The following is a 232,116-nucleotide window of genomic DNA, read 5'->3' on the forward strand; positions in this document are numbered from 1 at the left end:
TTGGTCAGTGGGTTAAACAACAAAACGAACAATTATGATTTGTTAATAGTCATAAAATAATTCATATTAGTTAAAAGATCTTGAGAAGTGAATAAAAAAATAGTATCCTTCTATGAAATTGAAATGTATCCGATTTTTCTGTTCACAGAAAACAAAACAAAACAAGATAGATTCTAAATTTATTCTGATATCATTTATTCTAATCAAGTTGTAACACATACACTCTGTCTTTACTGGCATCTCATAACAACTAACACATGCTCTTATCCCTAATCGGAGTCTCTGTGCATTTACTGTCATTATTACTATTATAGTATCGAGTAATAGTGTTAAAAAGCACTACAGTGTAAAAAAGGTGTTAAAAGAAACACTATGAAACTGAATTAAATTACACTTTATAATGAGATCGAGATACAGTACACTTAAACAAGAGCCAAAAGTGAATTGAATACACATGCATGTTTATATAGAATGTTCTGCTGTAGTCCAGCTGTAATAAAGCAAACATCTGCAGCAGTAAAAGTGCAGTTTCCTCTTAATGTGTAATTACGCAGTTGAAAAATGAGACGTATAAACTGACAAATTTTGTTTTAGATTATATAACTTTAGAAAGCAGTTCTTTGTTTCTTCCTTCACGCTAATCATAGTCAAAAAGAAGACATAATAGATTACTACTACTACTACTACTACTAATAATAATAATAATAATAATAATAATAATATCAGGCTTAGAAATACTAGATCGAAATAAAATGATATTGTGACTTTGATTATTCTTTCGATGTTATAATAAGTAAGTTCACTATGAGCACTGAATGTATTTTGGATTTGGATAGAGGACAATAATATGTGTTGAGACAATCATATCATCCTACACATAACAACCTATCGTATCCCTCACGCTACTCATTAGATTTCCAATTAAAATTGGATATTAAAGATTAATCTTGGCTCAGTAAAAGTTTCCGGTGAAATCTATTTTGTACCAGTGGAAAATGTCCTCCTTTTCCCAATGAGTTTTACAATGATTAAGTTTGATTATCTCATTAATGAATAGAGTGAGGGAGAGACAATACAGGCAAGCCAACACTAATTAAGTGTTTTATGGTGCATGTAATGTAGGTCTCTTAACGCACCTTGTCTAAAAATAAGATACATCAGGCTCGTATTCAGCAGAAAGCCAATGAAACATATCAAGTAGCCCAAAACAAATGAGTAATGAAGTAATGATCTTTCTTTAGGAGACATGTATTGGTGTAATACTAATTTAGTTATGAAATATGAAGTAACCACAAGGTTATTAAATGCCTTTCCCACTCATACTTTTTGCACTTATCCTTCAAACTACCAGGATTGCATATTTTAAAATGCAAGTAAATGAAATATGAATTAACCACAAGGTTATTAAATGCCTTTGCTTATGTGTTTTTTAAAAAATTGTGCAGTCCCGGGTGATTCTGAGTAAATGAATCCTGGTCAAATTATAAATCTGACACTGGATCACTGGACACAAAGTGTAAATGCATCTAAATTGGGATGCCAGTCCATCTCAGGATATGCACATGCACATATACAGACAATTCAGAGTAGCTAATTCACCAATGGGAATGTTTTGGAAGGAAACTAGAGAACCAGGATGAAACTCATTGGAGAAGCAGAGAACATTCAGCATTCTGCACAGTAAGGAGTCTGAGCTTAGGATCAAACCAGGAACTGTGTAGCTGGGAGATGACAACACTCCCCACTGCACCACCATGCCACCCACAAGTTCTGACAGAAAATAAATTCAAGAAGAATTTCAAATTTTGTATTATTATGGAAGCAATTCATCACATGGGATGATAACATATTTGGTGGTGTGGTGAAAGAGCATCAGAAAATATTACCTTCAGCAGGTGTGGAAAATCATTCAAATTTGAGTTATATCCCTGTGGGCCTAACATGATTTCATTTTTTTTTTTTTTCATTTTACTCACGTCAAAAGCAACAAATTGTGTCTCAGCACAAAGCCCAGGTTTTTTTTTTTTTTTGGATGAACTCGAGTGGCTTGTTTAAAACAATTACTGTATCTCATTTGAGCAGTTCTTTCCTAATCTGGGTTTCCATGGGGATGCTGTTTCAGTGTGGTTAAGTAGACTGATACAGTGCAACTGTTATTACTTCACTCTCCTGAAAACCTTTCTCAAAGGCCCAATCACAAAAACATGATCACAGACGAGTAGCACAGCAGGGTGCCCTCAGTAGAACATTCAGATACTGCCTTCAACTGACCAGGCAGCGCCGCTACTGTCTGAATTTCTGTCCACTAGAACCTTAATCTTGGGGAAAAAAAAAAAAAAAAGCAAAAACTTTTATATTGCCTGTGTGTGTGTGTGTGTGTGTGTTTCGCTCTGGACTGATCCAAGTAAAGCTAAGGCTTTCTGACAGCATCATGTGGAGTAAAGAGCAGGATACATGTAAGGCACTGTTCTACTGGCATCTACATGACTGTCAAAGCTGGAAGGATACTGCTCTTAAGTTAAAGTTAAGTTAAAAATCAGCTTGTCATGACGGATAAGGTTGAACACTGTCTATCGTACCTTGCCTACTTTATGATAGCCGCATTCCTTGTGTGTGCGGTCAAATATATTTATAACATGAGATCGCGGAAAAGCTTTCCTATTTGCACTTATCCTTCAAACTGGCGGCATTACATATAACAAAATGCAAGTTAGCTCGGTCAGACAGTGAAACCGCTGCTGTAGAACGGCTAAAAATTGTGGTACTGATTTCCAAGCTTGAGGACACTGAGAAGTTTAGTTATTTTCAGTTTAGAAATATTAAAAATTTAAATGTTATACCCAGTTAAAATATAGTTTTTTGTCCATTCAGAGATGGACAGATCAGTATTCTGGATTATTTCCATGTTTTTTAATTTAGCAGGCAAGGTTGAATCAGCTGCTGATTGAGCAGAAAGAATATAAAAATCCCACTCCCAGACTTGCAGACTTTTGCACAGCACCCCCCCCCATCCCCCCCCCCCCCCTTTTATATGTATGTTTAAATCGACTCATTTCAGATCTAAGATAAAAACATTTCTATCCTGACGGGAGAGCTCTCTCTCCCTCCACAGTACATGACCTCAATGAATGGTTTGAAGAGGATAAAAATGATATAAATCATATGCACCAGAGCGGACTATATGAGAGATTTTGGAGCAAGGTCTTAGAAAGCAGTCTCTAGCACCACCATCAAAACATCAGTTAAGCGATTATGGTTCAGACGTGCGTCGTGCATCTTTGCAGGTTCAGAAACGTGTAGAATTTGTGTCAACATACAGTGAAGCATCCTGAATGCATAAGATGTTCATGCATGTTTGTTAATCAAATGACCCCATACCTGTCTATTGTTTCGAATATTGCCTAGCTAATATGTTTTGTTTGCATTAGCGTTTTTTAATGAAAGCAATAACCTTCACCTGCATCCATCTACCCACCTTATTGACATTCCCTATGCATGTCCCAAGCCTGTATTAACATACATAAGTGTGCTTACAAGCTAATCACACTTTGGGATTAAATTACAATACATATTGGCAAAATAAACCACGCAAATTTGGGAATATTGATTTCACAATCAGTCTTTAGCAATGGATTAATGATGCTTTTTGTATCAGAATTTTTATTTATTCATGCAAATGAGGCTTTGTCTATTTCATCTATAAGCACACTTCATCTATAAGCACACATTTGCATGCTTAATAAAACTCATAAGCTAATCTTTGGATGATGTTCAAATTAAAAACACTCTTGAGAAAAACTTTTATAGACAGATTGTTGGAATATGATATTTTTTTTTACTTTTAAATCAAGAAAATACCATGCTTTGCTATAAACATTTGTGTTAATGCAGTACAAAATCTAACACAATGCCATAACTCTTTGAGAAATTCCAATGCAATAAGCTTCTAAATATAGATTCATGTAATTCTGAACAAAGAAAAAAATAATAATTGTTCAAAACTTGTTCAAAAACAGATGCTATTTAAAGTGAATGTCACATATAAAGTGTACGAAAGAAACTGACATATACTGTACGTCGTGATAATGTGTAACTTTATCTTTAACATACTTCAACTTGCTGATCTACAGCAAGACATGAGTGGGAGGATTTAATACTTTCTTCAAAGCAGCTTTAAACGCCCAGAAAATGTGCTGATTGCTAGTGGACAAAATGAGTGAAATAAACTGCTGAGGTTTCTATTATTATGTTTTATTATGATCTAAGCTTATAAGTACAAATTTCCCAAAAGCGTGAACATGCTGTGATTAAAATAATCATAGCATAAAATAATCACCTAGCACATCTGAGCTTTTACTGCATCATAGGCTATTCTTTGTTTACCCCATGTCATCACACTATATTAATTGAAATCATAATCATAATGCACTAGACAATACAACATATAGCTGCTGATATGGTTTGGAGCATAACTGAGATTTCACTAAGCCAGACTGCATGCATATGGTAAGCCTATATGATTCTACATTACACAAAGGAGATCTTCGACTGTATTTCTTTCATTACACATCCTGGCTGTATGCATCATTCATTACAGTGGGAAGGCTAAAGTAAATTTGCAGCACATTTCTTTCTCATTCACTCTTTCACACTGCCTGGTTTTATTAATCACAGATAGTCAGGCTTCCCAGGCTCTCCTGTGCGCTAGGGTGTGTAGACGCACATGTGAGTGTCCTGATAATAAGCCTGAACTCGTCTTCCTGTTGCCTGTGTCAACCGAGGGGCTCCGAATCCCATGGCGACACCCATCACAATCCCAGCTCAGGCCCGACTGTTTTCCATTTGAAAGAATATTTAACTTTTCATTCATCTATTCACTGCCACTGAGAACCCTAAGCCTCGCCCAGATTAGCTGCCCGTGGATAATACAGAGAATTGAAGGCACACACATACCACCTCCTGGCCTCTGCCTTGTTCTCAGGGTTACCGAACACACTTGGTGGGATAGGGATCCTTGAACATTCTTTATGCCTTGTGGAGAAGCAAGGAAGTGGAGAAAGCGCTTGACCCAGGCATGAGTTTCATGGCAGACCTCATTTAAATGCCATGACCCCGACAAAGAAAATGTCAGGTGGGACAACATGAAGGTTCTGTCTCTGCCTAATCTTCAAACTTCTGGTGTCAAAGGTTTCAGCATGGGCTGCAGAAAAACACAACCTGAGATTTCCTCTGTAAACTCAGTCAAGTATAATTCCTAGAAGATGATCTCAGATGGAGCTGAGGGAGAAATTAGGCAGTTCAGGTGCTTGATCTGTAAGCCAAACTAAATTACTCAGTCAAACATGAGCAGAGTAAGGTTGTTATTAACAGTTCTTTAAATTGGTGCTGTATTTCTGAAAGGTTATCGAGCAATGTGTCTAATAATCAACTTATTCCTGCTAAAATGGTTTACTTTGTATATCTCAATTATACTCTATTTATACACAATTCACACAATTCTGAATGACAAGCCCTGTAGGCGAAAAACACACCACCAGAAAGCTGATGAGGCTGTAACAATTTTTACAACAATATGTTTATATTAGTTATTCATTCCATGTTGTTTTATTGCATAGCCACATTTGCATTTCCATGCCATTTTCCAAAACAAAAAGAACATTTAATAGAGTGATTGTAATCCTCGCATTTATGGATGCACTTCATACTGTACATTACAATTTATAATAAAAAGACAGCTTATAAACATGTTCGTATCTCTGCTTAGAACTGTTAGGCAAATGCCTTTTATTCTGTTTGCAGAAATCATAGGCAGACATTTTAGTTGTGTCCCAAGCTGAGTGTAACTGTATCAACCAGTACCCTGTGTTAAATAGTTTAATATCATAGTGTTGTGTTCGTGATTGCTCAGAAGCTGTTGATTAATTTTTCTATAGCAGCTTGGCTCATAACAACAGACACTGAACAGATCAGCCAAGGGAAATAACAGCAGTTGAACAGAAACATTGTAAAAGCTGTGAAGAAAAAGCCAGAAACAACAGTCATGGCAGGGGTGAAAGTATCATAATCCAATGTTTGAAAAAGACCTTGAGAACAGCAGTATAGAGACCATAGAACATGATGTAAACCACTCATCCCCAATAAGGATAAGAAAGCCAGATTCAAATTTGCAAAGAAAAATTCAGGGACCAAGATTAACCTCTATCAAAGTGATGAAAAGTTCAAAGTGTGGAGAAAGAAAAGATCTACTAATGATCTAAAACATACAGTCTCATTGGTCAAGAATGGGTTTGCATGACAATTTCTTGAACAGCTTACAAATCTTTCATGATGACGGTAACGGCAGAAATCTCTTGAAACATTCGGTGTGACAATTAACAGAGAAATGCACCTAATGACCCAATGCAAGATAATGACCCCAAAATCACACCCCCAACACAACAAAGGACTTCATCAGGGGGGAAAAGTGGAAGGATTTAGACAGGCCAAGTCAATCACCAGACTCAGTTGAGCAGCATTTCATCACCTGAAGAGGAGACTGAAGGGGTAAACCCTTCCAAAATAAACAACAACTGAAAGAAGCTGCTGTAAAAACATCACAGAAGACGAATGCAAAGGTTTAGTGATGTCACTGGGCTGATGCACTTAATGAATGCACTCGAGTTATATGCAACCGAATATTATTTACTTTAAGGCTATACTATACATTTGCTCACTTAATCTGCCATGGTGCCATGTTTAAGTTGTTAAACACATCTAGATGCAAATATTAAGAAATGAAAGCTGAAATTTGTCTATTGATGTTTTGATCTGAGACCCAAATGTCTTTAGTGTATAGCAAAAATAAACATAACTGACTTAGGTGTTCAAATACTATGAAGGGGACTGTATACAGTCAAAAATTAAGCAAAGACTTAATAATCATAGTATACCACCAAATATTCAAATACGTTCAAATACTATGGAGGTGACTGTATATGGCTGCAATAGAAATGGCATAATCCTCCTCTCTGTTGAATTATGTGAACAAACACCCATAGAATGTGCTTTCAGATACCACACACTGTTTTTTTGCTACTGACCTCTTTGTTTAATGGACAGAAAACTGCTTCTCACTGTTCTGAAAGACTATCAAAGTTTGTTTTGTTTGGATGTTCCATGAGTGCTGAAAAGCTAGCTAGCAGAAAAACGTTGTTTTTCTAGCATTATAGTATTGCGGAATAATATTGCTATGAACAAAAGTGCTTACTAGGCCTTGAGGTTGCTTGTATTTTAAGGCAGGGCATTTAGCTAAGATCAGAAATGATTTGTTCTGTACAGGAAATTTACAGCATGTGGGAAAGTGGAGAAATCCAGTTTAGTCTGACCAGCAGCCAAAATACAGGCTGATCTGGTCAATCTGGTAGACCATGTTTATTTATACACATTTCCTTATTTTAAATGATGATATTTATCAGGGATTTTAGCTTACACCTGGCTTGTACTTACCCTAAAGGTGAATAGAGTCTATCTTAACACATCTTAATTAAGGTAGAACATATAGCTATGTACATTATCTTAATGTAGTTAACATATAGAAAAAAAGTCTTTAACACTTATTACATTCATTAAAACGTATAAATCAGAATCAGTGAGTATTTAGGAATTCATTCATGCATGTTCCTGTAACTGCTTTATCCAGTTGTGGTTGTGGTGGATCCAGAGGCCAGAATACACCATCCATGGGCCACCAGTCCATCTCTGGGCACTTTGCTCTAGGCAATTTAGAGTAGCCAATCCACATACCAGCATGATTTTTGGGAGTCGGGTGGAAACCGGAAAACTGAGGCAGACATGCAGAGAATGTGTAAAACTTCACACAGACAGTAACCTGAGCTCAGGATTGAACTGGTGACCCCGAGGCTGTGAGCCAGCAACACTACCTACTGCTCCACCATACTCAACAACAACAATGTTGAATATATTTTTTACTGCAATACAACATATGACATAAAACCTTTAGAGTTATCTCTGCAGAATATATTTGATCTTGTACCGTGATGAATGGGTATGAATTATGTAGTGTATAGGAAATAATATGAGTTGGTTGTAGGAGGCTCCATGCTGGATGTCACTAAGGGTCAGGGTTCTCAAAGAGAGAATTGTCAAGCATGGCCCAGGGGGTCTAGGCTTTTCTAGTTTTTGTCACAGTGGTGGAAATCACAACCTACTATTAACCACTACTACTAAGGTATAGCAGATAGTATATAAGTGTACTATACTACAATAATTATAAATGATGCATTCAAAGAGCAATGTCAATTATAATTTTCATAAAACGGGCTTAGAATAACTAGCTAAAATATTAAATATTTAGCATGTAAACAAAATTTATTTACATGTGGACCCTGACTGTAAAAAGTTTGCCAACTTTACATTGCCAGAGGCGTTGCTAGATTCAGGACGCAGCCAGAGCGCATTGTCTCCGTGTTGTGTAGCTTGCGTTGGGGTTAGACCTGATACTGAATGGTACATAGTCGCATTGTGTAGCTACATTTTTGACTCCATCCAAAAGCCGCACGGTGTGTTTCAATAGTACGCCGCCTATGGTTGAAGCGTAGGCGCGTATACTATTAAAACCAGTGAAACCAAGGCTTTCTTCACCCCGGCGCCCGACACGACACACACTCCCCCCACACGCTCTCCCACATGGTACGCGCCAGCTCTGACTTGCACGGGAACGCTGTGTAGTCGCTTTTCGGCTTTCCCCGCTGCCTCTCCCGGCTCTCTGTATCCTGCAAGCGCGGATAACGCAGCGGTAGCTGGACCACCCCACTGTTTCAGGTCTTTAAAGGCTTTTTGTTTGTTTGTTTGTTTTATTGTTGTGCTACGGTGTTACACTGCTGTATGCTACTAATACTGCAGGTCCGTTCCGCGCGCGCCGTCCATCCCCTCTAGACTCTCTCTCTCTCTCTCTCTCTCTCCTCCGAAATGATGCCGCTGCGCACTGGACGTTTCACCTCGTGTTAATTCTCTCATGGGAGACGACGTGCGAGTGATAAGTCCAACGCACCTTGCACTTCTTACTTCATCTGCCCAGAGAAAAAAGAAAATAGAGAAAGAGAGTGATTTCCACAGCGCTACGGCTTAAACGCGGATCAGCCTACAGAATGGTGAGCTCCCATTTTCTTTCCCTGAAAGTGCGTGATGCTGCAAATACACACGAAGCGTTATGCAGCTGAATCTATTAGTGCTTTTTATACTGCTTATGCCTAGGCCATGACATTAGCCTGCTTATTTGACTGGTAAAGTTAGTAGCTATAAGAGAACACACCTTGTGAGAAAAAGGGCTTACTGCACTCCCAGTCTAACCATCGCATTAGAACTGAGCTTGTTATGATGGGCTGCAGCTCGATCCGAACACAATCTGATGGATAAAAGTTGCTTCCGCAGCCCTTTATTTTGTTCTTCATAATTATTCTGTCTGATTATTTAAGCTGTACGGTTAGCCCAAAGGGCCACGCTTGGATGTGCTTAGGACTGCGCGTTTACCGCCTACACGGCAATTTAAGCGAGGCTCACATTAAAAAATTCACCTTACTGTGCGTAACGGCGCGTCCGGCTTTAAAAGGCATCAGAGAGAATGGTCGCGTGTCTTATTTGTGTTAAAGCGTACAGCTCATTCCTCATTTCCCATTTCATTTCCCGTGCCTTACTGTTAAACCGCTGCAGTGATGTGCTGCTCACATCGTGTGCTTTCTCTCTATCTGCACTACCCACGCGGATGGATAAGTCAATGCAAACAAGATTCTCATAAAAGCATATCATCTTTACGCAGCCGACATGTTAATTACAGCCCGGATTGGTTTGGTAAATTTGGTTTACTTGGGAGATTATTGTGATTATTTCTCTGTGTGTTATTTCTTTGTTATTCTCTGTGAGTGTGTGTGTGGTTTGTTGTTAGTAGTAATGGGTGCCAATAGAAAAGTTTGCAATGAAATTAAATAACATCATATTTATTTTGTGTAGAGAGAAAAATGTGAGGGATAAAAATAACAGGGGAAAAAAAAGGTTGTGCAATGCTTCAGTGTAAAAACCAGCAAGATCTCTTTTTGCACTGATGCATTACTCTTTCTGTCAGCCATGGTTAAGCCTGAAGCTGAACACTATTGGGCCCGAAAACACAAAGTCAGTTTTACAATGCCACAGGCTGCATGCATAAGAAAACTTTTCTTCGTCTACTGTTCCATAAACGGACACTTGTGTAGAATGCTAATCAGCCTCGTCTGGCTGTTCAGGATGGAGAGCTGGGGCGCTCCAAAAAAAATCACAAGTAGTTCCCGCTGACCATAGTGTGGGGCCCAAACGCTTGAATGGCTGGATTGAGGTCTGAGGGAATGCACTCTGTAGCGTCGTGTGAAGCACTTGGGTAATAGCAATAAATGAGTCTGAAGCTGGTGGGTCTCTGTAGAGGCTGACCTTTCTAGGGCAGTCTTGTATTCTCCGGCTTGTTGTTGGTCCAAGTTGATGAGCACACAGGAACAACTAAGACCCAGCCGCTAGGCATGAAAAGGAAACAAAGCAAAGACAGAGCCCCCTTTGTTATCTCTCACTCTCTGCCTCAGTCTTTCTCCATGCTTTTTTTTTTGGCATTACATGTATTGGCTTCTCATCTTTCTGCAATTAATTTACTCATGAAAAAGGATAGCATATTGAGGTGTATTATATTGGTGTATCTGACACACATCCATGTGCTTGTAAAACTGCTTCCAAACGTTTTGACCTGAAGAGAAGTGTGTTGTGACCAAACTGACCAAAATAAGTTTCTCATATGTTGTTCTGATGCTCAGATTTGACACCTCATAAACTCCCATCTTTCTCTTCTAAAACCTTTGGAGATTTGGAGTCAGTAAAAACGAACCAACGCTGGAAGCAGTACAGTGAACTACCTCAGATCTCTGGTGAGGCTTTCAGTAGGGACTCAGAGTCTCTCATGCAATAATTGCAGAGACTTTACAGTTACTGGGCAAAGGAAGAGGCTTCACTGGAAAGTGGACAGCCAGAGTATGGGGAAGTGTGGCTCATTGTCCTTTTGTTGCTTCTCCCTCCTATTAAAGCGGGCGACAATTGCACCCCTGCTGGGTCTTTCATCCCTGCAGTGCCACAACCATTTGATCACTGCTTTTAGCGACCGGCTGTTTGGAGGTGGTTTGCTGGTAGAACACTTCACTGAAACCTAGTGTGATAGAGCTGAAGTGAGAACCCCACTGTTTTCCTTTTTTTTTTTCCCTGTTTCAAATCTTTCACACGTCTTCCAAGCGGAACAGGATTCAGTCCTTAGGCGTCCTGTATTTTTTTTTTTTTTTTTTGGATCACTCACAAATTAGTTAGTTGTACACTTTTTAGCCACTAATATAGCATCATCGGATAACAGCCTGCATTCTGGTGAAGTATCCTACAGGACACATGTTGCGTTAGCCCACCATATGCACCGGAACAAATTTTCAAGGAACAGAGCGGCGGGATCTTTCATCAGCTTGTAAAGAAAGTAATCAGAACTCTCATCAGCTTCCTCATTTTGGTGAAGGCAAATCCCTTTGACCTTCAGCACTGCCCAGTCTAGCATGAGGAAAGTTGGATAGAGAAGCAAAGGCAGGCGATTTTATCGGTTGAAGCGGATGTAGTTATAAAGCAGAGTATACATGCAAAGCCAAATCAATGAAGTGCATTACAGCCGTGACCTGGCGCGCACTCCACAACCCGATGGCAGATCAATGGGAAAATTGGTGTGACCCTTGGTGTTTGGATTTTCTGCTAAGCTAATTAAGCTTTTACTGTAAGTAAGTTTATAGTGCTATAAATACCACCCACACCTGTGATTACCATGATTTAAAACAGTGGCCAACTGCTCTGTAAAATCACAGTTATTCATAATGGACAAAGGCACACAGCAGTTGGCCAAACAGCCACCAATTTATTCATTCAACCATTTAGCATTATTGGTTTGTGCATAATGACCAAAAGCTTTCAGGCAGCCTCTTCAGGGTCCTGAATCCTGAATCCATAGAATTATCTTTTACATGTAATCTGTAATCATAGAACACTTAACTGCAGCAGGTATATGATATTGCACAGACTTAATGATAGCGATGGTTTATGAGCTGGGAAAATGCCTCTTTTCTTCAGAGGTCAGGGCAACTATGCAGGTTTGGCTCATTCTGGTTCTGCTGTCTTGTGTCCAATAAGAGACGAAAGAAGGAACGAACAAGACTTTTTTTTTTTTCATAAGATGTCTCCTTAAGATGTCGGCTCGTTATTTTAATTTGCATCATTACTATAAATACACTTACCCTTAAATAACATTTCCAGAGGAATTTTGCCAGAGGAAAAAAAAAAACACCCAACAGCTTAGATTGTTAATTATCAAATAAGGTCTTGTTTAATTGTGGTAATTAGGTCTTGCTAATTGTAGTCCTACGATAGCTCAGTCAAAACAATACATCACTGCTGGCCTCCTTTATTTTTGCACTCTGTGTCACTAATGATAGGAAGAAAAAGAGCAACTGAACAGCTCTGAATGTAATTTACCCTCTTTAACAACGCTTCATTTGCTCCTCGTTTTATTTAGGGGAATTACGCCATGCCTACACATTCGGGCAACTTATAACGTGTGTCTGATCAGACATGACATATATCATTGTCACGCTTTTCCGTTAATGCATTAAGCAGGCCTTAAAAACTCACCCGACCCCTTCGCTCTCTTTATCCACAGACTTGAGCGACGTAAGAGGGGAGAGGGCGCTGTATTCACTTGCCTGGAGCATTATGCTTAGTCGAAACTGCAGTCTGTCACACAGTGATTTATCGCACATAGGACTAATGGCATCCTATCGAGATAACATTTTATTGTACTCAAGTGCTAGGAGCTAGGAGGGAAAAAAAAACAAAAAACAGTAGCCATCTTCATTTTCAGAATCACTGATGGCTGACTGGTCACCGGAACACTGAAGTGTCTGAGATCTGCTCAAAGAAAAGATATTCCTCTCGCTCTTTTCTTCTCACTCTTTCTGTCTTTCTGTCAAATGAAACTTGGTTAATCTCGGGAAAAATTTCATTCAGGGAGACACATTCTTAGCGGAGTTATGCAGCTGTCAGAGCTTTGCACCGTTCTCTTCTAAACGCGGCTGTTGCTCAGGGCTTGTATGCGAGCGACTCATTTTCTTTTCCCCCAACCAGTTGGTGGAGAAGAAAAGCTTGTCCCTCACTTAGACTTGGACTTAGGACTTAGGACATTGTGCATTCTGAAAGCAGGGATCAGGATCAGCAGCTGCCACATTTACATCCAAATAACATTGGAGAGGGCCTGTTTCCCATCCTGCCCACCTCCTATACACTCGCAGCCAGGTAGACCCTCGGCTCTTCTAGACTCTCGGCCTACTGATTCATACGCAGCACACGACGCCATTCCCAGGGATCATTTGTCCTTATTTCTGTGGCTATGGAGGACACCCACATGGCTTGCTTTCCTGTAATATGGATTACAGTTTTTTGTTTGTCGTTGCTCATCATTTGAATAGAAGGCTTTGATAAATGTAGATGACTGAAGGTGTGAAATTGAAGTCGAAGCGGTTTGTTTAGTTTAGTTTAATCAATCAGGGATGGCGGCTGATGCGTGGAATACATAAAAGCCTGGGAAGAGTTATTGCTCGCAGTCGCTTGACAGCTGAAAGCAGTAGATCCTTTAAACGGAATAATTAATCAATTAACTTCTATTTGCCGTTAGCAGCGATAACACTCCAGGCCAAAGAGGGGTCAGTGCTGAGTTCTCACTTTATCCTTCTCACGTATTGTCTGCTTTGTTTAAACATGCTAATGCACCACATGGCCTGCAAACGACCTTATTCCTATCGTGCACGGAAAGGGTTTAAATAGAATTTGATTGAGGTGGTTTTCAACACGATGGGACACTATACACAATAGAAAGATGATGAATGCTCGTCATGTTCTCGCACGGTAATAAGGAGGCAGCACTTAGCTTTCAGCCCTCTGACTCTATTGTGGTTCACCTAAAGCATGAGCCCCGAAGCATGTGCCCTTCCTGATCCCAAGAGTTTACTGCCCTCCGGACTCCCTCACATCAGTCACACAATCCCCGGTGTCGAATGAACACCGTAAGTCCAGCTGGGCAGAAGAGAACGTCGTACTTAAACGTCGGCTGCTGTGAAAGTTTTTAATACCAGAATACTAGAAGCAGTAGTGTTCTTAAAAAATGGGGAATGGATTGTTCAGCTAATCTTGATTTATGGCTTTTGGCAAATAATAATATTTGTACAGATGTTAAAACAATGTGACGTTCATAAAATTATATTAAAACTGATTCCAAGTGTTTGAAACCACATAAAGAAGGTATGAAATCTGATTCTTGAATCCTAAAAGGTTTTTGTCTGGTTTGGTCTGGCAGAAATGTCGAACCCACATGGTTTTCAAGGAATCCTTCACTTTCCTTAAAACTCCTGCCATTAGGAAGTGAAGAATTCTAGTCCATTCTGTCCAAAGAACTTTTTTTATGAGATTGCGCTTGTTACTTCCATGTAACAAGATCATGAAATAACCAGGCATACCAACATTCTGTAAACTAAACGTAATTCAGTGCTTTAAATATAACAAGCGTAACTTCATGTTTTAATCCAGCGTGGGACATTTAACAGGTTTGGGTTTATTAAGCTGGGGTTTTTTTTGCTTCAGAAGCCCGGGCTGGAGTTTAATAAGCATCTTTGAATCATATTGATTCTTTTCTTTTCCCCTCCACTGGAGACACGGGGTGACCTATGCTATGAATGGGGCTTTTTACTCCATCCTGCTCACTGGCAATACGAGGCAGAATCAGCCACCGAAGTAGCTTCAGGAAGGGGAGGGGGGGGCCACAATACATACTCAAGCCACTTTCAAGAGAGCAAGAGGGCTCATGTTTCCCCTCCTGAGCGGTCACTAACAGAATGTCCATTGTGTCCTCCATTTCACACTACACATGTAGCAATTTCAGTGATGATTCGCATAAGCCACGGGAAGCTAATCACGATCTCGGCGCACAAGACTCGGATTTCAGCTTTTGTCACCGCAGCTTAATTTACTGTCACAAACTTTAACACGCCTCATATATATCCAGTCGGGTGTACGAGCGTGGAATAACGCTTCGCACCTAGACAGACAGGCCGTCTGGTTCGCTTATGGCTGCCGTAGATCTGCCGGAGTAATGTCTGTACCAGTCTGCATTATTACATAGCCATTACGATTGCAATTATCTGTGTAGTCTGGACTAATGGAGGAAATGCGCTTGCAGTTATAAAACTGCTGTGGCTTTCCTGGTCTAACGCCCTCTCTTCTGTAGCCAAGCGCTGTCAATTAGGAAGCATGAGAGAAGATTTATAGCAGTGCATTTAGTGTCTGAGATGTAGACACTCGTAATGTGCTGTCTGTGCTGGGCTGAATATTCTAATCACACAACACACCGATTCACTTGCTAAAGCGGTGAATTAAAGAAATATACACATACTGTATACACTATCAGTCAAAAGTTTGGATGCGCTTAGTCATTTTGAGTTTGTAATTTTCTAACTTTTAGAATAAAAGTGAAGACATCAAAACTTTAAATGAACTCAAGTGGAAGTTTGCTGTGAAAAAAAAAGTCTGAACAAATAAAAATGAAAAGTTTACTGCCCAGTGCTATGTTACACTTGACCAGAAACCTAACTGGCCAGACTAAAACACTTAATTCCTGGAGGAGGGAATGTCTCTGTATAGCAGCAGCATGGTTTGTCCTCATAAAAGGCAGCAAATTGTTGTCCAGCATTTCAGACGTGGTGATCTCTCATGCTTAAAAGATATTATTCGAGTCTGTCTAGAATCATTTTTCTCGGTATGGTTCACTGTTTAAGGTTGGGGGAGATGGCTTTTCTTGGATTTGTCGATGTTTCCACATTCTGTCGTCCATTCATTTTAATTAATACACCAAAAAAGGACAGGTGAAAATTTGGATAAACATTATCTGGTCTTTAGCTGTCTGGTTTTGATGAGCCTGTGCCTTCTGTAGCTTCAGATTCCTGTTCTTGGCTGAAAGGAGGGGAACCTGAAGTGGTCAGTCTGCCTCAAGGTTTGACACATGGAGCATTTTGAGATGCTGTTCAATTGTAAAGAGTGGTTATTTGAGATAATGTCGGGTTCCGGTCAGCCGTTCTCAAACCATTCTCCTCTGACCTCTCTCATCATCAATGTAGAGCAGTTGATTGCTGGATTTTTTTTGTTCCTCATATCGTTCTGTGTAATGATGTCTGTAAAAATCCCAGGATATACTGATATACTCATGCTAGCCTGTCTGAGTATGCCACAACAATGCCACAGTTAAAGTCACAGAGTTGTGCAAGATCTTGTCCTGTATCTGCATGATTTTATGCATAGTGCTGCTTCCACCTGTTTGGATCATTTCATGAATGAGCAGGTGTACAGGTTTTTCTATTAAAGTGGACGGTGGGTGTAGGTACCTGATGCAAATCAAATTGTTTCGCAAAAGTAAATAAGAAGCTTAAAAAAATAGTATAATCCGAGATGCTAGAAGGATTTCCAAATTTTTTGGAGTGCTAGCTGTCTGCTTTTGCCTCCCTCTGCTGTACAGTAGAAATCTTTTTGATCTAGAAAACTACTTGTCTTGATTTGAGGAGATACATGCATACAGGATAAACGCTTATAGAAGTTTGAAGTTGCATCATGGGATGTACAGATGAACAGAATATTCTTCAGTGGCTGTTATTCGGAGAGACTCGCCAGAGCTCCAGTGCCCATGCTGCAACAACAATCTCCAAGATAGAGAGAGAACGAGCGAGCGAAAGAAAGAGAAAGCTCGAGTAGCTGATGAAACTCGCTCTGTCCTGTGACAAAGAGAGGACTCTGGGGACAGAAAAGTAGACAGAGTGGAAGAGAGCGAGAGACAGAGAGAGAGAGAGAGAGAGACAGGGGAGAGAGAGAGAAAGTGGGAGAAATGTGAAGGCGTTCAACGAAAGTAGGGGAAATAGAATGAAAGAAATGGCATGCATAGAAAATGCTAAATAAAAGGAAAGGGAAGGAAGGGAGTGAGAAAGAGTGAACAGCTAGTTGAGGAAATTAGAGCCCAGCCCTCTGGAGACAGTTTAGGGGACAATAATAAGACACACTTATTTTGTTTGCAGACTCCATTTCCAGTTCTGTTAGCATTATCAGACTAACAGAGTGATTCCACATTTTCTGTATGTACGGGTCGCTCACCTCTGATCCGCCTCCCCCGTGGCGTTTCATCATGTGGCCCGTAATCTTATGCAAGATGGTGAAATGGCAGATAATTTGCAGGTAATTAGGCCCTAGTGATTTGCAGGTGAAAGGATGCTGGAAGTGAGGGCTGTGTTTGAATGTCACTGAGGCGGTCGCACCTGTGCAGTAGGAAATGTTTTTTTTTGTTTTTTTTTTTAGAAAGCAGATAATTGCATAATGCTAGATTGGTATATGAATATAGACTTAATGATATAGCGGTGGAATGATCGTATAGTAGATAATGATTTGAAAGCAGAGAGGATGCAGATAGATTAAAGCTTCTACTCGTTATGTTTTTGCGACACACCGAAAAGAGAAAAATGTACCGTTCCAGTCTAAAACATTTTCGAGTTCCATCGGCAGTTTTAAGTCACACAACAGACACATTTTTATCAAGATGAAAAAATATCAGCACGACACAACCACCGTCTTTTGTAACGTCTGTGTTCTTAAATGCCAGAGAACTGTGTCCTGTTTTAAAGAGAAGTTCTCTTTGTTTTATTCGAGGACACACTGGTTGTTTAATTGATTGCTTTGTTTGCACCACTTTCCACTCGTCTTCCTCACAATGCGACCCGAGGGGGGAAAAAGCCCAAGCTTTTACAAGATGACTGAGTGAAAAAGAGATGTGTGTGTGTGTGTGTGTGTGTGTGCGTAGGGGTTGGTAGAAAGAGCGAAGGAGGTTTTTTTTTTTTTTTTAATCGTGATGTCATCAGTGTTTTTCCTGCTCCAGATCTCCCACCGTAGCTCTCCTCCTCCATGGACTGTCTACTCATTTGTGCGTATCAAAGGCAAATCGCTTCAAGAGGCAAAACGGACTCTGAAATGAAAGACCTGCTAAGCCCTCTAATACAACAGCAATTAAGGTCCCACAATTAAAGCGCTTACTCTGGAATTTGGCCTCCATGCAAGGGCACCGTCAAATAAAGCGGGCGCACTCAGCCAGAGAGGCTGCGCAAAGCTCGCAAATAATTACAGGTGGTCGTTGCACAGAAAATTGAATTAGGTTGGAGATTGAAAATGAAAAGGGGGGGATGTACAGACAAACAAATCCTCTGGGGTCAGTAAACAGTCTCGGGCATCAGCTCGGGTAGGGTGAAATTGAGTGAATCTAAAAAAAAAAAACAGTAGCCCATAGCCTGAGAGGAACTAAGTGATGCAACTGCTTGCTTTAATGCTGCCTTCATGTACTACCAGAATTATCGTAAATTTGAGTTTTCCACTAGGAAGACCCCTCAAGTCATAATTATGACTGGGAAGCTCTGAGATACTCGAGTTTCTGAAATGAGAGGAGTCTTTAACTTTGAACATACGGAAGGAGAGTTCTGTTTATTTCTCTAAATACAGCATGCTGTTTTTATTTTTTTCAGATTCACTGATATGAGGAAACATTTTCTTCACGTTGTACATTACTTATACACAGTAAAAATCGCTTGTATTTGACTATAATTCTATTATCGGTACAAGCTAGCTGAGTAATATGTGCTGTGTTGTTAAAATAAAAGAAAAATGACAGATTTATGAATGAGCAAAGTGTCGGCCATGTTTCAAGTTCTTCCTAACACAGCGTGTGAACACGACCTGCTTGTAATTCCCACTTCAGAAGTGAGAAGCAGGATAATTTCTCTATGAAGGCAGCATAAATCCAGATGTGTTTTCAAGATGTTGACAGTGGTAAAATTGACAAAACTCATTGCGGATAGATGGAAAAAAGAGTTCAGATAAGTGCTGAAATTTATTAGAACATTCATTAGAAAATTTCAAAACATAGTCAAACTTTATAATGATTGGTGGCTTGGTAGTTAGCATGTTTGCCTCACACCTCCAGGCTTAGGGGTTTGATTCCTGTCTCTGCTTTGTGCATGGAGTTCGCATGCTCTCCATGTGCCTCGGGGGTTTCCCCGCACGTACTCCAGTTTCCTCCCCCAGTCCAAAGTGGTATAAGCTGATTAGCATCTCTAAATTGTCCATAGTGTGTGAATGGGTGTGTGTGCGATTGTGCCTTGTGATAGACTGGCATCCTGTCCAGGGTGTACCTTATGCCCCGAGTGTCCTGTGATAGGCTGCAGGTTAGGTGTGACACAGTAGGATAAGGTATAGAGGATGGATGGATGATAATAATTGGTAAAGCTTTACATACCACTTCCATTAATTGACATTATCAGTAAGGGGTTTGTGAAGCTTAGATTGATTAGCATACTTTACAGCGTAGCTTGTGTGCTCATTTCAGCATTCACAGGCCTGCTTGTCCTCCTTGTACTGTGCCCAGTGGAATATATTACCACATCTATTTGATATGCAGTAGAATGCGAATACAATTTGTCCACCAGAAAAGCCTATTCACTGAAAGGGAAAGGAAAAGGATGCAGGATATGAAAGCTGCGCATTTACTTCTTTCTGTTCATGCTGAATTTATGTAGGTGAACTTTGGTTGGGGAATTCCCACGTTTTGCTCTTGTGAGCCACTTGAAAAGAAGAAGATGCGACTCTGGTCTCTTGGGTCATTAAAAAAATGGAAGAGCTGCTTATTATTAAGTAGAGGTCATAGCTGACACATCTGAGAGAGCAACTACGGTCTTGTTCACATGTATACGCTACAATGTTGAGTTTTATTTTAATCCCTCTTTACTTTTATATATATATATATATTACACATATATTTACGTGCACACATTTTTCTCAGTCTGAATGAAATCGATCTGATTGTAGATTCCAAAAGTACTGTTTATATTCACACAAAACATTGCATATTTGTTTACGTGTGCGTTTTATATATTCAGAACACAACTACTGCACAAATGTAATATGATGAGCGTAAACACCATTGCACTGCTCATGTGTGTGTGGTATTTTTGAATCAGGGTGAGAAACTTGTCAGAATTCATGCATTTACTTGCTAATTTTTTCCTATACTCTGGATTGTTTAAGATCTGCGACACCTCTTTCAGTCCGATCGGAATTTCAGGTGTTTACATAAAGGCTTCTCATTCCGATTGAGCAATAAGTCTGATTACTAACACATTTTTTTAACTACACATTTTTATTTATTAATGAATGATGCACCGCACTTTTTAACCGTTTATTGTTAAAAATGTTTTCCTCACTAGCCTCTTGTTTTTTTTTCTCTCTTTCTTGAATTTACAGCAATAAGGAAAAAGCAGCTACAGAGACACTGGAAATCACAAAATCCTCTACCTTACAATTACTGAAAATTTACAGACTGTTACAAAACACCTTCCAGACTCTTTCCATTAATGCTGAAGAAACGTATCCGTACTGAAAACTCGAAAAACAGTTCAAGAAATAAATAATTAGATGGTGGAAAGATTCGAACTGAAAATTTTTTATACACACACGATCATACACAATCTGACATGCAGTGAAATGTTCATTTTATAAAATGTTCATTTTATAAAAAATACAGTCAAATAGAATAGGGTCAAAAAGTTTTTTTTTTATATTTTATTTTAAAGTTTGCAATGAAATAAAATGAAATGGGATAAGATAAAAATGAAAATGCGATAAAATAAAATGAAGTGAAAATAGCTGGGTGTAAAGTAGATTAGCAAATGAAATAAAGTGGCATTAGCTGTACAGTTTTCTTTGTAAAGTAATAACTCATTTTAAAAATCAGTTTATTTCTAGCCTCAAAGTATGTAGCGTGTCTGCCTTACATTTCTCTGTGAATTCGCAGTTACTATGGTAACATGAAAGCATGATTGAAGTTCATTGAAGCTGGAGCACCGGTCAGAGCTGTGCTGTTCCAGAAAATTCATCAATTCCTCCAGATTGAAGACTTTAACAGCAGAGCGGTGTAATGGCTAGTAATGGTTCAGCAAATCTATACAAAATGAAAACAGAGTCTTTCTGTTAAGGTCATTAATTAGCCTTGACATCTCATCTCCTCACTGGAAGTGGACCTTTAATGTGGCAGGAATTAGAATTTGTAAATGCTTCTTCTTCTTTTTTTTTTTTAAAGCTGGATGTTTGCAAGTAGTTACAGTGTAAAAAAAAAAAACAAGCTCCGGCTCTGCTATAGTGATCTCTCCGCACAGATGCTCTGATCTTTCCTAATCTGCTTAACCAGGAATGGCCAACTCCTGAAGATCTTCCTGCCGAATTTCATTCCAATCTTAAACTAAGACACACACACACACACGCTTCAGTTAATTAAGTCCTTAAGCGGCATCTGAATATTAGGACCAGGTGTGTTTTGAACTAAGCACTGCAGGGTAGCAGATTTCTGGGAATGAGGTTACATACTAAGCCCCCACCAACACACACACACACACACGCGCACACACACACACACACACACAGAAACACACACACACACACACAGAGGCACATCCACACTTTGTTTCTCTTTTCTTTCACACTTGCTAGCTGTCCTCCCAGTGCCAAACTCTGTTTACTCACAAACAAAACACAGGCTTCCTCTGTAACGGTTCTCATGGCGACACTCAGGCGTTATATAACACACCTTTCTTAATCTTAATTGAGGTGTTAGTAATAGTCGAATGCCAGTGAGATCCCCCTTCTGTCCCACTAAGGAGTTAACAGCCATTTATTTTCTCTGGACATTTGCTAGCTTGTTTGTCTCGCCAGCACTTATTGTCTGTCTCTCATTAAACGGATCACAAAGAGCCATTTATTCACGTGTGTTCAGATCCGGGCTGGCCTTCGCAGATTTGAGATCTGAAAGGGTTTATGAGCGAGGAGGGAAGCTTTTCAATTACACGTGTTAGCTCTTAAGTTTTTATTTCTTTTTTTAATTTATTTTTTGGATAGGAAACTGTTTGGATAAATATTAGTTACACAACATGGAATCGGAGGAAACAAGTTTCTTATTTGGAAAGGGAAAGTTCACTAAGTTCAAGTCTAAAAACTTTGTTTGAACAGTTTGACATTTACAAATCCACCGTGGGTTGTTTACCTAAGTTCAAAAAGTAAGAACAAATGTCATTCCAACTTTGCTTTGCCTAGCTGTTCAACCAAGCCCATAGCGTGTTGCCAAAAAAAAAAAAAAGATTATATTCAAAGCAGAAATCTCATTAGACGCTAAAGTAGAAGGGATTGTTAAATCAGCCAGCCGGTGGCATACACACTCAGCTCTTTGTTTTCCCACCAATGCGGCCTCTATTCAAACCGAGCCCGAGTGCAAATGTGCGCTGAGCTCCAAAGGCATGCGGGCCTGTGGTGGAGAGAGCTGCGAGAGACTTGTCAATATATTTTGTGAGCATTAGGCAGCAAAGTGGAGTGATAGATCTCAAGGGGGCTGCCCTTAAGCTGTTCATCTATAAATATTAATAAGGCCCACCAGCCTGCCTGGAAGGTAGCTCGGCACATTTGGCCCGTGTCGCCGGCTGTAGTTCAGCATGTCAAGCTGTGATGGGGGAGAGGACGAGTTGACATTTGGCGACACGTCTCATTTCCAGCCCAATTTCATGATTCCCTTCTGAAATGGCACCCCAAGCCGCTGACCTAAAAAAGGAAAAGGAAGAGTCAGAGACGTATAGGCTTTTTTCCCCTCACACTCCAAAAGGATCCTTCCAACAAGTATGCCGTGCTTCCCTCTGACCTTTTCATGTGAAGCACTGCAAGGGCAGAAAAATTGGTGCTATCTCAAAAACTCCCACTACCAGGATTTCTACACCATAACAAATGTGTTTGTTTTACATTCATTTTTTTTAATGTATCAGTTTTATAATTGCATGAATGCCGGTCAATATGGAGAAGACGCTCAACACAGATGCCCCATACACACACAATCTGACGCCCTGATGCATTCCAGTGTCACTCGGCCAGTGAGCAGCACAGCAAAGTTTAGCTAAGCATCTTAAATCCCTCTCATGGCTGCATAAGTCATACACAGATGTATTGGACTGCATAATCATCTTCCACTAGCACAGAACGGACTGTTAAAAACCCAGCCATACATAATGCATCGGTGACTGTCGCTAGAGTTTATCTCCTCGCTTTTTCCTCTGCAGAGAGAATGATCCCTGAGTGGAGGAATAACCTTTAAAAGAAGAGTGCTCTACTGTTTTGGTGCTTCATTTTTCTTTGCAAAATAATGTCAGGTCCTCTAAGTGCCTTTGAACTGACCAGGAAAATGCAGCGTGCACGATCGGCTCCGGGTGGGAGTACCGAGGCGTTTAATGGCCGCCGCCAGCTCAGGCATTCACTTGCTTTCATTGCTCGCCGTTTGTTCCCATTTGGTTCAGCCTTATTTTGTCAAACGCATGACTCGCGGGAATTGAGCACACGAGCATTGGTTGGGTTTTACTTCATGCGTGTGTCATTTCCTGTAGTAAACTATTAACTACAAAAGAGAAGTTATAAGCAGAAATGGGCAACATGGCATTAGGAGATGAATAATGTATAATCGTATGTTGCATCAAAATCAGATTTTCAGACTGAATAATGTATTGTTATTCCTGTTGTTCACTCTTATTTACAGCAACAAGCAGCTGATTGGAAACAAAATCTATTGTTCTATTTGATTCTTTCAGTTTTATTCGTATTAACTATCAAATTCTTACAGTGTAAAGTTAGTAAGTGATAATATCTTGAATTTAGGTAAAATTAACTACTTTTTTTTTATTAGATTTCAATAAACGAATTAAATTATTAATTATTATATTCCTATTTCTAGAAATGTATTACTATTTTTAAGCTTAAATATTCTTATCCTACTGGCAGATTATTTTGCTTCTTTTTTGAGGGTAATGCTTAAAATGAGCAAAGTGACCAATTGACCAAGAAAATGTTCAGTTCAAAAATGTTTAGAAATAGCTTTAATAATCTTCGATTTGGTTTCTTGTACATTTTCAATAGGAATAACAAGATTATTCTGATATTTCAGAGTGTTAAGATGTCATATTTTGCAATGTAATAATAATAGTAATAAGTAATAGCAAAATAAAATAATAATAAACAACAACAACAACACTAATAATAAGAAGAAGAATGATTGTTGTTTTCTAAAGAGTTGTTGATTATTAGTAATAATGGATGTAGGTTGTGTTGTTAGTAATACACCAATATTTAGCTACAAACCTGAGTGTTGTGATGTTATAGTGTGCATTATAAAAATATGTTTTTGCCATATGGTCATGCCCATAATATTAAAGGCCATTTTAAAACTCTTGAAATGTGGTAGCTTAGTGCTTAACTAGCTTATTGGATTACTGATTGGAAGGTTGTGAGTTTGAATCCCAGCTCCACCAAGCTGCCACTGCTGGGCTCCTGAGCAAGGCCCTTAACCCTCAATTGCCCATTTGTATAAAAAGTGAGATAAAGTCGCTCTGGATAAATGCTCTAAATGTAAAACCCAAAAAAGAAACAACTGCTGACCTGGATCTAGCCTAGTTTATAGTCAGTATTGTAGATTTCTCACATTATTCTCATCACACTATGAATGGAAAGGTATTACACTCATGTTCCCTGTTTTTTTCCCCTCTCTTTCTCATAAATGCTACAAAAACATTTGATTGCATGCCGAATTAAAATAATTACAAAGAATGACCACTTTCAGCAGTTTTTGGAACTCATTGAATCTGAACACCATTATGCAGTGGTCTTGTTTGTGATTTAATACAGTGTGAAATATAAAAGAAGTATGAATAGCACGTTAGAAACATCAAGTAGATACAGATACAAAGCACAAAGCACTTAACCTGGCAGGACAAAACCTGCACCAACTCGTGTAGATGACTCGATGGGATTGTTTTGATGCTTTCTGATGGATTAAGATGAAACACTGGAACTTTTCCTACCATGGGAGACTTACAGTTGTCACAGAGTAAAGAATAAAGTTAGCTTAAAGAAAAACTTTTGTACCAGACTGTGTGGAAGTATTTCGTGAATGCATCTGATGTAAGTGTAGGATGTTTGTTCTAGATTTTAAGTCAGAGTCAGAGTGGATTTGCTCGTCATGGCCACGGCTTCAGTAAAGCTCGTGTTTGTTCTGGCTTCTTTGGTGTAATGATTCTCCGCAGCCTGGATCAGGACGATGAGTGCTGTGTGACAAGGTGCTAAATCACACCTCATTGATGTTCGCTCAAGACTCAAGATTAGGGTGCTAATTAATTGACAAACGTTGTAGCTGGAACTTATTTTTATCTTCAGTAAGCTTCATGCTCACAACGTTCGAGTCGAGAGAAAAGCAGTCAAAGTAACCTAGAGTCAGTGCATCATTTTTATTTCAGTTTTCTAAGCATCACTGTATTGCTCAATAGAAGTGCACTTCTAATTCTCATGATGGCTGGCTACACACTAGATGATTTGGTGCCTGATTTTGGGCTCGATTTGCCCCCTTCAGTCATTGTGGGGGGCGTGGCCTGATTCGAGGCTTGTCACAAAAGATTAATTATCTAAATGATCTTCAAGTGTATGTTGTCAATATGATTATATTAATGCTTCTGATCGAGTCAGAGTTTCCGACGCCAATACGAGCGAGCAGCTGACAAACATGGCATCACAACACAACACAATCCGAGTCATGAAATAAGAACTGAATTATGGCCACAACAAAAGTCTTTTTTAATGTAGGCTGACAAGGAAAACGTGAAATACTTCACACGGCAGGTGTGTGGCCTCCAAGTCTGGTCATATTGTTTAGTGTGTGGGTGCGTTCGAAGGATTATGATGATGAAGGATCAGTTGAAACTGTCCTTATGTCTGTGCTCTCGCATGTTTTTTTTTAAATCAGTGAAAATCCTCTAGTTTATAGCCAAGTTTGTGTAAAGTTATGGAGAATTCAAATATGCAGACTGTCCTTGTGGTTAAACAGAAACCGGAGCATTTTCCCCTTCCTTTGTTCAGCACAAAACGAGAGTGTTGACAAATCATGTCATCATGTAGCAACTATCTGTTAGTGCAGTCGTTTTGTCCTACCTTGGACAAAGTATGAAGGACAGACGTAACATAAATCGCGTCTGGTTTTAACTGCTGTTTTAGCAGGAACCACAAGCCAACGTTAGCAAAAGTCAGCCCCAAGCAGCGTGGCTCAATCGGGTGCATCAAGCTTTCTAATGACTTCATCCGAGTGAGAACCTCAAACATAAGCAGCCTTTATTTCAGTTTCAGTGCCTGAAAATGCAGCTTAGCCCTCTCCACATGTCCTGTGTACTAGGATCAAAAACGGTGTGATCTTTTTCTCCTCTTAGTTTTGGTTTTAGAAGGTTACACAAGGTTAATACCATTGATTACATAGGCATTAATTTGCATCAATACTATTGAATTTTGTTTGAACTGAACTAATAGAAAAGTTACAGAAAGTGGTGCGCATTTACATTGATTTATTCAGGACATGCAGGACTCTAGGTAGCAAAGGCAAGCAGATATTTTTATATTTGAGTAGTTGCTTTTATGGTATTTTTTTATTTTAAAGCTAAAATAAATAAAGAATAGCTTTCCTCAGTGAACAAAAAAATAGAAAGACGTAAAAGCCTGGTCGTTTCCTGTTCTTCAGTTCTTCCTTTTCTACAGCTTCCCCGAGCCTCTGCCCACGTTGTCCCCTCATACTCGTATTCTTAACTGATTTTTCTGCTCTTGTAGCTTGTCCACCTCAATGTTTGGTGTGCTCTGCATTCTGAGATGCTTTTCTGCTCACCGTGGTGGTTAAGAGTGTTTATTTGAGTTACTGTAGCTTTCCTGTCAGCTTCAATCCGTCAAGCTGTTCGCCTCTGACCTCTCTCATCAACCAGGCATTGTTTTCCACACCATCCTGTGTAAACGCTGTGTGTGAAAATCCCAGGAGAGTAACAGTCACTGAAATACTAGAACTAGTCTGTCTGGAACAAAGAACCATGCAGCGCTCACTGAGATGACATTTTTCTTATATTCTTATGTTTGACATGAACTTTAACTTAAGCTCTTCAGCTTATGCCACATGATTGGCTAATTGGATAATTACAAGAATAATTATAGCTATGCAGGTGATCCTAAAAATGTGTCCCAAATGAGGTACTATACCCTATGGTACTTTACTGTGTAGTGAATTTTAGAAGGATTTTTACTAACCCGGAGTATAAACTGTTACCCAGTCGATGGTAAATGTTGATGTCAAACATATGTAATGCGATTCTGGTAGCGTTAGGTGAATTTTTAAAATGGTGAAAATTAAATTACTCAACATGGGCTCTTTTAAAAGACAATTGTAAGCTGCCTTGTCCACTTGAGATGTCGTCGGCCATCTTGAAGTATTTTTCACCATTTTTCATCATCCAGCTTCAGTGCCTGGTAGCCCCACCCCTCTCCTGCTATGTGAGTGCATGAAGTGTCCAACATTCCACACTTCATTTTTTTCACTGAATAACTGCATCATCCAGGTATTTTAAGTGCACTCCTTCTTCTTCTTGGAATTTTCAGTATGAGCACACTACTCACACTATTTATACTGCACAGATTTGGGATGCACCGCATGTCTCCTAACTACATTTGCATCAGTATTATTCATTCAGCAGTATATCAATAACTACTCACTTCCATCCAAACAAATACAAGACCAGAATTTTAGGTTTCTCCTAATTCAAATCAAAACAACTGGACTGCAGCATCACTTTTATCCCCCATTACAGCTTCTCATGTAACAATGACGGTGTGAAGGTGAGTGATAATAAATGTATCACATCTCTTTGACCCATTTCTCATTTGTTCGCTCATCTTTCTTTGCCCCCTGACACCTACAGCAGGGTCATGTAAAGAATTGAGAAATGACAAAATGCACCAGTGTCACTAGATTTGTGTCAAAATCCATTTCCATGAAATTCTCTAAAATGGACTAATAAAAATGCCAGACACAAAATGAGTTTAGTAATGGGCTTATTAATATTAATTCAAATCCACTACTTTATTTCAGCATGCTAAAAATATATACCGGGATGAGAAGATTCGTTCGAGATCCTTCAAGGAAAATGTTCAGCAATATGTAAATCGCGCACGCTTGCATAATGAACCCTAATTGAAAGTAGAACTAGTTTAAGGGACGTCACTTCGTGTCATATCAGAGTTTGATGGGATAATGTCGATGTGTACACAACCTGTGATTATGTCTGGCCCAAAAAAAAAAGGAAAAGAAAAAGGTTAGGGTTCTTGATTCGATTGGAATAGTGGATTGCTTGCTTGCTTCACACTGAAGATAATGACTTGCTTTTTGAAGGCTTGAAAGTTTAGGGCCCTTGCAAGCCGCCTTAGTCCTTGAGTCTCATTTGTCTAATAAATAAAATGCATCTACGGTAATACAGAAGACAGAAACAGGTTTATGAATTGCTGCTTCTCTCTTTGTCATTCCCACTACGACTCTTTTGCTGAATTGATTGAACGTTCTGATGGACTCTAGTGACTGTGCAGTCCCAGACAGTGTTTCTGAGTATTGTCTATTCCCAGTTTTGCCTAAAAGTGCTGCTTAGATGCTAAAGTACATTATCTGCAACCCCGAAGCATATTTCTGCACACTAATTCATGTTCAAAATTAAATATTAAGGATGTGGTCATTGGGGAAGAGAGATAAATCACAGTAATATGGCTGACTCGAGAAAGAGATTAATCTCAGCCTCAGTGTATTTGTGTTTGTTTTTGGTCATGCGGTTGACTTTCAAATCCCAAGAAGCACAAGTCAGAATCAGGACGAATCTAATAATGCAGTAAACGGCACTAAAACGTTCGCAGCTAGTTAACGTCTATGTACGGCGCCGTACCCAGAGACCAAAAACGTTGTCTAATAAATAGAAAAAGTGCTCCTTGTTGAATAAATAATAGAAGCGCTCAGTCTAGACAAGGCAAGAGACTGACTAGGGGAATTCTCACTTAACCAAAGTCATCTTCAGGTATTAAACCCTTATCAGACTTTACCGGCGATCTGTATTTAGAACCTTAGCACTTTTATGTACAAGTTGCTGAAACAAATTAAGATGCAGCTGCTTAATGTGCATTTTGGGCTGGTTTGGTTTTTTTTAACCCCTAAAATTTAGTTGCATTCTCACAAATCACCTCGTTGTATTCATTTTCCATCAAGTGTAGAGTCTCTGCCAAGTTTTTTCTTCATATTTAACCCAAAAACTGTTCTTACTCTTTAGAATTACAGTTACTTTTCTCTCAGACTGGGCTAACTACAGTTTAGGGGCATAAAACAATGCCACTGTCTATATCTGCTCCAAATATCCATATCTATAGCTGTGTTTGGATTTAAAGCAGATTTGGGTGTGGCCTAAAGGAGGAGGAGAGGGAGGAGGAAGAGGGGGAGGAGGATTATTGTTATGATGATGATGATGATGATGATGATGATGAAGAACCCCACGACTACACTGGAGAACACTGGAAAAAAAACACGGAGGTAGAATCAAAACAAAAGTTAGTTATACTGGTAGCCAAATTGAAACTGGTAGCCAAATTGAAACCACCATAACCCTGAGCAGGCAACTACAAAGGATGAATGGATGAACAACAGATGTTCACATTAATAGCTTAGTCATTGTTTCACAGCTTCATATCTAACCGTTCTCTCCCCATCCCGCTAGCTCAAATGTTTCATTACATATCTTTTAGCATATTAGTGTATAAGACCAGAAAGCGTCAGATGGAGAAGATTACAAATGAGACGAAAGCACCATTATCGTTTTTTGACTACATTAACCATCTACTGAAACATCTAGACATTTCAGCTTGATGGGATTCAGGTGGTTATTTAGTAACAGTATAAATGGAAGGGCGCTCTGTGAGCCAGCGTGATGAGCCCCGCAGCAGCAGATGCACGCTCTCACAAGCCGAGACCGAAATGGTTTCTCGTTCCGGGAGCTCAGGCTGAAATATCTCCATGCTGAACTGGATCATCATCCTGTAGTCATGATAAAAGAGAGCATGCCGCTTCTAATCCATGTCTCTGTCTCCGGCCTCTCCACCCACCTGCTGTGACATGATTCAGACTGGGATGTTACCGCAGCAATCCAGAACCATGCCAGGGACACAATTCTCAGAACAATTAGGATTTAGATGATTAGAAAGGGCAAGAAGAATCAACTTTGCAATTAGAGTAAAGAAAAAAAAACAGTGAATGATTCTTTTTTCTCATTTGGCACCATTCTCCATCAGATTTGAGATACAGGCAGAGGAACCAGTAGCTGCTGGTTAGCTATGGCATTTACAAGGAGCAAGAATGGGAGATTTAGAAAGCTTTTTTTCTGCATGCAGTTATTTTCATTTCATACACCAAGCTTATCTAGGTGAATTTGTCCCGTGTAGTCTTTCTCCAATTGAAAACAGGGCTACTGCCTTGCTGTTTTTTTTTTTATTTATTATTATTACTCCAGCGTGCCTCACTTTTAGGGAAAAAAATGTCTTACCCCTATGTTCTCTCCAAAATCATACCAACATGATGGTATCATGTGATCTGTTAGTCTAAACAGTCTGGCTGGATCTGAGTGGGACAATAGAAGTGGGTTTACTCTGTTCAAAATAGTGGAATGAGCTAAAACACGTATTTTGGATTTCCATTTTAAAAGACAGGTTTTTATCATTTATGCTGTTAGCATGGATCAGTCTCAGCCACAAACCTTCTCCAGGGTTTTTGTGGTAAATTTCAGGGTTTTTTTCTCTTTTTGCCTGCTGGGATTTTCTTGTTAGCAATGTTGGCACCTCGGTAAAATTAATGAAAGTTGACGAAATCTTGCACGAAACTTGAGATCCTTGTTTCCTCGGTTGTTGTGCTCCTTTCTGTATTCTTTTTAAATTCCATCCAAGGTTGTTTAACTAATTAAGCTTTTAGCCAGAACAAGCATTTGAATATGAATGATTTTTGTTCAGAAACTGGGATGAATTTCAGAAAGCATTATATGTACCACAGATTTGGAAAACTAGCTTTACTTTTTCGTCCGAAGTCTTTAAGAATTTATGCTAATAATTCTAGACAAAAAATACCCACAAGGTAGCCTGCAAAAGCAGAATATTTTCCCACCAAAAAGTCTAACAAATCCATCAGCCTGTGGACAGATCTTGAATATAATTTGTGTACATACAGTTCATGCACATTCATGTATTATACACACCAAGACAGCAAATACAATTTAATAATTTATGCAAGTCATTCTCATTATCTCTGCCTCAGTTTGTTTGACATATAGACCGAGATCCCAGTGTCAATATAAATAAAACACAGTCTCGTTATATGTCAGTGTTATGAAAAGAGATTTCTGCCTCTCGACTCGAATGCATCTGAATTCATGAATAATGACTCTACTAAAAGGTCTTAAGTATCAAAGTATGCAATATATACAATGTAACTACATATTTTTTAGGTTTCTTGCTTGAATTTGGCAATAACGTTTTACTGCTATAGAGCCACACTTCTGCATAAGCTATTAGATGCCTGTAGCTCATGGTGGAGGTCAGAAGTTGGGAAAAGGGTAATCAGTGAGGAAAAAAGGAACCTTCTGTGCATGGCACACTTGGTGCGTCTTTTCATTTGTGTCTCAGCAAGACTCCATCTTCTGTTGACTCAATATTGTAATCAGAAACCCAGGGAGCCAAGATGGATACAGCAGGTCATGTACGCTGTAATTAGTGGAGAGAATAGAAAGTCGATGTCTTAACATCCTGCTAACATCGTTATTGACCCTGCCAGGCTTAAGCCACATGCAGGAAAAAGAGAGGAAATATATTTCTGACCTTGTGGTGTCATAATAATTCTCTAAATAAAATCACTGGCACCTTTCTGTTTTTAATACTCTGCAGCAGAAAGGTTATTTATTTTTATATGCTTTTTTTCCCCACCATAAACACGCAGCCATGGAAACTCCAGCCAGCTAATGGATACGAATTCATTTTCTGTAGCTAAGCCGTCCAATATTCCGTGTGCTAAAATCATTCCACATGCGCATCAATATTCATATACTTCCTCTCATTAAAATGAAAATTTGTTATTGGTCGTGTATGCCCCCTGGCCTGTGCAGTTTTCTGTGTAAGACGGCCACACTCTCAGAAATGAACGTTGGATATGAGAGACGGTGCGAACTCAGCACTCTGTTTCGGTTGAAGGAACATGCTGACTTGTGGCATTCTTTACAAAATTAACACTACATTATCATTGGGATACCTAAGGGAACATATATTGACTGTAGTTTATACATAGCAGGAAGAAAAAGCACATTTATAGCAGTGAATTAAAAAAAAGTGTTAATATGATTAGACAAAAGTAGATGTAATGATCACAGATTTAAAGTCATGAAAACATAAATATTTGATACTAATGGAGATGCATGGCTGGACATATTTATTAGCTCCAATGTGCTGCCCAGTCCACCCTTTTGCTTATTCAGAAACCTTTTCAAATGGGCTAACTGGTAAAGAGCTAAGCTCATATATACATTCCCACAGAGGGAATGATTGTAGGATAAGTTCTCCTTATACTCTCCTGCTAAAGTTTTTGATGTAGCCCGTTGTGTCAACCTGAATAAAAAGTCCCCAAGACATTGGCAAATGTTTAGGCTGAGCTGTGATGCTCTCTCATTGCCTTCAATGCAAAAATTAATATTTGCATCTTTCTAACAGTGAAGGAAGAATGCTGCACTAAATTTGCTCAGTTTTTGTCGTTGTTTATATATACACTGCATGGCCAAACGTTTTTGGACGCCTGACCAGCACCCTCATGTGCTTTTTGAGCATCCTAATCCAGACTGCTGTTCTAATATCCTTCACTCGACTGAGACGACTTTCCACTAGATTTTGAAGCATGGCTTTGGAGATTTGCTCATTCAGCCACAAGAGCATCAGTGAGGTCAGACACTGCATTCTGGTGCACCGTCTGCATTCCAATTCATCCCAGAAAGTGTTCATTGGGGTTGAGGTCAGGGTTTTGTGCAGGTCACTCAAGTGCTTCCACTTCAACTTTGGTAAACTATGTCTTTATAGACCTTGTTTTGTGCATAAGGGTGTTGTCATGCTGGAACAGGTCTTAATGCTGGGTATAGATATAGTATATACCTGTGTTTGCTAATAGGAGAATTACAAAAAAGATTATCGGTCATGCGTGAACACGCATTAAAAAAAAATTCTGCCAGCAAATAGATCTCAGCCGACGTGTGGTGCAGCAGGTTCTAGCATTTGTTAGACACCCTTACCCAGAGCAACTTACAATTTATCTCTTTTTATACAACTGAGGGTTTAGGACCTTGCTCAGGGGCCCAGCAGTAGCAGCTTGGTGGACCTGAGGTTCAATCTCACAATCAATAGTCCCAACACCTTAACCACTAAGCTACACATCCCCCCTAAAGAGTTCTTAATACTGTGAAGTGCATTAAGCTAATAAATGAAAGTGTTTTAAGAAAGTCATAAGGATGTCAATAGTCAATAATCTGGACATGAAATCTGCTGGGTGACCATCTAGCTATTTGTCCACACCCAAGAGTAACTAGATGAAGCAATGCAGCAGGCTGTAGGTAGAGATAGAATTTCCACACATCGTTGTTAAGAAAGTCCTGGTAATTAAATACGTCGACCAGCAGGCTGTCAAACTCCAGGCTTAATCCCTGATGACATGAGAAAATGTTAGGTTGTGTAGATAATGATGTGATCCCACGGGTCAGTTTGGAGGCCTGACCTATATGTTGTTACCCAGTTGCCATGTTGTAAGCGTATCAGAATTGTGAATGACAGAGATCTCATTATTCATGCTGAGTGATGGTGCAGGAATCTTTAGGCCGTCACTCTGTCTGGTTCTGTGAGCTGATCTTCAAACCTTCACCATGCTCTCCAGCTTGAATTCCCTCCATCTGCAAAGTATCATGTTCCTCAGAGCCTTAGGTAGAGAGAAGAGATATTAAACACAGATTTTCTTTAACGGCAGCGATGGAATTTGTGCATTCTGGTGTTAGTGGGATATTTTAGCTCTGTGAAGAAGAGATGTAAAGATTGTACCGGAGCGCTGTTGAATTCTTTAATCTGATTGGCCAGGAGGTGATTCATTTTCACAGCAGTGATGGTAGCGCCAGCTGTAATTCACATCACACCTTTATATTAATGCAGTCGTTCTAATACACCATCGTTTCTATAGTAACATCTTACACAGGAACATGTCGACTTCATTATAAACAGATTTCAAAAACGTGTGTTTATTTAAGAAAGAAAAGCATATATCGCTGGTATGTTGAAGCGGTCTGTAAGGAGATGTTTATATAACAATTATGGAAGGAGTCTCAGGTGTCAGCACTTTGGAACAGTCACGTTTTCCACCGAGAGAGTCTTTTTGCTCTTTCATGTTTCTCAGTGACATGACAGGCCGAGTTGTTTGCATTAACTTAAAAAGTGAGACACAGAGAGTGAGGCTGGGGAAGGATCAACAGCTTCGGCAATTAGAAATGGATAAAAAGTATGACATGTCATTCATTATTAAACTGAGAGGTTGAGTCATCGGTTTCTTCCTGAGGTATTAGAATGTGCTCGTATTGGAAATAAGCAACTTTGCTGGTTAAGCTGTGGTCTGCATCCCATCACTTTTTGTTGATTCTTTTCCTCTGATCCAGCTCTCCAGGATTTCTCAAGCTTGTAATCGCAGAAATAAACGCAAAATCATGCAAATTCCACGATATTCGGAGAAGCTGGAATTTATTTGTGGTTCAAAATAACCACAGATTTGGCATGTAGTGTGAGATCGTCACAACACACATTCAGCAAAAACTCTCCTCCATTTATGTATAATGAACAGCTATCATAAGATGTCATTACATATGAGTCTTCACCGGTAATCCTGTGCTTAAAATTCTGACAATTCAAGTAGTTGCAAAGAAAAAAAAAAACACACAAAAAACTCAAGTTGCATCTCAATTTTTTTTTTTTTTAAAGAAAAAGACACATTTTTTTTTTACCACATTTAAAAAAAACCCCAGTGAAATCCTGGACCGTACGACAGCACATCCAGTTATGTTTTATTCCTTACGTAAACAACCTTATAGGGATTCCGGTGATTTCGTTGCACTCCATTCATTTCTCATGTCATCAGGGCATCAGACTGGAGCTTGATAGCCTACAGGGAAAGATATTTAATTACCACGGCGTTCTTCAAAAACAACCTGATTGTTCTCAAGGGAAAACCGGCATTTTCATTAGTGTCAAATATTCACATTTCCATCAGTTCTCCACATTTCAAAACCTCAACCCACATGAAAACAGGATCATTTAATATTTTTTAAGTGTGATTACATTACCCAGACCTACCACACCTCACGCCTTATGTACACCATGCATAACCTTTCAGATAGATTATCTCAATACTGTGTGTAATGACACATCTTAGTCTAACACATGGCTTGTTATCACAAGAATTACTGTCTGTCAGATTCGATTCGAACGCATGACTCATTAGACGACTTCAAAAGCCTACAGAGGTTCTGAATGGCGACTGGTTTCTCTGCTGTCATGTGATTGATGAATGTCACTTCAGGGATTAAATAACATCCTCTCATTTCTGTGTAACGGCATCTCTTTGCCCTATTGTCTGTCAGTCTGTCTATCTGACAGTTTGCATTTTAGCAGACAGCATTAGCGTTGTCACGATTATAATTTTCGACTTGTGACGTGATACCTGAAAGCTGTCACGCTAAAAAAAATAAACTCGCTCAACTATCTGGCTTTGGGGAATTGTCCTGTTACCTTGTACAAGCACAGAGATTAAGGAAAATTGCTTTCTTCTCACATGAGAACTTGCCGAACTTTCCTCCTGCCGAAATAGTACCCTGTTCATCATGTCCTTGGATGGTTGTAATTATATGACATTTTGTAATTAGAAGGGTAATTGCTCAAAATTCAGAGTAATCTCCGCACGCTCTTCTGAGGATCTGTGAGCAGGAGGTCAGCGAGAGACGACGAAAAAATGGGACAGAGGTTTGCACGTGAATGTTTACTTTTCTTTCATGAAAAACAAAATGGTAGCAATTACTTTCATGCTCGCTTATTAGCTGTATTTTTGGACTTTCTCGGGTCCACTTTTATCGCAGCTGCGTTTTCTTGGTTTTTAGGGTTAATTAAAGATTTTTTTTTTTTTTTACGCACACCTAGACTGTGAAGGGCGTCCAAGACGTGCCAATTTAGATATTGGTCGCTTGTTAAAGGTGACTTTGCTTCATTAAACAACATAATTGCGAGCATTTTGCTTGTGCTTAAGGCTTTATGGGATATTAAGCATCATCATTAGTGAAATTTCGGCTGTGCTGTCATGTGTAGTAGTTCCAGTGTATAAGCCAGCGGTTCCTCTCCTACCTTCGCCATACACACATAGCAGCAGATACAGAGCTACTCAGTGAGCACTCACGTTGCGCATGAAAATCTGGATTTAATTGTGTTTTTATTGTAATTAGAAGGGTAATTGCTCAAACCGTCTAGAAATTAACTTAGAATGTGAGACCACCATGACCACCACCAAGTATAAACAGTTTAACTGATGATGAATGAATGGATGAATGTTGCATGTACTTGGCTGGTGGTGTTACATTTCACTATACACAGGCATCCTATAGCACTTTTTCACCTATCCACATGACACTTGGCAGCAAATCCAAACCCAGGACTATCTATGTCTTAGCCAAGGTAGTGGATCTGTTTCACATCACATAACACTACCTGAGAGCAGAGGAGGAGTTTCTCTGGAGGTTACCTGGCTGCCGCGGGGAAAACACTAGTCGAAATGAAGGTATTTTGAAATAAAAGTGTTTCTGGCTAACAGAATGAACCAGCGAGCGAGCACAAGAGCTTGGTCTTTGGCAGCATGCAGTCGAATGCACTAAATGTGCCAGTGCTTTAAATCCTTAAGGAAAACTCCAAAAATATGAGAGAAGCACAAAGGAAAAACAAAAGGATGCAAGATATTTTTTTAGAAAGGAACCCAAAAGGATAGAAAATAATTGTTGTAAAGCTTTTTTTTTTTTTTTTTGAGAATATTTTCCATAAAAGCTTAGCTTTCCATAGCTTTACCACTTTGTCGTTATAAGCTGAGAGAGAGAGAAAGGCTGTAAGGATAAGGCAATGTAACTAACACACAAAAACAGTGTGTGTGTGTGTGTGTGCCAGATCTTTTTTTTTTTTTTTTTTTCGGTTATACAGCAGTTCCATGTTCTTGTGTGTTTTTGATGGCTAATGTGTATGATTAGGGTAGGAACATACTAGCAGTGGCAGCAGAGGTAGCAGTGTTTACTACAGTATGATAGTCTGCACATAGTCAGAGCTTCAGACTGACAGCAGAAGGCTCAAGAGCAGCTTTTAATGGCCAAGAACCACCCAAGAATGTCTGACTGACATGTAAAGCAACCAATCACAGTTCGTTTTGTTCAAAGTCATGTTTAGGGGTGTGAAAATGTAAAGTTGATGACCCTACAAAAACAGGCCAGCGTGCAAACATAGTTCATTCATTTAAGAAACTATACCTTGAACTTCACATCCTTTGGAAAATCCAGCTTTTAGCTCATACTCATAAGAGCTCATTGTCACAGTTCGCAAAAGCCTTCCTTTCTCCATGAGGAAAGAAGAGCAGCAGTCTCCTGGAAATCCTGTAAAATCCAACCAGTCAGATGAAGACTTCGAAGCATTTCCAGTTTTGTGTGCCATATGCATCAGACATTCAGCCAACAGTTCGTGGGTGTGACGTCTGAGGCTGAGACTAACACTAGGATTACACAGCCGAAGGGTTTTTAATGTTTTTATTTTTATTTTTTTACATCCTCTACCTGAACAAATGCATGTTGCTGTAGACCAAAGGAATGGGGTTGTAAATTGTTTTAAGGAATCACAGCTAGACATAAAGGGGAAGAGAACCACTGGAGTAAGGAACTTGATTGGGTAAAAAAAACGAGGGAAATTCATTCATTAATGATTATTTATTTATTTGTTTTTGTTTTTTTTAAATAATCAATTAATCGCCTAATCATACAGCATGAAGAGCTGTGACATCATCACAGACTAACTGTTTTGTTGTACAGTAACTTGAAATTCCACAGTCTTTATCAATTCTGAGTTAGGTTTTAAGAAGCACAGGATTTAAGTAACCTCTTCTCCCAAGCAAGTTTGACACTTTAGTTGATCCCAACAAAGCTTTCTGCTTCTTAACATCCCCTCAAAACAGAGCACTGACATACAGCAAAATTCCAACGAATCTGCTTGTCTCACGTGTCCAGAGCCAACTGTCGTGTGATCCGTCCGTTAGTGGCTATAGTAGACTAGCGAGAATGTGTGTTGAGTGAATAGACACACCTTCTGTTCCCTTTCATCCAATGAAAGACCAGCATTGTGCTGTATGGTAGTGAGGTCTGTTAACAGCGTGTCTTGCGTTAACTAGCACCTATTCTCTGGCAAGTGTGACACGACGTGTCCCACAGTAAGTGAGCGAGTCAGGCGCTGGGTGGCAGCGATGCCCGTGCCGGCCAACATTCTCGAGCCGAGCCTCCAGGGAGCTCTCAGCTTACGGCTGTCGCATCCTGCCGCATTAACAAGGCACGGTGAAATAACACGCTGCCATCTGGAACGCAGCCTCTCGATCACACTCACCTCAATTAAGAGCTGTTTCTTCAATCCAGACTTATTCCGTCTTTTTTTTTCTTGAGAATCATTGTTTTTAAAAATCTGCCTACTGCACTTTAAGTCTTTGAAGCATCCAGTGTAAGAAAGTGCTGCTTCTTTGTTGTCGTTGTCTGTTTTAGGGACTGCAATTTGATATTTTAAAAGCAGGTGTGGAAAAGTAGCGTGTGAAATCTGGGAGGGTGAATCTGGGCTTTGTGGTGTTAAGAGGTGTGCTCGCTCGGGTGAAAGCACTTTAAGGCTGAAGGCTCGGCCTCCGTGCTCAACACGACCCTCTCATGACCCCACTTTAAGCTACAATGAACACCCTTGAAAGGTTTTATTGTACTTCATCACCTCACACTCCTAGTTTCTGTCCCTCAATAAGAAGGTTTGTTACCATGCAGGGTTTCTCTCAGTACATCTGACTGCCTACTCTTACGACATGCAACCACAACTATGTTTGTCACTTTTACCTAAAACCTCATGTCACTTCTGCTCGCGTCTCACGTTTACTTCTACATTCTGAACCAAAATCTGTTTACACTGGAATCCCCCAGGTGCACACGTACTCCAAGCCTTAAAGGAAAAACGTGTTTATATTGAAATATTCATGACCTGTTTACTGATTCTGCTGCTAATTTCTTGGTTTGTACTGCTTTTTCTTTTTATTTCTGGTACAAGTTTGCAGCTGAGTCCGTGCCGATGTCATGAGAGGTCATTGCTAATGCCAATAATAATGTCTTTAACCCTTTTTACCTCTACACTGGCTTTCAGACTAACAGGGCACATAGGGGATGTGCTAAATTTGTGGTTAATGTGTTGAACTACTGTTGTGAGTTTGAATCCCTGGTCCACCAAGCTGCCACTGCTGGGCCCCTGAGCAAGGCCCTCAACCCTCAGTTGACCTGTTATATCAAATTAGATAAAATGTAAGCTGCTTAGAATAAGGGTGTCTGCCAAATGATAAACACATTATTTTATTTCTGCAAGCCTGATATAAAATTAGAACACTTGGCTTTCAGTGTGAGATGTTTTTCACTCTGTTGGGATAACCTTACAGAAAATTGTAGTGGTTGAAGGAAAGGTCTTCAAATTTTAGATATTTATGAACAAGCACTTGCAGCATCTCAGAGAGCAGAAATTGGTTTGATATCACTATTTACTCTGAAGATATAAACTTATTTATGAAATGAACTACCTAACTTTTTTTTATGAATTTATTTTCCCAGTCAGCTAGGTAAAAACAGAAAAAACTAATGAAAAACTACAATTTCTTAAAGCCCTGAGTTTCTACTTTTCTTTGTGCCATTAGGTACCACTATGGATATAACTTTCTATGTTGTAATTCATACACATCCCTATAACTATATTCATGTCCAGAACCTTCTCTATTTTTCATATATTTATTTTTCTATTGCAGATTTCCCACTATATTTTCCCTATATACGCTATATGTTCAATTTTGACTTTATTGTATCTTATTTTTAATTCTTTTTACCTTAATGTTAATTGGCTCTATTATTAACAAGGACAGCCATAAAAAGCATATCACTATGCGCCGTACTGTGTATGATTGTGTATATGACAAATACAATTTGGAATTTGAAGACATTCAATGCGGAACCTGGACACAACAAAACATCCGCCTCTGGTATTAAGAGGAGAATTAATTTCACTACATAAATAATAATCTCATACGGTGAGGAAATAATATCAAACACGATGCATGCCGATCAGATACAGAGGCAGAGATACTGCGCTGGACTAGTTAAGGATCTACAAGGTGAGCAGCACTGTGGTGTCGATGACGGTTGACGCTTTGCTACCTGATCCGTTTGAGCAGAACGTAGAGATAAGGAGGCGAGAGAGCCGAGCAGAAACACCAAAGCACCGCTGCATCAGTCACATATCTGTCAACCAAAGTGAAAATAAAGCAACACGACCAACAGAGAAGAATTTTCAACTTAAAAAAAGTCAACTCAGAATCTCACGGCAAAATAAATCTTGGACAATCTTGGAAGATTTCTTGTTAATTAAAGCCCCGTAATTTTTCGATCCTACAGTGTAAGCGCTAAAGTTTTAACGACTCATGTGATCTTTCAAACAGTAAAAGCACGTAAAGATCACATCCGAGCCTGGGAAGCCTTCAAGCGCTGTGAGGAACCAACTAATTACAGCTGTGGGATTCAAGCACATAACAGGCTTCTCCCACACCAGCAGTAATCAGTCGACTTTCACAGATGGACGTAGAGAACTGCCCCATAGGAGCGACTCAGACCCTTAATAATCCAGCATGCCTAGAATAAAATACTGAATATAAATCAATCTCCAATCCTGCACTCTGCATGCTTACCCATGGATTGAATTAATTCTGCTCAGTTAATTTTAATTTCACAACCACATGCTTCTCCAGATTTCCAAATACGTGAGGAAAAAAAAAAAAAAACGAACCCCTGCTTACCTAAAAACAGGGTTATGACATGTTTGGGAACACTTCATTTATCACACACAGTTTGACGTACTATCAAGATGCTCCAGCTTCCTCGTAACCAAATTGTGTAAATAATGCAACATGTCTGCATTAAAGAGTGACTCCAGATTGACAGCAGCTTGAATTCACTCTCCTTCACTGACATGTTTGCTTGATCGACAGGTGCTTTATTCGGGGTATTTCTGGCTGCGAGCCAACCGTGATGTGCCTTTAAGTGTCAAAGTCATTTGCACGGCTTCTCAGGTGTCACCAGGTCAGGCGTGATCTCCTGGAAAAGAAGAGAAAAGGAAAAAAGAGTCGAAAGAACGAATTGCTTTGTCCGTCACACTGTAGAAACACGATCAGTTTTGCTTATGGTTTACGGGTCAAGCCTCAGTTTCAAAAAAATAAAACAAAGAGAAAGAAAGAAATATGGAAAGAATAAAGTGGTGCGAACATTATAGTGCAGATCCGAGGCTGGGTGCCAATAGTTTTGCAGTTGGGTCAAAGATTGCTTCAAAAAAAAAAAAGTTTTATAGCAGATTGACTTGTTATTTCATATTATAACATTATTATAAATTAAATAGCATTATTAAAGTTATATCTTATATAAGGTCATGAATTTTGAGCTTCCAATTGTCTTTTTCTTTTGGTGGATAATTTAGTTTCTTTCTAAAAAAAATTAAATAAAATAAATGCCAATGGAACAGGTGGAATTTAGGAATGATCTTTAGAAACAGGTTTAATAATTTTAGATAGATTTTCATATTAATCTCAAAATGAAAAATGCCAGATAAATTGGTCTATATATTATTTTTCCCCCAGAGCTCTTTTAGTGTTTTTTTGTAGGACTAAAGTGAAAGATGATGCACATTAATGCTCAGGTTGTTTGGTTCTTCTTCCTGAAAAGACTGAAAGCTGCATTTTGGAAGCTTCAGCTCAGGCACATCTGTGGTTTCATGGCCTAACGGAGCAAAAAAGCTGGTTGTGGCACTTAAGCGTGCCGTGCTGTTAGCTTATCTGAGCATGCAGGTTGGCTGCCCGAGATGCCAGTGAGATATGGGCCAGGAGATACAGGAGTGCCATCTGAACCTGGCACTTAGCATCTCTTACGCTATCAGTTACAACAATCTGTAAGCGAGAAGGGTTTTTCAGGGCCACGCTTTCAGACAAGCTTCTTAAAGCCCCAGGAATCATGTTGTGCTGAAGGACATACGAGGCAACGGCTCTTAAATGAACACGGTGGGCGGAGCGCTTAGAAAACAGATTAAAACATTAAGCTGGCAGCAGACACCTGGACACCACACCTCACACTCAACAAGAGCTGTTTACTGACACGGTTTGGAATTAATGTTGCACGTGTGTCTCACATCATTTCACTTGGAGAAATTTACATACAGGGATAAGCGTATACAAGCTTAACGGCAAAATGACAAACTCAGAACCAACAATCATGTCCAGCTTCCTCAGCCGAGGGCCAAACTCCAAATCCAGATTGTGTAACCATTTATCCCTGCCTCCATTTGGTTAATAGATCCATTAGGTAGCACAGAGAGAGAGAGAGAGTTTAAGAGAGAGAGAGAGAGAGAGAGAGCAAAGTGATTGTGTGTGTGTGTGTGTGTGTGTGTGCACGTGTGTGTGATGCGAGCCGAGTGTGTGACATGTTAATTCAACGTAATTTATGACCGGGAGCGTTGCAGGAGAAGTCTTCCTGTGTGAGTTGTATCTCTCAGGATCTCCTCAACCTCTCCCGCTCTCTCTCCATCAAGCAGGCTAAGAGCACCCTCTCGCTCACATCCGCCTGATGAGAGCACAAAAACACACTGCCCTGCCGGAGACACACAATAGCCAAGGAAAGGCATAACGTAGCGCGCTAGCAGCCCTCTAAAGTGGGGGGCTAAAAGCACACCTGCCGAGAGAGTGGAGGCTAATCCGATTTCCCTTTCACCGTTATGGCCGCTCGCTGCTTCTCATATGGTTTATATTTATGGACGGCTGTTGCTCGAGTGAACACTTCGTCCGTCCCCCCACATCCACCTCCTCTGTCTGTCCGATTAGATGCTCGATGATGGCTGTGGCCCAGAGCCGTAGCGATCAATCCTAATTTACCGAGCGAATTAGATTAACATAGAAAAAAAATGCAGTGCGTCAACCTGAATGGCTGAAAGGATGTATCCTCGTCGTAGCAGCTCTAACACTGAGAGTCTCCTGACGGAAGCAGCCTTTCTTGTTGTTTTTGGAAAGTGCTTTAGAGTCGAGCTACTTTGAAACAGCGACGTTCCAAGAATCACACTGTAGTAGTTAGTCAACCAAGAATATGTTGACCTGCCACTCACTCCGCAGACCATCTGCTTGTTTTGGACCGTGCTGATGTGTGTGATATTCACATGGCTCGCGCTGCCACTTTCTCACATTGTAATTGTTTCATTTCTGGAGAAAAATCTGAAACTCCGCGTCTTTATTTTTTTTTTTCCTTTTATACCTGTCTGTTATAATACACAAAATCAGCCCAAAGTGTGTTTCAATTATTTGTCTTACTACTCAGCATCTTCTGAAAATCACAGACGAATCCTCTTTTCCTTCACGAGGCTATATTACCAAATCCAATTCAGCAAGCTAAGCACATTTACAGCAGCAAGGTATAGCCTGGAGAAGAGACGTGGAGGTTTATGACTATTATTCTCCTCCACACAGCTTGATGAGCATGGAAGGATGTGGATGTGACTTATAGGGGAGTCTCACGGTTTCTGAACAATCGTGCATTTTGATTCCCGTGTCCTTTTATTGCACAGCTTTTCGCCTAGCAGAGGACTTTTAACAGCTGCTGGGGGGTCTACCAGCCTAAATAAATATTCATGAATCGGGGTCTATCAAAGCCGCATTTTCCATCATACAATAATCCAGACAGCGTGGATTGTCATGTTGACATGAAAGAGACAACAATCCAGCTAAGTCTTGTTTTCTTTGTCATTATCTTATCTGAGCAATTCCACAGAGGCTTTTTTTTGTAAATATATATATATATATAACATCCTCACTATTTTGGTGCAAGCACAAGCAAAACGTCCCCATTAAAGTAAGTAATAGGTCTAACTCCTAGTGATTCATTAGTTGCCTGCTGCTTTAGTGACTTTGGGAAATATGCTGATTCATTATTTATTTAACGTTAGTTACACTGATGCATCATCCCTTCATCCTATGTAGTGCGTGACTCATACAAGATATAAGTCATAAAGTCAGGAGTGCAAAAGCCATTAGAGTTTCAAAACACTGTTCGTTGAAGCAAGGTGCTGATGTATTGTGTTTAAGCTTTTCCAACTTTTAGTTCTAAGATACTTTAGCTTTAAGATAAATGCTAACCATTTTGACCTATCCTGAATTATTAATAATAATAATAATAATAATAATAATAATAATAATAATAATGATGATGATGATGGTACTACTACTACTACTACTACTACTAATAATAATAATAATATTTTTAATGGCCCTCACTTACATATTAATTATTATTGATAGCCACAATGAAATTTTATAAACTTCTACTTCGACTTTTCCACTTGCTGCTTTTAAGACATAGATCTTAGATACTTAGATATATAGATACTTATCTGTCTGCTTATCTTTTATCAATCGCAGATGTATGTCATCAGCAAGTACAGTACATGTTCACCGAAAACAAAATAAGTCCCTTGTTATAGTTGGTCCGATTTTACTACAGGACATGAAACCAGAGACTTTTGTCTGGGGGAAAAAAAGAGTTCCAGGGGAAGAAAAGCCCTAAATGAATGTGTGGTCAGTCAGATTTATTAGGTTAGGATATATTAGGTTTTTTAACAAAACATGATTTCATTGCTTATGCTAAACTTCTACAAAAGTTTCTAATGACCAGACTGAGTGCATTTACATCTCTGGCATATGGCACACCTTTATCCAGAGTACCTTACAAGTTACCTCAGGGTTAAAGGCCTTGGTCATAGACCCAGCTTGGGGGACATGGGTTTCAAACTCACATCTCTCTGACCAGTAGTCCAACACCTTAACCGCTAAGCTAATTGATGTTCAAATCTTGCATTTATGAAAACCAGTTACATTGTGAAATCTAACAAAGATAATGGCATAGTGCTGAAGTATAGTGCTAGGCAGTTATAACACACATGGTAGAATAGCACAGTTGTGATGTGTCTACTGCAAAACACCAGTGTTGTGGGTTTGATTATCAGGAGTGAGCGTGATGTATGATTTAATACAGGACTTTAATTATATACACTCAAATTGTGTTGGATGAACGCAAACTAATTGTGTTAATGTTACTCAGTTCAATCATGTAGAACTGATATATGCATGAATTAAGTAAATAATTAGAAAACATAGAAAACTAATTTTACTGTTTTGTTTTTTTGACAAAAATCTCCTACAAGATTAGGTTGTTGTTTGTCTGGACTTGGAGATCTTGTATGGCGTCAGGAAAACACACTCTGGAGAGTGGATGCAGTGAGTGCAGGTCAGTTAAATAGGAACAGATCACAGTATTAGGAACAGATCCAGCGAACTATCCGAAACAACGTCAAGCAAAGCACTCGGTCAGGACAGGCACAGGTCAGTCCAATCACAAATAGGACTATAGGCAAAAATCATGGTTCGAAAGGCAGGAGTGAAAAACAGATAATCTAGATCAGAAAGACGGGTTCGGTAAACTCAGGGAGACAAAGTACTGAAACAGAGGTGTTTATGACCAGCGCTAAGCCAAATATACATAAGTGAACACAGTTAGAAGGATGTTTTAGATGACTAGGTACGAGGAAGTGCAGCAGGTTGTGGAGAAGATGAGTCCAAGGGAAGCCATATTATGTAGGCTGCAGTGAACTGTGTGAAACTTCTACTTCTAGTCTGTAATGTCCAGGGATATGAAGTCGTGCAGTGTTACAGTTGTGTCATGTTCTAATTGTGCCAGCTCTTTGCTACCATGATGCATTATGAAGGGTAATGTATTTACATTATGGCTGTTGTGACTTACATGATCAAATGCATAAAAAATCCACATTTGAATGTTAAAAAAATCTTATTAGGTATTTAAGATAACATTGTAATCATCAATTAGTTCATTCCTATCAGACTTTTTTCTGTAGATGAAGATAGAATGTAAAACCAAGTTAAACATCAGTGGGTATATAAGTAAAAACTAATCTAGGACTGAATTTTTTGAAAAAAACTAAAAATAAAGGTTGATACTGTGTTGAATTGTGCTACTATGTGTGTGGCAGTGTAAAATTACAGGATCATTAATATTCACATGCAGTTTTAAAGGAATTTACTCTAGCCTGCAGTGCTTATTTCTCATCAGAGAAGTTTGGTACTGTTGATTTTCTTCATATTATTCATAAAACTCAGATTATGAGATTTTCTGCATCGGCGCAGGATTTTTCAAGAGAGAATCGCAATGCATTGAAGAATTGATTACTTTCTCCATTCGCGCTATTTTCACCTAATTTGCTTATATTCCAGGTTTATGACTTAGTAAGGCTGCTCTTACCTTTCATCATCATCATCATCCACCTTCTCGTTCTCCTCATCCTCCTCTTCCCCCTCATCATTATCATAATGCGCCTCCGCCTCATCCTCCTCATTATCATCCTCCTCCTCCCTTTCATCGTCAGCATCCTCCACCTCCTCCTCCTCTTCATTATCATCACCATTCTCCTCCTCATTATCATCATCCTAATCATCCTCCTCCTCATCATCATCCTCCACCTTCTCCTCCTCCTCCTCTTCAACATCATCATCCTCCTCATTATTGTCTTCATTCTCTTCCTCCTCCTCCTTTTCATCCTCCTTATCCTCCTCCTTTGCTGTTTTTCATATAATGTAAACCATGCCACTCCACACTGCAAGTGAAACTTGAATGTTGTTTAACACAGCATTCGGCGAGTTAGGTGAGTGAGAGCATGTCGGGAGAGAACGGCAGGACACCTGTGCAGACTCAGTGTTCAGCTCACCTCTTTTTCTTTCCTTACCGAGTAGTTTATTAGGCTGTCAGGGCGAGGCATCTTTTTGCCTGTCTACTTTCAGAGCAGATGTACTGTAGCTGAGCGAAATCTGGAGCACAGCTTTTGCCCTCCATTTTTATGGCCGTGATAAAAGAGAGAGCAGGCTGGAATTGACGGCACACCATTGTCTGGGACTGCTCCGAATGAGCATCATCGGAGGCAATCAGAGCCCACGCTGTCACCACAGAGCTGTTAGAACACGAGTCCCTGCCCTGTTCGGCACACTTTTCTCCTCAGACAAACTCGTCCGCTCTGGAGTTTTTCACCCTTTGGCGTAGTGGAACTGTAATTGGTTCCCTGTTACAGCTACACCACTACTTTCCCGGTGAGGTATCTCCCGAAAGCATATGGATGAGACTCTTGATGTTGTGTTTCTTGATGCACGGTGTTGTATGCAGGCTTAGATTTATTCAGCAGCTGAGTAGAGCAGATTTGATTTTGAACTCCAATTGAATAGATGCTCATCGAGGCGAGTATTTATGAAGTGCTTTTGTCATTCAGACCTCAGACTGTGACCTAAAGTTCTACTAGAATATCATCTTATCTAGTTAAGTCCATTTTTAATGCCATGCCTCCACACATACAGTACATATACAATACACTGAGGAAGAAATGTCTACTGACCTGGGGGAAAAAACCCTTATATTTTATATGATATATATTTTCTACTATTTCTGAAAACGATTTCTTAACCAAGTTATATCCTGTTTCTCCACAAAAGTGAAAAGGGAGAATATTTAAAGATCTTCGGAACATGACAATTTACGGTACAGTAAGGAGTCGCTTACATAAGTCATTTAATGAACAGGAGGCACATCTTCCTCCTCCTCCTCATCATCGTCATTCTCATTTTCCTCCTTCTCTTCCTCCCCCTCCCCCTCATCATCATTATCCTCCTCCTTCTCCTCCTCATTATCCTCCTCCTCATCATCCACCTCCTCATCCTACTCCTCATCATCATCATCCACATCCTCCTTCACCTCCTCCCCCTCATCATCATCATCATCCTCCTCATCCTCCTCCTCATTATCATCCTTTTCCTCCTCCTCCTCCTCATCAACCTCCTTATCTTCTTATTCTCCTCCTCTTCCTTCTTATCCTCCTCCTCCTCCTCATCATCGTTATGATCATGACTTCACCTGACTGCTCTCTGTTCATTCTTGCATCAGTGCTGAAATAATCTCTGATTAATTCAGTCTATTTTGTTCTGACAGTTTTTTTTGTTTGTTTTTGTTTTATGTTTTTAGCATTACAGCTCTGCCTGCTGCCGCCTCGACAGTGTAAACAATGCTGCACGCGTACCGCACAGTAATATATCCGCTGGTATTTTTAAGAAAATTTTTGTCTTGATATATTAATATTTCACTGTAGCATATATCCAAAAATCCTGCTCGAAGCACATCATCCGCTGGAATAGAAATAGCACATTTAATGTTTTCAAGACTGCTGCATGGATATTAGACCTCCGAAATACAGTAGCTGTGGACACGAGTACATAACGTGACTATTGCAAAACACAGACAAGCACAAACCTACACTGACTCAGTGCAGACTGCTACAGTGTGTATTTTAGATTGCAGTCAGTGATCACAGTGCAGCCAGTCATCAGCGTGCAGCTGTGAGCTTCAGAATGACTTAACCTTGCCGTCTGCAGGTGATGGAAGATTGACAGCTCTGACATCCAGCAGCACTGAACCGAAAGCTGTACTCAGTAAAGATTATCCAGAAAAAACAAACAGCTCGTCATTTTCTACATGGCCTCATTCCAATTACCTTATGAAGCCAGATCGTCACGATAACTGCGTGACCATGATCACCGGATAATAAGCTGATTAAAAAGATCCAATTAGGTTTCTTTTTTTATATTATTTTAATGCTGGTCATACCAGAAAGTGTGTCCAAGTCATCTGAGAGTGATCTTGTTTTATTCTTCTTGATGCTGCTTGAAGAACTATAAAAAATCAGGGCAGATTTTGAAATTAATCCAAGTCTCTGACGCAGTTTTCAGCACTGACTCTTTTCTGATTCGTCCCTCTCTTCTGCTGATGTAACTCCTGAAAAAGGAAGGACTGTTATTTTAAAATGTACTTCAGTGTTTTGAAGTCCCACATGAACCTTCCGTTTTCAATTACATCCAGATAGGTGTGAGTACAGCAGCTCAGAAAAGCAGTGATAGATTAGCTGCTGATACGATGGGTTTTGCCGGTGTTTTCTTTTTTTTTTCGACAGCCCGGAAACGTCCTGCGCTATTATTAGCAACATGCTATATCTTCTGACTGAGAAAAGGAGTGACTTAGCATTGACAAGAAGTCTTGCTTATATTTATGGCCTCGTCACAGGCACGGTATAAATGAAATATGTATGAGATCTGTAAATGCGAAGACTAATATTAGACCTTTTATGCATATGTGATGCAAAACAGAGAAATATTTGAGATTACTTAATAGGGAATAGTATAGCAAATTGTTGTGTATTTATGTGTTTTTCTTTTACCTACCATTGTCCACTGGGATCACCACAGGACCGGCACTGACCAGATATTATTTAGGTAGCAGACCATTTTTAGCACAGCAGTGAACCTGGATATAACTGCTGTTAAAAAAAAACCCTGAAAAAAGTATCCCGCCAACTGCAGTGCTGTAGTCAGACACTAACGAAGGGCTGGAAGTTGATTAACACACAGCAGTGTGACCTGGCAGAGCATTCCAGCAGATCAAACCGAGCACACAAACACAATGAAAACAAACACAATAAAGAGAGAGAGAGAGAGAGAGAGAGAGAGAGATAGTTTAGGACACTAATCAAGAAGCATCACTTCACAATTGTTTTATTTACAGCCATAATTTAAGTTCATTGCTAAGAAATAGTATCTAAGTACACTCCTACCAAGTGCCGGTTGCACACACACTACCACTGTGTCACTACCATGTCAGTCAGTGATGTAATTTGCTGCAATATCAGGATCATATTGTCATACCGCACAGCATAGGCCTAATACTCGACTGCCACTCGGCTACACTGTCAGATGCTGTCTCGATATAAGTATTTTGTTTAGGGAAAAATAGCAAATGAATGATGTAAATGTAAAATGTATAGCGGGAGGTCTAAATGTGCTTCGTCTCAGTGAAGGAAGTATAGTTTGCAAGCATCTAGCATGCTGCTCAGACAAACAGAGAGCCATGAAAAACATATGATGCCATACTGCTGAAAAATAGCGTGTGGCAGGGGAATAGGCCTCGGCACTCAGCCTTGACGCACACACACACACACACACAGAGAGGGAGAGGGAGAGAGAGAGAGCCCAGGGATAAGATGCATTTTTTAAGGCAGCATCTCTGCTAGCACATTGCTAGTGTATTTTTAAACCGCTGCAGCGTGTAAAGCTGAAATGCTACATGCACTCTCCACTGGTAATGAAAACATATATGAGACTCCCAGCACTGATCTTCTGGTTTGTAAGCACAGGACCATGCCTTAGAGGTAGGAGAAAAGGAGATGGAGAAGTGTGAGCAGTTCTATGCTTCAGCAATCTCATTGCGAGTCATGGAGCTCAGGGATTGGGCACTACGGCTCGTGCCTTCTCTGCTCCGGCTCCAGTCAGGATCATGTTTTTTTGGAGTTTGAGTAACCGGTCATGCCGGGTTGGCCTCCAGTGCTGCTGGGATTACACACCGTTGATTATTGCTTAGTTGGTTTTAGGACGGCTCTCACCCTCAACTGTGGCTGTAAATCAGAGGCCCGGCCCAGTCAGGCCAGCATAATAAGCAGTAATTACACTCTAATGAGCCACGATGCCATGAAAACACACACCAGTTCCCTAGCCACGAGCACCCACTGCTTTTTTTTTCGCCATGGTGACCCACACATTTCTTTTAGTCTCTCTGTGTCTCACTCCTGCTGTCACTCTTATTTATTCCTTTTCTCATTCGCTCCTTGGCTCATTTGCTCTCCAAGGATTAAGAGGGGCAGCTGAAGTCAAGATTGTTTATTTCCTCCGGTTCCAGGCGTGATCTGTGATATTTGAGCATCTCACACGTTAATGCGTGCTCGCTCCCCTTTAAACGCACACCATCCAGCGTACTCCCCTCTGACATATCCTCCCACCTGTGCTAGCATGGCATAGGCCTCTCTTGAAAGCAATTTATGCCTCCTTTTGGTCGTGTTAATGAATAACCTGACGTTGTTTTTTTTTTTTTTTTTTTTTTGCTGAACAGCGTGCTGTTAACGTTTCATGATTCCAGCCAAGGTCAGGGATGTACATCAGTGAGTAAAGTGAATAAATGTACCTCGTACATACTCCCTATTCACCAGTGCCACCCCCTCCATTATTTACTGGGATGGATTGAAAGCATTACAGCAGCTGTAGGCCTACTCCCTTGCTCTCTTACACTCTTACTCTCTCCCTTTCTCTCAGCCTCTCCCTCTCACTCCCTCCCTCTCTCTCTCTCTCTCTCTTTCGCTCCCTCTCTTTCCCCCTTTACCTCTCTCTCTCTCTCTTTTTCTCTGCTCTCTGTGCCTGAAACCTACAATGTCAGGAAAGTGATTAGTCAGAAGGAGAGTAGAGCAGCAGCAGGTCTCTGCTACTTTTTGTTTACGTTAAGGCTTTTACCAGTTCTGTTTTTATGTGCTGCCAGACTTCCCTGTTTGATCCTGGAAGCAGGAGGGCTCTGAATAACACAACCCCTCTCGTGTACACACACACACGCTCAAATGTGTGACACAAACCCCCACCAGACACACTGCTATGCCTCCTCTACCCATTCTCGCCTGTTAAAAACACACTGTTCTCAGAACCGAGCAGGGATGTGAAAGCGTCTTTGCGAAGGCAGTGAGTGCTGCTTTCAGGCCACTCCTTAGATCTGGATAGACCGAATCCCAGTCGGGTTCTGCAGTTCTGTTATGACTCGGTGTAAATAGGTTTATGTGAAGACAATGGCTCCTAACCTATAATTGTTTTTCCTGACGTAATACACCTGATTCTGGTAGTCAGCTAATTAACAGCTCCTTCGTGAGTTGATGTTGGTGTGTTAGAACACGGACGAGGGCAGAAACTAGTCTCCAGCTGCTGCCATAATGGAGGTTTTCACACAAGCGTTTGTAATTTTAAGCATATTTCTGAATAGCTATATAATGTTTAATAAATACTGTAATAAAATAATAATTTGTTTAATAAAAATGATACATATTAATGTGTGTAATACAAAGTGATCTCAATGCACTATAGTAAAAAGTGGTTTCAGTCACTATTTATTACTTCGTTAATCTACTAGTAATATTTTTTGTCGGATATTTTCAAGTGTTTAGTATAGACATAAGATTTACTTTGGCATGGGTAGGATACATCAGCATGGTACTCTTGTAACTAAACAAATCCTTTTATTTTAGTTTAGATGTGTGATGAATGTTAAAGCGAATAAATAAATCAATATCTGGTGATTTAAAGTTCAAATAGAATGAAGTAGGATGAAAATCTCAAGTACCGTCTACATTGAGTTCTCTGAAATTTCATATGGGAGAGGTTTTGGCACTGCTCCTTTTATACAAAATGTCTTTTAAAGCTCATCCTCTATTATCTAAATATCTCCCAGTTTTATTACACAAAGTATACAAGTGCTATTTCTGGATCTAGTCCATCCCTGCTTTGCCCAAGGCTTAAAAAAACGTCAATAACCCTAAGAAAACAAAATGCTGTCCACTCATCTTAGCTAGCTAGTCATTAGCAGTGAATATGAATATTTATAAAAGGCTTAAAATTCCTCTCAGAAATTATATTATTTGAGCTAGCTATGTAACATTGAATACCAAATATGAACATTTATAAATATGGCTTAATTCTCCTCTGAGAAATCCTGTGAACTTTTACACTAATTTATATTAGTATTTAGCTAGTTTTGGAAGTGAATATATAAACATGGCCTAGCTTTTCTCTCAGAAATTTTGTCATGTTATCTTATTTTAGCTAGAAAGCTTCAAATGGCAGTTTATATACATGTTTAGAAATAATACTTTCAAATTCCTCTCAGAATTTTTTTTTTTTGTCAAATTGTCTTATTTTAGCTAGCAGTGTAGCATTGGTACTAAATATGAACATTTAATATTAATATGCCTTAATTTTCATCTCAGGAATCATGTCAAATTAGTTTATTTTGCCAGCAATGTAACACTAGTATTAAATATTACACATATGCCATAATGTTCCTCTCAAAAATCCTGCCAAATTATCTTATTTGAGCTAGCTATGTAATATTCATAGAAAATATGAATATTTATAAATATGCCTTAATTGTCCTCTATCAAAATCCTGTGGCATTCATTTATATTAGTATTTAGCCAGCTTTGGCAGTGAATATATAAACATGGCCTAAATTTTCTCTCAGAAATCATGTCAAATTATCTTATTTTACCTAGCAATGTAGCACTGATACTAAATATGAAACGTTATAAATATGCCATAATGTTCCTCTCAGAAATCCTGTCAAATTATCTAGCATAATTTAGCATTAAGGCGCTACTAGCATTAGGCGCTATTAGCATACATAGAAAAAAAAAACCCAGACATTTCTTTGTGCACCTCCTCACCATGTTGTATTCTCTTCTGGTATCCTGTTAGGTCATAGTTGTGGGATCCTATATACATAGTGGAAATCTGAGAGTGAATTGTTTAAGCATGAGAGCTAGCATTAATTTATTTATCTAGCATGTGACCAGCACCATGTGTTTATTGACCTCCTAAAGGCAGCTGATTCCATGTAAGCTTCTTACGTTTTAAGCTCAACATATTGCATCCATTTTCATTATGTTTGCCTGAGGTAGAATTTCACAAGCATGCTGATGGGTCACGCATGAGAGTGCCCAGTGCTGGTAAGCTTACCCTGACTGCGCAAAGCGTTCCCTTTTCCCGTGGCGCGCAGTCTCATATGGTCAAGTCTCTCGACAATTGTTGTTGTACTTTAACAAATTCTATTCATCAGTGTAATCATCTCCAGAAGTTTATCATAATCTGAACCATCGGTTGAGCACCACACACTTGTTTCCATCGCTTAAGGGAAAAGAACGATATTATTCTGAATGCCAAACCACAAAATGGCTCCGATGGCAGATAATAGTGCTGGATCTTTGTGTCTGCATTGGAGGACTGAATAATTCCACTTAGCTCAGATTGCTGAATGAATAGATCTGCTGAACGAAAACCAGCCTGCTTTGACTAATTGCATTTTTTACTTTTTTTTTTTTTTTTTGAGATATAATTATAGCTTTGGATTTTAAAGCTTTGCCTTTTTACAGTTTGCAGGACCAAAAGCATATCAAGTTTCACGATTTTCTAATAACTGAGTCTAAAGGCTGAGTCACTGACTGTATTATTGAGATGTTTTACCGCTCTAGAAGCCAAAATCAACAACATCTGAAACTGTGTCATAGGTTGAAACAAATAGTATGGAAGTACTGGGCTTTATCCAGACTTGTACAGCGTAGATATGAGCCTCAGAAGTGACTTGCTAATTAATCACTAATCCCATATTGACACATTCATATTCCACACACCAATTTACTACCATATGTGCACTGTATGCACAAAATATGTCCTGACTGACCAGATATGCGTATTTATAAGCCAATTTATAAGCACTGGGATTTTAAAGGGAAATAAAGCATTTCAAGAATAAAGGTGATGAAGTTCAAGAGAGAAAGAAAAACTTGCCATAGTCATAAGAGATGTATGGGTAATGTAATGTAATGAAGAATGTAATGGTTTTTGGTAGAGATTCTTCTTCTTCTTCTTCTTCTTCTTCTTCTTCTTCTTCTCCTTCTTCTTCTTGTTCTTCCTGTGATAGTAGTATAGATTATTATAGATGATAGTAGTATAGATTATAGATGGTTTTAACCACAAATAATGGTTGTTCTACTGTCTAGGGAATTTCTTTTTAATGTATTTGATTATATACAATAATTTAATTAATGGGTCAGATACCCTTATTGATCAACTTTATTGTACACTATCCTATTGTGTAATATACAAACATCTTTTTAAGTACACTTACCCACTGGTCCACAGGAAGTGTTTTACAGTGAAACTTGTATCAGTCATTTCTCTTTCTCTCTCAGCTTTAATAGCTGTGTTGGTTAATGGCATTCACATTGTTTGGTTGGAGTGCAGAAGGTGCGTCATTTCTCAAGCTCCCTGTCCTAGTGTTGAGCAGCTACTCCTGCACAAATAGGTTTACTAGCTGCAGAACTCAGCACCCTGATGGTTGGAGTGTCTGGATGGATAGAGGGTACTTCATCGCTTTAATGAAAAAAGCAAAGTTGGAGTTTGTCCATGAGAGAGAGTGTATATAGGTGTTTTTTAGAGGATATCTTTACCAATGTTCTTTTTTTAAGGAAAAGGAAATATGAAGTATGTTTTCATTATACAAGCTTTATGTTGTAGTCTAATGATATTGCATTACAGGGGCAGAGAATATGAACCAAAACCCTAGAGACAGAAAAAGCAGACTACAAAATATACCTTTTAGTGCCCTTTGTTTTGGACAGCCAAAGGTTTGAAAGTAAACTTAACAGGTAGGATAATAAGGTGTAATTTGCCTCTAGGGACAACAGTAAGTTAAGAAGAACACGCATACAGTTTACCTCTGTTTACATTCCATCCGAATTTTTACACATTTTGTATGACAAAGTAAAGGAGAAATAACAGTGAATGTGATATTACTGAGGTAAACTATTTTCATATTTTTTTTACACATTGCAAATTCCTGCAGATATGTTACCTTCCTTTACATTTCTTCTGTCAGTCATATTCTGTTATTTTAGACACCTTGTACAACAGGGCATAAATCCAAGGTTTTCAGCTTCTTGGCATCCTGTTTTTAGCCGCCACGGAACTCCAGGGATTAGATAAAAACAGATGCGTCTCCATTTTTTTTTTATGCCAGTTTATTCATACCTCCAAATGTTCTATCAAAGAGAAACAAAAGTGAGAATGTTCTCTTAGTTTTTCAACAAACCTGAGCTTAAATCTTAACGGCAACATGCCAGTCAGTCACGGCTCTGCTTTCAAATGTATGTATTTGCACTAGGCGCCAGCTGTCATAGTGTTTGTGATGCCAGTTGCTTTATTGAAAAGAGCGGATCGCTTTCCCATGGCCTTAAAGTTACAACCTTGCACATACCAGCCGTCCAACTACAACACGAAGGCATACGCGCAAGGGCGTGGAGGATGTTTCGCTGAGGCCAACTCTCTTGGAATTAAGACAATGCCTGTATACAACCCCCGAATTTCACCATAAGGCCTTAAATGCATTAGCATAGGCCAGAGAACCTTCATTAAATGCTAAAAATTAGTAACCCAGAAGCAAACGGCTCTGCAATGCAGAATCAGCAGCTGAAGGGCTCCCTCGGGTCTTTAAGAGAAAGGCTGTTTTTGTCAATGACCGGGGTCCATGCTCCGAGGTCTCCCAGCCATTAATCACAACCATCTTTTTAGCTGTCAGTCCATACAAAAGGTGACCCCTCTGCCACAATGCGCTTGACAATAAAGAGCCTATTGAAGGAGGGGGATACGACTGTGGACTGCAAGTCTAACTCAATACATTTATAGTATACTAGCCTTAAAGAGCTCTATACTCATCTACCTGATGAGAACGTTCTGAACAGAGATGAGAAAATACAATTTTTTTTCTACGACACTAGCAGATTTACACTTCCCAATTTTGTAGATGTTTAACCAGCACTCATAAAGCACACTGAGTTATGATTCTGTTGATGATCACCAGTTGCAAAGCTGCAATCCGTATAAAACTCATAAGACGGTGAATCCGTTTACTAGCCGTTTAGGACAGCATCCTCCAGCCCATAGAAGGACTATGACTCTCAGCTGAATCCTGATAATTCACCCCTCTGCTGCATGACACACTCGATTTGGAGGCCAGAATTTGCAGAGAGCTTGACTGAAGCAAATTAAATGAATCAAGTGGGGAAATCTCTCCACTTTAACCAAACCCCAGAGAAAACAATGACCCAGCCTCTAATCAACTTTATAAATCCACATCGACATGCTCTAAGCCTGTTCATGGTCACGCAATACCATGTGATTACCTGCTGGAGGAGCAGAGGGAGCCCTATAAATCGCTGTCCACACCCATAAGCTCACCGAGGCACCATTTCATTGCTGAAGCCAAGCAATTCATCTCAGCGCCTCTGCCATTTTGTTTTCACTCAGCCTCCAGCTACTTTATATTGCGCAATTACATTAGCATGCAAACTGTTGCATGGCTAGCTTCCATAACAACACGCCGTGACATCTTCGCAGTGTCGCAGTTTGGTTAAGGTTCTTCCTCCAGAGGTTTATCAAGTATTTTTTACTTGTTTCACCACACACAAGAGGGTTTTCTTTTCCTTATCAAATACAAAACACAAATACACACAACTAGATAAAAATGTGCAACAGATTAGCATATTATACAGAAACATAGCGATCACACAGAACTGCAGAAATGATGACTGGAAGTACCTACTCAGTGAGGCATGAGATTCGTTTTCCAGAACCTTCCAACTGACTGTCCCCCAGTGGAGGAATGAACTCAGACTGGACAGAAGAATCGGTTACTATCCTCAAAAAAAAAAAAAAAAAATTAATTAAATAATAATAATAATAAGAAGAAAAAGAAAAACAGCTAAAAAAAATCCACCTCTTCAATGCAATAATAATAATAATAATAATAATTATTATTATTATTATTATTATTATTATTATTATTATTATTATAAAAAAGAAAAAAAAAACTACCACTTCTAACTCTCTGCCTCTTGCTTTCAATTAAATAATCTTGTATGGTATTACTAATTGTATAGTCGTCTGCTTGATAGATCGCTTTGCTTGTATTTCCTCATTTGTATGTCACTTTATATAAAAGCATCTGCTAAATGAATAAATATAAATGTGATGATGCTATTAGCTTAAATACTTTTTCCATGTATGCTTGTATTTATTTTAATTCTCTTACATATTTTAGGGATTTGATGGTTCACGCCTTGTCGGTGAACACCGCTACAGTTTTTATATTTCTGATTAGAGTTGATGGACTACAGTATTGTTCTGAACCATGGAAGGACACCTGTCACTTAAAAAGCAGCTGAAAGTGCACCATTTCTCTCTGACGATCATAAAAAGGGGAGAAAAAAGGGAGTGGGGTGGAGTGAGGTGGGAGGTATTTGTGACAGGGCTCAAACCATAAAGTTTATGGCCACAAGATTTGTTGCGCTGTATTTTATCAAAATGAATCCCACTAGCTGCCTGTGCTGGGTGCTTCTGTGTTTTTATCAAAGCCACAGAAATACTGAGATGAAGGTTCGGGCTGGAAAAGGGATAAGCGCCAAGCTGAGGATCATCTAAAGAAAGGCATTGTTTGATTTTGCTTACTCTCATCACATACAGAGTTATCAATGACATGAAATAGCACAAAAATATATTTGAGCGGATGCCTGGATATGTTTGTCTGAATTTGCATTTGTCTGAAGATACTGAAAGAAAAATGTGAAACTTCATTTTCTTTTCTTCACGATACTTTTGCCATGTTTGGGGAGTTAACTTCATCAGAGACATAAAAATTATGGTAGTGTTTACTACAACTGCTATTACTACTGCTACTGCTGTTGGTACTAGTCTTATTACTACTACTACTACTACTACTACTACTATTACTACTATTAGTGCTGTTACTACTGCTACAAGTCTTACTACTACTACTACTACAAGTGTTATTACTACTACTAATACTGTTATAACAACTACTACTACTACTACTGCTGCTATTACAACTGCTACAAGTGTTATTACTACTGCTGTTACTACTACTACTGCTACAAGTGTTATTACTACTACTTCTAGTACTACTACTTCTACTGCTGCTACAAGTGTTACTACTACTATTACTACTACTGCTGCTGCAACAAGTGTTAATTTTAATACTAATACTAACTACCCAGCACCGGTTACAGCTTATACTCTTACTGATATTAGTACTGCTACTTCTGCAATAATACCAGCTCCATGATTAAAGCACTTCTGTTCAGAAGGTCATAAGTTTCTGTATGGCTGTTGACCAGCTGTCTAGGATGTGCAGCGGGATTACAAAGGAATAGATTGTTGTATATGAAATTACTTGTGTATGTGCCAATAAATATCTAGTATCAGTCCCATTACTCATGTTACCACTACTCCTTCTACTATTACAACTAATATTAATACTTGAACCCATATTGTTTTCTCTTGTAGTATTAATACTAATAATACTAATAATGTTAATACTACTTTTACTACTGCTGCTGTTCTTTAAGTACTACTGGAGCTACTCCTGTTACTAGTAGTAATATATCTAGGCATTTGGGAGACAACGTCATACCTTCTACAGAGAATCCCTAATACATTTATCTCATTTATACAACTTGGATGATTAATGGCAATGAGAGCATGGTACATTCTGACCTCTAGTCCAATGTCTCTACTACTGAGCTACCACTGACCATACTACTACCACTAAAACTGTTACTACTACTAACAATAATACCTGTAATATACCGAAAAAAATAATCTACCAGCTTTACACAGCTACAAAAACATACAATAAAATATTGGCAACAATCGCAAGATACTGTAATACGTTTTCTTTTTAACCCTCATCAATAAATATTTTACTAGATCATATTTTCTACACTGAACAAAAATAACAAAAAGTTCAAATTGGAACTGAGGAAATCGCCTCACTGAAAGTCCTTTTCTCACTTTGAAATGCAGGTTACTGCGCCACGTGAGTCATCTGAATTCAATGCAGACGCAAAGCATCATCACAGCATGTCTAAAGCATTAAAGCACCCCGTTAACCTCATATCATTTCCTGTTTCAGAATTGCATGGGCTAAACCAGCTCCATCCCCTTTGATGTGGAGAATCAAGAAGAGCTCATGATGGAAGTGAAGGAACGCAGACCGTACCGCTCTTTGACGGCACGGCGGGACACAGAGCGCCGCTATACAAGCTCTTCGGCCGACAGCGAGGACGGCAAGCTCAAGCCCAAATCCTACAGCTCCAGCGAAACCCTCAAAGCCTTTGAGCAGGACTCCCGAGTGGCCTACGGCACACGCGTCAAAGATGTAGTGCACCACGAAGTGGACGAGTTCAGCAGGCAAGGTAGGAGCTAAAGAGAAGGTCCTGAGGCGTAAACCAATTACAGTACTTCAAGCTGGCAGGAAAGCCTCGTAGTAATCCTTAGCTTAAAAATACATTTCACAGAGAAAAGTGCGCAAACTGCTGTACCTCAGGATTTAATGCTAATTTAATGGGCATCTAATTATGTGATCTTATTCAGAGGTTGTTTACAATTAGCAGGACATGATGAATTTAATGAAGGTGCTGGCATATATCCATACAATCTGGTTTAACTTCTACAGTCTAATTAATTCAGCGTTGCCAGGCCATACTCGTTAGATCTCTCTGATGAGTGTCAGGATGAACCCCTGGATCATTTTTACATTCATATCCTTTTGATGAAATTTTAAATAGCAGAGTCACCTTGGTTTTTAGATCATCCCTCTCCTTTTTTCCACCTCACACTGAAGTAGATATCTGTTACATTCAGCTGTTGACATGAAAAGCTCCATAAGAATCAGCAGGTTTTATATATATTTTTTTTCCGAGGTAGACTCTGCATCCCTGAGATATGCATCACAAAGGGATCACATTCAAGCAATTAGGGGAGAAAACGCTGTGAAGATTTGGTTTGCTGTTAATTAGATTCACTTTCCGTCATTAAAAAACTGCAGCATCTAAACCTAAATAGATAAAAGGCTGCATTGTAGCCCTGCCATTAGCCCAGCAGGAGTTTAAAGAGAGAGGCTGTGGTGAACGCCAGTGCCAATACATGGATGTCTTTTATGACCTTCTGATGCAGGAGTGTCAGACTCCAGTCCTGGAAGGCCACAGTGCTGGGGAGTTTAGCATTATAGCCCTTTTAACACACCTGTTTCACCAGTTTCATCTGCTAATTATCAAACCCCGAGGAGGATTTGGGATCAGAAAACACAAATAATAATAATAAATACAAATAATACAAATACAAATAATAATCGAGTTTGACTAAAAAAAATCTGACTGGACATAAAAATGTTGGTTAATTTTCTGTAATAGCAGTTCAGTAGTTCTGGCTTCAAGGATTCACGTTTATATGAAAGCACTCATTCTAATGCATGATTGTTTCTATAGTAACAATTTAACCCCTTTTACCAATACACGGGTGTTCAGTCTGCTGGCAGAACGGAAATCGATTGTCAGACATTTTCAATCAGTATAAACAAATTCAATCACTGCAAGTCTGGTATGAAATTAATCGGGACTCCATTTGCAGTGTGAGATGATGATTTTTTTTTTTTATCTTTTTTCTCTTGGATAACCTTACACAGAATTGTATTGCTTGAAGATAACACCTTAGATTTTTAGATTCTGATGAACAAGCACTTGGGGCATCTCAGACAGCAGAAATGGTTTGATATCATCATTTATATTGAAGATTTTCACATTTGTATAAGACCAAAAAACGTTTTGGGATATTGCCCCAAGTCGGCTAGGTAAAAACAAAAATACTTATGAAAATCTACAAATTTTTAAAGCCTTATATATCTAGTTTCATTTGAGCTATTAATCACCACTGTGGAGTGTGACATGACAAATACTTTTAATGTTGAATATCAGAATCAGATTTACTGTCAAATACTGTGAGTTTTACATGTACAAGAAATTTGCCATGGTGTATTGGTGCAAAATAATATGAAGCAAATATCAGGCTATTATATATATTATATATATAGATATATATATATATATATAATATTTAATTATATGTGTACAAAATAGACACAGATTCCATTTTATGGCCTCTGCCAAAAAAGAGTTAAACATGGACTTTTATGGCAAGTGTTTCATAATAACTCATTTGCGATTGTTGATATGTTGAAGTTTTCTGTGAGGAAGCATTTATTTAGCTTCGAGAGGGAGATGAAAAGAGAGGCTAGTGAGCAAACAACTGTTTATAGCTGATAGAATATAATGCAAGTAATAACAGGAACTAGCTTATTTCATGGGTGTGTCAGAAAAATGTATATACAGAAAAATGTATACTGTGTCATTCTTATATTGGTAGATTGATGTTTGCTATTGGCATGTTCCCACATTGGAAAGTGCTGTTATTGGAAAATAATCATCTTTGGGGTGGTAACAGTAACTCACCATGTTACGAGCCTGTCTCTGATTATTTTCATGTTTCAGCACACCCTGCTTAATCACAGCTGCCTCTGGCATCATGTTCTTTAAATATAGAAATATATTGAGCAGCTATATCTCTTAGCTCAGATACTAGAGATATACCACAAATGAATAATTTACTATTGTGTTTCTCATTCTATATCTCCTGCCTCGTACTCTCAGCTCCAGAAAAGGGAAACAAAGTGACATACAGACTGTCAAAGTTATGATTAATTGTTATACATGTAATTGCATTGAACAGTTTAATTAGTTTCTGATGATTTTATTTGATTTCATGGCACTTTTATAATGTGAGAATAACAGCAGTGCAATAAAACATATATATTGATATCAATAGCGTGAGTTAGATACCTTTTTGCTATTTAGAAGAAAATAACGAAGATAGGACGAGAATAATCACCGAGACGTAAAACATAAACAAATTTGTGTAATCTAGTATAAATGCCGTAAATACATATGGTACTTTTCAATACTAATGAAATAAATTTTGTAGTAAATGTAGTAATGTGTTCAATCCCATCAGCATGCTTGAGTGGTTAATGCCTCAGTTGTTATTGCACAGTATACATTATAATGTCATGCTCTCCAATCGATATTAATGTACATTTGTTGCAGAGTTGGTTTTTCTTTCATTTTTTCTTTTTTCTTTTTGCCATAGTGAATTGCAGGTGTTCTAATCTGCCGCTGTATAAACGGGAACTTTTCAAATTAGCCAGGATTTAAATCACTCCCTGTTTAGCACTCGGACACGGCAGTTCAAGAGGATATTAAGTACCCACGTAGTATGGTGGAAATAAAACCTGTCAAAAATCGGTTGGAAAGTGAATGCTAATTAGACGTCGGTTTTCAAAGTTGGCAAAGTTCAAGTACTCCATGTTGTAGTGCCTGTAGATGCAATTGGCATGTGTTTAAAATGCCAGCGCTACGGTACTTTCATTTTATCTATTTTTAGTGGCGCTTCAGGTTGTCTCCATGTTTTTCTTCATTTTATGCGTGTTCACTCAAGTCATTAATGACTATTCAGAATTTAGCTCATTTTCTCAATTCTTCATCTTATACTATTCAGTCACTGTTATGAATTGTTCAGTAACAACGGTGAAGCTGAATAGGTAAGGCATGTACAGAAGGTAGGGAGTGAGGAATGGAATCCTGGACCTACTGATGAATCCTGGGATTTCATGTATGCACCCATAGAGGTCTAACACTTGTTTTTATCTTGAATTTGCTTTTCAGGTGCAGATTTTTCTCTGCGAGATCTGGCCTTTGGTGAACCCGTGGCTCCTCGCATGGTGGCATACCGCTCAGACATGGCAATGCCACACCGTGACTACTCACTCAGCATAGGCTCTGATGCAGACACCGAGACAGACGGAATCGTGTCCCCAGAGCACGCAGTCCGTCTGTGGGGCCGAGGAAACACCAAGTCAGGCCGCAGCTCGTGTCTGTCCAGCAGAGCCAACTCCAACCTGACTCTGACGGACACAGAGCATGAAAACACAGAGAATGGTGAGTGTTCATCCTCCTCTCCTCCTCTTTCTACATGTTCGGTTCTGTGTTCCACAGCAACAAGATTTTAAGAAGCCAATTTGGCTCCATTGTAATGTTCTCTTTAGAACTGGTGGCGCTTTGAACCTGGAGCTCTTATGGAAATGAAGAGCCGTGTAAAATAATTCAGCTCGGCTCTTGGTTATAACAAGCATTCATAAATGCACATTTTTTATGCCACTTGTGGAGCGATCATAATTTTTCATCCTACTTTGCATTTTGATTGAAAAATCTTATTATAGGAATAAACAAAACCTTTAGACTATTTTGTACAAGACAAATCTGCCTGACCAATCGTGTTCGTTGATGATAAACTGGGTGTATTTCTGGGCTGTTTGGATAGTTCCACATTGTGTTTTCTGTCATCTGTGTGTGTTGTCACTGTGCTGGCAGCAACCCTGAGTCACATGGTTGTGGGTTTATCCGGTCTGGAGCTTCACAGGCTGTGACAACCATGAAACAAACTGGACAAAAGGATGAATCAGCCAACTCTGCTCTCATAATTGTTTTTGGATATTTCTACCCAGGCCAGTCCAGCCATGCGGAACGAACCAGTGTCGAATTTTCATCACGACATTTGTGAAATTAGCCTGCAACTCTAGGCTTACTGGGAAAAAAAACAGATTTCTACATTTTTTAAACCCTTCTCTCACCCAAGGCTGAATGAATTTGTGAATTCAGCTGTCCTGTTTAAGTCCCAGTGATTTTGTTGTTGTTTTTGCTCGTGTTGTTGTTTGTAAATTTCATCCCATCTCAGTGATTGGCAGTAATGATTTTGGCTGTGTGTACACTGGGATGCAGCAAAGCTAACAGGTGGCAGGTGCCCCAAATAGCCTAGGCAGCCATGATGGATCTGTCTTGCAGAGGCTCGGTGCTTCTAAATTACCCTCAAGGGCCCAATGAGTCTCTTTGCTTGCATGGAAGGTCACTGTGCACCGAGAACGCGTCTCCATGAAACATGTCAAGTGCGGATCCTGATTAGACTCGGGTCGGGCAGACAAGCGCAGGGAGAAGCATGCAATCTGGATGAAAAGTTGCATGATACGGAGTCAATCAGAAAAGCTGGATTTCTAATGAATGGGGTTCCTCATCTTCATGTGGATACATGTGATTATGATAAGTAACACAGTGTCAATACAGAAAGTGAATGGAAACGATGACGGTGGTTGTTATATATGACCCCATCGTACAAGACAAATTGAGTGTTGAAGGACGAGCACTGAATCTAGAATCAGGTCTTGTGTTTTCTCTTCTAATGAGTACAATTATCGGGACAGGATAGACTGCTGTGAAATGCTTTAGAAACATTGTCTGTTTTCCTAGTTACTGATTCGAATTTAATTAAAAAATTTCCTCCAGCATGCAGCATTATAAAGACTCTTACAGTGAAGCTTATTACTGTCACTTTATACAGTAGAATAATATAAAACGCAGACATAGAAAATGTGTATTGTTTGTACACAAAACCTGCTGTATAGTTTACTGTTTTAACACAATATACAGATGTATAGTCTATAGTCATGCCATAAGAAAGATTAGATTAGATTATATAGATTCAAGTTTATTGTCATTGTGCGAAGTACATGGCCAAATCCAGTGAAAGGCATGGAAGAAAAAGACTAATCAGGTACTGGATATAAGGCTGTAAAAAAAACACGCCTGAAATCGTTTCATATTCAGTTGTGCAGAGCAAATGTCATGACAGCGGAAGCCTGGTGGTTAAGACAATAGACTACAGATCGGAAAATCTTGAGTTCAAATCCCGGCACTGCCAGCCTGCTACTGCTGTGTCCTTGAGAAGGCCCTTAACCCTCAACTGCACAGTTGTATAAATAAGATAAATGTAAGTCCCTCTGGATAAGTCTGTGAAGATTCCCAGTCATCCAGGGGCAGTTATCTGGAAGTTGAGTCATGTCAACTGGATTTCTTTCCAGTTAGATCGAAACATTTCACCACGCATCCGAGCAGCTTCTTCAGTCTGAGGGAAGTTGGCACGATTCCATGAATTTGTATCCTCCAGGGTCAAGGATCCTCCCCTTCCTGGATAACCTTGTTAAGGGAACAAGGGGAAGGTGAGAGTAGGGGGAGGAGTTAGGTGGAAGGGGAGTCATTAAGATGTGACAACCCCAGAGAAGGAGAGTAAGGAAAAGGGGGCCTTAGGTGTGGCTTTCCTGGTAGACCTGTGAAAAGGTCTGGATCTTCTTGGGGATAAAGAGGAGAATGATATGCTCTGGATAAGCATGTGCATTTCTGCTATATGCATGTAGTTGTTTTTTTTTTCAGGTCCTCATTCTTTCTACAGTGATTGTCAATCCCAACCCCTGACTCTATAAACACACTATGAAAAGTCTTTGCATACTTTACCAATAATTGCTAATGTAGCAAAAAATAACACTACCATGGGAATACTGTTATCGAGAAACTAATTATGTTGAGATGCTAAGTGTAACGAGGCAGACTCTGAAGCATAGTGTAGAAGCATGTGCAACAAGCTTTATTTCAGATCTTGGCAAACAGGGTGAAATTGCAGTCCAAGTTCCAAAACAGTAAGCCAGACAAAGGTCAGAACACAATCAGTAATATACAACAAGGACAAAGGGTAATTCAACATGAAATTCTAAAACACAGCAAGGGTTCAGTGCATGATACAGCAATAACAAGTATCAGAACTTGCTCAGCTACATGGCCTTCACAATGAATGCTTGAAAAGGATTTTTGATTGTGGAAACTGGTTTGCATATGTTCTGGTGATTAGATAATTATGCTAATAATGTGACCAAAAGTAAAGCATTTGCCCCTTTTTTTAAGAGAACACAAGTTTAAATCCCAGCAATGCCTCAGCCAGATTGGACACGCTCTCTGAGTGGAAGCATCCAGTTGCAGCACCACTAGCCAATCAGAGGCTTCTGTGAGCTGATGTATGCAGTGGATGGTAGATAGCACGTTCATCGGTATGTCTGAGGCCGCCGTGTGACACAGCATGAGCATCGGTTCAAAAAGATGCGCTCGGCTGGCTCCACATATCTCAGAGGAAGCGGAAGCACATTTTAGCCTTCACCCTGCCTGGCTGGTAGTCGTTGCATGATATGAGAAAACTGACTGCTGGATGGGAATTGGAAACTGGAAAGAAAATATATTCAGAAAAAGTTTGTTCTTATTTTTATGTTGTAATGCAGCTTGATCTTGTCTTTTGCATAATAATAAATTAACAATACCTTTAACAGATGAGTGTTAGGTACAGCAATGAGTGTGCGTTTCTTTTTGTTTGTTTGTTTGTTTTTCATGTATTTTATTTTTATTTTTATTTTTAGCAAGTCAGTGTTCCCAGGTTATACCTCTCTTTCTCTCTACTCACAGCTGTATTTCTCTGGCAAAGCAGACTGTCCAGTACACTTCTTATTCCACTCGTCCAAGCAGAAGAGCTCTGGCTGTCATCGTTTAATCAGACGGTGCTTAATAACATACATTTTCTATATGGCAGGTTAATTAAAATCCACTGAGCTGCTCAGCTTACTTGTTCTTTAATCACTGTACACCAACAAGTCATTTATTTTGTTACTGCAACCACAGGGTTCTTTTATCTCAAATGTAATATACACATATATACACACATACTGTATATCCACAACACACACACGTATTACATCTGAGATGAAAGAACCCTGTGCTTGTAATAACATAGTGAAAGACCTAAGTAAAAGTCATAGACATCTATATAAGCAATCAGTTGTTCAGTAGTTAAGACATTGGGCTACTGATCAGAAGGTTGTAAGTTTAAATCCAAGCATTACTAATCTGCTCAGTTGTGCAAATGAGAAGAATTTGAGTACGTTCTCTGCATAAGAGTATCTGTATAATTCTATATAATTTAACAATGCAAATAACTTGGTGTTTCTTATATATAATTTATATCTCATTTAAACATAAGCTGATTACTTTGGAAGACTGCTGTAACAAGGCTGATATCAGATCTCAGTTTGCATTTTCAAAATGAATTGGTTCATGCAAGCATGTAAATTATGTACAAATATTTTCAGAAGTGCGTGCATTGTTATTTAGCAATTAGCATCCAATTTTCACAGCACACAGCGAACACAGTGTTTACCAAAGAAACAAGTGCGAGTAAATGCACCACTCAATCAATTAGTTAACATACTCTGTTTGTGTAAGAGAGATGGGTGTGTGTGTGTGTGTGCATGTGTGGGGATGTATGTTAATGGAGGTAGATTTCTCACAATTCTCATGTCGTGACTTTTGAGGTTCTGTTTTGTTTTTTAGACGCTGAAATCTCATCTATTTCAAGTGATAGTGATTGGACAGAAAATCACCATACCGTGTAACTCATGAAACAGCGTGCATGTCATTGTAACTAGAAAGCAGCTGCGCTGTATTAAATAGTACACTTTACACATACTATCTGGTACACTAGTGTGCAGTTTGAGATGATACACACAGATCTCTATTCAGCACGAACGGCAACATGAACTTAAGCAGACGAGTAAAAAAGAACCTGGAGAAGCAAGCCGTTACTGATACAAAGCAACAAATAAATGCCTTAATTTGTTCCTCAGATGCAAATATGTCACCTGTTTTTATTGACATGCAAAATCCTTCTCTCTTTGTTGAAATGCTATTAGCAAGCTAATAAGTAATAATGACTATTAAAGGTCTGCTGGATAACAGTGTTGGGGAAGAGAGGGTTTTGTGTTGGAGAGACCAAAAACGCACTCAATTATTTACATACATTTCGATTTACATACATTTCCATTACCATTATACAGAGCAACTAATATTTTATCTCATTTAATATAAAAAAACCCCGAAAAGATTGAGGGTTAAGGGTCTTGCTCAGGGGCCCAGCAGTGGCAGTTTGGTGGACCTGGGATCAGTTGTCCAACACCTTAAACACTGAGCTACTTCTTCCTTATTTGCTATAGACAGCATGATTTTCTGAGCAAAACAGATTTTCTGGTTTTTCAGATTTTTTTTTCAGTAATAAGTATTGACTTTTTTGCTCAGTTTTGCATTTGTAACATTTTCATAATTTAATACTTTCTGCTGTCATAACCATCTGTAACTATGAAGCATTATTTGTTGTGTAAATCACTATTTGTCAATGTAAATATTTTACAAATGAAAAGGAAAAAATCTGCAAAATGCCATCTGGGCATCTGATCCTGTGACTTTTGGCAGCCATCTTCACGTCCTCACTGACCAAACTTGCAGTCGTGTTAGAAAGCGAACGAATTTTGCGAAAGAAGAAGTCCAGGACACTAAATCACGCTGCCAAATCTCAAAAATCACATGACCACATGTTCCCTGGTGGGTGATTGGAGATTTTCTGGTTCATTTGCAAGACATTCATTCTGTACACATTTGCAAACAGCGATGAACAAGTGCACGCATTTTACAGACTGAGTTCCAATCACAACGAGTATTATTTACTAGTGGTGGCTTTCAGCTTGGGTCATTTTCTGAGTCTCTGTGATCCTGTAAGCTCGAGTGCTTTATCCTCCAGCCATGTTCCAGAAGAAGAGGCTGCTCGAGGCGATACGCAGTCGGACTCGAACCAGTAGAAGCACACACAGCGTTTTCAGTCACTAATCCCCAACTCTGTAACCGCACTCAAAAACTGCACCAATTCACACTTAGACCTTTTTCACTATCACAGTTAAGCTCAACCAAATCTGACGGAATCTTTTTTTTTTTTTTTTAAAAAACAACCATTTATATTAGCAGAATTGTTGCGTTCCTTCGGAGCGGTCGTGTGAGCCGAGTGACGTCTGTTCAGATGTAACCGTCTTCACACTGTAAACGCTTTGTAATCAATGTAATCTTTGTCTCTGGACCGTTTCCATTTCACTCAGTCAGCTGGGAAATCTGAGGTTGCATTGAGCGGCTTGGTACTTTCAGTAAGGGTTTACACCAGAGAGCTACATCAGGAGTGATGGTTGACCTATTGGGGGATGAATCAAGCATGAATTAAAAGGCTTTTACAAGGACTAAATCATTCCAGATGGTTGCACTTGAGTTGTTTAGTGCAGGTTTGTCTGTTGAGCTTTGTATGCACTTTACCTCAGTAAACAGGGATGATTTAGATTTAGGGTGCCATTCAGTGCTTAAAATTAAAAATGATAATTAATGATTTAAAATAAAAAGAATTTTTCAACATAGAAGTTTGGAAAACATGTATTTAAGCTTTAAAAATGTTTTAAGAATAGATACTGTATAATATTAAACAGAATTAGCGAACAAAAAAATGTGTTTCAGTAGCCTCAGTACTAAGCAGATCAGTACTAAGATTCTAATGATTTAATTTTTAATTTTCTTCCTCCGCTTTTCTTCTTATCATGATCTAAACCAATGTGATCTTAACCGATCTTCTGTCAATTAAATGGAAATTGACTTATCAGACATTTTCAGTCAGTATAAACAAACAAATTCTTTTATGGCTGCAAGCCTGATATAGAATTAGTCAGGACATTGATGGCTTTCAGTGTGAGATGTTTTTACCTCCGTTGGGAAAACCTTAGAAATTGGGTTGATATCAACATATAATTTGAAGATATAAACATTTGTGAGAAGAAAAACTAACAGTTTTGGGTTTTTTGGAACTTTTCTTTGAATATATCGCCCCTAGTAGGCTAGATAAAAACACACATACTTATGAAAAGCTTTAAATTCTTAAAGGCTTGAGTGTCTACTTTCAGATGACACAAAAAATAAACAGGCGGAAATATATATATATATATATTTTTTTTTTTGGCCTCTGGGAAGGAGAGAGAGAAATTCAGCTTATGTGATTTGTTAATCATTTCCTCATATTTCACACTTAAATGTTGTGGGAGAGTTAAATGTACATTATTTTAATAATCTGAAAAGATGGAGTAAGCTAAGTTAAATGGATTCACATATTAAAGCAACATAATCCGATTTCTGAAGTACGTTAATGATTAGATTTCAAGCTAAAGTGTAGCTGCACATGCCAATGCTGTATTTTAATGAATAGTGTAGATTTTATTAACTTTTAATACATTACATACATTTAAAATATCTTTTGCCTCTTCATACATATTTGCAGATGGAATATGATACACAGATGAATCAAATAAAGTCACCTAGAAATCATTCTTTAAGAAAAAAAAAGATGTAGCGATACATTTTTCTCAGGCTCTTCCTTATATCTCACCTTTTCTCACCTTTTTAATTCACACAGATTTCCTATTACAGTCAAAAGTCTAATTATAGGTTCTCATCCTATTCCAGAGTCCACGGCATAAGAAAATGATTTACGAGCACATGAAATCGAGTGCGAGGTGAAAATTAGCGAGGCTTGGGTCTTCTTAAGGGTCGTCTACATTATTGCAGCATGATTTCGCCTGCACTGTCCATTAGCATCTTTTCCACTCACAGGCGTGGCTCTGATAATGCGTCCACATAATCACGCTTTAGCGCACACGACAGTGAAGCGAGAACCGACGCCTAGAACCGATCGGCGGCAAAAAGCTGTTGATTAGCAGCTCTGCTCTGATCTATCAGTACACGCCTGTGGCTTGCGGCTGTCTGAGCAAATTGACAGCAGCACCACAGACACAGACGTTCAGCGATGGTTTCTGGATCTCTTATAGTGTGAGAAAGCTAGAAAGATTAGAGAATCATATTTGATATCTGTATGCAACATGTCTAACAGAAAGCACTTTGGGACTTTTTTTTTTTTATATATAGTAAAGTAGGTTAATTTTAGTGAAAGCGCCTGAGCCGTACAGCGACTCTGTTAGGTGTCACAGCTGAGACTCAGAACCTGCGGGAAACTTTGAGCTGCTGATAGATTGAGGTTAAGAAGAAAGGCTCAGGGGGAAGCGATGAGTGTTTTTGCTATGATCGTGGGATGTTCAGAACAAATCCAGATGTGCTTACAGTAATTCCCACCCTAATGGAGGAGTAGCAGCTTAGAAGGAATTCACGGTAATTAATTTGGCTTTATAATATTTAACCATATGAGATTGTGAACCACATTTAATTTTTTTTTTTTTTTAAGACCAGACATGTTTTATTTAGTCTGTCAGTCTTTGGCATCCCTTGCAACCTCAACTTCCCGTTTTTGGTGAAAGGAGCAGATCCTGACAAGGTCTTCAGCAGTTGTAGCAGTTCACAACTGCTTCAGTGTTCAGAGTAGTGTTCAGAGTGATGCTTTTCTGCTCTTGTAAAGACTTAGTCCATTCTTCCTGTCTGCTCCAACCAGTCTGCCCATTCACCTCTGACCTCTCTCATCCATTTTCTTAAATCATTTATGCCTGCAGAATTAGTGCTCACTGGATGTTTTTCTCACCACATGATTACGTAGAACGTCTATAAACTGTTATGTGTGACTCTCAGGAGATCAGACATTTCTGAAATACTCAAATCAGCTGTCTGGCATGTCATGATCGCAGAGCTTCCTTTCTGATGTCTGATATGAACAAAGCTCTAGACCTGTATGTGTATGAGTTGATCCATTGCTGTGTTGTCACATGATTGGCTGATTGTATGACCGCAGTAATGAGCAGATGGACAGGTGTTGCTATTACAGTATAGTGCCAGTGAGTTTTTAGATAGTGTCACTTTATTTCACTTATTGGGTCAGTTTCTTTTAAAACAATTTTTTTGCATTTGCCTCGTTGTTCCCTCTTGTTGCATCACACGTCCATATTTCCTTTTTAACTTCGCTACCAACCTGCACTTTAAAATGACAGCGTTACTTTTTGAGTGTGTGTATGTGTATTATGCACTCAGAGACAACTCTATTGTGCTTCTATAAGCCATGATTTACGTAAAATCTTGATGCTATACCTCTATCGGTTATTCAACCCAAATTGCATGAGAGAATAGTTTCCACAGGTTTCTTCCTTATCATATTGTTCTGTTGTCCTGTATAGTAAGTATGCGCTTTGCTTACTTATTATAGTCTTGTGTACTGTGATGATATCTTGTGTGTAACTCATTTACATTTATATTTCTGGCACGTTTACATTTCTGGCATTAGGCAGATGCCAGATGCCAGCAACTTACAGTTTATCTCATTTTATACAACTGAGCAATTGACGGTTAAGGGCCTTGCTCTGGGGACGCTTGGAGGACCTGGGATTCGGACTCTCAACCATCTGATCCAATACCTTAACCACTAAGCTACCACATCTCCACTGTCCTGAATGAACAACAACTCTTTTCAGAAAACCCATTCTCTGTGATTCCTTTGCATGTTCTGAGGAAAGGCCCTTGATAATGGAGGACAAGCTCATTTGTGTTGCTTTAAGAAGCTTTTTGGAGCGGCTTGTTTGTCACCAGAACAGAACGCATTATTCCCCCTCAGCATCCACACCCACCTGAAGCTTTTGATATTTGGAGCGATGCTTTTGAAGCTCGCTCCATATTTATACTGTTGCATTGCCCCCGTCACTCACTCCTCGTCCTTTGAGCTGCCCCCCCCCCCCCCCGAGTCTTGCGACCGACTATCAGGAGTCCATGGCGTGAAGTTAGGACTAGATTCAGTGCCGTGTTGCACAGCTGCACAGAAGGATGAGGTTACAGGAACTGACCTTGGAGCAGCAAAGAGACGAGATGGAAGGAGCGACCATTTTGCATAGATGAATTTTCCCTCAAACGCTCTGATTGAGGAAATTGATTTCTGCAGATCTCGTGGAGGACCGTGGCTGCTTGTGCCAATTCTCAATCTGCATGAAATGAGTTGGGCGACCTTCTTTCCGAACACGAGCGATGGAAAACGTGTATCCAGCATGATAGTGAAACAAGACACGCCGCTTCATTGCAGATTTCTTTATTTTTTTGCCAATTAAAACAGGAAAATATTTATTCCTTACACATGTGCTTCATATTATACACTGTGCTGTGGTAGTTACCTTTTATTTTTTTCCCTTCACCAAACTAAATTTAGCTGATAGATGCGAAATATGATCAGAGACTCAATGAAGCCGTGGCCATTGCTTCGATTAGCAGATTAGATTGTATTGTGGGTAACATGAGGCCTTTAATGTTTCCTCTCTAAACGTTGCTTGTTTTATTTTTGCAATATAAGAAGTCATTTTGTATATTTTTTTAGAAGGACGTTATTTACGTCAGTTCCCTGTGGGCACGTGTTGTGTTATGGTGAGCTACACAGTACTACATTTGACACAGACAGCTCTGAGGCAAGATTTCTTTTGTTTAATTATAGACATTGTTTATTACATGCAGCTCTAAGGAGGTATTTGTGTGAGAAATTGGATATCTTAAAGCCTTTCTTTCATTCTGAACAAAAATATAGTATATTTTAGCTCATTCTTAGACGGTACTATATGTTAAGCATGTTTATTCCACAGAGATGCTGAATTCTCAGAGGTTTATGTTTATGTGTTGTTCTTGTACATTACTGTATAGTAACAGATCATTCAATCAGATTCTCCACACGATCTAAGACGAGTAATTAATGATTTATAAAAACCTGTGAGATTTTTGTTTGGAAAATGAAATAGTGAAGTTTTCCACAAGAAAGAGTTTATTTGTCTGTTTGTTTGTTTTTTTTAAATAGTGTTGTTGACATCAAGTTAATAAAGGAGGCTGTGATGTGAGATGTGAGAGCAGAACTGATAACAGGAATTAACAGGTTTTTTTTTTTTTCTACAGCAATGAATAGAACTATAAATGGCACTAAATATGAAGGCACCCTTTATTAATAAATCAAAAATTGTAAGATTTACTCAATATGAGTATAAGTGAATGAAGGAAGGGATGGATGGATGGATGGATGAGTGAGGGCATGGATGGATGGATGGATGGATGGATGGATGGATGAGTGAGTGAGTGAGGGGATGGATGGATGGATGAGTGAGGGGATGGATGGATGGATGGAAGGATGAATGAATGAATGAGTGAGTGGATGGGTAGATGAATGGAAGGATGAATGGATGAATGAATGAATGAATGAATGAATGAATGAATGAATGAATGAGTAATAGGATGGACAAATGAGGGGATGGATGGATGGATTAGTGAGTGGGTGGATGGATGGATGGATGGATGAGTGAGTGGGTGGATGGATGGATGGATGAGTGAGTGAGTGGATGGGTAGATGAATGGAAGGATGAATGAATGAATGAATGAATGAGTAATAGGATGGACAAATGAGGGGATGGATGGATGGATGGATAAGTGAGTGAGTGGATGGATAGATGGATGGATGGTTGAGTAAGTGAGTGAGTGAGTGAATGAATGAATGTTGAATACAAATATATTGTAAGTAGATAAAAAGTTAATACACAATGTAACATGGAGCTGATATACTGTAAGTTTTATATATTTAGTAAAGTTAATATATTTCTAGTGTATCTAATACTAAAAAATAAAGCTGAACAAATAGCTGATTAATATGCACCTACTTATTATCTCGTACTTATCTTAAATATACTTATAAATGCTATTATGTAAAATAAAACGAGTAAAATGACTGTGGGGTGCCTCATGAGTGTATTTGTGAACTAGAACAAACTAAAAGTATCATTTTTGAAGAAAGTTAGAGCATTTAAGACACATTAGTCAGTCAAGTTCACAACTGATTCCTCACTTCGCCGTCGGGGAGTGAAAAAAAAGAGGGGAAAAAAATAAGAAAAACTAGTCACGCTTGCACTCAGGCCTGGGCATTACTTCTGTGCAGCCACCAGAGAACTGCTGACTTTGGTTTCTATTAATCACGCTTATGTTCTGCCTTTTTTTTCTGTACGCGACATGTTTTTATTTATTTGCTTGCTGGTCTTTGGCTGAAGCTGTTCCTCAGATGGAGGATTAGCCGAGTTAGCTCAGGCTCATTTGAAAGCTCATTATTATGGATTTGAAGGCTTCTTTGAACAATGCAGGTCTGCTAGAGTGGCTACACTCCAAAACCACCCTTCTGGGCCTGAACGTGTGCCGCCACTACCACACACACACACACACATACACGCACCATAAAACCACACTGGACCACACTACCTTTGGAGCCACTACCATTAACCCCAAAGTATGACAGTTTACCGAGCACTGAACCTAAAATATCATTCTGTCTATTATTAGTCTATTGGCGGTGTGTTGCTAGGTGCTGAGCAGACTTCATTCTGTATACGTACTTATAATATCAATGTAATTTAAGTGATTACATTAAAGAGACTTGTCTGATTTTCCCCTGTGAAACACATTGTATTTAGACGTTAGACTATTTTCATTCAAAATGTTTAAAACGAGTTGCAAAAATAATAGAACAAATGCCTTTTGCTGTATTCTGTATATTGTTTTCTTAAAAAAAAAAGCTCCATCCAAAATCCAGCTAACTCATTCCTACATATCAGAATGCTGGAAATTACTGTAATTACATTTTATTAGGCTGATATCAAAATCTGTGTCATTCAGCTTTATGCATGTGCGATTATGCATGACAAATACAGTCCTTCACTCTCTGATAGTGGATATGAAACATGAAGTGGGCTACAGAATCAAATATCAGAAACAGTGCAATATTTGGAGCTGTAGATGAATTAAGCATTAGAGTGAACGGAGCAGGCTTTTTTTTTTTACAGCAGATCCCACACGGAAGTCCTCTTCGCTTGTGCTGTTATTAAATTGCCTCGGCTTAAAGCGGCTCTTTGCCTTTGGCTATAGAAATAGCTCTACTTTCATTATAGCATAATTGCTACAGGTAGCACAAACAAATAAAAATGCGATGCTCTTTTTTTCCCTCCCCCTTCTATTTCTTGTTACTCTGTGTCGTCTAAACCCGCTGTCACCTCCGCCTGCTCGTATTCATCCTGTGAACCCCAGAGCGACTTGTCTGGTTTTGATTGATGGAGACTATAAATGTAGAAACAAGGATTTCGAGGATGCCAAAGTCAAGTAATCTGACACAACACTTCGTGTGTAGTATTTGCAAGTAACACAACCTAGTTTTCATAAATGCAATGAACTTTTTTTTTTTTTTTATTTTGAACTTTGAGTGAAAATGAATGCAAATACGATATCACCAAGCGAAATAAAGATAACATTAGAATAATAAAAACGTGATAATTAATTGCAGATCAAAAGAAAATTGAGCTTTGTTAGTCCTCTCTCTTGCACTTCCATCCTCCTGGATAATTGTTAGTAGCACTTTACAGAAAAAAATAGCTGTAATGATAAGAAATGTATTCTCCCTCTGCAAATGAAAGGAACAGATTTGAGAGGAAGCATGATTAATGTGTTACCTCAGCTCTGAAATAGTCACTGAATGCTGATAGCGTTGTCAATGAAGCTAATCTCTAGACTACATTGTGCTGCTTCTGTGGTAGGCTGATTATGCAGAACAGATATTACAGAGGCTGGAGCTAGTCAGCTAAACAGCAGCCATCTTTGTTTTCTAGACCAGAAACAATTTAAACTAGCACTAGTACTGGGGTGTGTTATTTAGAGTTTGTTTTCAGTTTTATATGTTTTTGGAATCACCTTTTTTCTATAAATGTCACCATTTTATTGCTTTCAGGTTTTGTATGGGTTGTAGTGCAGTTGCTCGCTAGCATAGAATAGCTCGATTAGCATATAGCACAAGAGAGATTTTTTCCCCATTATTGTTTATTTCCAGTGTTTTATAAACTCTTCCTAAAGTATGGAAAAGTTTCAACCTTTTTATCCATTTTTTAAAAGCTGGACAAGTGTAACTCCAGCCAGGCACGTATAAAAGAAAATGGCCGCCGCTGTGGTGTAGGCCGTTCATATATTCCCTCTTATTTTTCTCCATTCTCCTCCAGAGGACAAAAAGTAGCACCGTTGCCTTGTGGAAAGTAGTTTCATCTCTCAGCTGTATGGATTGCTCAGTTTTTACAGGTTACACATGATCTGTGCCAGCGGCCTGTCCTGAGTGAAGGAAGCTGTGAAAAAGCTTTGCAGTGAGCGAGCGAACAAGCGCAGCCTCTGCCTCTTTTCCATTATCACTGAGAGACACGGCTGTTTTTGTGCTGACTAGTAAAGATGGCTTTGCCCAAGACTCATCAACAAACGCCTGATAAGGAATAAACGAACTGGCACAACTATCAGTAATGAGTCAGCGCAGTAGCTCTCATTAGCAGCTCCAGGAACGAACCCAATGCGAATTGCGTATAAATCAAAGGCGAGCCGTTAGACAAGGGACGTTGGATGAGATTACAGATTCTGTTTCTGCCATGAATCCTGTTATCGTATTGTTTCCCCCCCCCGCCTTTTCCTGTTTGAAGACCATGACATAGAATGTGTCACTTTCCAAATGTGGTAAATTTTGATATTTGTACAGGAGCTTTACATCCATCCAAAGAGCTCAGAGATAACTAGCTTCTTACAGTGATGTTTCACACAAAACTGTACAGAAGGAAGCTCCTTATTATCTCCTTTCACTGATAGTAAACCTTTATCGGTTGCTAAAGTACTTAAAGCAACCTCATTTTTCTCATTGAGCAATGCTGATAATATAGGTTGGAGTGTTATTGTCGTAATTTGTTGGCACAAAGCTACGCGAAAGGGTTGCTTTTGTCGTTGCTTTTGTGATAGACTCGGCACAAATACACAATGGCTAGATCAATAGCCTCTCCCCGATGGTGGCTTAACCAGCTGCAGCAGGCCAAGATTGCTCTTGTTATCAGATGTTCAGAGCCAAACACAGATGCTTAGAAAGCAAAGCATGCCTGTGATACATGTGTAGCATTTAATTCCACTCTTACACATCCCCTTGTGCTGAGGAGGGAAATGCACAGCATGGTTCAATTAGGTTTTGCTAGCACAAGGGTTATACAGAGAAAACTTTTCTCTTCTATACGCAACAAGGTAGTGACTCGCATGCCTTTGATGCAAAGTCTGCAGGGTGTGTTAAAGCATTTGATTAAGCCAAGGATACTGCGATGGTGCAATCCTCACTCTGCGCTGCTCCAGGCTAACCACGTCCAGTCCTGTTGTGCCGCTTCACTTCAGTTCCTCCCAAATACTTCAAGTTTAGTTTTTACCTTGTCTCCGAACTCATTTTAACTGCAGAAAAGCTGTGAATTCCTTTACTCATTACAAATTCGCATGCGGCGCACAAGCGGCCGTCGAGCAATGGAAGACACATTGGGAGGAAAAAAGTCCATAATTATGCGCTATTTGCATTATTGAGATCTCTGGGGTTCGGATCTCTGCTCCTGTGGCAGCTGACAGCAGAGGAAGGAAGGATGCGTGTTTTGAACTGATTAACGCGGCCCGGCCCCTGTGTTGTAGAGAGTTGAGCGGAGTGGGCGTGAAGGCGATTAGAGGCTTGTTTTTAGGGCACTCGCCAAGAGAGAAGAGACACTCTTTCAACACGAGGGGGAGGAGAAGTACTCCCACACGGAACAGAGCCAGTGCTAAGACACCGCTATCATACCCAGAGGAGACAGAGGCACAAAACAAAGAGAATAGGACTGGAACAGTGTGAAATTTCACCACAAGATAATGACACAAGCTAATAGGTTTGGGGTATGTCACAGAATGAGCTTACAGCTTCACATTTTCAAAGAGATGATAGTGAATGATTAAACACATGCACATGCTAAATATAGTGATATCAATAAACTTTATATCATATTTATAGTATTGTAATATCACGAACTCACTTCCTGGAACCTTGTTGCGAAAGGACTCCTGACTGTATGACATGAAACTATTTTAGCTGTTCTTATATTATATTATATTATATTATATTATATTATATTATATTATATTATATTATATTATATTATATTATATTATATTATATTATATTATATTATATTATATTATATTATATTATATTATGAAAAAAACACGTACAAGCATAAAGAATGAAACACTTGCAGCTTCCAGTCTGACAGTTGTTACTGTAATTAATAATGGTGACTGTGGGGAAAAAAGTATTGGCACCTGCACGTTGCAATGTGATGGCACCCTATTAATATTTTATTATCATAATCCCCAATCCCATGATATAATGTCCCCCGTTAGAACAAGAGAGAGAGAGAGAATGAGAGACATGATGGCGCTCTTCTGATCCTAGAACAAAGAGCACCCCTGAACCTGATGTTTGAATGGACTATCTCAGAAAGGATTTTTGCACTGTGTCAGCCTGGTCCTGTCAGACGAGCAGAGTGTAAACACGGATAGATGACATGGAGAAAGATCAAACGAATACACAGTTTGATATCAAACTTGACATTGAGTGGTTTTATCACAGTAGAACTGACCCAGAATGTTCTGTGTAATAAATATCCCACACTGTGATATTTGCCTATGCATAAGATTATAATTCGTATTGGTTTATCGTTCTATACTGGGACATGTTAACCGTCCTTTGATTTCCTGTCACTTTCACTGGTCTGAAGTCCTGCATCGTACAGATTGTTATTGAATAACCTTTTCATAAATTCCCAGAAGGTTTAGTCATATTTTCATTTGGAGGCGTTGTCCGTATTGGAATTGTTGCTTCATCTCTTTGTCTCTGTCTCGTCTCGCAGTACCGTGTTAGTTCTTAAACCACAGAACATTTGGCGTATTTGTGCCCTGGTTTTCAGGGGGGAAAAAAATTAAGCCCCATTTCGGAGCTCTTTTGATTTCAGTCAGGACTTCCAAAAAAGAGCCACTACTGTTAGGCCAAGCAGATGGAGCCTTTCAGCTTGATGATGCACTGATGGCATGCTGAAAAAATAGAACTGGCAGAAGAAGGGATTAGGAAGAGATCGAGGAAAGGCAGAATGTCTAGAGAAGACTGACAGAGAAAGCCTGTTATATCAGTTCGCCTACTCTCACAGGGTCCAGTAGCGTGAGTCCGTTACTACAAACTGTCTGAATTTCAGCAGCTGCTCTCTTTCTCAACAAGTATTCTGTTATTCATCACTATACCAGGAAAGCTTAGTTTAACTAGACTGCAGTCAGCTGATCAAACATTCCAGAAGTCATGTACATCGCGGTAGAAACTGTGAAAAAAAAAAATCGTGTCACAAACATTGCATATTTTCCTGGAGATCTGCCTCTGTTTTTCTCTGCCTGGCTTCTAAATCCCTGTGCTTGGAAGCAGGAACTAGCACAGGAGGCAGGATATGTCAGAATATGGGTTGAGGAAAAACAACCGCTGATTCTCATTTCTTTAATTGCACTTCTTCATTTTCTTTCCTTGCTTCCCTTCATTTCCTCTTAGCTCCTCCCTCAGAGCGAGGAAAGAGAACGAGGACAGCAGGAACAGAAAACAAACATATTTGCCAAATGAGAAATCCTCGCTCGCCGAAGCGTCGCATGTGTTATGCCGACTATATAATGGATCTTCATCTACAGAACACTGATTTAAACACTGAATTAACCTTCATCATTATTACACATGTACATCACATGTTGATGATGTCCGAACAGCGTTTTATTTCTCATCTGACTTTTTAAAGCAAGGCAGATTGAAATGTGCTTTTAATGAAGGGTTTTATTTGCACTTATTGTTTATTGAATTCAAATGACTAAAATGTTCCTATCATCATACTATCTATTGGAATTGTTTTTTATTTTGATTGTGGACAAGATTGTGTGCTTATATTATGCACTACAATAAAGAAGACTTCTATGTAGGACGCACCAGTGTATCGTCAATCTAGTAACATTCTATCCACCTGTTCCTCGATTTCTTCTAGTACATTTAAAGAATTGATACCTACCTAAAAACGGCAGACTTTAATTCATTTCCTGGTTCTAGGCTGAAGGATGTAGGATGAAGGGATCATCACTTAGAGATCTGGGATGCCCCTAATGCAGTAGCAAAACTAATAGCCCCTCTTCTTCTCAGAGATTATTAATCAGTTGCCACATCCTGCTTCCTGAGCAACTCTTATACTCATGTGGCTTTACAGTGGGGTATCAATATCAATAAAATAATTTCATTGCTATTTACAGAAAGCAATAGCTTTCTGAATGTGATAACACATTGAAGAGCATTCAATGACTTACATGCTTCATGGCTGTTAAAAATAAAACGTAAGTTTCAAAAATGAAACATGTTTCAACTTGTTTTATCGATATTGTGCAGCTCTTGACTAAACCGAATATTTAGATATGTCTTAAAAATATATCTGTTTCAGTTTTAAATAATTCCGTCGTCTTCATGTTCCGCTCATCCTGGTCAAGATATTGTGGATCTAGGCCAATCCCAGGAATCCTGCATGAGTCAGGAATACACTATGGATGAGACATTAGTCTGTCACAACTTAAATAATATATTATTGTATAATAAATGTAGTGATTAGTTTAGGTCAGTTTTTTTATTAGCTTTCCGTAATTTTTGTAATAAAACAGTAGTGGACTACGTTGAGTTTTAGATCCTATCAGAAATGTTTCACACAGCTTCTGATCACTCAGTGTCTCACTGTAGTAAAGATATACTACAGCAGCACACAGGTGTGATTTTGAAGAATACACACTGATGATTCCATCCATCCCATCCGTTTTCTCTACCACTTATCCGACCGATACTGCCTGGAGCCTCTCCCAGGGGACTCATGGCGCAAAGCGGGGGACACCATGGAGGGAGTGACAGCTCATCACACAGCAGAATAACACACTCATTCCCACACTACTTTGCCAGTCAGCCTACATCACATGTCTTTGGACTTGGGGAGGAAACCAGAAGAAATAGTACCCAGAAGAAACCCACAGGGAGAAGATTTAAGCAGTGCAGAGACAGGAATCAAACCCCCAACCCCCATGGAGGGCAAACAGCCTAACCACTAAGCCACTATGTCGCCCTCACTAAATATTAATTAGTGTAATTTTATGACTAACTAACAAACTACCCATGTCAAACAGACACTACTACAGAAATTTATTAAAGACCAATTTCAGCTGCCTCCACTTCCAGAAATCTCAGAACTAATCTATTCACAAAGCTCCGTCTACACGACTCTGTGTTAAATGTATGCTAGGCAGCTCATACTGTATTAGTGGCCTTTGTAACATTTCTTTTGTGCTCCATTGTGTGAGCTATGCAGTTGGCTGGTTTCAAACTAAGCTTTTACCTTTATGCTTCTTAAACGATATATCATTATAGAGGGATTGCAATTTGAATTTTTTTTCCCACTACATTGATGTCTATAAAAGCCAGTCTTTGAGTACTCACCATTTGTTCTGGACTTTCTCATATATTATACTGCCACTCGAATATTGCTATATTGATTGCTTGCTGTTAGATGGCTTTGTCAGGGAAAATTTATGACTTTTCCAATGATGTTCCATTTGGAGAGCCATTTCCAAACTTCCTTCTAATATGTGTGTGGTCTCTGGTCTTGACATACAGGCCATGAGGGAGCGAACAGAGAAGCTTGGACTAGAAATGAGGTGCTTCATTGTTTAGACTCTGCTCAAGATACATGGTGATTAGCCTTGACGTTTCAGTCTAGCAGATTTAAAGCCAACATTAAGAAGTAATGCAATGTGTATTGACGCAAAGAGGCACATTATTTGCTAAACATAATGGTATGATATTACTGATTCATGTAGAAACTTTTGAGCAAAAGCCACACAGGAGCACTGTGAATGGGATCTATGAGGAAAATGTATTTCGTAGCGCAGTTTTCTCTTATGAGCAGAACACAGCCTGGATAGGGCTTTGTGCTCAGAGGCTGCTGTGAGAGACAGATGTTGTTGTCACGCAGGACATTTTAGCACTTTCATGCCATGACCCTGTGAGAGTAAATCCAAGCCAGAGGAGCTGATGGAGAGGGCTATGCCACCCTTAATCTCACACAGGACTGCTGCTAAGCAAGTTTAGCGCAGAAAAGCAGGCTTGACAGCTCTGAATTTTTGGAAAAGGTTTCAGGGCTTTGACACAGTGCTAAACTTCAGTAAACCTGGGTATGTTCACAGCACAGGTCGTTTGATGATTGAGGCTTTTGGTGCACTTGTTCAAACTGGCTTACATAACCTTTATTTGTCATTTTATTTTTATTTTATTGTGTTTGAGTTCCTACTGAGTATTCACATGTACATTATACAACTGGGATAGCTTTTTGACGTACAATTTATCCAGACATTGATAATTGCAGTGTACGGCATACAGAACCATTGCGCACACTGCATTAACGTCTCTGAATGTACACAAGGATGAAAGAATCCAGGATATGCACAGCAACATGTATTTATGTGTGTGCAAGAATAGATAAAAGTAAGTATAACCTCAGGCTTAACTATATAATAACCATTATTTATACATAGATTTTTCAGAATGCTTGAAGCACTTAAAACCTGTGTGATATTAGTGAAGTATAGATGCCTGGTAAATTCATTTTGCGCCAGAAGATTGAAATAAAATTATGCAAATTATAATTTAAAAAATATTTTTAAAAAAATCTAAATAATAAATTCCACCAGCACATCACAAAAAATACCAAAATGTTAAAATATTTAGCAAATGCATGAAATAAAAATCAAATAAAAATAAATAAAAAAAAGATTATTTCTGATTTACACTTACTGCTTTAATACATATATATTAAATATATTTAATATGATATATTTTCATTTTTATCTTATTTTACCTTTTATTCATAAGCAATCTTAATTTACTTGAATGAATTTTGTGGCCAATGAATTTTGGCCCTTTTTAAATTTTATTTATTCATTCATTTATTTATTTATTTATTTGGGAATTAGTCTAGAAGAAGGCATTCAGCTATAATCTCTATTTGTCAAGTGATTCTGTAGTGGGAGGTGCCCTAAAAGTTAGCCACACCCACTCCATTCATATTGGAGCTGCCTCTGACATGGCTGAATGAACCCAGACGAGTGCTCAGCAGCAGGGACACTGTACTATAATTGTGTTAAAAAGCTGTCAAATATGAAATGAGTAGCCGCTAAATAGTTTCTAGATGGATTTCCACACATTTTATGTGTGCCTACATTTCATCCAGCTAACAATTTTAAAAAAGCTGTATTTTTAGTCACTAGTTTCTTATTTTAGTTTTCACATTCTGCCTAATTCCTGTACCATTATATATCCTCATTACGAAAATGCCACAAAAAATAAGATGCAGTTTTACATGAAACGATCTATAATGTACTTTTAAAATGCTCAATTCGATGAATTTGAGACCATTGTAAGACCAATGAATGTGAGACAATTTTGTATGAAAATAAGTGTACTGTATTATTATAATAATGAGATAATGGTGTAGGAATTAGGCAGAAAGTGCAGTTTGGCTGTATCCGATTATAAGAAAGTCCTACGGTTACATTTGTTCATACTGAGTATTTCTACACTACATTACACTTATTTTCATATGAAATTGTCAGGTTTGGGGAATGTTTTGAGATTGTGGAGGTACTGCTGTAGGAAAATAAAATTCAAGTAAAACTGAGAATTGGTTTGATTGTAATTGCTTGTATTGCTTGTTATTTTTGTTTTTGATAATATTTTTCTTTGTAGACTTTATTATTTTATATGAATGTTTTTGTACAAAAGTAGATAAATTATGTCAGAACATTATCCAACTTCTCTGTGAAATTGCCATGTGCACAGATTCAGTTACATTCAAATTACAATCAGAAACAGGAGAAGAAAAAAAAAAACGTTTTTGGAGAAAAAAATAGGAGAAATTAAAAAAGTTAATCAAAAACAATCCAGTTACATAACCCTTCTAGAATTGGGAATGAGGCTGTGTTCAGAATGAACCAATCACAGTTAACTCCATGTTGAAAAGTAATAATACAGCTTTCATCAATGAAATAAATATTAGCTGTTCCTGTAGGAGTATCTTTACATCTTTTTGGATTCATCTGACTACTGAAGCCATGGTCTGCTAAGAGCTTAAAAGGTCTCAACCAGGAGAGGGGTACAAAATAATTCCTAAAACATTAGATATATCATGGAACAGGGACATCCATTATCAACAAATCTAGAAAATGGAGTAGCACACTGAAATCACCAACAACAGGATGTCCAGCCAAAAGAAGACAAGAACGTACTACATCACTTAGCAAATCAACAAAAGAGCAGCATGGCTCCAGCGAAGCACGGTGGTGGCGGCATTGTGCTTTAGAGCTGCTTTTCTTTAGCCAGAACTGGAGCTTTTATCAAGGTGGAGAAAATCATGAATAACTACAAACACCGGTCGAATTTAGTGCAAAACCTTTCTGGTTTCTGCTAGTAAGCTGAAGATGAAAAGGAATTTCACATTTCAGCACGACAATGACCCAAAGCATACATCCAAATCAACAAAGGAATAGCTTTGAAGATCAGTGATTTTGAAGATCAGTGTTTTTTGAATGATCTCACCAGAGCCCAGTCCTGAATCCAACTAAAAATGTGTGGGATGACCTGAAGCAGGCTGTGCACAGGAGACACCTGCACAATTTGATGGATCTAAAATGTTTTTGCAAGAAAGAGTGGGAAAACATTGCAAAGTCAAGATGGGCCATGCCGATAGACTCTAATCCAAAAACACTGAGCGATGGAAGAAAACCCACTAAGAGGTACTTCAAAAAAGTATTAGTTTTGGGGTGTGCATACATATGCAAACAGTTCCCGAAAATGTTTGTTTGTTTATCACTTCATTTTTACACTTTGTAATTAAAACATGATTTTTTCCCCTTGGCTTTATTTGTTTTGCATCATAAAAAAACACATGCATGTAGACTTTTTATAGCCATTGTACATTGTCTAGTTGAAAGTACGAACAACCCAGAAACAAGTGTAGTCCTTTTTTTCAGGTTTACAGGTTTCTGTTTTACATGTTTGGTATTAGAAAGAAAGAAGTAGGGCATTGCATACTTAAAAAAAACGAATAGGGAAAAAAAAATACGACTAGTCGTCTGCCCGATGTCATTTGTATTCATTTTTCCCCATCACAACTAACTGTAATCACTATCGTAACTACAATGCAGCCCAAGGAATTTATGAATGGCTAGCAAAAATCCCATGCTAATCCCTGGGCAGAAGCTGAACTCAATGAGCACTGAGTTAACACTGATGTTTCTGTGGGAATCTGTGTATTTGTTGCTTTGTTGTTTATCTCCTTTATCATGTTATAAATGTTCAAGCCACTGTGGCATGATTGTGGGCAGTGCTGAATTTTCATATATTCAACAGATTAAAGCCGCTGCTGTTCAGTTACGTTGCCTCTCATGCTCTTCCATATCGACTTTCTATTTTCCGCTTGTGAGAAAATAGATGGTTAGGGCTGGTGTAAAAGCTACTTAACAGTCCAGATTGAATTCCCAATCTGAATGACTCACATAAGCTTCTGAGTTTGTGTTCGACCAGCCTCTGGTGATGTGAGCTTTGCTAGGCCTTAGTTTTGCAACTTTTGATGTTCTGAAGGCAATCGTAGCGCTCGAAGGCAGTTGGAGAGCAGATCTATTATACGCACTCAGTGGTTGGGAGTCTGTGTAGTTGTTATTTATCTGTACCGCTTCTGTGTTTTACATCCAATGTCCTTGCCAACTTTAAGGTGAGATGCTGAGATATTTGTTTTGGTTTTTTTTTTTCCCTGACGCTTTGCTTGTCTGCTGCAAAAGTGCCATTTTTAGAACACTCCCTGGGCTTAAACATCCTTGAACAAACTGATAATGCTCCTCTTCAGTAGGAAATTACATATCTATGCCATCTTACATCTGCACACACCTTTGTAAGAAATGTGCAGAGGTATATTTCACAGACGGCTCTGGAATCTGAGGCCAGATAAACACCTGGCTTTTTGTTTATAGAGACGACAGGACGACGAGCAGAGCACATCAGGGAGTTTTATATTATATGCAGAACTCAGCAGAGCTGGGAGTGAGAGGCAGTAACGATGCAGTTAGCCAACACCAGACATCCTGTATTCAGACATTTCACATGCAACTTAAGGAGGGTTTAATTATTCATAGTAATAAAGCACATACCAATTTCAGGGATTAGATATTGGAGTATAAATCTATGTGCCAACCAGCTTTGATCAGCCATATTTTCATTGCCAGAGCCATTTCACTGCACACAAGCTGGACAGAATGTGTTTAGCTGTTAAAATGCAGCACCGAGCTCAGTTTTCATGCATATGCAACATGCATTCTTTAGAAAGCCTGCTGAGGCTGAGCGCCGGCACATCCAGACTGCAAACCTGCCAGCGAAAATGCATTTTTTTTTTTAGAATTATTATGTGACTCCTGGTTTACTCAGTAGCTCATTTTTGTTGCTAAAACCACTTTGTGCGCACAAACCAGATCATTTTCACTCCTTTGTGCTAATTCAGGACCGAGAATCCGTGATTCATAAACACCCTGTTGTGAATTTATTTCCGTTTTATGGGGCCAGGCTCTATTAGTATATTAGTATATAGTATATGCTTTCTTCTTCTTCTTCTTCTTCATCTTCTTCTTCTCATTGTTTTTATTATTATTATTGTTATTATTATGACTTAAACTTTCCATTCTTTTTCTGTTGATTCCCTCCAAATTTTGACCAGTCATGACATTTTTGGACCACTGCATCGTGAAACCAACTTGTAACTGCCAAACAGGAAATGAGGCCATTTCTCAGCAACACTTTTATGTGTTTTTTGATTGCACCCAACTTGGCACACACATTTAGCAGCATGATATAATGCTCAGGAACAATCGTTGAGCTCGTTTGTAACTTTAGAAGACTTCTAAAATCTTGACATTTTGCCTTCAGATCTCTTAGGGGAACAACATTAATGGTCTCGGTGGCTTCTGGTCTCTGCTGAGGGGCGGGGCCAGAATATGCTCGGCCCCTTAGTAGTTGCTTGCGGTTATATTTTAGGATTGCAGTTGTTAGTGCATATGGGAATATGTTCAAAATCTTTCGGTCTAACAGGTCTAAACACTGTGTTTACATGTTGTTGTTAGTAACAGAGTATCCAGAGTGTTGGGATATGGTAGCTTGGTGTTTAAGCTGTTGGGCTGCTGATTGGAAGCTTGTGAGCTTGAATCCCAGGTCTACCAAGCTGCCACTGCTGGGCCCCTGAGCAAGGTCCCTAACCCTCAATTGCTCTTTTTAAAAAAATGATATTAAATTGTAAGTCACTCTGGATAAGGGCGTCTTCCAAATGCCAAATAAATTTATTGGTTTATCTGAATCATTTGCAGAATCCTGAGCTTAAGAATCTGTTTCTCATGCCATGATCTGTAGCTTTATCTACCATGAAAAACTTCAAAACAACTTTAACCAGCTTTTCTTTACTTGCCAGTGAGGAAGGTGTCTGTCGTACAGAGAAAGTGAAAGAGCGGGTCAGCTCCTGCTGTTTGTACCAATCGCCTTGGCATTTGACTCCACGTGTTTGGCCCAGCCCCGTGGGGGAAAGGCAGGTTACAGTGAGGTTGCCATGGCGAATGCAGCACCTCAACCTACTTGAAAATTAGTGGCTTCTGTTTCTTCACCTTCTCGCATAATGAGGTGATTTCGGAGCAGAAACCGCTTCTTTGCTAACGTGGGTGGCCTGCTGAGTTCAGGATCTGTGGAGCATTGCTGTCGCAACCAGGCTGAAAGGCCACGTCCCAGGAGAGAGAGAGACCGTCTGGAGTCTGGAGAGGATGCAAGAGCACACACTTTGTGTGTGTGTGTGTGTGTGCTGATGCTGCGGTCTGAACCAATCCAGCTTTGACTCCAAACAACAAGTAAAGGGCAAAACAGTCAACTTCAATCAAACAAAAAGAAGTTTTTTGCTCAGATTTATCCAAGCTGTGAGTTTTTTGTTTACTGATCCCCCTCTATGGCTCAGTGCCTGTGTAAGTGCAACGGATGAGAATGAATTACGGTAGGCTGGCTTAATTAAGCACAGTCAGCCACAGGCCGACCTTTCCCTGTAAGACAAACGGCTCTCTTTGCATAGCTGTGCATAGGTATGGAAATGTGGAACGCTCTCCGCTACGTATGACTTTCAGTACTTTTTTAGAGGACATCGATTTGCAGTCCTGAGCCGAGAAACAATGCGTTCATTACTTAAAGCAGTTAAAGAGTTTTGCACAGTTGAGCACAAGGTGAAAAATAATTACTGAATGATGAATTTAATTGTGAGGAAAAAGGTTGCTTTACTTGCCTGCTTTAATTATGACAGGATTTTTGGCATGAATTTGTGAACGTCTAATTTTGATTTGTTCGCTGTACATGATTATGACCCGTAAGACCTTGTGAAATATGGGATGAAACAGAATAGATTGAAAATATTAATCATGACATGATCCAATGCCTGTATCTGTATTCCTTATGGACAACTTCATCCAGCTTCTCTTTACTTGCCAGTGAGGTAGGTGTCTGTCAGAAGCTGGATTTTGTAATGTAAGCACATACAGAGAAAGTGAAAGAGCAGGTCAGCTCCTGCTGTTTGTACCAATCGCCTTGGCATTTGACTCCACGTGTTTGGCCCAGCCTCGTGGGGGAAAGGCAGGTTACAGTGAGGTTGCCATGGCGAATGCAGCACCCCAACTGCTTGAAAAGGAGTGGCTCCTGTTTCTTCACCTTCACACATAACGAGGTGATTTGTCTGTGAATGTCTTATGAGATTCTTTTATTGTACAGGATTATGACCCATAAGGCCGTGCACACTGTGATGACAGGAAGCGCCATACAGATGAGATGCTTTTCTCAGAGTCTTAATTATTAGTGTTCTGCATATCCACACACGATCGTTAAGCACATTTCCCTTTTTAGCTCTATTTTAACGTGGCTAGGCGAGGCATGGCTGATGAGACTAGACTGATAGGCAGAGCTCATTGCAGTAATGTTACTTAAGTGCTCATTTTTTCAGCATGTGGGAGAACAACATTGGATGTTAATCACACTTTATTGGGGCCACCGCCGGGATTCAACTCCCCCTGACAAAACGAAGCGAAAAGACAATGAGTCTTAAATGTGGAAATTCAAAGCCCACGTAAGCAGCCAAGCACCAGTGTTCTGTTCAAGCACAAGCAGCAGGCGCTTGTAAAGTAGACCACATCAGGTGTCTCCCTCTGTTTTAGCAGTGCTCTTATTCTAGGATCCATTATAATGCAAATGGCATTTTATTTTTGTCTTTGTGCTGTGTTGCATGAAAGCGTGGTGTTGGTGGTGCTGGTGGTGCTGGTGTTTGTGTAATCATGCTGCATGTGAACATTAAACAAGCAGACTAATGAGCTAAACTTCTTCTGAGTCAATGTTTGAGCTTGGATGAACTTTACATACCGTATTTCATGTCGACTGCAAGGAGCTAAAAAGTAAAAGCCGATTTAAAACTGAATCAGTGAAACGAGAGGAAGCAACACTGATCGCCTCATGATGCTTGACGGATGAATACAACTGTACCGGTTGTAATAGTTTAAGCGCGTCACCGTCGTGTAGCTCCTTAGACTCGTTGGTTCAAAAAACGAAAATAGCTTCAGTTCATAAGTATATTTAATAGCAAGTTAGTGGATTTATTTAAAAAACACATTCAAATATTGACTGTTGATAAACAAATAAGTGTCTAAATGCCATAATTAAACCTTTTTATATCACTAATTACTGCAAAGAATAAGTTAATTAAAACAAAAGTGGATATTGTTAAAATGCTAAATATCACAACACACAAAAATAGATAGATAGATAGATAGATAGATAGATAGATAGATAGATAGATAGATAGATAGAAAGAAAGAAAGAAAGAAAGAAAGAAAGAAAGAAAGAAAAAGAAAAACAAATAAGTAAATAGATAGATAGATAGATAGATAGATAGATAGATAGATAGATAGAAAGAAAGAAAGAAAGAAAGAAAGAAAGAAAGAAAGAAAGAAAGAAAGAAAGAAAGAAAGAAAGACCAATAAGTAAATGGATAGATAGATAGATAGATAGATAGATAGATAGATAGATAGATAGATAGATAGATAGATAGATAGATAGAAAGAAAGAAAGAAAGAAAGAAAGAAAGAAAGAAAAAGAAATAAGTAAATGGATAGATAGATAGATAGATAGATAGATAGATAGATAGATAGATAGAAAGAAAGAAAGAAAGAAAGAAAGAAAGAAAGAAAGAAAGAAAGAAAGAAAGAAAGAAAGACCAATAAGTAAATAGATAGATAGATAGATAGATAGATAGATAGATAGAAAGAAAGAAAGAAAGAAAGAAAGAAAGAAAGAAAGAAAGAAAGAAAGAAAGAAAGGACGAAAGAAAGAAAGACCAATAAGTAAATGGATAGATAGATAGATAGATAGATAGATAGATAGATAGATAGATAGATAGATAGATAGATAGAAAGAAAGAAAGAAAGAAAGAAAGAAAGAAAGAAAGAAAGAAAAAGAAAAACAAATAAGTAAATGGATAGATAGATAGATAGATAGATAGATAGATAGATAGATAGATAGATAGAAAGAAAGAAAGAAAGAAAGAAAGAAAGAAAGAAAGACCAATAAGTAGATAGATAGATAGATAGATAGATAGATAGATAGATAGATAGATAGATAGATAGAAAGAAAGAAAGAAAGAAAGAAAGAAAGAAAGAAAGAAAAACAAATAAGTAAATGGATAGATAGATAGATAGAAAGAAAGAAAGAAAGAAAGAAAGAAAGAAAGAAAGAAAGAAAGAAAGAAAGAAAGAAAGAAAGAAAAAGAAAAACAAATAAGTAAATGGATAGATAGATAGATAGATAGATAGATAGATAGATAGATAGATAGATAGATAGAAAGAAAGAAAGAAAGAAAGAAAGAAAGAAAGAAAGAAAGAAAGAAAGAAAGAAAGAAAGAAAAAGAAAAACAAATAAGTAAATGGATAGATAGATAGATAGATAGATAGATAGATAGATAGATAGATAGATAGAAAGAAAGAAAGAAAGAAAGAAAGAAAGAAAGAAAGAAAGAAAGAAAGAAAGAAAGAAAGAAAGAAAAAGAAAAACAAACAAGTAAATAGATAGATAGATAGATAGATAGATAGATAGATAGATAGATAGAAAGAAAGAAAGAAAGAAAGAAAGAAAGAAAGAAAGAAAGAAAGAAAGAAAAAGAAAAACAAATAAGTAAATAGATAGATAGATAGATAGATAGATAGATAGATAGATAGATAGATAGATAGATAGATAGATAGATAGATAGAAAAGAAACCTTCTAGTGTTTTTAAAGTTTTTTTAAGTGTTTTTCTGAAGCCTTGATACCTCACGAAAACAAATTGTGACATAATGAATCACACTGAATGCTCGTCTGTGGTGTCACAGCTCAGCCCTGCTCCATGTTGTGTTTTTCTCATGTAATAAATGTACCATTCTGTTTTTCTACGACATTCCTGTCAAGTAGTAATCATATTCACTAGTCATTTCTTAATGTTTCCTCATAAAGTTTGCATCACCAAAGTCTCTCTGTCTTGCAAAGTGATTAAAAAGGAAACACCCGTCCCTGATTGCCGTTTCTTTTCAAAACGACTGGATGTGTGTCCGGCTGTGAGCCCCAGCACTCGTTTAAATCCTGCCTTCTCATGGCATGACGGCTTCATGGACGAGCGAGACAGACAGATTTTATTCATTTATTCATCGGAGCATGTGCATGCTTTTTGTGACGTAATGTGTTACATGCGTTTTTTGTTTTAAGTTCTCTCTTCTGTGTTTGTGTGTGTGTTTGTGTGTGTGTGTGATTCTCAGGTCCACCTCTTCATTGCTCCTCTGGCTCCTCCTCCCCTGTTGCCTCCCTCTACCCGCCCCCTGCCCACGCAGCCAGTGAGAGCCAGGGAAGGTTGCTAGGTAACAGCGGGCCTCGGGCCGACCCCGACTCTGAGTCGGAGGATGAGTTTGGCCCTGCTTCTTCGTTCTTAGTTAAGACCGGCTCAGAGAACGTGAGCGTGTGCGCCCCTGGCTCTGCGGCCGCCGACGGTGAGTGCTTCACACACAGTGCTCTGGCTGTACCTGCGGCTTTTTGTTCTTTTTTTTTTTTTCCCGAACATTTGCATCCTAGTTTTGTTCAGTGCTCTTATCTACACATGTTGTATTGTGTTGTTTGCTACACCATGGTCCTGGGGGCTGAGTACATGTATTTGGATAGGATGACTATAGACTTTGAGTCAACTTGGCACTTTGTAGCTCAAGATGCTCACCTCAGGCAAGTTTTAAGCTGTAGTTTAAGATGAGTCAAGTGTCAATGGAAGATTTTTTTTTTTTTTTTTTTTGCCTGGGGTTTTTGCTAAGGCCCACAGGGGAGTGTAGACCATATTTTAAGAGACTACACACACCTTCACAGGAGGGTATTCACCACAAAGAGATGCCAAACACTTTAAAGTAAGCTTAAGAGACAGAAGTAGCTGTGACTCACAGACTCTCTGAATACAGTTAAATGTTTGAAAACATTGTTTGGCTCCACAAATTCTCGAGTTCCTTGTTTTCATCCTCAATCCTAGGCATTTTAATTCTCCAAAAGAACTTTCCATTACAATGGTCACCCTTTATTTTAAAACATTTTAGAGCTGCAGAGAAGGTAACGCTCCCATTGTCACACCAATTACTGAAAAAAACATTGTATTTCCACATCAGTGTGGTTACTAGTGCTTTATTTTTTTTATTTTTTTGCAAAGCAGCATATTAAATCTCATTTTGAGAACTTGATTAACTCCAAATGTCTCGCAAACTTTTTTCAACAAACAGCTTATTCCTCCAATTGTTCCCGACATGCCAAAATGCATGACTCCTATTGTTGGATCTCTCCTGTTTAGCGCAGACCTCAGCAAGTCTTGCTTCATTGCCCTTGTCATGGTAGATTTCATCCTGTGTCGTGAGTGCTGGCGTGGTCCACAACAGCTTCACGCTTGAAAGGTCTAGCAATTTGCAAGTGCCTTGAAGTTCAGATATCTTTAGTAGTGGTTTCTAAAGATTTGGGTTTTTTTTTTATACCTAGTAAATAATTAAGAGATGTAAAGAACTATGAGGGAATAATTAATTGATAACACGACTAACACAAGTGTAAAACGATAAAACCCGAACATGAAGGAAGGAGGAAAGATGGCCGACACGGTTATAGCGTTACAGTGGATGTCTGCTTCTTTGAGATGTGATGTCATGCTAATTGGCAATGACAGCTTTCTTTCATTGCCTCATTAGCGTTAAGTATTTGCACTACCCTTTCAACAGTTGTGAAATTCCTTCTTGGCTCCTTGTCTTCTAAATTATGACTAAATTATATTAAGCATCATCAATAATAAATAAAACGGTTTCACAGCCAGAAGTCGGACCTCAAATGTTTTGAAAGTTAAATAGTGAAAAATGAGCACCAGAGTAAAAAAAAAAAAAAAGAACGTTTGATAGAAATTCAGTCAGGACCGATCAAGAAATCATGAGCCGCTACACTACACACGACACATTCTCTGTCGTTTGTTTTTTTTTTGTGTTTTATCCAATAAGAAATCTTTTTTGGTGATATTTGTACACATGGTTTTGTGCACTGATTGCTCTAATTATCAGTTCAGCTTGTGACTCTGCACTAATGAGCTGTTAATCGGAAGCAAGGTCCTGGATGGTAAATCAGGTTTAGGTTGATATTATGGTTGTGCTTTTAAGGTCGTACAAAAATTTGCAATTTTTGCAACGTTTCAAGAATGTTCATAAATCAATTCTGATTATTTGAAATCCTGTTTTTCTGAAACCTGTGTTTATTGCTGATGAGGTTCGAGTCATTAGGTCAAGGCCAGCCAGCATGCGTAGAACTCTTGCTACTAGCCAGCTTTAGTTATTGCTTTGAAACCAAGTTCTGAAATGATTGCAGACACGGCGAGAAGAGGATTGTCCTCCACAAAAAAAAAGTGCATCACAAGTCAGTTTCATCCACGTTCAGTGCAAAATCTCCTCCCTGAGAAAAAGCCTTTTGCTTTGCCAGCATCATGCGACATAATCTTCAGTATTTATGTGCCAGTCCTCTTTTCCTCTCTTGTCTTGCAGTCATTTCTGAATACTGTTCCAAAGCTATATCTAAAAGCTAGCTAAAAGCACAAATGTATTGGCTGGATTTGGTCTAATGATTTAGAATCTTATTAATAACAAACATAGAATGACACACCCTTTTTGTGAGTTCATTCACAATTTCATTTTTGGCTTTAAAGAAGCAAAAAAAGAAAAGAAAGAAAAATGACTTATTTAGGTTCTGTTGGATTTTGAAACAACGAAAGTTGTTTTTTAGTTTTCTTCTGTTACTAATAAAAATCGACTGGTCAAATGTACAGCTACACTTCTCTTTACTTTCTTTGTAATGAGTTGCTGTGATGGTGGATTTAACACCAGTTAAACACCAGTGTCTTGAACTGATCTTGAGTTGTCGGTATTGGACTTCATTGTTAATTCAGAAATGACACCACTGTGTATATATATGTGTATAAAGTTAGAACAGTGGTATTTTTTGATTAGACCAGCATTGAGAGCATGCAGAGTCAGAAGTGGACATGAGAGCGTGAATGACTGTAAGACTGTAAGCATTTGCTCTCTCCCAAAGGCCCTTTGATGCAGCATAACAAAAAATGCTCTAAATAATTGATCAACTTTACCAGTTAACTACCCAAAGGCTTGCACTTGCATCATGCTCTGGAGGATTCCAGCCATCTGTCAGCACATTAGACGGCTATGTGTGGATTCTGCTTTCTCCACAAACATCCCCTGGTCATCTAGCAAACAGCCGTGATGAAGTGACTCGCCAGTTTTTAAAGTTGGGATCCGTCTCTTTTTTGACACGCGGCTGTGATTTGCATCAGTTGTATAGGTTACCCTGAGGCTGACAGTGAGGGGTAGCACAAACACCAAGGAAGCGGCCTCTTTTGCCTGCGAGCTATGTGATGCACCATGCGGCTCTGTTTGACTGAAACAAAAGAGAATGCAATAGCAGCTTTAGCATGCTGAAAGTAAGTGTAACATAATGGAAGACTTTTTGTCAAGGATCAATTGTGTGGCATTGCACTGTTGTGGATATAGCAGCAAGCCTGAAGCTGCTCTTTGAGATTTCCCTTGACAATTCATCAAGTCATCAGCAGTCTCACCTCCTTCTTATTACCAGCAAATAAATGACACGTGATAAATGAGATATAATCTTCAGAGAGGTCATTTTTCATTGCTCGGCTGCTATTATTGGCGGATCTGTGCCAGGACAAGAAGCCAATTACACTATAAAAGGTACGGCACTGTTTATTCACTTACACCACCTAATGAGCCGCTAAAGCCATATTCGCTCATACTACCTGCTTACAGCGTGGCATTAAAATATCACACATGGCAATTTTTTTCCTACTCATACCTTAGACCTGCCACATCCCCCTTTAAATTAATTCACCTTGTTTTAATGAACAGGTGTCATCACATTCATTTTGAAGTGCCATTATGAGCATTAATCATAGCTCAAGATAGCACGCTGAGTTAATTAGCGCAGTTAATATAGAAACTCTGGCCATATGTTTCGAACCCATTCTAATGCACCATCCCTCTTTCTCTCACATTGTCACCATGTCAGGAAATAAAACAAGTACATTAGTGCACATTAGTACAGTTCATTGTTTTGACTGGACTCCTTATGTAGGTTAAAAAAGTACCATGATGAAACAACTGAGAGAGAGAGAGAAAGAGAGAGAGAGAGAATGAGTGCGATGGAAACAGCGTGCATGTGACATGTCCACACTCTCACGTCTCATGTAAAACGATAAGGGAGGACGGAGCCAGAACTGCGTTGCTCGACACTGATATGATTTTGTGTCCATTTTTTGAAATCAGCCCTATTATGTAGTTACAGAAACGTGATCTTGTGCTGAGAGGTGGGCTAAAAAGGCTTTGCTCAGGGTTTCAGAGCGTGTTATTTTCCGAGGTATTTGCTAGCCGTCTCAGGTGGATGAGAGAGAATTATAGACGAGGACAAGATAATCTTGAAATCTTGGTAATAAAGAGTAAAACATCAAGTCTAACTGGTGTAAAAACAAGGCATCAAATAATTCCGCCTCACACATAACCGAAACGGAACAAACAGCTCAGCTTAGAAACGGACAAATTAAAACACATTGCCACAGGGGCTGGCGTACATGTCTGATTCACTGGTATTCTAACATCCATCAGACTGACTGCAGTCTTCTAACTTTCTGCCTGTAATAAGCCATGATGCATGGAATAAAAGTACTGGGTGTAATTTTTAGATGCGCTACTGCTTCATTTTGTTTATCTAATCTTCATTAACTCTCAGTGTGCACAGAAACGAAAGAAAGAAGGGAAAAAATCCCCTTCTGAATGCTTTAAGGCCAATGAGGTGAACTCACTGAAGCTTGAGCTCCTTTATTGACCATGCGTTGCACCGTGGCCCCTGGGTTTGTGTCCAGGCCCGGATCCTGGAGAGAGTGTTAAAGCAGGGTGTGGACTCCCTGCTGGGCTGCTGTTCTCCAGATTTAGGACTCTGCTTTCAAGCCCACTATACTGTTGTTTGCATCTTTTCGTGTGAGGCAGCATGGGGTTTGGCCACAGTGGGCTGCTAATTGAGAATGGTTCTCCTCTGTAAAGGCCGATTCAACATGCCTTTGCAGCTGACTGGGCAGGAATGAGCGGCGGGGAACGAAGCCGCCGGGTCGTCCTTCATACCTGCATTTAGATGAGCCGAGCTTCGTTTTGGAACTCGCTTTATCACAGGCCTCCTCCCTGTCGCCTGCGCTAGGGGAGCAAATGGGGTTTAAAGAGGTCACCGTGGAACGAGTTTTCCGCAGGAGATACTTTGATATTAAAATATGGATGAAGAAATGGTGAGTTAATGAGCAGCACATGGCAAAGGAGGAATCTGTGTGAATTTGGAAAAGGGGTTTTCTAGTTGGTATTCCATTGATGGTGGCCTTTTTCTGAGACTTCAGTCTCTTAGAAGATTTATGGCTATATAGAAGTGCAGTGCGGTCAGCCAGCAGAACTGTAACAGCGGACCCTTCATCTGATAGCATTTCAGCAGCTGCTGGCCGAAACTAGGTTTTTAATGTAGTCAGTCCTTTTTGAAGTTACCATGGAGATAACAAAAGAGGCAATCAAAGCCATCTGTGCATTTCACCATCAAATCCATCTTCAGGACCTTTAAGGATTCATGAGCTATGTCATGCATGATAATCAAGGTTGAGATTTTCAGGCGAGGGTGTTATGAGTTTTTTTTTGGTAAATATCACGATTAAAAATAAGAAAGAACACCTTTGTAGAAATTTATTCTGGAATTTTTGTTTTGGACAATATAAATACAGACACCGTACTCACTATTTCTCCCGATATGACAGCTTTCATCTGCTGATATCAAATTTGAGAGCAGTATAGATCCTGTGCTCTGTTCCCAAGCATGCTCGCCTTCAGACACAGCCCTGTGAAGACAGCTTCTTTTCCCCTGTGTCCTTCCTTCTCTGTCTCCTCTAATGGTGAGAAACAGTAGTTTGACTGGTGAGCAGAACTGAGAACAGTAGTGTTGAAACCAGAATTCCCTAGGCTTTGAATTAAGCTCAGGGGAGACATTTCTGCTTGTGCGCATCTCTGTATCTAACATCTGGTAGCTGGAAAAAAAAAAAAAAACGCGTTGATAGAAGAGCCACCTCCATCGATGCTGTATTTGAGTAGACAAACACTATTAAGTTGGGGTTTGATGCTCCTGTGCTTAGCTGTAGGGGCTGCAGCAGTGGATTGCTTTTAATGATCTGTCTGGCTCTTGACTGTCTTTTGATTAATTCTGAATCAAATCTCTCACAACTCCAGCAGTTTGAGCGGGTGTTCAGGGCATGTCGTGCCTTGTCAGGTGTGACCATCGTTGGTGTGGGTTGTTATTTTTGAGCTTCGGGTCGATACACACTGCTCGTGGAGGGGAGTTTGTCTTTATTTCTGCCTCAATATTAACAGGAAAGTTGCGATGTGAGGATATGACACTGACAATTGCTGTCAAACTTTAAGAAAATTGAAGTATGAGCTTACATATATGCAAAAGATGTATCTGAATGCCTGACCTCACTGCTTATCAATTATTTAGATCCACAAATCAATTCTGCACAAGCTTTGAAGGTTTCGTATCAGCCAATGGTTAACTAATGCCGCCGACTGAAGCAACCTGATTTTCCTTAGAGATTGATTTCAGACTTACTTAATGGGTCTTTGTCGCCTGCAAATATTGAACATGGAATAGGAGTCTCCTATTTATTTATTTATTTATTTATTTTTATCCACATGCAGACAATTTAAGGAAGTTTTGAGGAAGTTCTAAATCACCTTCAGTTCATTTAAGAACATTATCCTTATTTCTGCTGCTTTCTAAAATGTTTACCATCCTCATACAATAATAATTTTTAGAATAAAGTTTACCAACCAAAACAACAACAAAAACAAAATTATTATTATTATTATTATTATTATTATTATTATTTTGGTTGTTTATTTATTTATTTTAATTATTGAATTATTTACCCTCCAGATCAATTACATCATGCAAGAGCCCTAAAACATCCAAAATATATATTTTCTGTAATTTTGCTCAGCAGTAAATGTTTTAATAGATCTTTATTATTTTTACAATGTTTTGATGTGCAATTTGAGTATGGAAATGTTTTTAAATTATTCATGCATGAAAATAGTAAAAAGTATGAATTTCTATTGCAAAAACAATAAAAATTCAGAATTTATTGGGGGAAACAAGGCAGGTCTCATAAAGTATCATACAAATTGGGGCTGAGTGGATATGAAATCCTTATAATGAATTATGTTCATAAAGTGTAATACCGAGAGTTGTACAGTGAAATGCGTTTACATTTTCATCTTAATGTTATTTGTAGTGACTTAAATATGCATTATAACTTGAAATGAATGATAATGACAGTTCATCACAGTTCATTACAGTGCTGACCTTCACAAAGAGGGAAATCTCTGCAGGGAGGGAGGGAGGGAGAGAGAGAGAGAGAGAGAGAGAGAGAGAGAGAGAGAGAGAAAGAAAGAAAGAAAGAAAGAAATATTATGCTTATAATGTAAGTTCATGAAAAATAAATCTTTTTATCAAAATGACAGAAATGTTTTTCTTCGCTCACTAAACTTGCCTTGGAGAAGCAGTTATTGTTAGTGTGCTTTCCTCACACAGTGAGTATCGTGTGCCATAGCTACATGACTTAGATCACTCATGCATTTGCTCACTCATGTCATAGCAAATCACTTTGTAAACAGTATAAAATACCAGCAGTCAAACTATTAACAACCCATCTATGTGCTGTATGTATGCACTGCAGCTTACACTGTAGGAAAAGGACGAATGTGTCAATTCCGGTCAAAAGAATTGGAAATTATGTCAACAGAACAACCCTCAGAGTGATGTAAGAACAAACAGTAATCTTTTGAGTCAAGAGAGATTGGACTGTTCTGATATTTACCTCAGGAGAAGACACTGATGTAGATAACCAGTAGTGTAGCTGTACTTGTGGTTGAGATCCATGTGAAAGAGAGTCCAATTGCAGACATATTTCAGCATATGCTTCACATCAACTCTCTTGCTACAGAGACACTTCTCTTGGTAGCCTCTCATTAACATGGTTTCCATTTTTAACTATTTTTAACTGGTTATGAAACTTTGATGTGCCATTTTTCTCAGAGCTGCTTCTCTCCCTCCGTAACAGCTGCATGACACATTTGTTGTTTCGTAATTATGAAACACTTTGATATCCTACAAACTGTCAGCTTGGATAATTAGGTGGAAATTACATTACATCTCCAGAGATTTTTTCTCCACCTTTATTCCTCTAGGCAAAGGGGTTTTTAGCAAACAAGAAGAACTGGAGCTTTTCTTTATTTCTTTTTTTTTGGGGACCTATTTTGAAGTTTGGAGCTCAGAATCTCATTTTGGTCTTCTGTGCAGTTGCCTGGTTTGTCTTAATATTGATCAGCCCTTCCACACAGTTTTAAGCGATTTTGGACTGCGGCTGATTTATTTTTGCTGAATCATTGCTTCTTTTGTTGTGATTCTTATTGTCTCAAGGACTCGAATGTGCCTCAGCATTTGTGCTTTTCAATGAAAATAAAGCTCTTACTCGTGAACGCTGCATCAGCTGTTCTCATTTGCCGTCTGCTATTTTAAGGGACCCAAAGGCCATCTCAAGAGCAAACACATTGTGGAAGCCTGACCAAGGTTTCATGGTGGAAAGGTTCACTTGTAATTGAATCATTTGGAATTATTATATACAAACATCCTTGAGGAAAGATTTACAATGTTTGGCCTTAAGTTTTAATATCCACTGCTTTATTTTTACTAATTAAAACTAGACTGGTTCCAGGCATTGTTGGCATTGTTAAAGAGATTTGTAAGAGTCTATGACAAATATTTTCTTTGTACTCGATAACACATGACAGAAATTTGGGCTTACGATTTTTAAGCGTTAAGCCTGCCCTTACTCACGCATATGTGTACGCTGGCAGATATATTCACTACTAATTCAGATATTATTAAGTCTGTGAAGATCTCAATGTATTCGACATTTATACCTTAAAAGCAAGCGAAAACAGCTAGCCTTCTGGTGCAGAAGGAAGTAACCACTTTCCTTCATCGCTTTCATTCTGTTTTGGTGCCGGTTTCATCAGGGTCATCGTCAGCTTGGCTAGGAGAAGCATCAGGCTCTGAGTAATCGGGAGCGTGGGATTGTGCGAACGTGAGTCTTTATGGATCCATCTGTCACTGCTCTCTGACAAACGATCCAGGGCTGAGCCTGAAATGAAGGGGAATAAAAAAGCAACCGGGTATCTGTCGGTGACATATCTCATAATGATTCTGGACAGAAAAACGTGCTCACCACATGCCATAAAGCTTACATTTCCTCATTTCTGCAAGGTGATTTATCATAACGTTAATTAATTAAAGCTGGGGTCATGTTCCTGTAATATTTGATATTCTCCTCTCAATCAGGCTGCTTCTATAAAATATCTGCTCATAGGGAAAAGTACAGAAGACTCCAGAAGTCTATAAATGAAAAAAAAAAAAAAACACACAAATGGGGACCTCTGATGTCCATCTACTCAAGACCAAACAAATCAAGTCAAATCAGCATTGTTCTGAGGGTCTGTATTAATACTGGAACTTGAAATAACTTCCATTAAAATACAGTAACTATGTCTTTAATACTCTCTCTCTCTCTCTCTCTCTTGCTTTCTCTCTTTTTCTCTCTTTTGCCAGTATAGCATGAATGAAAGAACATATTTGAGACTATTATATTTGGAGAGGAGATTTTGCCAATAGCAGTAGTTTTTGCCTGAATGCAAAGGGATTTAACACTCTGAACAAAATTTTGTTTTCTGATGCACCATTTAGTGGAACGGTGGTGAGCTAAAAAATCAATCAGATGAACTTTCTCCAGGCCTGCACAATACATCAGCTTCCCTTTTGGCAACGTTTTACAGTCAGTTTAGACTTTTGGGTTGTAGACGGCATTCATGCTAATAGCTGTGCTCGGTCTCTAGAGATGGCTCAATCAAAAATACAAGGATGCTTTTTTAGGATGTTTTGCAGTGATTAAACTGTTTCAAGTAACCACTGTTCATTTTTATTACACGCAAGCTTCTCAGTGGTGTGATGTAGATACATGGATACATGGCCATGTTAACTAACTGGATAGCACGTACAAAAATGGATGCAAACTTTGGGTGGCTGATTTGGTTTGGGCTATAACATACCATGAAGATCTAATAGCCTCCATCCTGGTCTACACTATCCAATGGCTGTTAGTTCCCCAAGTCTCCTGACATGTAGTGACAGCAGGAAACAAAACAAAAGTTGCAACACTGACAAGCCTCCTGATGGCAGACTCTGACCTGTTGGACAGCACATCATAATGGAAGCACAGCGGCTGACTCTGGTAATTCAGCATACTTGATAATGACAGCTTGTCAGCAGTGCATGTAGCTAATGCTGGATGGGAGGTTCCAGCTGCCAGCTGAGACGTGATGGTGGAAGTCAACCAGGCATAATGCTGCTCACATAGTTTTAGTGCTAGTGCATGTAACCCTAGCTGTAAATCTCATGCCGTGCCATAACATACCTCAGATTTTACTCTGATATTATGTTTAGCAAATCCCATAATATGAAGTAGAATCATCTTAGGTTTCCTTAGCCACAGCGTGAGTCAACATAGCATACTTTGGGGGATTGTTTGACCAGAATAAACAACTATTCTCAGCCTCAAACACTCCTACCATGGAGCATGTGTTAGCTTTTGAACACTTTTTTGGCTCCAAGCTTCAGGATGTTGAAGGTTAGAATTTGGTTCTCTACATTCTGTGTATGCTTTCATCTGTATGACGGTGTACACTGTAACACAATCCGAATTTTGCAACATGGTAGTCACAGGATTTTTTTTTTTAAAGCAGTTATCAGTGAGTAAACAGGATAATCTGTTGGATATGCAGGATAATTGTATGTTTGATGATGGGCTGCAAGCAAATGTGGCTGTCAGATTGCCCTGTTCTCTCAAAAAAGGTAGTTTTTGGCCACTGACAAGACACACCAAACCTTGTGCAAAAATCATCCTGTCTACAGTCGATAAATATTCTGACTTATTCTGTAAAATAAATAAGATTAGTAAGAAATGTTCTGCTATCAAAAAGTGTAAAAGTAAATTGTACACACTGCTTTAGCTTTTCTGTTAATAATGACGTTTGTAGGTAAAAGGTTTGCTCAGTCGATGTGTCACGGATAGATTTTAGAATTTTCTAGACGAGATTTCCCCACTGGAGACAAAACAACCACCTACACACTTTGCCATCTAGCACCCTAAAATGTTCTGTTTTTGCCTCTGGTATAACCTATAAACGCTGTACAACAGAGAGTTTCCCTGTCAGAAAAATGGTCCAAAATCCTGGTGGACGCTAGAGCCCTTGAGAATACCCTTTTTACTAAGAGTGTACACATTTTCATGCAATGCTTGCAGGTCTTAATGCATTAATTTAACCTTACTCCTCCTCTTATTCTCTTTTCTCTCCGTCTTTGCTTACCTCTTCCTCCTCCTTTCCTCAGAGGGCTCTTACCAGAATCATTCGCGTCTGAGGACGCCTCCACTTCCCCTCTCCCACTCGCACTCTCCCAGTCAGCACCATGGCACGTCTGTGGGCTCACTGAGCCGGAGTAACTACACGCCACGCAGTAACGTCAGTCCAGCACCCACCGACAGCACGGCAGCACCCGAGGGACCCTCCAGTGCCCCGGACTCCGGAAGTGCACAGGACAACTGGCTCCTCAACAGCAACATCCCCCTGGAGACCAGGTAGGACCGAGGGCATGGCTTTTTCTGGAAATGGCTAATGCTTGAATAGAATAATAAAACGGTAATTCACCAAATGCATGTTATGAACTTTGGCCTGGAATCTGATGTGTAGGTGTAGGTGATTATCCTGAATCACTTTTTGTCATTTAGGTTTTAATGAGCATAATTATACTGACGGAAGTACGAAAGACAGCGTTTTCTGTAATCATAATTAAAGCTAACAACAGTCTAATTATAGTTTGTGTACTTTTAAAGAAAGTTGTTTATGTGTTGTAAAGCCTAGTAGCAGCAGTACAGGTTAGACAGTGAGGCAGTGCACCATGTCAATCACACTAAAGGTTGTTTGGTGCACTTTTCCCTAATGAGCTCCAGGTGGAACAGTGTCTCATCAGGTCGCCTATAAAATGATCTGAACTCAAAATGTAGGTCAGTGCTGCGAAAGGCCACAATTAATCTGTATCCTGTGCATTCCACAATCGCTTGAATGTCATGAGGAAGAGAAGAGAAACAAGGGACAGGACAACTGGCCTACCGCGGGCTCATCTGTAGTGAGCAAGACTTGCTAGATTACGCCACGGCGTGTGCCAGAGGTCTTGTGTGGTGGTTAGGACAACAGGCAAATGTTGATAAGGTTGATAAGATGTATTGTATATATTGTAATGCCAGTCTTGTGTGAGTCTTGCAGTCATTTTGTATGGGATTGAGGATATAAGTCTAGATAAACACAAGCTACCTCTGCTTTTAGAGCCAAGGGGTCATTTTTATAGTTGAGTAATGTTTATGCTTATAGATAATAATGCATAATGTTTACTTGGTACAATGTCCAGGCCTGGCAGAGTGCTGCGTAGGTGTTTAGCACTGTGGAAGAGTATGGGTCAAAAAAAAACAAGAAAAAAATAAAACAAACTAAACAAAATAATTGTTTCAAACATACGGTAATGTGGATGATTATATAGGAAATGAGAGTTTTGCATTTTCTCTGCATCATTATTCAAAATGACTTGGTTCTTTGCATATACATGCTTTATCTGATGTACGTTGGCGTATAGCTCAAGCGCAACTGCACTGTTCGCTATTCCAGCAGACTGACCTTCAGTAAACTTCTGCTCAAATGGCTGTCACCACCAGGGCACTGAGCCACCATGCATCCAAACCATTCCACAAAAGAAAAGCACTATTTTCCCCTCTGCTTGAAATCTACAAAGCTTGATACTCTTAAGCATAATATATAGGTTAGTGGATAATGGATAAGTAATTGCACTGAGGCACCTGTAGGGCAGCTCTCGCTCTAGAGCCCTGGGTCCTTGTTTATCTCCAATCAGTCTTTGCCCCTGCTGCTTTAGGAGGGTCTTATATGAAACCGATCAGTCAAGTGCACTGAATGCTGTTGACTGTCTACATCATTCTGGCTGCTCCTAATGCATGGCAAATATCAGAGCTGTCAGGTTAGGACTGAAGAGAGCTGGTGTTCAGATTACCCTCTACTACAAAGGCCATCGCTTCCAAGAGGCAGCTTTGATCCATTTAAACTCTTATTCAGAGTTGGTCCAAATGTTACATCGATATTTACATAGGGAAAATAAAATATAATATAAAATAATATACAGTTAAAATGTAAAAATAATGACAGTGAATTTTTGTGTTCAGTGTTTTTAATTCATCGCACTCCTCTTCTTCTTCTAAAGGAAACATGCCCATGCTTTGAGTGATGAGGTGACCAAGCATTCATCTACTATGCTTTATTCATAACAAATCACTCACTCAGATTAGTGACTGTCTTATCAGTTACACTGATAAGGTTTTGAATGGCATGTATGTACAACCAGAGATTAAAACAAATGGTCACAATATGGCACTGGATTTAAGAATAATGTGCTTAAGTTCAGATTCCAAAGTGGTCTTGATGTTAATATGTGCAATTTTAATATTAATTCAACTCTGAATCCGGCCCAAGCTAAATATTCCCATGAAAACTTCTTGAAAGAATATACCATGAGCTCAAGGTCAGTTATTATTATTGCGTACTTTTACCACAGTGTGGTAGCGGCACTGCTCTTGCACGTTGTGCCACATCACACCATCCCCACCTGTAAAATTATCATACAACAACATGGTCTGTCATATGCTCTTTCTTACATGTGGCCTAACTGGCTTCTAATATGTACATCTTATCTATCTTTCAGATTTAGCGTTTGAGCATCTGTACAATATTTCCCTTAATATTTTACTCTTATTATCTTATTATACAATCAAATTTCTTTTGACAAGCACATATGCTATGGATCTGTTTGCCTGCATATCACTATTTTCACTCTTATCCATCTCAACATGATGGCTGCAGTGGCGGTCCACTAAACAGGAAAATGAGTGTTAATTTCAGTTTGCGGAGGGACACTTAACGACATAATGACTGATTAGGCGCTACGGATTTTCCCAAAGTTTAATCTGTAGCAGGTATTCCCAGACGAGAACGGAACAGATGGTCACGCCAGCCAGCATGCAGAAGAAAAGGAGGTGTTGAAAAAGTGAATAAATCAGCATTATCAACCCCTCCCTCATCCAGTCCGTTACTTGTATAAAGTCTGCTGACAGAAAATAGAGCCATTAGGAAAAGTTCACGGGGGCTGGGAAAGATGGGGCTTTAGGTATTGGGCTTAAAATGGTGCCTTTTCTTAGTTGAAAGGGATGAATGGAGACAGAGACTCCCACGATGTTGTGCCTTAGCCTGGTCTTCCTTTGCGCTTGTTTTTTTTTTTTTTTTTTGCTTCCTGTCCACCTACTCTCGATTTGCAGGATCCCTTCCTAACTCAACTCCTTTTCATTAAAAGTTTTAACGCTTCTCTCATGGCCTGAACAAATAAACAATAAACAATGAGAAGAGCGCGAAGCAGCCTGTAACAGGAAGTGAACAGGAGGGAAACATGTCTTTTCTCTTGTTGAACTGAAGGTGTGGAGTCTGTGCTCTGCATGCTTGATGGTTCATTCTTCCATTGCATTACCTCAACATTCCCTTATGGAACAGCGTTCTGTTGAGGACAGGATCCGGCATTGCTCAGACAACAGAACACTATTTTCTCCTGACTGTTAACATCCGTCTTCTTCTTGAAAGTTTTTACCACTACGGAATATAATGTAGAACTGCCTTTAAGCCGTAATGTGTGATTTACTGACCTTTAATTTTACTTTTAAAAGGTACAAAATGTATCACAGTAATATATAATGCCTTGTTCTCTTTTAACCCCAACCACAAAGGAACCAGAATACTCTAATGTTTATCAGAGAGGAGCAGGACTCTTGCAGAGAAGGGCAAGGGTCATACAATACAAGGTACATGCCTGTGTGGGAGAAACACTGTTTAGTACAGGAAATGGGGAAACTTTACACCAACCAACAAACTCCTAGTTTAGTTCCATAAGGGCTTTAAATTTTGATTTCTCCGTTTGTCTCTGTCAGTTTTTCCACCTCTACTTCTGAAGTCACAGGATGATCACATCTGTGTTTCCTTCTTGCATGCATGTCCCTCACTCTCACTCCATCTATCCATCTCTCTACCTGTGTGTAGAAACATAGCAAAGCAGACAATCCTAGAGAGTTTACAGGACAACCTTATAGAGATGGACATACTGGCTACGGCTCGCCGCGACAATGCTTACAGTGACGGGTATGTTGCATGCTCCGACCGCGGCCGCCGTAACTAGTAGGATCTGCTTTGCCATGCTTCCTAGCCGTACACGTGTGCATTGATCTTGTCTTTCAAATCTGTTCTTTTGTTTTAATGTGAAACGGCACCTTCCAGCCATAAATATTTTTTGCATGCACAGAACTAACTATGATCAATGATAGCAAGTAAAATTGTAATTGATTTTCTAGCACATTAGACTGGGCAAGGTTGCATATGGTTCATATGTAATTCATCTCTGAGTATCTCTTACTCAGTCAGTAAAGCGGTCTCACTTATGTTAAAAATCTCTTATAGTCTTCAAAAGGCAATGAGAAACCATAGCACTCACTCGAACCTGAGTGTCGTGATCTTCAAGGGCAAATGAGCTGCTGTCCTGACCATTTGTGCCCCATACATATATATATATATATATATATATATATATATATATATATATATATATCCAGCAGCCTCTTGGCACCCGAGAGACACACCCTCTAGAGGTGAATTAGAAGTCACCGCACAGGTCCATATTAACGAGGATCCTCTGTGGTCACTCGGGCTGTAAATTAAATTACATATCGATTCACGATTTCAGTGCAGCAACCGCTGGTGGCAGGAAAGTTTTTAACCCCACACAAGTCTAAAAGTGGACAATGCAACTGAAAAAAAGTCTAAGTGACAGCTTTACTGACTGTGCAGAGATGCTCAGCACTGTCTAACACAGAGGGGGAAAACACTTATCACCGGCTGGCCTGAATCATTTGAATACTCCGGTGTTCGTTCAGCACTTTGGCTCCGTCTTTATCTTCTAATTCCATGTATCAGTGCAGCACACAGGTACTGAATTAATGGCTTCTTCATCATACATAGTAGACTATATGTCATACTGCATGTTTAAACTATTTGGAGCTATTTGGGATACATTAAGTTGTTTTTATTTATTTTTTTCTGTCAAGAAAATATCTGTTGGTGGACTAAACAGAAACCACAGAGGTACTGAAGCTGGATGCACAAGGTTAACACCTACGTGTGTCTTATTTATAATTTTAGCTTCTTTAACTTTTGCTGATGTTACACAGCTGGGCACGATTCCCAACAGTAAATGTCAGGCTGTTTTTTTAGCATATATAGCAGTCAGACCTTATCTTGCTATTTGTTTAGATTACCTAATATGTTTTTGCTTGAAAGATTCCATTACATTTCTGTACCAGTGATGTACATCATTTACATACACCACTGTCGCTTACTGGTCATATTTAGAACGTACTTAAATTATTTTTAATTGCTGAATGCGAAAACACCAGCGAGTATTCAAATTCTGTAAAGTCAGTTCAGGCCAGCTTTAATATTATACCACATCAACACGTGTGTGTGTGAACTTGTGCAATACAGTTTTACTGCACTCTTTTAGACACTTTCTGTTCAAGCCTGGTGGGAGTTCACCGCTGTACTGCACAACGTCGCCCGCTTACCCTCTGACCTCCAGCACGGTGTACTCGCCCCCGCCGCGACCCTTACCTCGCAGCACATTCACCCGACCCGCCTTCAGCCTCAAGAAGCCCTACAAGCACTGCAACTGGAAATGCGCCGCCCTCAGTGCCATCCTCATCTCCATCACACTGGTGTTCCTGCTGGCGTACTTCATTGGTAAGTTCATCCTCTTCTTATACCCAGCTTTTTATCCTAGAACCTAGAAATCTGCAGCAGTCTATTTATGAGGACTGCTCCAACTTGAGAAGCACACTTCCTTTAAATATTTTAATACACAGGCATACCAGAGAACATTATGCTGAATGTATTTCATCTTATTAAAGCCGGGATTTTTACTTTTCCAGTCAGTTAAAAATTTATGGTCTCCCTAGAAATTTTTCAGTCAGACAGACCCTTTCCTAATTAAGATTTTCTTTTTAATAAATAACACCTTGTCATAAAAGCAGTAAGATTTGTGTATCCCTGAATAGACAATGCTTTCGAATTCTCAACCCCAGTCAAACATCAAACATCCTCTTATCATGCTCTTATCTGTCATGCAGCAACGAAATGTTTTGCACACGGTCCCTCGTAGTCCCGTACAAACCTGACTGTTACGTTCCACTCATGTGAAAAGAATTAAGATGCCTTATTTCTAATCACAGCACAAATGCAGAATTTTGCCATCCATAAGACTGAGAGAATGTTTTATATTCAGAGCTCTAACAAAAGGACTTCATCATATGGCTCACATTAACATGTGTATCTGTTTAGCATATAAATTATTTCGTTGTTATGAATGCAATCTTAGAAGAGGGCATCTGAAGTAAGATTTTATGAAGAAGCAAAGGAAAAAAAATCAAGCACAAGAGCACATCAGTACAGCGACGGTGGAATATCTTTCAGAACAATTTCCCATCATCAGAGAGAAAATAGCTTCTGCTGCTTCATCAGTGAGAATAAATATGCATCGTAGCAGAATGATGATTAAAAATAACATAATTTCTTCTTCCCTCCTCTGGCTAAATGATAGTAAATCATGATTATCTATTTCTTTTTGCTGTGAAAATTTGCATAAATAATTTTTTTTTTAATGATGGCAATTTGCCACTGCATTCTGAAACCCGAATGCAAATGTAAAATCTGCAGTTAATAGCGGATTTTACCGCATAAAATCGAAATCCAATAAGCAGTGACAGGCAAAAGCTGAGCGCGAAAGTTGTGTATCTGTGGCCGACTCCGGCTTTGACCTCACCAGGAGCTCTGAGGAGCCCAACAGGCTGATGGGTCCTAATTACTTCTTATAATTACTCAACCCAAAAAATCAAGACCATCTCCCCATGCACCCTTGAGTAAACATGTAGGGAACCTTAGCTCGCCCTGAGAATCGAGAAATTCCAATCAAGAACAAGGGGCCACGTTTAATTAAAAGCTGATGAGAAAATATAGTTAATTTCAAGTGCAATTAATTATGGAGGTCTGTAATTGGAAACTCTAACTGTGTTGTCTAATGAACCCAATTAAATCTTCTGACAGATGTTTAGAATTGTGTGTGTGTGTATATGTGTGGTGTTTATGTGGCCATCTTTTTTCCTTGTATTTTTTTTTTTATTATAGTTCACATGAAACGGTTTATTTAAAAAGGAGGAGTGTGTGGTTTAAAAAGTCAGGAGGCGTGTGCCATTTTCTCAGCGGTGCCATTAAGAAGGTCGTTATGTTCGCCGCATCTGAAGGTCATCAGCTTCCCTCTGTGTTCATTTCTGCTCACGCTGGGTTCTCTTTCTCTCTTAATGCTGAAACTGGCTCGGTTTGAACTCCCACACACTCAAATTCATATTTCAGCTGTGACTTTAGTCCCTGCTTCTAGTCACCTTGCATCAGTCTTTATTTCCATTGAAGGTTTTTGTTTGTATTTGGTTGTATTACTAGTTGAAACACTAATGAATTGTTTGACAGATAGAAGCCGTTGTTGAGACATGCATTTAGTCATCATTCTCCATGTTGTGTAATCGGGGGGACAGTTTCCTCGGTAGCTCATTTAATTCTGTAGAGTTATTATTGCACCTGTTGGTCAATGATGAGAACTACCACAAGTGCAAAGAGGTTCATTAGGGCACGAATCAGTGTGCTTCATGGTCACTCGGTCACTCTATACATGTTTTGTTTATGAGGGAAGGGGCTGATGTCAAGACAGTGACAGTCAGTTGCCTCTTCTGTGTTTATATTGTACACTTTGACAGGGGTTATGGGAAACACCTGCTTTATCACACTGCTTTAGCAACTTGAAAGTAAGTAAGCCTTCTATTTAGTTTGTAATTTAGTTTTATTTTTAGATTTAGTTCAGCAAAGGTATAATGGAAAATTTGTGGATCTGAAAGGTTGACAAGCTCAATCACTTTACGAATGAGACAGATTTAACAGTGAGGTTGAATGGTATGTCAGAGGTTGTTCACTTTATAGGGTTATTTGTCTGTGCTGGGGCACTGGCTTTTACACCAGACTTTTACACCAGATCTTTCTGTTCTCTTGTTAAAAAATGCATTTATGGCATACACCTTTATCCAGAGCAACTTATGTTTATTTCATTTTTTAAGCAACTATGGCCAACAGCAACAGCTTGGTGGACCTGGGCTTCAAACTTGTAACCTTTTAATCAACAGGCCAACACCTTAACCACTGAGCTACCACTTCCCAAAATTGGTGTGCACTAGTGTCTTAGTTCATGCAAGTTCATCCAAGTCTTATATTCTCTCAACTCACACTTACAGGGTTGCTCTAACAGTTTACTAGCTTACAGCATAAGTCAAGTGTGAATGCCTCTTGACTTAATTTTTTAGGCTTTGTCATTGTTAATGTTCACCCAAAAACAATAAGTTCATGAGTGGCTCCTGAGATTAATTCAAAATTTGATGCACAGAAACATAACCATTTAATGAAAGAATGAAGTAAGATTGCGTTTGCCAGAAATTGACACTCAGAGTCGCAAAAAAAGAAAAATGACTGCAGAGAAATAATTCAGTCTTATCAGATTCTCTTCACTCGTAAAGGATTGCTCAAGACCTTTTGAGGCAGTGGCATGTATGCAGGCACAAAAAACCTAATCAAGGACACAGCGTACAGGATTTCACCTCCCCTACTGAGGCAATGACCAACAGCCACTGTCACTGTCTTACTGACTTTATCAGGCTATGTGCATGTCATTGCGTGTGTGACACAGACCCCCCGCAAATCTCATCATCATTAGTAATCAATGAATTAATGAGAGCGAAAAAAAAAGTCTCCTGCTTCCCCCCAGTCAGTGGATTTAATTACCTCTAGATAATTACCTCTATCCTTGCAAGTAGGTTCCAGTAATCTTGCCTCTCTTCTCTTTACATCCTTTCACCCTTTTTTTTTTAAAGCTTTTATATCAGCTGCCAGTGTGCTGATGGCAGTCTGGTCCAATAGGGCAAGACTTCACAGAAAAGTGGCAAAGGCTTTGCACACTCTCCCCTCCTTCAGGAAAGGTGACAGAGTCATTAGGACGCTAATGAGAGGACAGAGAACTACCTGCATTTGACACATCATCAATTCAAGTGGCTAAGAGGAGTTAATAAACCTTATGCTTGCTAATGCCAGTGCTTATGCATTGTATGGCAGACGTGTGATTGTTGTTGTTGGGATATTCTCATGCCAAGTCAGATCCTACCCCCATGTTATCTTTTTTCGTATTTAACGCCTTATAACAGCCTTGTTTTTGGTTCCTTTCATGTGCTTTTCTGGAGAACCTGTTGATTCTGGTTACACACGTTCCTTTTAATGCAAGAGGGCTGATGGCACAAACAACCTGTTAATGGGTCTTGCTTCCTCTGCCGGACATTGGGAGCAGTTTGCACCGGTGTTCCACTTCCTAATTGGCATGTGCTGCTCTGCCCATGCCAGACTAGGAGAAAAAAGCAGAAAACAGGTCCAGACTGAGGCTTAAATGCAATGCCATGTAGCCCTAGTAGCCACCTGTCCTTGCAACAGGCATGCAGATTTTGGATGCCAGTCTATTTCCATTAGAGCTAGCCAAAACTGCTGAATCTGCTAAAGTTTGGATGAACAAAGCGACATATTTCTTTCATAATCCACTCTTCTGGGTTCAGACCAAGCACTCTGCATCATGCAGATACCAGGAATCGCCTGACGTAAATAATAACAGTGTAGGGGTATGCTTAGAAGGGTTGTTCTGGCAAGTCATTTTCCATTAACAGTGAAGAGACTGAGAGAGGATGAGTGACAGACCCTACACTGGAGTGATTGCTTCCATGTTTGGCATGACACACGGGCTCCTTATGCTGTCTGATGTGCTTGTCCAGGACAATCCTCAAGCACTGACTCAGAGGAGTAAAATGGAACAGAGAGGATGAGTTGGAAATGGACTGAAAAAGAAAGGAGGAGGCATGCACGCACCACCCAAACTTGACAAATGGTGCCATCTGTCTCAGTGTGTTCACACCCGCCTCTGCCGTAGACAACTCCAGCCAATGCAGAGGGACCTGATTGTTTGCATTTATATTGTCTCACAAGATATTTTTTTTTTGGTGCTCATCCGTGTTTACTTCAACACAAAAAAGGAGCGCAGAAATCTGGGTTTGTTGCAGGAATGCTGAGATGCTGTGGAATACAATCAGCAAAAGGCACTCAGCAATTTTCCAAATAGCTATTGATTCAGTAAACCAGAGCCAAGAGACTTTCCAGCCTCTGTGACAAGCTCTATCAAAGGCCTCATTATTTTTGGAGACCAGATTTTCACACAGCTTGTAAATAGGAAAATGTAAAGCAGGATGTAGAAGACTAATGTGACTCTAATAAATGGATGAGAGGAAACTGGAGAGCAAAAGCTGTGCTTTTTTATCATTTATCACTAAGTTTGATCTGTACTCTCTCAGCCCCATGTTTGGGATTTTTAACCTGCTTGTTTAAAGCTATTTCTAAAGATAAAGCAAGCACGAAATAGTAGCTTGGTGGTTAAGCCGCTGGACTACTGATCAGATGGTTGTTTAAACCCCAAGACTGCCAGCCTACCACTGCAGGGCCCTTGTGTCATAGAAAAGGTCTAATTAGCTGAGTCACATAGTATATATGTAAAATAAAAATATATCAATAATATAAATCAAATACATTTTTTGGGGGTGGGGGGTGGGGAGGGGGGTAGCCAGTGCTCTCATCACTTAGTAACACATCTTTCATTTGGATTAATTGCTGATGACATTTTGCTAATACTTCTGTTTTCTGCCCATTAACAGATAAAGATTCTTCAACATGTACAAGATTCAGGGCGCTTTGCAGTTATTATTAGTGTGGTTATACAATAAATTATTCATTATTATGTTCTGACCTCGAGTACAAGCGCTGGTCAATTACATACTGTAGGTGTATAATTTAGAATAATGGCCACTCAAAAATAGGGTCAAATCAAAATGTTCTTGCATTTGCTTTGTTGTGAAAAACAACAACAAATATCCAGATAAATAGCCTGAAATAATAATAATGTCATAATGTGCTCGGAATACCATGCAATTATACTCTTCAACTTTTTTTTTTTTTTCTTTCAGCATAGCCCTTGTAGAGAAGCATGTACTCTTTACACTAATGTTTTCTTTCCTTGTACTCTTATATGTTTGGAACTGCAGAACACAACCCAAATTAAGTTGAGTTCAGGGTTTTAAGAATTACACCTAAGGTCTCCCGACCCCCCCACCCCCCCACCCCAAATGCTGTGACATGAAAATAAATCAATTTGTTACTTTCACCTTTTTTTCAAGATAAGATATTTGCTGTCGAGAGAAACCAATAGCTGTTCTTTATTCTCCGTGATGTTAAGTGAAATGGAAAGCTTATTTTTGCTGATGTACATTGTCGAGAGGGAGAGGGAGCAGTAAAGGAATGTACTTGGGCACCTTGTAGTCTTGTACCAATTATGTGCTTATAAATGAATTTGGGTTTTTAATTTTAAGTGTTAAGAAAGAACACACTTGGGCTTATATCGGCTTGATAACCAAGCCATATTTCAAGCTGTAATTATAAATAATATAATGGTTTAATGGTTGATGCTTCTTGTTTGTTTTTAAAGCTGACCAAAGGGTACTGGGGTGTGACACTTTTTTTTCCAATAAAGCTGGTCACGTCTTTGCTCTTTCTGGTGATCCATCATGGGACGCCAGTCTTCCTCAATCGTCGGCTCCATGGCTGTTCATCCCAGAGGTCGCTCCTTTTGTTGATTCTGAGCTTCTCTGTTCTCTTCCTGCTGACTTGATCATTTCCTTGTCTCTCCTGCTCTGGGGAGTGTGTGAAGGGGAGGGTTATTAGTAAGGTAATTGGGATGAGAAGAATAGTGTTACCCCAGGGATCCTGTGCTGGTAGTTACAACACTCTTTTTTGCCCTGCAGGATTAGAGGGTTGTGGGGGTTTACGGCTCTTTTGGCTTTTACCCATGCTTTGTCAGCAGGAAAACTCTATTACCCATTCTCCCTCATTCTCGTGATTCGGCAAGAATTCATCCTTCACGTAATGAAAGAGAATGCACCACATTAGAAAGAGTCTGTTAGGTTATGTATGTCAACATATCATCACTGTACTAGAAACACTGTTTTATTGCAATGTATGTAACTGAACAGGTTTGTAGTCACGGCGTTACAAAGAATTCCACAAACAGAAAGATAGAATACTAAAAATGGCAAAATTGAGCCTATATCAGGTACAGTGTGTGAAAGGTCTCTCAGAACCTACACTTGATGCTAATTCCTGACACATGTTGTTCCCTTGCAGCCATGCACCTGTTTGGTTTGAACTGGCACTTACAGCCCATGCAAGGGCAGTTATACCGGCTGGCAGAAGACAACACCAGCAGCTTGTCCATACCTACAGACCTGGGCCTACCACCCCTCGGCAATACAGGGCTGGAGCTCCCAGACCGCAGGGGCAGAGAAGACGGTATGTACAAAAAATGATGAATAGATGAAATAGAAAATCCTAGATCCTTTATCATTACTAACATATGGACGATTATTATCTGTCTCACAAACTTTATATGCAAGCCTTGCTGAACATTCCAATTTTTTAATGAATTTTTGATGAGTAAATAGTCAGCTGTTATGTCTGATTAATTGCATGCAAGCAGTAGTGTAGGGGTATGCAGTTATAAAGTACATAGAGAGAGCAAGAGGAACTCGAATATTTCAAGGTGCAGTTAAGTGTGGTTTGTATATAAATTAGTCTTTTGTTATAAGCATTTATGTGCTGAAATGTGAATTGCTTTACAGCTAAAATAACTCCAGAATTTATATTTAACTCATTTACTTGTTTGCATTCCTGGAAATATCAGGTGAGTAATTATTAGTTTGCATTTTCTAAGGCTTAAAGCAATAATGGTGGACCCTCAGGGGTCCATGAAGCATAGCCACTAGAAATCACAACCCACCATTTTCAAATTTATACTGTTCATTATTATCGAGTTATTGTTACAGTTATTAGCCTTTTTGACTCGTCACTCAAATCAAATCCTCAAAACCTTAAAATAAGACAAGCTATAAAACCGACCTCTTAGTGGAACAATCAAAAGGCAAATTATTACAGTATCCAATAATAAAAAGCCACATTATTTCAGTACACATTTAAATAAGGTTTGTATGGTCCTAAAACTGGACTGAGGAGGGGTGTTGAATGAAACGGGTTTAAAGCTTGAAGAGCTACTTCCATTAGTCTGACCATACCTGACCCCTTCCAGAAACTTTCTTCAGATCCAGCTTTCCTAGTGTCCTTCAGCCAGCACAAATCCAGTCACGCATTCCAAAATATCCAGCTAATTTCCTAGAGGATCCCCACTGATGCAGCTCATCACTGGCCAACATTAATACGTCTTAGGTTTTGATTTTTCAAAGACTTCATCAGATCCAGGATTATTTGTCATCCAGCTCCATGCTGTGACCAGTTTTGGCAGCTTTCTACGAGATCTGCATTGTAATCCAGTGAGCATTGCCAGACAAGTTTAAGGGAATTATTTATTCCTGGAGGAAGTGATGGCACCGCTTTGGGGGGGAGCAGGTATCCAGGGGCTTGAGTGGGATTAGAACTTGTCTTCTGTCCAAAAAAGGCATGCCTTCCCTTCATTGGGTAAACTAGATTCCAGTTTTCTTGGCAGCTGAAGAAAGTGCGTGCTAACCCCCGTGAGCTGCACAGTAGGGAAAGTTTTACTTTTTTCTCTGCTCTCAAAACAGAACAGAGCCCAGATTTAGCTGTTTGATTTGCCAAAAGGTGGAGATCACAGCCATTACCATATAGATGAGTCACAGAGTCATCCTTTTTCATTTAGCAGACAGTGTAGAGAGAGAGAGACCGAGAGAGAGAGAGAGAGAGAGAGAGAGAGAGAGAGAGACACGCACCAGGCCACTGCTAGCCTGTCTCTATGTGAGTGACGGCTGTAGCTGAAGGGAAATCAATAGGCAGGGGTTTGTAATTCTGCCTTACAGAGCACAGTTGTCACCAGAAACACACCCAATCAGTCCAGTGTCATCCCATTGCTATGTGCACTTATTTTCTGATTCAATCTCGGCGTCGCTGATATATAAGTACAAGATGTAAACGCCTGCTGCATCCAGATTTTCTGTTATTTAAATAAGATGTCTTGGAAGTAGAAGAAAAGGGGAATTGCCACAGAAATACACCAGAAATGCAATTTACAGTGTGAATACAATTTGAAAGTGGATTAGTGAAGTATTATATAATGTTGAATTGATGTTGATGTGTTCACACATGATCCATGGCAGTAAATTGCAAGGCAGGAGAGCGTACCTTGTCTCTCCAGATTGAACACGTTGCAAATGACGTTTTTTTTTTGAGAGGCTGCCATCTGGTGTGGCGTGTGGAGTCGCCTGTGGAGCTGACTGCCTCCGAGTCCTCCGGGTTCAGTTTGCAGGCATGTCTGGTTTTGGCGCCATCATTGCGTAAAATTGGCCCGTGTACACAGCCAAGCAGATGTTGTCATTTTCCACCGTGGCCCATAAAGAAAGGTGTGGCATGGCAAGCGTGATTTGCTCCCTCATAGAATGGTCATTATGTGTGAATGAGGCCGGGCTGTCAGTAAGATTATCAGTGACAGTCTGGTCAATCTGTTGGTTCCCTTGGCTACCTTCTTTTAAGAAAAGTATTATCGAAATCACAGTGGAGGCATTCCGTTGTTTTCTATCACAGGCAAAATGGACGGCTTGTTCCCAGACGACAGCTTCATAGACATGGGCGAGATAGATGTGGGGCGTAAGGTCACACAGCAGATACCGCCCGGGATCTTCTGGAGGTCTCAGGTCTTCATCGACCACCCCATGTACCTCAAGTTCAATGTGTCCCTTAGTAAAGATGCCTTGGTAGGGATCTATGGAAGAAGAGGCCTTCCTCCTTCACACACACAGGTGGGTTGTTCAAACAATTCATTTATAATCCCTTTTGGTTCATTGAGCGGATTAGCACGAATCCCTTCTGTCTGAGAATGCTAAGTTTGTATAAATGTCAGACTTTTTTGTCTTTCTAATGAGCGTGGAAATCAATGCTTGTTTAATGTACAATTGCTTACTGCTCAAAGGTTACACTCATAGCATTCATGCACTGGATGTATGTACAGTTTTTTTTTTTTTTATTTTGCGGCGTAGGCTACAATCCACACACAAAGACTGTGAAATCAAACAGATACCCAATTTTGGTATCGAACGCCAAGCATGTGGACCTTGCATTATCGATTTGTATCAGTGTTGTTTCAGTGTTATTATATTACTGGATATTACTTTAAGGCCTAAATTGATTTTTTTTTAAAACATTTGGTAAAGGGGAATATATACACAACTTCCGTTTCACTTGTGTGTTTGGTAATCAGTAGTGAATAAGAACAATAAGGTAATAGCGTCTGATTTTTGTTAGCCGTCTATTCAGGGCCATTTCCCCCGTTACAACCGTGTTTCCTTTTACAGACGTCTGCAGAGTAAAGAGCAGGCCGCAAACCTCCTCATGAGCACATGTCTCACTGAGACTGTCACATAAGCAGCAGTCCATTTTGTGTCAGTCATTGTTGGCTCCACAGTATTTGTGTGTGTGTGTTTAAGGGGAGTTGTGTGTCATCCTTATACTTGTCTGAGGTCTCCTTGTCTCTGTCTTTCTCCAGTTCGACTTTGTGGAGCTTTTGGATGGAAGACGGCTCCTGGCTCAGGGGGTTCAAAGCCTGGACGGGCCGCCGGCTCTGACTCAGTCACGAAGCCTAGTGCCCCTTGGCAGCCATGACACCGGTTTCATCCAGTACATGGACTCAGGCATCTGGCACCTGGCAGTGTATAATGATGGCAAGGAGACGGAGCAGGTGTCTTTCCTTACTACGGCTATAGGTGAGCAACCCGAGAATGTTTGGAGGATCGTTTGGCATATGCAGTAGCTAGTAGGAATGTGGGAAATGTGCTCCTAAAACAGAAATCCTACCTGCTTTGTGATTGAGTACATGATATCACAGTTGAACTTCTCCATGTGATCTTTTGTGTCAGCTTTGAATATGATAAAGGCTAGCTCAGATAATTCAAGCTAGTATGGCTAAAATAAACAAAAGCTAAAGTTCTCTAGTCAGCCTGATGTCTATGTCTCCTGCCAGGATCATTACATTTATCTTTATTGATTTGGTGGATTTTTTTTTTTATTCAATGCTGCATACATTTGAGAAGGAACCAGTCCAAGTTGAGAGTTGAGAGAATGTCTTTCCTCAGTGGTTTCCTGTCACTCCTTGGATATGTACTATTAGTATTTCTTACAGTACAATATTATAACATAAAATCTTTTGATTTTCTTTTGTATCATGTGGTGTTATTGGAGCAGTTTGACTAACTCTGTTTTACTACAGAGAACCCGGTTGCTATGCCTGTGTTAAAATGTTAATCACAGAATTAATAACAGCAAAATCATCATTTCATTTTAGCCAAAATCGTGCAGCCCCAGAGCCTTTCTGTATAGACTGATACACTGAGTAGTTCCTCTTGTAAGAGATGCACTGATGACAAGAGACAGTTCAAGCTTTTAAATCTGATGTGGATGAGACTCATTAGCTCACACATTCATTTGATGGTCACGATTTCCAGCTCACTCCATTTCTTCATTCACAGCAAGCAAAGACACTTTCCCATTCAAGTCCTCAAATATTAAAATTCCCCCCTTAGATAGAGCAGTGAGAGAAATTTACAGGAGCACCCCACTACTTATTAAACCGACCTGCTGCTCTTCAGCTCTGATCAGCATGATCTCAAGCAGACCGAGCCTCTACACAGCAATCAAGGTGGATAACAAAGACAGCGAGCTCCACATCACCCTGCTTCTCCTTCAAATGCCAGTTCCTGAGGCTTCCATTAGCATTCAAGTGTCTTCACCAAGGCTGCTTTTGCTTTTTTTTGTGTAACCCATTTGAATACAATGCTGCCCGGATTCAAAGCGTCTGATTGCTCAGCCCCTTACCTGCCCCCTGCCTGTGCCATTATTGCTCGTTATAACTTCTAGTTTGCATTCACATTTTGCTGCTGAAAGAATAAAGCTCTCTTTTTAATACTCCATTTGGTGTTCTTGCACGCCACAGCGACCATGCAGTCCAGCTGCCGACATCTGGCCTCCTCCGGTGTAGGCTGTTTGTTCATTTTGTCCTCCTTCTTGTGTTCGCTAAAAGCGTCTTTGATTGGCATGAGCAGAGAGGTAGGGCGGGGGGAGCGTGAGGTGTCGGCTTTCTTGAAGGTGGCAGCTGGGAGCTGTTCTCACATGCTCTTTAATTAAAAGCTCCTGAGCCATGGTCCATCTGTGACAGGCGAGGGGTGGTGCTGTGGGGTGAGTAAAGGGAGGAGCAAAGCAGATCGATGGAAGAAGCATGTCCTTAGTTGAAAAGGCACAGCAGCCGTGACCCACCCGGAGACAGACATCAGCACGGTCTCACACCGGCCGCAGATATTTGATACTGTGAGGAGGGTTGAGCTGAGGATGGTGGAAGGGGGAGGAGGGTTTTTTTGAGTGGAATGCTCTCTGCTCCCGGGAGGGAAGACGTCTAAGGGGAGGGCATCTGATAAACCACCTGAGGTCTTAGGTGCAATCTCGATGGACTGGAGAGAAGATATAGAGCAGGGCGTACTGGCTAGGATTCGATTTGAAGTCAAAGTTGATCAAGATTTTTTTTTGAGAGAGAGAGAGAGAGAGAGTGAGTGCTAGAGAGAGAAGTAGTGATAAAGTGGGTCAGCTGATGATGTCCTTCAGAACGAAACTCGCTGTTCTATTTTTTTTTTTTTTTTTAAGTAGCAAAGGGCTTAGATGACTCTCAAGCATTTCAGGATTAGAAGGTCTTTCACTTTTACTAATTTAGGAGATGGTCCTGTTGAAGTCATGATGAAGTCATGAAGGAGATGATTTTGAAGTCATAACCTAAATGTATACGAATGATGGCATTAAGACGATGAGCTTTTTGGTAGATGTAATTAGACATCCTTTTATTATTTGAAGATTTCAACAGCAGATACTTATATAATTACTTTTTGTTTCCTAAATGCAGTAGTGCTTCATGTACAATAGCGTAGCTTCTGCGATTCTGTGTATCACTCCAGAATAAAAATAAATGAACTTTACTGCTGGAACAGCTCATATTCTGCATTCATAAATAGTTATTTCTACACTCATCTACACTGGTTTATCAAAATAACTGAAGGAGCTCATTTCTCTCTCTTTCTTTTTCATTCTCATTGCTCTTCATTTATTACCAGCCTGAGATGCTCGATCCTTTTCACTTTTCCCTAGAACACACTTTCATTTGTCTGTCCTTGGGCTGTGTTTTCTCACACACATTTACCCTGAAGAAATAAAGTGTTCAGTTCCTCAAAACAGTCTATCCAAATCCAAGCCCATCCATTGTTAAAGGCTAGAACATGACGTGTTAAGGTCATGCATGTAATATGTTGTTCATGGATCTGCAATTCATGGTTTAGTCGATAAATTAAGACATTTAGGTCACTTTGTCAGACTTAGACACTGGTTACGAGCCTTGTATACTACGACCTCACTGAATGTCCACGTCTGCATGTGTATGCACTTCAGGTTGGTTCTGTTGGTTTTATTTCAATGATACATCCAGAATCCAGCAGAATCCAGCACTGGGTTTAACAGTAGTGGCTTGCAATTTTTCAGTACCAACCTGTGATCTGTATTTTGCAGTGTCCGTCCAATTACTGCTTCCTAAAAAGTGAAATAACATGTTAAGTCAGGGAGCCGGAGAACTATTCAGGAGAAGAGCATACTTATTGATTCTGAATAAAACATGAAGGCATTGCATTGTTTCAGATCAGAGGTTTAAGGAGATGAACTTCGCTGGGTGGGTAAGTGGAGTATGCGATACATGATTGCATAAAAGTACGCATCTCTCTTGATGCAACTTGGCATTGGCAGATTGGCACCCAAAGCCTTCCCTCCAGCACCTTTCTACTGAATACAGAGTGAGACGAGACTCGCCTGAGGAGTCAAATGTGCATAATTGTATTTCTTGGATACATTTCAAATGGCAAGTCTGCGAAGCTTCACATCTCTGTATGCATCTTATTACACACTCGCAAACACTAAACTCCCTTGGTGCCACAGGTCTCTGAAAAACAGCCAGTGCCTTCTAGTGAGAACTCGGTCATGGAGACCATCAAGCACTCAAACACCAAAGTTTTTGATGGGACACACCAAGGGATTGGCAACCTTATCACCTCTTCTTCTTGCATCATTCCACTGAAACTGTGGCTGAAGAATGCACAAAATGCATGCCTTTAACTCACTTTGGAGTTGTCTGCTTTCTCTTTTCTTCAGTCACAGCTCTTTATCTTCTTCTGTTGCATCCTTCCTGGTGATTGACTCTCCTGAGGAAGGACAGAAGACTCTGTGAGGAGGTTCACGTATGCCCTCCTTTGTTCCGTAAAAAAGCCGTGGTTCAGGTCAATTATGGCTCAAGGAGTGCCAGCAGCCCCGGGGGTTTGGAGAGAGGACATATTATTCCTTGCCATTTTGTGTTTAATTCACTGCCTAGTCTGATTTTGAATTCCAGCCACTGCTGGAATTGTGAAGTGCTCTGCTCGGTAGAACACTAATGCAATGTGGAGAACATATAGAATAACCTCCAGATCACAGGGGATATGTGCTGATGGCAATTTGTGCATGAATAGTTTTGTGTGTGTGTGTGTGTGTGTTTTGTTCACCACAAAACATTGCTAGTGTTTATGTTAAACTCATTTTTTTTCCAGCAGGCTTTTACTCCATCCCAGACCTTACAAACATTACAGGCACTTGTATTCTTCTTTTTTTGGACAGATGGACAACAGTTTTTAACTATAATTGTAACCAAAACATTAGATAGAAGTGAAAATGAACAAATGTGACAGCATGAATATTGCACTCAAGGACCAGCCTTTTCAACATGCTTATTATGGCCTTTATTCTTTAATAATAAACGCTATTATGTTCTTGTCAGGTTAACATGCAATTTATGTTTCCTTCAATTTTCCTTCCTACTATTGCATGGGAAAACCAGACGATGAAAGAATTTATAAAATATGTTTATTCTGTGAATTTGAAGTCTTTTATATGTGTAGAAAATGGAAATGAAGTGCAAAAAGAAATTTGATAACTGAAAAAAAAATTGTTAGATTTAAAGCAATTAGACATTTTGTACTATATGTTTTGGCATCAAGAAAAAAAAAATCATATTAATGATTTTTCAGAAATCCCTGGGGGTTTCACACTTCTCTGCATTCTGTACCACATATGTTCCATGTCTTTGGCTTGTATCTGTGTGTATATACAAATATCCATCCTCTATGTTGATTAAAATAAATTAACTTTCAACCATCTTAACTTTAAAGGGCAGTTTTGCTACAAGTTTCCTCAGGAGAATGAAAACTACATCAAATTTGTTTGAGTTTGTTGGAGAAGAATCAGCTTTAGATTGAGGATAAACTATATATAGAAAAAAGAAAATAGGAAAAGCCTTTCTGCAGACAGAAATGTATTTATAAAAAGATTATTGATGGATGCTGTGAGCTGCTCTGACAGACAGTGTTGTGTGTGATTTGGTTTTAGACTCGATAGATGACTGTCCCAGTAACTGTTTTGGTAATGGAGACTGCATCGCTGGAACCTGCCACTGTTTCCTGGGCTTCAGAGGACCAGACTGCAGCAGAGGTAAGAAATCTGTCTGTCTCTGTCTGTCTCGCTGTCACTCTCCATCCCTCTCTCTCTCTCTCTCTCTCTCTCTCTCTCTCTCCATCTCTCTCACTGTCATTTTCTCTCTCTCTCTCTCTCTCTCTCTCTCATGCTCTCTGTCTGTTTCACTGTTATCTCTCTCTCACCCTCTCACTTTTTCATACTCTCATGCTGTCTGTCTTTCTCACTCTCTCTCACTCCATCTCTCTCACTGTCATTCTCTCTCTCTCTCTCTCTCTCTCTCTCTCTCTCTCTCTGTCTCGCTGTCATTATCTCTCTCTCATGCCCTTATGCTCTGTCTCCCTCACTCTGTCATTCTCTCTTTTTTTTTTGCCTCTACTTCTCACTTTTCTGCTCACTTACCTGCAAGCTCTCAGCTTGTATCTGTTCTTTTGTCTGTGACTTGTTAAATATTTGCGGGACCCACCTCCAGTAACCTTTCTTTAAAAAAATTAAAGCGCTGTCTAGATTTTCCCAGCACTTTAAAAGGTGTTATAGTACCTTTTATTATAGAGAGATAATGTTTCTATTTTCAGCATCAAATAGTCTCCAATGTGATAAACAGAGGTTTACTTGTACAAGCTGGTATAGTTTTTTGCTCTTTAGAATATACTAGAAAGCTGGCTTTAAAAATCCTTGATAAGGATTGAAGAATATTAATCCATTAAACTTTAATATTCTGATTTTAAACGATATCGCTGAGTCTGAAAAATGATTTTGTGCTCTGTAGTCAGTAGCAGCAATGAGATTGGACCTGTATTAAATCAAATGTATTTGTGTTTGTTCTGCTCACAGCATCCTGTCCAGTTCTTTGCAGTGGAAATGGTCAGTACCTGAAAGGCCGCTGCATGTGCCACAGTGGTTGGAAGGGGCCGGAGTGTGACGTTCCCACCAACCAGTGCGTCGACGTGACCTGCAGCGGACATGGGACGTGTATAGTGGGGACTTGCATTTGCAATCCAGGCTACAAAGGAGAGAACTGCGAGGAAGGTATAAGCATCTTGACAATCAGTGGGAGCTCAAAATTTCCTTTCTTTCTTGCGCCAAAAACACTTGTAAGAAGACCAGGTTGATCGTAGGACCAAGCTGAAAAAGGATTTCAAAAGTGAATTGCCATCGAAGGTGTCATTTAGTTTGATGTCATTCACTTGTTAGTTCTTGGAAGAATTCACCCCCTTACAGCACCCAGCGTGAGGCTTACCTGATTGCAGCAACCTGCCGAGCAACACACAAGTGTTTCTCTCTTTCCGCTAGTCAAATGCAACATTTGTCGAGTGCTAAGCACACAGCAATAATTTAGAGAAAGCCTCTGGCCTCCGGTAAGCTTATGGAGCTTTTTCAGGACCGGCCCGCACCCTGTTCCTGAATATTTTAGTCCCCACAGTTTTTGGAGTCAAGCCCAGTAGTGATCATTTTCTGATAAGCTGGTGAAGCTTCTCTGGCCTCATTTCTCTTTCATATATTATGGATGTTTTGGAGAGCTTTATGACAATCCATTAAGCAGCAAAACAATCCCTTTTCTTCTGTGAAATCCAATAAGTTTTGCACACAGGCAAATTGTGACTTTAATCTTTGAATGGTGTCCCAGTGGCCCGGCAGAGAGGCCCAGAGCACGGCGCTGAGAGATAAGATTGAGCTTGCCCATTGTGTTTGGCACCATTTGACGGCTCTCATTTTAAGATGAAAAATAGAGCAGTTGATTTTGATAAATGCGGGGTTTGACACCTCTGATCCCCACCGCACATTCTATTTTGGGTTGCACAGTCTGCAGGCAGAGGGAGAGAATAGAGCTTCTGGCCCTTTAAGAGTCCTACCTTTCTTTCCTGCGACCTTCAGGCAGCGATGATTAATTGCCAGGAGAGTAGCTCCTGTCAGTTAGCCTATGATCTCAGCCTTGTGCCCAAGCCATCTGCTAAGAGGCCAAAGCTCCAGTTTGTCTATAAAGGCCTTCCGCGTCCTTTTATGTTGTGAAAGAGTGATGCCGCCATGCTGCAGGCCTCTCCTCCGGCCCCCTATGGCTTCCCCTACATTGTACATTCTCCATCTGTGAGATCTCATTTCTTGTTGTTGTTATCATTTTCTAATTGAGTTTTTTTTTCTCTCATGGTTCTTGTCCCCTCGTTAACCGAGGCCACATTCGCCAGCTTTCTCGAGGTCTCTTGTATTCATTAAACAACCATTAGCCATCATTAGTATGCGACTGAACAGACTTTCTGTGTTTTTTTTTTGTTGTTTTTTTTTCCCAGAGGTTGAGGAATGGATGGATCAAGCGTCACAAGTCAGTCAGGGGAATATAGTCAAATAAAGAGCAGCAAATGTGTGAGGAAAAAAGTGTGGTTTTCTTTTTTTTGCCCACCAGGCCTGAGCCATGCGACAGACACCTTGTTTGCATTCCATACTGCTTTTGGCTTTCTGGGTTCAGCTGTGTGCAAGAGGGGGAGCATGTCCAGTGCCGCTTTTCAATTTATCCCAGCATGCATTGGCTACAGCCTCCCTCCTTGGCAATGGGAGGAAATCTCATTACCGAGAGAGAGAGAGAGAGAGAGAGAGAGATACTCCACCTGGTGGCATGAGGGATGTCTATGGAGGTGGCTGTTTTATTTGCCAGTTTTAAAATTTCTTTCCTGTCCAGATGCAAGAAATATTTGCTGGGAATATGGAGAGGTCCTTATACAAGTGGTTCCCAGAGGACAATCTTGGAAAATCTACCAAGAACATTATTGCAAAAGCATAGAAAATGTAATTTTAAGAATTGAACTCATATTTGTCAAAGACAAATACTAACTGCAGCTCTCTTTTTTTCTACTTTTGAGCTTTCTCCACATGTCTCTTTGTTCCTGTTCTATACTGAGAAGTGTGTTTATTTTAGCTCAGGCAGCCCTTTTCTGACTCAAATCGTTGTTTATTATTCTTCACAGTGGACTGCCTGGACCCCACATGCTCAGGCCGTGGTGTGTGTGTGCGTGGCGAGTGCCACTGTTTTGTGGGTTGGGGAGGCTCAGGGTGCGAGAGTCCACGGGCATCCTGCATGGACCAGTGCTCAGGTCACGGAGCCTTCCTGGCAGAGACGGGAACCTGCAACTGTGATCCCAACTGGACCGGGCACGACTGCTCAACAGGTCAGTACTGTTACAAATGAGGGGAAAAAACCTCAGCCTACTTCATTCATCTGAAACAGTGGAAGGCAATGTTAATCAAACCTGCGGACCAGACTGTTGATGACAGTTAACTCCTGTGATCCTTTAGAAATCAAGCCAGTTTCTGAAGCAATGTTTACACTTCCCACACCATGTTTCAAAAAGAATATTGGACATTTTGCACATCTTGGTCTTTACTCTGAAACTGTTAGAAGGAAAAAACCACATGATGCAGCACAGCGAGTTTAAATTGCAAGTGTTACTAAAAGCAAAAAATGGTATAGAGCCAAACGTTATATTCCCAACAATCCCAATGTCATGATTGTACTTATATTTAATGATATATCAATGTGATCATGTATCTGACCGTATGTGTAATGTAAACATGTAAACCAGGATAAACGCTATCTAGATGTGAGAGATTTATTATGGATTACTGTGGTTAAAAGCCTATATCAAAAGTCAAAGAGGCTTTATTGTCACTTCAACCATATATAGCTGATGCAGTACACAGTGAAGTGAAACAACGTTCCTTCTAGAACAAAGGTGCTACACACAAAGACAAGTACAGTGATGCAGACAAACATAGAGCTAAACATAGAGATAAAACTAAACTATACTTAAGGTGCAAGAAAAAAAACTAGACATACAACAGGAGTGCACAGTATGACAAGACAAGACAGTGCAGACAAACAACATATAGACCGACTCTGTGCAAAAGAATAGTGTTGACAGTGAGTGCAAATATTAAAGTTAACATGTATATATCCAAAATGTAGTGTGGACATGACTCCAGTTCTTACTAATAATAATTCAAGCAGAATTTGATGTTTTCTTACTTAGATACAACAAAAGATTATCAGCCATGCTGCAGGCTAACGATGACTGGCTCATGCTGTTAAAACTCGTCTTATAAACATCTCTGTGTTGCTCTTCAAGGTGTTTCTAGCAAATACTGGTTTTCATCCGCTGTCCGTGTTTATGTGCACTTACTGTACATGAACTAGCCTTAGTGAAGAGAGAAAAAAACCCAGCAGGCTGTCCTCAATCTTACCCGAGTACCTGTTACCATGGGAGCAGTCACTTCCTCTCTTCCTGGGGGTGTTGGAGCATAATTGCACACTAACAGTAATTTGTCTTGTGGTTCACCATTTGCGTTATTCAGAGAAATCTCAAGAGCAACTTTTAGGCCTGTTATTTTTCAGTTGATTGCTCCTAATTCTGAGCAAATGATTGCTTCTGTGTTCTAAGAAAGGCTTTTTTGCTAAGACCCTCAGATTCATATAGAGAGACACAATTCTTTTGTTTGTTTATTTCGACGGTGCTGGCAATTTTGATGATTTTTGTTGCGTCTTCAGTTAAAATTTAGTTACAGCTCTGTGCTTTGCTAGACTGCTGTAACCTGAACATTTCTCTTACAGGTCCAATAAATTACCAAGTTGTCTACCTGAAATTGGAGTGCAGGATGCTATGTCGAGCCATTTTGTTCTTCATATTGTTATGTTCAGAGTGGTAAAGTGTCTGTCAGTTGTAGGGGAGGCTATAGTAGAATTTGATTCAGTATATATTTGGCTTGCTGCCTCATCCATGTGGTGAAGCTGCTGGAACTGAGTTGGGTTCTGTGCACTCGTCCTCCTGAGACTGCGCCACTTCAGCATCCTTCTGTAGATACTATAGTACGAGTTCCTCTCTGCAAGCAGTACTTACTGCCAGCAAGAGCGTGCAAACTGACTCCACTCTTTCAGAGCTTTGGTCTGCCTACAGACTATAGCCACCAAATTCTGACACCCTTGTTTCTTTATTTTTTTGTAACCTGAAATGATTTTTTCACGTAATTAAAATCTCTGCAATTTAGGCATGAGAACTATTTCATTTTTCCTCAGTTTTTTTTTATTTATTATTATTTAGAAATCCAATTTATTTGGGACCTTGGTTTTTCTCCGCTGGGCTTAAAGAGATGATACCAGCAAAAATCAGTCTTCTTTCCCAAAGTGTCGAAACACAACGATCTGTGACTGTGAATTTCCCCTACTAATGCCAAGCTGACAGTCTGACCTATTAGGTAATCCAGGGGATTTGCTGGAAAATAGGCATTTTAAAGGCTGGCTTCTCAAGCAGAAGGGCTGGTGCCGTAAATTATGACTAGCTTGCAGAGCTCGTGAAGCGCGCCAGAATTAAAATGGCAGAGTGTCTGCTCATGGAGAATGTTTACCTCAGGCCAGAGAACTCAGGCACAAATCCAAATCATCGTACAAAGCCAAAGTGCATTTCACCTGTGTTAGCAGTGAGGAGAGACCTTTAATTATTTAAGTGTCATGAAATCACAAATGTGATGGATGAAAATGCATTTTAGAGAAAAAAAAAGGCATGGTAATCGAAACAAACAGGCAGATATGATGAGCTTGAACGTAGCTCTGGGCTCCTCAGGTTGACGATGTGCAAATACACTAATCCTAGGCGAATTCACAGAGCAAAGTATTAAAAAACATCAACAGAACAGCCCAATAGAAAGTAACAAGGCTGAGTAAAGTCACAGACAATAAACCTGGAGCCAGACTTTGCAGATGGCTCTGTTTATGTGGTTTTTATACAGGTAGGTAAAGTCGCAATGAGTTGCAGATGCGGGATGATCAGACATTCTGGTGACCTTGAATAGGGATAGCTCGAGAGAGTCTTGTGCTTGTTTTTCTGTTCGCATGGCACTAAATCAGAGCAGTGAGAATTATTTCTGGACGAGGTCATTTTTCTTAATTTATAGTTATCTTGTCTCTGTCAGGTACTTGCTTAGGATACGGGATCATGAGAGCAGGAGATATACGCAGTATCAAGATCAGGAATGTATCTATGTAATGTTTCATAAAACTCTACAGGAAGTAGCTGAAAGCATGCTGAAGCAACCATTATAGCTCATACCATTGATTATTTTTAGTATTTCCAAAGCGGTATTAAAAGAACATGACGTAAAACTAACACATAAAACACCAAACACACTCAAAAACACATCATACATTGATTTATGAGAGCATTAAGTAAACATCATTTTTTGAAATAATCCAATGGTTTTCAAATCTCTTAAATAAGCAGGAAGTTAATTCTAATTATGTGCTGCAGAAAATGCAGCTGAAAAACCCTTTTCCTTAATGGTATTACACAACCACCTCTATTAACAGCACTACTCAACCTGTTTGTGATTTTACATTCAAATTCTCCAAGTACTGAAGAAGCAAGTCCATTTAGGATTTTAAAAAAAAAAACTAGATCTGAGAATTTCATTACCTTCTCCCTGCTCAAAACTACCTGACAAAAATACCTGAAAGCTGAAACATTACAAGGACGATGTGGATATGCTAGAGACGTGTTTCCTTTGTGAGAAGCACAGTGCTGTGTTGTTAATGTCTTTATTAGAAAGATGAGGATCTGCATCAGGGAAGATGTCCTCCATTAGTACAGAAACATCTCTCCAAGATTAATAAAATGACTTATTTCTGTGCAGGAGGTACGGCGTGGTAGAAATAGAGAGAGTAAGATGCCGGAAAAACAAGGCAGGAAGAGATGAATGTTTTTCTACAGGAAGGAGCAGTATCCAGCTTCTTATTTGTATTTGCTTTGTGGATGTGGTTGTTAGGCAGCTAGCAGGAAGGCGTCTCCTAGACAACATGGAGCAGCTTTGAATAAATGCTGTTACGACGCCTCTAATTGAAATGTAACATGCACAATTAAGGTCATTTACATAATTTAACAAAGACCTGATCCTTTAAAGAGCTTTTTGGGGTTTTTTTCCCCCTCTTTTACGAATTGATGTCTTAACTTGAAAAACTGAACTTGATTCACAAATGTCTTAAATATATATATATATATATATATATATATATATATATATATATATATATATATATATATACACTCTACTATACTATGCTTATCACTACTGAGGATATAACTGACTCATAAATACATAGCTTTTACCTTATTTCCAGTACCCTGTGGCAAATGGTGTATAACGTTGGCTAATCAGACAGAAATGCTAGGTTAATGCTCCCTGTGTGCGTCAACGCAAGAACTGCATTTTTATTTCTTTTTTTCCCCTATCTTTTTTATTACCACAATCTAATTCACAGTATGACCTCACTTTCAATTGCATAGCAATTTTTCCACCTTTTCTGTCTGAAACCTGGCTGACTAAGAAAAACAACCTTGGCTAAGGAAGGTTATCTAGCAGTACCAGTGAGGTGTTACACTTCTGTATTGCCTCATCTCTGTCGCTTTACCCCACCTGGCTGCCTCGGCGTTTCCTGTGCTCCAGGAGGCAGAGGAGGGCATTTGATTTGTAAACACTCAGATGGCAGTTTTATTTATTTTTTTTTTAATGCAGGTTCTGTTTGAGCGTGTTGAACATTCCCCATCTGGTCCTGCTCTCCTCCACTGACTCGCTGACTCGCCTGCAGTGCAGGCTTTTTTTTTTCCTTTTTTCACTATTGCAATACACTGTCTTGTGTCACTTCAGAAGCAATAGTCAGCTTCCTAGCCTTCATATCATGGCAAAGCAGGGTTTAATAAAGGCTGACGTGTTGCCATTTCCATAGAAAGTCTAAATTGGATTCCACTTTTTCTGTTTTGCCACAAAAGTTCGAGGAGCAGTGGGACAATCTGACCGAGTTCCTGCCTCCCTCCTTCCTTTTGAGGCAAACTTATTAGATTTGTTTTGTCCAAAGGGAATCCTCTCCTCTCTTATGAGGCGCGAGAATTCCTTTTCAAGAGCCATCAAACAAGCTAGTGGAGCATGGCCATCTGATCTCTGACAATAACTTCTGGATTTGTGTTCTATTACCCCCCTCTGTGTCTTTCCTGTCCCCTTCCCTTTCTCCCTCCCTCCCCCTTTCACTCCAACAGAGCTTTGTGCGTCGGACTGTGGAGGCCATGGCATCTGCGTGGCGGGCGGCTGCCGCTGTGAGGAGGGTTGGATGGGTGCCGTGTGCGATCAGAGGGCATGCCACCCGCGCTGCAGCGAACATGGCACCTGCAAGGACGGCAAGTGTGAATGCAGTCCAGGCTGGAACGGAGAGCACTGCACTATCGGTACGGTGAACGGGGTGGGGTCGTGCTGCCGTGTGTTTCTGAATGTGTGTGAATGAGAGAGAGAGAGAGAGAAAGAGAGAGAGACAGAGGGTTGGGTCATGTATGGGGGGGTCGCTAGAAAGGGAGAAGCATGCGTAATTGAATTTGTGTAACTCGGCATAGCATGAAGAGGTTTGCTCAAGGATCTGAAGCTTGACTTCATGCATTTTAATGTGAAAATATGCTAAGGTGTCTTTTCATTTCCACTCATCCTTTGCCTCATCCCTCTTTTTTTTTTTATCCTCCCACATTGCCGTCGCCTTTTGATTTGGTGATGTGAAATACAAACATTTGCATCGTCTCCAGCAGCACAGTCACTGGAAAGACACTCTTTTTTAGTGGGGCGCTTGACTGAGAAAACAAATGAAATGGAAAGCTTTTATTTACTCAGAAAGCTCGCAATTCAAAAAACATCTTTTATACCGAATCTTATATTAACTGTATTTAGAATATGATTAAAAGGGAAAGAAATGTAATCAGCTGAGGACACAACTCTTTCCTTCTCTCTTGAAACTTTTTGTTTTTGCTTTACCTCATGAGGAAGACGTGACTTCAGGAGAGAAACTTTTACTCTACATCTGGCTTCTGTTAAATCCAATACAACCAAAACATTCAGTCATTTCAAGTCTCGTAAAAAAAAAAAAAAAAAAAAAGGACTTGAGACTGTGGGTTTCTCCACATGCAGGATTTATAGAAAGCTTTTTACATGTCTCGAAGCCAGTTTAGATTTAAGGGCTAGTTTCTACCAAACACTGCTAACACTGCTAATTGTTAACACAAACACTGGCAGTTTGCATGATGTCATTCTCATTGTCATCACAGATTTTTTGTCAGACTACAGCGTTGTTTGGTGGAACTGTCCCCCCCCCCCCCCCCCACATATCAACATCCCGCTTTTAGCAATGTCCCACAAGACTAAGCGTAGCTTCCAATTCATCAGAGGAAGTGAATAAAGCATAAAAGTTTTGTGTACAGTTCCACAGTACTATTTACATAATGCTTACTTGAGGGCACATTGATCATCTCTACAGTCAAAAAACTCGAATACTTAACATTCTTGCTTAGATTTAATACGTTATTTTCTCACAAATCCCATCCAGAACTGGTCTTGGAATGATCCATTCACAACTGAACTGAAACAATGGTCAAGTAAATTTAAGGCACCTGTGTTGCCTTTTAGCTAAATAAAGTCCTTGAGGCTTTTAATTCTGCTGGGATGTAAAAATAATAATAATAATAATAATAATATAAAAAACACACATGTTGAATAACGTGTTGTGCCAAGTAACTCATCTTTCCATGGCATAAACGAAGAATTAGTGCATACACGCAATGAAGTATGAGCAGTCAGTTCCACTGGTGAAGTAGGAATCTGGCATATGATACATTTGGAAACTTTCCAATTTTGAATTTAAAGTGTTTTTAATGCTTTTAACTCATCTTCAATAATGCGCTAGAGATAAATCCATAGCACTGACTATAAAAGCAAGCATAACGAAGAGCAATGGCCCTTAGGTTGAAATGCACAATATTTATATGACTATATAAGTGAGAAATAGTAAATGTTAGTGTTTTTCTCTCTTGGCCCTGTCTGGGGTCTGCTCACTTTGTGTTTGCTGAGCGGATTCTCATTGTCCCAGTTGACCTTAAGGATCCTGAATGGGCCAGTGGACTGAGCCGTTCTGGGAGACTGCCTTTCCCAGTGTGCCTGTCTAAACACCATTGTGCCTCGTCCCCTGTCTCATCTGTTTACTCTCTCTATCTCTTTTCTTATTCTGAGAAGTGTCCCTGCCACCTCTGCTCACTAGAAATGGGTGACACAGTTCTTTGCTGCTGTCATTGCGCTTTCCAGACCCTGATTTTTGTCTGTTTGTCAGTCAATGGCCCCAGAAAAGAAATGGGCCATAAACAGAACTCGACAATTCACACAGCGGGGAAGAAAATCAAAATAAGCAGAGCCATGTTTTGACTATATTTAGTTTTAGGCATTCTGAAGTTATCCAAGCCAAAATGGCATCTCGGTGTGCACGGAGAGCTACAAGGTTTTCTCCAGGCTTTGAGTGCAAGTATTCAATGTTTAATATCATCACAATGAAATATTAATATGCCTTTTATACATGCCATGGTGAGATGCATCATTCGCCGAACACAGAGAATCATAGTATTACATAAAGAGCTTAACTATAATAGAAACGCTCAGGGAAAAATCATTCGGTTATTTGTAGCAAATGGGAATCATTTCTGAGACGGAATCAGCCTGTTATACCGTGTAGGATAGACAGAATTTATTTCTTTGTAGCTGTATTTAATATCATAAATGACTATAATTAGGATTTTATATGCATTAGTTTAATATCCGTCGCCTTTTTTTAAAAAAAAATTGATTAATTATATTACACAGTATGTGTCATTTTATATAAACAGACAAGTTTTATTTATATTATTTTTTTTTTATAATTTGATGCTTCCTTGCCATAATAATGCTTATCCATGTCAGAGCTGGGTGGACAGGAACTGCTTCTTAAGAGCTTTATCTCCATCTCTGTCTCTCTCTCTCTCTCTCTCTCTCTCTCCCTCTATCTCTCTCACTGTGTTCTGGATCTTGTGTCTCAGCCTGTGCTATATGTGTGTGTGTATATCTGTGTGTATGTGTGTGTGAGTGTGTGTGTGTTTGTGTGTGTGTGCAGCTCTTAATGCATGCTGTCAGTTCCTGTCACTAAAGGCACGCACACCTGCTCTAGCTCTTGCTGTCCGTGTCTCATTCTGGAAGCAGCACTGTTCAGATCCTCCCCTTACATGTCCTTGTCTTTTATCTCCCAAGCTCACTATCTGGATAAGGTAGTGAAAGGTATGGCATTCCTACTTTCCTTTCTTCCCTCATTTCTCCTGTCCTTCCCTCCATCTCATCCCAATATCCCCTCTTTCATCCAGCAGATGCACAGCTCACGGTTCATTTCAGCATTCAGACAAGCCTCCTATCTCCTCTTCTCGCCCCTCTGCTCCCTCCTTGTGCTCACTCCTCTCTTTTCGTTCTTTTTGTATGTCCATCTTTGTCGGCCTTTTTGTACACCTTGTAGATGGCATCTCAGATCTTTCTCTAACCCTGATGATATAAGAAACAAGTTTGTGAACCCATAGATGGTGGATGAATTTCTGCCAGTCTGCCTGAAGTCGGTGGTTCTCAGCTCATCATTCTCAGCTCATACCACAGGAACTTTTGACCTTTATTGTTAAGTCATGGCCCAAATACTGTAGAATTTTCTAAGATTTCAGATTTATTTTACAAAATGAATAGTGCAGAAACTGGCCATGAACTGATAAAACAAATAAAGCTTCAACAATGGATAAGCAACAGCAACAACAATAATAATAATAATAATAATAATAATAATAATAATAATAATAATCGCTACAGAGTCACCATTTCAATTCTGATCTCAGGTTACTAACTATGTGGAGATGTTGTGTGGGTTTTCAGGTTGTTCCGGTTTCCTCCCACTTCCAAAAAACTTGCCAGTTGGTCAATCGGCTCCTCTAAATTTGCCCCCAAGATGTGAATGCATGTTTAAATGTGTGTGCATAGAGCCCTGTGATGGTCTGACCCCAGGGGTTTTCCTGCCTCACACCCAGTATTCCTGGGATAGGCTCCAGATCCAGCATGACCCTGACCAGGATAAAGTGTTTACTGAAGATGAATTCATGAATGAAATATAGCTGCAGGCAGCGATTATGAGGAACCAAGCACCAGTAGGCATTACAGATATAGTCAAGGGCTAAATATTTGAAATGCCTGAATAACCCAGTATTTGAAAAATGATCCATCCTACATGGACTTAAAGCAGTGAACACTACAGTACTAGGTAAGTGAAGTGTTTCTGTCATCATGTGTGGATCAAGAAGATGAGGTTAAAAATGGATGCATGGACTGCACTTTTGGTTGTTGGTCAGATCTTCTATACAGGAAAGAACACATACTAACAGTTAACTTTTTCTTTTGGTTGTAAAACTATGCATCATGTGGTTGGAGAAACTCCCGAGGAGTTTCATGAACTATTGCCGGACTTATTGATGGGTATGCTACACGGAAAACTATTTTGGTTAAATTTGGTTGTTGTGCATTTTATAGTCTATGCTTACCATCTAAGAAAAAAACTAGAGGTAGAGATAAATAAGGAGAAGATAAAGAGATGAAAAATAACAAAAACGACACAGGTCCAATACTGCGTCCTCATTAAGCTTAATTATTCTGGAGTTCATGACTTATCTGGTCATAATCATCTGCATTAAACTAATGAAAGCCAAGCCTTGTTTTTCCTTCTAACTCTTACACAAGCATATTTTTAATTTTCAATTATTTCCATCACAAAGCACTTTGTGGCCCTATTTTCTGTCCTTAATGTGAACCCTCTAATTTATATATATTTTTTGACACTCAATATCCTCTATATATATATATATATATATATATATATATATATATATATATACAGTATAATCTATTGAATATATGACAGAATCTTTATGTTTCTGGATGGTCTGTGATTTTTATTAGGCTGTTTTAATTTTGACTGACGGCATCAGTGTTTATTGAGGTGTAGCTGTGAAGTTCAAGATGCTGTGAAATGACAAATAAAACTAAGAGTTCATCAGTTTGATTTGCAAGAAGAGCAAACATAAGATCGTTAAGTTCAGAACCACTGATTAAGTCATGCTAATAAATATAGAGTCTTATTTAACCACTGCACGCTTTTGACACTGCTGTGTCTGTCTTTGTTAAGCAAACACACCTAATGCAGAACTTCAGCATGTACAAATTTTGTCTAAAACTGTAACATCCTGTGTGAGTGTGAGGAGGTGAGGTGCTGATGAAGCAACATTACAGCATCGCTAATTAAAGAGCGCTCAGCGTAATGGGTGGTAGAACGGAGGTTGAAACTGATGAAGCTACATTACCGTCCTGCTAATTAAAGAGAGCCTGGAGTTGGGAAGGAGATTGAAGTGTCGCTTTTTTCCTACATTCACTCCCTCTCGCTCTCTGTCCCTTTCTGTCTCCAACTAGGTTTCTTTTTCTCTCTTTACTGATCCTTTGTCTTTATTTCTGTCCTCTGTCATTCTTCGTCTTTCTCCAGACCACCTGCATAGCTAGCAGGAGTTGGCCAGGCCATTTTTCAGGCCCGCTTGACTCCAATGGCGCTTCAGTCTGACTAGCTAACACTCCGCAGGGGCTTGTCTCTGAAAGGCCTGCCAATTAAACTGAACCAGTGCCAGCAGTGAGCCGATCTTTATTTATTTATCCCTATAATAAGCTTTCAGAAGTGACTAATCTGCCACCTTCTCTGTGCAGTCTTCATAGAGCTGTTCGTCTTCTGGGATGGCAGAAATGGAAGCTCTCTCAGAGAGAGCTGTCTAAAAGGAGAAGTTTGGCCAAAAATGATATTTACACAATTTTTCTTTCAGCCAAAAACGAATATCTGAGACTTTTTACACTGAAGGTCCAAGTCTAATATTAGATGGAATATTAGACATCATCTAAAAACTGTGTATTTTTTAGACTGGTATGTCGCTACAAACAGGAAAAAAGACAGAGGTTCTTGTTAGATATGTTCACCTCAAATATACAGTGCAGGACTAAAGTAGAACATTTCACACACCAGAAATGTCTTAATTTTACATTTTATTTTTCTCCTGACCCCACGTCTGCGCTCTCAGCTCAAGACACATCAGCTATCTGAAGTGTACTTCTTTAGTTTTACGCATGAGCTAACAAGCAATCGAGGGCTTTTTGGAAGAAGACCTAAAGCAGAAAAAAAACATTATTCGGAGCTTTTCTTTCCATCTGCAGCTGAAGGCTAGCAACAACAAAGCAGCTTATGGAAATATAAACAATATTGTTAGAGGAGGCTCATGAGTCACACTTGTTGCACTCACTAGCTACTTTTAGTCAATAAAGTGACCGTGAACCACCTTTTTTTTTTTTTTTGGATTCCTTTACGAAAAAAAGGACAACCATGTTTACTAAAATAACTAATAACTTCAAAAGATATGATGCCATCAACTTGTATGTAGTCAAGCGACTAAAACTTGCTCTGAAAAGAAGCATTTTGTTTACAACCTTCCATTGAAGGACATTAGGAAGCTTGTACTATGCTCATATTTTATTACATCCAAAGGTTGAGAGAAGCTGAAAAAACTGAGAATTGAACTTTCAACATTTTGAAGCTTGTGCCCAGAAATGTTCACCAAAGATATACGTCTCACAGGCAGCTGAGACATTGGTGGCATGGACCTCTGCTATTTCTTCTCTAAAACTACAGAAGCAAAAAAAACTTCTGCAGGCAAAAAAGTACAGTTTTTTAAAAAATAAAAACTGTAACACAACAAAATCCGAAAAAATCTGATACGTCTTCTGTAACGAAGTAGATCATCTTTAGAAAGTTATTGTTGTCATATTGGACAAGATGGAAAGCCCAAGCTCCTAATCAGGTTTTTTTCCACACACATTCGGTGCACATCACACTGCGCATCATAACATATAATTCAGAAAGGCCTTCATACGCAGCGCCACCTTATCACAAGAACGACTGCACAAAGCTCATATGATCGCATTCCATGCTTCTCAACATGCAGCCATTTCCTTTTTAAAAAAGCACCAAAGCATCTCATTTTTCTCCTTATCAGGCAACATCCACCTTCTTCTTCTCTTCTAAACCCGCAATCATGCTCTCCTTTTTTCCGCTTTTGTTGTGCCCGTGTTTATAAAGCCGTCGCTCTGGTGGCTGTCGCCAGCAAAATGAGGACTAGATATACAGTGTTTGTGTAGCAGATATTTGGTTCCCTAGAGCAGGTCAGGATGCAGCATTTTATAACGTTCGGCATTTCATCAGCATTTACATCAGAAGGTAACAGAATTCAACAGGAGGGAAATGTGGAAGGGAAGCAACAGGGCTGTGATAAACTCTGAAACTCCAACTTTATACACCTACTCAGTATTCCACATCTCCATATGCCGCAGCCAGCCAGCACTAATTCTAGCATAATATGAACAGGATCCGGACACAAAGACAGAAATGAACCATTTTTTTGGTTAGATGAATGTAATCAAATCATTATAATGTTAAAGTACATAATATATAATATAATATAATATAATATAATATAATATAATATAATATAATATAATATAATATAATATAATATAATATAATAATTATCATTTAGGAACTTTTTATTTCTAAGAACATCAGGTTGCTCTGATAAGTGATTAGAAATGTTCTCGAAACATTTTTGCAATGTTTTTAGGAACGCTAACATTTTTGTAAACAGTTTTTCTATAACAAAAGAGCATATTATATTAAAATAGCATATCAAGGCGAACCGTTATTAGGTTAGATGTTTGGAATGTTACAGCCAAACCCTAACCTAATGAATATTATCTGATAGCTACATGGACATGGTATAAAAACAAAGCCATAAGCTGTGGGAGGATGTGTGTTATGGTGCTTTAATTGTAGATAAGGGTTTTCTTAGCTGTGACAAAAGAAATACAATTAAAAAAAAAAGCAGTGTTCTATAAATTATTTAATTTATTATTATATTATTAGCGATTCCTCCAGCATGCAAAATAATCTGTAACCAGTAACATTCTGTTGCTTAGCAACAAAACAGACAAAGTTTGGACTATTTGATGAAGTTTTTTTTTTTTTTTTAAATCGTGGCACTTTATTCAATTACAGAATTCACATACTGTGATGCGGTCAAAGGAGCTTGTATATAGAGGATTATATAAAAGCTTGGAGCGTAAACCAGCCAGTCAGATTTTAGAACCAAAACAATCTGCAGGCTTAATGTTCATGCCCTGATTTTTAGTAATCATGTACCTGAAATCACAGCAGGCTTTGCATTAACAAAATTCATATCATATGATGGATTCGAGGTCGACTGCTGCATCCCACATTGTTCTCCATTACCGGTTCTCTCTCCCAGGTTCTCTCTTTATCTCTTTTCCTGTATAAACAGTAGAGTGCTAGATCCATTCTGCAGCACTAATGAGAGTATATTGATTTGGGAGAAACGCTGCAAAAGGAGTCTGCTTCAAAGGGATATGAGGAGCTTAACAAATGGTGTATCAAAATTAATCACCCAAAGTCAAAGGCAGTTATTTCTGACACACCATTCAACCCGTTTCCGTTCAACACAGTTCAAACATGAGATAGAATCTTATGTAGATTATCCATTCTGTAACCATAACTCTAAACTTCACCCCCTTTTTTAATCTCTCTCTCTTCAGCATATGTTTTGGACATGGATAATGAGTTTGTTTTCAGTGTGTTTTTATTCTCCAGCATTAACATGGTCATTGTGCTTGTGTGTGCACAGAGGGTTGCCCCGGTCTGTGTAACGGCAACGGCAGGTGCACTCTGGGTAATAACGGCTGGTATTGCGTGTGCCAGCTGGGCTGGAGAGGAACAGGCTGTGACACCTCCATGGAGACGTCTTGCAGTGACGCCAAAGACAATGACGGAGGTAAACAAATACAAGTCTGCAATAGTTTGTCATCCTATCTAAGCTTTTTTTTTTATCTCTTCAATTTATCTGAACTTATTCATCTCTGCTATCTAAATCTCCTGAAATGAAACTCTTTTGAACCTGTCATCCTGGTTTTGTCTTCTTCCTAAGTCTGAGCATCTGCACTATCCACTGCTCAGGTAGCTCTTTAAATAACCACAGATGTGTACAGACCTGCCTTTGGATGCGTTCAGTGTAGGAGAGTGAAGCCACATAGAGTGAGAATTAGATGCTTAGAGCTCCTTAAGCTGAGATCGCGAGCATACAAAACCCCACAGAGCCTGTGCCTTCCAACCCCAGCATGCACTAGCTTCAGGGTAGGCTTCCCACAAAGCCCAGAAATAAGCCGCAGCCTGTGCCTCAGACAAAATCCTCCAAGACCTGAGAACACACAGGCTCCAGGGATATACGCCACCGCCAGGGAACGCTCCTGGCCGTGATCTAAAAACACACTGCCCCACCATTCACTACTGTGCTTCATGCAAGCGTAGATCTCCTTTTAGTCTCTGTTTTTGACAATTCCTCTGCATTCAGACTCATGGCTGAACATATGTTGTCGGAGGATGATCTGCGCCGGAGCAACACGGAATCCAGGCTAATGTGCAAATTACACTCTCCCTCATTTACCATACTGTTCAATATAAGGCCAAAGCACTTGGCACATTAAGGCATTCAGATTTACATAAGTGTCTATTCAGCAGCAAAAACACTCTCAAATGTGCGCAGTAAGAACTTATGAATTGGTTAGTCAGTGACAGCAGAGGCAGGCGTTAAAGAGGCAACAGTGTGATGTCTGCCAGGAGACGTGTTATTTTTGTCTTTCTGTCCATCTGGCCAAAGTGCTTCCTGAGAACTAAGACCGTGAAAAAAAAAGAGAGCGAGGGAGACATGACCCATTTCAGAGCTCTAAAGTGTCCCTCTCCCGGTCAGGAGTCTTGAATTATTCGAGCTGAATTACAGGAAGGAGGAACGTGGCCAGAGGACGTGTAGAAAGACGTGTTGGAGAGGATTAAAAGGAAAAAAAGAGAAAGGGCAAGAGAAATCGGGCCTTTTAAAAGGTGTCTTTAAGTGACATTGTTCAGTTTTAGAGTAGTAAACAGAAGAACAGTCTTTTCTAACAATGGAAATTTATTTCTGAACTCTCAATGCTGTGTGTTTTGCCATCATGGAAGGTCATTTGGATGATAATTGGATTTTTTAAATACTGGTATTAAGGCCAGCTATCTCACCCAAATAAGCTTATATTTAAAAGTACACAATACAATGATTTTCTTTTGTATTTTATTTGTTTTAAAATGTACAAATAAGGAAACAGTTCATTTTTATGTACTAAATATCCATTTAACGAATGGGTTTAAGTTAGGGATGTTATATGGTATTTCTTCACGTTATTTTTATTAAGACAACATGTTCAAACAATTTAAGTAAAAACAGGTATATATTATACTGTATGTGTCATCTATTTATTTACAAGTAGATTTCACTATGAAGAACAGCTACCTTTACGTCAGCTACTAATTTTCCCTAAGGAAGAATTTGTAACACTAGTAAAGTAAATGCTGCACGCTTCACAAACAGAAATCCTGTTTGTTGAACACTTGACGGATTTATCTGGTTTCTTCAGACGGCCTGCTCGACTGCATGGACCCGGACTGCTGCGTGCAAACGTCGTGTCATGTCACATCTCTGTGTGTGGGTTCTCCTGATCCATTGGATATCATCCAGGAAACACAGACGTCTTCTGGCCCAAGCAACCTACACTCCTTCTACCAGCGCGTACGCTTCCTGGTGGGCCGAGACAGCACACATGTCGTTCCTGGACCCAACCCGTTCGAGGCTAGGTGAGTGAAGTAATGCTTTTACAGTGGGTTTTAATGCTGATTTCTCAGCTGATTCATAGTAATGATGTTTATTGATATAGATGCTTAAAAATCTATCAAAATATGGGACAGAGGTAACATGAACGATTACCGTACAGTGAATGAATGAATGAAGTCAAGAAAGCAATTTACTCAAAGAAAATGATCACTAACTGATCGCAACGCCCACAGAGATGTTCTGATTCTATCTTGGGGAGATCTTCAGAGTAACTGTTTCATATCTCCCTTGGCTTGTTGTATTGTTCCCTCTGAAGATGTTGGAGCATACGCATTGCATGATATTTTTAGACTATTTGGCTGAGGAATTGCAGATCAAATCACAAGAGTATAGCAACAGTACAGGCTGCACGCACACTGGCATGTTTCGAGAGTTGTGGCATGCTGAAATGTCTTCGAGTGGCTCTCCCATAAGCAACCAGGGCACAGATCCCATCCACACTGCTTCAGATTGGGAGAGAGAGAGAGAGAAAAAAAAACACTGTCGCTGTATATCCCATGTGGCTTCTCAGAGTCTCACTGTCTTTGTCTTGTTCCCTTTACATTTTTAAACTCTACTGGGATTCTTTGGCGACGTGTTTGCGTCTGTCATGCTTGCGAATCTCTCGGCACCCTCCCTCTCCCCACGCTTTTCCTAAGCTCATTTAAGACCAACACAATAGGCAGAGGCACAAGGAAGAAAAGAAATGCAGCAACTCTGAGAACTCACAGACCACCCTCTCACTTATCATTCATCAAACTGCTGAAGAAACATCAGTGCTGGAAATGTGCAAGAAAGAAAAAAGCATCTAAAGTGGAAGCATCTGTGGAGGATGACTCTAAGGGTCAAGCCTTGCAGCACAGTAATATTTTGATCCTGTCTTCTTGAGGCTGTGGTTTAATATGCCAAAGAGGTCTTGGATTCATATTTTTAGTGCATATGTGATGTTTTCAATCCTTTGCCCTAAATGCCATAATTTACCATAGAGAGCACTGCAACTTAGCGAGTCTTTAAAGCCAAATGGCTTCTGCGTTGTACATCAGCGTCTCCAGTTTGTCCAATCACGCTCGTTTCTGATCCATTTCTAATGTTGCTTTGATCACTTCAAAGTCAAGGCCAATAGCCTAATTCCCCCTTCTGCTCCAACTCCGACTTCCTCTGGCTTTTCTCAGCTAAGCCCCCACAAAACTTTACCAAGTCATCGCACCCTCAGTCTGCTAACATTGAGACGTCTGGTGCGTATAAGCTTCTGCGAACTAGAGCTCATAACAAAAGATGGCAAGAAGGCAGTGTGTGATAGCGGCGTTTACGGACACGTCAGCGCATACTCATGGACCACGCGCCGATTAAGAGCTGACATTTTCTAGAAGTGACATTCTGTGCGGATTTTGTAGTGGTTCACCTCATTACTCCGAGAAGAAAGTCCACCATTTTGTCAAGTAACACGGTGAATGAATAAGACCGAACAAATACCTAAAGCAGCTATGGACCACAAGACCTAAGCTTTGTCTCCTCTCACCTAAAAATATCAGCTGTTATATATTATTTAACACTGTTCACTTTGCTGACAGATCTGAGAAGGCTTGGCAGAGGCTCTCGAGCTCAGAGGAGACACTCCGACACGGGACGTGCCGGCAGGAAACATTCCCCTGGTCGTCACCTGATCAGCCCCTCTGTATTGATCCTCTCCCCCTTTCTTCATGTCAGAGTCCTCTTTCCTGATGCGTCCTGCTACTAAAAAGCTTCTGAGGCGCCGCACGCAAAAGCCACCAAGCTTTTAATGGGACACTTAATACACCAGACTACAGCATTTGAGAGCATGTGGCTAAACAGGCAACAGTGCAACACTCTCTTTTTTTCTTCTGGTATTTTCAGTATTTTATGTTGTTTCATATGTTTGCACATGCAGACAAACATGACATCTAAGGCAATGCTGCAGCAACTGAAACCAGAGGATCTCACTCCGGTTAGGGAGACGTTACGTGTCCTGTTTGATATTGGAGATGAGGGAGATAAAGAACACTCTTCATTTCATTCCTCTCCATTTAGCTGATTTTAGAAAGCTGGCATATAGCCGTGCTAAAGAGTAACTCTTATGCATGTTAATGCACTTCTAATGAGGGCTGGAGCATGCTTTATGTGTTCGTTTTCCTGCGCTTTAAAAGTAATTGGCTGAGGTAATGATGAGGCAGCTACTTTTGAAAACATGCTGCACTTGTAAAGTCTGTCCATACGCAAAAAGTAGAAGAGGGTCCATAGCCGGGGTCGTCACCTGGAGGACCGCTGTCCTGAAGTGAACCCAGAAAAGGATTTCAGAGGATTGCATTGTAAAAAATAATAAAAAATACAGTAGCAGAGCTGATAAATATACTAAAAAATTAACCCTTAGTTCAGCAACTCTAATTTTTAAAACATGAACTATTATGGCATCTGAAGCAGATTCTCATCACATCCATTGTTATAAATAGTTTTATATTAATTATAAATATTAATATTAATTTAATTTACATTTATATTTCTGGCATTTGGCAGACACTCTTATCTAAAGCGACTTACAATTGCAAATGAACAAACCTATCCAATTTCACAACAGTGTTGATCCATAGACCTTGTCGAAAGGCAGAAACACACCCAATTGTCTTAATTATAGCCAGAATCTAATCAATAATGTTTAAGCTTTAAAACCTACTGTTGTTGCCTCTTATTCATATTAGCTGCTCATCTGGAACATAGTAAACAAGGCAGTTTCTGTAAAAGAACCTTTATAAATGTTAGTCCTCTGTTTGTAGCTTCAAGGTATTGTGTTTTCATTTAAATCTGGTGAACAAATGGGACCAGTTAACACACCAGATATTTTATACATGAATTTAACAAAGGAAGATTTGATGATGCTTCTTTTGGCTAAAGTCTATGTCCGGGATCAAGGCAGATCCAGCGCACAGTTTATTTCCTTTTGAAATAATGAGACTGTCAGCACATCTCCCCATGTGTTGTTTTACTGCACTTCAGCTCCAGTTGAAATGTGTTATTATTTTGCCCATTAGTGCCAGTGAAAAGTCCAACTGCTTTCAGTTTTCCTGCAGAGCACAGCAGAGTTAGAGACACACTAGATCTGTTGTTGTGACGTGTCCCTTTGAACCGGTAAACCTCTCCATAAATAAACCCTCCAGTTTCCTGCAGTTCAGGAAGTTTGCTGAGGTTTTTTTTTTTTTTTTTTTTTTTTAAATTCTCACATATTCTCACATATCTCTTTCTATTTCTCTCTGTCTCTTTCTCTTCCTATCTCCCTTTTTTTCAGATCTCCTATCTCCGCTCTGTATTTCTGTTTAATATCAATATTAAAATCGTTCATTATCACCAGTATCAGTTGTACACGCGTCCTGCTCAGCCGTGCCCTGCCAGGCGTAAAGATAGTTCCACTTCTGTTGATCTCCATAATAAAAGTCCACTAAAACATGAATAATTGGCTGTGACACAATTGCACCCCCTTCCTTTCTTTATTTTCTCATTATCACACCGCAAGTCTTTCATGGGCTTTGATTTGGACTGCTTGTAGTGATATTGTTTATAAAGAAGCAAAGCTAAATCAAGGACTGTTGAAGGAGAAAAGCGGCCTAAATTAGCATAAAGCCGTGCTCCTTGGGACCAGGATATTGTTAGGTGAATGATTTCGCCTGCAGTAAGGACACGACGAGGGCGGCCCTTTTACACACCAGTGTTAATTGTTTCCGCTACGTGGCAAATATTTAAAAGCTAACTCTTACTCAGTCTGGTAGGGCCTGATGTTTTTACTTGTACTTTATCAAGCTCCTTAAACGGCACCAGTGAGGCCCTCTGGACATAATACAGGCATAAAAGGCTTCTTGATGTACAGTGTGTTTACTTGCTAAATATCTTATGAAGTCTCTGGTAAGCTCTACTTCATGTGACATTGAACTTCATAACACTTGTATCCTGCAGTTAAGCCTCTTGCTGCGGGTTCAGAACTATTAGAAGTGTTTGATTGATTTTTAATATTGATTTGTAAGCCTCGTCTCGGCCAAGGTGACAGATAACATCTTTCGACTGCAAGATCATTTCCAACTCAAGTAGAGTGCCTGAAAACACCAATTCGGCGCCACACTGTTGTCCTCTCTCCTCTCGGAAGACCCCATTTTAATGAGGATGAAAGAATAAAGCATTCTCTATGAACACCCTTTTCTTCTTCTCATTATCTCTTTTTCCTTCAAGGCAGGGAACCCCACTGTGGTCTCCTCTGAGCTGTCGGCTGGGTTGAATTCATTATTTACGCAATTAGAAATGGGGTAACATGAGGTGCATAGTGCCACTATGTGTCTGAATGTTGGAGGGATATTATATAGCAGAGTTTCTGATTGACTCTCTGGCTCTGTGCTCTCGTCTCTCTGCAGTCACGCCTGCGTCATACGAGGGCAAGTGGTTACGTCCGACGGAACACCGCTGGTGGGAGTGAACATCAGCTTCATCAACAACCCTGCCTACGGCTACACCATCACCAGGCAGGACGGCAGGTAGGATATACTTTGTAAATATTTATCCCCAGTGTGCTGTTAGCATCTTATCCAGGTGGCCTAGATCAGCTCATTTTCTTTTAAAGCAATACGTGTGTTTCTTGTAAATGACCCTGTATATCATATTATCATTACAATTATTATCAATAGAAATAGACATAAAACCAGTTTATGTGCTTGGGAATTCTCCTGATACTATAGGTGTGTGCACAAGTGTGAGTGCAAGTAGAAGATGATTTTAAGAGATCAGGGGAAGATCAACATTTTGTTTTATATTTTCTAAACTGTAATGAACTAACATTCATTATGCCTGCACCAAAAGGTGGAGGAGGCATTGTATTTTTGGGTTATCCGTCCAACTCAACGTGTGTCCACCCATCTGTGCATCCATTCATCCATGAGCGTGTCTGTGCTCCATCCAGGATCCTCAAGAAAGAGATGAACTGATTAGATTTTGGAATTAATCTAGACAGGGTTAAGGTCAGGACAAGGTCAAATGTCTGAAATAATTTTTCTTCCATCTTGAAGAATATGAGGTATATATTAAGGGAATGTTTATTTTAAGGCTTACAGATTAGTAACAAATTAGTAACACAAATTCCTCTCAGCTTTTGCTTCTTCACCAATAGACCCGTGAACAACTAAGCAAATTCTCATTACACTCTTAAAGTATTTAAAGAATTAACATATATTAGTTATCATATTTTGGATTGACATTGTTCCTGCTTTAATACTCGTTGCTTAATTAATTGGATTTCTTTCTGCTTGCGCTTCCCTTCAATCTTTTTAATACACAAATAAAAACCCATCTTTTCCGCTTGCTTTTCCACCCACCCAGTAACTCATTTGCATCCTTTCTTCTTGTGCTTTCTACATTTTAGTTTGCTATCTCATAGTTATGTAATCATGCATCTTCCTCCTCATTTTTTTAAAAGTTTTATTGCTGTTTCCTTTATTCATTTGCCTTTATTTAAATTTTAACAGAATTTTCTTTTTTATAAGATAACTACTTTTGCGTGGGTTTATGTTCTTTGATGCATCTATACAGCATCCCCTGGGAGCCCTAAGAGGAGCTTAATAAATAAATTCATATATGATATTAGAACATTTTGTAATGTTTGATGAATTCTTCTGACATTCTAGCAGCTCCGGTGAGCTATGAGCTTTAAGGTGTAGCTAGTGCTCCAGGTTCGGGAAAAAATAAAAATGACTACTTCTAGACAAACCGATCAGCGCATGGAGGCATCCGCTAATCTCCTCTCACGCTAGCATTCGGGTGTTCAAGCCAAGACACTGTACAGAAATGGATTCCAGGGATGTGGAGCTGGAGGGAACACAGAGGGCTGAATTTTTCAAAACAGCTACCTTCAAGTAACTTCCATCAAAATCAAGTGTTAGCTCAGGTTGTATTCTGTCTGTCTTGATATTAGATGTTTATTTATTGTAGTATATACACAGATGTCAAAAGGCCACCGTGTCTTTTTTGAAACTTTCCGAGTAATGTTTGATGCGCAGCACGCCAAACACACCTCAAAGCCGTGGAGGAGATATGTGGAGAGGTGTAAGTCAGCATCGGATCAAAGGGTTAGAGAGAGGCTTCGCAAAAACCTCCTGAAAACTCCTGCAAGAGACCTAGTGGAGCATCTCTGAGGAATGTGTCTGGGGAAAAAAATGTGTACAAATGTTATAGCTGCTTTTCCACAAAGCACCTGGTTAGTATTTAAAGGTGTAATCAGTGATGTAAATGAAAGCTAGCACCATTCAGTGTTCCCTCCAAAGCTATGCCCTGGACTGATGGATGTGGACTGTCCAGGCTAGAATGACTTCATTCCTCTGCTAAAGGTGGAGATTTCTGTATTGCTGTTATTGACAGATAAGTGGACATGCCTCCTTGTCCTGTTTGGTTGGGCCACACAATTATAGAACCTGTTTAGAGTGGATAATTTATTGACTGTATGAAGAGAATGTAACCAAATATCACAAGCAAAAAGTGAACAGAAATCAGCTTCATATCGTACTGATAAAGAAATTTTTGCATGGTACAGTAACCCATTCAAATTTAAGTTTTCAATTACACACTCAGACACATGCACACACACACGCACAAATCTCTTGAACCCTTTTACACCCCACACTGAACACACCTTTTTAATCTGAGCATCTTTCTGTCTTTCCTGTTTCATTCAGCACCGCTCTACTCTGATCTGTTTCTTTATCCTCTATCATGCCATTCTTCACCCTCAGCTGAAATGTCGTCCTCCTGCTCGCTCTCTAAATCTCGACATCCTCTCCTTACCGCCTTCAGCTGATAATTTTCTTCCTGCTACTGTTATTGCCTCCCCTCCATCCCACACATTTACTCTCTTCCCTCCTCTACTCTGTCTTGCTCGTTCCTTGCCCCTTTCACACTCTATCTTTACTCTGTGTCTTCTGTCCCCATCACTTTCTGACTGACTCTCTCTTTTTCTCACTGCTCTATTTTTCCTTTCCATCTCCTATTGCTTTACCTCTCTCACTCTCTCTCTCTCTCTCTCTCTCGTGTAAATACTGCCTCTCTCCCACTGCTCTGTAGTCAAGCCTTGCGAAACATGCTCAGCATGGCGTGAAATCACAAATGCACCTGTTCAGCCACTTAGAAATGGAGGAAGGCTGCCTTCACTCATTTTTATGATGTGTTCTTCATTCTTTAAGCCCTTCTACTTTCTCCCGGTCTCCTCCCTCTAAACCTCTACTGAAAGACTTCCTCTGACTCAACCCAGACTCAGACTGACCACAGCGATTCATTCATCATGAGTAATCTCTCTTATGTCAGTGGTGAGGGGAGTGACACAGAAATAAAGGCAAATAAGCTTACACTCAGCCTTGTAAAATCAATCATATTTCTGCTGTAACACCGTTCTGCTCTAGCCTGAAATCATAGATATTGCTCACTGGCAGAAATCACGCATGTGGTTAGCTGCATTACTTGAGCGTGGTCTTGTGTGATAAATTGAAATTAATTCGAAAAATTGAAAGGTTTCACATTAAAAAAAAGGAAAATATCTATGTAGCTGATCTGCTGATAAAAGACAGTTAGACGTGTAGCTAGCTAGCTAGCATTGTACTGAGGGATTGTCAGTGAAATAGCAACACAAACGCACTAGCTAGCTTGTTAACTAGCTTTTTTTTTTTTAATAGGGTATTATCCAGGCTGTAATCACACTGACACACTACTATAACAGAAGGTAAACATTACCCGTAACCTAAATAGCTTGCCTGCTAAGAACAGTATCTAGGTTGGAGTTTTCATGCTTACAGAGAACTTGTAGACATTGTAGTAGCAGGAAATCCTGACAGCACGAGAGTTTTTTATTTATTTATTTTTACATTAGTTACTTATGTGCTGACTACAGCTGAAAGAAAAGCTTGCGTTAGCAAATATACAGAATAGCAAAAGTTAGGCTACAGATTAATATATGTACATACACATACTCAGGTAACATTGAGTTTTATTCTAAATCAACAGTTTTTGTGTATTTCCTGCTTCAGACTGAAAAAGAGGGACATTTTGTCTGAATGAACTTTATTCATGGCATGTCAAATGCACACAGAATTCACAGATTCACACACAGAAAACACTATTACACCACTCATATATCTCCTAACAAAGTAGGTAAATCAGTCTGTATGATTTGATCATGCTTGTGGTATGAGCTTTTCTGAAGAATGACATCATTTAGCATGTAGCAATATGACCCATATTATATGCAACCAATATAATTTGCAACTAGATACTCGTCTTGTCTGTAAGTGCATGTATATTCTGTCAACAATCTTAGTATTTCATGATTGTAACAAAGTAGTTTTTTGTGTAAATGTTCCAGAAAAGCTCTAAATTATACACTGTTAATGATGTCAGAGCCGTGAGGTGGATCACATCCTTATTCACACTGCATTATAGAATCTATGCCTCGAACGCAGAATTATAAAAAGGGTCTAATTGTGATCAATGCCTCTTGTGTAGCTTTAGGGATGTTCTGCAGGGTGTTAGAAAGCCTTTGATTTTTGAAAGTACACATGGAGTCATGTGTATTCCCTGAAGGGGACATGAAAGCAATCAGTCAGTCATTGCATCAACGAGCAGACTGCAGGCAGTGTAGCCGGACCGAGCCGGACCGATTATTCATGTTAGTGGTCTAATCCAGTTAACCCCTTTGGGTTCACTCGCATCCCCGATGAAATCCTAAACAGAGAGAGTGATGCTGTGGAGAATTATAGCGTGTGTCACTTCTTCAGCCTGAGGTGCTTCTCATGATTAATAACAGGCCTCATTGATCGGCACTGCAGCCTGTAGGTGTGCGATTTATGTGCATGCGTCCGGCTGGGCTTTGTGTGTGTGACCGGCTGTGACTGCAGATCGCCACAGGCTTAGAGGCAGCATGAAAGCACACGTGTGACTATTCTGTCACACTCACACACACACACACACAGACCCATTTTAGCAAGGGCACCATGGCAAGGGCAGAGTAGACCTTTGTTTACAGACTCAGCCAATGAGCACTATGTATCAGAAGACAGTCTGTAGGGATACATAGGTGAATTAATGCCCAGGCAGCGTGAGGGTTTGGCTGCACATTCACTCTCTAAATTGGAGGTTTGGAGATTCACGGCCACACTGTCCCAGCGTCCTCCCCAGGGCCTCCACATCACCTTCTGCTAATGGCTTATTAAGAGCAGCAGTTGTGCAATGCAGGTGTACAGTAGGTGCTCTGAAATAATGTGCATTTCTGTGTGTGTGTGTGTGTGTGTGTATGTGTGTCTGTGTGTGTGTGTGTATGCATGCTGTTTTGGCTTATTTATTAGGCAAATGAGTGCATTTAAAATTTTATTATCTATGTGTCTCATTATTCTTCATATTTACATTTACTTTTAGGGATTAACAGACGCTGTTATCCATGTTATCATAATTAACATTAAATCTTTGTTTTAACATGTTATCCATGTTATCATAATTAACATTAAATCTTTGTTTTAACTGAGCTGACTGGTAGTAAAGTGATCTTGTAGTAAAGTGCAGAACATAAATCTGGTCTGTGGAAAGACAATGTTTAGGGGTATTTTTCTTTTATAGATGAAGTTTGTGTCTTTTTGTGTTCATCACCAATACATAAACCAATTGTCACTTGTCCTGATGCAAAACTAGGAAAGTATTCCATAAGCGGGAAATTTGCTATTATTTTTTTAATATTTGAAGTAGCTCATCAGAGTTAGCGGGACAAGCTCTGAAAGGGAGGTTTTTCATATTTTCTACCGTCTTTGGGTCTGATTAGATGACATGATGACAAAAAAAGGTTAAAAACAAAAATTATTGAAAGACAATTATACAGAAGAGCCTTTGTTTATTCATTGCATCAAATCTCATTGGTTCAAAATCTGTGATGTTAGTCAAAATCTGTCAACTGTCAAGCACTACTAAACAAAAAATGGTCATATCCATAAACTAATATGCAGTGTTTAGGCATTTGTAATTGTTGTCAGTTTTGAATCAAGGAAGTTATGTACCTAGATCTTTACATATTTTGCTTGAATAGACTACATTGTTTTATTTATCCCTTGTTTCATGAAAGAATCGTTATCATTGACTTAGATGCTGCTCCCCAGATCTGAGTCTGAAGGGTGATATTGGTGAAGATTAGAATGAAGTCGGAGTATCTCTGTAATCATTTCTTTTAGGGAGCTAGAAATAAAACCCGATTAAGGAAACTGAAGGCAGACGCTTCATCGCTCCGTGGTTTTGCTGCACAGCTAAGGCACGATTATATGCTGGAGCAGTGGCAGGGCTGTGCCCGTTTAATTTCCCATAAAAAATGATAGTTTTCAGCACCACCCTTTCAAATGGTTATATTAATTTAGATTTAAAAAGCTCAATCTTTCAAAGAGCCAGAAGCTTATTGTTTTTACAGCATACTGTGAAGCCAGTAGATTAAAAAACACGCTCCCTGAATAGCTGGAGCCTAGTTCTTTTCAGCAATAATTAATGCATAATTAATTACAATCACAATTAAATCCCCTTAGGGTGCCAAGGATAGAGTTAGAATATGTTGTTTATAAAAAGCCTAGTGTTGACACGTTAAAAAAATGAATTGCACTATTGTAATAGCGATTGCATGGTGAGTCATTGCATTAGCATGTAATGTAACATTTTTGTATGTTTAATTAATGGGGGGAGTATTAACTATGCAATATTCTTAATCACGCTGCATCTATTGCGTTGGCGTTGCGTTGAAAACGGTGCATGTACTGAGCAGATTGTATCGTGAAACGAAGCATGTCAAAATCCGCAAGAGGTAAAAGCATTACAGATCCCTACACGCAATAAAACAAGAAATGATTGGTGTGACAGAGTGAGTGAACATTGTCTTTTTGTTCATCTGGTGTGATGGAAGTGATCCAGGCTCTCAGTGGAATGTCAGAGTGACAGTTGCACTAAAGCACAGTAATCTTCTGACTCTGTTGCAGTTTTGACCTGCTCTCCAGCGGGGGCGTGGCCGTAGCACTGCGCTTCGAGCGTGCGCCTTTCATCATGCAGGAGCACACGCTGTGGTTGCCGTGGTCGCGCTTCTTTGTCATGGACACAGTGGTCATGCGGCACGAAGTGAACGACATCCCCAGCTGTGACCTCAGCAGTTTCACACGCCCGAGTCCCATAGTTCTGCCCGCTCCTCTCACCGCCTTCGCCTCGGCCTGTCAGGACAGAGGCATCGTCGTGCCTGAGATCCAGGTGAGTGATCACCAAGACCCCGAGAAACTCTTATTTACAAAACTGAACTGAGATGAAACCTTATTGCTCTTGTTAACAATATTCAAGCGTCAACTTTTCCCATCACATTAAGAGAATAATGAATCACCAGTGTATATGTCTGTGTATAAAGAGATGTGACTCCACCCTTAATAAAATTCAACCCATTTTATGTCCATTTCATATTCACAAAGTATGTTTGATTACAGACTCCAGTCATTGCTGGTGCTGTGAATAAGTATAGACCTGCAGTGTCAATATTCTGATTAAATTAAATTAAGATTTATTGAGATCTACTACACACTTCTTAAAAATGCAATTACATTTACATCAAAATCTGATCTGAAAAAATGAACCTACCTGCCAGCGTGCCATCCGACTTCTGCTTGAAATCCCTCATAAAATGACAACGCAGTACTATGACGTCCTCTTGTAAAAGCTGATTCCTTGTTCCTTTTGCTTTGAGGTGTCGGTGATTCTTACATCCAATTATTACACAGTGAGCTGGCATTTTCTCCAAAAAAAAAAACCCATCAAAACGTATGTTTCGTTGGATGAATTCCTTTAAAAATGTTTTTAAAAAGTGATAAAACTCCCACATCTGCTTGGCTATGAATTAACGAGAGCGTTTCTAGCAGGTTTATCTTCCTATAAATTCCTTATGGCGCCATCAGACATGGAAAAATGATGACATTATTGGATTGTGAATGTATTTATAGAAAACTACAATTCGGTATAATGGCATATGTGAATTTAATACCAGTTTTATAACGTCTGGAGCGTTCATGATGAAGTATTTCTGTGGGATACTGCTCCTTCCTTCTACTCATTTTCTTTTTCCTGTTAGTCGGGACAGGAAGCCACACAACTCACAGCAGCTTGTCTTTTTTAAGAGACCGTCTCAAAGCATCTATATCCAGAACGTGTTTGAATGCTTCAAAGGCATATCAGACAACCCATGGGTTCAGCAAAAAACTATAGGTATTCTGGGCTGGAATTGTCACAGGGGTAGAATATAAATAAAACCACCTTGTGGCACCTGGAGTGGATCAAATTACACCAGATTGCCATGTAAAACTAATGCCATGCATTATTATAGCCTGTTATTATTGACTGCTTCGTTTCACAACCAGGAATTGCTCTCATTTGCATTTCTCTTTAACTTCTCTTCTGCTTTGCATTTAATGTTAGTTTTTTCGTAAATTTCGAGTGAATTCTCTGCTACTCCACACACAAGTGCTTATATTCAGAACAAAGCGCATTTTGAAGCATATTTGTGTGGCACTCTGGGAAAGCCCTTCACTGTGTGACATTTTGACATGTTCTGCCATACACAGTCATGAAATCTACAGGCTTTCTTGAAATATGTTTCTCTTTCGCTTATACCACCAGCACAAGGAAATTTCTAGCATTTTTTAAAGTGAAAAGTGAATTCCAGTTCGATTCAATTTATTTGTATAGCGCTTTTAATAATGGACATTGTCTCAAAGCAGCTTTATTTATCCCTAAAATTTATCCCTAATGAGCAAACCTGAGGCAATGGTGGCAAGACAAACTCCCTGAGATGATATGAGGAAGAAACCTTAAGAGGAACCAGGCTCAGAAGGAAACCTCTTCCTCATTTGGGTGACACTGGACAGTAAATAATGTAAATGTTAGTAATGTCCTTTCTTCAAACGTTTATATTCACAACCAAGCACTCCTGAGGAACTAACAGGAATTAATAGTTGCACTGATTCTCTCAAATCAGTTGCTCTCTGTTGCTTTCATTTGCATTTCTTTTAAAATGCAATAAATAAAATATAAAATAAAAAAAATATCATCATGAAAACTTTATAACCTGCCTTTATTCATAGTCTACAGCCAAGTTTGTCAAAGCTACTTATTTGCAGAACGTGATCTTTGGAGAAAGTCCAGGCAGGTTTACAGTGTAAATAAATAATTTCTACATGGCTTGTGAGGGGTACAGAAGAAAAGCATTGGCCCTACGGTCAAGAGGTCATGAGTTCAAATCCCGGTGATGATGTAGCAATCCATGTCCAGGAGTCCCAGGAAGCAAAAATAGCCTTGGGAGGGATGACATGCTCGCTCACCTCTGTCAATCACAGCAGCGCTAGCCAATCACGAGTATCTGTGAGCTCATTTATATGGAAGAGTGCAGATATCTCTTTCTCCCAAACAGGTTCATCTGCTGTGTGATCAGCAGCAGCATGAGCAACATTTGGAAAGATGCTTTGGCTAGCTTTGAAGTCGGAGAGGAAGTATCATGATAGCTGTCATATGGGAGTGGAGAACTAAATTTCTGTCAAATCATTACTGGTTAAATATATTTATATATTTTTTTATTTTGTCGTCTTTCGGTTGCTCCCTGTTCGGGTTCACCAGGGTAGATCATGCAGTCCCCATATTTGCTTTGGCACAGGTTTTACAGCTTCCTGACACTCATTTTTAATCCAGAGTTAACCCCTTAGTGGCTGGATTGGTTCCCTGCCCAGGAATCGAACCCGAGCCACAGCAGTGAGATCACAAGATCCTGCCCGTGGACCACTAGGGGCTGACTATGTTTTCTTAAATTAAAAAAAAAAAAAATCCACCAACATTGATAGCATTTTCTTCCAAATGCTCAAATGCTATTAGCTTTTTAGTCGTAAAGAAGACATTTGCGTTTGCTTTATTAGAGGTTGTAAAAACACACCACAGGACACCAGGATATTTGAGCTGGCTAAATTTAAATCTCATTGGGGTTTTTTTATGTCAAAATCATATTAGACACTGTGGACAGTGTTGCTCTTTATCCTCTACTGTTTTGCATTTACTGTTCATTAGCAACCGTATAGATTCTCAGTGGGAGAGCTTTAATTAGATGAACAGTTGCTATTAGCTTTTAACAGACGGAACAAAACACATCTGGCCCTTTAGTGCTCTGTGTAAATGGATTGTATGCCCTCTATTGCACTGCGTCTGTGATTCATTCCATGCCAGCTGTACTCACTGATAGAGCACCCTGTGCCCTCATGAACAGAGGAAGCAGATTAGAAAGAGCATACATCATGTTGGAATGGAGGAGCAACTCTTGCTAGTGGCAACACTTTCATCAGGGCTTTGTAATTGGTTGGAGATGCACAGTGTCATTGACGGCACAAGCTTTTTGCAGAGCAAGGATAATTACGTTTAGCAGAAAGCAGACACTTATTGAATTTCTGTATGCAGAGTTTGCAGTCACTAGTGAAAAGCTGCATGTTTTCCCTTAAAGATAATTATTTCTTTTGTCGCAGGGCAACAAGGGCTTCGGTGCAGGTGGTTAAAGTGTTTGTGTTTGTGAACGTGACAATGAAACGATGTTTGCGGATGCAGATATGCCCATATGCTCGCTGATCCATTCGTGAATGACAATTCCTAATGTGTTGTGTGTTTTTCTGCCTATTCCTTCATGTATTTGTCTGTGAGTGTGTATCTGTGTCCATGTGTTTCCTTCTAATTATTTTGCCTCCCCCTTTGCTATACAAGATTAATGGCTCTGTGCAACATGCAGTGCTGTCTGGCCTATTAATATCAGACACCGTCTTTCCCATCCTTCCTCTCAGTGGCCTGGAGACACACACTCACTCACATACACACACTCATACACACTTACACACAGATTACTGTGATCTTATACACGCTTTTTACACCATTCTGCGTTTTTACAGTCTACGGTCTTTGCTACTGTCATTATTAGGATTTACAAACGAGCACAATTTAGCCGACACCCTTCTTTTTCTTTGTCGTCCTCTTTATCTTTGCATTTGTGAAGGAGTCACTGACTGTGTTAATTGCTCTGGTCTTGTCTGAGAAGCAAAGTGCTACATGTGGTGACTTAATGAGAGCACTGCAGAGTGCGTCAAAAAGATAGTAAGGAGAAAACTAACGAACCAATCAATTCTGTGCACTAGGCCTTTGTGGGAGATCCAGCACTGCTCTTCCACTGCTTATCCTCTATGCTGACGTCCATCTGTGATTTTATTTCACGTGGCTTTCATAGCAGAATTTTTTTTTATTGTGCCAATGCACACAAATAAAATGAGTTTATTCACGTCTTGTTATCGGGTCCTATTCACATTCCAGCTGTGAGCATCTGCTTTAGCGCCAAGTCAGCACTCAAAAGGTTGCACACATTGGGATATGTCCATTATTGATCCTTTTGTTAGATATTTAACAACTTTCTGGACTGGGTTTAACTGTCATCTTTTCGTCTGTAGGCTCTTCAAGAAGAAGTGCGTATTCCCGGGACAGATTTGCGTCTGGGATACCTGAGCAGTCGCACAGCAGGTTATAAATCGGTCCTGAGGGTCACGCTGACCCACGCAGTCATCCCTTTCAGCCTGATGAAGGTGCATCTCATGGTGGCCGTGGAGGGACGCCTTTTCAGGAAGTGGTTCTCCGCCGCGCCCAGCCTCTCGTACGATTTCGTATGGGACAAAACTGATGTCTACAGCCAGAAGGTGTACGGATTGTCCGAGGCTTTTGGTGAGTGGATTGTCATGTGGTTGGTTAAAAGATAGAGGTTGAGGTGTTGGACTACTAACTAGAAGGTTGTGAGTTCCCAGATCCACCAAGCTGCCACTGTTAGACCCTTGAGAAAGGCCCTTAACGCTTACTTGTGCAGTTGTATAATATGAGATAAATTTCTCAATGCGTTTATGATTATATAGAGATATATATATATATATATATATATATATATATATATATATATATATATATATATATATATATATATATATATATATATATATTAAGTTTATTAAGTTCATGTTTATGAAGGATATATGATTTGCAGCTCAAGACTGCCCTTTCTTTCAATCCACTCCATCCCAATATTTTAATCATTTGAAATAAAGTATGTCTCATAAACACCTAGGGTTTGGACTAATGTCTGGATCAGAAAATAAATAAATAAATAAATAAATAAATAAATAAAGCCTGTAATGATGAAACCAACCAGCTCTATTGCACCTTCATATTACAAATCTCTTTAGCACTGCATAATTATTAAACGTCTATTATACATAAATTGACCGGTTAAAATTCACTTTAATTATTTCTTCTGATCATTGAAAGCATATTGTTATAATATATCATTATGTAAGATGTCTCATCGTAATCACTGTGGCGATCTCCAAGTGTGAATGTTCACTCTAATTTGCTTCAACAGTGTCTGTGGGCTTTGAATATGAGTCATGTCCTGATATGATCCTGTGGGAGAAGAGGACAGCAATCTTGCAGGGCTACGAGAGCACAGCATCCAACCTGGGGGGCTGGAGCATAGACAAACACCATGCGCTCAACATTCAGAGCGGTGAGCCCACATACACACTCCCACACACATTCTCCCTTTTATTTGCACTTTTACCCACTACACTAGAACTGAGAAAGGGTTAAATGTCAACACAAACCAGAATCAGAATCTCAGAAGGATTGACACGGTAACCAACCGGGACGCCACTTCCTGAATTTACCGTGGGGGTGATGCATGACACCTTTCCGGGAATTTTTCAGAGGGGCTGATGCATGAACGCAAATGATTTAAATCACTAGCAAAGCAAAAAAACAGCAACAGACCCAACAGTCAGAGTAGAAAAAGATGTGAGAAATGTCTGAAAATTGAAGCTATTCAGAAATAAAGGAGCTGTCAAGGACAAAATCTTTTATCAGATAAATGCCAGTGATCTGTGTAATGAGGCTGTTAATGCACAAATCACCAGCAGGTGTAAGTCAATTCAAGTCAAGGGTTTTGTTTTTTTGCCGCTCCTCCACTCAGCTTGTGTGTATTTTTTTTTTTTTTGTTTATATTGTATATACAGTATTATACAGTATGTTTAACAAAAAAAATTACAATAGTGGGACAATAGTGTGACACAGCAGAAGAGTAGACCGAAGTCATGGGTGATCAACACATTTAAGGGGTTAATACGTAAATATATTTTATATCTATTTTTAATAAGTCTAGTTTCATCTAGTGGAATGAGACTTTTTATGGGAAATGTAAATAACTGCATTTTGGTCAGTTTAAAAGCCGCAAATGGTTACAATAAAAAGCCTACACGCTGGTGTGCACTCTCTTTTCTAAAGTATAAATAAATACTTTCTCATGTGCGGATAATTAATGCTAGAGTTCTGCAGCCTCCACACACTTTCGTTTCAGCCCCATGGACTTCACTGACATTCTGACATGAAGAGGCCATTTTGTCCACTCTGTTTCTTTTTATTGTCTTTTTTATGCCTTTTTGGTGGGAGGTCACTTTTCATCCTTCTGCCGAATTGGTTTTGAAAGACGGGAGCTACGCACACTCGGCACTTGCTACGAGGAGCAAGCTCTCTCACCAACGTCCATACACACTCATCACAGGAAATGAGGCGTACTTACAGGAGCGTGTGGAGCGCAGGTGGCACTTCGATCAGTCACTGATAGCAAATCCAGTCTGCGGGAGAACAAACTGCTCCGAAAGAGGACTTCCTCTGAAGTTGATTCTGGCTCACGATCAGATATATCCTTCATTCAATCTTTTTCTTCTCTCTCTCTCTCTCTCTCTCTCTCTCATCCCTTACTCACTGTATATTTCATTTGTATGTATGGAATACACAATGCTCAGAGAGAGAAAGAGTTGGCAGAGATATCAGGCTTTGTTATTCAACAATAAGCTGACTGGAATGAATATTTACATTTGCACTATTAAGGGCTACACTGGTTGAAGTGCTCTGTAGAGCTGAGTAGTTCAGATTCTGTGTTAGTGCCTGTAAGATCACAAGGAAACAAACATTTTGTTTAACGTGTACTGTACATTTATATACTCCGCACATCTCCAGTCATTTTTACTAATCTGTAAAAATAATATTGTTTCTGACAGTTTGTTTGTTTTTTTACACATTCCATTAATCTTTGGTTTTATTGATTTGTTTTTTTAATGTATTCCATTGTTTTCAATGGCCAGAGATGATGACATGAAATTATACGCAAATTTTCTCTATAGCCCTGCAGTGGATATATTGATCCACAAAGAAACATGTTTGGAATTATAATCATGCTTAGCTTTTCTTCTGAGCTCTGGAAGCTAATGTTGATTATTGGCTCAGCTACAGTCCCGGGAATTTTCCCGGTTGTCTTCATGACAAACTATCAAGTTTCATAATTATAAAAATATGCACAGCTAGGTTAAATGATAAAAATGTAAATCCGGGTTTGAGCTCTCGAAAGCAGTGATGGAATGATGTGATAGAGTCTACGTTATTTTAGGTAAACCTAACAAAACCATGTCCTGAATGGAATGAAAAGACTCAGGCCAATAAATGTGAGTTTCCCTTGATCTGCTTTCGTTCAGCTCTGGTAATAATATGAAATGCTTCCTCCTGGAGTAGCAGAAATCCTGTTGCTCCATGACAGGAGGATGCTTTAATAAATAAACCTGAATTGAATTCAATTGTATTGAATCTGTAGTAAAAACCCCATGACTTCTCTTGCTACCCTTTTACTTTAGACCAGGAAAAAGAGAATGCACTGCCCAAAATACATAAACATACATACATACAGAATTAACCCATTTTTTAAAACACTCAGCATATTTGATAACACATTGTTAAATGCTTTTTGTTATCTTTTATGCTTATTTTTCATTAACAATTTTTATCATCATTTACACCATGACCAGCTTCATCATCTTCTGTCATCTCCTACAGGCATCCTGCACAAAGGCAATGGAGAGAATGTATTCATTTCCCAGCAGCCCCCAGTCATCGGGAGCATCATGGGTAACGGGCGGCGGCGCAGCATCTCCTGTCCAAGCTGTAACGGTCTGGCTGATGGGAATAAGCTTCTAGCTCCTGTCGCTTTGGCCTGTGGTTCAGACGGCAGCTTATTTGTGGGTGACTTTAACTACATCCGTCGAATCTTCACCACTGGGAATGTCACCAGTGTTCTGGAGCTTAGGTACATCATGTCTGCTACAGTACACACTCCCACTCACATACACAGTTATTGATTATTTTTGAAACCTCTGAGATAAGCTACCTGACAGATAGCGGTTATCAGCTACGCTTAAAATCCAGAGAGCTTTACTCAGAGTTAAATGGGATGGACTCGGGTGTGGAGAGTTTTTGAAACGGTGGAACCATTTGTGTGTGTGTGTGTGTGTGTGTGTGTGTGTGTGTACCTTATAGCTGTGTAATCTCTCTGGCTCTGTCCATTCTGTAATCATTCATTAACCCCTTAAAATCCTAGCTAATTCTAGATTATGTATCTTAAAGTATATAATACAGTGACTTTTATGAACTAATAACTGCAGTTAAACTAATGACTAATTGTGGAGCCACTGATGTTTCCAAGGAGTTTAACGGGTTAAAATGCTTGTTTATTTCTCTACTTTCGGAATGGGTAATATGATCATTGATTTATCATATTCATTTTTGTGTGTTTGATATCTTTCCTGCATGAGCTAAATACTAACACACTTCTAACACTTCTTTGCCAATCCTAACCTCTGCTAATGCTTTGGTTATCTTCCTTCTTTTCTCCTGCTGTTCTTATCAAACGATACAGAAATAAAGATTTCAGACACAGGTAAGAGATTTCTGAAAGGATCACTTATTCTTTCAAGCATCACCCATTTCATAATAATATCTCATGTCATACAAGGCACTTGAGACTGTAAGGATTTGCCAAAAATCACGCCATATGGGCGAGATCTGTGCTGCCAGTCTGTGTGTCGAGTGAAAATTCTGACACAGCTACCCACTTGGTGCATCAGAAAGATTCGGATCTCCCACAGTGGTGAAAAGGGCAACGCGATGACAGTCCGTCAGATATGCTGATGGGCATGGGCAGAAGTCAGTTTGATGCACAAATTTCCACCACTTCTTGGATTGTGGTCACACAGTAAAGCAAACATTTGCAGAGAGAGATGTATCAGTGTATCTGAGCAAGCCAGATTCCTGGGACCATTACTTGAAATGTCAGACAGGTAGATGAAGCGGCCACGTCAAGTCATGGACTTAGCACAAGCCCTGTTTCAGTGCTTTAAATATTTTTCACCCTCAGGGGACATGGCTCCCATAACGACACTATCCACCACTTGGAGCAGAGAGGAAAACCTGACTGCCTTATACATAGCCTAATTTGACATTTTGGTCCGAGAAAAATTATGCACTTAACCGCTTTTAGCGCCATCCAAATGTGCAGTTCATTAATGAAGTTTGGTGTCACGAACTGCATTCCATCATCTGAAATGGCTCTAGACTTCAAATTGAATGTCTAAAGTTAAAAAACACTGCAGGATGTACGCTTGCGAGCATTACTTCTCTTCATAGAGCCCAAGCCTTAGTTGTCCCTGAGCAGATGTCTGGCATGACAGTGAGCAACAGTGCTCAGGTTTGACTGACAGGATGTGAGTGATGTTTGAGTCTGGGCAGAGGTAACCTGGCAAATACCAGCTGCTTGCAGTCTTCACAGAAAAGCCATCTAGCATGAACTGCTATTGATTGATCTTCACGCTGGCAGGTCACGGCTCCCGTGGCGAGCGTTTCAGTTCTAGGCAAGAAAGAAGAAGGCTTTACACATAATGTCTGTCTCCATGTAAACAGAATTATGGAAAAAGTATATAAGAATAGCTCTAGATTTAACCCTTTTAGGTCCTGATCTTAGTTTATAGCAAGAATTCATGGCATTGTATTTTCTTATCCTTGATCAGGGCTCTTACATCACTCTCAGCATTCTGCATTTCCATTCTGGCCAAATGAAAATACCTGTTATTATTGAAAGCTGTATCAAAGCTCAATAAAAGAGTACAACAACGGGGTGCCCTGTTTCATTACTTGTGGACTGGAGTCTGGAGTCCTGCGATGAATATTTCAGTTCTAGGCAGGAAATACAAAGGCTTGACGTATTCCATCTGTCTCCATATGAGCAGAATTGCAGCATATGGTTAAGTATAGGTATAGATTTATTCATGCCCTATACCTGGACTACAGCAAGGATCTATGCCATTTGGATGAGAATCCCTTAGGGTTCTTTGATAGTTAACCATTCCGATTTTCTACTGAGATTTTTCTAGAGCTTGTTTCTGAAAGAGGGTTCTTTTATTTTAGTGTTCTACCAACAACCATTAACTGATATCTCAGGGAGTTAAACCAAAGAACCTTTCTTGTTGGAACCCCTTTTTTAAAATGGCATTTAAAAGACTGTTCCAGTGGCTATAATCATAGTTAAATTGCTATAATGTAGAAATATGAGCTGTGTCAATCGGCATTCATGTGTTAATGTATATGTGAGTCTGATTGTGTGAGACTGTGACTGTGTGTGGGTGTGTGTGAGACCTTATTGCCATGTGCTGTGACCGTCAATAAGGTGTCCCTTCACTGCCCGAGACACTCTTCATCATCACGATGACCCATTGTGAAATCCAATTATCCCCTGAAACTGGCTGTAGCAAGGGAATAGAGTCCACAAACACAGGATGTATTCCTCGCATTAAAGAGCATGATGGGAAAACTATGAGCAGAACAGCAACCAGTGATATACCATTTGAACTTCAGGGAACTGAGAGAACAGAGTCAGCTTGCAAACTGTGTCTCACTTCCCTGCTGATCCTTGACAAACCAAGGCTGAAACTTTTTGTGAGAAACCCTGTTTGCCTTTATTCCAAATGGAGGTCACCAGACAGTGTGGTCATTGGAGGCAGAGGCAGTTTGCTGCCCTCAGGTCAGCTGGAACAGCCTGTTTCCAAGCATACAGCAGAAGGTCAGTTGTCATTCCGTATAACAAATTGGAGTTGGCAATAGAACAGATCCGTTTCTTCCATTCCTCCACATTCCTTTGAGGATCTTGGGCTCTGGCACTGCTGTCTACACCCTAAGCGATATTCAGGGATTGTGAAGATTCAATCTAGAGCTCAGCTTCTTACACAGATATATTATTTTCATTAATGATGTGTAGCAGGACAGCACTGTCCTGAAGCCCTATACCCTAAGTTATATTTAGCTGCGCCATCGCCTGCTTCACCAAGCCAGACACTAGAAAAGAGCAAATCTTTTCTCAGGATTGTGATCTTTTCTGACTCTTGACCTTTTTAACTCTCTTAAAGCATTTCTTTCATCTTGACCTTTCCTGCTGTGTTCATGTGGAGATAAGCGTTTGTGTCAAGACCCAGCATAGACAAAAAAACACTAAAATAGATCAAGTTGCTATAAGCCAAACATCAAGTGCAGACCATGACTTTAACTGCTCTTTGGGAATTTGGTGGCTGATAGACCATAGTGGCAGTAGGTGATGATTCTGAAAACTGGGATTGAATGAGAGAAACTAGGCTAAAATAAGTTAACTAGAAATGAGGTAGAGTTAGAAGTTTTCCTTTTGTGGAAAAAAAAGATGTTTTTCCATGTTGCCTCACCATTTTTGGCAACCTAAAAATGTACAGATTTTTCTTGAAAACTGTACCAAATCTCAGTAAAAGGGTACATTCCTCACAGACCAGCAGTCGGCTCTAAAGCCTTGCCTGGCAATCTTGTGTCTTTGAAAATAGCACAGGGAAAATGGTGCTGAACTCCAGCCTATCAGTCCTGGCATTAAGCACCCCTGAGGTAGGGTGAAAGATTGCATTAGTCACTTTTGGTGTCTGAATCCACATCAGTTGAAGTTCCCAGCAGCACGCCACAATTAGCCACCATGTGATTTCTGGAAACTTTAAATTGCAGTGCAGGTGCCTTGCGTCCTTTATTTGATTAGCTTGCAGAGGGGATGACTAGCAGCAAATGCCCAAGTAAAATTTGTGTTCCAGCGGGTAGCTGGCTTTCTCAATCCAACTTGATTGGAGCTATTTTGTCAGGCATTGATGTTGGCGAGCTCCGGTGTGGATGTGAGAGATGGCTGTGTCGGCTTGACTCTGTTGTATAATAGGCTATTTGTCGAGCAGTGTGCTTTTTCTGTTTGAAAATGTATAATGTTTTAGATACCAGACCTCAGACCACATACATCTCTATAAGAAAGCTTTCCTCTCACGGGAAATTGGCAGACCACCTACCTGAATGTACTGACAACACATTAGCCGCCTGGAGGTTTTACCCGGCATGGGAAAAGCCTACGTTTGATTGTTTAACAGAAGTGCATACACTGCATATGAATGCAGTAAACATCACACGCGCCTGTGGCAGCTGAAATGGTGGTATATAATTGGATTAGGATTTGAAGTTGGCACATATGCACTGCATTTCTCCATCATGGGTTTTTACATACGGTGTGAACATCTGCTCATCAGGTCTGAACATGACTGCGATCACACCTACACTGAGAACCGTCCTGCTGTTAGGAACGTGTGAAGAACATGCTACAAATACAACTTACATCTTATTGTGTAGAGATTTGTCTCCACATCATGTCACATTCATTCATTTGACAGAAAAATGCAAATGCAAAATTCCAACATGCCTTTTTTGTTTGTATGTAGTAACAGTCCAGCCCACAAGTACTACCTGGCCACAAGTCCGGTGTCAGGAGCTCTGTACCTGTCAGACACCAGTAGCAGGAAGGTGTTTAAGGTGAAGTCTCTGAACATGGTGAAGGATGTGGCTAAGAACCTGGAGCTGGTGGCAGGGACAGGGGACCAGTGTCTTCCCTATGATGAGACGCGCTGTGGGGATGGAGGCAAGGCTGTGGAAGCGACTCTAACTAACCCCAGAGGTAAGAGCCAGGAGTCATTTAACAATTTAAATATTATCACCTTAGAGACATCAACAAGCATTTACATATCACATATATCAAATAGTCTGCGCAATGCTAGCAACAAATGCTGACTAGTTAGAAAGATGCTTATTTACTGTTGTTTAACATTCATTTTGTGTTTTTGCTGCTTGTTCTAAGAAAAAGAAGCTGTTTTTTTGTTTCTAAGAGGGATTTAACTGGAATGTTTTCTGAAAAGGGAAAACTGTTGAACCCTAAAGGGGTCTAGAAGTGTACAAGACTTTGTTCACACAAATCCCACTTATTTTTTTTACCATGGATTAAGTTTTACATCAGGTCTAGCAATGTCTAGCCACAGTTCAGAAGGTTTATTCCTGTCCTATACTACAGAATTCAATTTTTTTATTGTTATTTTTTGCACATTTCTATCCACAACAAGCCCAAATATGATTTGAGTAGCATGTCCAGAAATTGGATTTGTAACCACATGAAAATGTCTTAAATCTGATTGAAAAAGTCAGATTTAATGTTATTCCTTGCCGTCTGACGAAAGTCTTTTCTGCTTATACCAGATACGCCAAGAAAACATACGTAACCTGCTGGCCTGAACATAGCTTAAGCTGCTGAGAGCTTTTCTGTAAAAGCATTATGTAAAATCTTGATTACGGCTCTTGGAGAGATGCCCTGCTGCACCGTTTAGTTACAGCTCTCTGAAAATGCTCTCTGCTTGCTCTAAAGCACACTAAACAAGAAATATACATGATTTCATAAATATTTTAGCATATTGATATCTATAGCATTTTAGTGAAATACATCTATGACACGCTGTGTTACTCTGTGTTTATCACAGATGCTCCAAATCCTCCTGTTTTGATGTAAGCATTATACGAGATGCAGATTACAAACTATCCTGACTGCATAATATCACCTTCCAGCATTCAGCCTGAGACTGTTAGTAAAACCTGCAGTGCAAGGCCAAATTATACAGCCATCATCCATCACAGGCTGATGATGAAGGGTCGCCCAGCACTCAGTGGTGGATGTTTAGTGCTCTGAGTTGTTCACTGGAGTTGTGGGGCTCTTTAGGATGGGAGAGGTAGCGCAGGCTTCTTGAAAGAGCTTTCGTTTTACAGCCCAGATCAATGCTTCCCTCCATTTCCAGAAATATAGGTATAATGACATTTGCTCTCCCAAGATTTCAGGTCGATGCTGCATGGGCAACGTGTTGTGTTGTGTTCATGACAAAAGAGCTTTTGCTACAAAAAGCGCTGATTACAGACTCAGCGTGTTATAGCTGGGCCACACCTGTCTCTGACTGTTATATGACTGATTAGTCACCCCATCACAGCCTTTCTTCCCCACACATCATCTCTTTCTTTCTCTCTTACTGTTTCTTTTTTTCTTTTCTTTTCTTTTCTTTTTCAACAATATGCGTACACAGTCAATTCCCACACCTATGTGTGTGCATGTATGTGTGTATATATATATATAATGTGTGTATGTGTGTGTGTGTATATATATATATATATATATATATATATATATATATATATATATATATATATACATTGTAAAACAATGCTGAAGGCAGCCGAAATACACAATAATCTCGTCTGAACAGTTGATATTGAGCTACTGATTCTCTGTAAAGCCTTCATAACGGCTCTAATCTGAGGTGCTGTTAATTGGTGATTTCTGAGGCTGGTAACTCTAAATGAACTTCTCCTCTGCAGCAGAGGTCAGTTTTGGTCTTGCTTTACTGGGATGGTCTTCATGTGAGCCAGTTTCATCATGGTGCTTGATGGGTTTTGCAAATGCACTTGACAATACTGTTCTCACAAGAACTATTCCAGAACACCTGACCTTCGTGTCTTAAAATAACAACGGACTGTTTTTTGTTGTCATTACATTTGGATTACTTAAGTCCATGTGTGTTATTTCATAGATTTGAAATCTCCAGTATTGTTCTAGAATGTAGAAAATAAATCCCTAAACAAAAAAACATTGAATTAAAAGGTGTGTCCAAACTTTTGACTGGTAGTGTGTGTGTGTGTGTGTGTGTGTGTGTGTGTGTGTGTGTGTGTGTGTGTGTATATATATATATATATATATATATATATATATATATATATATATATATATATTGAAATGAATTTACACTTAGCAGACTTGCACCATTAAGCAGATGTTTTTTGAACACCACTTTGTTTCATTCCATTCAGCTTAACACAGGATCAATTTATAATTGCTCCCAAACTCTGTAGTCTGCTTTTAATTGGGATCGGTCTCCCTTGTTTGTCAAAATCACTTGAGTGTGTCCAAATCAGAAGGCAACCAATCTGATGCCTGGCTTGCTATACAGTAGTATGTTGAATCATAAAGACATATGCTTGTAATCTCAAACCTCAGAACCTAGATGGGGAAAATGAAATAAATGTTCAGTGATACATCAGTTATTTCTAGTCAGAAATAAATCTGTTGAGTCAAAACCAATAGAGATAATGTATACTCAAATTTTCCCCAATTGTGTTTAGTTTAGTTTAGTTTAGTTTAGTTTAGTTTAGTTTAGTTTAGTTTAGTTTAGTTTAGTTTAGTTTAGTTTAGTTTAGTTTAGTTTAGTTTAGATTGATTTGGCATTAGTTTGGTTTGGCTTGAAATTGGTTTGCTTTGGTTTAGTTTCTTTTATTATGTTTTTAATTTCTCAGATTGGTCTTCAAAAATCCTCACAATTCAGCAGGGATTTCAGAAGGCAGCATTCTAAGCAAACATTCATTTAATAGATGACTCAGTTCGTGGGCAGCACTTTTCATTTTGGACCCATCATTTGTATTGAAGGCGACACAAAGTGTTTAAGATGCATTTCCCTCTTTTTCCTCTCCTACTTTAGGAATCACTGTGGACAAATATGGCACTGTCTTCTTTGTGGACGGCACCATGATCCGCCGAATCGATCAGAACGGCATCATCTCCACTCTGCTGGGCTTCAACGACCTGACCTCTGCACGACCCTTGAGCTGTGACTCAGTGATGGACATTTCTCAGGTATCCTCCTCCACTTCCCACATCTTTATCCTGCAGTGGCCCCATCACAGGACATCATAAACACATTGCCTGCTTGCTGTCTGAGCATTCACGACATATATAGCACCATGAGCACCCAGCAGACTGCCACCCACACCAAATGCTAACAATCACCCCAGGCAAGGACACAGCACTCTAGAGGCATAGTGGCTTCCATTAGGGAGATGATAGGATACAGGGTCTGGCACCAGAGGAAATAAAAAAAAAAAACAGAAAGTGGAAAACTGTGCTTAACCCTCCGATTATACAGTTATTACAATTGATAATAAGCAGCATGTTGCAAGAGATGTAAACAAAATATAAATAATCCAGTTTGAAGTAGAATTTTCTGTCCAGGTAAAAGGTTTTACATAAATACATAAATTCCAATTTGGATTTTTTTTATCACAAAAGACATTTTAAGTTAGGGATAATTATCAGGTTGGGGTGAGAAGAACATATTTTTCAAATTTTATGGAAGAAACTTATTTATTATTCAGATTTTTTTTTTTTTTAAACATTTTTACATGTTTTTTTTAACATTTTTTGGATGCTGGTAAATGAGATGCTTTACCAAATGGACATCTCTTAAACACTCAGATTCATAAAAGGTGCCAATTCATTAAAAAAAAAAGATCAAAATAGACCGCTCACGTAACAAAATACAATACAAATCCATATTTAAAAAAAACAACAAAAAAAACACCCTTAATCTCTGAGATTCAGGACTAAAGACTCTTGCTGTGGTTTATAGAAACATGGAACATTTCTTTCAAAAATACTTTCCATTGATTAAGTGTCCAAGCTGTGATGTTTTATTTCTGAAATCTTTCTAGTTCTGCCTCTTTAGCACAAATCTTAGGGCTGCATCTGTGCTAATGAAATCACAAATCACCCAGAAGAAAAGTCTTAATTTAGAGTCTAGTGAATTTAAGCAGATTTTACAAGAACCCCTTTAGAGTCCAATTTGTATAATGGCATACTCCAGTTAGCAAGTAGACAGGACAGTGTCAGTAATATTAAGCCTGAGCTCTTGTCTTCCTGGATCCCTGTGTGTGTGTGTGTGTGTGTGTGTGTGCATGCATATGTGTGTCCTAGTTACCACCAATAAGCCTCGGTTGCTAGGATAAGAGAAGCTTTATTTTACCGAGCGTTCTGTAGACGACCTACAACTGCCCATCACTGTTCCTCTGAGGCACTGTACTCCCCTGACACACATACATACACTCAGATACCCAGATACATACACATTACCCACAGATACTCGCAGTCATCCTGACACATCTTGACATATCGCACGTATGCACACCAACTCTTTTTTTCCCCCCTTCTCACTCTTCAGTTCCATCCCTTTGGCAAATGCAGAAATGAACACACACACACACAGACCAGACTTGTAGACACTCACAAGCACTTACTCACACCAATATGCTGAAACTTCTGAAAACCCTCAGCAGTGATGACAAATCACACTCATTCCTGCCACAGACACTCAGACAGTAAAAAGCATCCATTATAAAAATTCATGGGCGGCTCTCTGCTTCAAATACTTCCTGTACTCCGTGCTGCAACACTTTTACAGACCACTTTCTATTCTCTTTTCTCACTTAATTTGGTCTAAAATATGTTTTTCTGATTTTCTAGGTTATGATTATTCATTAATAGATCATATTTATATATCTTCGCAATCCTCTGCCTCTTGCCAAACCGATCCTTTGCGTGTTATTTCCATCCTTTATTCCTGGTAGCCCTGATGTCATATTTGAAAAACTAAGTGGGCTGATTGTCACCAGAATTGCTTATTTATTTTCTTTTCTTCGCCACTGAAATATCTTCATGATGATTTCCTCTGAGCATGAATCTTCTTCTCAGCTCTCTTATCTCTTTTGAACCCAAATGATGTGTGAAAGGAAAAAAAGGAAATAAGGAAATATTTTGCAGGCGAGGCTACACAAGATTGCATTTTATCAATCTTGAGGACTAAACAGTCAGCTGTTTGGTGAGAGATATTGACAGCAGCAATCTCTCTGATACTCAACAAGGCTTTAAATGGTTAACATAGATAATTATTGCTTTGTTGGATATGTAAGTCCAATACATGCCTGCTTGAAGATGTGAGCTAGCCTGTAGATATAAATATAGATTTCTTTCAGACAAGGTCAAAAGCATTTTTCTAGCCATTTTCTCTTTAGGGCACTTGTTATGTATTCTGTATTTTATAACAGTGGCTTACAGATTGTATATACTGGGAACTCTATATGGCTAAATGTATGTGGACAACATGACTAAAATCCATATGGCGGAGGTACAGAAACGTGCCACAAAGTTACAGGCATACAGTTTTACTGAATATCTTTGTGCGCTGTAGCTTTAAGAGCTCCTTTCACTAAAAACTAAGGGGCTAAAACCCCCTGCAGACAGCCCTGACCTCTACCCCACTGAACACCTTTGTAATGAATTGCAACTCTAACTGAACACCCAGCATCAGTGTTTAACCTCTAGCACCCTTGTGGCTGAATTGGCACAAATCCCCATAGCCATGCTCAAACATCTAGAGGAAAGCTGTCCCAGAAGAGGGGAGCCTGTTATAGCAGCAGTGGTGAAACAACTTGTTAATAATGCCCATGGTTTTGGAATGGAATGTTTGATATTGAGATGTCCACATACTTTTGGCCATATATACTTTTGGTGTTTGTGTGAGTGTGTTAGTCCCTTTCACTGGCTTTTGAATCAAATTCCCACCCGCACACTTACCCTCATGCAATATTTAGCCAGGTCTTTCAACAATGAATAGATTTTAAGAAAACGTCCCTGTCTTCATTCTGTAGTAATGCAGCTGCTTATAGAAATAGGAGACATTTCCCATACCAGCTGTTCACATGGGCCACAGACCTATAATGGGTCTTATTACATAAACCCCACTGCTTTAATAAGTGATTCACACACACAGCACAGATGTGAAGTGCTACATGGGGAGGGTTATTTATGTGCTTGTTTGTGTGTGTGTTTGTTTGGATGTGTGATTGTGCATGTTGGAGGATTGGTGAGTCCCGATTTAAGCCCAGCCTTATGTTATGTTTGTTAAAATGCTGAGATCAGAGTGGCAAGAAAATACCAGCTAGGGCCGCTCTAACCAAAATCTTAAATACTTAATCTATTAATTATATGGGTTAGATTCTGTAGAGTGTCCATCATATAAATCTCTGTGGTTGAGTTACTATGGAAACAATAATGTATGAGATTGAGTAGTTTGATTATGGAAGCCACACAAAAAACAGTCAGTTTGTCCAGCTAGAAGAGCATCAGTACTAAGGGGTTAATAATAAGTGATTGTATCCAGGTATTCGGGTTGCCCTTAAAAAACATTATTTATTTGATTTTATTGTTTGTTTTTTTTGTGGGGGGGGTGTTTTTGACACACGCTGTGCATTGCTTATCTTGACATTTCTCTTTAGTCTGTGAAAAATGGATTTGTCCTGTTTGATGCATCCAAATCAATTGGCTGCTTTTAAGGTCTTCTTTTAATAGACTACACAGCATGGTGTCTTGTTTTTTGCTTTTTTTCTCCCAGTATATTAAAAAACATCTTTTAATCTTTTAAACATCAACCTTGTTACCATGCTAAGACCACTACTGAAATAAGCTCTTTCATATTCAGGTCCTAAAACAACACTCATGGTTTGGTTTCTTGGTACTCTTCATGATCATACTCTGTTGCTCCTTCCTACCATAGAACTGAAAAAATCACTAAAAAATGTTTTTGGATCCTCGTTATTGTAAAAACAGGTCTTGAAATAATTTCAGACTTAATGTAGTTACTGACCAGTAATCTGATATTCCTATGTGAATGCTAAGAAAAAGGGTTATCAGTTAGTGAAAAAATGCAGACTAACTATGTCTGCTTTTGTCTTTTCTTAGGTACGTTTGGAATGGCCCACTGACCTAGCTGTGAGTCCAATGGATAACTCGCTCTATGTGTTGGATAACAACGTGGTGCTGCAGATCTCAGAGAACCACCAGGTCAGGATTGTAGCTGGCCGTCCCATGCACTGCCAGGTGCCCGGCCTTGACCACTTCCTGGTGAGCAAAGTCGCCATCCATGCTACACTGGAATCTGCTAATGCACTGGCCGTGTCCCACAATGGCATCCTGTACATCTCAGAATCTGATGATAAGAAGATCAATCGAGTAAGACAAGTTTCCACCAATGGTGAGATCTCTCTTGTCGCTGGTGCCCCAAGTGGCTGTGACTGTAAGAATGACCCCAACTGTGACTGCTACTCAGGAGATGATGGCTATGCCAAACATGCAAAGCTCAACTCACCATCATCACTGGCTGTTTCACCTGATGGAGAGCTCTTCATCGCTGATCTGGGTAATATCCGGATCCGTTATGTACGGCAGAACAAACCTTATCTCAATCCACTTAACATGTATGAGGTCTCATCACCCATGGATGATGAACTCTACTTGTTTGACACCAATGGCAGTCACATCTACACCCAGAGCTTAACCACAGGTGACCACCTGTATAACCTGACTTATTCAGGAGCAGGAGACCTGAGCACCATCACAGACAAGAACAAGAACAAGGTGACCATTCGCAGGGACAGTTCAGGACAGCCTCTCTGGCTTATGACCCCAGATGGCCAAAAATTTTGGTTCAACACTGGGACTAATAATGCCCTCAAGAGCTTTGGTGCCCAGGGCCAAGAGTTAGCCATGATGACCTACCATGGGAACTCAGGACTGCTGGCCACAAAGAGCAATGAAGATGGGTGGACAACTTTCTATGAGTAAGTAATGTACATACTTTTACACATTTCCAAGTGCCAGTGTTTTCTAGGGCTACAACAACACATCAGTGGCATTAATATCCTGTAAATATAAACATAATGTAAACTAATGAGCTTGAGAAAGATAGATTTGTGAAGCAGAGTTGTTGAAATTAGTGTGCAAAGGAAATATGCTGAAGTACTTTGAAAGAAACATAAGCTGGCCTTGTTTGGCACAGGTAGCACAACACCCCTTTAAAGGAAACCAGTGGGAAAGAAAGTAACTGAATTCTTTTATTGATAGATGTTTAATAAGCTATTAAAAACCACTAAGTAGTGCCCAGTAGCTTTGTAATATATTAAAACATACTCAGTTTGAAATAGTACTGGTAAGAGCCAAGGGTTTTTACTTTGGTCTTCTATATTGATATTGATTTTTAGACAAGTTTTATTTAACTTGTTTAAGGTTGTGTTGTTGTAACCCTATGTAGATGGTTCAGACATCTCCATCATATCTCCTGCTTCGTGTCTAGAGCATACAGTACACAGCTATTAGTCCACATCAGAGAATCAGAGTTGAATTGATATTTTTGGCTATATCTATGGAGCTGCTCTCAAAAAAACAGTAACTGGATGAGTCTGATTTGAAGCAGAGAGGAAACACCCAAGTGCAACTGTAGAGACAGCAGGGTTCGATTCAATTGATGCATATGTGAAAGCACCCTAAATGTATATGTTCTGTTGCAGACCCCAGTCATTTACTAAGCACTAAAATGATGGAAGAATTCTGAGCAGGTGGAAAGGTTTACAGTTTTACTTATGATTCATAGCACAAATCATATTTTAGTAATAGAAGTACATGTTGATGACAACACGTGTAATGAAGTGAAAACCTTTAACCAAAAACTCAAAATGATGATTAATTGGTAACGAAAGTAGTCTGTGATTAGCAAAAAAAAAGTCATTACTTGCAGCCCTGCGATTTTATGACCCAGAACTGGTTAATACGTGATTATACGTCAGAACTCGTTGGTATCTGGACAGTGCAGCGAGTCAGATTTTGCAGCCAGACCACACTTTGGCAAGAGATTTGGCTGTGGCTCAGGTTGCCATGGCTACGCTAACAGATCAAAGCTGAAATTGGGACATGGTCAAATAAATATGGTCAATTAAATCCGCCTCTTTGCAGGGAGCGTATTGGGTTTCACAGCTAATTTAGATGAGGCCAAAAAGCTCCAGTATGTTTTATATTCTGGAGTTTAATGTGTTCTTGTGCATTATTATTATTTTTTTAACATCTGCACACATGGATGAATTTTACAAATGCGAACTTATGGTTTTATTAAACGTATTTTCCCATGGATCCACTTTTAACATTTCTTTCTTTCCTACAATTATAAAAAATAACTTTGGCATCATGTCTCCTGATGCAAATATTTTTAATTTATAGCATTTTGTTTGATTTAAATAATTAGATATACATCTTAAGCAGTAATGAACATTTCGTACACAAAGTTGTCCACTTGGCCATAGAACAACACTGTCACTCTGTTATGTCATTAGATCTTCATGCCAAAAAGTAAAAAACAAAGCACCAAAATGAATATATAAACCAAATGATTCATGCACCATTTATGCTTTTAACATCAGTCTCGATTTCTCATGCTTCAGTGCACTTACACTACATCCACCTGCCAATAGAGATCCCAGTAAAGCCGCACACTCTGATCCAGACTGATATACTGTAGAAATTTATTGTTTTTTCCTTCAAGGTCTGGTTAAAAGTGGATATCTGTCACATGCTCTTCCCTTCCCAAGGCTTGCCTTGAATTTTTTATTTATTTATTTACAGCAGAATAGCCTCAGCTGTTGCTTGTCCTTGTTCTTCTCACCAGCGTACTCAGACTTTGGGCACATGGTACAAAAAAAAAGAAACATGTTTAGAAGCTGAAAATCATCCCCTGGCACTACGGGTGTCCCAAAAGTCTCCATACACAGGGAAAAGTAACAGATTTTACTAAACATTTATCTTTATTTACAAAGCTTCATGGTTTGCATTTCACAGAGACACCGAGCGATCTCTCACACATCTTATTTAACACATCTGGTGTTATGCATGTAATTGCATTTCGACTGTGCGTATTTAAATGATCTTTGTGCTCCCACAGGTTAAAACCAAGTGGGCTTTTGTCAAAGGCATTTCTTTCAGGCTATCTATAATAAATAAATAATATAAACTAAGTATTAGAAATTTTGGGGAAACATTTATTAAAAAAACTCTTAATTTCCCTTTTGTATGGAGACTATTGGGACACCCTGTAGAATAAGCCAGCTTTATTTTTTCCCTGAACGTGTGTCATTTTCTTGTTCAGATAAATTCAAATTAGTCTAATGGCTAATTACACCTTTCCCCTCCCCACTATATTTTATTTAAAAACTCATGCTGTTATATGATTTCTTTGAATAAATGTCTTACAAAGCACATTAGCTCTGCAATTGCTATTAGAAGTGGGGGGAAAAAAAAACAATAATTAACATTAGGAATGGTTCACTCTGTGTGCTTTTCAAAACATCTTAATTTTACTCAGACATTTTCTTCCCCAGGCAGCATGCAGTGGTGTTTTTAATAAATAGAGCTTTTTTTTTATGTATAATTAGTTTTGAAGGCTATAATGGTGCTAAAGTGTCACAGACATAATGCACCAAAGGTGGAACAGATCTCAGTATTTATCTATGAGCTCTATCCTGCAAACAGTGCAGGCTCTCTGAGTTTATCATAGCCACCACCTGAATTTATTAAGGTCCTTTCAAGCCTGTTAGCCTGAGGACACGTGCTAGCTGTGTCAGCCAGGATTTGCGCCAAGACTGCATGCAGAGCCACAGAGGCAAACACAACAAAGGCATCTGCTGAGCTGTCCCCTCCATTAAGTTTTATTGGAATCTCTCTGTGCCGTCGAGGCTGCAGATGTGTTTTTGTCGCCTTAATTTTGAGTTTTGAGTCTTTGCTGCAAAGACACAAGCTTATCTTTAGTTTTAAGACCTTAAATGAAACCTTGTCAGCATGTACGGGGTAGAAAGTTAGTAACTGGCTTCACATGAAGGAAGTGGAGTGCTAGCTAGTGGGTGGGAGCTGACCAAATTAAATAAAAATCAGGTGGAAATGCTAAAAAAATCAAAGATAAACTGATTCATTCTTATGCAAATGAATGTTCAGGCTTGTGTTGTTGCTGATGGGGCTCAAGAGATCACAATCTGTATCATGTTAGTGCCTTATGGAATGACTCATTAGTCTTATCCTGCCAGCGAATTGGGACAAAATATAGGTCGCAGCTCAGTCTAATAACTTCCATAATATTAACATCATGACACTCAGGTCGCATAGCTGGAGCAAGGCTAACTGGAGCTGAATTGCCTGAGAGCTAGTGTATGTATTTAATAGCAGGCAAAAAGAGCATTTGTGATACTATTGCCTCACCTCATTCCCAGCACTTTTCCCTTGATCAGTGTAGAAAAGTAGTGCTGAGGCCTAGTTCTTTATCTCCCATTACTTCTCTTCATGAAAATAAAAGAGGACAACTCCATTCTGCGCTTAATACCATGCTGAGTGTTTCTCCCAAGCACTCTCCGCATACCTCAAAAGCCTTTACCCTGCAAATCAGATCAAGTTTCCGTCAGTATCAACTCTACCTCTTCTGTCTTTCATTTCAGCCCGATGAGACGTACGGATGGGGGTGGGGGGTTTGCAGACCAGCTGCAGCCATCACTTCCGCTTTGAAAGTTATTAGAGAAACAGGCCATTTCTGAGCTCCCCACAGGCTTCAATCGCATGCCTGATAAAAGTCTTGGAGAAGATGTGCTCGCTCATAATTTTAGGGGACGGGCGGTGTTTAAAGAGAGCCGACTTCGAGGTGCTGCGCCGGGATGTGACAGAGGCTTTCGTTTATCTGTGTGTTGCTGTTTATTGCATTTTTATTGTGTTAGAGTTGGTAGAGAGGCAGTTTAGGAAGTACTATCATAGGCTAAGCTCACCTGCAGAACTCAAATGCTGAAGTGAGCTGTAGCCAAAATTCAGTGAAGCACACCATGATTTAAATAAAAAAAAGTGCCTGTTTGTGTTAGTAACGTTGTATTCTTTTATATGAGGTCACTTCTATTGAGAGAAGAAGTTGGGAATTGTTCCAATATTCCAGTTGCTTTTTCGAGTTTTCCCACAGCAATACCCTGACCTCTAACCCTCTTCTGTGTGTCTCTCTTCCTCTCACTCTGGCGCTTGCTGTCTTTCTCTCTCCTCAGGTATGACAATTACGGGCGGCTGACGAATGTGACCTACCCTACAGGCAGGGTGAGCAGCTACCGCACCGATTCTGATGGTGCTGTGCGGGTGCAGGCTGAAGGCTCTAACAAAGAAGACATCATTGTCACAACCAACCTCTCAGCCTCTGGAACATTTTACACACTCATGCAAGGTAGGTTGTCTGACCTGTGTCTAAGGTTATGCATGAAATATCTCTAAAATATTAGAAGGTTTCATACCAACTCTGACACTGGCATATGTGAGTGAGTGTACACATATATACTCTATATTAAAGCTCTGATATTTGAATTATATCGACCATGAAATGTGTCAGGACACTGCAAGCTTTCACTTCTATTATCTTCTGTCTTTCTTATTTCACTGTTGGAATTATTTTAATGAGCTATCACTAAGCGCTAGACAGCAACGTGTGAGAATGAGATTGATTCATTTAGCTGCTTGAGCTGCTATTCACCTCCGACACCTGCAACAGTACAACGCCCTCTGAATACAGTGCTTTATTTTTGTGGCAACTCTGAATATCTATGTAGAAAACAGTGTGTTTTCTGCTGACAACCAGGTCTGTTTGCCTTCACACGTGTATCTTCATGAATAAAAGAATGAATGAATGCGCTTCAGTGTTCTCGCTCAGAGGAAATTCCCATATCACACGTCACATTGAAAGATAAAAGCAGCCATAGACTTCCCATCCTTCCACTTCACATATAGAGGCTGTGCTATCAGCTGTAGAAAACCCGATCTTAATCACTCTGCTTCCAGGACAAAGGACTATGTCGGAGGTCGTGGGTCGTGAGCGTAAGCTTGTAATTTTTCTTGCATACTTTGGCGTTTTGATATCCTGCTTTGCAGCTGACCAAGCACTCGATTGATTTCCAATAATCGCCTTTGAACTCACCGTTCCCCTGGTCTTCATTGTCAAAAGTTGTAATGATTTTGCCGTGCTCCCACAGGCACTTGATTTGAAAGCCCACCTTTTCCCAGGTTTTAAATTAGGCCTACTATGACAGCATCTGCAAGATAACGTTACCTCCGCTAACAGTGTCTGTGCTGCTTCAGCATTTTTTCTTTTTTTTAAAGTAGAAATGCACCATATTTCCGTTGCTTTAAGAACCACTCCATTACAGGTTTCATAACTGAGAAAATATGACTGTTTTGAAAACATTCTAACATAAAATAATAATACCTGAGATGAGTTTAGATGTTTTACACACACTCACCACTATATATAAATATATATATATATATATAGACACACACACACACATAGGAGCCTACCCTGTTATCTATTTCAGTATAAACAATAATGAATGTGTGTGTGTGTGAGTGAGTGTGGTAATACTCATCTCTGTATACACGCCCATTAGTGTCGATGCTCAAAGGAAGACTTGTTTCAACAATACATTTACATTTACAGCATTTATGTCTTATCCAGACTTACAGAAGCACACTGAAGTCTCTATCGTAGAACACATCTTCTCACAAGTACAAGTACGCTTTGGTTTAAGAACGGACTTAGTGTGAGAGTTAGCATTGTGTGAGGTTTTTTCCTCTGTAGATATAGGGCTCAATAATAGAGAAGGGATGGGGGAGAGAGGGGGGGCTCGGGTGCAGAGCCAGTTCCTTTGCTGATAATTAATTCACTCTTGTCTGCTTTGTAACTGGACACCATTTTGGCTGTGCTCATACACCGAATCAATTGGATATAGGCATCTCTCCGAGGCACTGACCTTGTGGTGTTTTTTAGCACTGTGTAAGTTTATGTATGCGTGTGAGTGTGTGTTCAGGAGGGTTGTCTATATACTTGTACTCTCTTCAGTCTGTTCGTTCTTATTTCCTGAAGGTCATTCTTAAGTACACGATAGTTATGTGCAGGCATTAAAGGTGGACATGTTTCTTTCTGTTCTGCTAATGAAGATGTGTCATTTGATTTACCACAAAACTTTCCTGCCTCCTCCTCCTCCTCCTCTGCCTGTCTGAATTATCCTTATAGCTCAAGTAGGCTTCATTTAGTAATGCAGAGGCTCACAGCATACAGGATTATTAGACCTTTATACCCATTCCATTATTGCACATGGATAACTTGTACAATGATTCCTTTTTAATATGCAGTCATTTAAATTGCTTAACTGTCACTTTTAGTTTACATTACATGTGAAATGCATGTTTTCACAAGGGAGGATTAAGCCAGCCGCACAATTCTGTTTAGGCTGAGAGCACAGCAGCGTAATGAGTGCAGCTCTCATCAACTCATTAATTCACAGTGGCCAGTAATGAGCAGTTTATTCATGGTGGGCCTTGTGAAAGTGCTGACTGACACTCACTCATGTGTGCTGCATTGGTGGCACTGTTGCATCTTTCCTGTCTTGCATTATTCATCTCCTTTTTTTAAGGTTATTAGTATTTTCTTCTTCTTCTTCTTCTTCTTCTTCTTCTTCTTCTTCTTCTATCTTTTCATTTGTCTTTCTTCCTCTATCAGTTTATTTACACCTCCACCTCACTGAAATTTTTTTCTCTCTGATAGAGCACTTGATAACAGAGAGAGACAGCTGCATCTACATATCTCCATGGTTTAATCCAATATGCCCCCCTACACACACACACACACACACACACATACCTCCCACTCTGTTGTTAGACTATTCACTTTTTTCCCCAAAAACTTTCTAGTATCACTCAGTTCTTTTGTTTTAATCCTGCTGACTTTTTAGACAATACAACTCAATTGCTTATTGTTCTTTCTACATTCAGTCAAAATAAGAGATGTAGCTTCGTAAAGTGATTTATTCAAAACATAACCATATTAAACTAGTCTGCTAAATATATGAAACATATTAAACCATAGTAACTCTTTCAAACCTAGTGTAATTTTCCTTCATACTATAATTTCTCCACAGATCAAGTCAAGAACAGTTACTACATTGGACTGGATGGCTCGCTACGACTGGTTTTGGCTAATGGCATGGAAGTGTCACTGAACACAGAACGGCACCTGCTCTCTGGTACCGTGAACCCGACAGTCAGCAGGAGGAATGTCACTCTGCCTATAGATAATGGCCTCAACTTAGTGGAGTGGAGACAGCGGAAAGAGCAAGCAAGGGGACAAGTCACAGTTTATGGACGCAGGCTGAGGGTGAGAATCTTTCCTGTCTCTGTCTGTCGCTCATGTGCGTGCACACACACACACACACACACACACACATGCACACACACACACACATGCACATGGAAGTGATCATCAGAAACAACTCTGAAGGGTCCTGGCTGCAGGGATCAAAGTAGTATACTTTTTTATGTTGAATCCTTCTGTAGACATACAATCTGTGACACATTGACACAAGATTTTAAAGAACTAACCAAATAAGCAATGAAGCCTTTCCCATGCTGCCACCAGTTTCACACAAAGCTAATGCAAATACATGGGCATGGCTATGGGACATGATCAGTGATTTAGGTGAAGTCCAGCCCTGTGAATAATAATCATTTTATACTATTATATTAATTCAGTCTGCGTGTGGGTGTTTTGCGTATATATATATATATAAATACACATACAAAATGTGTGTGTGAGTTTAGGACTCTTTTTATATGCGTCCATATCTAATATCTATATATAAATCATATGCATCTATTTATAGAATGTGAAATAGGCATAGACTTTCTTCCCATCTGAGAAACTGGCAGGAGGAATATACACAAACAAAAAAACTCATTAAGATGTACTTCTCATTGCCCACTGGCTCAAAAGACATACAGACCTTGTTTCTTTTCACCTACTCGCTTACAGATTATAAATCTCAGAGGAATGACACATGCCCACGCACCACCTCTAGCACATATAGAAAAGTGCCCAGTGTGGCCTGACAGATACAGAATCACAAACACACCTCCCACAAAGTCAGTCTGGCAGCGCAGCCCGCACAGTCAGAAATAATTCTACATAGACGACATGTTGCCCTGGCGTTGGCTGGATTAATTTTTGTACCCCTCTGACACTGTTTCTCAGATGCACACTGACTCATCTGAGTGCAGAAGATTCTGTTCTAGCCATAATTGTATCTTAATTACAATCTCTCTCACACTCATAGACATTGTTGACGACCACACCTGTCTTTTTGAATGATGACCGTTTTTATGATTGCACCGTTACGCTCTGACCCAGCCTCGGCAGGCATGAAGCTGCTTGCCAAGGTCACAGAGTGTGGGTGAGCTCTCAGTGTCTCTCAGCAGTCAATCCATCATCGTGTAGCATCCCACTTTCTGACCCTGAGGACTGGGTCAACAGCTAGGGCAGCCATGAATCCCCTGATGCTAGAAACCCAGAGGCTTTCCTCCCTGTACCACACTGACACCTCCATCCATCTCCTCCGTGCATCTCAGTTCTAGTTGTATAGAAATCGCCTTAGAAAGTAAGAGTTGCTACAGACCTTGTTTCAGCCACAGGCGAGGTTTTGCTCATGGGGAAGAGGACGAGTCATGTCACTTCAGCTTTGGATGGTGCCTTCCAACCTCCAGGGAAGTAATAACCGAATCAAAGTGTGCGACCCAGTTACCGGCACACTGTGACCCGTACTCGTCTGCCAGTGCAGTAATAACAGACGTGATAATAGGAAAACCACTTTAGCCACTACCCTGCACAGCCGTCAACACAAGACGACCCATTTGTGATATGAACCACAGCACAGCATCCATGTCAAGGACGCAGGATCTGTATGTATTCATCGTGAATTGCTGCACCGTGTTTCCAGCATGTCCGCTTTCTGTTTGTGTAAGCAAACTTCCTGCAGGGGCCGCAGGCAGGGTGGTTTGTAAGCTCAGGCAGCATAGCAGACAGCTGGTCACAAGGTGCCATTCAGCTGGAGGATAGCAGCTGTGTTATGTCTTGAGGGAAAAGGGGAAATGTATAGAATAGGCTCAGGCCCTTCAGGTGTTTTGTGTATGCGTGTGTGTGTGTGTGTGTGTGTGTGTACGCATTTAGAAATGGTGAGATGGAAGGGAACAAAGGGGTGGACTTTGCTGGAATCAAGATATATTGTGTTAGATTACAAGGGTGACTAGGTAAGTGTGTGTGCACCTACCTATCTCTGCAAACACATACGTGCACAGACACAAGTGCACACACACATACACAAAGAAACAAACAAACAAACACACATCCCTCCCAAACACTGTGTTTCCTAGACCTTGTTCTACTATTAAGCAGGTCATCTGTAACTTCAGTGATGTCTCTGTATCATGTGTACCATGTGCCCATCACCGTGACAACCCGTGCCATTAGGAAAGCTCACGGCTTCTGCTTCCACGACAGTACAATTTTGCTTCTCTCCATGACAACATGGCTGCCTCTCTGCCCTCAGGCTTCAGGAGTGTAATGGGAAAAATTCTCCATTTACTGTAAAGATAAATTGCACAAAACCATAAAGCCATCCTTGAAACCTTAGTAACAGAACATGCACTCATAGTCTTTGGCTATTTCAGGATGCGATTATTAGAACGGTGTCATATACACCTCCAAACAGACACAGTAAACATGCAAGCACACTTGTTTGCTCCAGGAAGCAAAAAATCACACTGAGCAAACAAGATTAGCGTTCTTATCAGAGAAATACCCAGGACATGTTTCGAACGGAAAGCTCAGACAAATATTGGAACTGCAAAACAAAAACTTGAGTTTAATGAGAACAAAAGCCAGTTTTTGTGGGAACATTTGTGTGAATTTTGAGTGTTGAGAAGTTCCATTATTGATGTTGATTGAACAAAACACATCCATCATCAAGACAATCCATCATGATTTAGTTGTACGGTTTAATCAATTTCCTGCTTGTTTCATTGTTGATGTTTAGTGCAGAGGTAGCCATTTTAGAGTGAATATCCACCTGTCTATCAAATGTCTTTATATCCTTTATATCTGTCTGTCCTATGACAAAGCCCTTTTAGCCCATTTTCAGTCCATTGTAAAACATTTAAAACTCGTCAGTGGATTCTCTAGAGGCTTGATTTTTTATTTTTTTTTTAATTTTCACTTTCTGACTCCAACCAGAGCCTTTAGAATGACTCCTTCTCATCACATTCCCACCTTGATAAAAAAATAAAAAATAAAAAAAATCCACTTGTTGGATTGGAAGACTTTAAAGAGCAGAACATACTCCACTTTAACCCTTTTGTTCTCACTGCTATATGATAGTCTGTCAATACTGGCTCTTGTGTTTTTGTGCTTAACCCACAATGCAAATATTTTATATGCATTTTCCCAAGCTCCATTGTTCACTTTGTTGTATGATGCTCAGCTAATCAAAGAGAGAATAACAGAACTGCTGGACACTGGCTTCTTCACATCAGTAGTGGTGGGAGGCATCACACAAACTATGGCTCTTCTTCATACTCTATGTCTTGCTGCAAATTCCTGAGTACCATACTTTAAATGTAAAATAATCCTCTCAATTAGGCATTAGTGACATTAATTGGCCCTGGTGTAATTGGCGCTTTACAGACAAGAGCTCCCAGCATGCTGGCGATATGTGAGAACACTTTCACACTCTTCCTCCTGTAGTGCCACTGGACAGGAGCCAACATCAACGAGAAAAGCTGCTTTAAGTCTTTGCTAAGACATGCAGCATGTCATGCCAAAGTGGGTGCTTGTGTACCTGGAGTGATCAGTTTTAATCATAAGTTAATCAAGATGAGTCAGGGGAAAATATGCTGTTTTTCAGGCAGATCAAATATGGTATTTGACAATTACTTAGTTAAATATATCTTGATATATTTAGTATACCTATTACTATATGACATTCAAGTAGCATTCAACTAGGCTGTAAGGTGACCAAGTGGATATGTTTCTGCCTCACAGCTCCAGAGTCCCTGGCTTGATCATCTGTGTGGAGTTTCAAATGTTCTCTGTATGTATAGGTGTCATCATATTTTCCAAACTCTGTGTCTACTTTGAATTGCACCTAGTTGTGCATAAGTGTATGCGTACATGGTGGCATTTTTCCACCTTGTGCCCAGTACTACTAGGGTAGACTCTGGATTCACTGTGACCCTGAGCAGGATTAAACAGTTACTGAAGATGAATGAATGAAAAAGCTTTCAAGTAAAGCGCTAATCACAGTTCAGACATCACAAAAAAAGGACTAAAGGAACTAAAGGTCTAACGAAATAAAATTTCATAATTTAGTTGCAAAAGGGAAAGATGTGACCCCTTATTAGTATAATATGATACCAGAGCAAATCTCAGCTGAGTGTAGATGGATGACATTAGCAGACAAAGTCTGACTGTGAGTCATTTTCTTCCTCTCTATGTCCTTCTGCATTGACCCGGATGTCCTATGGATTAGCACCTCCATAGGAGTGACTCTTTTCTCTAATCTCAGCATGTGCTTGGGTCAGAAGGCCTTTAACCATTAGAGTGGGCTGATGCGCAGTGTGACATGCCATTTGCGTCCTATAGTGAGTGTTTTTGACTATATCTACCTTTCAGGAGCACCACTGGTTTTCCCCTGAAGTTTTCTTTTCCCATGTAATTAAGGCTGACATAGAGAGTGACTTTTAACGATCAATGAGCTCCTCTCATTCCTCTGGTCCTGACTATAGGAGACACAACTGTAGTTTAAAATGCAAGAAAAGTCAAACATGGAAATGGCATCACTGTCCTCCAGAATACCCTAATTTAATACAGTGGCAGTTTTGAGTTCTTAGATGCTTAGCGAACTGTATTTGTCACTTTAAAGGATTTTCTGTCAGCTTCAGAAATTCTTGGAAATAAACCTCTGCATTTTTCTTTGGCAGGTTCATAACAGAAATCTGTTGTCCATGGATTTTGATCGCATCACCCGAACGGAGAAAGTGTATGATGACCACAGGAAATTTACTCTGAGGATCCACTACGACCATGCAGGCAGACCCACCCTGTGGGCCCCTAGCAACCGGCTGAACGGAGTCAATGTTACCTACTCCCCTGGTGGGCATGTGGCTGGCATTCAAAGAGGCACCATGTCTATCCGAATGGAATATGACCAAAATGGAAGAATTGCTTCACAGATCTTTGCAGATGGCAAATCATGGAGCTATACTTACCTTGAGAAGGTAAACCGCTGTAGACTTTTTGTAGTGAAAAATGTAATATTTACCATGCTTGATAAAAGAGTGAGTAAAATTGCTGAAGACCTTTTTACTCCATCTTGGTTTTTTGGCTTTGTGTGGTATTATCGAGTTTTAACTTAGCAGTTAAACTGTCTGATGCACTTTGCTCACATTATGCATTGTTACTGCTGACAGCTTGACAGTGTAGTTATGCCCAAAATAGCACCTTTTTAGAAGAGGTAAAATGTCTCTGTCTTGCTAATTAGAGAGCAGGTCTTGCAAATGTAGGAATACAGGAACGAATGCAAATCTGAATTTTATATCTGATTTTAAAAATGGTTACTCTTAAACCTTTTAACAGCCATAAAAGGCTGAGAGACCCTTTTTGGTTGCATTCACAATTATTTAAATGTATTTTTCATAAACCTGGATTTTTTTGGGGGTAGATTTCCTTTCAACAAGGTCAAACGCTGGCATGTGCTTTTTCATTAGAAAGCTTAAGATATAAAATACACTTTAGAAAATTATCTCCTTGACCTCTATATTTTGTAATATTATTCGCACTCTTATTGTGCTGGGGTTTCAAGGCCTGATTGTTCTGTTGCCATCTAATGAGAATTTGCCCTGCAACATTTTTCAGCCTGTGTTGCAGTGGGCTATCAAACTATTTGTAATTTGTATACCCCCTGAAGCCAGTGTGTGACACCCCACAGTTTGTTGCGCAGTTAATCACATAGCAAAATGCGACTCCTGGGCTCGTAATGACCTTCACTTCCATTGGACAAAGAATTTAACATTTAAGGCTTTAACATTTTCAGGCAGTTTTCACAAATGTGCTGCAAATTACCATGCTTCATTGACTCAAACACACTGTCACTTTATGTTTCCCTTGGCAGTCCATGGTGCTATTGCTGTACAGCCAACGACAGTACATCTTCGAGTTTGACAAAAATGATCGCCTCTCATCTGTCACCATGCCCAACGTGGCCCGGCATACACTAGAGACCACCCGCTCTATTGGTTACTATAGAAACACATACAGGCCCCCTGAGGGCAACGCCACTGTGCTGCATGATTACAGTGAAGATGGTCTGCTTTTGCAAACGATTCACCAAGGCACAGGACGTAGGGTCATCTATAAATATGGCAAGCTGTCCCGTCTGCTCGAGATTTTGTATGATACTACACGTGTGGCCTTCTCGTACGATGAAGCAGCGGGCATGCTGAAAACAGTGAGTTTACAAAGTGAAGGATTCACCTGCACCATCCGTAACCGGCAGATCGGTCCACTGATTGACAGGCAGATCTTTCGTTTCAGCGAAGAAGGTATGGTCAATGCTCGATTTGACTACAACTATGACAACAGCTTCCGGGTCACAAGTATGCAGGCGGTCATCAATGAAACACCACTGCCGATTGATCTGTACCGCTATGATGATGTGTCTGGTAAAACAGAGCAGTTTGGCAAGTTCGGGGTCATATATTATGACATCAATCAGATTATCACCACTGCTGTAATGACCCACACAAAGCACTTTGATGCCTATGGGCGAGTCAAGGAAGTGCAATATGAGATCTTCCGTTCACTGATGTACTGGATGATGGTGCAGTACGATAACATGGGCCGTGTGGTAGCCAAGGAGCTAAAAGTAGGCCCTTATGCCAACACCACACGGTACACATATGAATACGATGCTGATGGCCAGATCCAGGTGGTTTCTATAAATGACAAGCCTTTGTGGCGCTACAATTATGACTTGAATGGCAACCTGCACCTTCTGAGTCCTGGAAACAGTGCCCGCCTTACACCGCTCCGTTATGACATCAGGGACCGCATCACACGATTAGGAGATGTCCAGTACAGGTTGGATGAAGATGGGTTTCTAAAGCAAAGAGGCAATGACTTCTTTGAATACAACTCTGCTGGCTTGCTAATAAGAGCTTATAGCAAGGTTGGCGGATGGAGCATAAAGTATCGCTATGATGGACTGGGCCGCAGAGTGTCTAGCAGGAGCAGTCAAGGACACCATCTGCAGTTTTTCTACGCTGATCTGTCCAGCCCCACAAGAGTCACCCACATGTATAATCACTCCAGCTCAGAGATCACATCACTATACTATGATCTGCAGGGCCACCTCTTTGCCATGGAGCTAAGCAGTGGTGATGAGTTCTACGTGGCCTGTGACAACATTGGCACTCCACTGGCTGTATTCAGTGGCTCAGGCCTTATGATCAAGCAGATCCTCTATACGGCCTTTGGAGAGGTCTACCTTGACTCGAACCCCAGCTTTCAGCTTGTAGTAGGATACCAGGGTGGCCTGTATGAACCCCTCACAAAGCTGGTGCACATGGGCCGCCGGGATTATGATGTCCTAGCCGGTCGCTGGACCACACCTGAGCATGATATATGGAAGCAACTGAACAGCAACAACATAGTGCCCTTCAACCTCTACATGTTCAAGAACAACAACCCCCTGAGCAACTCACAAGAGACTAAGTGCTACATGACAGGTATGTGTATTGTCATTGAAGCTTTGAATATTTTGTAATCTCTGATTAACCAGTTTCATGGAATACTATGCAGTGTATGAGCTCAGTGCTTTTTAAAGCATCCATCCTGCAGCAGTGGGCATTTTTCAGACCGTTGTTCCAGGGCTCAGCCTAGGGTATTTTTTCTGTCTTTTTCTGGCTCCCCAGGTAACATGACAGTGCACTGGCTTCCTCTGCCTGTTTTGTGTTCAGTTCTCTTCCCCAAAATATCTCATCAGTCTCTGTTGCCTCAGAGCATGTGTAAGGTAAATAGCAGCGAATGCTCCCCAGCCAGAGAACACAATGGGGGCTGTACAAATCAGTGCCAGTGGCTGTTGTATCAGCTTCTCCCTGCTTGGAAAGCAAACAACTATTTTATTGGAAGAGGACAAAATATTATACGCCTGTTTGTAGTATGTGCCAGTGCCTTTATACAGCCTGTTTCAGGCCAAATCAAAGCCTTAGCTAATACCAGTAAGGCCAAGACAAAATTAATGACTGAGAGTAGTGACTATTAGCTGTACTCATTATTTTTGGATCAAAGACTAGGGTTATAGTTTCTCCTTGGGTATTTAATTTCACTGAACATTTAGAAACTGGAGCATATGGAACATATGTTAATATGCCTTTGCATTGTATTTGTATGCTAATGTGGTACCAGCTACATTTACCTTAATATTTAAAAGTTAACAATAAACACTCATCCACTGTCAATGAGCTCCAGACTATATAATTAATGCTAGATTTGGACAAGGAATCACTGAACACACTCTTTAGATGTTTATATACTACATTCTAATATTCAGTGTTGATATTTCTATTCGAGTCATTGTTCTATAGCATGTTTCTGTTTATAAGAGCCCAGTTAGATAATACAGGCAGAATGGAGCTCCCAAAGTGCACTTCACACTTACTGCAACTGTAGTGTTGTAACCGTGAAGTGCATTTTGGACACATAGTGATGCAGTTGATAGAAGTTAATATAGTATGGTTTATTCACTTTCTGTCACACAGTGTAAAAGCTGTGCAACATTTGTAAACAGATTCAGTGCACATTTTCTGATCTTAGACAAGGTGAAACATTTGGCTGACGAGAAAAGTAGAAAATTCTCAGAGCCAAACCCCCACAATGTCACTCAACTTTGTGAGATGCTTGACGTTTTATCGTTGTAGTGTACCTCCATGAAGTGCTGGGAATTATCGTTGTTTTCTTGAAATGCAGCAATCTCTGTATTAGTCATATTTTGCCTGCCGTCAAACTATAATCAATTTCTTTTTATTTTATTGAAATGACAATAAGGAGAGCGTAATTTAGTAAAAGGAAATCACTTGAGCTATGTCCTTATTCTTAATGAAAAAATGATTTGGCAGTGCAGAATATCAGTGTGACAGCCCTATGGAGTATTGATGATCAGTGTGAGCTTGAATTCGTAAGCTACGGTCAACACAGTTTATTTTTATTGCCATTGCAGATGTGAATAGCTGGCTGGTGACTTTCGGCTTCCAGCTGTACAATGTCATCCCTGGCTATCACAAACCTGTCACTGATGCCATGGAACCATCTTATGAGCTCATTCACACCCAGATGAAGACACAGGAGTGGGATAGCACTAAGGTAAGCACATTGCTAGATTATAACAGCAATATTAAATACAAGTGTATGCACTCACAGTCTTATACACACACACACACACACGTATCTGTGAGATATTTTTGGACAAAGGATTATACAGATGTAATGTATATGCTGTATGTACGTATACACCTACCTATATATAGTTTTTGCCAACTAATCCAAAATCTAACCTTAACCCCAGTAACCATGTCGCTATAAATTGGTGTCGTATTTCAGTATATATATATATTCATGTTGTCAGGCCATGGTTCTGACAAGGTGGCTTGCTGTTGTTTTTTGTTGCTTTCTCCAGAAGATATTTCAGGGCTCAGAATTATTTGGCAGAGGGTGCTGTATTGAGAAGCTTGAGAAGGATAGTATGACAGACATTAAACTTCAACCTGTATTCATGGTAACCTGACCCTTTAGTTTGCAGCCTCCTGATGGTGCCCAGAGCAATTGGTTCAAATCAGTGTCTAGTGTGCTCAATCTGAGGGAACAGGGTCAAAATAAAGAGTGCTTGTAATAGTACTGCCATTAGGGAAATTCATTGCACATTTCCTCCACCATTGGCCAATGATTTCAGCTCAGCTTTACACATCTTTTATCTTCCTTTTCTTTCGTCTTTCACTTTCCACATTCCACTTTGCATGGTCTGATTCTTAGACCTATCAAACCCCTGTGTCTTCTTAAAGTCACCTGAATAATTTAGAAGCTGTTTGTTGTGTGGGTCAGGTTACTGAGAGTGGCAAACATTAGGTGTGTATTGACGGCTGTGTTTCTCTTAACACCCAAAGACACCCTGTTCCCTTGATACAACACAGGCTTTCAGGGAAGTCTAAATCATAATAATAATAAAAAAAAAGGGCCATGGTAATGGAAATGTCTGCTTGGCTTGTTGAGTTTGAGATGTAGAAGTATACAAATCACTAGTTCTTTCAGATGATAAGGGTTTCTGTTCAGTCAGTCAACCATTTGAACAGGCCACAAGTCATCAGTGTAGTCTGAATTGCAAATGGATGCACCATAATAGACAGACATTTGAAGGTATGAGGCTTCCGAGGTTTCAGATGTCTGAGATATGAGATTTTAAATGTGAAGCGATGGATCCATTTGAGGCAGTCAGCCTGACTAGGTTGACATGGATCTCACACACACTCAAAGGAAAGCACACAATATATACAAAAACAGGTTTAGAAGTATAACAAATGTTCTTTGGGACCATCAGAGATATTGTTTTATATTTTGTACAGTATATCTTTTTCAGTGCTTTGATGCCTTTACCTAAGTGCAAAACACATTAACAAACCAAAAGCACTGCAGCAAAACATAACACATCAACATTATCTCTCAACAGAAAGGGAAGGTCCTTATAACATCGCATGCATTAGGTTCCGAGACTGTGGAAAACAGAAAGCTGGAGGATTTTTTTTGAATAATAGGAAATATGAGCTGAAATGAACCTATTGATCATTTTTTTTTTTCACATTTATTTTTTTCAAGGGCATTTATACGATGTTATGCTAGATATGCTGTCAACTTCGAACAGCATTAAAATGAACATGTGAACGCTGAAAAGGAAGCCGGGTTATTAATATACTCACTATAATAAGCCAACATTTCATTAGATTATTTTCAGTAGACTAATTAGATAATAAATCGGAGCAGTGCAATTCGTTTTTTTTCTTGGGATGGTCACATGGCATGTCTAATCAAAAGCAAGCATGTGACCAGCTCTTTCCAATTTGAGTTAAGGTTGATGCGTTTATGAATTTGCCTTTCTGATTTTGGTTTTGTCAAGCCATTTGAATTGATGTGGTATTTTTGGTTTGTTCATCTGTTTTACGCATACAGGCCACCATATGTACAGGATATTTTGGAGCCCACACAGATTCCAGAAGCCATTTTTCTTTTTCATTTGCTCTGAGTGCTTTAAATCCAACTTAATGAAATCCCTTTTGGAAAATAGTCATTACAGTATAATCTCACACACACACACACAGTCTTGATTTGCCTGCATGTTATAAGTTCTAGCTGTTATTTGATGAAATGTTCTGAGCTTGTCATGAAAGCATTCAATGACAGAAAACCCTGCTGGCTAGACTAATTTCTATGTGCACTTTAATTATCGCTAGCTTGACCACATGATAAGACTTTAAAAGTTGAAAGCAATGCAATTTTCGAGACTTGTAAGATCTTTCTCATCCTGTTCCTCTATAAACAGTCAGGGCAGAGTTTGTCACTCCAGGATATGGCAACGATACAGCATCGGTCTCCTCTGGGTCTAGTTTCAGCCCACATAGGGCAGCTCTACCTAGCTAGCAGTCTTCCTCTCTCGAAGGAGCTCCCCTCCTGTGGCTTATTCAAGATTCCTTCAAAAGATGTACCAGCATAAATTCTACAGAAGTAATACACAATACTTGTATAATATGTGTTTTTTATATATATATATATATATATGGTATATGATGTTTATGGTTTGTTCCAAAGTGCATCATTGTTACTCAAGAATAGATTAATTCCTGACTCATTAGTATAGGTGTAGCTACTTTATTACTCATAATTCAGCCCAACCCCACTTACAGACATTATTTTCTTTTCTTTTTTATTGGGAGGAAGTAAATGATTCTAATTGCTGACCAGATTGCTTTTTGGAAATATAATTATGGGGTCATTTATGAGCTTTTAAAGAAGCTGCATTAAAAAAAAAACACTAATGGCCTCTGCAAAAGTAGTGCTGCTCCTATGAGGGTTTAAAGTAGGCTGTTTGCTCCATAATGCCCATATTTCATTGAAAGTATTCACAGAGATAGAGGGGAAGGAGGAAAGAGCCACTCATTACACATGTGACAATAGCTCCTCCATTTCCTTTAGCAAGGTGGTATGCTTTTACAGTAGCCTCGAAATACTTAAAGTCTCATAAAGAAAAAGCATGAACCAGGGTAGTTGTTTACAAAAAATGCTGTAGTGGTGCAATAATTGGTTTCCATTATTGCACATATGAATAAGCATTTTATCAAGATTACTTAAGTACTGCTAGAAGGTTTCTTCACCTTGTTTTGCACCTGTGAGGATTCACATGTACTAGAAAAAGAGAGTAAGAAGAAGCAGAGTAGTGGGATGACTAAGATCAGGCTCCTAAAACTTCAAATCAATTGAGAGCAATTAGTGGTTTGAGATTATTCTTGGGAAGAAAAAAATCCTCTAGCACTTCTTTTATTGTATATTGATCTTATGATTACTCACACCAACAGGATCGTCCAGGTCTTTAGTAGAAGGTGAAGAATGCCTGTTGAATAATTGATGTCATACTCTGGCCACATAAACTTTCTTGCCTTGCTTTTGAAGTATAACTACTTTTGAAGTATATCTGCTCAGTCTAGCCAGCCTCAATTCGCACCTTGACATGAATGCAATAGCTGTGGAGTAGTGCAGAAATAGTGCATACGGCTTGATTTTTACTGTATTGGCATTTCCTCTTAAAGCCAGCCTCTAGTAATTAAATTGTCGTCGCTTCAAAGCATGAGTTTGACTGCCTCTTAAACTGATCGTGATGGATGTCGCATGCTGGAAATTTTCATAAAACGGCAGAGAAGTGAGTGGACACTTTTAATCTATCATCCTTTCAGTGCTACTTACACACAGCCCACATGCCATGAAGTGCTGCAGGATTGAAAAATGACAGGAGTATGTGGCCTGATAGTCCTGGTGGCATCCACCATTAGCTTTTGACTTTGATCAGTGCCCTGGTCCGATGGTCCTGCAGGCACTCTGACCACCATACGCTACTTGAATGATGCAACCCTTTTAGAGCTGAGACACCATGGTGCTAGACCACAGGACAGGCACTGTCAACCACCCCCCACCCCCACAAGCGCCCCCCACCCACCCACGTCCGTGTCTGTGACTAAGGTCAAAGAGTTGGCGTTGTACAAATTGGGGTGGTGAGGTGTGAAATGTTTTTCAGACAGTGTGTCCTGCCAAAGATACCTGAACCCATCCAACTTAGCCTTGCTCTCACACCCATTTTTGCCAGAGAGTGAAACAGATTAGGTGTGTAGGAGGAGGTATAGCATGACATATGAGTATAGAAAAAGGCTTTTCCTTGTCTCTCCTCCCAGCAGGAGTTACTCATAGCTAACATCCAGCCCTCGCCAACCTCATCCCACTCTCCATGTTGTTCAAATTAGTTTCATCTGGGTAAAGATCTTCTGTCAAGTTACATAAGTGTAGAGACTGTCATCAGTCAGGCCCAGAGGACACACTTTACACACATTAATATTTGCCTCTGAAATGGAATTTTATGGTTTTGCTTTAATGAAATCACTGAAGTAGACTGGAAACAGACATATTTTATAGCAGAACCAAGTAGTTCTTGCTGAAGAATTTTGTCACCAGTGACAAGTGTTAAAAAAATAAAAAAAATAAAAAAAAATCAGTGCATATGTTCATAAACCTAGCCACAATCCAAAACGGCTTATACTGCATAGTCAGAACAGGAAAATGAAAGGTGTTTTGAAGTGGTAATGAAGCAGACTGAGAACTGGACTGTGAGAGAGATGAGTAGCTGAGCATAGGGAGAAAAAAGACAGCTTCCTGCTGAGATCACCCACCCTGCGCCAGCCATCACTTACTCCTGGGAGTTAGTTACTCCTGAGAGACAGGTGGTGCAATCAAGCCTGCTGCTACAGGGCAGACAGGGGATGAAACCAAACGCAGATATTTTTGTGTGCATACCAGACACGTCTAGTCTGGGTTAAATATTAATATGTGTTTCATTTGTATAGTCTTTGTCAAACGCAAGGCAGAGTTAACAAATACAGATTACTACCTGTGTCATAGAGCGAAGGGCTACAACATGTGTTGATAAGACAACTTATTTAAGCAGGGATTCAGTGGAGGTGAGAGAAGTGCAAGATGATTTGCATTTCAGTCAGAATCACATGAGGTATAGTCATGTGAGGAGTAATAAAAATGATGTAAGGTGAAACCAATTCAATGAATATACTTAGGATGGATGGATGGATGGACTGATAGATGGAACACATGATTGGGAGCCATAGTGGTGAAGGTATTGAGCAACTTAGTGGTTAAGGTATAGGGCAACTAGGTGACTGATCAGAAGGAACAATGCTCAGACTCCATCACCTCTGAGCTGCCACTGTTGGTTCTTTTTTTTAGCAAGACCCTTAACCTCAACTGCTCAATTGTATCCTGTCTCACTTCTAAATTGCTTTGGATAAAAGCACCAGGCAAATGTAATGTAAAGTGATTCTGGATGAATGCACACATGGATATTGGTCCATGGAGGGTAAAATTGTTTCAGATGATATTCACTTCTCTTCTCTGTCACTGCTTCGAATGAATACTGAGATATCCACATCAGTCCTGCAAAGTAGTCAAAAATAAATCAGTACATAATTTGAAGTTGGGATGGTGAGTTACCATCTGTGTCCAAAACCACTTGAGTTCAGCTGTGTAATAAATGCATTTTAAGAGTGACATAATTCAACCCACTCCACTTACTAACCGTTGATAACATCTTGTTGATACCACATTGATACCACCTTCATCTGTATCCCACTCTGCTGTTTTCTGAGTCGATTTATCTTAAAATGTCTGCTTTTGTGTCTCTGTGTGTAGTCTGTTCTCGGAGTGCAGTGTGAGGTCCAGAGACAACTCAAGTCCTTTGTCAAGTTGGAGCGTTTCGACCAGATCTACAGAGCAAGTGGGGCTGGTTGCCCACAATCCCCTTTCAGCACATTCTTCGCCTCAGGGCCTTCAATCTTCGGCAAGGGCGTAAAGCTAGCCATCCGAGAGGGTCAAGTGAGTGCCGACATCATCAGCCTGGCCAGTGAGGATGGCAGGCGGCTAGCTGCTGTTCTGGATCAAGGCGTCTACCTTCAAGATCTTCACTTTACGATCGATGGCATGGACGTGCACTATTTTGTGAAAGCGTCTTCAGCAGAGGGTGATTTGGCGCTGCTGGGTATGACAGTGGGACGGCGAATGTTAGAGACAGGAACTAATGTGACAGTGCAGCAGGTGAACACCGTGCTCAGTGGCCGAGCTCGGCGTATTACCGACATTCAGCTGCAGCACGGTGCACTGAGCCTGAATGTGCGCTATGGCAGCAGTCTGGAAGAAGAAAGGGCTCGGGTGCTGGAGATGACTCGCCAGAGAGTTGTGGCAGCCGCCTGGCATCGCGAGCGGCACCGACTGCGCCAGGGAGAGGACGGTTCACGCGTCTGGACGGACACTGAGCGGCAGCAGCTGTTCAGCTCAGGACGTGTGCAAGGCTATGACGGCTACTACGTGGTGCCTGTGGACCAGTTCCCCGAGCTGGCTGACAGCATCAGCAACATTCACTTTCTGCGCCAGAGCGAAATGGGCCGCAGGTGACATGAACAAAAGGGAAGCCCCGTTCAGGCTCAGCGTCCAGGACTTCTTGCCAAAGACATGTTGCTCGTGTGACCACTTTGTTAAATCTTTTTTTAATCTTATTTTGTTTATTTTTTGTTTGTTTGGGGTTTTTTTTAGACTGCCTTACTCAAGCCTGCAGGCAGTTGTACTGCATTGACATTCGAGTGCTTTTCTTTCCTTTTTTTTTTTTTGGAATTGCATAACAGTTTTTGGCTGCCAAATGAGGCTGCTAGAGGAATGACATATGGCAACATTGGTTATTTAGTTCTGAGTCCTTTTCTACAGATCAGCTCAAAGGGAGACGGAAGATGGCTGGTAATGCATTTCGATCACTGGCAAGTGAGCAGATTGGCATTCAGCTTCACTCCACCCTGCCTTTTCTCACCCCACAGCCAAGGAGAGCCTTTTTTTAAATCACTTCTTTTTATACTTGAAAGCCTGCCACACTTAAACAAGGACTTCACTGTCTGTTGTTCAGGCTCCTGATCCCCCTTCTCTTACCTACATTGACTCTTGAATTGGTGTCCTGTGCCATTTCAAGACTGCTTGACTGCCTAGTGTTTCTTAAATATTTGAATCTGACCAATGGTTTAAAAAAAAAAAAGAAAAAGAAAGGGAAATCATTGAGGGCATGCTCACAGTCTGAACTCGTAATGTGAAACTTCTTATTGAATGAGATTTATCCAAAAAAAAGGGGAAAAGTGGCAAAAAAAGCAAATAGTTCCCAGTGGTCTTTAAAGATGGTTTTAAAAATATATATCATCGACGATGGAAAATATAATAAAAGTTCTGTATGAAAATGAATATTTTACTAAAATACTGTATGAAAAAAGAACAGTATATCTAATGTGAATACATTACCAAAATGTGAACTGTTGTCCCTTTTAATTGCAAATTGTTGTACTTGAACAATGCCTAGTGTTCCAACACATGGAATATATGTGTATATATATATATCTTATGTTTGGGAATGTCAATCCATTAAATTAATTTGTTTGGTTTTTCTTGTTGAAGCAAATAAGATTCTAACATGCTTAACCATTCCTTTAAGGATAACAGTATTTATTTCAGTAATGTGCTTTTTTAAACCAACGATGCTCATGTGCTCTGTCTGTGCAAGAGATATGAATGCTTGTATGTATGTATATAGCATTCATGTCTCTAGTATACAGCACATAGAACACTAGAACATGCCCTCAGACGTTCCTCAGGCTTTCCCTTCCTTGAACGTGTTGAGCTGTGGAGTGCTAACACTGGACACTGGGCTAAGGACAAAGTTAAACCCCAGTGGGATGCCTGAGGGTCAGAGTCTTAAGTGCCCTGGATATGAAAGACAAGACTCCACTAAGTCCCCCAGCTGCCTGAGATGCATTACAGCCTACAGGCGTGTAGTTCCTGTCTACAAGCAGAGGGGTTGAAATGCATGCCAATCTGGCAACCCGTCATGTGGATATAACTTCTTGCTTTTTGTGTGTCCTATAGCTTGACTACCTACTGAACTTCAAAGAACATCCAGTGTAGCCTCTCTCTCTCTCTCTCTCTCTCTCTCTCTCTCTCTGGTTTAAAAAAAAAAAACGTGTCTAAGATGGAACAAAATGGTGTTAATGTGTTGGACATGGTGTCATGGTGTCACGCACACCTCTCGTGTAAGCGTACAGTAGCTGAATCTGTTATTACAGTTTGTGTAACTGGGGACGGGGTGTGGAGATGATGAGTATCAGTGATTGCGACCTGTATCATACTGTCAAGCATATTTTTTTATTTGGATGTCAGTTGGATGTTGGATACAGCCATAATTCTTCGCTGTATTAAAAAAAAGAAAAAAAACAATGTTTGAATGAAGAAAAAAAATGCATTGTGGTGACTTCACTCAGACCTGAGTTGTGAGGCTGTAATTACTTTCTAAAGTTTTGAACTAATTTAATTTTTTATTTTGTTTATTTTGTTTTTCTTTTGTTTCTTTGTTTGTTCTCAACACTGTGTTTCTAACGCTTCTCTTTGGATCTGTAAATAAGAGGACGAGAAATGAGCTGTAAATAAAATGCCAATGTAGATACCTTTTAGAGCTACAGCAGTGAATCTGTGTAGTCTTTAGGTAAAGCGGGGAAAAAATAAAGAATATTTTGTGTTTACATTTATTTAATGTCACTATTTTGTCATGTTTCGTACTTACCGAGTACGCAAGAAAAATCGTTACCCAAATATTTCTGCTAATTTATTCTACTTGAAGAAGACATAAATATATTTCACCCAAATTGCATAGATATCTTTCTATACTTGCTTTGGCTGCATGTCTGCAACGATCACTTTGGGTAAGAGGTCAGTTTAACAAATAGTGGTCTGACAACGTTCATTCTTAACTAGCTTAGTTAGCTATAAGTACACTGTAGATGTTTTATTCTGATTTTTGTATTACTGTACTCTTAAATCAGCGATTTAAAATATCTCCAACTGGTACATACAAAAACATGGACACTAGGCCTTTTTTATGAATATCTACACAACATCTATACAGGATGAAAGAAAAGACATCTACTTCTAAATTAGGTTGGAGCACAAATATTTCTTCCTATATCTTCAGTAAGAATTTAAAATATGACTTGTGGATGTGACAGATACAAAAGAAATATAAATATATTCAGTAAGATCTTTGGTTTACAAAACCATACATAGCAGAAATTGTCAAGATTTGACTGTGCATAGCATTTCCTATATTGTTGCCATTGCATACTATGTACAAGGGAAAATAACCGTCATTATATACAAGGTAGTTGATGCAATTTTCAGTGTAATTTCAGCTTGAACCGTTATCTCAAGTATTCCTTAGCATTCCATTTCACTTCAGCCTGCAACCTCAAAAACGAGTGTTTATTTTTATCTTCCTAAATTAGTTTGGTGAGACTAGCGCTCCTTTTCTTTAAATAAATAAATAAATAAAAAATGAACACAATAACAGCAGAGTGTGCATACCAGTTCAGGCCAGTTATAATAGAGATCATTTCAAATTTACGGATATTAATGTAAATGAGTGTACTTGTGTGAAGGTTTCTCGGCAGGAGGCATCCAGTTAAATCAGTATAAATATGGTATTTCATCTCATAGCCACCGCTCATCAGCACTACTGAAGATTTTCTAGTGTGCACACCTGCAAAAGGTAAGCTCCAAACTGTGTGTAAATGTAAGTGAATGTATGCGTGTGTGTGTGTGTGTGTGTCAAAGGGAAGTCGTCCTCCTGTTGCACTAATGCAGCTAATAGCGGGCAGGTGTTCCAAGTGACCTGTTTCTATTCTGTCTCATTTTAAAGCCAACTCCAAAAAATTATAAACAACACGGTGTACAGAGATTGTTAACCTACCATATTTCATTTCATGTTTTTTTTGGCAAATGAATAACTGCAAACTAATTCCTGTAATTAAATAGATTCTGCTCCACTGTTGGCAGCTCATACAATTTTGGTCATTCAGAAAACAATGGCCTATTGTCAGTAAAACTATTACTGCCAGTTGAAATGATTAAGATACAAATAAGACACAAATGATAATGTATATAAACTTTATTTTTATAGAATTAAAACGATACAGTTACTTTAAACATCTTTATTATATATAAGGTCATAAAAAATATCTTAAGAGTAAGCAATTCAGTGATGCACAACAAGCATAAGCACTGAATACAATTACTGCTATTTTGAGTCTGTATGTATTTGCTGTAGTTAGAATGGTTCTATTGATGCATATGCATTTTTTTTTTTACTTCACTTCTAATTCGCTGCATTTTAATCATAGCCACAGCTCACATATATACAATACCATTCCATACATCTATACTTAACATATTTAATATATTTTACAGGTGACTGACAAACAAAATGAAAAAGCAACATAACATGGGTGAGTAATGTGCCATGCTATTGTGAACCACCAAAATGGCATCAGTGCACTTTGACACAGATTCTGCATCTTTAAAAAAGATATTCCTTCAGTTTTGTTGGTGTTGGAACCAACCAACTGGGTTCAAATGGGTTGAGATCTGGCTACTTCACAAGGCCACGGCATATAATTTATATCACTTTAACACTCATCCTGAAGAAGGATGAAAAAACCACTCCCATCAGATACGAAATATTTCATCATAAAATTGAAGTTGATCAGGAAAAATGTTGTATTGATCTGCTGTGAGAATAAATGGGCCCAAACCATGAGAAAATAACAATAACAAAAATAAATAAATGCCTCTAGAGCATAGCAGAGACACTGTTTTTTCCCTTTAAATTATCATCCATTAGTACTGTACAAAAGTATTCGACAGCCTTTAAAATATCATTTATTTTTAATGTTTGTTCTCAGCATTCCTGTATCAGTAGAAATGGCAGCTCGGGATTGAAGCTGTGCGTCAGCCGTCATAATAAACATTACAGAAAGAACATATTACTAACACATTATGTAACCATTTTCAAGATAAAACTATAGGGCAGGCTGACAGGTTTACCTGCAAAAGCAAGTGACACCGCCAACGTCTCCGGATAAACTGTAGCAAGTTCTCAATGTTCTCCGTTAAACAAGAAAAAACATACCTTATAAAACTGCATGACAGTGTACCTGAGGGACGGCTGGTCATGCCCTTCTACAGCTCTCTAAACTCCAACGACTGTTGTGGGTGAAAATTACAGGACATCAGCAATTTATGAAATACTCAAACCAATCCATCTGGCACCAACCTTGCCACGATCACCGTCACAGAGGTCACATTTTTCTTCATTCTGATGTGAACATTAACTGAAGCTCTTGACCTGAATCTGCATGATTTTGCATGGCACTGCTGCCACATTGGCTGATCAGATAACTGCATAATAAATTAATTATTATAATAATATGTCCAGGTCCTAATAAGTGGATGGTGAGTGTATATAAGGAATAAAAGTAGTGATCTAATCATGAGAATTAAACAATTTCTTCAGTGTCCATACTCAGTAATAACAATAAATATTTCAATGTTTACAGTTCAGTTATCTTTAAATCTAAATCTTTTCAAAACTGCTACCAAACCTCATGATTAGAAGTCAGAACTTAAGTGAAGGAAACAAAACCCAGTCTCCCCCTGAGCTTATGCAAAACCTTCAGCCTGCCTTTTAGTCTTCTGACAAGCATTCTGAGTTTTTAGAGTTACATGGTGGAAACACTGACAAAAGTGAATGCTGTTAAAATCAGCAAGCGCTGTACGCCTGCTGAGTCTAATGTTTTATACAGTCATTCATTCACATGGGGTGCTGGCAATGTTTTCTAAGTCCATAAACATAGAAATGACTCATAATCAGACACCTGGTCTGTCCTCCCAGTCTTGCACTGACATTTGGAGGCTGTGAATTCACAATGAATCAATACAAAACCAGTGCGAACAACAGCTTGTGTTCAGACAATAGCAATGATGCTCTGATGGGACTCGTAAATGTGTCTTTGTTTTCCAAAACATTACTTTGTGTATGATGTGTGGCCACATTTGCTGTGACAAGCCAGATTTCTCATTTCTTAAATGCATTCAGTTCCCTAAATGCACTGAGTATAACAAAGGAAATGTACATGACAGGACATAAAAATGCATCTTTTGTTTTTATGTCAGTCCCATCTAACGAATGTATAGAGAGAGAGAGAGAGAGAGAGAGAGAGAGAGAGAGAGAGAGAGAGAGATGTTTCGTAGGGTCAAATGAGTGTGCTAAATTCAGGTCTTGTTAACTTCATTATACAAAGACTCAATATGCAACATAAACACATACATTACTTATGCTAGGCTTTGAAAAATGGCAAAGACCAATGAATTAAAAAAAAAGTGTGATGCTTCTACTTCTACCGTGTGATACTTATTAAACACTCAATCATTTTGTCTGTGTCGAAACTGTTATTTAACCTGCCTGCATACCCGCCTGTTCACAGAATACTTCTGGAAATAAATTTTATTCAGTGACGCTGATAAGCTTTAGAAGCACCTGTACTGCGCTGTTTACTCTCCTGCTGGCTATTCATCACAAATCAACAACCGAATGCTGGCAGAAAGTGGCGGATAAGGCTTCTTTAAAATTCAGATGCTCTTGAAGGCGAGAATGCTAATTTCCATGAGATTGAGGTGATCTCGGCAGACGCACTGTCGCAGGGAGAGGGTCTCAGCTGTGTTGCGATGCCTGGCTCCATTTTTTTTGACAGGTGCAAACAATGGAAGAGCCCAGAGAAATGTCAACATGGCGATTAGTGGGAAGAGCAGACACAGTCCAACATTCACCAGTCAGACTGCCTTTATACATTCATTCTTATTGACAGCACAGCTAATGCTTTTATTACAGAAACTACCCCCAGGGGGATATCTGATCCCAAAAGGCTTGACACAGTGGGGAAGACAGGACAATACCTATACTGCCACCCACATGTGACACATTTATACCCATACCACTGGCTGGGGTAAAAATAGATCAGCTCATATAAGACTAATATATTTATGTAAGCTTTACCTCCCCATGTCCTTGTAAGCCTGTTTCTCTATAGGACACAAATCCACAAATGAACTACAAAACTTCACTGTGATTAAATCCAAATATAGCCAAGAGATTTCGGTCTAACCCGTCAGAACATACAATAATCACTCAAGTATTATGTTGATATTAGCAGTGAAAAATACTTGAGTAGTTCTGGTTCATTTTTTTACACGAGCACTATTTTACGAGACTTGTTCTTTGTTCAAGTAATATTGAAACTGACTACTCATCTTCAAGGAAATTTATAAGAGAAAAGGAGAAAATAACATACTTTTTATTTTTCATTTTGACCTTCAAAATACTCAATTGCAATAAGTTTATTTTAAGCTTTTCTCAGACAGCAGGGACAGACAAAGCACACATATTCAAAGCCTTTAATAAAAGGCTTGCAATAAGACCAATACTATGAGCAAAAACAGGTAACAGGCAATGGTCAGGCAATCAGCAAACAACATTAACAAGACAGGGATCAAAACCAGAATAGCAATTCCACAATATGCAAAAATTAGATTATCACCTAGTAAAGACACACTGCATATAGTTCGAATTGAGTTAGCAGTGATCCATTGATGGTGAATGAACAGCAGTGCAGGTGATCAGCACGATGGTGTTTATGAACAGGGGAAGTGGTAGCTCATTGCTTAAGGTGTTGGACTATTGATCAGACGATTGGGAGTTCAAATCCCAGGTCTAACAAACTGCCACTACTGGGTCCTTGAGCAAGGCCTTTAACCTACAATTGCTTAGCTGTGTAAAAAAATTAAATAAACGTAAGTTGCTTGGGTGTCTGCCGAATGCTGTGAATGAAACATGACAGAATTCATGGTTGGTGGTTGTAGTAGTTTGTGGCAGGCATGTTTGTAGGCTGCATTGCTCAACTGTATTGCCAGTTGCTTTTTTATTAGCCATTCAGATTAATGGAATGCACATAAATGTCGGTTGAAACGACACACAGCTGTGCTAATGGGCTTTTCACCAAAACAGAACGACTTACATAGATGTAGAGTAGAACAACTGCCACAGAATCACCAGTATTATTTTAACCCTCACAATGGAAACTTTCTTCTTATTCTTCATCTGTGCTGCTGAGACCAAACTTTGAAGATGTGTCCAGTATTGCTAAAGAAAAATCAGTGACAAAGGATATAGAATATTAATATTACATTAAATAAAAATACATAAATACTGTTAGGCTAAAACCTTGTCAGTGAAGAGTTACTACTACTTGTATAGGAACACTAATATTTTTTTTTTATTAGTGTCCAACTAAGTGCTTGATGAAGAGAGTGACTCAGCAGTTTAGAAAGCCAGGGAAAGTTCATTCCACCACCTGTGTGAAAGGACGGAGAAGTGTTGATGCATGCTTTTGTTGTACCTTCAAGGACGGTGGATGCAAGACATTCAGAGGGAACATGGTGCAGAGCAACATCTGATAAGTGTCTTCAGGTAGGTGGAGGACATTAGTTCTTTTGCCTCAAAGTTTAGAAGAAAACTTTTTTTAAGCAATCAATAAAAATAATTTTGATTAGAATTTTTTTTAAGTCTGTTGAACATGTTAAATAATATTACTTTGTCTTTTTTATTCTTTTTAATTTATGCACATATATCCATCCATCCATCCATTGTCTATACCTGCTTATTCCTAATTAGGGTCACGGGGGTCTGCTGGAGCCTATCCCAGCGCACATAGGACGAAAGGCAGGGGTACACCATGGACAGGTCGCCAGTCCATCACAGGGCCACATATAGACATTTATTGGCTTAAATCAAGGGCTGAATTCCTTTGTTTTCTCACATTGTTGTGAGCAATGTTAATGACCAATTTTGCTGTAACTACAAACTTCCCTACAAATCCATTAAAAACCCCTTCATACTTTGATAATCCATCTAAAAGGTTATACCACTGTGGGTTCAAAACAATGATGCAATCTTATTAGCTTAGTGATGATCATTTGATACTCATTTTATTAGGTTTTGTATTGACCTGGTATGGTAGATTAAGAACTGGATTTACTGTGAATGAATGAATGAATGAATGAATGAATGAATGAATGAATGAATGAATGAATGAATGAGATCATCTACTCAGACTGTCTGTATGTGCAATATCCAACTCAGCCTACTTACTATAATTCTTCATCCCAACAAAATTCTTATCCTTTTTATAAAAAACATCCAGTATGAAGAATGTTCCTCTAGTCTGACATACCTAATGGAACAATCCCTGAGTCCTTCCCATCACCAGCTTTTATATACATTTTTCTGAATTCCCATTTTCTTTCTTTGTGCAGCAATTTAACATTCAGTCGCTCTACATTTTGCTGATCCACACAGTTCTGTGTAAACATATTTACTGTCTCTCTAGCTGATTCATGCAGGTTCTCTGCCCAACTCAGCTCTTTAGTCTTCTATGTCATGCAGACCCAACCACTCAGTTGCCATAGTACCAACTTCCTCTGCAGTTCCCATTGCACCAAGATACTGTGCTTCAGGACAAAGTCTCCTTGCTGCACCTCGCTGTTCTTTAATGGTACCTTTTCTTCTCTGCCTGTTTAACTGGTTGCTGCAAAGATCCCAAAAATACACCAGTTCCTGGAGTCAAGCCACACATTAATGATCACAGATTCAATGAGGTAATTTACAGTGCTGCTGGTGTGCAACACAATGGAGCAGGTGGTAAAACTCATCAGTAAGCTTTACACCTGCATCCTCTACACAATCAAAGTACATTATAATAGGCTGATCTTTTTAAATAATAAACACAATTCATGTGTTTTTTTTTTGTTGTTGTTGTTTTTTTTAAACCTTCTTAGAATAAACCACTGGCCAGTGTTACCTAACCTTCCGTGTCTCACATTATAAACAACATCTATAAAACTCATGTTTTTTATAGCTCCACAACAGACATAAAATCGATTTGGAAGGTGTTTTTAACATATAACTCTTGACTTTTGGCCCAGAGAATGTCATTTATACATAACAAAGGACCATTAGAGATATCAATTTTCTTTAAAAGGGGTATTTTTAAGATCTGTTTCTGACATGAAACACTCTATATTTTTTTATTTTTACATTTTATATTTAACTTTAAATTGAGAAGATTGTATGTTATAGTTAATTGATTAAGTTTATCAATAGAAAAGTAAAAAGGTTATTTCATCATGATTTAACAAGCAATTTTACAAAGCCTAGGGAAACACAGGCTCCTTGGTTTAGCTTCAGAGCTCGAGGTACTGTTTATGTGCTGATTTGCATGTTCTTCCCATTCTCCCGTCTCTGTGGGTTTTTGTGAATTGTGGATGTGGAACATTGTAGATTAGCTACACTAAATTACCCTCATCATGTCCACTATATACAGTTCACTGCCAAGCCATCAGAGGGCACCCTCCCCTTTATTTTTGTGCTTCTTTGTTTGTCCTACTCATTACCTGTCTTCCTTATCTTTTTTTCTCTCTTAGTTGCTTAGCAACTTTTGCTTGCCTGTCTGTTGCTGTCTGTCTAATACTTCATTTGTCCTTCTTGTCTTGACCTCAGTTAGGTTATGTTTCTTGGTAAACCATTGTTAAAAAAGAAATGCCTGTACTTGCATCCATCTCTAATATATTACACCCCAAGCCATGAATGAGTTTGTGAGTGCCACCTTTTCACTCCTTTCCTCCGTCTATAAACTTTGTCATGTTCAGTATAACCGAGATTACCCTAACATGTAACACTACCCTAATATATTTTCTACTGGTCATTTCTGCACGTCATTGCATGAAACATGGTGTTTAATCGATTTGGAAGCCAAAGTCTTAAACATTACAATATTTCCACATATAATGCATCTTAAACAGCATCAAGAAGCAGATATTATAGGTATATATAGATATAGATGTCAGATATTTTCACAATTAACAGTTATTTCAGTACTTTGAAATATGCTTACCATCATGTGCTTTGACCCTTGTTTGTTTGCATTCTTATAAAGGTTACCTTGGTATTTAAAGAGTTTACTTATGCTTAGCAGAAAAGAAAAAATGGATCTGATAAAAAAAAATTGTATAACTTTATGGAAGTGAAAATTAGTTGGTGGGATGTTTTTAAATAACACGTACTCTGTGTGTCATTTACACAGGCTAAGCATTTAGGTCAACCTTTCAAATAAAGGTGCATCTTAGTGTATATAGAATAGCAGTAGCCCTGTGTATATGATTGTACTCCTTGGCTTGTTTGGCCATTTTGTCATTTTTGATTTGACTGTAATTTCTGAGATATGGCAATAGTGTAAATAACCTTAATCAAGCTATTCACTGTTTGGGTCAGGAGTCAGAATGCAGCTTCCATTTAGCTCATTTGCTGTTATGAAAGCCATTTCTCACCTGCAGTTGAAAGCCATTGGTGCATGGCTCAAGTCAGCAATCTAATTGTGCTACTGCTGTCTCAATAACATAAATACAGCAAACAGAACTGATGCCAGAAAACCAACCATTTGTTATGAATTGAAAATCTTCTTAAGAAATGGATTGGCATGAATGGATTGGTGCGCATGGAGACGACCGTGAATGCACATGAATTAGTTTGAACAGAAATTTCCAGACTAGAAATATACTTATACAAGAAATATACCAGGCCCAGAAATACCAGTGTGTCTCCATGCATGATGCATTGTGGTAAAAGGTCCTAGGGGTCTTTGAGCAACCACTAAAAGGTCAAATTTGTCCAGACATGCCAGGAGTAAACACAAAACCCATGCATTTTATAAGCACAGGCTACTTAGCAGCTGGCACAGTGCTTCTTCATAAAAGAAATATCTTTTGTAAGAATTAATATTGCCATTAAATTATTATTATTTTTATTTTTTCTTAACTCCTGACAGTTTTCATGAATGATCCCATGGTTTAAGATCAAAAGAACTTTATATCAAAGCTCGAGGACTGTATTTGGGAAATGCAGCAATGTTTTCATTTTAAAAGGCAGTGTGTCCTATTGACTGCAGTGCTTAAACACAATAGCAGGATATTTTTAAAGTTCAGCACATCAGTGCAATTTTATCACAGCACTGTAAATGCAGATAGCATTTTCATGTTCGGTTCAGAAGGAGTTGCCCACTATCAGGCTTCGTTAATTTCAGATTTTATGAGGATGAGAATGCATGAGGAAATCTGAGGTACTATTTTTATTCCATTATGGCAGCACATGAGAGCACTTTTTCACACGTGTCTGAATGGAATAGAATCATTCCAGAAATGACAAAATGACCTTGAATATAAAGTATATTTTGCATATGTGCGGTATATCATTCCCTCTAAATTACAACTGAAATTCTTACACAAAGAAAACAACAACGAAAAAGAGCTTAATCAAAAGGCCAACAGAAAATCTAGAACAATCTCTCTGGCTGTGGAGTGTGTGTCCATTTGGTCATTTAGAATTTCCTGAAAGTGAATAGTCAGAAGGTGCTGATTCATTTTATATAAAGAAACGTTATAATTATTTTGGAAGGAGTTTCCAGAGGCAGCGCTTTGTAACAATACATTTTCTGCCACAGGAAAGGGAATTGATTTTGTGTGTTCTGTTTCCTCTGTACCAAGATATAGCTGTTTCTTATTTTTTTTTTTTTAGTCTGGTGACAGAACTGTTTATAGCTGCTGTAGTGTAAGTTACAAAGGCATTCCACAACATTAAATGTAGCTTTAGTGGTTAAATGTATGATGTATTGTTCATTAATGAATGAAAAATTGTAACTGTTGACAAATGCTTGTGTTAGGAGAGGAATAAGTTCATTGCTGTTAAAGGAAAGCAATCAACATTGGGGTGGTACAGTAACCGCATTGTATCAGGCTTCATCACACACCCCATTACTGATTATTTTCCTAGAACAGCACTTGCTTTATTCCTTACTTGTCATATACTGTACTAAGTCAGATGAAGAAGAGTTGAACTGAGGTGAACCCTGCTGAATCATGAAGACTGAATCATTCTCCTCTCTAGCTGGATGTCCCTGACTGAATTCCTCTTGTGCAGTTTATGCTTTGTTTGTTTGATCCACTGCTAATGCTTAGATATAAAGACACCTCTTTTGAATAGGTCTAAGAGGGAGTAGGGTCATAAAAATATGTTGGCTTGTACGTGGGTTTGATCTCAGGAAAGGCTGACTGTTATTTGAGTGTGTATGGTTGTGGTATGTACACTGACGGTTACAAAAGGCAGAGAATGTGCTGAACGAAACAGTAATTATACCCCAATCCACATGAAAACAGCTGACAGGTCCGATGAAGGCTTTCCAAACAAAGACACTCACAAACAAGGGTTATTATAATCACAGCTATGTTTGTGAATAGATTATTTAATTTAGGTAATAATAATGATAAGAGCGCTTTTGTAAAGTTTTTTTTTATATAGTAGCACAGCAATAGTTGAAAACAATTATTCTGCATATATTTCATGCCACACAGGTCTTCTAAAGCATCTCTGTCAAATTCCTATTCGTAAAAAAACCCAAAAAAACAATGGCTGTATAACCATTGTTTCACATAATAGAAACGAAAGGAGGCGTGTGGAAAGCTGTTAACAAGCCCTGGTTACAGTTTCATTATATTTAGGCTTTGCTTAACACATGTGTATAGAGTATAGTTCTCAAAATAAGCCCTTGTGGAGGTCCTAAGCACTGTAATTTATAGTAATGCTAATTAGTGAGTAGTGGGTCTTGTCTCCATAAACAGAGGTAATTACTCATGTATTTGTGTGGAAATGTCTGCTGAGAGAGCAGCTGTTAAATATCTCTCTGAGATGAATTAGCCTCTGTGCAATGTAAACCGAAGCCATTTGGGTTTATCCTGTATCCATCTACCGCCACCATACACCTAGAACCTGTCACGGTTTTCTAGCGCATTGTTACAGTGCTCACTATACCATCTATCCCCATCTTATCTACTTACTGCCCATTTTCCAAAAGACTGAATCATGATGGGTTTCACTTATAATAAATTCTCCTCAGCTGTTTTTGGACCAACCATGCTTTTGTTTATCTAGAGGCTGCAGGCTGTCTCATTATCACCTTCACAGCCAAGCTTCTCACTGCCAAGGGACCAATCTCATGTATGTTAATCAAGGTTTAACTGGAAGGCTGCAGTAGTTTGTGGGCATACTGTTGGCACAATAACTGTACTATGCCTCGACGTGACCATGCTTGGGAAAACACACAGCTCATCAGTACTCACTATTGTACTCGTATTCCATCTGTGGAAAGAGAAAGTGATTGCTATGTTTTAATATTTTGGGATTCTCATCCGTTTTCACACCTCAGGGGTATTAATTCGGTTGAAAGTAGTATGTGTTGTTATACAGTTTGTTACACTGCCATTACCAAATAGTAAAAATATTGTACAGCTACACCTCGTGGACATTAATTTATTGGGACATTTTTGTATCTTTACTATTTACCTTAATACCTTTCCTCATAGGCATCAGCCAAGTGTGCCCATAAGGTTAAACTAATCCAGACACACACACAGTTGTGAGTAATTAACCTACCTACAACACAGTTTTTGTAACCATAGTGCAGAACTGTATAGTGTAGGACTGTGGAGAAAACCACATGGACACACAGAGAAGACGTGAAACACAGAGAGTACCTGAGCTCAGGATCAAACATGTACTGCTCCATATCATCTGATCTGGCAACACAAACTTGAACTCAGCATCCATAACTATGTTGTAAACATTAAACCATTCATTTTCATATAACTTTGTCCTGATCATGGTTCCTCAGTCTATCCCAAGAAGACTGTGTGTAAGGCAGGAATACACACTGGTTGGGATGTAAGTCCATCACATGACACCAATACACATACATTCACACTGAGGTATAATTTTATAGTAGCCACTCCACCCACTGGAGTGGGAGGAATTCTGAGAAACCAGAAAAAAAATGGACACAAGGAATACATTAAAACAGTAACCCACACTCAGGAATTATTACATTTTACTTACGTAATAAAAATCTTTTGAGTTTTCATGACAGTTTATGTCCAGTGACATGCTACCTTTACAAATAATTGTCCTACAACTGCTATATGTGATTCCATTAGAACTTAATTCACATGCTAATTAGTTTTCTTTAATTAGCATATGTTTTAAGACACATGCTGCAATACTTGAAAGCTGTCAATATTGGAATGTGTGCTCAGTGCTCCTCATAACTATGTTGGAGTGTAGCCAGGACAATGAGTATTACTGTTTAAATGCCACTAATGACTTTAAAAAGGGAATGATGTGAATTCAAACAGAAAGAAATTATAAGCGACAGCATGTGGATTTTTTTTTTTTAAATTAAAAGCATCAAGCACTGAGCGAGATAATCCAATCTGACACATAACTGTAGCAACAATTATATAAAGTTAGCCTAATGAGCTGTGTGGGACGACTAAAAATGTTAGCTAAAGTACATGACTTGCTATTTTAGGAAGCAAAATGCACAAAAGTGCATTAATAAGTAGCCACAGTACTGTATAATCTAATAGATAACTCTAATCAGTGCATGCCAGCATCAGAAAATAATACAGTGGCTTGTTTGTTATGTTCTAAATTCACTGCTTATAACTCAGAAGTAATGATAAGCCCTTTTTAATGACTTAGCGCTTACATGTCATGCAGGAACTCATACTTTTATTTACATTTCTGGCATTCGGCAAATTCCTTTATCCAGAATGACTTACATTCTATATCATTTTTTTATGCAACTGAGCAATTGAGGGTTAAGGACCTTGTTCAGGGGCCCAGCGGTGGCAGCTTAGTGGACCTTGGATTTGAGCTTCCAACCTTCCAACCTTAAACACTAAACTTCAACATCACACTTTTTCTTCTTTGTGTCATGTGACACATCGTAGAAGATGTAACACTTTTGTCATGTCTCATAACAGTTGTCCTAAAGTACATCATCAAACATGTTACCAAATCCATGCTAACTACAATTATTAGTGTGTGACATAAGCTGTCAAGAGAGTTACTACTGGTATGCAAGTGAACACTGTTAGGGAAGTGGAAGCTCAGTGGTTAAGGTGTTTGTACTACTGATTGGAAGGTTGTGAGTTTGAATCTGAGGACCATCAAGCTGCCACTCCTGAGTAAGGCCCTTAACTTTCAATTGTATAAAAAATGAGCTAACTGTAAGTAGCTCTGGATAAGGGTGTCTGTCAAAATGCTGTGAATGATCATTTGCTATGGTGTATGACTCTTATTATGCATTAATCTCTTGTCTCAAGTATAAAAAAAACAATCAAACTTTCCAGGCAGTGTCACTGCACAAGAGAGAGAGAGAGCGAGAGAGAGAGAGAGAGAGAGAGAGAGAGAGAGAGAGAGAGAAGGGTTGCTTTCTGTGATATTGGAAACCTTTTAGGATAAAGTAAGGAACATCTCAGAAGGAAGAAAGTGTAATCAGTGGGCTGAAGTCCTGCTTTCTCTCATCGGAGAATTCAGTCTTCCACAAACAAAGGCTGGAATTGATATGTGGGTTCTTAAGTACTGCTGCAAAGATATTGGCTGGCTCCTGAAGGATTTGTGTAGCTAAGCTCATGAATCTTTAAGCAATGACAATTCCATAAGATCAATAGTGAGAACAAATCCTGATACCTTTCCCCAGTTCTTCGTCTTTCCTCACTGCTCGTGATTCAAATGTGAAATGTTTATTCCAGTCTCTCAGTAGATGTCTTCTACACAGCAATTATTTTAAAAGTGGGTGGATGTAGTTGTCTTTTACTTGAAAGTCTTTACACATTGTGGTTCTTAGACACCATAAGAAGATATGCAGTCAAGTACAGCATCATAATAACGATTAACACCAAATTAAAAACAACAACAACAAAAAATCCTTTATGATATTAGCCATTTGCTAACAGGGCAGGATAGCTTGTTAGTTTAACTTGCTGTTTATTGGCTGATGCAAGTTTATAATAGAACATGGATCTGGAGTTAAAAATATAAATATATTTCCATCCATTTTCTACACTGCTTCACAGGGAACCTGGAGCCTATCCCAAGAGACTCAGGGGCACAATGCAGGGTACACCCTGGACAGGATGCCAGACAATACACACACCATAAACAATTCAGAGATGCCAATACACATGGCATCTTTGGACTGCGTTAGGAATCTCAAGTACCTGGAGGAAACCCCGAAGGCACATGGAGAACATGCAAACTCAACAAACATGGCAGAGGCAGGAATTGAACTCCTGCTGGTGTGAGGTGAATGTGTTAACCACCAAGGCATGACCATGACCCCCTAAATACCTAAATGTGGTTTGAAATACATCTTAAAAATATGACCCTGAACCATTAGCTAGATTATGTTAAATAATTATTCAACAGTTTAAGTCTGCTGATTTGATTGGATACGGAGTGTTCCAAGAATGCTGATATTTATTAACCCAGCACTGGGACATTTCACCATTTATATCATCCTGCTTGTCTGTGTTGCCATAGAAACTCTAATTCTAGCTATAGTTTGTTACAATGAAAGCGTTGCTACAGTATAGTTAGCAACATTATCAGCATACATGGCAAAGAATACATTTTTCATGAATATATATATTTTCAAAATATATGAAGTATTTATCAGAAGAAATGCACCTTTACCTGGAATATATAGTATAAAATTAATGTGGGCCCAATCAACAGCAAGCTAGCTGACGAGCTGTCAATGAGTCTATGCACTACATGGCAGTGTGTACACTCTCTCCATCTTCAGAAACTTTGGTATGAATGCAATATCGCACTCATCTAGCAATCATGCTGTTGTAGTGAATATCAGCACAGATGTGATTACCTACAGCACTCATGCCTACAGCCCAATTACAGCTGTGCTGATATTCACTACAACAGCACTCACGCCCGTGCAATATTGCTTAATAAGCTATATCATTTAATAGTTTCTGTTGCTATCTCCTGATTATATAGTGCTTCATGAGATCCTTTCATACTTTAACACACAGATTTTTACATTTTCATTCTCCTGGCATAAAAAAAGTGGAATAAATTACATTTTATTAAAGCTTTGCAAGATACTCTGATACTTCTGTGTGTGTGTGTGTGTGTGTGTGTGTGAGAGAGAGAGAGAGAGAGAGAGAGAGAGAGAGGACATTTTTATAATGTTATGAGGAGTAAAAAGGATAGAAATATACAGTATGACAGTTTTGACCGCTTGGGGACATTTTGCTGGAAAGAGAGAGAGAGAGAGAGAGAGAGTGAGAGAGAAAGAGAGAGAGAGAGAGAGAAAGAGAGAGAGAGAGAGAGAGCATGTATGAGCTCTCTCCATTGTGAGCAGATTTATTAGTCGCTTAAAGCAGTATTTACAGTTAGCCCTTGACATTATAATGAAAAAATATTCAATAAGCTATCTTAAGTGATGTGTTCATATCATGTATCCTTCATTCATCATTGCATCATGGTAATGCCCTTTACATTTCACAGTGATAAAAGCTGTTTTCATCTGCATACTCAAGCGCTATGACAGCACACAAGAGCTTGGTCTGACAGATCAAAAGCTGAAAGGTGTGATTTTTTTCATGTGAGTCAGTACTGTGTTAAGGCAAAAAAAAATGTGCAGAGCACTGGATGTTCTCAGGTTCTGCCTCACTTAGACACCATACATTTCAGTATGCATTAAATTACCTTTGCTTAAAATAGAAACAGAAGAAAAGTCATCATTCCCTCGCCATAAAGCCACTCATTCATTCTGTACATAGCAGGAGGCCTGGAACTTATTAAAAGGGCTTTATAAGGAAGATACCCTGAAGTCAGATTCCGCATGGAGCGGTTCATTCCGAGTCGCCTGGTTTTAGACTTGGGTTTAAGCTCCACAGACTTCATCTCCTGAAATTACACCACTTTATTGGCCTCATCAGAGCTAAACGAAGCGTGCTGGCCAAAATCAATGCTTCTCCTGAGACCGCAGAGGGATTGATGATAGTCCCTATGAATAAAGAGTCAATACAGTGTGTATCACTGGACAGGCAGAAGGTGAGGGCCATCCTGCCCTTAGAGAAAGGGTTTGGAAGCCTACGTCTTTTAAAACAAGATCCTTGTTGGTGTTGGCTAATCACCTATTGACTTGAGGCAAAAATACAAAAGCAAATTCGGACAACCAAAGCTTCTGCCAGACCAAAGGTATTCATACAGTGCCAAGAGCTGGACAGCAGCAAGTCTTTATTACTGTCTGTGGCAAATATGGTCATCTGACATAAATATTAACTTGCATGCATAAGGTACATAATACTACTACTACTACTAATAATAATGTATAAACTATTTACCAGTGTTTTACTAATGTATGTACAGTGTCGCTTGATCTTACCACTTTCAATGCCAGTGCTGTTCTTTCAGCTATCTCGCTTTGTTTCATTAGCAGATTACTGACATACTGCATCAGGATTATTTATTGGTAATGATCCATGACATGACGGCAAGAATGTCTGGAATTTTTCAACAGCATGTATATAACCTAGACACGGCTCATGGTCCATGTTTCACAGCAGTCTAAAATAATGTTCTGTTTTATAATGAATGAATGTTAGTGAAGCATGGTGTCAAGTGCTTCTGATATGCTCTGATATGAGTGGATAATAATAATAATAATAATAATAATAATAATAATAATAATAATAATAATAATAATAATAATTCGTCATTATCGTCATCATTATTATTATTTGTAGTACCTAATCTTCTGAAAACATTGTTTGGGACTTTTTAATAAAGCAGTGATTTGCACAGCATATATCTGTTTAGAAACAGAAGATTAGATGTTACATAATAGTGCAATAAACATAAATAATATTCCTGCATCTGCTAAAAATTCATTATAAACTTGAAGTAAACTTGGTCAATAGTAAGTCATTTCTCACTCAAACCATCAAACATTGCTGGTAATTAATAAAAACTGAAAGCATATCAGAACCGCTTGACACCATGCTTCACTAACATTCATTCATTATAAGACAGAACATTATTCTAGACTGCTGTAAAGAGAAAAAATGGACCATGAGCCGTGTCTAGGTTATATACATGCTGTTGAAAAATTCCAGACGGTCTTGCCATCATGTCATGGTCCATTACCAATAAATAATCGTGATGCGGTATGTCAGTGATCTGCTAATGAAACAAAGCGAGATAGCTGAAGGAACAGCACTGGCATTGAAAGTGGTAAGATCAGGCCTGTGGAGACACTGTACATACATTAATAAAACATTGGTAAAAGATGCTGAGTTGATAAATAAGTCATTAAATGGATCTGTCGCTAGTTGATGCAGTGTGGAAAAGGATGTAGATGATGTGGAGCTACTGCGCCACCCTGTGGCCCTAAAGGCTCTGTTTTACAAAGAGTCTGTTTCTGTGCCACAGTGTGTTTCATAAACATGAGTTTAATGTGGATTTCAGGTGGCAGATATGCAGCGATAAAGAGTCATAGGGATGCTTATTCTGTTCATATAGGGCTTCAACCTGATCATAGCCAAAATGATCTGCTTCACTAGAAAGCAGAGTGTTTGAATGTCACAAACACACACTAATGCTGCATTCATCCAATTTACCCTTCATCTGATAATGATGTTTTAAACACAGCCGGAGCTTTCTGCTGACTCTAGTAATGCTGTTCGGCTTGAACAAATATCAGCAAGTTAAATGGCCACAAGGCTAAAAAGCAAGACTGGTGTGCTGGGGAAATTGCCAGAAAAGGTTTTTAGAGAATGCACTTGTTGCCCGAATAACCTTTAATGGTGCTTTATATCACAATGCTGTTGAACTTTCAAATATGATTAGTCAGTCAGAGGATTATTCTATAACAACAGCTCTGAAATTAGTGCAAGGCTGTAAGTCCAATCACAAGTTTTATTTATTACTGCACTGATTCTACTATTTACAACTTTAGCAAATTTAGCAACTCTCTCACAAGGGCTTATCATATGACAGATAACCTACATAATCTTAAGCTAATGATAAACACATTTTAAAAAGTGTTTTTAACGAAGCTTTCTTTGTATGTGGAATGGTCACTCTGGAGAAGGACTGACTAAGTGATAACAGAAACTAATTTATCTCATAAATGTTAAAAGTACAATGTATTGTTTATTAAAAAAAAAAATTGGAATAATTGGCTTTTGATTGTCATCAATCGCTACACTTCATGACATGCTTTTATTGGAAAATAAATTAAGCAACTCCCTAACACCCTGTTGATTATTTTCTTACAACAGCACACCCTAAGTCTGCATTTTATTCCTTACTTAACCTTTTGTTAGGGCCAAAATAACCATCCTTTACCGTCAAAATTTACTTTAATAGGAACACCTGCACGTACATGCTAGTTTCTAATCATCTGATCATGAAACTGCAGTGAAATTCATACGATTATGTAGATACAGGTCAAGAACCTCAGTTAATGTTCACATTAAACATCATAATAGGGAAACTGTGACCTTGGTGACTGTGGCATGGTTGTTTGTGTGCCGATAAGCTGTTTCAGAAATTACTGATGTCCTGGGGTTTTAGCACACGACAATCTATAGATATGTTTACATAGAATGGTGCAGCTAAATAAACAAACAAACAAACAAAAGCTTTAGTGAAGACAGTTTTGTGGGCAGAAACACCTCTTTGACAACAGAGGCCAGAGGAGAATGACCAGAGCTGACAGCTCTGTAAGTCGCTCTGCATAAGGACATCTGATATATGATATAAGTTTAAATGTTTGATGACAGTGGGCACTGAAACTAGACAGTTAAATATTTGGGAAAAATATGACCTCTCAACAACCAGGTGTTTCCACCCACACAACTGCTCAATGGTTTTTCTATTCTTTTGCCATTCTGTGTAATGACTTGTGACATGACATGGCACAGTCAAAGTCACTGAAATTTCTTCCAAACTGAACATTAATTGTGCTGTGCTGCTGCCTGATTATGATTATGATTGACTGCATTATTCCATGAAAGAGCAATGGTACAGGTGTTCCTACTGTATTAAACTGATGTATGTGTGTGTGTGTGTACAGTTCTTTTTTATTACACTTATTTTTATTACATAAAAATTTCTTTTAGAAATGTTAGAAAGGCGTTATATACATTGACCAGGCATAACATTATGACCACCTGGGCACCCTGACTGATCTGCAGCTATGCAGCCCCATATGCAACAAACTGTGATGCACTGTGTATTCTGACACCTTTCTATCAGAACCAGCATAAACTTCTTCAGCAATTTGAGCAACAGTAGCTCGTCTGTTGGATCAGACCACACAGTCCAGCCTTTGCTCCCCATGTGCAACAGTAAGTCTTGGCCCATGACCCTTTCACCGGTTCACCACTGTTCCTTCCTTGTACCACTTTTGCTAGATACTGACCACTGCAGACCGGGAACACCCCACAAGAGCTGCAGTTTTGGAGATGCTCTGATCCAGTCATCTAGCCATCACAATTTGGCCCCTTGTCAAACTCGCTCAAATCCTTACGCTTGCCCATTTTTCCTGCTTCTAACACATCAACTTTGAGGACAAAATATTCACTTGCTGCCTAATATATCCCACCCAGTAACAGGTGCCATGATGAGGAGATAATCAGTGTTATTCACTTCACCTGTCACTGCTCATAATGTTATGCCTGATCAGTGTATATTGAACATAAACTGTAGATAGATATTTAAATTTTTAAGCAAATCATAATTTTACTTAATGTTTGCCGTTTCTGTTATTTACAGCTGAGAATGAAGGAAATAAACAAAAACAAGGAAACAAATAAACAAAAGTTTACATCATAATTATAGCATCTCCATGGTATTTGACCTGCAAAAGAACCTGCATGTACACTTACAAATACATTTCCCAGCAGCTCTATCACGCTGTCATTGGCTATTCTATCCCACGTGGCTGCATTCAACCAATAGGATGGAGCCTGACCAGGAAGTCGATTAAATATCAGGAAGCGTGTTTAGAGCAGCGTGAATGTCATAACATTTTGCGTGTACAGATTTGAGTTCTGTTTATCGTACTGTTATGAAGACAATGATTTTATTTACACCCCTAAATGTTACTCGTGCACTTATTAAATGACGTGAATAACAAGACAAGACTCGTTTAAAGTCTGAAGAAGAGCCGCAAACTCCGCCCATGCGCTCCTCTGCTGCTGTGATGGCAGTTACAGTAACGTTATTGGGGAGATCACTGGTCACATCACGGCTCTGTGCTTATGTCCTTTTAAGTAAACGGCTTTATTGCAGCTCAGCAAAGAGAGTCAGGGTACGTGATGCTCTCAACAGCCCAGAGACAGGATCAACCATCAGAATACAGGTATGGTCTGAATCTGCATGATGTGTTGATCATCTTGATTAGGGCTGATTAGGGTCAAACCCCTTTAACTGTAAAATACCTTTCATGAACCCCTCATTGCATTTGATGATTAGAATCCAGCTGTTCAAATATGAGGTTTACTATTTGGACAAATGTCTACAATAGTGTTTAAACTAAAGATACTACTTCAGAATGACGATCAGCAAGCTTTTTTCCTAGGATTTTGGACCAAGTATCATTATTTATAGATTTAAGTTTGGATTAAATGCATTTGATTCAAGTATTAATATGTGTTACTAACTTCAATAATGGTGAGTGGTGACTTGCACCACTTTTACAAACCAAAGACAAACAAAAAAAGTGTTCCAGACCCCTGTGGATCCCTGGACCCCACTTTGAGAATCTTGATTATTGATAATTTGGTCGTTATTTTGATAATAACCTGCAATGGATAATGTGATTCCTCAGGGTTGGGTACGCTCTGTCCGATCGCAAAAGCACAGTCTCTTTCTGCATGTGAATGATGGAAGTTCTTTGCAACCTCTGCAAGTAGTAGCCAGCTCAGACCTCAACACCAGGTGATGTTTCTACCTCAATAGCTTGTGAAATATTTTTTTAGTGTTGCTTGGATTGTTTAATTACTTTTACACATAAGGAACACTTCATTGATGCTCTGTTTATACGTTTCTTTCCCCCATTAAGAGACCTTACTTTTGGCTGTGCTGTCGATGTTACTGGAAGTTTGGAAAAGAGTCCAAGCAAAAAACAAAGTGTGGAATTACAAGCAAATCGTGTTGAAGTGGTTGGGGAATGTAATCCTGTGGTAAAAAATAAGTTTCTCTTTTTAGATTTTGCAATAACTTTGGTTATTGTACTGGCAAGGCAGCGCAATAAATAATACATCTTTTCAATTTTCAGGACTTTCCACTTAAGATCAAGGGCCACCATTCCCTGGAGTACATTAGACAGTTTCCTCACCTGAGATGCCGAACAAATGCCTTCAGTTCATTGCTCAGAATACGTAGCCAGGCAACTGCTGCCATCCACTCTTACTTCAGGGTAAGGTTTCCTTTGTCTCTTCACTAACACAGGGATTTTAACTTTTTATACTGAAAGGGTCTGATAATTGCAAATCATTGCAGGATAACAACTATGTGCAAATTCACACACCGGTGATTACGTCAAATGACTGTGAAGGAGCAGGAGAACTCTTTCAGGTGGAAGTAAGTCTCATAATGCATTTGTTGCTAGTTGATGTTTGGTGTTTTTTGTTTGTTTGTTTGTTCGTTTTTTTACTTTATTTATCATCATTTATATTAGTACTTCCACTTTAGTGTCTACACCAAAATTTAACTAATTAGACCTGTTGATGTGTCCTGCCTTATGCAAGCAGAAAAAAAAACAAATGAGTGGATAAGTTTAGTTTCTATGAGTAGTATGAGTTATCAACAGTGTCACAACAAATCATGAAAGTAGTTAGACAATAAGCTTTTACAGGTACTTGGTTGAAGTGCTAGCTCAGTGGTTAAGGCTTTGTACTACTGATCGGAAGTTTGTGAGTTTGAATCCCAGGACCACCAATTTTCCATCATTCAGTCATTACAGCAGCTGACTCAGCTTGCTGAAATGAGTAGCCTTTATAATAAAGAAAATTAGCATTTTCAACAGGAAAAAGATCAGTAGATCTGATTTAATGAGAGAACCTAGGATTCAAACCAGAAAACTGTCTTGCCATACTTTGGACACCCTTAACTAAACTAAACCTGCTATTATTACTCCCTCTTCGTTTGTCCTGCTTTTTTCACCTTTTCTTTTTAAGGGGTTGACATTACAGTGATGGGCATCAACTGTTAATTATTATTTACTAGACACGCTTATCCAGAGCAGCTTACATTTATACAACTGACTAACTGAGGGCCAAGGGCCAAGCTCAAGGCCCAGTAGTGGCAACTCGGTGGTCCTGGGATTCAAACTCACAACCTTCCAATCAGTAGTCCAACGCCATAACCACTGAGCTACCACTTTGTGTAAAATTGCAGCAATAATAACAACTAACTGGGAGCTCAGTGGGATAGTAAGCTGTGTGGAACAAACTCCTCTTTGAGTTGAATAATTCTTTAGTCTGTTTAGTCGCTTGTATAGTATGAGTGTACAGTAACTGGCAACAAGATTTTAACATTTTTCTTTACACTGCAGCATTAAAAAGAGGCAGCAAAAAGTATCAAAAACAAAGATAGTTGCAGAAATTCACAATGTTAGAAAATAACAATGTATTGGTGGCAATCAAGTCGATGTCTTTTATTTTTTTCACCTTACAGCAAGCCTGAAACACCATATTTTTTCTCTTCCCAATGCTTTAATGCCTACAACCACTGACTTTAAACTGATGCCATAAGAATCTTGGCATTTGATCAGAAGAAAGCAGGATGGTCTGATCTGGCTGTCTGAAGATCATCTGAAGGTCTTGGTAAATAGCAGAGAAATCTGATCCTTGATCAGCTCTCAGCTTCTATATGAATTAAGGCCCTGGATGGCTTTTTCTTTTTCCCCATCTGTCCAACACAACAATGAACCTGTCCTTCTTGATGAATGGTCCAATTTCCTTCACGAAACGATTCAAAATGTGAAGGGCTGCCTTAAATGCCTAAGGTTGCAATGAGAACAAAATACAGCCCATTTTACTGGCAGATATATCTGTTCTTTATTTAAGCTATAACTTCAGCTTTGCTATATTCATTGGTGAATATTTCTCTCCTGAAAGCCTGCAGGAAATGAATGGAATCTGGATAAGGAAAATCCTCATTTTTTCTCTGTGCCTGCATACCTAACTGTCTCAGGACAGCTGCATCTGGAAGTGATGGCAGGGTAAGAACTGTTAACCTTAAACTTTCCTTTTTTGTGAAATCTTTGTTTCACTCATCCTCTTTTATAATATAATTGATTGTACATGGAGTCACTTGAACTGGTCGAATCTGAACACAGCCACATACCCAATGTTATTACTTGTATATACTTCTAATTTCTCTCTCTCTCTCTCTCTCTCATATATATATATATATATATATATATATATATATATATATATATAATATATATGCAAATATGTACAGTGGAATCTCGTCATACAAATGCCCTTCCTTATGGATTTCTGAATTTACGAATTAACCCACGATACCTAAGCTTGGTGGCATGACTTCCTGTGAGGACCCTTGATCCTTGGAAGTTAGTAATATTGGTAATATTTTTGGGTTTCTGGAACGGATTATCTGCATTTACATTATTTCCTATGATAATATGAATTCCAATATGAATTTTTGCATTAAGAACATGGCTCCAGAACAAATTAAATTCGTATGCCGAGATTCAACAGTATATGTAGGTCTACAGTTTGATTGTGACTCTTTGTTTGTGGGTCTTATGCTAAAAAATGTTAGTTTTTCACCCTTAGTTTAGACTCAGTATAAATACACAAAGTTTTTTTTTTTTTAATATCAGGAATTGCAAGATACAAAATCAAGTCTTCCTTGTTTTTGTTCAATTTACTGTTGCCTTCTGTAGGGCTTTTCCTGCCGTTTACACATTTGGCCCAACATTTCGAGCAGAAAATTCCCAGACCAGGAGACACTTGGCTGAGTTTTACATGGTGGAGGCAGAAATCGCCTTCACGGAGTCACTGAAGGACCTCATGAAGGTCAGTTACTGAGTCTTACTGACCTACTGAATAAACTATACCATTACACATGGCTACACATCTAACGCCCACTGAAAACTACTTGGCATCTTATTTAGCAGGGTTTCTAAGCAGGGGAGTCTAAGTGGTTGTTTTCATGACATTTTGTGACTTTCCTGCAAATGCAGAATGATGGTTTATGATTCAAGTTTAAACACACGATCCTGTACAGTGTATTTGTTGTGTGTTTTAATATTATGTCTTTTTCTCAGGTTATGGAGGGTTTGTTCAAGACAACTACAGAGAATCTGCTCTCTCACTGTGCAGAGGATGTGGAATTATTTCACAAATATATCTCACCAGGACATATGGTAGAACTTTAAAACTCCCTACTTAATGCGTTTTCATATATAACTCATCAAAGCCACCATGGTATTCAGATGCCAAAAACCTTTGTCTTGTTTTCAGGAACAAGTGGACATCATGATGAAACGAAACTTTAATGTGTACGTATGTTCTTTTCTATTCATGTATGACTTTATTTATGGTCATATGAGCTAATGTTTACACTCTGACCAAACAAATGAAGTTTGTTTCGCTCTGTATTGAAGCAGTATTTGTTTGTAGTAGCTTTCTAAAATTCAACTAAATTCCAGTCACCAAACTGTAAATACATTTATACTTTGCTACATAAAGCAGGAAGGAAGCACTTAATTGTGCAAATACATACATAGATTATTCATTGGTTCCGAAAGCAGAAGTAACAGCTTTAGATGCTTATTTTGGTGTGGTAACATATACAGTAGTATAGCATTGTACATCTTTTCTATTCCGGGTCACCAGGGGCCTAATGTATAAACATTGCTTATGTATAAAAATGTGTTTGCCATTTTCCCATGCAATCCCTATCAGGATTTATTTAAAAAGAAAATAAAACATTAAAATTCATGTGGAAATGTGTGCATCATCACATAGGCTTCTGAGCAAGGACGTGGAAGGTGAGGGTGCTGACTTTCAGCGCTCCTTTAACTGTAGATGTAACTGAGCACAGTTGTTTGGTTCACACATTTGCTTCACACCTCCTGAGTTGGGGGTTGGATTCCTACATCTGTCGTTTATGTGAAGTTTGCATGTTCTCCCTGTGCCTCAGGGGTTTAATCCGGTTCCAGACATGCGTTACAGGCTGATTGACATCTGTAAGTTGTTTGTAGTGTGTGAATGGGTGTGTGTGCGATTGTGCCTGTGATAGACTGGCATCTCGTCTAGGGTGTACCCTGCCTTGTGCCCCGGAGCAAGGTTCAAAGTTTGATTAAATTTTGGACAGATGTACACTGATCAGGCATAACATTATGACCACCTGCCTAATATTGTGTTGGTCCCCATTTTGCTGCCAAAACAACTCTGACCCGTCAAGGCAAGGACTCCACTAGATTCCTGAAGGTGTGCTGTGGTATCTGGCACCAAGATGTTAGCAGCAGATCCTTTAAGTCCTGTAACTTGCAAGGTGGGACATCCATGGGCCCCACCTCACAACTTACAGGACTTAAAGGATACTTAAAGGACTTGCAGGACTTAAAGGATACTTTTGATAGATACTGACCACTGTAGACCAAGAACACCAAAAGAGCCACAGTTTTGGAGATGTTCTGATCCAGTGGTCTAGCCATCACAATTTAGCCCTTGTCAAACTCGCTCAAATCCTTACACTTTCCCATTTTTACTGCTTTTAACACATCAACTTTGAGGACAAAATCTTCACTTGCTGCCTAATATATCCCACCCACTAACAGGTGCCATGATGAGGAGATAATCAGTGTTACTCACTTCACCTCTCACTGCTCATAATGTTAATCCTGATCGGTGTATTTCTGTTTAATAGTATGTGCCATATATGACATTAAAACTCAAATCAATTCACAAAAATGATTACAGCATTATTATTCATGAATAATAATTCATCTTCATTGTAGATTTTTACTGTGTTTTGTAGAATTTCCTATACAGAGGCGATTGACATTCTAAACCGTAGCTCAGAGCAATTTACCTTCAAGCCAGAGGCAAGTAAATTTACACCATCTCATAAAACCTTCGCTTACATTTTCCCAATATTCCTGATGTCATGTAGTGCATAATTGTTTTTCGCTTTCTCTCAACTCACCAACAGTGGGGTTGTGATCTTCAAACAGAGCATGAGAAGTACATCGTGCAGCATTGTGGGAATGTCCCAGTCTTCGTGACGGATTATCCATATGAGCTAAAACCTTTCTACGCCAGAGACAATCAAGACCAGCCTCAGCACACAGTAAGAATAACCTCAGAGCTTGTGTGTTCATGTTGGCCAACTTAAGTAGAGCATAAGGAGACACTGATTAAAATCTCAGACATGTTTTCACAGGAGTTTTTTTTTTAAGTCATAGAACGCATGACAGGGAGTTCATTTTGACAGATCCAAAAGAAAATTGTTTTAAGACCTGAAACTGATCATAACACTGTCAGACAAGTTTCTGTTCCAGCTGTCATGAGTTACACAGTATTTGTATCTGGCGTAGTTTCACTGACTGGACTGAAGTGAATCTCATTCTTGGCATTCACTGTATGGCAGGATTGGCTGTAGTGAACCAAAACGCCAGCTCCAGAATTATTGGCACCCTTATTAATGATGTGTAGGGGAAAAAGTCTATAAAATACAGTTTTTGTGTTTAATTAATTTACTCTCAAAATAAAAATCGAGAGAAACTTTAATCAAAGTAAATTTATTGTAGGAAATTAAAAATCTTATGAATTATATTTTTCTAAAAAACATGGTATTATTGATTATTATATTATCTCCAGGGTTCTCCTTGTGCATTTTCCCATTCACCTCCACTATACTATAAGTATATTCTGTAGAACAATCTTGTAGTTTAAGCAAATCTTTGTCTTATCTTAACAACGAAAATGGTTCACTCAAGATTCTTGCGTGTCTAACAAACTCCCTGCACACATGAAAGAAAAGGCTTTCTTCTGGCACCTTCCCAATGATTTGTTGACATGGAGGTGGGCTCTTATTGTAGATTTATAGACTTGGTGCTACCATCATCTGTAAATCTCAGATCATAAGCCTTTATTTGTTCAATTTTTTTTGTATTTTTGATTGTGACTGCTTTCAAAGCCTCAGGAGAACTTGCTTCAGTTACATTTTGTATCTTAACTTCTTCGGCTACAAATAATTGTGCTATGCGGTTTTGTTGAAAATGTTTATTCTTGATAAAGATAATAAATGTACTTTAATTAGATGCTAGATCTCTGCCATGTCTTTATTGTAAGCTTGAGCTGATTAACCACAAGGTATTTTTACATAGCATTTGTTTCTCCAGCCCATCTTTACCAAGGGTGCCAATTATTCTGGAGCTGACTCTATATTGCATTTATATTGTAAGACATCACAAACTTAAATAAATAAATATATTTTTGAAAAATGTCCTTCATCCTTCAAACGATATGATTGTGTTACAGTGGAAATGGAGGCTATGTGCCGACTCAGAGAACAGATTTTGTTTTACTTTTCAGTAGGTGGTCCTCTTTATTTTGTTTGACATCACTTTTTTCCGTTTATTGTATTGTTGATGATTTTGTTTTTGCCAGGCAGCTGCAGTCGATCTCTTGGTGCCCGGTGTGGGGGAGCTGTGTGGTGGCTCTCTCAGAGAGGAAAGACCGGAGCTGCTAAGGGATCGGTTAGCAAAGTAAGTGAACCTTTTTCATAATGCTTAGGCGTTTAACTCGATGTGCCTCTGAACAATTTCAGAATCATTGGTGCCTTAAATGTGAACTGATACAACACTTGCAGTTGGGTATATATTGATCCTAAACATATAAAGATTGGATTTTCTGAAGTTGTGTAAATGTCCTGTGATACCCTGCTTTTGAAATTATGATGCATCATGACACATCATGTGCACTGTGATCTGGATGTTGGAACATTATCAACTCTATCATTGTTTGTTTATTCAACTTTTTTTTTTTTTTTGCATATTTTTGGATATTTCATTGTCTCTTCTTGGAAATAAACTGGAATAGTTCCAAGATTGATATTTGCATTAATTTAAAATGCAATTTAGGTTTGGAACTAATTTTGAAACATTTATTTTTGAGAGAGATACAATTCTATTTTCTTAATTAGATAATAACTCCTTATGGGAGTTATTATCTGTGAGCTTTGTTAGAGTAAAGGTAAGTCATTCGAGGAGATAATTTTACTGTAATATTTTATATAATTTTTTCACACAATGATTTTTTACCCATTCTTTTGAAGGGTGTCAGTAACTCTGGAGTTGACTGTATTTCGATTATATCATGCTGACTAATCTCTTCTAGCTCATTACTGTTTGCAATATTCTTATCTATGTGCGAATTAGTTACTATGTGTAATCTTGAATCTGTAATCTTGTTTCTTTAGGGTTGGATTGGATGAGACATATGCATGGTAGGGTCATATTTTTTTCAAATCCTGTTCAGAGCTCAGTGGTTCCCAGCTGAATAAAAGGTAAATCCCCTCCCTCTGCGTCCTCCTTTTTACAGGTATCTTCAGCTGAGAGAGTTTGGTTCAGTGCCTCATGGCGGATTTGGGATGGGCTTCGAGAGATACCTGCAGTGTGTTTTAGGAATCGACAACATCAAGGACACTATTCCTTTTGCAAGGTTTTCACGCTCCTGTATTCTGTGAAGCAGCCTGGTATAGAATTATAATAAACTGATAGAAAGGACGTGGTATTGTTTCATATGTTTTCACAGGGAGAATCACTCTTCAATGCACAGAAACAGATGGCAAGAGACAGTAATTTATTCCAGTTTACATTAAGAATTGTGGTGATTTATTTTAATGAGAACTCCTTGGCAAAATGCATTCTCCATACCGTAAAAACCTTCTGCTGTAAAATTCATTCTGTTATGAAAAATAGAAAGTAGAAAACATGGGAAAGTGAGCAAGCGAGTTAAGATCTTGATCCCAGAGCCTCTTTCGTAATTCAGCAGTGTGCAATTGACATGCAAAACACTTGCAAATGTGTACAGATCATCTCGCTTTGCCAAGCTTGAGCCTCAATGATTTGTAAGTGCTGTAGCTAAAAGGCTTTCTGATGGTTCATTTGAATTTGTAGTCAAGCTCATACATTTTCTGTTTAGTTTTGAAAATATTTAGTGTAGTTACATTTTAAAACATCGATTCTTTCCATGTCATTTTAGTGCCGTCTTTTTGTAATGGATTCATAAGAGGGGATAACATTTTTATCATTGGGAAGAGTATAAAACAAGACAAAATTCATTTGCAGTGTATGGTTTACTCTGTGATCAGATATCAGTTAGACTTGCTTATTAACATAGTAAACACCAAACTAAACAACAGTAGCATACATTGTAGGGAAAAATACAGATTAAAATCAATGTGTGTTGGCTTTTCACACTTCCACGCAATTATGAACTTATGAATATGGTTTATTTACATTTGCTCACCACTAGATGGCAGCGTTTTCTAATGAACAGTGTTGATTTGTACAGACTGGTTTGTTTATTAATTACTAATAAATACCCTTTGGACATTTTTTTGAAAGGTAAACCTACCATATAGGCACGTTTTGTAGGTACAGCAATCCCTTTGTTTAACCCCAGCCTTATTTTGTCTCTCTCACTCTTTGGTATTTTTCAACTCCACCTGAAACATTCATACTAGTGCCAAATGCACACATGCAACCACTGTTCACTTTCAGTGGTATGCTTCGAATGGTCCAGATTGGCTGTCTTGTGGTGGTCCCTTTACTTTATGCTGAGTGTAGATTGCAAAGCTACAGCTATATACACCTATATACCTACTGTCCAGTATTTTTCATTTTTTTATTATTAAAAGTTTTTTTTGTGTGTGTTATAAATTACAGCCTCAGATTCTTTTAATAGTGCTATTTCTCTGGCATTGTTATTCATTTTGAAATTGCTTTTTTTTGTTTGTTTGTTTTTTTTAATGTTCAATTTCATAGTAACCCATGAATAAATATTTTTGCAACAGTGCTCGAGAGGTTTCCAACCTGCTGAACAATTCAGCTTGGTCTCGTGGATACTAGCTGCCAAAACACATGCTGAGCTGGTCAAACTAGTAGACCATCTCTGCTGGCAGATGAGTTGTTTTTCAGCGTCCTCATTAGCTGATTAGACCGAAATTGTGTTATTTCCTGTAATATCAGTTTGTGTATGATGCAGATGTGATTGTTAGTAATGTTAGTGGGTGGTAAAGATAGTCTATCATTGTGAGGATCTCAGCTTGTGTTTTGTCAACTGGTGTTAGATTTTTTTACCAGATTTTTTTTTTCTTTTC

At 39.3% G+C, this 232,116-nt stretch overlaps 2 protein-coding genes across 10 annotated transcripts; both read left to right on the forward strand.

The window, feature by feature from the left end:
- The first annotated feature begins 8,690 nt into the window (after positions 1–8,690).
- On the forward strand, positions 8,691–201,098 carry tenm4 (teneurin transmembrane protein 4). Of its 8 annotated transcripts, XM_058413631.1 has the most exons (33): positions 8,691–9,149; positions 60,273–60,555; positions 63,916–64,188; positions 93,818–94,045; positions 105,165–105,411; positions 108,664–108,738; positions 108,974–109,072; positions 110,487–110,722; positions 117,338–117,502; positions 119,759–119,973; positions 120,717–120,933; positions 125,669–125,770; positions 126,587–126,781; positions 128,710–128,910; positions 133,819–134,004; positions 136,865–136,891; positions 142,420–142,566; positions 144,233–144,449; positions 148,875–148,994; positions 155,493–155,754; positions 160,011–160,278; positions 160,967–161,110; positions 163,486–163,735; positions 164,345–164,365; positions 168,243–168,475; positions 171,363–171,517; positions 175,454–176,331; positions 180,604–180,776; positions 183,520–183,755; positions 188,408–188,704; positions 189,598–191,212; positions 192,703–192,845; positions 198,489–201,098. In XM_058413631.1, the coding sequence occupies exons 2-33, from the start codon at positions 60,330–60,332 to the stop codon at positions 199,245–199,247; spliced, it is 8,610 nt and encodes a 2,869-aa protein (XP_058269614.1). In that variant the 5' UTR covers positions 8,691–9,149; positions 60,273–60,329; the 3' UTR covers positions 199,248–201,098. The 8 variants fall into 8 exon arrangements, with proteins under 8 accessions (XP_058269614.1, XP_058269607.1, XP_058269613.1 ...); XM_058413624.1 differs by lacking the exon at positions 108,664–108,738; XM_058413627.1 differs by lacking the exon at positions 108,974–109,072 and having other exon boundaries at positions 8,692–9,149.
- Positions 201,099–221,710: 20,612 nt separating this feature from the next.
- nars2 (asparaginyl-tRNA synthetase 2, mitochondrial) lies at positions 221,711–231,645 on the forward strand. Of its 2 annotated transcripts, XM_058412826.1 has the most exons (15): positions 221,711–222,106; positions 222,575–222,684; positions 222,809–222,929; positions 223,025–223,165; positions 223,249–223,329; positions 224,868–224,971; positions 225,665–225,797; positions 226,049–226,147; positions 226,245–226,282; positions 227,767–227,833; positions 227,941–228,078; positions 229,272–229,324; positions 229,401–229,498; positions 230,212–230,238; positions 230,334–230,447. In XM_058412826.1, exons 1-13 carry the CDS (start codon positions 221,927–221,929, stop codon positions 229,480–229,482), a joined length of 1,347 nt encoding a protein of 448 aa, XP_058268809.1. In that variant the 5' UTR covers positions 221,711–221,926; the 3' UTR covers positions 229,483–229,498; positions 230,212–230,238; positions 230,334–230,447. The 2 variants fall into 2 exon arrangements, with proteins under 2 accessions (XP_058268809.1, XP_058268808.1); XM_058412825.1 differs by lacking the exon at positions 229,272–229,324 and having other exon boundaries at positions 230,334–231,645.
- The last annotated feature ends 471 nt before the right edge of the window (positions 231,646–232,116 follow it).

Source organism: Hemibagrus wyckioides, linkage group LG17, assembly GCF_019097595.1.
Source record: "Hemibagrus wyckioides isolate EC202008001 linkage group LG17, SWU_Hwy_1.0, whole genome shotgun sequence".
Taxonomy (NCBI): Eukaryota; Metazoa; Chordata; class Actinopteri; order Siluriformes; family Bagridae; genus Hemibagrus; species Hemibagrus wyckioides.

Coding starts and splice junctions, on each gene's coding strand:
- tenm4 (XM_058413631.1), top strand. CDS start 60,330: ATGATGGAAGTGAAGGAACGCAGACCGTACCGCTCTTTGACGGCACGG. Junction 94,046..105,164: donor TGGCTCTGCGGCCGCCGACG/GTGAGTGCTTCA, acceptor TCCTTTCCTCAG/AGGGCTCTTACCAGAATCAT. Junction 155,755..160,010: donor TCGTCGTGCCTGAGATCCAG/GTGAGTGATCAC, acceptor TTTCGTCTGTAG/GCTCTTCAAGAAGAAGTGCG.
- nars2 (XM_058412825.1), top strand. CDS start 221,927: ATGCGCTCCTCTGCTGCTGTGATGGCAGTTACAGTAACGTTATTGGGG. Junction 224,972..225,664: donor CATCTGGAAGTGATGGCAGG/GTAAGAACTGTT, acceptor TGCCTTCTGTAG/GGCTTTTCCTGCCGTTTACA. Junction 228,079..229,400: donor AAGACCAGCCTCAGCACACA/GTAAGAATAACC, acceptor TGTTTTTGCCAG/GCAGCTGCAGTCGATCTCTT.